This window comes from Eumetopias jubatus, unplaced genomic scaffold (genome assembly GCF_037043125.1).
Source record: "Eumetopias jubatus isolate StellerSeaLion01/CBP00866 unplaced genomic scaffold, mEumJub1_p1.0 scaffold_8, whole genome shotgun sequence".
In the NCBI taxonomy this organism is placed as follows: Eukaryota; Metazoa; Chordata; class Mammalia; order Carnivora; family Otariidae; genus Eumetopias; species Eumetopias jubatus.
In genome coordinates, this window is record NW_028274814.1 from 58,982,861 (window position 1) to 59,271,218 (window position 288,358).

The 288,358-nt window shown below is 38.1% G+C and overlaps 1 pseudogene; it reads right to left on the minus strand.

Annotated features, from left to right (window-relative positions):
• Positions 1-45,262: 45,262 nt before the first annotated feature.
• LOC114216582 (large ribosomal subunit protein eL29-like) lies at positions 45,263-222,015 on the minus strand (annotated as a pseudogene).
• Between the last annotated feature and the right edge of the window lie 66,343 nt (positions 222,016-288,358).

Consider the following 288,358-nt stretch of genomic DNA (forward strand, 5'->3'; position numbering starts at 1 on the left):
AATGATATTTCATTATAAATTATGCAGTTCTGGAAAACACACAAATGCATTTAATTTACACAATGCATTCATTCTTTTAGTTCTTCTTATTGATCATCAATTGAGCAATGGTGGTTGATGATTTAGCCACCAAGAGGCATAGAAGCTGTCTGATGCCACCAAGAGTAGAGAAAGGGGTTCAGCCACGATATCACAGGCCACAGAACCTTCCTTCGGGAGTGCGTGATGTTGGCAATGGGGAGGGCTGCTGAGAAAGTGTTATGATTTAATAAAATTCTTACTTCTGGATAAATAAGATAGACTAATGTCTTCCAAAATTTGCACCCCCCCAACAATAATGGGCTTTAGTTTTTCGCTCACAGATTTATTTCGAAACATTGTCTTTGGCATTGTTGGTGAGATGATTTGTTTTCCCATTATTATTATTTTTAAAAGATTTTATTTATTCATTTGAGAGAGAGAGCACAAGCAGGGGGAGAGGCAGAGGGAGAGGGAAAAGCAGGCTCCCTTCTGAGCTGGGAGTCTGATATGGGGCTTGATCCCAGAACCTGGAGATCATGACCCGAGCCACAGGCAGATGCCCAACCATCTGAGCGACCCAGGTGCCCCTTTTCCCATTATTTTTAATGATATGTACATATAGTAAGTACCACTTGTGAGTTCTGACTAGCATGAGGTAACTGATATGGCTCACTCAGTTGATATATTTCTCACCAGAAATAATTAAATTTGATGTTTTATTTAGCTTTTCAGCCTTATCATGAGTAAACTAATCATAAAACTGTTAAGATTTATAGATTATTAGAACTAGGTCATGGTGTCTCAAGGTCCCTAATCTAGAAGGATTATGTTTCCATTGGTCATTGGGTACTCAGATTCTTGTCATGAAGCACAGTATGTCCATAACCAGAGATTTTTAGTGGTTTTAGTCAAGACAGGACAATGTAAGGAGAATTTGGAAAACTGAAAACATAATAAAGGAGTCTTAATTTGGCAAATAGTTTCTCCCTCTTCCCAAGGAGTTCTGACTACTTAGCATTTCCTTGTGTATGTTTTGTATGTACTCATCTCCATGACGGAAGTACTAAAAAGGAAACACACAAAGCATATGTGGCAAGAGGAAGAGGAAAAGGAAGGCAGAGGAAGCAAGGGGCTAGGGAAGCCAGTGTCACCAGAGGCATGCTGAGTGAGAGACTGTTCATCCCTCTTCTAGGACAGGCTCAAGATGACTGGGAGTCTTTCAGCAGTGATCAAATTAGGTTAATAATTGTGTATTTTTAAGTATATATGGCAGGAACACCTATTTTTCTGAAAAAACAAAACAAAACTATTTTATTCCAAACTTTCATTATTAAGCCAGAATTTTAATGTATTTTATTGGTGGGTAATTATCCAAGTTGTTGTTAATAATTTAATTTCCAGAAGTAATTGAGCTAGGAATAATGCAGTAATAGCCACCATTTATAAAGTATCCATTATGTACAAGGCATGCCACAAACATTTTTCTTTTTTTTTAAAGATTTTATTTATTTATTTGAGAGAGAGAATGAGAGAGAGGGAGAGAGCACATGAGAGGGGGGAGGGTCAGAGGGAGAAGCAGACTCCCTGCTCAGCAGGGAGCCCAATGCGGGACTTGATCCCAGGACCCTGGGATCATGACCTGAGCCAAAGGCAGACGCTTAACCGACTGAGTCACCCAGGCGCCCCCACAAACATTTTTCTTGTCCTTGTTTCACAGTGCAAGGCAGTTTTTATGTGCACCTAAACATCAGAAAACTGATTTCAGAACCTAGCCTGAAAGTTTAGAGTTTAAAGTCAACCTCCGTTCTATTTGCTTCGAAGCCCATCTTCTCTGCGCTTCAGTATTCTCTTTCTGACATGGACAGCTGTATAGCTCTGGCTCTTGTTAAAGCTTTTGATTACACATGGGTGTGGCTTTTTTGATATAGTCATTTTCCATCCCCAGGGAGGGTTTGCGTTCTTAGGATCTTGAAGAGCCTAGGACTAGATATCTCTAGCATTTTATGAAAAATGCTATTGCTTTTATGAATTTTGATCATAGAACTAAAGTGCTTTTGGGTATGCTGTAGAAAGGAACCTCAAAGGAATTAACTTTGACTTGAAAAAGACAAGCTAGTAGTAAAAATAGATTTGAGGAAAGACTCTCACAGAAGAGCATCACAATATCAGGGGATTCCTGAGTCAACTCTGGAGGTTGTTTGGAAGGGGAAGCCAGTCTTTTTCTCAATCATGCCTAACTTTTTTTGCTACATAGATTGTGAACTTTTAGAGGATAGAGACATGTCTTTTCATCTTTGAATACTCAGGGTCTGGCATAGTGACTCAAACAGGTTTGAATGAATGCATCCAACATGTAATAGATGCTCCTGATATGATCAATTTAAAGGTCAGTTGTCTTAAAGATTAGGGGCTACAAAACCTTAAGGTTACTCTTTGCTTGAAATGAAACAGGTTTTGGTTGCTAGAACCGGTGGTCATGCCAGTTATGGGCAAGACCCTCAGTTTATCTAGAGTGACAGAAAATTTCAGATCCAGTATGTGTAATTTATGGGTATAATACATAACCTAATTCTTCGATCACAAACACCCAGATGACACATCCCTCCCTTCTCCACATACACAGACACACCTCAGTTGCTGTTGAAACATCATGCGTTGGCCGGTTCCTTTTTCTCTACCAGGCTCCTCTGCTCAGCAAAGTGGCATAAAACTCTAAGGAAGATCGTGATTGTAGAGAGGAAATAAAACACATTTCTTAAACAGGAACGCTGTGCATTTGAGGTAACTTTTCTAATAGTTTGTCTTGTTTGATTTTTATTTTAATTAATTAATTAGTTAGTTGATTAATTAAGTCAGCCAGAAGTTAGGCAGAACTAAGACCATGTAAATGAGTTGGCCAAAGGCCAAGGTGAGGGGAAGAACTATGGCTGCTTGATGAATACACTTGAGAGAAGCTAGCTAGTTGCTTAAGCCCAGTTCTTCAACAGTGCGGAGCTGAGATGTGCCAGAGGTGGCCGCTCGCGGGCAGAGACCAATGCTCACAAAGCATGTCTCTGTGAAGTCTGCATTGGCCAAACACCAAAATGAAGAGTGAAAAGGAAATGAATTGAAGAGCAAGACAAAGGGTCTCTTGTTAGTTTTTTCTTTTTTTATTATTTTATTTTTTAAAAGATTTTATTTGAGAGAGAGAGAAAGAGAGAAAGAGAGAGTGCTTGCATGCGGGGGGGAGGGGGCAGAAGGGGAAGGAGAGGGCACAAGCCGACTCTGCTGAGGGCGGAGCCCAATGAAGGGATCAACGGAGCATTTGATCCCATGACCCTGCGATCCTGACCTGAGCCTAAATCGAGGGTTGGACGCTTCACTGACTCAGCCACCCAAGCGCCCCAGTTTTTTCTTTTTTTAAACACTAGACACCACAGCTAAGGACAATGTGATAAAGGCATCGCATACAACGTATAACTTGTGTTTCAATCCCCATTTTTTCGGGACGTGATTTTGCCCCTCACACCTAAAAACCTGCGGTGGGAGAGGTAACTGGCTATCCTGAAGTGCATTTTGTGAAGTAGGAAATCCAATACAGATCACTTTAGGGGAATCTAATTTCTCACTTAAACAAGTCTTTAAAATATTTCAGATATTTGGCTGCTGTTCTCCTCATCCATTAGCTGATGTTCTAGGCCAGTGCTTCTCAAGTTTTGGTTGGCATCAGCTTTGCCTGGAGAACTTGGTAAAACTACAAAGGCCCAGGCACTGTCCTTCTCCCAGGAGGCTGGGTGGGCCCTCTCTCTGTCCTTGATTAGGTCTCCAGGTGGTTCCCACACTCACCCAAGTTTGAGAATTGCTATTCTAGGCAATGTTGTGGGAGTTTCTTCCTTCTTTCTGCCTTTTATGTTTGATGTACCATTTCCACACAATTTTGTCTCCTGTCTCCTGGTCGCATACTGTTTATTTTGTATTCACATATTGATTCCCGCTTCCACTGACCCTTTTCCATCAGACCCCATCCTGACTCTTTTTGCATCTCCTGTCTACTTTCTGCTGGGATACCCTTCACAGCCTAGATTTTTTTCTGTCTGCTTCCCTCACCTGTCTCTTGTGCCTCAAAGAATCCTGCACCTGCTCCTTTAAAGAGTGAGGTGGGGAGTAGCATTCAGATATATCATCACATTTATTTCCTGCACTTGTATTCCATGTTGACCAAAAATGAATTCATGACTTTCTTTCATTTTAAAACTATATCAAACCTGGTATTAATGCAATATCTTAAAATATAATTCTTCTTCTGATTTTAGATATAAATTAATTTGTATGTAAGTCATTCAGAAAATATTCAGTGGATTCATTATTAGTTAATATAATTTGTCATAGCTAGGTAAATTTCAAAAAGCTAGATGGGCAAATATCCAAAAAGAAGAGACAGGGGTGTGTTTTTCCAAAGTGACTGCTCATGGCTCCTTCCTGTTAACCTCTTGAAACCCAAGTCAATGAGTATTTATTAATTGCCATATAATACATGAAAGAAAATTGAGAATTTGAAGTTAAAAGAAAATATTAGGTAGACATAAGGCTTATTCTCAAGTAACCAGGAGAACCTGCTAAAATAATGCCAAGAAGAATACCATCTAGGTTTTATGTTTAGGAACCATAAATACTGTCATTAAATGTTTGAAATATTCTTTGATATAAATAATTATCCATCATGATATAAGGTTTAGATTTATTCTTCTTTGACTGAACTATTCTGTCTTCTTGAAGCTTCTTTGGCTGAAATGTATTCAGAATATAGTCTAGTATCTGGACACGTTCATTTGCCATGTTCCCCGGAAAAACCTCACTGGAGGCAAAATGGAAGGGGAAAGAATGAAGGAATTGTGAGCCAACTCAGAAGATACAAAGGGCTGGGTCTCTCTTTTGTGAAAAATTGGCAGTATCTATTGTGTCTTAAACTCTGTGCTTATAGTTTTAGAGGGCCATAGCAGAGAGGAAAAAGAAATTCATCCTTCTTGGGGAACCTTGACTCAAAAAGATTTTGTAGGTCCCATATTTAAGTGACATTTCAAATTAAGTTACTAAGGACAAGTAGGCCAATCGCTGTAGTAAATTGTTGTTTATACTTTTTGCTTACCCCACATCTTCTTTCAACAGCTGGGAATTTCCCCCTTTATGAAGCAGATACTACTTCTAACTATAAAGTTGGACACGTCAGATAATCACGTTCCTGGTGTTTCTTGCAGGTAGGGCATGGGCACATGACTTCAAAGTCCCACCAATATATATCTCTTCCCAGATTTGTGTGGGAGGCTGGTGAAGAGAAGAATTTCAGATTCTATCTGATGAAAGTGATGATAGGGATGACAGTTGCAACCTGTTCCTAAAGGCAGTGGGGGACATTAATGCGGTGTTCTGGTCCAGTGCTTCATGTTGGTGGTACTTGACAGTGGTGCCATCTATAGGGTCCATGCCATTGGGGGGGTGGCAGTAATGATTTCATGATTTTGAGAACTATTTCTGACTGATAGAGCCTCAGGCTTGATTCTCCAGTTTTCTCACTCTGTGAATGCCCAATATCCTTTTGAAAATTAAGTGAGTCAGGGTTAGTTTCTTTCTTTCTTTTTTTTTTTCTGCTTAAGTGAGTCAGGGTTAGTTTCTTTCTTTCTTTTTTTTTTTTTCTGCTTAAGCGAGTCAGGGTTAGTTTCTTTCTTTCTTTTTTTTTTTTTTTTCTGATGCATAGAAATAGGAGGCTTGACCAATACTAGGCAACTCTCCGTGGAATGATGATCGGAACTCACACCTTTGGTTTTACTGGGTAATCCTCAGAAAACAGTCTCTCAAATTCAAAATCTTGGAGAAAATTTTTGGTAGTAAATTTCTGCTTTGTAGACCAAGATAATCTTTCTAAAATACAAATGTTTCCATTTATAATGTAAGATTGGCGTAAAAACTATTTCCTTTTCTAATTAACACACATGAAAGAGAGCAAGAGCTAGAATAGGCAAGCTGCATAGTTGAACAGATCTTCCTTAGCCTGCTTGCTCCTTTAGAGACTCAGAGAGATGTTTTAGACTGGGGAGTTAGGCTTTCAGTTTGGAGATTTCATTCCTAGGATTTTAATGGGTTCTTTCTTGAGTTACCAAGTTGCAGAAGGCCTGAGAGAAAATTGTCTTCTGTGAGTCCTTGTATAAGTTACACTGTAGGATATGGTGGTCCTGAACATGCTTCTGGTGAGCACTGTAGGTGATACAGGAGAGACTTATCATAAAGGCACCTGCAGGAGGGGCCAAAATATTTGGATGGGTAGCTCTTTGAGTGCCTGGCTTTATAGGGATAAAATTTAGAATGTTTTGAGAAATAGGTAGATGGCTCATCCTTTGGGGAAGCCTACTAAAATATTATCATTAAAAAATAAGTTGTGATAAAGAGTTTGAGGTTAACTTGCTGAGAAATAACTGGGAGTCGGTTATTCTTTTCTGATGATCAATAAGTAACTAGAGGGAGGCAGGTTTACATCTTCTGCATAAAGAAAGAAACCTGACCAAGTCACATGCCTGAGGAGATGGCTACACCATCTCAGGAAGAAGAGGTCATGGAAGGATCTGGAGTGAGGGCCAACAAAGGGGCAGTGCCCTCTAGGCCACAGCTTTATTCCTTGGAGGGTGAGTTTTGGGGCATCAGCTTCTGTGGTTGTCTTCATTGAGAATGGTGGCTGGCTCTTATCTGTGCTAAAGATAAAGGGGAGGAGGAGAGTGGTAAATCGAAAATAACAGGTGTCCCCAAACAGTTTAGGCTTAGTTTCGAATATCTTTTTGAGAAGTAAAACAATAGAAATCTCAAAAGCCTTGGCTCCTTTCTTTATATTGGACAAAAGAGCATCTTATTTAGGAATCAAATATAGTATAACATCTCCCATTTGTTGAGTTTCTACAGTGCTCCAGGCATTGGGCTGGGTACTTTTTCTATGATATCTCATTTAGTTCTCACAAAAACTCCATGAGGAAGACGTTATTATTCTCACATATAATTTTGTAGATTTAGTGTGAAGACCTTGACCAAGAATCTGTTATTCAGTGTCCCTAGTCATACCAATAAATCAAATAAGTAGAAAAAACAAAGATGTCACAAAAACTATAAATTAAAAATAAAATTTGCTTCCAATTACTTACTAATTAATAAGCAAACGAGTTTATCTGTTACCATAACACTGCTAGTAATCAGCTTGTAGATAGCTGGAGATTCTTCTTACTGAATATTTTCATAGGAAATTTCATGATAACCAAAGAGGAAAAAAAAAATCAAAGCAACCATTTCAGGGAGTATTACCTTGATTGTGTTCAGCTGTGCAGAAACAAAATCATAACCAGATATACTTATGCATTAATTTTTTCTTTCTTAACCACATCAGGCCTGAGCTGGGAGTGTTTGCCGTCTTTTATGCTCTTTAGTGTGTCTGAGTATCATCTTGACATGTTAGTCCCAAATTTTAAGTCAGTGGTGATCAAACTTTTACATGCATAAAAATCAGCCAGAATGTTTCTTGAAAAGGTACATTTGTTGGCTCCACCCCAGAGTTTGTGATTCATCAGCTCTGGGTTGGGATGCAGCAATTTCCATTTTTAACAAGCAGTACAGCTGTTTCTAATGCACGTAGTTCTAGGCCCTTTTTGAGAAACTCTCCGCATGTGAGAACGACAGTGGCGATGACCGGGGCAGCATCTGTGGGTCAGGCAATGGTGGGATATTCATAAGGCACCTTGTTTATTTGAAACCTATTCCCTGCCTACTTCTTGTTCCCCCCACATCTCTTGTTCTACTTGTCTTCAATCCAAGTTCCCAATGGATTCCTCTCCTGCCACCATTAAATCTGTTTAGGATACCAAAAAGCAATGTCTTGCTGGTTGATTGTCCAGGCTTAGCCTATCAGTGAGGCTGGAAGCTGTGTTCAGGTGTTTCACTTACAACTTGGTCCCAACAATTGGAAATCTCACTTCGAATGAAGAAATTCATTGAGAGGTAATAAACTACCCTCAGGCCTTTCAACAAGTGTGGGTTCTATTCTGTGGGAAGAGCCTTATACTGGAGAACACAAAACCCTGAGTGTGAATTTGGTCACATATAAATTGCACAAGTCTAAGCCTGTAGTCGTTCATGCTCTTAGAGAAATAGGTTTGTCATATGCAAAATAAAAAATAATAATCTGTTTATGGCCTGGTTTTTCAGATAACTCAGTGTTGTCATTCATTAACAACTATTTATTGTGCACTGACCATGTGTCACATGCTGGTGGGGTCAAGTAACATTAGTTAATTTTGAACTCACCCAGTCCTTGTTTCCCGTTCACATTTTTCTCTTTTGTATATATTAAGCATCCTTATCTTTTAATTATCTAATTTCCTACCATAGTCCATATGAAATTAGCATTTATAAAACTTTTTAGTAATATAAAATATATATCTCTTGTCTTCCTAAAAGAAACACATGTATTAATTTATGTAATTATCTAATATTTATCAATTACCTAGTAATTCATTATCTAACATTTATTAACTACCTTTATTAGTTATCTAATATTTATTAATTATCTATGGTATGTCAGGCTCTCTATAGGAATTGCAGATACAGAGTACAAGACCAATATGGTCTGAATCTTCATTGACCTTACATTCTTTTTTTAAAAATTTTTTATTGTTATGTTAATCACCATACATTACATCATTAGTTTTTGATGCAGTGTTCCATGATTCATTGTTTGTGCATAACACCCAGTGCTCCATGCAGAACGTGCCCTCTTTAATACCCATCACCAGGCTAACCCATCCCCCCACCCCCCTCCCCTCTAGAATGCTCAGTTTGTTTCTCAGAGTCCATCGTCTCTCATGGTTCGTCTCCCCCTCCGATTTCCCCCCTTCCATTCTTCCCCTCCTGCTATCTTCTTCTCCTTTTTTTTCTTAACATATATTGCATTATTTGTTTCAGAGGTACAGATCTGTGATTCAACACTCTTGCACAATTCACAGCACTCACCATAGCACATACCCTCCCCAATGTCTATCACCCAGCCACCCCATCCCTCCCACCCCCCACCACTCTAGCAACCCTCAGTTTGTTTCCTGAGATTAAGAATTCCTCATATCAGTGAGGTTATATGATACATGTCTTTCTCTGATTGACTTATTTCGCTCAGCATAACACCCTCCAGTTCCATCCATGTCATTGCAAATGGCAAGATCTCATTCCTTTTGATGGCTGCATAATATTCCATTGTGAATATATACCACATCTTCTTTATCCATTCATCTGTCAATGGACATCTTGGCTCTTTCCACAGTTTGGCTATTGTGGACATTGCTGCTACAAACATCGGGGTGCATGTACCCCTTCAGATCCCTACATTTGTATCTTTGTGGTAAATACCCAGTAGTGCAATTGCTGGATTGTATGGTAGCTCTATTTTCAACTTTTTGAGGAACCTCCATACTGTTTTCCAGAGGGGTTGCACCAGCTTGCATTCCCACCAACAGTGGAGGAGGGTTTCCCTTTCTCCGCATCCCCGCCAACATCTGTCATTTCCTGACTTGTTAATTTTAGCCATTCTGACTGGTGTGAGGTGGTATCTCATTGAGGTTTTGATTTGGATTTCCCTGATGCCGAGCGATGTTGAGCAGTTTTTCATATGTATGTTGGCCATCTGGATGTCTTCTTTGCAGAAATGTCTGTTCATGTCTTCTGCCCATTTCTTGATTGGATCGTTTGTTCTTCGGGTGTTGAGTTTGGTAAGTTCTTTATAGATTTTGGATACTAGCCCTTTATCTGATATGTCATTTGCAAATACCTTCTCCCATTCTGTCGGTTGTCTTTTGGTTTTGTTGACTGTTTCTTTTGCTGTGCAAAAGCTTTTTATCTTGATGAAGTCCCAATAGTTCATTTTTTGCCCTTGCTTCCCTTGCCTTTGGTGATGTTTCTAGGAAGAAGTTGCTGTGGCTGAGGTCGAAGAGGTTGCCGCCTGTGTTCTCCTTTAGGATTTGATGGACTCCTGTCTCACATTTAGATTGACCTTACATTCTAACAGAGGTGATGGACATCTGACCAGGGAAGATGGATATTCATCAACTAATTTCACAATTAATTATTGAAACATACTGTGAAAAATTAAAAGTGGTCTATAAATAGTACAACAGGAATATCTGACCTAGCTGGTGGGATGGTGAGGGCAAAAAATGTTTCCTTGAGGAAACAAAATGTAAGCAAAGTTTTATTATTTGTTTATTTATTTATTTATTAAAAGATTTTATTTATTTATTTATTTGACAGAGGTAGACACAGCAAGAGAGGGAACACAAGCAGAGGGAGTGGGAGAGGGAGAAGCAAGCTTCCCGCCAAGCAGGGAGCCTGATGGCTGAGCAGAGAGCACGATGGTCGAGCAGGGAGCCCGATGGCCGAGCAGCGAGCCCAATGGGGGGCTTGATCCCAGGACCCTGGGATCATGACCTGAGCTGAAGGCAGGCGCTTAACGACTGAGCCACCCAGGCGCCCCTGTAAGCCAAATTTTAAAAGGAGAATGTGAATTAACCAGTCCCAAGTAAAGGGGAGTGGACTGGGCAAGGGGGAGATTTCAGGGAGAAGGTCTGTGTTTGTCTCCCCAAGCAAGAATGAGCACGACACTTCTAAAAGACTTGACGAAACTTATCTTTAGAAAGATCAGACTCCTTGCTTGTGGGGAATGGACTGGAAGAGGCAAGTCTGTGTTGGAAGGAAAACTGGGAGCTTGGACCAGAGAGGTGGTGGAGGACGTGGATTGAAGTGGTTGGGTAAAGAGATTATGTAGGAGCTAAAACAGACAAGTCTTATCACTTGATTGGAGATGGTAGGTGGAGGGGAGAGAGGTGTTGAGCAGCTCATGTTCCTGGCTCCCCATGTACAGTTGGACAAAGACCATTCATCACAACGTAGCTATTGTCTAACGTCCTGTTGCCATGAGGCAGGAGGAGTGATAATTCCTGTGACTATGTTGTTACTTAACATGGTGTCACTAAAAGAACAGTGGTTGGAAGTCAAAGAAATCCATGTTGTAATGCCAATTCTGTCACTAACTGTCTGAGTTTGGGCAAATCTCTTAATCACTTGCTGTGGATTTGGTTTTATAATTTGTAAAATATTGGATTATAAAATGTCTAAAATTTCAGTTCTGACTTTTTATGGTAGTTTATGTTGGTCTAATGAAGTTAAGTAAATTAAAATATAATTCAACAGTGATTTTTTTTAGCATCTTATTAAGTCATAGTAACCTAGTTAGTCGAACTGCAAATCCAATCATTATCCTTGAATCCTTCCCCACAAATGCCACAACTGATCTAGTGTCAAATCTTGTCAATTCTACCTGTAAAACTGCGATAGTATCCTAACTAGTTTCCTTCTTTCTACTCTTGCTTTCTCACAACCCACTCTCCATGCAGTAGCCAGAGGGATCTTTTAAAAATGTAGATTAGATCATGTGACTAATGCCCAGAACTTTTTTAAAAAAAGATTTTATTTATTTATTTGACAGAGAGAGTGAGAAAGCACAAGCAGGGGGTGCAGGAGAAGGAGAGGGAGAAGCAGGCTCCCCGCTGACCCTGGGATCATGACCTGAGCCAAAGGCAGATGCTTAACCATCTGAGCCACCCAGGCGTGAATGCCCAGAACTTTTTGCTGATTTCCTATCATGCTTAGAATAAAATCTGAGCTCCTTCCTTTTTCTCACGAAGCCCATCTTCATTGGACCCTGACTGCCTCTTTTTCCTCTTTGTTTAGCACTCCTCTCTTTCACTCTTGGGCTCTTAGTTACAGTATGTTTGTTTGTTGTTGTTGTTGGTTTTTTTTTTTTTGAACATGCCAACCTCCTTAGTACCTTAGCAAACTGTTTCTTCTGACTAGAAAATGCTTTCTTGGGTCTTTGAATGCATGGTTTCTCTTCCTCATTCAGCTTCCAGCCTAGATGTTACCTCTTTAGACAGATCTCTCTTAACTACTCAATCTAGTAGCCTCCTGGTCACTCTCAAGTACTTTGCCTCATTTCAGTTCTCTGAAGAGAATTTATCATCCTCTGCTATGTGAATTGCTTGTTGATTGGTTGTCTTCTCCTAGAATATAAACTCTATGAGAGAAGAAGCTTTATTTATCTTGGTACCATGTCCCTAGTGCAAAATAATCTTTCAGGAAATATTTGATAGATAAATGAATGAATGGGGATATATCAAGAAGCAAGATAGTTCTTATACTCATGGATTTTATAATCTCACAAAGTGCATAATTTGTTATACTTGTAGGGTTTATGAGTGGTCAAGGAGTTAATATTTCTTAAATTCAATCTCAAAGTTCTTTCCCACAGTCTTTGCAGCTTCTGTTTAGTTGCTGCCACATCAAACACACATTCCATTTTTTTCTGAGTATGTTAGATCAGCCTACAGAAAAGAAATAGCTCTTAAACTAAGACACTGATGAAAATATTATTGGACTCAGACAAATAATCTGTGTTCCCAAACTGTTAGTATTGCGGCTACTATATTTTTTAGTGTGTAACAATTTTGGTAGGATGTCAAATATTTTTCCAGTGTTAATGAAATATTAAAGCAAAATGAGCTAAAAGATCCTGTAAGGGATTCTGATCCGTTTTGCCTCTAAACTATTCTATGACCTCTGAGCAACTTTGGCTCTTAGTCTCCTGACCTGTAAAGACTGAATAATGTAATAGAAATATCTCATTTTCAGGTTCCATAGAGGCAAGAAGATTCTTCCAGTCTCATGGCTACTCCCTAGAGATCATGGAGTAGCCTTGAAAAAAATCTATTGGCTCAGCTGGTGAGAGTCATTTACTGTACCCCTGTTCTGAGGATGGACTGCCAACCTCGGATCATGCAAAGGTATTGTAAGGTCTTACTTTTCTTAATGTTATTTTCCCCACCAGCCTTCCAGAATGTCTGAAATGTCTACCACAAGAATAGCTCCTTTGGGTTAAGAGGTTATCTCTAGGGAGACATGTTTAAAATGAGCTCCTTGTGTAGACACCACATGAGCACCATTTAGCACATCTGCACTGATTGGATTATTAGAATAGAAGTTGCCTTCCAGAAGAAAACTTGAGCTAAGGGAATGGAATATGTTATTTTCTGTTCCTTCCTTCCTTGCATCCATCCATCCATGAAACAATACTTCTAAGGTCAAAACTTCCGTGAGGCCATAGGTAGAACTTATGGAAAAGGAACCACCCCTCTCAAGGAATGTTAGTGTAGTGGAGCTGATGAGAATATAAAAGTTAACTAGATTACACAGGCAAAATGAAATAAACAGATTAGATTATAAGGCCAGGAGCAGCTCATGTTGGCATGGAACTTTGGGACCAGCTTTGTGGAGGAGATGGCATTTCATCTGAACTTGAATTAGGCTTTGAAGAGTGAGGAGGATTTCAATAACCAGAGGTGGAATGATGGGGGCGTAAGAATAGGAAAGGAGAGAGCTTTCCCTCTGAGAGAACAGCATAAGCAAAGGCAGAGTAAATTTTGATGAAAATTAGAACTTGGAAATATCTGGAGAGTGAGGTGTTTCCAATGAATTGTTTTCAATTGCTTTATTGAGGCATAACTGACATACAATAAACTGCACATATTTAAAGCGTGTGAATTGATAAGTTTGTTATATGTATAAGCCTGTGAAATAATCACCATAGTCTATGTAGTGAACATTATCCATCACCCCCAAAGTTTCCTTATGCCCCTTGATAATTCCTCCCTCTGGTCCCTTTAGGCAACCAATGATCTGCTTTCTGTCATTATATAAATGGAACTGTACAGTTAACTCCTCTTTCTTGTCTTCTTTCTTTATCCCTATTTAATGTTTTTTGATGCTATTGTAAATGGTATTTTTAAAATATTTTTTATTTATATATTTGAGGGAGAGAAAGGGAGAGGGAACATGAGCTGAGGGAGGGGCAGACTGAGAGGGAGAAGCAGATGCCCCGCTGAGCCGGGAGTGCGACGCGGGGCTCGATCCCGGGACTCTGAGACCAGCTCTCTCAGATCCCAGGATCTGAGCTGAAGACAGATAACCGACTGAGCCACCCAGGTGCCCCATAAATGGTATTTTTTTCAGTTTCATTTTTTGATTGCTTATTGGCAGAACATAGAAATTCATCTGAGTTTTTTTTTAAAGATTTTATTTATTTATTTGAGAGAGAGAATGAGAGAAAGCATGAGAGAGGGAGGGTCAGAGGGAGAAGCAGACTCCCTGCTGAGCAGGGAGCCCGATGCGGGGCTCGATCCCAGGACCCTGGGATCAGGACCTGAGCCGAAGGCAGCCACTAAACGACTGAGCCACCCAGGCGCCCCTCATATGAGTTTTATATCTTGACCCTTTAACCTAAAATTTAGCTAATTCTTATTAGTTCTAATAGCTAATTTTGTAGATATTGTATTTTCTATATAGATGACTATGTTGTCTGTGAGAAAAGTTTTATTTCTTCCTTTTTTAAAAAATCTAGATACCTTTTATTATTATTTTTTTCTTGCCTTACTGAAATGACTAGAACCTCCAGTACAATATCAAATATAGTAGGGAGAGCAGACATCCTTGCCTTGCCCTGATCTTAGGAGAGCATTGTCTTTCACTATTGTTATTGGGCTGCGTTGTATTGTCCCAAAAGTCATGTATTGAGGTCCTAACCTGTGGTACTTCAGACCGTGACTGTATTTGGAAATAGGGCCTTCAAAGAGGCAATTAAGTTAAAATGAGTTTATGTGGGTTGGCCTTAATCCAATATGACTATTGTCTTAGAAGAAGAGGAGATCAGGACATAGATATGCACAAGTAGTAGGAAGGAAAGATCAAGTGAAGACAGATTACCATCTAGGAGTCAAGGAGGGAGGCCTCTGAATGAAACCAATTCTGCCGTTATTTTGATGTTTAAGCCTCTAGCCTAGCTTCCAGAACCGTGAGAAAATAAATTTCTGTTGTTGAAGCTACCCGGTCTGTAGTATTTTGTTATGGCAGAATTACCAAACCAATACAACCATTAGGTATGATGTGAGCTGTAGGTTTTTTGTAGATATCTTCTACCAGGTTCTGGAAATTCTAAGATTGCTGAGAGTTTTTATCAGGAATATAAGATTTGTCAAAGCTTTTCTGAATCTTTTGAGAAGATCATACAGCTTTATTTTTTAGTTTGTTAATAGGGTGACTCAAATGGATTGCAGTAGTGATTTAATATGCCATAAAAATTTGTATGTGTAGAAATTAATGATATTCTCCAGCTCTTTCTGTGGTATCAATGAAACAAAAATGTAATTAGCTACAAATCAGGCTATGCAGGTTGGTAAAATTCTCTGTGGGGTTTCATAAACTAAAAAAGAAGCAGTGATATTGGTTAATAAATAGTAATACCTAAAATTGATTGTAATCTGAATCTTGAATTAACTAAAAAAACTTCTACGGTTGGCTTTAAAATAGAGAGAGGATGTTAGGAAAATGGAGAATGTAGCAACGACAAAACCCAAGTATTTAAAATATAGTCTGGGGTTTGGTCTCCTTTTGGTTAATTTTGTCCATACATCTCTATCCACAATGAAGGTATGAAGAATGGGTAGTTTGTATAGATGATATTAAGGAATTTCAGGAAGGTGTCTTCCTCCTTTGCAAAAGCAGCTGCACTGTTTCATTAGTAGTTCATTTCTTTGGTTTAGTGTTGCCTCTTTTAAAATTAGATTTTATTCGGAGAACCATCACTTTGAGCTGTTTAGTGTCCTTACCAGTTTCAGTTGATTTCCTTTCCCTTAGAGCCATTTTTGCTGAGATCAGAGCACTATGAAGCTAAGAATCTTATTAAATGAGTTAAGAATGATTGTGAAACATGGAATAGTCGCATCACAGGAAACTGCCTGGTTAGAGTTTTGGTCATGGGCAACATGAAGGCGTAAGGGCTAAAGGCAGGTCTGGGGCTGGCGGGAGGAAGAAAGTGACTCACTCCAGGAAACAAAGTGAAGTGCAGAAAGGGCAAGTAGGAGATTATTTATAGTGTTATCTAATAAGACAAATACAAATGAGCACTCTTATGTGCGGGCCTTGGGTCTGGACATAAGTATGAATAAGTTAGTACCTTTAAATGGGAGTAGGGATGGGAGTGGAGATGAGAAATGGCTTGAGGGAGGAGCAGGGACATGGATAGGAAACAAGGGGGTGATGTGAAGTGCTAACAACTGTCACAAAAGTGCTCAAAGTTGGACAGGGGCAACCTCTGAGAGAGTGGCTGGAGGAGGGAGTCCATTAGGAAAGCCCTAAAGAGGAGGAGACCAGTGAAGAGCTCTCTTATGTTTTGATGATACCTGGATATTCCCATAGGACATTTAGTTATAAAGGAAGATCACATTATTTTCTGTATTCTGTGTTTGCTATGGAAAGATGCTAAGAAAAAGAAAAATAGCTTATAAGAAGAGTAGAATAGCCACGCAACACTTGGGGAACCAAAAAGTCTGTTGGCCCCAGTCTCTGAGCATTTGGTTAATTGAAAATTTCTTGATATGGGATAAACTTTAACCCCTTAGTGATGTTTATTGCTAAACATGTGTACAATAAGATAGTATATAATGAAATAGGTAAGAGCAAGGGCACTGAGCCATCCTTCACATTCTGGTCCTACTCTTTATTACTTGCATGATTTTTGGGCAAATTAACCTTTCTTTACTTTGGTTTCCTCACCTGGAAAGTGGAATTAATAGAAGATTTTTAAATGAGGACCAGTTGAGTTAAATATGCAATGTGCTTAACAATGCCTGGCACTTAGGAGAGAGAATGAATATTAGTTTAACATAGAACATGAGTCTGGAAGAAGGGGAGATCTAAATTTCAATCCTGGCTCTGCTATGTACTTATTGGCCTCAGTTGTTTTTTAATCACACAATGGTTGTAGTAAGCTTTGTATGGTCACTATGAGAATTAAATGACATAAGATATGTAATATTGCCTAATCAATTATCTGATTATTCATAGGCACTTAATGGCTCTTGTTTATTATTATTATTTAATTTTTAATGGTCATCTCTGATCATAGTTCTTTTATTTATTTTTTTTAAAGATTTTATTTATTTATTTGAGAGAGAGAGAATGAGAGATAGAGAGCATGAGAGGGAAGAGGGTCAGAGGGAGAAGCAGACTCCCTGCTGAGCAGGGAGCCCAACGTGGGACTCGATCCCGGGACTCCAGGATCATGACCTGAGCCGAAGGCAGTCGCTTAACCAACTGAGCCACCCAGGCGCCCTGATCATAGTTCTTTTAGAGTGACTTTTAACAAGCTATTACCAAGGAGGATTGAAAAAGTATTCCTATGATTAGACAATGTTTGTGTGATGTGTACCTTTTAGTATTATAGAAGTAGATTTTAAAGTGTTTGCTTTTTATGTTTATCATGGAACTTCATGCTTTAATTCCTTATCCTCTGCCTTCTTTCTTTTCTAAATCATACTCTATCCATTATTCTGGTATATTTGGCATATGCATATATTTAAACATATGTACTCACTCTTATATAAACGAAAATATTATTTTTAAAAGAATGTTTACATGAATCATAGAAGCAGCTACTTTACCACTTGTTTCTCTTTCTCTACTCTGTCCCCTCTATATTATACAGACTTTGTCCTTTGCTCTAAAGAATAAGGGGATATGTGGAATTACAAAAAAGAAAGTTTAAAATGTATTTTGTATTGTATCCCTAATAAATATGTAAATTCATAAAACAATATGCAAATAATTTAATAAGGCAATTTAATTTGTGAAGTACTATGAAGAAAATAAAATGGATGTGGCAAGGTTAAAAAAAGTATTCTTATGAATTTAGTAATTTCCTTTATACATCATAGACTGGGCAAAAATCGTCTTTTTGAGAATGAAGCTGTTCATTTCTAGCTCTGTTTCAAGGAAGAGAGAACTGAAAATATGATATGTGGCAATATGGTTAGAGTACTTAGCTAAAAACTAGCAATGTATTGACTAAATCTTACAAATATATTTATGTTTCTTTAAAAATTTATGTGGCATCTCTAATCAGTAGGGAAAAGATGAGATAAATTTCATTAAATGATATTGGTATTGGGATAATAAGATAGTCTATTGGGAAAAATAAAGTTGATCCATATCTCAACTATATTCAGTATGAGGTCCAAATGTATTACATATAAAATATGAAATCATAAAAGTAATAGAGGAAGAAAACACGGATGTATTATCTTCTAACTTTGGAATGGGGAAAGGTTTTGAACTGTGACTAAGAATTCAGAAGTCATAAAAGAAGAGACTGATACATTTGACCACAATAAACAAATATATATTAACACAGCAAAACTAGCATAAGCAAATCAAAAGATGAATTGGGAAAAGTGATCTGCAATTCTTATGCATAAATAAATAATATCCTTAATATATAAGGAACTTCTAGAGGTTGGTCAGAAAAAGACTAGATGTGTTTTTAAAGTGGACAAATAGGGACACCTGGGTGGCTCAGTCATTAAACGTCTGCCTTCAGCTCAGGTCATGATCCCAGGGTCCTGGGATCAAGCCCCGCATCGGGCTCCCTGCTCCGCGGGAAGCCTGCTTCTCTCTCTCCCACTCCCCCTGCTTGTGTTCCTGCTTTCGCTATCTCTCTCTGTCAAATAAATAAATAAAATATTAAAAAAAAGTTAAAAAAATAAAGTGGACAAATAATATAAATAGACACTTCATAGGAAAAGAAATACAGCTGGGCCTTTAAAAAATGTGAAATATATTCAAAGTCATCCATATTAAGATAGATAAATGCTAATTAAACCTTTACCAAAAAAGCATTTTTTTCACCAATCAGTTTGAAATGGTACCTTCCCTATAAAGTGCAATTTGGCATTATCTATCAAAATTATAAATGCATTTTCCTTGGATCCAGAAATCTCACTTCTGGAATTTATCCTTCAGATAAAATTGCACACAAAGAGAATGACGTATATACAAGTTTATTTGTTGTAACATTGTTTTTAATAGTGAATGGTTGCAAATAACCTATGTGTCCACCAATAGGGGACTGATTTAAAAAATTTTTGGTCCATTCTCTAGAACACAATACAAATCAGCTCTAAAAAAGATAAATAGGTTTTCTATATTCTGTAATAGAAAATTCTCCCAGATGAATTCATTTGTAAAAACAAAAGATCTGGAACAATGTATATAATATTCTCTATTTTGTATAAAACAGTGGGAAGAAAATGAATATAAATTTGTAATTCATTATAATTGCATAAAGAAACTCTGAAGAGATACATAAGAAACTACTAAAATTGGTTACCTTTGGGGGTGGCAGGTGACAAACAGGGCAGAGAGAAACAGGAGTGGGAGTGAGACCTTTTACTGCATTGTTTTTTAATATTGTTTTTATTTATAACCGGGTACATTTATTACCTGCTCAAAAATGAAATAAGATAAAATAAAATAAAATTCTTCTGTCTCTTGATTCAATAGTTACAATCCTTCCAGGATCATGGGAATCTACAGATAATGTTATTTTTCTTGAAAAAATTTTTGTCTTTCCATTTCCCATTTTATCTTATTAATTTGCCATAAAGCCTCAAAGAACATAATGAACCTATGATCCTGCCAGCAGGATCACCTCAGATGTCACCACAAGCAAACTTAGACCAATTAAGACATTTTCCTCCTGATCTCTTAATAGTTTTCATTTCTTTTGTTAATTCTATTTCCCTAAAAAGCAAATAACTCAGATGGTGCTAATCTAGCATCAGTTGTAGATACGCACACTGGATGGGCAGTTGTGTTAGAACAAGTTCTATTATAAGCCATCTTATGACAAGCTAGATAATTTCTTACATGATTATTCATTTATGATTGGAAATAGTGCTCCATGTCATGTATGAAGTTCAAGAACTGGCAAAGGCAAAAAAGATTTTCACTATAAGATATTTTACTGGAAAAGGCCAAGTGTTTGATATTTTTGGCCTACAAAGCTGATTAGCTCTGAAGAGCCAAACAACAGATTTAATTTTATCAAATTAACCAGTGTTCAATGTACAGAGTTAAAATTGATTTTTTTCCTGTTTATTAATGCCTTCAATGTTACCCCTTGTGCTTTAAAATAAAATGCAAGGTTCAACCTTATGATTGAAAGATTAGACGAGGCTTGAACCAGTAAAAATAGATTTTTTTAAAGGAAAAGTTATTTTGAGTGGAGTGCTAGCTGTACTAGACAAATTCAGTCGGGCCTCCTCTTCAGTCTTGTCAAAGCTTAGCACAGTCCAGAAGGCACTAGCGTGTATGCCAAAAAATCAGAGCAGCAGCTAAAAAAAATAAGTGCACTAAGAAATATTAAATGGAAAGCCAATGCCTATAAATAAAAAGGCAAGTGAGCACTAATCAATCATAAGTAACTCTGAACAGAAAATAGGAGTTGGAAGGGTGAGAGAGATTTCACATACAACATATGAGACTAGATACAAATGATTTAATTAAACTGCATTCCTTTTACACAAGACTCAAAAATCTCTAAATGTTAAGAAAAACTGGAGTATAGAAATGCAACGTCTTGCTTTGCAATCTATAGCGGATGAGTAGCAAGGCATATGCCAACAGCAGAAATAGAAGCAGTTGATGAATCCTGGGTGAGTGGAAGTGTTTCATTATCTGTATCTGTTTCTTGCTATTCATCTCAGCTTTACGGCTCTTAGTAAAGGACCAAATTCTTTCCACTACGAACAATAGCAGCCTCTACAAACTTGGAATTTGGGGTAAAAATCATTAAACGGAATACAAAACTAATTTCAATGAATATTGAATAAATTCAATCAAAAGTTAAAACAATACATCCAATAAATTAAATAAATGTTAGAGGGGCCAGAGAGAAGGTAAGGAAGGAAAGAGGCAGAAGGTTGGTAATTACAAGTGTGAGGTGGGGAGAAAGGTATACATGGATGCTTGTTGGCCAGCCACAAAAAAGAGGAAATTAACTCTGGACCTTGGCTAGTTGACCTTTAAGGCCAGTGTTGCCTCAGGAAATTATTTATGCTGCTCAGCAGAATTGAACTATGTCCTTCTTTTTAGAAGAGAACTTGACTCTTTTTAATCTTTTTAAATAAATGGTCCACTTAAACATTTGGATTTCAAGAAATAGGCTTAGATTGATGAAAATGCTCCACAAGCTTCTGGATATCCATGATTTTATGTCTTGAATTACTTGTAGATAAGTTAGAAAAAAATGAAATTATTTCCCCTTATATACATTTAAGTTATAAAATAAAGAATATTTGAAATTTGGGAATTAAAATTTGAGAGCTTTTCCAAACTCTATCTATCTACCTATCTATCATCCATCTATCAACTATCATCCATCTATCATCTATCTTTATATTACATACAAAAAGATACACATCTCAGTACTATTGTTTGTTCTCAATTTTATGAAATTGAGAATGTAATGATATACCAGAGATCATCAGGAGTTTGTATCTTATCACAAACATTAGAAGGCATAAATCTAAATCCATATATCAAAAACAAAAATAATTTTTCCAACCTAATAAATGACAGCCAGAATTCTGAAGGAAAAAGAGTTATTTTTAAAATCAAAGATAATTTCGATGGTGGCTCTGGTAATGGGTAGCAAAAATGGCTCATGGGAAAGGCACACATACTGCTAATAGACTGACTGAAAAGAAAAACATTATTATTGGTGTTTTTTCCCCCCTACCAGATTCAGTGATATCACTACTGCAATCTGTTATTTATGTAGAAAGGCAGTAAACAGTGGAAAGGAGAGTATCTGTTCGGGAACATCTTCTCTGAGAAGTTGCTTGAAAATTAAGCATGTGATGAACATGTGAGAAGCATTTACACAGTTGGCAGCATATAAATTCTCAGAACAGTAGGGGATAAAAATGGGTTAGATAAAGAAAACTAAGGATTAGATCCACATAAACAGTTGGATGTTTGTAACATATTTATTTAACAAAAAATGGGAATATAAGCATTCACCTTAAATGAAACTCAGCCTGAAAAGAAAATTAAAAAAAAAATGAGATTTAGACTAAAAGTTTTAAGACTCTAAAATTTTATATTAGCTCATACTGTAATCTACAACTCGTAGGAGGATATGACTGTTTTGTCTCCATGCTTTAGAACAATTGAACACGCCCTGTCTATGAAGATCAGTTTATATCGGGGTTTTTTCTAACCTCGGCACTGTTGACATTTCATAGCCCATAATGCTTTGCTGTGGAAGGCTGACCTGTCCATTGTTGGATGTTCGGCAGCATCCTGGCCTCTACCCACTAGATGCCAGCAGGATCACCTCAGTTGTGACAGCCAGTACTGTCTCCAGATATTGCCAAATGTCCCTTGAGTAGCAAAATCACCCTTGAGAATCATTCATCTACACCTCTTACTAGAAAATAAAGCAAATCTAAAAGTTATAAAATGGCCTCTCAGATGGCATATGTACTTAACTTAAAAAAAATATATCACTAATTTAGGTCTAAAATGAATTTGTAAGAACTGTGCCATGATAAAACCAATTAAAATATGGTTGAGAAAATTTTCTATAGCAAAAAACAAAAAAACAAAAACAAAAACAAACCACACAACACAAGACCCAAACCAAAAAAACTCCCATGGAATCTCCCATGCTAAATGCAGTCACTCGGGGCGCCTGGGTGGCTCAGTTGGTTAAGCGACTGCATTCGGCTCAGGTCATGATCCTGGAGTCCCCGGATCGAGTCCCACATCAGGCTCCCTGCTCGGCAGGGAGTCTGCTTCTCCCTCTGACCCTCTTCCCTCTCGTGCCCTCTCTCTCATTCTCTCTCTCTCAAATAAATAAATAAAATCTTTAAAAAAAATAAATGCAGTCACTCAGAACCTATCTTGATTTTCAGTTGTTCCCTTTCCCTATTGATTTATACAGGCTAAATTCTCTCTTCTTGATCTCCAAGCATAGCAAAGTGACTTCCAAGTGAGAAAGTCTTTGAGGGTTATTATTTTTCCCCACAGGGAAGCTAGATTTTCACCTTTCCCTCTCACTTCCCTCTAACGGTGATTGATATATGTTGACAGTCCTGGGGGAAGGGGGATGTCATCAGAAAACCAACCCTATTCCTTTTCCTTATTGCCTGGCAAACCTCTTCTTTTGGGAGAGTCTGAAGACTTTCTTTCTGGTCACTCTTGGTAATAATGGTCGCTCTGATCACTGTATGTTTAGTTTAGTAATTAATATGCTCAGCCCAGGGAAATAATCAGAATGTTTGCCATTTCACTGAAAGTTTCCGCTCTCCCCCAGCTTGTCTGAGCGCTGGCTGCCTGTAGTTAGAAAAGCATGGTCAGCTTTTTTTCTGTTTCTCTGCCTAGAGTTTTTATTCCTCCTTCTACTCCTCACCCACTAGGTGCATTTTTTGGACCCTCTTAGATTTGCAGCAGGAAAATGAGGAGCCAAAGGGAGAAGAAGAGGTTTTATCTGACTGGTACTGTTGTATCATATCAGTCCTCTCTGGGCTTCTTTTTCTTAGGGTGCTTTTTACAAGTTCTTTGGAGATCGATTCCAACCCTCCCCTCCCCCCCCCCCCGCCCCCGCAAGCCCTTGACTCTGGCTCGTTCATTGTTAACTCTTTTCTTAGCTCCTAGGTATATGGTGGGGCCAAGGGTTCTCTTAAACTGAATCTAAGGCAATTCCTTGCTCCTTCTTGCATAGCCCACATCTGAAATGTACAAAATGCTTCCGCCTTCTTTGCCCTGACAAATCTTGGATGGATATGGCACTCCAGTGCTGCCATGTCTCTTCCATCCAACAGCAGAGCAGCCAGCAAGCCACGGTCACTTTCCCTTTAGACTTTACAGGGATGAGTCAAACATCAGCTCCCTGTATTCCCCGCGGGGCAGGAGATACACATCAAGCACTCTCAGGGACCCTAAGGAAGCCCATTCCCTAGACTTGAGGGGAGGAGCAGGCTTATGTAACTTCATCCAAGGAGGTGCATGGTGTTCTCACAAGCTAACTTTCCTCAAAGGCATGTTCTCCATATTCCTACTTTACCCTTTCATACCTGTTAAAGTATACTTTTCAAAAAATTAAGCATAATGCTTATACAAATATGCAGTGAACACATGCCAACGATTTACATTACTCATAAATGATGATGAAGATGAGGGATGGGTCATTTGAAGGTAAGAGATCCTGAAGTATGTAAGTCTCATACAGTGGTGAAAGAAAGAAGGCTGAAATAAGAAACAAAAGTTAGTTGCAAAACTGGCTGATGTCCTGCAGTCCAACGAAACAGGACACTCTGGGGTTACTTTTTTCTACCAGGCAGATCATTTCATTTCTCTAGACAAGAATAATTTGTAGCTTATCACTCTTCTGCAAATTAAAGTCTCATTTCACAGGTTCTGGTTATAGTTTAGTATATAGTTTAGTATATAGTTTACTATAACTTTCACAAGTTATAGTAAAGAGGAAAGTTACCTTTCCCTAGAGCAGAGGGAGGCAAACTATAGTCTGCAGGTCCAATAAAGCCAGGCCTTTTTTTTTTTTAAAGATTTATGTATTTATTTATTTATTTGAGAGGGGGGAGAGAGAGAGAGAGAGAGAGAGAGAGAGAGAGAGCATGAGTGGGAGGGGCAGAGGGAGGGGGAGAATCTCAAACAGACTTTCCGCTGAGTGTGGAGCCCAATGCGGGGCTCGATCTCATGACACTGAGATCACAACCTGAGCTGAAACCAAGGGTCGGACACTCAACTGACTGTGCCACCCAGGCACCCCCAGACCTATTTGTGTACTTAAATTTTATTAGACTATAGTCACTTCCATTCTTTCATGTATTGCCTATGGTTGTGTTCACCCTGCAATGGCAGAATTGAGTAGGTGAAATAGAGACCACATATGGCTCACAAAGCCCCAAATATTTGCTCTGTGGCCTTTTACAGAAAAAAATAACCCCTGGACAGGATTGGTAGACCATGCCTTTCTATGACTTTGAAAGGGCACACAGTCATCTTTTTGCTCTAATTCCAAATTTTGGATAATTTTTCTTAATGTAAACTTGATATGGGTGAACGACTAAATATTGCCAAGCAGGGTTTTGGCCATCTTTATTGTGTGCTGGTTTTGCCCCTCATTTTGGAATTTGGGAATAGTCCTCAGCCAAAATTGATATTGAAATAGTTCCATACAGACAGTGTGTTAAAATATTGTTCTAAATAACTTACCTGGTTTTGGGGGTCATGATTTTGTGTTTTGTTAAGGTAAAAATTCTGATAACTTTAAAAAACATTTTCCTTTTTTCTTGGCAATTGGTGGAGATTAGAGGTGGCAGTAAGAGTATCTGATTCAAAATAATTATTGAAAATAATTTAGCTTTAAAAATAATTTAGCTTTAATTTTTTTGTCATTTCAGTTTTAGCTTTCACTGGAAAAACCTGTGATTTGGCATTAGTTAATTACATTTAATTTGACTGAATCTACTTTTCTACTGCTTACTTTTCGACAGTTTTGTCAGATGGCTGTGATGTTCGTCAGCAAGTAGCTGAATACCATTTTGAAGTATTTTTCTAGAGATATGATATATTTCTTCTTGAGTCATGATGTAGTCTCTAAAGATTCATTTAAATTGTCTTCCTCTTCTTAGGAAGTAGTATGATGGTAAGGGAAGATCTTAGTGACAATTATGTTTCCCTGGTCAGCTCATCTAACTGATCTGCTCTCTTTTCATAAGTATTCAATAAGGATAACAGTAAGAGATGTGGTTTCACTTAACTTACAAGGCATTTGAGAGAATGATGGAGGAGAGTGCTTTGTGAGCTATGAGGTTCTGAGCCAATGTTATTTGTGTTACTATAGGTGACAGCAAAAATTCAAGAATTGTTTCAACTGTATTTCACCATATTGAGATTTATCAACATTTCTCAGGCTCTGTAGATCTCAGTTATCATTTTCTCTGATGTACCTTCTCAGATCTCCTAGGATTAGGTTAGGAGTTGGGATCTATCCCCATCTCTGCCCTACTGTGCGTCTTTTTTGGGTTCTCTAATAGTTGTCAGTTCCTTAAGGATAAAGTCTTACCTTTTATAAATGCGTGGAATTTGTGTGTGCTATTGATCTGTGGGATAGTAATTTGTATTAGATAGAAGTATAAAGAGGCCGGCCAAATGGATTAGGGAGAAAGATGTCCAAATGCAAAGCAAAGACACTTGGACTTATAAAAACTAGTCCCCCACAGGGGCGCCTGGGTGGCTCAGTCAGGGAAGTGGATGACTTCCACTCAAGTCATGGTCTCAGCGTCCTGGTATTGAGACCTGGGTCTGGCTCCCGTACTCAGGGAGTCTGCTTGTCCTTCTCCCTCTGGCCCTCCCCCACTCATGCTCTCTCTGTCTCGCTCTCAAATAAATAAATAAAATCTTGAAAAAAAGAAAAACCAACTATTTCCCCACACAAAACAAAACAGAACAGAAACTACAACAGCAAACACATGAAAGTCCCCCACCATGGCAGAAAAATGCTGTTAAAGTACTTACCAGAATTAAATGGGACTGGGGGTAGTAGGAATGGGGTGGGGGGTGGGCAGAGAGGAAGTAGGCATAGCACGAAATAACATACAAGGCTCTTGTTTATTGCCTTAGTATTCATGCCAAGACTTCTGTTTCTCTTGGTATCCTTTCATCTAATACTATTTTGAACAAGTTCAGTATGCCACAGGAGAATATGTGTAGAGGCTTATATCATGGGACCTAACACATACCATAGTTCTAGCTGTTGCTTAGGGAGCTGAGAGGTTACAGTTTAAATCAAGGACTGTGTTCCTTCTGGATTCTCTAGGGAGAATTTGTTCCTTGTCATTTCCAGCTTCTAGAGGCTGCTTGCTTTCCTTGGCTCATGCCTTCCTCACTTGGATGTTTGCTTCCATCATCACATCTCCTTTTCTGACTCTCCCCCTTCTGCCTCCCTCTTAAAAGGATTTTGCTGATTACCCTGGGCCCACCCAGACGATCCAGGATAATTTCAAGATACTTAAACTTAATCACATCTGTAAAGTAACATATTCAAAAGTTTCGGGGATTAGAGCATGAACATCTCTTGGGTGTGTGGGGTCGGAGAGGGCATTATTCTGTCTATCAGAAATATTTAGAATGTATAAATTTCTCTATTTCTACCACTCCAAGGAAAAACATTTTTAGAATTTTGGGTATATCTTTTCAGTATTTTAAAAATATCTATTTATATATCATATATCTTTTTAAAAAATGAGATTAAGGGGGTGGGGGGATGGGTTAGCCTGGTGATGGGTATTAAAGAGGGCACATTCTGCGTGGAGCACTGGGTGTTATGCACAAACAATGAATCATGGAACACTACATCAAAAACTAATGATGTAATGTATGGTGATTAACATAACAATAAAAAATTTAAAGAAAAAATGAGATTATATTTTAACATAGTTTTAAATTTTACTTAATACTATGTCATATTTTTTTCTCATATTACATATCTTGTATAGCAACATTTTAAGGGCAAATTTATAGTATTCCATTGTATACATTGATAAGTAATTTGCTATTGATAGCTATTTATTATGTTGCGAGGTATTTGTTATCCAGTACCCCTCTAATTGTCTTGATTACTATGTTTTAGTGACTTCAAGAGGCCTTAGCAACCTGGGCAACGTGTCCAAATACAACTAGAATCTGGGGCCAGTATATACTTGCTGAATGAATGGACGAATGAACATAGGTCAGGGGTTGCTGGCAACTCAAGACGACCAAAGAACTAATTTTCATAGTCACATGGGCTAGTTCTTGTCACTAGGCTCCGTCTCCCACCTCCTGTGGTCTGTGGGTGATTATAATGTGTCAGTGGTGGTTCCTCACCTTTCCCATCTCTACTATTGCTCTTGGGAAACAAAGACCCCTTAGTTATACTGATAGGTGACACAGCTTCACAACTCCCTGCTGTTTATGGTGAATCACTTTCAATTCCCTGCAAACATATTAAAATGAATAGAATCAAAATCTGCATGAAATCTTTCTAAATTCTAGCAATTCCTGGCTTAGAAATATAGCTGATTGGGTTCATGGAGAGTTATAGGAGGCAAAACTCTTCATTACTCTTCTATAGAATAATGTTATTATATCATGATTGTACTTTTGCAGCTAAAACAGGGCAGAACATATTCTTTAGGTTTTATTACAGACTTTCAAAATTTTGTGATATATGTAATAATGGAAATCCCTGATGTTACTCTTCACTGTAGTTAGTAAGAACAAAAATGAAATGTTCTTCCATTTCCTGATGTGGTAGAGTACTGAGGGGCAGAGAGAGACCGCAGATAGAGAACATCTGGGAATTTCCAAAACCAACTTTTGATCAATGTTTTACTTTGTGGTGGTGGTTGTCATTTTCTCTACCAAATTTTTCCTATGAACTACCAATTACTATCCAAATTGTTTGGTTTGATGTTTATGTCTATTTCCATGTCCCTTTTGCTCTTTAATACAAAACTCATAGTGATTGTCATGACTAATAAGGAGGAGAAGCCAAGGGTCTAGGTAAATGGGATAAACTACATTTGAATGATCAAGAGTTAGTTTATTTTTTTATATCAGTTTTTTTAATTTAAGTTTTTTTATTTGATTATAGTTGATATGCAATGTTATGTTAGTTTCAGGTGTACAATATAGTGATTCAACCCAAGAGTTAGTTTAAAACATTATTTTGATGGATGGATGGAGAATAATCTGTGAAATTTAAAGAATCATGGTACTTTTCTTTAATAACCACAAAATCTGCATTGCAATGTATAAATACTGAGTTTCATATGGTCTACCTTTAAATGGTATTCGAAACAGCACGGCCTTGTTACTTAAACTGAATCAACACAGCTGTCTTCTTGTTGCTTCCTTTGCATTTTTAGGAAAAGATACTTTTCTGAGTCAGAAGTTTTAGCCCTTGAAGGTTGTCTGACCAGAATTTAGGTATTTACTGTGAAAATTTCATCATTCTATCTAATTGAACTTCTCAGACATTTGCAGCAGTTTGTAACTAGTTTCTTAGTATTACATAATGAATTGGGTTCAGCCTAATTAGTTAGTCCAGGTTTGCTGCAGGACCTTTCATTTTGCACTCAAGTCATCATCTATTTATACAAAGCACACTAAGCATGTAGCACTCGACTACATATTGTAAGGATAAAGAGGAAGATAATGCGGCTGGCAAATGAATGCTGGATCCTCAAAACTGGAGGGGTTTCCTTATCCGAAACGTATTCTTCAACCTTGTAGGAGGCACTGGGAGGCAATGGATTAAGGGAACAACATGGATTTATTTGTGAGAAAGATCTAGTTTCATATCCTGACTTTGTCATTTATAAAGTGTAGGTAATACCTACATTATAGTGTGGCTGTAAGAATTACATAAAATGTTAAAAACAAATTCTCAAAGCAGAACTATTATGGAGACAGTAAAAAAAAATCAGTGGTTGCTGGGGTTTGGGGGCCAGGAGGGATGAATAGGTGGAACAGGGAGGATATTTAAGACAGTGAAAATATCCTGTATGATACCGTAATGATGGATATATGTCATTATATATTTGTCCAAACCAATGGAGTGTACACCAAGAGTGGACAACAGTGTAAACTGTGGACTTTGGGTGAGTATGATGTGTCAGTCATGGTTCCTCAATTGTAACAAACATACCACTCTGCTGTAGGAGGCTGATAATGGAGAAGGAGTACATGTGTGAGGACAGAAGGTCTGTGGGAAATCTCTGTACCTTCCCCTCAATTTTGCTGTGAACCTAAAACTGCTCTAAAAACATAAAGTCTTAATATAAAGAAACACCGCTTCTGGTTTAGTGCCTGGCAATTAATCAATTCTTAAAGGTGAAAGTTAAAATTATTAGACTAGGGAGACCTCGGGCTGTTTCCAGAATATCCCTGGGTAGCCTGTACCACACTTAGACAGAAAAAATTTGGGTAAGACAACTTCTCTCTGAATTATTCTACTTACCCAATTCTGACTCTGGGCACCACATTCTCGTCATTATTTTATAACAATTTTTGTGCTGGAATTAGGGGAAGCTGGATAATTGGAAGAATTTTGAAGATAATAAAAATGATTTCTTTTTTTTAAGATTTTATTTATTTATTTGAGAGAGAGAGAACGAGAGACAGCATGAGAGGGAGGATGGTCAGAGGGAGAAGCAGACTCCCCGCCGAGCAGGAAGCCCGATGCGGGACTCGATCCCGGGACTCCAGGATCATGACCTGAGCCGAAGGCAGTCGCTTAATGACTGAGCCACCCAGGTGCCCCTAAAAATGATTTCTTGAGAATGACTAAAAATGAACTCTCTAAGGCTTATTAGAAATTGTATTTAGCAAATTACCTGTTATAGTGAGTTTTTATTATCAATCTCTAATTCCTCTTTACTAAATAAATTCTGAAAACCTTTAGTCTAATATTCCTAAGAAGCAGGTCTCCATTCAGGACTGAGCTAAATTCCTCTCATCCTATACTGTCCACGTTTTACTAATTTTCTTCTGAACACTCTATTTTGCTCTCCTTCTGAGCTGGTCTACCCTGAAATGTCAATTACTTCTTTTGTCAGTCTCTAGTGAGTTGAATGGAGTCCCCCCCCATCCCCTCAAAAAGAAGTGTCTATCGGGAGCCTCACGGTGTGACCTTATTTGGAAAAAGGGCTTTTGTCATGTAATTGAAGTAAGGATCTTGCGAGGGGATCATTCTGGATTAGGGTGGGCTTTAATAAGAGACAGACAAGAAGACACAGAGAGACGCAAGGGAGAAGGGTATGTGAAGATGGAGGTAGAGATTGGGGGATGCACCTGTAAGCCAAGGAACATCACAATCACCAGAGACGAGGAGAGAGGCTTGGAATGGAGTCTCCCTTAGGGTCTCCAAAAGGATCCGAACCTGTTCACATCTTGATTTTGGACTTCTGGCCTCCCAAACTGCGAGAAAACAACTGTGTCTCCTGTGAAGCCACATGGTTTGTGGTAATTTGTCATGGTAGCCTGAGGAAACTAATATGGAGTCCTGAATGTGATTTAGAATTTTAGAAAACATTGCTGAAATTGACTTTAAGAATCAAGTCTTGTTCTTAGACTTTTGAATGGGTTTTTCTCCCTCCCAGGTAGTCTCCTAATACTTTTTGCATATTGTCCTGATCGACCGCTCTGCTCCTTATTAAATCCTGAGTTTGCCCCCATTCCCTCCAGTACCTGCTCTTCTGCTTATGTGTTCCTTTGTGCTTCAACTGCAGCACTTGGCCAAATCCCAGTTTTTTTTTTTTTTTTTTTTTTTTGCAAGGGGAAGAGAATATAGCTTCCTATTGGGAGATGGAGCAGAAAAGAATCAGCCCCAGAGAGAAATATAGGTTCCCAGAGAATGCTCACATAACATGGTGAAACATCCATCTTGGATCTCACAGCTAAGGATCTCAATTTCAAATGGGTTTTTTGCCCACTTTCTTTTGAGTTATGCTTGCTCTGTATTCATCCAATTCTGGTTAAATGTGGCTGTTCTGCAGAGGGAAAGACTTGAGTAGTCAAGGGCTATGTGACCCCAAGGGGCCTGGGGGTAACTTCCCTAGGGCCAGAATATCAGCGATGACTTAGGGAGGGAGCCAGTGAATGGCAGGAGAGCAGAGGAGGGTGAATAAATTTGGGTGGTGATAGGAGAATAAATGGAGGGTGGTGATTGGTGATGGAGGAAGATTTGAGGAACATGTACTTATAATTAACACAAATATTTTCAAGAATAATAAGGCAAGGGGCACCTGGGTGGCTCAGTCGGTTAAGCATCTGCCTTCTGCTCAGGTCATGATCCCAGTGTCCTGCGATGGTGCCCCCGGAATCCAGCTGGGCTCCCCACTCAGCAGGGAGTCTGCTTCTCCCTTTCCCTCTGCCCCTCTGCTCATGCCCTCTCTCTCAAATAAGTAAATAAAATCTTAAAAATAAACAAGAAAGAATAGTAAGGCAAAAGACCTTTCCACTCAGACTCTAAAGCGGTCTTTTTGACTTAATTTTTCCTTCGAGGCAGGAGTATTTATTTAACAAAACATATAGCACTCACTATACGCTAAGCACAATTCTAAGTGTTCTATAGAAATTAACTCATTTAATTGTCAAAAAAACCCTGTAAATTAGGTCCTATGATCATCTTCATTGTACTGATAGGAGACTGAAGCATAGAGGCATTAAATAACTTGCCCAAATTCACATAACTAACACGTGACTGAGACGGAAAAGGTAGGATTGCCAGATTAGGTACAGGACACCCAATTAAGTTTGAAGTTCGGATAGAGGACAAATATGTTTTAAGGATAGGTATGTCCCAGTGTTGCATGGGACATATTTAAACTAAAAATGTATTTGTCCTTTATCTGAAATTCAGATTTGGCTGGATGTTCTATATTTTTATTGCTACATCTGGCAACCCTACACCCAGGGATGGTTTGCTGTTAATTACTACCCTATGCTATATCCTAATCAGAAGAAAAAAAAATCTTTGGGGAAGGAGGAAGAAATATCATCCAGCATTGATTAGCCCTTGATTCTGAGGTCCCAGTGAAGTTCCTGAATGCGAAATTTGGGATAGTTTGTCCAGTATATAATATGCATGTTTACCTTTTGGCTCAAACAAGGCTATTATTGTATATTATCATGCAAGTGGGCTTGTGCTGATTTCAAGTAATCCTCTTCCCTTCAATTTATTCATAAGAGATCAAATATATAATTACATATGCAACTGCACTTCTTTAGAGCTTGCCACAGAGGCACTCAGGGTTTCCATATCTAGCCTTTAATGTCAATTTGACTTTAGGTAATACTAAATAATCACTCCTTATTCTTTTTTAAAACCCAAATTAATTAAAATGTATGTTTCTACAATGAGTATTGTTTCTATATTGTTTTTTCAAATTCCCAATATAAATAGCTTTTTATGTAGATAATTAAAACCATCTGCTTCCTGGTAGCTCAGTTATGTTTACAGCAGCCCCTTTTTATTTGGGGAATTAAGCTGCCATAAGTTTTTACTTTAGTGGATGAAATATCACAAAAAATGCTCATGGCAGTATTATTCCTTGAAAAGAAATGGAGACTATTAAATATTATTGGAAAAAATTGCTTTGCATTAACTCAAAAGGCCTTAGAGTTCTGCATTGTTTTAGGTAAATATATTTGAGTTTGTTCCATCAGAGAATCTAAATGCATAAATAAAGTTTCTAATAAAATTTAGCATTCAAATAATGAAAGCCCTCAAATCACTTTATAACTATTACTCTAGTAAAATTTCTCTGAGTCAGTAAAGATAAGGTATCTCCAGTAACAAAGAGAAATTTGGTGATTTCATAAGATATTATAAAATTACCAAATGAACTGAATAAATTGGACAATGCTACACACAAAAAAGCCGAAAGTGAGGTAATGATGAAAGTTAAAATAAATGTTCTCAGTCTCTGATTCTGATCAAGCCCTTGTCTCCCCCTTTTGTGGCTTAGAAAGTATATCTAAATGAAAGCTCAATAATATATTTAGGATATTTAAATTTTTTTATAGTTCCATATTTTCAAATTGAAAAACTGCCTGAAAAACTCCAGTCACATAATTTGCCGTCACAGCAATGTCTCTGAATGCTGATTACGTTTATTAGAAAAAAAGAGACCACCTTGTCAAAGTGAAGTTTGGTAATTAAGTTGTTCCTCTCAATTGTTACTTTCATTCTTTTGTTCATTTCAGTAAGTTCTGTATCACAAAGATTAAGCTACTTGACCGTCTTGTTACTTGGACACTTTAAAGAAAATTTTTTTGAATGGAGAAATGATACTTGTTTCGTAGCAAAGCATATAATACGCCTTCTCGAAAATTATTCAAGAAGGGAGAGTGAAATTATGTCCCAGGGATTGCTAGCAAAGTTTGTTATCTGCATAATTACCAAATTTTGATTGGATTTCCAAACTTTTACATCTTTATAGCTGGGTGTGGGTTGGGGAAATGCTTTTATTTGAATTAAATCTTGAGGAATATATTGTACCTGTGAGACTAAATTCTTGTTCTCTAGCTCTAGTCTGGGTAGGGATCTGGTAAACTTAGTGAGGCCTTACCTATTATCTATTTTAGGGCCTGATCTTATTTTGAGTGCCTTTTTTCTTTTCTTCTTAACTCATTCTGCTAACAGCTGCTAGAACTTGCTGCTAGATCTGTACAACTCTCACGTCCCTCCTGTTAACCAGTGTCTTCAAGTCCTCAAACAGGCCTGCCTACACCCCATGCTCTCTGCCTTTTCATGTTTCAGTCTCTACCTTTCCCTCTGCTTCTACTCCATGCCCACTTAAACACTTGCCCGGCAACACTTGCATTTGAATAGGGGCCTTCGGGATCTTCAGTATCTCATGTTAAGATGGGCAAGGGTACTAACATGGATTGAGTGCCGAGGCTGTGAGGGGCATTGTGTTTAAATACTCAGCTCTTGTTTGTTTATTTATTTATTTATTTATTTGATTTTTTTTAAAGTAATCTCTACACCCAGTGTGGGGGCTCAAACTTAGGACCCCAAGATCTAGAGTCCCATCAGCTCTACCAGCTGAGCCAGCCAGGCACCTCTACTCAGCTGTACTGACCTCATTGTACAAATGAGGAACTAGAGGTCACCAAATTTAAATAAATTATCAATGGAACCACAAATAATAATTCTGAATATTATTTCATATGTAAGTCTAACAGAGAAGTCCATAATTTCTTGGGTATACAATGAATTGAAGACATTGGTAAAAGACCAAGGGGTGAGTTTATTTTGGTACACCTCACACTATGTAGATGGTTCTCTATATTGTGAAGGGTCTTGTCTACTTCATCATATTATGACATTGTCATATTTAGATAGCTGTTCAGGAAATTTTTAAGAAGATGCTAGTTTTTTTTTTTAATTTTTATTGTTATGTTAATCACCATATATTACATCATTAGTTCTTGATGTAGTGTTCCATGATTCATTGTTTGTGCATAACACCCAGTGCTCCACGCAGAATGTGCCCTCTTTAATACCCATCACCAGGCTAACCCATCCCCCCACCCCCCTCCCCTCTAGAACCCTCAGTTTGCTTTTCAGAGTCCATCGTCTCTCATGGTTCGTCTCCCTCTCCGACGTACTCCCCTTCATTCTTCCCCTCCTGCTATCTTCTTCTTTTTCTTTTTTCTTAACATATGTTGCATTATTAGTTTCAGAGGTACAGATCTGTGATTCAACAGGCTTGCACAATTCACAGTGCTCACCATAGCACATACCCTCCCCAATGTCTATCACCCAGCCACCCCATCCCTCCCACCCCCCACCACTCCAGCAACCCTCAGTTTGTTTCCTGAGATTAAGAATTCCTCATATCAGTGAGGTCATATGATACATGTCTTTCTCTGATCGACTTATCTCGCTCAGCATAACACCCTCCAGTTCCATCCACGTTGTTGCAAATGGCAAGACCTCCTTCCTTTTGATGGCTGCATAATATTCCATTGTGTATATATACCACCTCTTCTTTACCATTCGTCTGTCGATGGACAGAAAATGCTAGTTTTTAGCAAACTTTTTTTTTTCTTTAAGTAGTCTCCACACCCAGTGTGGATAGAGCCCAGTGTGGGGCTTGAACTCTGGGTTCAGAGTTCAAGACCTGAGCTGAGATCGAGTCAGATGCTCAACTGACTGAGCCACCCAGGTGCCCCTTTACCAAACATTTTATCGTTCGATAGGCAAGCCTCTGGCTGGGGCAGCCCGTCCTAGACTTGTGGACCCTTGATGTGTCAGGAGTAATTGGCTTGCTCAGACAGGATAGTCTTCTTCAGAAAAAGATATTACTCAGTTGTGTTCAGTAAAAAAATAAACCTTGATATTTATCTGAATTTCATTTTAATGACAAATTTTAATGAAATGGGGAAAAAATCTTTGAAGTTGTCTCTACCACACAGATGTATGTCAACTTGGCAACTAGAAGATACTGGTTGGAAATTTCAGACTTGAAATTGTATTTTTCTTTTTATTCATGGAGGAAAATTTGTCTTCATGGAAAAAGTCATGATCTGGGTAAAGGGAATGAATATATAGTTTACTTTCAGATTGAAGAGTGACTGACAAGCTGATTTATTAACCTACTTTTTTTTTCAAGACTGACTACTATCCATTAACAATATTGTTGTCAGTGCTATTAATAATATGGCTGTTGGGACACCTGTGTGGTTCAATCGGTTCAGCACCAGACTCTTGATTTTGACTCAGGTCATGATCTCAGGGTCATGGGATAGAGCCCTGGGTGGGGGCTCTGTACCGGGCATGGAACCTGCTTGGGATTCTCTCTCCCAATCTCTCTCTCTCTCACCCTCCCCTCTCCAACTTCTCTCCCTCTCTCTCTCTAAAAAAAAAAAAGTAAAATAAATAAAAAAATAGTGTTGCTGTTAGTAAAATTAGAACAACGAATGAAAAGATTTGATTATGGGATTTTGGATATCTGATTCTTTGATTATCATGAGTCATATGCATCAGAACCCCATTCCTTTATTTGGGGGGATTTCCCACTTTAAGAATCTTGGTGGAAGGTGTATCTCACCTCCTACTATGGAGTCAAAATTGCCACTTACTGCTTTCTCAGTTTCCTTTGCTGCTAAGGTATGGGATACTTGACATTTGGATGCACTTGCTTTGAAGATTGAATTTGGAGCAGCTGATGCAATGAAGCAGGGACCACAGAGAATTCATTTTGATGGGGGTGGCAGAATGCCAGTGATGCCAAGGTCCAGGGGCACTGTAGCAAAGTGTCAGTTGTGCATCTATGTCCTCACCAGACTGGTTTTGTGATGTCACTCTGGCTATATTCCTGGAAATCTTGTTTCTTTCCCTCTTCCAAAATTTCCCCTTCATGGAAATTCTGTGAGCTACTCAGGATCTTTTCAAAAAATCCCTCATCTAAAGCATGCTTGTAACTGAGATTGCAATGCATTTTGTTTACATGATAGAGAATTTCAGTATTAACAATAGGAAAGCAAAATAGAGAAGTAGAATGAGAAATAAGTCAGATTTTTAAGAGCTGGTTAGTGGAGAGCCATCCTATTGGGTTCCCTATGTAGTTTAGTTGGCTCAGGTGGTTAAATGGACGAAGTTGTGAACAATCAAAATTTACTGCAAATAGTTTTACTTATTTTCTAAGGATACTTATAATTTTTACTAGTTAAATCTACAAAAAAGAATATTAATTTTTAATCTAGTTTTATAAGAAGCTTTGTTTTCCTCAAGGAGAATGAAACTCAGACTGTTAGATTTCCCTTTTTAGGGGAACCCTCCTACACTGTTGGTGGGAATGCAAGCTGGTGCAGCCACTCTGGAAAACAGTATGGAGGTTCCTCAAACAGTTGAAAATAGAGCTACGATACGATCCAGCAATTGCACTACTGGGTATTTACCACAAAGATACAAATGTAGGGATCTGAAGGGGTACGTGCACCCCGATGTTTGTAGCAGCAATGTCCACAATAGCCAAACTGTGGAAAGAGCCAAGGTGTCCATCGACAGATGAATGGATAAAGAAGATGTGATATATATAATGGAATATTATGCAGCCATCAAAAGGAATGGGATCTTGCCATTTACAACGACGTGAATGGAACTGGAGGGTGTTATGCTGAGCGAAATAAGTCAATCAGAGAAAGACATGTATCATATGACCTCACTGATATGAGGAATTCTTAATCTCAGGAAACAAACTGAGGATTGCTAGGGGGTGGGAGGGATGGGGTGGCTGAGTGATAGACATTGGGGAGGGTATGTGCTATGGTGAGCACTGTGAATTGTGCAAGACTGTTGAATCACACAGATCTGTACCTCTGAAACAAATAATGCAATATTATGTTAAGCAAAAAAAAAAAAAAAAGAAGAAGAAGAAGATAGCAGGAGGGGAAGAAAGAAGGGGACTAAATTGGAGGGGGAGGCAAACCATGAGAGACTATGGACTCTGAAAAACAAACTGAGGGTTCTAGAGGGGAGGGGGTGGGGGGATGGGTTAGCCTGGTGATGGGTATTAAAGAGGGCACGTTCTACGTGGCGCACTGGGTGTTATACACAAACGATGAATCATGGAACACTACATCAAAAACTAATGATGTAATGTATGGTGATTAACATAACAATAAAAATTTAAAGAAAAAAAAAGATTTCCCTTTTTACTGTGGCCACCCAGAGCTCAGAGCCAAATCTGAGCCTCCGTTATTGAAACTATAGAAACTATATCTTATCCTATCCAATCCACACCAGCCCAACACATCTTGACCCTTTGCTATATTTATTTTTGTTGATCCTCTATTTTTATTTATGAATTATCATTTTCTATTACATATTTAAAAAATAAACTATCTTATATTCTTTATGACATTAGGGAAGACCTTGAGGGGTACAGGCTTAATTTTCTTTAGCACTGAAATTGGCAATTATTAACTTAATTTAAAGTTCTTTGTTAGCTTATCAAAGTGGGGATAATACAGATAATTCAGTCAGTAATGAAAGCAATGACCTATTCCTAGAACTACATCTATCTGAATGAAGTCATGCACCATAAAAGAAAAAGCACTGGGATGGGATCAGGATACGCTTTTCTCTTGATTCTTCCACTGGCTTACTCTGCAAATGGATGGCTTTTATTTTTCCACATTTATAAAATAAAGGGGTTAGACTTAATATCCTCCACAATTCATGCTCACTGGAAATCCCCGACTGTGCAGTGGAACTGAGGTGCTTTCTTACCCTCTGCACCTCACCTGAGTGAGACAGAGGAGGGAGGGGTAGTCTTGGCAAGTCCTCACTGCTGGATGAGAGAATCTGTAGTTTGGGTTGATTTTAAAGTCTTTTTTTTTTTTTTAAGTCTCTAGGAGGGATAGTTTGTGAACCCCAAATTTATTTCATTTTTTCCTTTCTCTTTAACAAAAGTAATTTAAGTTCACAAGAATGAAGGTGGTGACAGCAGCCTGGGCTTTAACTTTTGAACACTTTCCAGTTTTATGTCTTATTAAGCAATATTGTAAGTAAATGCACATATTTCAATAAAACACATGAAAAACTTTGCACATTGTTAAGACATTTTTCACAGTGTGTTTTGTCAATTCTGAAAGTCTGTGAGAATCTGGCAAACTTCCAGGAAGTGGTGGTAATATGGGAGGACACTAAAAATGAAGAATATCTGATTAGGTGATGGTAGTGATAGGAAGGTTTAGGGAGCATGTTAAAATAAAATATCAAGAACACCAGCATGCATTTCATTTAAAACATATGTCTTGGGATCCTTGAGACTGCTTTTTTATTTAAAAAAAAAAGGATGTATATGAAACAAGTATATTGATATTCATGGCAAAAGATATCTTATTGCAGAATACTGAGATTAAAAATGTTCTTTAAATCCAACATTGAGGTATAAAGTCGTGTCAAGAAATTCCTATTATAAAATGTAAAATTACTTAGAGCTTCTTCCATGATATATATTATAAAAATTTCACTGTCATATACACAGTGAAATATATCGTTTGTGATGAAAATAGTTACATAAGTTTCACTGAAGCGAGTTGCCTTCTTTAATGTTAAGGTGATGGGAGAGCCTTACAAAAAAAATATGTACGGGACAGCATTGTGGGAGAAATGTTCCTGGGGGTTTATGGTCGAGAGACACTGTTCACAGTTATGCAGCATTCTTCCCGTGTCATGCAAATTCAATGTTCTATTTGATTCAGGGATATTTAAGACAAGTGTGTCTTAGGCAAGCTAACTAAACCTTGCTTTCCTAACCTATAAAATGGAGTGACCACTAGCCCCTGCCTCATTGTAGCATAGAAACAATACATAAGTTAAAAATAAAAAGCACTTATTATAGGACCTGGCTTGTAGAAAGCTCCGGTGGATGCCAGCCACTCGTATTCTTGCTTTATTCTCATTAAAGTAGAAAATAGGTGTATACAAATTTTGGTTTAGTTAGGTTACAGTTGTATCAGGTTTGACTGTCATTTTCATACCTGTAAATCAAAGGTTTTTCTTCAAAGAAAATGATTTCTGCTGACATTAAAAAGATGGCTCAAAGTGTTAGTATTTTTTTTTTCAAAGTGTTAGTATTTATTCAGAAATAATAATGATGATGAAGCCACACCATGATGATTGACTCCGTGTTGCCAGCTGTGTGTTTGCAAACTAATGATCGTCTTTTCTACAAAGTCTGTACATTAAGCAGTAGCTTTGATGGCTAGATAATCAGAGAAGCCAAAGATGGATAATACCTATTTATTTTTCTATATTTAATTATTTCTGAAGAAATTACATGAATGTGCTTTGACCTCAAGGAACATAAATGCTCAGATTTATGTAACAACAGATCATCCATAGTTAGGTTTTGGAATAACATTTTTTCACATTACCTGACTCTTCCCTAGATATAAACTTCCATACAAATTTATAAATTCAGTCCTTCCTTTTCACATGATTGTTAAATGGTTTAAAAAAAACAATATCATCATATCAATAGAAAAAGCTGGAAGGAAATACATTTCTTATCTCTTGATGGAGAAGTGTCTAAAAGAAATGGCAAGGGCACCAGGTGGCTCTGTCGGTTAAGCGTCTGCCTTTGGCTCAGGTCATGATCCCAGGGTCCTGGGATGAACCCTGCATCAGGCTCCCTGCTCAGTGGGAAGCCTGCTTCTCCCTCTGTCCCTCTCCCGGCTCGTGCTCTCTCTCTCTCTCTCAAATAAATAAATAAAATCTTAAAAAAAAAAAAGTAGCCGTAATCACAAAGAGAATACATGATAGTTTTTTTTTTTTAAGATTTTATTTTTTTTGACAGAGAGAGACACAGCGAGAGAGGGAACACAAGCAGGGGGAGTGGGAGAGGGAGAAGCAGGCTTCCCGCTGAGCAGGGACCCCAATGTGGGGCTTGATCCCAGGACCCTGGGACCATGACCTGAGCCGAAGGCAGACACTTAATGACTGAGCCACTCAAGCACCCTGATAGTTTTGTCTTTTGAAAAATTTTAAACTTCTAAAGAGTTCTAGGTATAAGGTGGCTTATATATGTGTGTGTGTGTGTGTGTGTGTATAAAATTGATAAATGTATATTCAGTAATCATATGTTCAATATATATAATATATATTATGCATAAATAGAAATCTTCCTAGATTTCTACTGTAATGTCCAAAAGAAAAGACAAATATCAAACACATTGTATTAATGCTGGAAATACTGGAAAGGTGAAAACCATATGCCATGACTTTGAGGAAAGTTTGCAAGAGAGGGATGGAACTGGGGTAAAGAAGCAAGAGGGAAGGTGAGTTGTAACCCACTGCATGTGAAGGAATAGCAGGCTTTGGGAATGAGTGGCAGAAATGTTGCTGAATCCCATCAGAATTCCTAACTCTATGAGGTTGGTGAGATAAGGAAGAGTAAGGGCACTTGTTCAGGTGGGTGGGTGGGTAAACTGAGCACTGGCTTGTCTCTATGTTTTTCTGTATAGTTTATAAGCCATGAGATATATATCATTATATAAAATTTCTCTGGCCATCCCCTCCATTACTCCACGGAAACAGCTTTCATTAAGTCATTAAGGGCTTTCACATAGCTAAACCCAAAGATACTTTTTCAGTTCTCATCTTATTTACCTTTTGATTATCTTCTTGAAATATTCTTTTTTCTTGTATTATGAAACCACACTTTCAAATTTTCTGCCTCTGTGACCATTCTTTCTTGGGGTCCTTTGTGTCTTAGTATCATCCTTGATATTAAATAGGAGATATTTAATTAAAACTCCATAAAAGAGAAGCCAAGGCCACTGGAAAAAGTGAATAGAAACTTAGGAATATCTCATATATGTAGGACAACTAAGGGCTCAGATCCCTCAGAGATGATGTTTGCCTTACCCCCTCAGGCAAAACCCCCAGCTTGCTCAGGTGCTGGCTAAGAGCCTTGGGAAGCATGGAATGAGTAGAATGGAAGAAAGCTGTGGTAGCACGTATTCTTCACCGCTTCCTCCCTTCTACCCTTTGCTCCCTGATTTTGAATTCAGCTATGTGACTTGCTTTTGCCAATAAAATGAGGTAAAGGTGGTGATGTGCTACCTCTAGGACTACGCCTTGAGATATTTCATGAGTTTCCACTTATGTTCTTGGACCTTGATCATAGACATGAAAAGAACATGTTTGGGTTTGTCTGCTAGCCACATGGAACATTGCCACCCCCAGCCAAAATTAGCCACAAACATGTGAATGATCCCAATTGAGAGCAGCAAAACTGTCCAGTTGAGATCAGCCTAGACCAGCTGACCTTAGTGACCGGGAGACTCATGAAACAAATATGTGCTGCTGAGATTTTGTGATTGCTTATTATACAGGATTATTGTGAACATAGTCAACTGATACCGATTTCATAAATATCAACATGGACTTGTGAAGAGAAATTAGAAGTAGTGTCTGTCCATATTTTCTTTGCTAGCTCATATGTATATTTTGAATCATTTTCTCATGCTGATTCCCATGTATTTATATAGTATATTTTGGTGGTGGCAAATTAATGTAGCAAATTAATGTAATTTAGCCCATAATTTACAAAATATCAAGTTGGAATTGAGATGAAACTAAAGGAAGATAAAATATCATTCAAAGAACCTGAATTTGGAGGTAGGTACAGAAACTAATAATTCAGTTGGCCCTATTTTGGGATAAAGAGTGAGGGGATTTTCTTATAGGAGGGTAGTTGTTTAACATTAGTTGATAGCATTTTTCTGTTGTAGTAGGTGCTGTTAAATTTTTTTATTAAACTTCTTTTCTTAAAAAATTTTATTTTATTATGTTAATCACCATACATTACATCATTAGTTTTTGTTGTAGTGTTCCATGATTCATTGTTTGCACATTACACCCAGTGCTCCATTCAGTAGTGCCCTCCTTAATACCCATCACCGGGCTAACCCATACCCCCAACCCCCCTCCACTCTAGAACCCTCAGTTTGTTTCTCAGAGTCCATAGTCTCTCATGGTTCGCCTCCCCCTCCGATTTACCCCCCTTCATTTTTCCCTTCCTACTATGTTTTTTTAATTTTTAAAATTTTTTATTTTTAAAAGATTTTATTTATTTATTTGACAGAGAGAGAGACACAGCGAGAGAGGGAACACAAGCAGGGGGAGTGGGAGAGGGAGAAGCAGGCTTCCCGAGGAGCAGGGAGCCCTATGCGGGGCTCGATCCCAGGACCCTGTGATCATGACCTGAGCCGAAGGCAGACGATTAACAACTGAGCCACCCAGGCGACCCCCTCTTCTTTTTAACATATAATGTATTATTTGTTTCAGAGGTACAGGTTTGTGATTCATCAGTCTTACACAATTCACAGTGCTCACCATGGTGCTGTTAAATTTAAGCATGGAAGAAGGATGTAATTGATGTTGGAAATTCAAAGAATAGGTGATGGTAGAAATTTGTCAGGACTTTCTGGCTGGCAAGCCACTTTCAGAAAACCCTTCTAATATTTGAGAAATTTTTTATCTTGCAAGTTCTGTCTTTCCAAGATTTAAGCTTACTTTCTAAGTCTTCTTTGTAGTTGGGATATTGTCATATGACCACATATCATGAGCCACCAGTTACCAAGCATCTTGAGTTGGGTATTCATGATCCACCAAGCCATCAGGTTTCATGTGCACACTAGAACTCCATTATCAAATGGAAGTGGTATGTACAGTTGTACTTGAACGAGGCCTAGTAAGTGCTCAAATTCTATTTTCTTCTTTTTTGCTACATTTTTTGGTCCCATACTGTGGCTTCATGAAGGGTTTCCTATACCCAATTGACTGAGGAAGAAAAAACTCAGGCCTGTTTTATAGATAGTTCTGTATAACATGCAGGCATCAACTGAAAGTGGACGGATGCAGCATGACCACCCCACTATGGGGCAGTGCTGCTCCTCAGTGGTGAAGGAAAGTCCTCCCAGTGGACAGAACTTTGAGCAGTATACTTTGTTGCTCATTTTACTTGGAAGGAGAAATGGCCAGATGGTGATTGGATACCAACTCATGAACTGTAACCACTCGTTTGGTTGGATGGCCAGGGTCTTGGAAGGAATATGATTAGAAAAGTGATTACAGGGAGGTCTGGGATGAGGTATGTGGATAGATCTCTCTGAATGGGCACAGAATGTGAAGGTATTTATGTCCTCTATAAATGCTTATTAATGGGTAACCTTAGCAGAGAAACATTTTAATATATATATAGGATGGTCAGTTCTGTGGATTCCTGTCAGCCTTTTTCTCCAGCCATTTTTGTCCATTTCTCCATGAACAAAGTGGCCATGGTGGCAAGAAGGGAGCTATGTGTGCATTCAGTGACACATTTTCACTCATTGAGGTTGACCTGGTGAAGCCACTGCTAAGTGCCCAATCTGCCAGTGCAGAGATCGACACTGAGCCAGTGATAGGCGCCATTCTGTGGGATGATTAGCCAGTTACTTGGTGGCGTATTGATTAAACTGGACCACTTCTGTCATGAAAGGGGCAGTGCTTTGCTCTTACTGGAATAGAGATTTATTCTGGATGTTGATTTTTCTTCTCTGCCCACAATGCTCTACCATTCATGGACTCACAGAATGTCTTATCCACTGTCATGATATTGAATCCAACATCACTTCTGATCAAAAACTCATTTTCATAGTAAACAGAGTGTGACAGTAGGTCTACGTTCATAAAATTCACTGGTCTAAGCATATTCACCATCCTGAAGCAGCTTACTTGATAGAATAGTGGAATGGACTTTTCAAAGGGAGAGGGAGAAGCAGTCTCCCCGCTGAGCAGAGAACCCGACGCAGGGCTCAATCCCAGGACCCTGGGATCATGACCTGAGCTGAAGACAGACACTTAATGACTGAGCCACCCAGGTGCCCCAATAGTCAATGATTTTTCAAAGAACTTTGAATAGAAAATTATTTTCTGTTTATCCAGATATTTACTATTTCTGATGCCCTTAGTTCCTTTGTCTAGATCCAGATTTCCATCTGGTATCATTTTTTGTCTGAAGAAATTATTTTTTTTTCTGCCTCAGGTTTATTTATACAAATTGCACAGGAGAACACCAGCCTCATGCAGACCACAGACCAGGGGGTCACACCTTTCCTTCTTCCTCCCATAGGTAGAGAGAGGCCTCTGTTCTGGAAGCTACATGGTGGCATCTTTGGGAATCTGAGCTGGAGCTGGAACCCTAGCCTCAGCTTTGGTTTGAAACTTGATTTTGGTCTTTGGCTGACAGAGCCCAAGATCCTTGGTGATGTGGGCATGAACACGCTTCTGAAGCTTGGGGTGAGCAATGTTGAAAGTCAATCGCACTTGCAGTTCTTTGGGATCTTGAGCTTGATCTCCTTGGGCTATATCAGAGCCTTGATAGCCTCCGCACATGTGCTCATGGTCTTGGCGTCGCTGGGCTGCATCTTCTTTAGGCCCTTCTTGCTGTGCTTCTTGGCAAAGCACCCCAGGAACTTGGGATCCACCCCCTTAAGAAACTTGTATCTTTGTATCTTCGTGATCAGAGTTTCTTGATGCCGTTTTTGTGCTGTTTTCTGGACTGGTTGTATGTGGTGTGCTTCTTGGAATTGGCCACATCTGCACTGGAGCCTGCAGCTCCCAAAGCAGCTAGGACCAGAAAAGGAAAGGCAAGAAATTATTTTAACATTTTGACATTTATTTTGATGCAGGTCTGCTGCTGATGAATTCTTTCATTTTTTGTTTGTCAAAAAGTCTTTATTTTGCCTTCTTTTTGAAAGATACTTTTACTGGGTCAAGTTTTCCAGTATGACAGGTTTTTTTTTTTTCCTTTCTTCTGTGCTTTAAAGATGTTGCTCCTCTCTCTTCTTGCTTTATTATTTTCAACAACTAAACTACTATCATTATTTTTCTGTACATAATGTGGCTTTTTTGCATTGGCTTCTTTTTATATTTTCTTTTTACCACTTTGTAAGTAACTTGATTACACTGTGTCTTTATGCATCTTCCTTCATTTTCCTTGTCCTTGGAGTTCATTTAACACTTTGGATCTGGATCTGGTTAAATTTTTCATAAAATTTGGAAAACATTCAGCCATTATTCCTTCAAATGGTTTTTATTATTCCCTTTGAGGACTCCAATTACATATATATTAGGCTGCTTGAAATTGTTCCACAACTGATGAATGATTTGTTCATTTAAAAAAATATTTCAGAGTTTCATTTTAGATAGTTTTTATTCCCAGGCCTTCAAGTTCACTACCTTTTTTTCTGCAATGCCTAAATAACACCTCATCCCAGCCAGTGTCTTTTTCATTTCATACCTTGTAGTTTTCATTTTCATAAGCTTGATTTGGTCTTTTTTTTTATATATATGTCTTCTATGTCTTTGCTTAACACGTTCAGTCTTTCTTCTAGCTTCCTAAACATGTGGAATACAGGTATCTTAACTATTTTAATAGCTTTGCTTACAATTTTATCATTGTGTCATTTCTAGATTTGTTTTAATTCATTGATTTTAACCTTCTCGAGGGATATATAGATACACACACACACACACACACACACACACACTCACAGTACGTATCTACATTTGCTTCTTTACATGCATGGTAATTTTTGTTTGGATGTTAGACGTTGAGGATTTCATCTTCATGATTTTGGTATTATTTTTGTGTTTCTACAATATTCTTACACTTTGTTCTGGGATGCTGTTAAATTATTGAAAACAGTTTGATCCTCTTTGGTATTGCTGTTCTGAGTTTTTTTTAAGTGGGAACCAAGATGCATTTAGTCTAGATCTAATTTTGACCTATTATTGCAGCAAAATATTTCTGAGACCTCTATCTGATGCTGTTGAATTATAAGATTCTCCACTCTGGCTGGTAGGAACAGGGACTAGTTTCAGTTCTCAGCTCCTAAGATTGTCCCCTCCAATTCTTTCTGGGAGTTCTTTCCCCAAACTCAGGTTGTTACTCCCATGCACATTCTGATTGTGACTCAGCTAAAGTCATAAGGAGAATCCCCTGCAGATATGCTAAGTTCTCTCCTTCTCTCCAGCGCTCTGCCCAGAGAATGCTAGCTGTCTTGGCCTCTCTTAACTCTCAGCAAGATCTCAACTCAGTCAAATACCAAGCTTTCCTTGAATTCCTTTTCTTTGTGTCATGCCCTGGAAACTCTCTTAAGAAAATATCCTGAGGGGTGCCTGGGTGGCTCAGTTGGTTAAGCGTCTGACTCTTGATTTTAGCTCGGGTCATGATCTCAGACCGAGCCCTCCATCAGCTCTGTGCTCAGTGGGGAGTCTGCCTGAAATTCTCTCTCTCCCTCTCCCTCTGCCTCTCCCTCACCCCCATGCATTGCTCTCTCTCTAGATAGATAAATAAATGAAATTTTAAAAAATAAATAAAAAAAGAAAATATACTGAAACACTATAGGGCTCACTTCATTTGTTTATTATCTTTCAGGGATCTCTGTCCTTTGTCAATAACATCCAATTTATTAAAACCATTGCTTCATATATTTTGTCCAATTTTTAAAGTTGTTTCTAGCAAGAAGGTAAAGCTGGTTTCTGTTCCTCCACCTTGGACTGAAATGGAAAGTTTCCTCAGTTGTTTTGAAAAGAAAAAAGAACACTATTCTTTTTAAACAGTTTTTTTCTCTCTCTTCAATTACATTAAATACATTCTGGGCTACAAGGGAAGTGGTATGATCATTTTGTGATGGATGTAAATGTGCTGCTTTTAGCAATATATTTTTAAAATTCTTTTTCCCTATGTAGCACTGAGATTAAAGATGAAGTAGGGATTGATGGTTTGGTTTGAGGGACTAGATGTTATCCAGGTACCTAAGGACCTAACTTTAGATAGTTTTAGGATAAGAATTGGACAGTCTTTTTTCCTTTTGAGGTACAATCTTCTATTATATTTGTATGAATGGGGTTTTCTCTTTCTGAGATTTCAAGGATTAGCATTTCTTTATTTTAAATCAATATTTTAATCCAGATTAGTCCCTTCAGTAGTTGCTTTGTGGTTTGGAGACATCACAGAAGAGTTTTTCTACTTAATTTTATGGAATTTTAAAAAATCCATTTTGAGTATACACTTCAAAATATTTTCTTTCTTTCTTTTTTTTAATTGAAGTGTGTTCTCCCTTGTTAGAAGGCAAACCACTATAGTTTGGATTCTTAATCAGTAATTAAGATTGGAAATAATGGAAATAATTATTATTGCTATTATTGTTATTATACTGATATTCCAACATTTATTAGCACTCTACATTTAAGAGGTTTTTAAAAAGAATACATCATTTATTTTCTACACAATCCTGGTGGTATGTATTGCTATTCATGTCAGTGAACCAGGAAGCTGAAAATGAGAGATTAGATGACTTGCCCAAAGTTAAACAACTATTATATTGGGGAATCAAGAAGGACAGGACCCAGTTATTTTGATTTAAAATTCATTACTCTGGGGCGCCTGGGTGGCTCAGTCATTAAGCATTTGCCTTCAACTCAGGTCATGATCCCAGGGTCCTGGGATTGAGCCCTGCGTCAGGCTCCCTCCTCCGCGGGAAGCCTGCTTCTCCCTCTCCCACTCCCCCTGCTTGTGTTCCTTCTCTCAATTTCTCTCTCTCTGTCAAATAAATAAATAAAATCTTTTAAAAAAATAAATTCATTAGTCTTTTTCTTGCCAGTGTCTGGTAATTTTATTTTATTTTATTTTATTTTATTATTTTTTAAGATTTTATTTATTTATTTGAGAGAGAGAGAATGAGAGATAGAGAGCACGAGAGGGAAGAGGGTCAGAGGGAGAAGCAGACTCCCTGCTGAGCAGGGAGGCCGATGTGGGACTCGATCCCGGGACTCCAGGATCATGACCTGAGCCAAAGGCAGTCGCTTAACCAACTGAGCCACCCAGGCGCCCAGTGTCTGGTAATTTTAACTTGAAAATGGAAGTCATCTTGAGAACCAAGATAGATATATTAAATAAGTCATATTTGGGGATCAGTCCTTTTCAAGGGGCTCATTTAAACAGACCCATGTTTTATTAATTGAATTTTAAATGAATATCAATTATATGGTTTCACTTATTTATGGAACATAAGGAATAGTATGGAGGATATTAGGAGAAGGAAGGGAAAACTGAAGGGGGGAAATCAGAGGGGGAGATGAACCATGAGAGATTATGGACTCTGGGAAACAAACTGAGGGGTTTTAGAGGGGAGGGGGGTAGGGGGATGGGTTAGCCCGGTGATGGGTATTAAAGAGGGCACGGATTGCATGGAGCACTGGGTGTTATAGGCAAACAATGAACCATGGAACACTACATCAAAAACTAATGATGTACTGTATGGTGACTAACATAATACAAAAATAAATGAATATCACTGTTAAAAGACTGAAAGATTGCTTAAGATGGATAGGGTGAAGTAAATATTTATCTCTGTTCTCCCAGTACACACTGATTCACAGAATTGTTAAAGTGATCACCTCTGGAAACCCATTAAAGACCTGTCTGTCAAATATTAGTTCACTAAAATTCTTCTGCCTTATTAGTCTTTGGGCCTGCTGGTATTTAATGAATATTGTACTACTAACTGGTTTTGGGAAAAGATATCAGAATTACAGTATATGCACCTTGGAAATAATAAATTCAGCCAATCAGTAGATGAATAACTGGCTTGAGATCCCTGTTTCCATTTAGTGCTAGACACATGTGTTTGTTTATTTGTTGAGCACCTACTGTTTAAGGTGCTGGGAATATGGTAGCAAATAAAACCAAAAGTCCTTGTTAAACTTATATGCTAGTTGGGAGATAGTTGATAAAAACAACAAGAAAATAGACACTGAATCTTGTGGCTGATAATAAGTGCTATGAAAGGAAATAAAGCAGGGTAAAGGATGTAGTGTATGCGGGGCATTTATGAAAAAACAAAGTGATGGAATCAGGATGTGAAATTTAGTGGAAGAAGTTCCCAGGTAGGGGAAATCTGAAGGCCTAAAGGCTCTGGTGTAGGCATTGGAGGAAGATGTTTGGCTTGTGGGACAAATAGCCAAGACTGGTGTGGCTGAGCAAAGTGATGTGAAATATTAGGAGATGAGAATTTGATTTAAATACAATACACATTTAAATATATTTACACAATTATGACCTTATTAAGGCATATAAACATCTTAAAACATGTAAAATATCACTCCTGCTTGAAAATGAACTCTTTTTTTAAAAATTAATTTTTTTATTTGAGTGTAGTTAACACACAATGTTACATTAGTTTCAGGTATATAACATAGTGATTCAACAAATATACACATTATGCATACCCACCACAAATGTAGCTATCATCTGTCACTATATAATGCTATTAAAATATTATTAACTATTTTCCTTATGCTGTGCCTTTTGTTACTCATTTCTTAACTGGAAAGACTGTATTTTCCATTCCCCTTCACATATTTTGCCCATCCTCTCACCCTTTTCCCCTTTGGCAACCATCATTTTGTTCTCTGTATTTATAGATCTGATTTTGCTTTTTGTTTACTCTTCTTCTTCTTCTTTTTAAGATTCTACATATGAGTGAAAACATATGGTACTTATCTTTCTCAATTAAATTATTTTACTTTGCATGATACCCTCTAGGTCCATCCATATTGTCACAAATTGCACGATCTCAGCCTTTTTTATGACTGCATAATATTCCACTGTGTGTGTGTGTGTGTGTGTGTGTGTGTGTGTGTGTACCACGTCTTCCTTATCCATTTGTCTATTGATGGATATTTAGCTTGCTTCCGTATCTTGGCTATTGTAAATAATGCTGCAATAAACATAAGGATGCATGTATCTTTTCAAATTAGTGTTTTCATTTTATTTGGGTAAATACCCAGTAGTAGAATTATTTGATCATATGGCATTTCTATTTTTATTTTTTTGAGAAGCCTCCATACTGTTTTCCATAGCGTCTGTACAAGTTACATTCCCATCAACAGTGTATGAGGGTTCTTTTTTTCTCCACATCCTCCTTGACACTTGTTATTTCTTATCCGTTTGATTTTAGCCATTCTGTCTGGTGTCAGGTGATATCTCTGTGGTATTGATTTGCATTTTCTTGATGATTAGTGATGTTGAGCATCTTTTTATGTGTCTGTTGGCCATTTGTATGTCTTCTTTGGGAAAAATATGTATTCAGGTCCTCTGCCCATTTTTAAATGAGATTGTTTGTTTTTTGGTGTTGAGTTGTATAAGTGCTTTATATATTTTGGATATTAATCCCTTGTTGGATATATCATTTGCAAACATCTTCTCCCATTTAGTAGGTTGTCAATGCCTTTTTGTTTAGTTGATGGTTTTCTTTGCTGTGCAAAAATTTTTATTTTGATATAGTCATAATGGTTTATTTTTGCTTTTCTTTCCCTTGCCTTAGGAGACACATCTAGAAAAATGTTGCTATGGGCAATGAGAAATTACTGCCTGTGTTCTCTTCTAGGATTTTTATGGTCTCAGATCTCACATTTAGGTCTTTAATCTGAAAATGAGCTCTTTGAGGGTTGATAACTGTTTTATTGTCTACTAATTATCCAAGGAGTGAAAATTAAAATAAAAGTGTATTTTTTGTCTATGTAAATATCAAAGCTTAAAATAAAGAAGGCATAAAGAAAGGGCTCATTCTTTGATAAATGTACACAATGTTTCTGGAGTAGTTTAGCAATAGTTGTTAAAATCTTAATTCTTTTACATAGTCTCTGATCTGCAAATCTGCTTCTAGAAATGTATTTTAGGGAAATAATTTTTTGGCTGAAAAAATCTGGCTATAAAAGTGATAATAACAACCTTGTTTTAGTAGTAAAAAACTGGAGCCTACCAAAAATGTAACCAAAATAGGAAATTAGTTAAAAAAAAAAATTCTAAAATGGCATACTATGCAACCATTAAAAATGATTTTTAAAAATTTTATGTTCTGTTAGTCACCATACATTACATCATTAATTTTTGATATAGCGTTCCATGATTCATTGTTTGTGTATAACACCCAGTGCTCCATTCAATATGTGCCCTCCTTAATACTCATCACTGGGCTAACCCATCCCCCTCCCCCCCCAAAACCCTCAGTTTGTTTCTCAGAGTCCATAGTCTCTCATAGTTCGTCTCCCCCTCCAATTTCCCCCTCTTCATTTTCCCTTCCTACTATCTTCTTCCCTTTTTTTTTTTAAACATATAATGTATTATTTGTTTCAGAGGTACAGGTCTGTGATTCATCAGTCTTACACAATTCACAGCGCTCACCATAGCACATACCCTCCCCAATGTCCATAACCCAACCACCCCATCCCTCCCACCCCCCACCACTCTAGCAACCCTCACTTTGTTTCCTGAGATTAAGAATTCCTCATATCAGTGAGATCATATGATACATGTCTTTCTCTGATTGACTTATTTCGCTTAGCGTAATACCCTCTAGTTCCATCCACGTCGTTGCAAATGGCAAGATTTTGTTTTTTTGATGGCTGCATAATATTCCATTGTATATATATGCCACATCTTCTTTATCCATTCATCTGTTGATGGACATCTTGGCTCTTTCCATAGTTTGGCTATTGTGGACATTGCTGCTATAAACATTGGGGTGCATGTACCCCCTCGGATCACTACATTTGTATCTTTGGGGTAAATACCCAGTAGTGCAATTGCTGGATCGTATGGTAGCTTTATTTTCAACTTTTTGAGGAACCTCCGTACTGTTTTCCAGAGTGGCTGCACCAGCTAGCATTCCCACCAACAGTGTAGGAGAGTTTCCCTTTCTCCGCATCCTCTCCAACATCTGTTGTTTCCTGACTTTTTAATTTTAGCCATTCTCACTGGTGTGAGGTGGTATCTCACTGAGGTTTTCATTTGGATTTCCCTAATGCTGAGTGATGTTGAGCACTTTTTCATGTGTCTGTTGGCCATTTGGATGTCTTTTTGCAGACAGAATGGGAGGTTATCTCCCATTCCGCTTTAGGGAGATTACTGGGTTATTTGTTCTTTGGGTGTTGAGTTTGATAAGTTCTTTATTGATTTTGGATATTAGCCCTTTATCTGATATGTCATTTGGAAATATCTTCTCCCATTCTGTCGGTTGTCTTTTGGTTTTGTTGACTGTTTCCCTTTGCTGTGCAAAAGCTTTTTATCTTGATGAAATCCCAATAGTTCATTTTTGCCCTTGCTTCCCTTGCCTTGGGTGATGTTTCTAGGAAGAAGTTACTGTGGCTGAGGTCAAAGAGGCTGCTGCCTGTGTTCTCCTCTAGGATTTTGATGGATTCCTGTCTCACATTTAGGTCTTTCATCCATTTGGAGTCTATTTTTGTGTGTGGTGTAAGGAAATGGTCCAGTTTCATTCTTCTGCATGTGGCTGTCCAATTTTCCCAACATCATTTGTTGAAGAGACTGTTTTTTTCCCATTGAACATTCTTTCCTGCTAAAAATGATTTTATGAAGACTATATAAGCAACATTGAAGGATGTAAATGGTATATTGCCAAAAGAAGAGAGTAGGTTATAAAATATACTTACTGTGTTTCTATGTTTAATAATCAATAGCATTCTTATGAATGTATATGCTTACAGAAAATACAGGAAGGACAAACACCAAAAATGTTAACAGTAACTACCTCAAAGTTGATGTTATGGGCAATTTTGTTTTATTCTTTTTACTTATCAGTATTTCTAAATTTTCTTCAATGAATATATATGGAGTTTGCAATAAGAAAAAAAGCAATATGTGTTACTGAAATTTAAAACTAAATATGTTAAATACTTCCTTACAACAAATTATTAAGCACAATTACTTTTTTTTTTCTATGGAAGGTAAGTACCTCTTAAGGCCCTGACAGTTTGATTTAATTAAATACACTAAAATGATAATAATCCAGTGCTTTTGGGGACACGTGTTCTATAAATATAAAATGTTATAAATTTTAAGATTTTATTTTTTTTATTTGAGAGAGAGAGAGAGAGTGAGCATGAGTGGAGTGAGGGGCAGAGGGAGAAGCAGACAGAAGCAGACTCCCCGCTAAGCAGGGAGCCTAACATGGGGCTTGATTCCGGGACTCTGGGATCATGACCTGAGCTGAAGGCAGATGCTTAGCCCACTGAGCCACCCAGGCACACCTATAAAATGTTATAATTAAAGCCTCTTGTCAGTTATCCAAAATGGATTTGTCCAAATCATAGATTTAATCTGTCTCCTCTTCTCAAATATTCTGGAATCTTTTTCCTTCAATCTATAAATGAGAAAGACAAAAATAGAAATAAATATGTATTAACTGATGTAATGCATTCCCCTCCTCCATCACATCCTCCCAGTAGCAACACTGACCCAACCATTTCTTTACCTGGGGGGCCTTTTTGCATTTTATCTTCCTGATAATCTCTACTGGCTCTTTCCTTGAACACTCAATGTATTTCAAATACTTGGATGAAGTTCATTGTGTCTCTAGACTTTTCTCTTTTCTCTATGCATGCATTATGTGAATGACCACTAACCTGCTATAATTTATTGTGAGAATTTATGTGTTTATCTCTCCTGCTAGACTGTTTGCTCACCCCAGGCAGGGACTTTGGGTTTTTCATTTCTGCAGCCAGCACCTGCCAGAGTGTCTGATTAGGTAGGGCTCAGTAAATGTTACATAACTTTGGATCTGAAGCAGATTACTTCATTTACAGTTTTTACAACCAGTGGATTATTCATTTAGCCCTGTGATGGCCAGTTTTATGTGTTAACTTGACTAGGTTATAGTACCCAGTTATTCAATCAAATATTAATCTAAGTATTTTGTAGGTGTGATTAAATTATAAAGGAGATTGTGCTATATAATCTGGGTGGGTCTCATCCAATCATAAATGGTCTTAAGAACAGAACTGAGGTTTCCCTGAGGAAGAAGAAATTCTGCTGTGGACTGTCTGAAAATTTCCAGCCTGTCCTTCCTGCCTTACAGATTTCAGACTTGCCTTTCCAGCCCCCACAGTCATGTGAGCCAATTTCTTGCAATTAATTTCTTAGTATATAAGCATAGAAACCTCTCTCTTTCTTTCTCATGTCTATCTCTCATCTCTGTCTCTATCTCTAACTCTATCATTTCTCTCTCTCAGTCAGGGTACACCAGAGAAACAGAACCAGTAGGAGATACACATGTAATGTTATTATTTGATGGAGAAGAAGATAGATATCCCTGCATTCTGGAAATTAATAATCTAGTAGGGGAGGTATAATATTGACAGTTTTTCATATAAGGCAGATTGTGGTAAATGCATAATTTATTAGAGATAAATATAAATAGGATCCAGCAAGGGAATAGGGCAAAGACGGTGTCTTAATGTTGATGTGTCCTAAGGGTTAGACCTTGGGTCTTTTTCATTATCTGTACTCACTTCCTTGGTAGTCTCCTCCAGTCCCATGCCTTTAAATATCATCATAGGCTAAATACTGATATATCTATAGTCCCTTCACTGAAATCTAAACCACTGTATCCAATGGCTAACTTAACATATCCACTTGGACATTTAATAGATGTGTCAAACTTGGTATGTTCAAAATTGAACTCCCCACCCTCCCTACCACCCCCAACCTACAGACCTGTACCACCTGCACTTTTGCCTATCTCAGGCAGTGGCCACCTCAGTCCCTTGAGCTACTCAATCCAAAAACCTTGGAGTCATTCTTGAGTACTCTTATTTTTCTCATATCAAATTACTCCATTATGTTGGGTCTTCCTTAAAGTCAAACTGGACCTCTCTACACTACTGGCTACTGCCTTTGTCCAAGCCATCTTAATACCATCATCTCTTGCCTGGATCATTTCCATAGCCTCCTAGCTTGTCTACCTCTACCCATTTCTTCTCTTATCCCCTGACACTGTATAACATAGCACCCAGAGTGATCCTTTGGAAACTATAAATTGGATCCTGTCATTCTTTTGCTCAAAATCTTGCAATAGCCCCCAACTTTACTCAGAATGAAAGCCAATGTTGTTAAGGTGCCTACCTGGTCCTGTTACCTCTATTCTCATCTCTTCCTACTCTTCCAGTGGCTTGTGCTGCTCAGGTCACCAATCTTCTTCCAGGTCCCTGAAGAAGGAATATGCTCTGTCTTTAGGGTCTTTCTACTGGCTCTTCCTTCTACTTGGATCTCTCATCCTCCAAATATCTCCATTGCTCCCTTCCTCATCTCCTTGAGGTCTGTCCCAGTGCCATTTTCTCAAAGAACCTTACCCTGACCTCCCTATCTAACGTATAACTGTTTTGTTTTCCTCACTATTAATCCCCCTTATTCCCTTCTAATCTTTCCATCACATGTATCATCTTCAACATATAATTTACTTGGTTATCATGCTAACTGTTTTTCATCTATCTCCTCCACCTTATATGTTACCCCCAACTGGAATGTAAACTCTCTGAGGTCATGGGTCCTTATGAATATGTTTATTTTTCTCTTATTTCTTCAGGTGCCAATATCAGTGCCAGGCACTAAAGAAAGTAGGCATGAAGAGACAATCTCCCTGACTGTAGTGATCTGGAAAGGCCTCAGAATTTCATTACCACTAACCTTGAAGATCATGGTGGGACAAGGTCATAACTAGTCAAATTTGGGATATGTGGTTGATCAGTCTGCTAGGGCTGCCATAACCAATTACCAGAAACAACAGGAATTTTTTTTCTCACAATTCTGGAGGGCAGAGGTCTGAGATCAAGGTGTTTGTAGGGTTGGTTCTAAGGCATCTCTCCTTTCTTGTAGATACCCTTCTTCTCTCTGCGTCATTGCATAGACTTCCCTCTATGTGTCTGTGTCCTAGTCTTCTTTTCTTATAGGGACATCAGTCATATTGGGTTGAGGCCGATTCCTTGCCTCTTTTCAACTTAATTATCTCTTTGAAGGCCCTCTCTCCAAATATAGTCACATTCTGAGGTATCATACATATCAACATATGAATTTGGGGGGTAGGGACACAATTCAGCCCATAACACATAGTATGTCACTGTTGCTATGGCTCTATCTGTTCTGACTCAGCTACTCTTCTTACTCAGGGATTTTTTTCTTATGTGAATACTTCGATACGACAACTTGACTTTCCCTAAAACACAACAAAAGAAAGCAAACTGTAAAACTTTGAACTTTTAAAATGTTATCAAGCAACAACCCAAATGTCCATCACCAGATGAGTGGATGAACAAAATGTGGCATATAAATACAAAACAATATTATGCAGTCATAAAAAGGGATGAGATTCTGATACATCGTTATACCATGGATAAACCTTGAAAACATTATGCTAAGCACAATAGGCCAGATTCAAAAGGACAAATATATAATTTCACTTATATGAGGAATAGGTAAATTCAGAGACATGGACTAGGTAAATTTATAGAGACAGAAAGTAGAATGATGGTTGCTAGGAGCTGGGGGAGGGGGTATAGGGAATTATTGTTTTAATGAATATAGAGTTTCTTTTATTTTTCATTTTTATTTTTTAAAGATTTTATTTATTTATTTGACAGAGAGAGACACAGCGAGAGAGGGAACACAAGCAGGGGGGAGTGGGAGAGGGAGAAGCAGGCTTCCCGCGGAGCAGGGAGCCCGATGTAGGGCTCGATCCCAGGACCCTGGGATCATGACCTGAGTAAGCCAAAGGCAGACGCTTAGGGACTGAGCCACCCAGGCGCCCCTAGAGTTTCTTTTAAATTAAAAAAATTTTTAAACACTTTTATAGCTTTTTTGAGATATAATTGACAAATAGAAATTGTATATATTTAATTGTGTACATCACATATACAACATGGTGGTGATTTATATGCATATGCATTGTGAAATGATTATCACAATTGAGTTAATTAACATGCATTCATCACCTCATATAATTACCATTTTTTTCTGTGTGTGTGGTGATCACATGTAAGATCTACTCTCTCCACAAATATTAAGTACACAATATAGTACTATTACTATAATCACCATGCTGTACTTTAGATCCCCAGAACTTGTTCATCTTAAAACTGAAAGTTTGCACTTTCTGACTGACATCTCCCCATTTCTTCTATACTCTAGCTCTTGATAACCACTGTCCTATTATCTGTTTCTCTGAGTTTAACTTTTTTAGATTTCAAATATCATATGGTATTTGTTTTTCTCTGCCTGGCTTATTACACTTAGCATAATGTCTTCCAGGTTTACCCATGTTGTTACCAATGGTAGGACTTCCTTATTTTTTATGGCTGAATAATATTTCATTGTGTATATACAACATCTTCTTTATCCATTCATCCATCGATGGACGGTTGGATTCCTTCTATATCTTGGTTATTGTGAATAATCCTGCAAGTGTAGAGAGTTTCTGTTTGAAATGATGAAAAATTCTGGAAATAGACAGTGGTGATAGTCACACAATATTGTGAATGTACTTAATGTCACTGAGTTACGCCCACATAAAAATGGCTAAAATGGTTAAAAAAAAGTTGCCAAGTAGCATGTAAAGAGATAAGTTCATTTCGAGTCTTTCTATGAGGTGGAGAATGGGAATAGAATGAAGATGAGTCCCAGAAATGGAACAAGGAATGTGGTGAGGAGCAGGTCAGGGCTTCAGCATCATAAAGCATTCAGAGTGCACATAATGTATGAACATTTCAGGAAGGGCCAGCAGTCCCTATGAAGCAAGTGGCTTACAGTTTCAGAGAATTCACTTGTGTCTGAAGTGGTCTGTATTTCAAAATCTCAGACAAATCCTCAGAAATATACAATACAGCATTGTGTTGTATTGTGTTGCTGTATCTACAGCAGTATTGTGTGTCTACAGCAGTACTGCAACAGTCTGCTGTGTCTACAACAGTGTTGTAACAGTATTGTGTTGCTGTATCTACAGCAGATGCCGAAGATAGAATGTTGGAGCCATAGTGTGATTACTTTTCCTCAGTTCCTGACTATACAGGAAAGTCTTTTTTTAAGTTTCCAACACTTGTTTTTTTTTTAGCATTCCTAGTAATATATATGTTGTATTTAATATAATAAAATACTTTTATAAGGATGATTATGGATATGGGGATTGCTTTCCTCTGAAAAGCTAATTTAGTATAAAAAACTTTAAAAGCCTTTATTTAAATAAAACTATTATGAATAGAATACATTAGTCCTCTTATCTGATGTAACTGAGACTGGTAGTGGTTGATGAATTGAAAAAGGTGGCGTAAACCAGGTTCATAAAAGTGAGACATGTGTATCTTAAACATTTTATTTTAGCTTAAAACATATAAATGTACATTAATTTACCGACATTTTGATACAGAGGCATGGCTCTTCATTGAGTGTGAGAGTTCTGCTTGGTATTCTCTAAAGCACATCCATAATTCCAAAATGCACTTTTGGTTTATTGAAAATAGAGAGAAAATTAAAGATTTTCATGAGGCAACGTGGGAAACATCTAAATTGCTATGAACCACATGCCACCATCCCTCAGTCTTTTGCAGTTGTCTCTTCTCACCTAATTTCACTCTTTCTTTTTGTAACTTGCTTCTATGAAGTCTTTCCAAACATTCAACTTAGTTTTCATAGAGATAACTCTCTTTCTTTTCACACTCATGTTTAAGATGGTTTATTTGTATTAGTTTACATAATTAGAATAAATACAACTGACAGAGGTTGGGAAACAAGTGCAGCCTGGTGAGCACCCATCAAGCCCACTGGGCTGAGCATTCAGTGTGCTGTGGGCATCAACTGGGAAGGTGGAAAGAGGGAATGGAGAAGGTCCATTCTTTCGGCCAGTTTGCTGAGTGGAGGTTGGTTACGAGAGTTTGTCACGTATGTCCTCCTAAAATCCATACAACACTGAAATGAACAAAGTAGAAAGTCCTCTATAATGGATTCTAGAATCTGGTTAGAATATAATAGATGGGTTAAGGACAGAGTAAGGGATGCACATCATTTAGCAGTAAGAACTACACCTGAGAACTTTTTTTCTTTAAAGATTTTTTATTCATTTGAGAGAGAGAGAGTGTGTGCATGTGCGTGCATGAGTGGGGGGGAGGGGCAAAGGGAAAGGGAGAGAGAGAATCTTAAGCAGACTCCCCGCTGAGCGTGGAGCCCAACATAGAGCTCGATCCCACTACCCCAAGATCATGACCTGAGCTGAAATCAGGAGTCGGATGCTTAAGTGACTGAGCCACACAAGCACCCCTACACTGGAGGACTTTTTGATGGTTTGCTTCAGAATGGCTGATGGAATATTCCTATACCCAAACACCCCATAAGTCAAAGTGATACATTAAATTGTCCTGACTTAGAAGATAGTCCCCAGGCAAAGTCTAGTGTGGGCTCCCTGTGAACAGGTAAAATGAATATGCTTAGGCAAGACAGGTTCGTAAGAGAAGTATGGATAGAGGGCAGATTTAGGTGTTCCCCCGCCCCCTGAAAGTTCTGAAAAAGAACTTATCAAGCATAGAAAGCACTTGCCTTTGACAACATAGATGCTATAATTCTGTGTGTTCCCCAAGAGACTTTCAAGGCTCTTCGGTAGAGATCGGGTTATGCAATTAGGCTTGTGCCTCAGAGATACAGTCCTGGACCTCCAACCTCTTGATTGTTTTTCCTCTTTGGCTACCTGCCATTTAGCTTTGGCAAGAATTTTTACTCAAGCATTTGATTGTCTGCATTAGCTTAGTCAAGATGATGAAGGAGTAATTTTTAGCACCAGCTAGCAAAATGACCTTCTTCCCCCGACTCTCTGCCCGGTATTAGAAGCTTGCAGAGAGCCATATGGGATCAAAGTTCTGAGCCTCCAGTGGAGACAGCTGCCTCTGTGCTGCACCTCCTAGGGCTCAGCAGCTCTGTGGGGTTTCCCTAAGTGCTTTGTGAGGGTATTTATAGAACTGAGGACTTGACAGAACCATCTCTCTCAAAATTTGGTTTAACGGTAGGATCTAGGATTTGAATATCATGATTACTGTGGTTCCAGGATAGGAATCCACACAGTGAAATAATTTCTGCCCTCCTCTGGGTGAGCCCCCATTTAAAAACCTTAGCAGAGTGGGACATTCTAAATCTCATTAAAAGACTAAGAAAATGATTCCTCATAAGCCTTCCTTGCCCTCCTGTCCCTATAGTCATATGATCGCAATGAGAATTATTCATGGGTTCACAGCTTCATCCCCTTCCCATGTTAATGAGTCTTCAAATGAATACAGATTTCTTATAAAGTAAGTGTGGTTTTACACTGTTCTATGTAAGATCATAGAGGCTTTATACCAACATGTAAGAAACATGTTTCACTCTCACCCGATATTTTGTACAATAGAAATAGTTCTAAAGAAAGACATGAACGTGTATGCTCACAGATTTACAAATCAAGAAGAAAATATGTTATGTCACCTATCATTGACTGTCGTATATGGGCATCTGGTTATCTGGCAAGCAGTGTTATCAAAGCTACAGCATCTACTCAGTCAAGGACTTGGTATACCACACCTTCTCCAAGTTTAAAATGAATTCTGACTTGACCTACACTAATATTGCACATTATTTGCATCTTAATTGATACTAAGCAGATAAATACCTCTAAGCTCCAACTAGAAAGATTATCTCAACATGGATGGGTTCACCAGACATTTAAAACAACTGGGGGCTTTCCCCAGCTAGTTCCAAGCCCAAGCTTCAGGATTGGCCAAATCCTGACAATTGCTTTTCTGTACTTGCCGGGAGGTAACACAGAAGATGGCACACAAAGATGTACAGTACGAGTCATCTTGAGAAAGCCAGTTGGGTCTAAGACTTGACTCAACATTTCCATACAACACCTGGTGCCCATCACAACAAGTGCACTCTTTCATCCCCATCACCTAGCTAACCCATCCCCCCACCCACCTCCCCTCTGGTAACCATAAGTTTGTTCTCTAGAGTTAAGAGTCTATTTCTTGGTTTGTCTCTCTCTCCCCCCTCCCTTTGCTCACTTGTTTTGTTTCTTCAATTCCACATATGAGTGAAAGCATATGGTATTTGTCTTTCTCTGACTTATTTCGCTTAGCATAATACTCTCTAGCTCCGTCCACATTGTTGCAAATAGCAAGATTCCATTCTTTAATGGCTGAGTAATATTCTATTGTGTATATATATATATATGTATATATATATAATATCGTAGGTATTATAGAAGATAATGTTTATAGAGAAAGTTCCTGAAACCAAATGAAATAAACTTTCAAGCACATCTTAAGGTGGGGTAAGAAACTCAAATGCCTTCAAGGCCAGGTGGGTATTATAAAAGAGTGAGATCAAGTCAGAGTCAAGTACTAGGAATGGGTGGGCACCATGGAAAACTAAGCATGGCTGCTCTGTGGGAAGATGAGTGATTACAACCTGGTGACAGGTGATTGTTGCTAGGAGAGAACGCAGGCCCAGTGCTGTTCAGTCTTAAGATTTTTAAAAGTAAATGGACATTCTAGAGAGAAATCTGGATTTTCATGTGAAATCCCCTGACTTATAAATATTGGCAACCAAATAAAAATATTAAAAGAACATTGTAAGACAAACAAAACACATCTGTGGGCTAAGTTTACTAAGTTGTGGGGTAACATTCATGATCATTAATCCAGTGATATATGATCTTAATCTTCTTTATCTTCAGCATTAAAAATGACTACAAAGCTTTTGGGGGAGCTGGTTGGCTCAGTTGGTAAAGCATATGACCCTTGATCTTGGTGTTGTGACTTTGAACCCCATGTTGGGTGCATAGCTTACTTAAAAAAAATGAATACAAAGCTTATATTTGCACACTCTTCCCACCTTCAGTCTTTGTAAAGTGTCTTCACGCTGTTGCCAGAATTATAACAAAGATCTTAACTGTGTCACCTCTTCAATTCTAAACCCTGTGATAACTTCTCAGAGCCTGCAAGATATTTTCCAAACATACAACAGCTTTTTCAATTTGGTTCTTGCCTACCTTTCTGAGTTTATCTCTAGTTGTTTCCATCCTCCATCCTCCGTTCTAATCATACCAGCTTACTCAGCATTCCCGCAAACCAGTAGGCACTCCCCATTTACATGTCTATGCTAAAGCTTTTGTCTTCTTCTGAAACACTTCTCTTCCCTATTCCTGTTCCCTGTCCAACCCAAGTGTCTCCTGCTGCTTTTATACTTCTCCGATTCATCCATTCCTGGGCACTTGAGCTGTTCGGTGTCTCTATTAGTGACATATATACCTTTATTAGGGAATTAATGACATGGTAGGATACTAATTCATTTTTGTGTCTGTATTTTCAGAAGGTAGCAAGCACATTGAAGGCAGCAATAAATCCTCCAGTGCTGCAATTGTAGGTGCAATCTGTTTATTAACTCAAGTTTAACACATTGCTATATAAAGAGGGATAGAGGTGTTACACATTTAATTAATTTGATGGACTCTGAAAAAGGTGTTTAAAAATATGAACTTTATAATTAATTATATTTTTTATTCTGGGAAAGTTCTCTAAAAGCATTATTTTGTGTAAAAAAAATAGAATGCCCATTCAGTTTCAAAAAATTGAAATGCCTACAGCTGGGTCATAGGCATAATGGCTTAAGTATCTATCCACACATCGTGATTCGAGGGAACAATCAACTTTTCAGTATTTGGCTCTATCTAACATAGTGCCTGATGGTCTTTATTACTCTTTAAGGCTGCGTTGTCCAACAGAGTAGCCATTAGCCACATATGACTATTTAAATTCAAATTAATAAAAATTAAATAAAATTTAAAATTCTGCTCCTCAGTTGCCTAGCCATATTTCAAGTGCCCATCAGTCACATGTGGCTAGTGGTGATCATATTGCATAGCACAGATATAGAACATTTCCATTATGTCAGTAGGTTCTATTGGAGAGCACCATCTTAAGGATTTCATTAAGAGATGAGAATTATAATTGGAGGAAAAGGCAATTTATCTTCTGAGGAAGATGACAAGTTAGCTGCTACCCTCCCAGGTAATAGTCTATAATAAGGGTCAGCAAACTGTAGCCTATGAGCCAAATCTGGCCCTTAACCTGTTTTTGTAAATAAAGTTTTATTGAAACACAGCCATAGGCTGTTAATTTTCTTACAGTTTACAGCTTTTTTTGTGTATGATGGCAGAATCAAGTAGTTGAGATGGAGACTATATGGCCTGCAAACCTAAAAAATCTAGCCCTTTACAGAAAAAGTTTGCTGCCCTTGGTCTTTGTGATAAATTCCACACTCATTTCACCACTGGGAAAAAAAGAAGAAACTGGAAATAGGAACTATGATGAGTTTAGAAGAAGGAGAAAGAATGTAGAGAGTTTCCTTAACGAGTGGTATTGGGGAACAAAATACAGACATTTCTAACATTTTGCTTTACTTTGATTGTATGGAAATACCAATAATCACTTCTCAACATTGGAAGAGTTGAAACAACATGGATGATAATTCAGGGAACTTCAAACTCTCTTTATTAAAATTTTTTTTTCCAGTTTCATTGAGGAATAATTGACAGATAGACTTGTATATATTTAAAGTATACAACATGATGATTTGCTATCTATTTCTCTAATGTGTGTGTGTGTGTGTGTATATGTGTGTATACACATATATAGTGAAATAATTACCAAGATCAGTTTAATTGATACATCCATTACATCACATAGTTATCACTTTGTATGTGTGTGTGGTGAGAATATTTAAGATCTATTCTAGCCAATTTCAAGTATACAGTTTCATATAACTAACTATAGTCACCGTGCTATACATTAGATCCTCAGAATTTATTCATCTTATAACTGTACCCTTTGACATATCATTTCTCCCTTCTACCAACCCTGGCAACCACCATTCTACCTCTATGAGATCAGTTTTTATTTTATTTTTTTAAATTCCACATACAAATGGTACCATACAGTATTTTAAACTCTCTTTAAATTTCTGTGCAACACTGAACACATATTTCATTTCTCTGAGCTAGTCCTTTAAAGTCTTTGGGAAATTCTGAGATTAATTAATTAATTGATCAATGTGTCAGATGAATGAATAAATGAACCTATAAAATGAGGAATTTAGACAAAATGATCTCTGCGACGTCTTCTGGTGCAAAAATGTATCTTTGTTAGCATTTTTACTTGTTGGATTTTTTAAAAGTTAGATATGTCTGTATAGAAACTCAGTTTCTGCTCCATGAGACCACCTTGGGCAATGCTGATGCAGACAGCTTGCTATAGGTCTTATACATAGCAAATCACAAAAACTCACCCATACACTGAGTAGTATTTATACAACACGCTGCTGAAGCATGGGAAGCAAGGGCAGCTTGGGGGATTCCCACATTTAGATTTCATAGAATAAGGATGAAACTTCCAACTCTTTTCTAAGCAGCCCGAGAGAGTCTGGGGAGGAGATGGTTACAACCCACCCTGCTAATTGTCTGAGAGCCTGCGGTGGTTTTTGAGTGCAGACTGAAGCAGATGACATCTCTGTCTTCAAAGCTGAAGGGGTCTTAGCAGATTCTTTGACTTGATGCCACACATAACAACTATACATGGGTCTCAAACCCCATCTTCCCAGTCATTTTCCTTTACTTCACAATTAGCGAGAATATGCCAGAGCAATGCCACTGCTATGGTATGTCACAGGAGAGGCCTCAACAACCTGCCAAGTGATGGGTCTTTTGTTGTTGTGCTTCAGAAATTCTCCTGATTGGCTTTGTAGTCTCTGAAGGAGATCAAGTCAGGATTGAAAATAAACACAGGTATGTAAGTATGTAAGTAATGAGTCACCAAATTCTGACCCTGAAACCAATATTGCACTGTATGTTAACTAGCTAGAATTTAAATAAAAACTTGAGGGGCACCTGGGTGGCTCAGTCGGTTGAGTCCACACTTGATTTTGGTTCAGGTCATGGTCTCAGGGTTGAGAGACTGAGCCCCAAGTATGGCTCCATGCTGGGTATGGATCCCGCTTAAGATTCTCTCTTTCCCTCCCTCCCCCTGCTTGCGCATATTCTCTTAAATAAATAAGTAAATAAATAAATGAGTAAAAATTTGAAAAAAAAAAACCACACAGGAGTTCAGGGAAATTTGACCCGCTCATTCTCTGATATTCTGATTTTGGGGCAAAAAAACTCTTTATTCTCAAGGATCACTATTTTGACAAAATCACTATTATAACAAAATAATGAAATTTAAGACAGGAGTGGGGGCCTTGGAAAGCTTCTGCCAAGGACATTATTATTATGTGTTGAGCCTTATATTCCTGTGGGTTTCTTCCCTTTCACTCCTTCCTTCCTTCTCTTTTTCTCTTTCTCTGTCTCTCTTATTCTTTTCCTGGAAATATTCCAATAAATTGCATAAACCACCTTCTAAAAAAGCAGGAAGATATTAAATTGGACCATGAGAGGTAGAAGGCACAAAGCAATTCTCCAATATATCTGAAGGAAGGAAGAAATAAACAGAGCCAAATTCTTGTTTACTCGTTGGCCAGCAGCTCACTCTCCCTACTCTGTGATGTTCTTTTTTTTTTTTTTTTTTTACCATCCTGGAGGTCCTTTTACTGTTGATATTTAGTTATTTCATCAGTCACAGTCATTGATATCCCTGTTTGGGACTATCACATAACATCAACATGTGGTTCTCATGTAGCTATTAAAACCTTACTGATAAAATATCAAAAGGAATACATAGAAAACTGTTGGAATTTTCAATTGGCTCCCCATGTTCACCCATTTCTTCAAATAATAGTTTAGCTTTTTTACTCTGAGATTGAAAGATAAAAGTCTTAGTGATAGATTGAAGGAGGGACTTAAGTAAAGTAAATTAACTATAAATCATTGATTAAATATATTAATTAAAAACCACCCAGCTTCCTTCTTTCTGCTATTCACTGACCTGAAATTATTCAGTTAAAAATTCCTATAGATGTAATTTTATTTTTCATAATTTAACCTATTTAATTACATTTTACTCAGTTTTTAAAATACACAGTAAAAAGAAGGTTTCTGGTGTGTTTAGGTAAGATTCAAAATCTTTAGATTCAAAATTCTCAGCTGGAAAACAGACTGATTTGAATTCACTGCATGTCTTTTTCTTGAGCCCCTGGTTGGACACAGAATGCAAAGCAGATTCAAAAGAAGCATAAACATTTATTAAATAAATATGTACCCTGGCTCTTTAGGAAGTGACATTTTAAAGTAGACATTTTTATAAACAAAGTTGAAAAATAAATAGAAGATGTGAATTTACTCAGGAAAATAATTTTAAAATGCATTGGGGAATCTGTGGTAGAAAGACTATTGACAAACAGTAAAATGACTGAGAGTCGAAGGGAGAGGAAATAAGGGGATGAAATAAACATGGAATGTCTCCTGGTTACAAAGCTGTGGTCTCTGCACGGGAGTACAAATACCTTGTGCACAGGTGTAAGTCACACATCTTGTTGATTCATGGCTTCAGGTATCTATAGTACATCCAGCTAACATAGGCTCTGTAAGGGTCTGCCCTCTGGACACTCTGGTTCCCTAATGCCTGCATACTCATCACCGTCCGTATTCAGGTGCTCCAAGAACCAGCTCTCATCTGCCAAGTTAGCTGGGCCCGAACTGAATCCGGTCTTCAGAGAACCATGTAGAATCTCTAAGCCAAGTTAGAGTTACCTTCGTTTCGGAGTGGTGTTGAAGTGGGGCTGAAATCTCAGTGTTGATTATGAGCCTGACTGTCTTTTTTCCTTTTGTGGATCTCTGGGTTATTATTCCTCTACATTGCTCTGCTTTCCTTTCTTCTACTGCTCGTCTTGATTTCTCACTGGCCTACTTGAGTTCTGATACAAAGCCTGGTGCTGGTCTTGGGCACCTGGATGTGTCCTTGCTCCTGGCTGCTCCCCTTATTTGGGAATTTTCAACTCTGCTTGACTAGGCATTTCTGAGACAGGTCTTCTCTGTTCCTGTGGCCATCCTCTAGTCCTTAGTCCGAGTCTTACCTCATCCCCCTGGCCCTGAGTCTTTCCTGGGCCTGATGGCTACCTGCAATCTCAGGCATGATGACCTCCTATCTCATTTCGTGATGGCACTCAATTATTGTATAATTGACATCTGACACCCCTAACCTCTCTGAGGCTCTTTTCTTGGTCTGAGGTCGAGGGTTTGGACTAAATGTTCTTTGAGGCCCCTGTCCAGACCTAATGTGTAATGATTCTATTTCAGTTACAACCTAAAATAATAAGGGTGGGAGGAAGGCTTTAATAAAAAATATTGTAACTGTAACAACTTGACTCTATGTTAATCAGGAGGAAGTTGCCCTTGTGGGTCTCTGGTTCTCCTGGTGCACTTTTGGGCCCTGACTTGTCTGCACAGTGGGGAGTAGATGAAGGGAAGTGACTTCTAGGATTAAAGTTCAGCTTTGAGTCTCTTACACATGATCCTTCTCTCCAGACCTACGGGTCGCGTTTGCTGGTCATCCTGTCCACATCAAGAGGATTTTTTATTGTACTCCACCTAATTTCCTCCTTGTGTTAAAACACCCACTGCAAGCTTCTAGACCTGCATTTGCTACACTCTCAAGCTCTTGAACGTCCAATCTATCTGGCTCCCAGGCCTTGCCTCCTGTAATCTGCTTTCCTCACTGCTTCCAGATCTGAATGTGACGGTTGTACGTACGTCAGCATTTGTGGATTTCTCCATCAACGGGGATCTTGGAAATGTATATATATAGAGGGAGTTAGTGCAGGCCCACAGCTTAGATGAGAATATGGGGTTTAGAATAGTTAGAGAGTCAAAAATTATTTTAAAAATAAGTGAATGTTAATTAAAGACTCATGTGCATGTGATAAGGGTTCTTTTCATGAAAAGACCTGAAGTTAGTAATGCAGGACAGCAGAAGGTAACCTATTTTTCTTTTAGTGATAGAAAAATGCTGCCCATTGAGAGGGCATGTTAGTGATAAAATGCTACTCGGTTGTCCTTACTCATGCAAAGTCTTTATATTAATGACTTGCAAAAAGCTTGTTTAGAAAGATGTTCAAACAGCAGTCTGAAGGTTGGGATTGGATCGTCGGATTTCCTAGGTAAGGAATCCATGAAAATCCTGAAATACCTCCTTTTACATTACTCTATAAAAAATTGTGGACTTATGCTTTAAGCAGGTTTACCCCTCACTTTCACATAAAGAGCTCCTGAAGTTGATTTCTCTTTATTGTGGGAGGATATTGTGTTCTGTTCTATTTATTCACCATAATAATCACATAGGCCTTCCAAAATTATTCTAACGCACTGCTTTCAAAGTAACCTAAAATAGATTTTATAAACTTCACAAAATTTATAAGGTGGTTTCATATACCGTTCTCACCCTTTTTATGGTTCAGTAAAGTGGAATGGGAGAATATTATGAATTTGGTTGGGTTTTACCAGTTGTCTCCCAATAACAATCGAGTTAGAAAGAGGTATTATTCCTTCTCTCCTAGAAATTTCAGCTTGATGCTGGTCTTAGGGCACAATATTTAAGAGATACTAAATTGGACCAATAGTTTTCATCCCTGACCCATCCTCCATTAATCTCTTATGTGAGGTGCTTATTCCAGTGCCAGACACAAAAGCAGGTACACAGTGAACACTAGTTCCATTTCTCTTTTCTTTGCTTTCAGGTACTCTGCATTCCAAAAGGCTCTGAAGAGAATGCCCTTCTTAATCTCCTTAAACTTCTGGAAAGTCAAGTCCAGCGTGGGTCCAGATCAGGTAACCCGGAACATATGGAAAGCCTCTGATTTGTCCCTTACATGGGACATAAAAAAATCCTAGCCCTGCTCCGGGGGGTGCGTTCGGCAAGACTGTACCTGAGAGGCTGCCAGGGTACAAGGATATTTTTCAAGTTTGAAATATGTTAAGGACTATGGTAATGTTATTGTGTGGACCAACCTGAAAATACTGTTTAAAGAAGCAAAATCCACAAAGGTGCATATTAGCAGTCTAAATCTCTCTCTTTTTTTCTTTTTGCAATATATTGGGCATTCATAAATCACATAAACTGGAGAGAGAGAACTTCCTAATAATTAAGTTAAACCCTAACTTTTAATCCTACATGAGCTAAGTAAATGTTTAGTTTAGAGCTATATTTAGAACTATATTTCTATTTATGAGTGCATTGGAGTTGGAAGTTGATGCTTTACTATAGCAGAGTTAACTTAATAGTAGAGAATAAGAAGTAATTAAGTCCCCAAGTATGAAAGAATACCAAAAGGTTTAAGATATATTATAGAAAGAGATTTTTTTTTAAAAGTTTATTGAGTATGTTTTAAATTAGGTTAAGTACATATTGCCAATGTTTATCACGACAAGCTCAAACTTGTGACATTTGGTTAGCTCAAACACAGATGCACAAAACTGGAGCTCGTGTACAACTTCTTGCATGCTAAAAATCTTCTGACTGCTGCAGCGGCTACAAACATCTTTTGTGGAAAAGGGAAAATCCAGTTGGGAGAAAAGAGAGGAATCTTTTTCATTGTCCACTAGATGTCAGTACTGAACTGACAAAACATCTGTTCCACCGGGCTCTCAAGACAACATGCTATTAATTTATAATAAAAGGTATCTGACAGCTTTATTCTGATGAATTATGGGAATCCAAAGCATAATTCCCAGCCTTTGGTTTATAAATTGTCATTGATTTTAATGTTCTTTGTAAAGTTGTGGCATGCAACAAATTTTCCTGCCAAGAGCTGTTAAATAAATAGTCATCCTTTGCTCTGAGTAGTACATTGAACTTGTTAGACTGATGAGCAGAACCAATTGATGGTTATCCATAAACCATTTATGACAGAATGCATAGCAGCAATTCAAACAATTATTGAGTGCATTCATTATATATTTTTTAAAAAAATCTCAAGTGAACCAAACGGAATATTACAGGTAATAGACAGTAGCAATGCCACGCAATTTTTTTTGAGATACTTCCTGAGTGACAGATGACTAGAATTGTTGTGGGATTTGCTGAGGGCTCATCAAACCTCCCTGGAATTATTTGGTTTCCTCTATTGTGTGATTTGGCATCCCAAAAGTATATCGCTTGCCTTTTCTAAAGAAAGATGGTTATTGTAAAGACAGAAGCTTTTGTTCATGTGAAGATCTCTTACAAACTGGCATCAGAACAAAAGAAAGCTTATGCCTGAGATATAATTTCTATGCATTTGGAGAAATGCGGTTTATGTATATAGGACCATGAAATTTGGAGGTCTGTGATGACCACTAAGGACTTAATCACTTTTAAGAGGAGGTTTCATCTCTTAGGAAAATTCTCCACAGGCCTTATGCTGTTGTGTTTGATTTCACTCTCTGAAAACACTTAACATCCTTGGCGGTTTTCAGAAGGACCATCCGTTGCTTTTGTTCTTTGTTTGAAATTGTCCTGCATGTTCTGTTGCTATGTTAGAGACCACCTCTCCTCCCCAGAACTGGCTGTCTTTCAGGGATGTAGCCTCCAGTCTGTTGTTTGTTCAATGTTTTAAGACTTCTTTGGGATCAAAGGAAAATGACCTAGGCATGTAAAATTCTGTTAATGGTGCTATTTGTGAAAGTACACGGCAAACTACCTCTAGGCACTGCTAAGTAGTGAATCAGTACATTAAAGACTGAGGAACTGACTCTAATGTTCAATCCTTGATTTCTTTTTCTTAAATCTTTCTATTGCCCTAAATGTTGTGATATGACAGTAGCGTGCAAGTTGGAAATGCTCCCCTAGTTTCTCTTTGAAAGAGAAAAATCCGCAGGCTGAGGAGGTCAGATTTTAGTTTGAATTCCTCAACAACTCTGAATGATAGTTCTCGTTCACTGCTATTTTCTTCAGATTTAAAAATTTAAAAAAAGATTTTTAAAGAAAAAAACATTAGGAAGACGGAGAGCTTGATACACATATGGCTGCCTTTTACAAGTCATTATGATCTGTCACATAAATACTGTATTTACTGACATTTCAAAATGTGGACTCTAATCTCCACACGCATTTATTTTTTTAATAGTTGCTTTTCATTGCAAGCTTCAGTCCAGTAAATAACATTAGAAAACATGCAACATGGTCCACAGGTTCAACTATCAATGTCATTACTCTTTAAAAAGCTCAAAGACAGTCGAGTTCAGAGTATGAGCATTTAAGCCTAAATTGAGTTAAATTAAATTGAGTTGGGTGGAAAGTTAGTGAGAGGAGTCATTTTAAGCACTAATACAGTTTTTCAGTGTAAGGGATGAATGGTGGCTGTGTACTGCAGTATATTTTTCCAAAGCTATTTTCATACTGGTTCCTTTACCTAACTCTCAGACTTTTGCCATCTCTCGTATTTATCAAGTGTGAGAACCCTTGCGCTGCATTAATTAGCCGTGGTAGCATTTCAAACAGGCAGTATTACTCTATGCAGTTACCACAGTGTTTAAAAATTTACATTCTCTGTCCCACATTGTGACCACCTGTGACCAATCAGTTTGATATATAGACTCAGCAGCTCTCTCCGTGCCCAGGGTCACTCAAAGAGACTGTTTCTCAGGCTAATGTTCTTGGGGACCTTGGCTCGAGGGAAAAATGGGTGTGGGGGAACAGCGGCAGAGTGTAGGGGGAGCTTGCTGAATTTTATTGGGAGCTTGAAATGAAAACTGGCACAATTTGTCTTTTGGATAATTTTTACTTCAGTAAATCGTCTATATAATTCCCTTGAAGTAAATATTGCAAAAATGTTGCCTCCTAGAGTGATTAAGGCTGAGAAGAATAGTCAATTCTAGAGAGGAAAAAAAAATCAGTTGCTTTTGGAAAGCCTAAGATGTTCACTTTTCTATCAGTGTATTCATGTAGTTAGTGAATACAACAGGCCAGATGCTATTTCTGTTAGTACGAATATAGCAGGGGATGGAAAATAATTTCTTCCCGCATGGAGCTTGCATTCTGGTAGAGGGAGGTAAGCAATGAACAAATACATAAAAAGTCATGGGGTGATAAGTGCCAGGACAAAGAGGGCAAAACAGGGTAAGGAGACTGGAGAGTGATGCAGTTGAGGGCTGTGTGCTCTTTCAGGGAGGGAGCCGGGGAAGCCCTTTTGGAGACCTCTGAGCAGAGAGCTGAACAGGGAGAAGGAGGGAGCCCTGTAGATAACCAGGGGAAAGTATTCCAGGCAGAGGAAATAGCACTGAGGCAGGAACAGGCTTTGTGTGTGAAAGGAAGAACGAGGAGGCTGGTATGGCCAGGGCACAGGAGTGAGGGGAAAACTGCAGGCGGAGGGAGTAGAAGTATGGGGAACGGTGGTTGGGTCATGTAGAACCTTAGGGGATGCTGTCAGACTTCCAGCTTTTTATTCTGAGTTTTGTGGAAGGTTTAGAGCAGAATCATGAGGAGAACTGACTTGTATTTCAAAGGAGCCCTCTGTTTGCTACATGGAAGTAGTCGGGGTAGGGGACAAGGGAATAAGTGGGAAGATCGATCAGCTGGGAAATAATAGCAATAATCTAGGCTAGAGATGATGGTGGGTTGGCCAGGTAGGTAGTAAGAAATGGCCCAATTCTGGTTATACTTTGAAAGAAGAGCCAACAGTAGGTGCTGACGGATTGGAGTCGGATGTGTGAAGAAGGATCGAGTTAAGGATGGTAAGAGATTCGGCTTGAACAGTTTTGCCAGGGTTGGTGCCTTTGGCTGAGTTGGAGAGGCCTGGTGAGGACCAGTTTCAGGGTTGAAAGGCGAAGCAGGAGATTCTGGATAGCAAGTATGAATTTAGGGGCAAAATCAGGTTTTATCAACTTATAGATATGATGTACGCCCTCGAGACTGAATGAGGGAAGGCAGAAGATGTGTTAGACAAGCCACAGGGCAGGCCAAGTTAGAGGTCAAGGAGAAGAGGAAAATCCAGCAAAGGAGACTGCGAAAGATTATTAAGAAAGAGGTATCAATAGCAGTGCTGTTCTGAGCGTGCTTGGCAGACCTGCAACCTCAGTATCACTTGGGAGCTTTTTAGAAATGTAAATTCTCAGACTCCACCCCAGACCCATTGAATAAGAATCTCTGGAGAGGGGCCTCAGGAATCGTTCCAGAAGCTCTTTTACACTGGGAAGCCAAACAAAGGAGGTGTTTCAGGTGTATGAAAAGAACATTATGTGACAGACTCTCTTTTCATATTAAAATTATCGAACTTTTGAAAATATAATGTTTTTGTGAGAAAACAGTGTACTATGTTCAGTAGTAGAATTTTGGACTGTGTATCCCAAAATGAGTCCAGTGATCCAAAGTGACCAGCTAAAAAATACATCATTGCTGAAAGCATCAATAGTATTAATCAAGATGCATGTAATCATCAATCAAAGAACTGTTCAGAATCTAGATCAGATCTGATAGAGTCTTATTTTCCCCAATAGAGAATAATAAAAAAAGTGACTAACCTCCAGCAAAATCCCTCTGGTTTTAGCCCCTTATACACTGTAAATGCATTGACTTTACCTTTATGTCTTATATCATGGAGTAATTGTTGACCTGTGGCATGGATAGAATTGAATTTTTTTGTACATGAGTACAGGTTGTGGCCTGACTAGACTTCTAGTATATAGGTTGCCCTTCATCACTCAGCAGTGAAGAATGAACATCAACAGAGCTTTCCCCAGCCTGCTGCTTAAGCAGCTGCTAACAGGCTGAGACTGCCCAGCCTCATTAACCCATTAGATACTGCCTTTGCCCGGGAGTAATCCTTAATGAGGCTGCTGTGTTGTAGGGAAGCCAGACATGCACCAAAATGTTGGGGCATTAAAGTAAGGACCTTAAATGTGGGGCCTATAATGGAGTTGTTATTATATCAGAAGCAGATACATCAGAGAGCACTCTTAAGGCGGGTAAAGCAAATGATGCTATTACCATCTGTGAATCTACAGTGCTTTAAAAATATTGGAAATTTTGAATTCAGGAGGAACTTGGAAGCTTTCCATTTTCCCAAACATCTTGTCCCCCTAATTAGCAACTCTGTTCTCTAGAGTAGGCAACGGTGTACAGTATGAACCCTTAGATTTAATGCAACAGTTGAAAGCAGGCTTGATCCCTCTAAACTTCATGGTTCATAATTTTCTCTGGGCAGAAAGATAATGATTGTATGCAAAACACCCCTATCTCTTTATAGCCCAGAGGCAATAAAGATTCTGTTTGCGTCAACAAAGAATTTTTAGAGCTACGACAGTAAGACCTTTGAAGCAAACTTTGCCATGTCACGGCATCACAGACACTCTGGCTACGGAGTGGATTTTTAAGGCTGAGATAACTGTGTACTTGTGGGTGAGCTTTTAATAAAGCTGCTAAGGTCCAGTGTTATAATTTCTTCACCCCTAAAATTTTAGCAATTACTCCAACACTCCTTTTATTGGAGAAAATAATGATATTCTTACTCTCTTTGCACTGCTTTCATTTACCTTCTCCTGTGTTTCTGTTCTGACCAGGTCTCTACAAAAAAAAAAGGTCTGCCATTCTTTATTGTCACATTATATTAAAGGAAGAAAGTCATGCTTTTACATTTTCCCCGTTCAAGAAGATGCTGAATAAGATTTGCCATCCATTCCCAGAAGCAGAAACTCTATTAAAATTTTAGATTGTAATCTAATAAAATTTCATCTTATCCTATTGCCTTTCTTAACCACCCCCCAGCAATCAAGCACATAGTCTTAGTATCTAAGGCTGAGGAAAAAGGAGTTCATATATTGCATAAGTGTTTTCCAATAAATTTTTTAAAACTTGGAGGAGATTTGGAGGGGTTGCTTCATGTAATTTTATAGGACCTCCGAGGCCCAGAGTTTTTAAGTAATCTTTTTTGATGTTTTTAGACAGACCATTAAGCTGGGGATAAAAGTCCCTGTGTTCAATATCTGGATACATTAAGCAGTAGGTTTAAAATTTACAGCTTTCATTTTGACAAGGAAAATGACACGTTTGGTCTCAGGTGCTACCTTGAACTGTTTTTCAACACTGAGACAGGTTGTCAGGCTGAGGGTGGAGGTCTGAGCATTTAGCCCTTACAGAGCTTCCATGATGTAAACTGTTCCAGCTCGTCAGGAGAAGCCAGCCGGACCCTGGGCTCTGGGCTGATGTCTGGTCAGGGGAACAGTAGGGCGCCATCTGGATGCTTGTACCCCCAAGCACTGAGGTCTAATCAAATGCCTTCCAAGGAGACAGTGATTCATACAGGGAGGAAAAAAAGTATCCCAGAGAGAATGCCTGCATAAATGGGTGGACCTCAAACACTTCCATTTTGATTCTGCCCATGAGAGATTTCTCAGTGGAGCCTCTTCTTTGGAAATGTTACATTGCATTTGGGGACCTGGTCTTTAGGCGTTGCCTAAGCCAAGTGAAGGGCAGGGGTAGGAGTGGAGGGAAAGGGAGGAGAGCTATAGGAGCAATGAATGGAGCGGGTGGGTACAGAGGAGGTAAGGCCTCGCCCAGTCGGTACAGCTAGCGTCAGGACTAGTACAATGTCCCTGCCCCCTCCCACCCCAATGCAAGCAATGAGGCCGGAGAGGTAGGGATGGAAGAGCCTGGGACGAGTTTTATAAGCTAGAATAAGGAGTTTGGATTTTATCTCTAAGGCAATGGATGGAGACGATGAGATCAGGGTCGATTTTTGGAAAATCACTTCTAGGTGAAGAAAGGCGTGGGGTGGTAGGGGCATCCTAGAGCCGACAGCCTGGGTGGGAGCTGACTGCAGTAATCCAGGGCTGCAGTGGTGAGCTGGGGGCAGAACTACCCTGTGCTACAGAGAACCGGACTGTGGCGGTGAAGGTGGTGTGGAGGGGCAGCGGGAAGAGCCTTCCCTTAGTGGACTTGGTGGGATTTGGTGCTGGCAGTGGATGGTGAGGGAAAGGAGATCCATCTGGTTTCCCTCTTTTTGTCAATTTCCAGAAGAATGAGGGAAAGTCAGCAAAGGCTCTCACCATCACATTCATGGAATGGAGACTCTATTTTTTCTCATTCCCTTTTCACATCCTTCCCCCCCGCACTACCCTCTGCCCTCCCTCTTCCTCATAACCCTGGTGAAGTCCCCAAGGGCGCAGAACCCTCGCATCTATTGGACTTCTGTCTAACTCTGCCTGTTTCTGCTTTTTTGTTTTTACTTCGGCTGCACCACTTATATTCATAATGTTTTTATCCTCTATAAAGTGCTGTATCATGTACACTCAGAACTTGGCACCTATTTCTTCTCCTTTTACTTTCTCTTCTCTTTCTCTTTCTCTGTTTACTCCTCTTCATTTAGATACACTTAATGGATGGAAGACTCAGATCCTGTGAATTCCTTCTGTGTGAGGAGCATGTGTCAGTGGCAAATAGTGTGGTTATGCAAAACATACACATTTAATTCCACATTATTCCTGGCATTGTGGTTTTAAACAAATGTGGCATAAAGAAAATAATCCACTGACAGCACAATAAATCTTAATTGATTTTGACCCCATGTAGTATTGGATCTGTAGTGTCCCCCTGAATGGGCAGACTCGACAACTGATCTAACGGTAATAAAGTCAGGGATTTAAAAGAAACTTACTGTGTTAGTTTGTGTCTATGTGTCTTCACGAGGGGCTATATGCCTCTTCACGAGGGGCTCACCAAGAAATACATTCATTTAAAATTTAAACACAAGACTTTGTTTTAGCTTTGGATTTCAGCGTTTGTATTTATAAAGAATGCTTGGTTGGAGGGGCTTACCTTCAACCTCACCTATTTGAAGAAATGATGGAAAAATTCAGTTCTTTCCAAGTCTGAGTACGTCCCACCATACCTTACCACCCTTCTACAAGAGAACAATGAGCAAAATGGCAAAAGTACTGAAAACAAAACTGACTATGACTTAAGAAAATCTCTGTGGCATTTTTCCCATACTTATTAATATTAATACAAAAATAATGTAAATAGCCTGAGGCCAAGTAATTTTTCTAACAAATGGGACAGAGAAATATTGTCCAAATCCAGAACATTATAAAAATATAGAAACACCTCCATTCTGTCTATCATCAACAAGGCCATGACACAAGATCAGTTTGCTAAAAAAAAAAAAAAAGCCCACCACACAACTGGACAGATACTTTTTGAAGCCCTTTATTTCTGCTTTTATTTCCTTTCAGTATCTCATGAAAAGGATACATTGAGTTAAAACATGAGGGTCGTACACTTGTATTTTTTAAAATCTCTGGAATGTTCAATATCTGTTCTGCATAAGCATGTTGGGCTGTTGTCTCTGAGCCTTTACCCAGAAAACCAGGAGCTTGCCTAGCATTACAAATGCTGTCAAATATTTTCCAGAGACATAAAAGAGAAAGTATCATCACAAGTAATGAAAATGAATAAGAAAAAAAAACACAGGAGTATGGCATTTGGACAGACCAAGTGAGAACAGGGAGGGGGAGGGAAGGAGGGGGAGGCAAAGAGGGGAAAGACATCTTAAACACAGGCCTGGGTGAGTGATCACATAGAGAGTCTCTTCTGAGCTTGGTTTTCATATTATGGTTTGAATCTGTTTTGTTATTTCACTCTAGCTATATCGGGGGCCTCTGTTCCTGCTTTTGTCTTACAGATGTTTAGAAATATAGGGGTGCCTGGGTGACTCAGTCAGTTAAGCATCTGGCTCTTGTTTTCGGCTCAGGTCATGATCTCAGGGTCTTGAGATGGAGCCCCACTTTGGGCTCTGTGCTTGGCGCCAGTCTGCTGGAGATTTGGCCCCCCTCTCCGCCTCGGCTCCTCCCCTGTTTGTGCTCTCTCTCTCTAAATAGATAAATAAATAAAATCTTTTAGAAAAAAAAGAAATAACTTATAGAGAATGAAAAGTATTACTAAAATTTGGAAAATTAAATTTCATAAAGTATTTTGGGAACCTTAGAAGTAGAAAGGCCTACTCAGTTAAAATCCATTTTGGAAGGGCTTACTCAGGAAAGGTGTGTGATATGCCAGAAGTTTGAAATAACTTCTAACCCAATTTGCAGAAGTCATATGTGGTACAGATATAGTTGGCAAAACACATTTGACACAAAATACACACACACACACACACCCTGGGATCATGACCCGAGCCGAAGGCAGACGCTTAACTGACTGAGTCACCCAGGTGCCCCTCACAAAAAAGTTTTTCAAATTATTGGGGTCCATGTTCAAAATGATCAGAAAAGAAATACTTAAGCATGGTGCTACCACAATTTGCCATTTGAAAGAAAATTCCCAGTCATCCACCTAAATTATGCTAAATCCTGAATTTAGAACAGTGTCAATGGTAGACATTTTTTGAAATGAAGAGAGAGCTACTGGTAGCTGTAAGCTCTCATGTGGTGACCACATGCCACATCCACTTATATCAAAGAGATGGGGAAATTTTATATTTATGATCCTCCAGGACTCCTACGGTGGGGAGTCCCAGAACCTATCCCTCCCTATTCTTCCCCTTTGCTTCAACACTCAAGACTTGTCTCCACTATCTGCTTTGAATCCAGACAAGATTTATGTCCTCTATCCATGACTACGTCAGCTACCACAAAATGCCCAGACTTCCAAGTCACTCTTTTCACCTACACTTTAAGCCTATGTGAATCTGCTTTTATTTCAATGATCCTCAAATTTTATTGCATGTCAGAATCACCTGGAAGGTTTGCTAAAACACAGACCGATGGGCCTTAATTAGTTTTTGATTCTGTAGTCATGGGCCTAGGCCTGAGAATGGGAATTTCTAAATTCCGGGGTGATGCGGATGCTTGTGGTCCAGTGGAAAACCACTACTTTATTCCTTTCTCTCCCCGAGTCCTGAAACTCACTGATTTTGCTCTCTGAGTTCAGAGTCTGTTGATAGCAAAATCCCCTGTATTTTCAGCCTATCTTCTTTGTGCTTCAGGCACTTGACTCTTAGCTCTAAGGTCCCATTTTTTCTAGTAGCCTGTCAAGTGGTGGCTGCTTTTTCTCCCAAAGCCCTGGGACCACTGATCTGGTGGTGGGGGTAGATGTCCTCCTGGTTTCTCATTGCTGCTTTCAGATGTTTCTCCCCATCTCTTCCCTAAAAACAACCAGTCACGAATCTTATGCCATCAGATGATATCAACCCTGTCTCTCTTTGTTCTCATTTATGGATTCCTGTGTTATTTCCCCTGATTCCTTGATGTTTTACTCTCTTTAGTAACACTTCTGTCTCAATTATGGTAGATTTCAATAAATATATAGATAATTGTTCTAACACCTTGGTCTATCAGTTCCTTAACCACCTCTGTTCCAATGGTCTTGTCTTCTGCCTTATGTTAGCCACTCTCATGTGGTCATACCTGGACTTCTTGATAACCTCAGTTTCAAACATTCTACTCTTTGGTTGCCATGTCCTATCTTTCCAGCCCACTCTCTATATTATTAGAACCCCAGCCGTTCTTTGATCCTAATGGGACCAATGACCTTTTGATCCTACCTTCTTTTAATTGACATCCTTCCAGATTAAATTTTATAATTCTTTTTAATCACTATGATAAATCCTCTATAAACAACCTCCACTCCCTTGCTCCTCTCTCATATTCTTACTCAGTAAGAGCAGATCCATAACCTGGTTAAATCCAACTCTCTCCCTACTCCGTGGCTAAAACTCTAAAGCTAAAACTGTCTGGAGAAAAACCCACAGCCACACAGACATTAAATAGAAGTAGGCTCTTAATCCAGCAAGGCAATCATATTAGATGTTTTTATTTATTTATTTTTTTAAAGATTTTTTTTTTTTTTTATGGAGAGAGAGAGAGAATGGTAGAGAGAAAGCATGAGAGGGAAGAAGGTCAGAGGGAGAAGCAGACTCCCTGCTGAGCAGGGAGCCCGATGCGGGACTCGATCCCGGAACTCCAGGATCATGACCTGAGCCGAAGGCAGTCGCTTAACTGACTGAGCCACCCAGGCGCCCCATATTAGATGTTTTTAAAAAATTCATTCTCTCACTCTTGATGAGGATTGAAAATATTTTTCTTATTTTCCAAAATTCAATACCTTCTTCCCCACTGAGAAAACTGGAGCATTCACAAGAGAACTTACAGAGATTATCACCACTACTTCAATCCATCTGCCACCCTTGTGTTCTCTGACAACTTGCCTGTTACCACAGGTGGAATATCCATGCTCTTACCTCAAGTCTGTTCTTGCACTGTGCCCTAGAACTCATCTCTTCTCACTGCATTGCTTGAGAAATTCCCCTTCTAATATATCATCCATCTTCCACACTGTATTATCATACAAAAGTAATGTACTTCTCCCGAGCTAAAAACTTTCTCTTGATCCCTACTTCCCACCTGTGTATTGCCCCATTTGTGGTTCCTATTTCTAGCAAAACTACTTGAAAAAGTGACCTATAGTCATCTCTCCAATTTATGTCTTCCAGCTCTCTCTTACCCACTGCCATCAGGTTTTTGTCCTCACTACGTCACCAAAACTGCTCCCCTGCAGCTTGCCCAGGCGCCATGTTCCATAGTCATATCTCTGCTTTAATGTTAGCCTATGAATAGCATTTGAATCACACATCATTCTTGATATATATTCTTCACTTATATTCCAGGGCACAACACTTTCTTGGATTTCCTCCTACCTTACTGAAAGTTCTTTCTGTTTCCTTTTCGGTTTCTCTTCTTCTTCATCTTTTAATACTAGAAAGCCTCAGGTTTCAGTCCTTGGACCGCCTTTCTTTTTTATCCACAGTTATTCTCTTGGTGATCTTATTCATCTCATGGTTTTAAATATCATATCTATGTGTTTACAGTGCTGCAGAAAAATTTTTGTCCTCTCATTTTTAAGACTGTTAGCCAAATGAATATAATTTTATTTTGTGGCATCGCCCAAAAAAACATGTGTAAGTATTAAACTAAGTCCATCAAATATCATTTATATACTAATTTATTAGTCATTTCTTTTTTCATTTGATTGAAGTAAATAACTTACAAATAAAATTGCAATATATATAAGTTATACAGTGGGATGATCTACATGCACAGTGTAAAAGGATTCCCATCATGAAGTTAATTAACATATGCATCCCCTTGCATATTTACTTTTTTTTTTTTGGTGAGAATATATTTAGGTTCTACTCTCTTAGCAAATTTCAGTTATACAATACAGTATTATGTCAACTATAGTCACCGTATTATACATTAGATCCTCAGATCTTATTCATCTTATAACTGAAAATTTGTACCCTTTTATCAACCTCTCCCTATTTTTCCTAAAACCCTGACCCTGACAACCACCATTCTCCTTTATGTTTCAGTGAGTGTGTGTTTTTTTTTTTTTTTTGATTCCACGTATTAGTGATACTATGCAGTATTTGTCTTTCTCTGTCTGGCTTATCTCACTTAGCATAATGCTTTCCAGGTTCATCCATGTTGTTGCAAATGGCAAAATGTCCTTCTTATTAAAGGCTGAATAATACTCTACACACACACACACATAGGTACATACATACCACATCTTATTTATCCATTCATTTGTTGATGGACATTTAGGTTGTTTTCATACCCTGACTATTGTGAATAGTGCTGCAATGAACATGGTAGTACAGATACCTCTTCGAGATAATGGTTTTATTTCCTTTAGATATATAGCCAGAATTGGGATTGCTGGATCATACTGTAGTTTTATTTTTAATTTCTTGGGGAACCTCCATGCTGGTTTCCATAGTGACTGAATCAGTTTACATTCCCTCCAACACTGTTCAAGGGTTCCCTTTTCTCCACATCCTCACTAGCACATTTATCTTTTGTCTCCTTTGCTGTACAGAATCATTTTAGTTTGATATAGTCCTACTTGTTTATTTTTGCTTTTGTTGCTTTTGCTTTTGGTATCAGATCCAAAAAAATCATCTCCAAGACAAATGTCAGGGAGCCCACCCTCTGTGTTTTCTTTTAGGAATTTTATGGTTTCAGATCTTATATTCAAGTCCATCCTTGTATCCCAGAAATAAATCCCATTTGATCATGATGTATATTCCTCTTAATGTACTGTTGAATTTGGCTTGCTAATATTTTTGTTTTGTTTTGTTGGTTGAATAATCTTTTTTTATTATTATTATGTTCAATTAGCCAACATGTAGTACATCGTTAGTTGATTTTTGTGAATGGTGTTAAGATAGTGGTCTATTGTTTTCTTTTGTATGTAGCTGTCCAATTTTCCTAACACCATTTATTGAAGAGACTGTCTTTTCCCCATCTTATATTCTTGGCTCCTTTGTTGTAAATTAACTGACTATATGTGGATGGATTTATTTTTGGGCTCTGTACTATATTCTCTTGATCTATGTGTCTGTTTTTGTGCCAATACCATACTATTTTGATTACGTTAGCTTTGTATTATATTTTGAAATCAGGAAGTGTGATGCCTCTAGCTTTGTTCTTCTTTCTCAAGATTGCTTTGGCTATTCAGGGTCTTTTGTGATTCCATAACAATTTTAGGATTTTTTTTTTCTATTTCTATGAAAGATGGAATTTTGATTTCATTGGAATTTTGATAGGGGTTGTGTTGAATCTGTAGATAGCTTTGTGTAGTACAGACATTTTAACAATATTGATTATTCCAGTCTATGAATATGGAATATATTTCCATTTATTTGTGTCTTTTTCAATTTCTTTCATTAATGTTTTGTAGTTTTCAGTGTACAGGTCTTTCATCTCCATGGTTAGATTTATTCCTAAGTAATATTCTTTTAGATGTTATTGTAAATGGGATTATTTTCTTAATTTCTCTTTCTGATAGTTTATTGTTAGTATGTAGAAGTACAACTGATTTTTGTATACTGATTTTGTATCTTGCAACTTTAGTGAGTTTGATGATTAGTTCTAACAGTGTCTTGGTGGAGTCTTCAGGGTTTCCTATATTATATTACTATGTCATTTGCAAACAGAGACAATTTTACTTCTTTCTTTCTGAAATAAATGCCCCTGATTTCTTTTTCTTGCCTAATTGTTCTGCCTGGAACTTCCAGCACTATGCTGAATAAAATTAGTGTCTTGTTCCTGATCTTAAGAGAATGAACTTTCAGCTTTTCACTGTTTAGTATGTTTGTCACCTCTGGGCTTGAAATATATGGCCTCTATGCTCAGTTACATTCCTTCTATACCCAGTTTGTTGAGAGTTTTTTTTTTTAAACCATGAACAGATGTTGAATTTGTCAAATGCTTTTTCTGCATCCATTAAAGTGATCATATAATTATTAGCTTTCATTTGTTAATGTGGTGTATCACATTGGTTTATTTACATATGTTGAACCATCCTTGTATCCCAGAAATAAATCCCATTTGATCATGACGTATATTCCTCTTAATGTACTGTTGAATTTGGCTTGCTAATATTTTTGTTTTGTTTTGTCTTGTTGGTTGAATAATATTTTATATTATTATTATGTTCAGTTAGCCAAAATGTAGTACATCATCAGTTTTTGCTATTATTTTATTGAGGATTTTTGCATCTATGTTCATCAGGGATATTGACCTGTAATTTTCTTTTAGTGTCCTTGCCTGGCTTTGGTATCAGGGTAATGCTGATCTCATAAATTGAGTTTGGACATATTCCCTCCTCTTCCATTTTTTGGAGGACTTTGAGATAGATTGATATTAATTCTTCTTTAAATGTTTAGTAGAATTCATTAGAGAAGCTATCTGGTCCTGGGCTTTTGTTTGTTGGGAGGTTTTTTATCATTGTTTCAATCTCCTTGCTAGTAATTAGTCTGTTTAGATTTTGTATTTCTTCTTGATTCAGTCTTGGTAGGTTTTATGTTCCTAGGAATGTATCCATTGTTTGTAGGTTATCTATTTGTTTATCTATCTATATAATTGTTCATAGTAGTTTCTTATGATCCATAGAATTTTTTTGTTACCAGTTGTAATGTCTCCTCTCTCATTAATGATTTTATTTATTTGAATCTTTTTTCTTTCTTGGTGAGTCTAGCTAAAGTTTTTATCAATTTTCTTTATTTTTCAAAAAACCAGCTCTAAGAGTTTCGTTACTTTTCTTTCTCTTGTCTTTCTAGTGTCTATTTTATTTATTTCCATTCTTATCTTTGTTATTTTCTTTCTTCTACTAACTTGGGGCCGAATTAGCTCTTTTTAAAAAAATTTCCATAAGGTATAAAGTTAGGTTGTTTGAGATCATTCTTTTTTCTTCATGTAGGCATGTAGCACTATAAACTTCTCTCTTAGAATTGCTTTTGCTGCATCCCATACATTTTGGCATTTTGTGTTTCCATTTTTATTTATCTCAAGATATTTTTTGATTTCCCTTATGATTTCTTCTTTGGGCCATTGGTTTTTAGGATTTTGTTGTTTATCTCCACATATTTGTGAATTTTCTAGTTTTTCTCTTGTAATTGATTTCTAGTTTCATACTATTGTGGTAGGAAAGGATGCTTCACACAATTTCAACCTTCTTAAATTCATTAAGACTTGTTTTGTGGTCTTACATGTGATCTATCCCAGAGGTGTTCCACATGTGCTTGAGAAGAATGTATATTTTCCTCCTGTTTGATGTAATGTTCTGTATATGTCTAGGTTCATCTGGTCTAACCTGGAGTTGTAAGTCCAATATTTCCTTATTGATGTTCTGTCTGGATGATCTATTTATTATTGAAAGTGGGGTTTTTGAAGTCCCTACTATTCTAGTATTGCTGTCTATTTCTCCTTTCAGATCTATTTTTTAAAATATATTTTTTAGGTGCTCCTATGGTGGGTGCATAAATATTTATACATGTTAAATCCTCTTGTTGGATTGATCCCTTTATCATTATATAATGACCTTCCTTGTCTTGTGTTACAGCTTTTGGCTTAAAGTCTATTTTGTCTGATATAAGTATAGCTACCCTGCCTTATCTTGGTTTCAATTTGCATAGAATATCTTTTTCCATCTCTTCACTCTCAGTCTATGTGTGTCCTTAAAGCTGAGCTGAGTCTCTGGTAGGCAGCGTATAGTTGGGTCTTGTTTTTTTTTTAATCCACTCAGCCACTCCATGTCTTTAAAAAAATTTTTTTTTTGAGTATAGTTGACACACAGTGTTACATGAGTTTCAGGTGTACAACATAGTGATTCAACTTCTGTATATGTTAGGCAAAGCCTACCCCAATGTAGCTACAACCTGTCACTATACAACACTATTATGGTATCATTGACTATATTCTCTGTACTGTGACTTTTATTCCCATAACTTATTCATTCCATAACTAGAAGCCTGTATCTCTCACTCTCATTCACCTATTTCTCTCATACCCCCTCCCCACTCCTTTTCTCTCTGGCAACCATCAGTTTGTTCTCTATATTTACAGGTCTGATTCTTCTTTTCATTTGTTTTTTAGTCATTTGTTTTGTTTTTTAGATTCTACATATGAGTGAAATCATATGGTATTTGTCTTTTTCTGTCTGATTTATTTCACTTAGCATAATACCCTCTAGATCCAATTATGTTGTCATAAATGACTTGATCTCATCCTTTTTAATGGCCATGTAATATTCCATTATTACATGTAGAACTGCTTTTATTGGTAGATAAATATACATAGACACACAGCACATCTTCTTTATCCATTCATCTGTCAATAGACCTGTTGCTTACATATCTTGGCTATTGTAAATAATGCTTCAATAAACATAGGGGTGAATATATCTTTTTGAATTTGTGTTTTCATTTTCTTTGGGTAAATATCCACTGGAGGAATTATTGGATCATATGGTATTTCTATTTTTAATTTTTTGAGGAAACTCCATACTGTTTTCCACAGTGGCTATACTAATTTACATGCCCACCAGCAGTGTACGAGGGTTCTCTTTTCTCCACATCCTCACCAACACTTGTTATTTCTTGTCTTTTGACAGGTGTCAGGTGATATCTCGTTGTGGTTTTGATTTGCATTTCCCTGATGATTAGTGAATTTGAGTATCTTTTCAAATGTGTCTGTTGACCATCTGTATGTGTTCTTCAGAAAAATGTCTATTCAGGTCCTCTGTCCTTTTTAAAATCGGATTTTTAACTTTTTTTTTTGGTGTTGAGTTGCATAAATTCTTTATATATTTTGGATATTAACCCCTTACCAGATATATTCTCCCATTTAGTTGGTTGACTTCTCATTTTGTTGATGACTTCCTTTCTGTACAAAACTTTTTTATTTGGATCTAGTCCCAATAGTTTATTTTTGTTTTTTGTTTCCTTTGCCTTAGGAGACATATCTAGAAAAATGTTGCTATAGCCAGTGTTGGAGAAATTACTGCCTGTGTTCTTTTCTAGGATAATTATGGTTTCAGCTCTCACATCTAGTACTTAATCCACTTTGAGTTTATTTTTGTGTATGGTCTTAGAAAGTGGTCCCTTTTCACTCTTTTGCATGTAGCTATCCAGTTTCCCCAGCACCAGTTTTTGAAGAGACTGTCTTTTCTCCATTGTATATTCTTGCCTCATTTGTCATAGATTGACTATATAAGCATGGATTTATTCCTGGGTTCTCTATTCTGTTTTATTGATTTATGTATCTATTTTTGTACCAATACCATATTGTTTTGATTACTACAACTTTGTAGTATATCTTGAAATCTGGAATTGTGATTCCTCCAGCTTTGTTTTTCTTTCTCAAGATTATTTTTGGCTATTTGGGGTCTTTTGTGGTTCCCTACAAATTTGAGTATTATTTCATCTAGTTCTGTGAAAAATGCTGTTGGTATTTTGATAGCAATTCCATTGAATCTGTAGATTGCTTTGGGTAGTATGGACATTTTAACAATATTAATTTTTGTAATCCATGAGCATGTAACATCTTTCCATTTGTTTGTATTGTCTCTAGTTTCTTTCATTGGTGTTTTAGAGTTTTCAGAGTACAGGTCTTTTACCTCCTTGTTTATTCCTAGGTATTTTATTCTTTTTGGTGCAATTGTAAATGAAATTGTTTTCTTAATCTCTCTTTCTGATATTTGTTATTGCTATATAGAAATGCAACAGATTTGTATATATTGATTTTGTATCCTGCAACTTTACTGAATTCATTTTTCAGCTCTAGTTTTTTTTTTTTTTTTTTTTTTTGGAGGAATCCTTGGGGTTTTCTATATATAGTATCATGTCATCTGCAAATAATGACAGTTTAACTTCTTTATCGATGTGGATGCCCTTTATTTTTTTTTCTTGTCCGATTCCTGTGGCTAGGACTTCCAACACTATGTTGAATAAAAGTGGTGAGAGTGGACATCCTGTCTTATTCCTGATCTTAGAAGAAAATCTCTCAGGTTTTCATGATTGAGTATGATGTTAGCTGTGGGTTTTTCATATATGGCCTTTATTATGTTGAGGTGTGTGCTCTCTAAACCCACGTTGTTGAAAATTTTTATCATGAACAGATGTTGAACTTTCACTCTATATCTTTTGATTGGAGAATTTAGTCCATTACACATAAAGCAATTATTGATAGGTGTGGACTTACCACACATTATTATCTTGCCATTTTGTTGTTTTCTGGCTGTTTTTTAGTTCCTTTGTCCCTGTCTTGCTCTCCTCCTTTGTGATTTGAAGATTTTCTACAGTGGTATGCTTTGATTTCTTTCTCTTTCTCTGTTGTATATCTATATAAGTTTTTGCTTTGTGGTTACCATGAGACTTACACAAAACGTATTATAGTTATGACAGTCTAAACTGATAACTTCAAATCCGTATAAATCCTTTACATTTTTATACTCCCTCTCCCATGTTTTATGTTTTTGATATCACACTTTACACTATTTAATATTGTGTATCCATTACCAAAGTATTATAGTTACAATTATTTTTAATACTTTGTCTTTTAACCTTTAATTAGTTCATTTTTTGTAGTTATTTCTCTGACAGCATTTGGATAGTTTAGCATAATGGTTAAAAACATGGGTTTTAGAATCAGAAAGGTTACAGTTCAGGCCTATTTATTCTACTAATTGAATAAACCAATTTATTAATCTCTCCTAGATTTTTTCTTATCTTTAACTGGGAAAAACAATACCCACCCCACTAGATTGTTGTGATGATTAAATAAATTATGTGTGTGTTTGGTTTGGGTTTCTCTCAAAGCAGAGTGTGAGACCAGATAGTTTATTTGGGAGGTGCTTGTAGGAAGCAAGAGTGAGAGAATAGTTAGAGTGAGCCAGAGGAGGAATAACAGATATCAGGGTATGTTATAATGGTTGCTGCTATAGGCATTTGTGGCTTAATCTTGCTGGGACTTCAGAGAGGCAAACAGAATGCCTCCCAGAATTGTCACAAGGAAGGATGGGAGGCTGAGGCTCCCAACCCCCATTACTGAGGTTTTCCCATGGAGCTGTTACCTTCTTTGAACTTCTGGAAGCCCCCAAAATGAGCTGAACAGACTCTTATGGTTCTGTGGAAGACTCTGAAGGAGTCTGTGGCTGCTTATACTAGTAAATGACTGTAGATTCCTGGTCACCTCATGTCCCACTTGGAGATAAACTCTGAAGGGGTGCTGGGATGTAAGGGCCTAAGGAACAGTCTGGTCTTGATGCAGTAAATTTTGGACAGTGGATCTCCTTATTATTCTCTCTCAGTAGCTCATCAATGAAGTTGGGTGTTTTATTTTACCATGTACTAAAAACGCCTGTCTCAGGGCACTATCTCTCCCCAGCTCCCACCTATTCCTTCTACACACCCTTCCTTTTGTGTAGTTATAGCCCAAAGTTAAGAGAGGTTGGGTAGGAATACTAATGAAAATGCCTTTCAAGAGTTTATGCATATTCTGCTCTATGATTCAGCTAGTGAAAAAGCTGTCCAGAAAGCTGCCTTATAGAACTACCCAAAGGCGGGTTTGCCTCCTAGTGCCAGGATTCATCTGTAGCTTCTTTGGAAACAAAAAGCCAGGGATTATTTTCAGGTCTGTCTTGTTTATTGACAACAGCTGACTGAAGTAACATGTCAGTTATTAAGGATTATTTTTAAACCCTTCATATTAGAAAAGGACAGAGTTGTTAGGTAATCTTATCCAACTCCTTGGTTCAATGCACTGCTTATATCATCCCTTGGTTTGGCTGCAGTGAATTATTTTGGTTTGAATTGCTGATATTTCTTTATTGGATTGTTTCATTTTTTTTTTTCTACAATAATTCTTACTGCCAAAACATAAAACCACAATAGGAGTCAACTCAAACTTTCCTCTTATTAAAAACTTCTTCCCACTATTACAAATGCTTTTTTATACCAAGATAAAAGTTTTATTTATTTTTGGTTATTTAGTTTTTCCAACTGTCACACTATCATCTCTTGGACCATATACTCAGTTCATATTTATTTGCTGATCTTTGCCTCTAGATGCATACAGTGGTTCTCACTATAAAAACTTGCTGTTGGTGAAAATAGGCTAAACTGTAATCCAAAAGGGAATCCTCTTGTGTACCAGAATCGTACATTTCTGATATCAAATTTGAGAGAATTCATGTTGCTTAATCATGGTATCTTAGTCAAACATAAAAATAACTAATGTTTTCTTACTAGCATATCAATTTCAGTCCCTATAAGTAGTTCCTTAAAAGTGCCTTTTTTTCAAATATTTAAACCATTTGCTGCTTTTTGGACATTTTTTACTTTTGTCTATCTTTGTGTGTGTCAAGGGTCTAAGAATGAGCAGACCACCACAATTTATCACAATGACACAAAGAGTTTCTTTGTTCCATCCTTGTAAATGGCCCTTTGTGTACTTGCTGAGTCACATTTCTGAAACTCCTTTTCCCTGGGCCAGAGGGTAAGACACTGAGATGTGGCAGAATGCAAACTTTCAACATTATGATTACTACAAAAGAACATTTTTGAAGGTAAAGGCAGTTACTTGTGGTCCCTTAGACTGCAAAGTTTTTCAAACTGCAATGCCACAAAACAAGTATCAGGCATTTTTGACTAAGATCTATCATGAGAAATAGATTTTACTTCATGTGCAGGACACATACAACTATGTACATGCAGAACTGAAATAAAATTTTCATGAAACAATACTGGGTCCCGCATCACGCTCCCTGCTCAGCGGAGAGTGTGCTTCTCCCTCTGACCCTCCCCCTTCTCATGCTCTCTCTCTCTCAAAGGAATAAATAAAATCTTAAAAAGAAAAACAGTCATCAATACTCAACATAGTTTTGTATCTCTGTGTAATTTGATATATAACTCTTGGGGGAAAAAACAGTTGAGGAAGGAAACAAAACAATCTTATAGGTTTACCTAATAATTAAAAACTAAATGAATAAAAATAAATCTTGCTTACATTACGCTCTGCCTCCCCTCTCAAGGCTTCCCACTGTGTTTTCCCACTTGCCTCTGAATCTAAGTTTCAATTCTCTTATTCTTTAAAGCAGTGGCTTGCAAACTTTTTTCATAGCAGCTTATGGTGAGAAGTACATTTTGAATATACATACAAATATATTTATAGAAACACTTATATTTTGAGTATTTGTATATGTGTGTGTGTATATATATGTATATATACATATATATATATATATATATATATATATATATAACTTTTAAAAGCCCTTTTCTCTCTCAATTAATGAAATATTTTTCAGTCTGACGGATAACCCCGCAAAGGGTCATAGATTTGATGTGGAGAGTTTAATCAACATTTCAGAAAATGGATCCTCTATAATTGTTCCTGTATTACCAATCCCCAAGGCTATACTCATGACAGTTAAGGAGATAAATTTAAAAAGCTTTCACAAGGATTGGCATATTGTTCATATAAGTCTAATGACTGGGTATCTCAGTGACCCTGAAATGTGTGCCCACCGCGGTCAGAAGCAATGACCCTGTGCCTGATCTGGGACCTACCTGACTACGCGTGATACCGTGCTGGCCTTGCATACTGACGAGCAGACACTCGGCCTGCTGGGGTTTGTACTCTGACATATCAGGGCTAAAATAATATTGTTTAACCCCAGGTAAAAGGAAAAAGTGGGAGATTTTGTCTTAGTGGCGTTTTCCATTTGATAGTCACTTCTCTTTATATAAAAATTCTATCTCCTCTTTCTTCCCATCTCTCTGACCTTTAATTCATCTGCTTTTGCTCCTCCCACATCCTCCCCACAAGCTCTTATGCTGCTTTCAGTGTGACTGTGGTTGACAGAACCTCTTCCATCGCACCTATTACACTTCTCTCACCTTTCCCTAACTGTACCAGAATGGCACCTTGATGGAGACCATGGGCTCTGAGTTAGACTGCCAGGGTTCCAAGCCCAGCCCTTTTACCGGCCAGCTGTGCAAACTTGGACACCTTATTGCAAGAAATGTAAAAAGTGTCATGATGTCTGAAATCTACTTTCAAATAGTTCGACCAAAAAAGGGTATATGTATATATAAGACATACGGCACACATATATATATACAGTATACTATATACACATGTATATACTGTAAAGTTTATATACCTTATAAAGTTTATACTTTATGTTATGTAGTATATATTCTATATAGTATAAAGAATATAGTATAGTATATACTCTGTACTGTAGTATATTAGTGTGTATGTGCATATATGTGTTTATATTTACAAATATGTTTTACATTTATATTTAAACCTCTGGATTTAACTGTGGCACTTAATTCATTTTTAACACACTTTCCTTTCTAGAAATTTTTAAAAGACCAGAAACAGAATTTAATTCAGTCCAATTCAACAAGAATTCCTGAAAACATTCTGTATGCCCCTCATTGTGATAGACACTGGGAATAGTTAATTTTGTACAAGTTCAATAGCAAATTTTGTTTCTATCTATATAAATATATGCATTGTATCTATCATCATCTATTTATGAGCAAAATGTAGCAGAATGTTAATAACAGGTCAGTGCAAGCAGTTTATACATGTTCATTGTGCTATATTTTCAAGTGTTCTGGAAACACGAATAAATTTCTTTGCTTTAAAAAAAGATTTATTTATTTGAGAGACAGAAAGAGAGAGCACGTGTGCATGCCCATGCGAGCGGGAGAGTGGGGCAGAGGGAGAGGGTGAGAAGCAGACTCCCTGCTGAGCATGGAGCCCCACGCGGGACTCGATCTCACCACCCTGAGATCACAACCTGAGCTGAAATCAAGAGTTGGATGCTTAACAGACTGAGCCACCCAGGTGCCCCTAGAAGCATGAAAAATTTCAAACTAAAAGTTGGGAAGAAATCGAAAGATCATTCCCTGGTACATAGTAAGTGCTCAATAAATGCTAGCTATTTTTATTAATCCTGATGTTATATCAGTGGGAGATGTCTCCCCAGCCCACACCTAGGTATTGCAAATATTTAGCCATGGCCTTTTAGAGATAAAGCCATGATCCTCCTTGCCTGTCTTTCTTTATAAAAATGGATTGGGGCTTTTGTATTGTGGCAGTCTACTGGTATAGATTGCGCTGGTATTCCTGGGGTATGAGGGTGGTCACTTAATTATTCACAAGTACAGCCAGTTCTAATTTTAAGAGTTGAAAGTTCACTCACACTGCACTAATTCTTTATTTCCTATAATCAAGATAATCTTCCTCTTGGCACTTCACTCTCCAGCAGAGTAAGAGAAACACACACACACCCCCCCTTAATTGATCCATCAACCAAACCTTTAGCTTGTTAAATAATCAAAAATTATTTTATTCCAGTTTAAACAGTTTCTTTCAATGAAATCTTTTGGGAAATTGAATGTTCAATTCCCTAGAGACTAGCCCTTATTCCCAAAGTGGTGTCTGGGTGTAGGGGAAAGCTCAGGAATCCTGACAATGAGAGTGAGGTGGCTGGCTCATGTGCCATCTTTCTCTTTGAGGCAGGGTGGCTTGACTGATTTCTCTGGACTGACATCCCCTGATATCGTTCACTTAGGCACCCCTGAAGTACCTAAAAGTTTTTATGATTGCTCTGAAAGAAACCCTTATTTCCTGTAGCCACAGGACTGCTATTGCTGAAAACCCAATCCAATGTGTGAGGAACAAACTCTAAGATGTCCCCAGTTATTTCTGCCTCCTAGTATTCATGCTGTGGTGTAATCTCCTCCCCTTGAATATGACTGGGACTTGTGACTTGCTGCTAACCAATAAAATATGGCAAAGGTAATAGGATGCCATTCCCTTGGATATATGAGATTGCAACACCCATATACAGGTAGATTTTCCATATTGATTCTCTCTTGCTGGCTTTCATAAGGTAAGCCACCAGATGGAGAGGCCCACATGGCAAGAGGCTGAGGGCAGTATCTGGCCAACAGCTTGCAAGGAACTAAGGAACTGGATTGTACAAACAGCCATGTGAGTTTGGAAGGAGATTCTTCTCTTTCGCCAGCCTGAGATGAGATGCCAGCTCTGGCTGACCCCTCATTGCAGCCTTGAGAGATCCTGAAGCAGGACATTCAGCTGTGCTGTGACTGAATTCCTGACCCATAGAAATTGTGGGATAATAAGTATGTGTTTATTTATGTTGCTAGATTTGTAGTAATTTGTTATGTAGCAATATATGACTAATACATAACTTTTGTCACAAACTGGGCAACCAAGGAAGCTGATAGAGTTATGAGAGCCCAAACTGCTGTGTTTGATCAATGACACTTATTTATTCTGAACACACTTCCTTTTTCAGACATTTTAAAAGGACAGAAACTGAATTTAATTCAATTTAGTTCAGGCAAAGTCTACTAAACATAATTTAATAAGTGCTCTTAAAAATGTTATTTCATTGTCATAGGCACAGGGAATAAAAATTAAATATAACGTAGTTCTCAATTTAAGGGGTATAGCTCTGTTGGGGAAGACAGCTTTGTAGGACTCCACTTGGGGGCATGGTATTTAGACTGAGTTTTTATATATATTTAAAGCACTGTGTGATGGTTAATTTTATGTGTTGGTTGGGCCACAGTGCCCAGATATTTGGTCAAACATTATTCTGGATGTTTCTGTGAAATTTTTTTCTTGACAAGATTAATACTTAATAAATCAGTGAACTTTTTTTAAAAAAAGATTTTATTTATTTATTTTAGAGAGAGAGAGAGAGAGCACGTGCGTGAGTGTGAGTGGTCGGGGAGGAGCAGAGGGGGAGGGAGAAGAAGGGGGAAAGAATCTCAAGCAGACTCTAAGTTGAACGTAGAGCCAACTTGGGGCTTGATCTCTTGACCCTGAGATCATGACCTGAGCCAAAACCAAGAGTCAGTCGCTTAACTGACTGAGCCACTTAGGCGCCACTAAATCAGTGAACTTAGAATAAAGTAGATTGCCCTCCATAATGTGTGTGTGTGTGTGTGTGTGTGTGTGTGTGTGTGTGTCGGGGCTCATCCAATCAGTTAAAGGCCTTAAAACAAAGACTAAACTCCCCCAAACAAGAAGGAATTCTGTTAGTAGATGGCCTTTGGACTTGAACTGTAACATTAGCTTTCCTTGGGTTCTCATAGTCACAGGAACTAATTCCTTAAAATAAATTTCTTTCTCTATGTGTACACAGATATGTCTATGTATACGTATGGTTCTGTTTCTCTGGAGAGCCCTGACTAATACACACCCTATACCATCACACTAATGTTTTACATTTTAAACTTTAAGTTGATTAGTTTCATATTCAACCATGAATCTCATTTATAACATACTTCACGTTTGTCATTTGTTTCCTTCTCTGATAGCCTCACTGGACTGTAAGTTGCTTGAGGACACCTGGGTGTTTTTGCCTTTGTGCACTCTTAAACTGTCTAATGTTGAGTTGAACCACTTATTAACTGTGTAACTTTGGGCAAATCACTTCATGTCATTAACCTTCAATTTTCTCATTTGTAAAATGTGGAAAGTAAACTACTACTTCATAGAATTTCTGTTAGGGTTGATTGAGATAAGACTACAAAGAATTTAGTATAGTGCTTAATATTATAACAAGCACTCAATAAATCTTATTTTTTGTGTTATTATTATCTGTACCAGCAGAATAGTTAGTACTCCAGGAATATTCATTAAGCACAAATTTATTTATTTTTTAGTTAAACCCAAATTTAAAATGACAGCACAGATAGAAGTTATGCCCAAGATGAAAATTAATAACAGTATATAGAAGTTTTAACCCACACTTAAGAGATGTGGGTACTTAGAGAAACTACCTTCAGTATTACAAAACATGATTTTCAGGTACATCTCATATGCAAAATGAACTGTAAAATAAAAAATGTTCCCAAGTGTTACTAGGAATCTACCCCAAATTTAATTTTGCATAAGTTCTTAAAGAGTTTGGATGCTGCTTTAGTTTGTTCTTATCAATTACAAAGAATTTTCCTAAACTCTGCATTTAGAAATAGACTCAGATATTCTGAACTGGAAATTATGCAGAATAAAAAGGGAACGTGGTAGGATTAGGAGGCTATAGTTAAATCTTAACAGGCTAGGACTAGTTTTTCATGATTTTTCTTTTTGTATTTTTATTATATGAAGGATAAATTCTGTAGTTCATCAGTGGAGGAAACAATGCAAAATTAAAGATTAGTTTTTAGATAATTGTCTTTTGTATTTAAAGGAGAAAAGTATGAAAGCAGTTGGTTACATTTTTATTCAACTTTCTTATTAGTCTGAAAATTTCAGCTTGTCAGACAAAGTTATATAAAGCAGCAAAGCCTGTATAATTTTCTATTTTTTAAAAATTTGCAAACTCAAAAATGATTGCAGTGAAAACAGTGGCCTAACCTCTCAATGAGGATTTAATAATAGTGTACTCTACTGAGGTCTCCTATTGGTAAGATTTCACTGCTTAAAAACAAGTGTGGTTCAGGACACCTACTGGAATACTAAAGATTTGATTAATTACAGTTAAATAACACTGGTTCAAGCATTTTATTTCTCTTAGATTTTGAATTATTTTCATTATGCTTAATATCAACATCAGTGAAGCTGCCATGGTACAGGCAATCTATTTAAAAATAGGGAACAAGCTATCTGTATGGGATTACAAGGGAATTCATATGGTGTATCAAACTCTCTATCAAGTTAACATTAATTTAACATTAAATATGTGTCAAATTTAGGGAAAATTTTCAATCCTTTATTTTGGTGACATGTAAGCCATTAATTTTTTTGACTGATTATTTCATTTCAAACAATGTCTTCTAACTATAAATAATTGTATGTCTCTAGTCATCCAAAAAGATTATTGAGTCCCTGTCATGCACAAGGTAGTCCTGAGCCTTTAAGATTGCTCATATTTCTAGTGAAGGAGATCAGATGAAGCAAAATAGCAGCAATCCAAGGCAGATAATGAGAGCTCAAAGTGGGAAAAGCTTGCCTTTAGGTAATTGGGCAAAGAACTATTTTATAAAGGAGGTGAGAAGTACAGAACCATAAATTGTCAGAAATAGAAGGACACTTATGCATCAGTTTTCATTTCACAGATGAGGAGACTCAGGCCAGGAAGAGTAAAGTTTTGTCTGAAGTCTTTTTTTTTTTTTTTTAAGATTTTATTTATTTATTTGACAGAGAGAGAACACAAGCAGGGGGAGTGGGAGAGGGAGAAGCAGGCTTTCTGCTGAGCAGGGAGCCTGATGCAGGCCTCAAATCCCAGGACTGTGAGATCATGACCTGAGCCAAAGGCAGACACTTAACGACTGAGCCACCCAGGTGCCCCATGAAGTCTCATTATAAAAATATGAGAGCATCGAGATTAGAATTCAGTTTCCATAACTCCTTGTCTAATAGGTTTTTTACAAATAGCAACTTTATGGAGGTACAATTCACATACCATAGATTTACACTTAAAGTGTACAGTTTGGTTTTTTATTATACTAATAGAATTATGCAACTGTTATCTAATTTAAAACACTTTTATTGCCCCAGAAAGAAACCCTGTACCTATAAGCACTCACTTTCCATTTTTTCCCTCTTGCAGACTCTAGCAGTGACTAATCTTTTTTCTCTCTCTGTGGATTTGCCTATTCTGTACATTTCATATAAATAGAGCCATAAATATATGGCCTTTTGTTTCTGACTTGTTTTACTTACCATAATGTTTTAGAGTCTCGACCATGTTGTATCATGAATCGGTAATTTATTTTGTTATTGCTGAATAATATTCCAGTGTATGGATGCACCACATTTTGTTTATCCATTCATTAGTTGATGGACATTTAGGCTGTGTCCATGTTTTGGATATTATGAATAATGCTGCTATGGGCATTTGTGTACAAGTTTGTGAAGACGTATATTTTCAATTGGGTATATACTTGAAGTGGAATTGCTAGGTCATATAACTCTTAAGTTATCTGTTCAAGGACTGACAAACTGTTTTCCAAATCAGCTGCACCACTGTATGTCCCTATGAGCAGTGTATAAGGGTGTCAGTTTCTCCTCATATTCATCAACATGTTTTAATTTTAGCCATCCTAGTGGGTGTGGCTTAGTTTTTCATTTCTTTAATGAGTAATGAGGTTGAGCATATTTTTATGTGCTTTATAGTCACTTCTATATCTTATTTGGAGATATGATTATTCAATCCCCCATGTTTAAATTGTTTTTATTTTTTATTATTTTTTATAATTTAGAGTTGTTTTTAGGGGTCTTTATATATTGTGGATGCAAGTCCCTTTACAGAAATATGACTTGCAAATATTTTATTCCATTCTGTGCACTGTCTTTTCACTTTCTTGATGGTGTTATTTGAAGAAGATATGTTTTTAATTTGGTGAAGTCCAACTTATTTTCTCTTTACTTTGGTATTAATATCTAAGAAACTATTGCCTAATTCAGGTCAGAAAGTTTTTTTTACAAATCTTTTAAATTAAAAGTTCAGAAAGATTTATTATGTTTTCTTTAAGAATTTTATAGTTTTAGGTGTTATATTTAGGTCTGTGATCTATTTGTAGTTAATTTTTGTGTATGGTTTGAGATAGGGATCCAACTTCATTCTTTTGCATGCAGATTCCACTTGTCTCAGTACCATTTGTTGAAAAGATTGTTCTTTCACCATTGAGTTGTCTTGGTACCCTTGTCAAAAATCAATTGACCATGGGGTGCCTGGGTGGCTCAGTCAGTTAGGTGGCTGCCTTTGGCTCTGGTCGTGATCCCAGGGTCCTGGGATTGAGCCCCGCATTGGGCTCCCTGCTCAGCGGGAAGCCTGCTTCTCCCTCTGCCTGCCACTTTCCCTGCTTGTGCTCTCTCTCTCTGTCAAATAAATAAATAAAATATTAAAAAAAATCAATTGACCATAAAGATGAGTGTTGATTTCTAGATTCTGAGTTCTCTACCATTGAACTGTATATCTATCCTTGTGTCAAGTATCACACCGTCTTGATTACTGTGGCTTTACATTAAGTTTTGCAAAGTGCAGAGTCTTCCATTTTTATTGTTGTCAGGATGTTTTGCCTATTTGAAGAGTATTGCTATCTTAACAGTACTAAGTCTTCAAATCTACAAACATGGTATATTTACCCACTTATTTAAGTCTTCAATTTCTTTCAACAATGTTTTGTAATTTTCAGGTACAGGACTTGCATTTTGTTAGATTTATTTCTAAGGATTTTATTCTTTTTGATGCTATCATCAATGAACCATTTTCTTAACTTCATTTTTGAATTGTTCATTGCTACTGTTTAAAAACACAATTGAGTTTTGGGTATTTATCATGTATCCTGTAACCTTGAATTCAATTTTTATTGGGTCAAATAGCTGTGTGAGTATTCTTTAGGATTATTTATGTACAAGATCATGTCATCTGCAAGTAGAGTTTATTTCTTTTCCAATCTGGGTACACTGTATTTCTTTTTATTGCCAAATTTCCCTTTCTAGAACCTACAATATAATGTTAAGTAGAAGTGTGAAGAGGAGACAGCCTCTTCCTGTTTGTGATCTTAAGGGGAAAACATTCAATCATTCACCATTAAATCTGATGTTGATTATGGGTTTTTCATAAATGGCCTTTGTCAAAGTTTCTGCCTGTTTCTGTTTTGTTGAGTGTTTTATCATGAAAGGATGTTGGATTTTGTCATGCTTTTTCTGTATCTTTTGCCATGATCATATGTTTTTCCCCCTTTTTTTCTCTTAAGATGATAAATCATATACTTTATTATTGTATGTTAAGTGAACCTGGCATTCTTTGGATTAGTCCAAGTTGGTCATGGTAGATAATCTTTTTTATATGTTTCTGGATTTTGTTTGCTAGCATTTTGTAGAGGATTTTTGTATGTGTATTCGTTCATAAGGGTTATTGATCTAGTTTTCTTGTAATGTGTTTTTTGTGGTTTTAGTATCAAGGTAACACTATCTTCATAGAGTAAATTGGGAAGTGTTTCCACATTTTTATATATTTTGGAAGAGTTTCTGAAGAATTGGTATTAATTTTTCTTTAAACATTTGGTAATATTTGCCAGTGAAGCCATCTGTGTGCTCTACTTTGAAGGAAATTTTTGGTTATGAATTTATTATCTTAACTTCTCATAGGTCTATCCAGATTTTCTGTTTCTATTTGAGTCAGTTTTGGCAGTTTGTGCCTTTATAGAATATTGTCCATTTCATCTAAGGTGTCTAATTTGTTGGCACTTAATTGTTCATAGTATTCTCTTATAATTATTTTAATTTCTGTCAGGGTTAGTGATGCACCCTTTTCTTTCCTGATTTTAGTAAGTGAAATCTCTATTTTTATCCTGCCCAGTTTAACTAAAGGTTTGTGAATGCTTTTATTTTCTCAAAGAACCAACTTGATTTTGTTGATTTTTTTCTATTATTTTTCTATTCTCCATTTCCACTCTAGATTTTATTATTTCCTTTCTTCTGTTTGTTTTGGATTTAGTTTGCTGTTTTGTTTTAGTTTTTTTTTAAGGTGGTTGGTTAAGCTATTGATTTACATTCTTTTATTTTTTATATTTTTTAAAGATTTTATTCTTTTATTTGAGAGAGTGAGCACAAGGGGGGGAGGGGCAGAGGTACAAGCAGACTCCCCTCTGAGTGTGAAGGGCTTAATCCCAGGACACTGAGATCAGATGCTTAACTGACTGAACCACCCAGGTGCCCCAGTATTTTTTTATTTTTACTTTTTAATATAGGTGCTTATAGCTATAAATTTCCCTTTAGGTACTGTTTTAGCTGCATCCTCTAAATATTGATATGTTGTCTTTGGTACATGTGTTCTCCTTATTGTATTTCCTAAGTTCCCTTGTGATTTCTGTTTTCATCCATATTTTTATTTACAAGTGTGTTAATTTCACATATTTATGAATCCCTAAAATTTCCTTCTGTTGATTTCTAATTTAATTCCATTATGGTTAGAACATACTTTGTATGCTTTCAATCCTTTAAATTTACTGAGACTTCTTTTATGGCCTACTATGATCAATTTTGGAAACTGTTCCAAATGCACTTGGAAGTGTGTGTAATTTGCTAACAGTAAGTGGAGTGTTCTATGGATTTTTTTAGGTCTAGTTGGTTGATGGTGTTTTTAAGTCATATATTTCCTTGTTTGTCTTCTTCCTACTTGTTCTATCTGATATTGCATGATGAGTATCGAATTCTCTAACTTTTATTGCCAAATTGTCCATTTCATACTCCAGTTTTTTTTCAGTTTTGCTTCATGTGGTTTTGGGGCTTTGTTGTTAATTTATACCTATGAGTACTTTTTTATCTTCTTGAAGGACAGACCATTTTATCATTAAACAATGTCCTTCTTTGTTTCTAGTACAACTTTTGCCTTAAAATTGATTTTTTTATATTATTATAGCCATTCCAGCTGTCTTTGGTAATTATTTTTATGATATAACTTTTTGCACCCTTTTGCTTTGCATGTCTCTTGTAGATAGTTGCAGTTGGACCTTTTAAAATTCATTCTGTCCCACTCTGGAAAACAGTATGGTGGTTCCTCAAATAGTTAAAAATAGAACTACCCTATGGTCCAGCAATTGCACAACTAGGTATTTACCCAAAGGTTAAAAAAATACTGATTCAAAAGGAAACCCCTGATGTTTATAGCAGCATTTACCAACAATAGCCAATTTATGGAAAGAGCCCAAATGTCCATCAATTGATGAATGGATAAAGAAGTGATTATATATATATATATATATAATATATATATAATATATCACACACACACACACACACACACACACTCACACACACACAGTGGAATATTACTCAGCCATAAAAAAGAATGAAATCTTGCCATTTGAAATGACATGGATGGAGCTGGAGTGTATTATTCTAATCAAAATAAGTTAGTCAGAGAAAGACAAATCCCACATGATTTCACCCATATTGGAATTTAAGAAATAAAACAGATGAACATAGGGAAAAAATAAAGAGAGAGACAAACCATAAAACAGCCTCTTAACTATAGAGAACAAACTGAAGGTTACTGGAAGGGAGGTAGGCAGGGGGATGAGTTAAATGGGTGATGTAATACCCATCAAGAGTGCACTTGTGATGAGCAGTGGGTGTTTAATGTAAATGATGAATCACTAAGTCCTACACCTGAAACTAATATTACACTGTGTGTTAACAACTGGATCTTAAGTAAAAACTTAGAAGAAAAAGGAAAAATAAAAATAAAAAACACAATGACACAGACACAGATGAATACAAGTAAAATTAGGGAAATCTAAAGACCAGTGGATTGTACTAATATTAAATTCCTGATTGCAATGTGTTCTATAATTTTGTAAGATATTACCATTAAAGGAAACTGGATAAAGCATATTCAGGATCTTGATGTGTAATTTCTTAAAAATGAATGTGAATTTACAATTATATCAACAATTTTGGTTAAAAAACAAAAATAATAAAAATAAATTTAAACTTATGATGTTCCTATAAGTATACCTAAGATATTATGTTTTATTATAAATTCAAAGAATAAATAAATAAATTCATAAGGATCAAGATTTGCAACAACTGTAAACCACAAAATGTTGCTTTTGGTTTTCAAGTTAATGTTTTCTGATATTAAGTAGCACCTTTGTCCCATGGAGATAGTGTATGTTTGAGGCTTGCCTATAGAAAACAAAACAGAAAAATGCTTAGGAAAGTCACCAAAAAAAGTTATCTGCCTTCTGAGAACTTCAGAGGTAAACTGGAACCTTATTTAATTCATTAAATGAGAAATAACAATCTGTATATATGAATAAACCAACCGTCATTGTCAATAATGTTAATAAAGTTTACACTGACTCTGCACCAGTTTTAATGCAAAAGTTGATAACCAAAGAGAATATTTCAAAAGTGGTCATGTGCCAAGCCATAATAATCTTTGGACCCTGTGAAAAATGCAGAATCCCAGTAAAGACTCAAAATTTCTGAATTGGAAGCTCTCAGGATGGGGCTGGGTAATCTACATTTATATAAATTTCTATGTACTATTGCCGTACAACAGAAACTTCAGAACTACTCTCTACTTGAATTATCTCTGTTGGTTATCACAATTTATGAAATTAATCCAATTCATACATATTTCACACTTAAAATTGTAAAATCCATTCCCCGTTAATCTGATAGGTTGTTTTGTGTCTAATTGGGCATAAGATAAGTACCTACGTATAGCCACGTGAGACCATTAAACCTACTGTGATGTTTAGATCCTAGGTAAGCTTAAAAAATTCAAGGGACAATAGGGTTTGAAAAAAATAAAAGTTCTTGGATTGCTTTTCATCTTTCTGAGAAAACAACTTTTGTTTCATTTATATTAGTACAAAATAACTTATTCATGTAAAAAGGAATGTTTTTTTTTAAAGATTATTTATTTATTTGACAGAGGGAGAGGCAGGAGAGAGGGAACACAAGCAGGGGGAGTGGGAGAGGGAGAAGCAGACCTCCCGCAGAGCAGGGAGCCCGATGCGGGGCTCGATCCCAGGACCCCGGGACCATGACCCGAGCCGAAGGCAGATGCCCAACGACTGAGCCACCCAGGAGCCCGGAGGATTGTTGTTATTTATGAGATAGAGGACTCATCATTTTGTTCTTAGCAATGTCTGGCTCATGGTAAAGTTCTATCATCTATCTATCTATCTATCTATCTATCTATCTATCTATCTATCATCTATCATCTACCTACCATTTATCTATCATCTCTCTCTATTATCATCATTTAACAAAAAAATTCATTCTGCCAATCTCTGAATTTTTTTTGGAGTGTTTAGTCCATTTACAATGAAAGTAATTATTAATAAGGTAGGATCCCTTGTATACTCTAGATACTAGCCTTTTGCCAGCTTTTGACTTTGCAAATATTTACTTCCAGTCTGTCATTTGTCTGCTAACTTTGTTTATGATGTTCTTCACTGAACAGAAATCTTTAATGTTCACATAGTCAAATCCATTGAATTTTAACCTTATGATTTGTGCTTTTTAGGCTTTTGAAAATTTTTTTCTCTGCCTAATTTATAATAATATTCTCCTAGGTCATTATGACAGGTAAAATAATGACCCTCCAAAGATGTCCATGTCCTAATCCCCGGATCATGTGAATATGTTACCATGTGATGAAAGGACTTTGCATATATAATTAAGACTAAGGACCTTGAAATGGGGGAGATTATTCTGATTTACTCAGATGGGCCTAATCTATTCATGTGAATACTTCATAGTGGAGAGCTTTTCTTGACTGTAGTTTGTTAGAGAGAAAGAGATGTGAAAACAGAAGCAGGGTTAGGGAGATGCTGCATTGCTGACTTTGAAAATAGAGGACAGGTGCCACAAATCAAGGAAGCTGGGTTGCCTCTAGAAGCTGGGAAAGGCAACAAAAATGATTCTTCCTTGGAGTTTCCAGAAAGGAATGCAACCCTGCCAAAACATTAACATAAGGTAAGACCTATGATGGACATCTGACCCATAGAGCCATAAGAATATAAATACATATTGTTTAAATCATTAAGTTTGTAGTTATTTGTTACAGCAGGAATAGGAAACTAATACATCATAGAGATATTATCCTACACTTTATTCTGTTGGCTTCTTACTTTTACCTGCTCATTTAGATATTTAATTCACTTGGAGTTCTGTTTTCATGTGATGCAATGTAGGAGTTTAGTTGTATTTTTCTCTGTATGGTAAACCTGTTTTTCTAATATCATCTACAAACTAACTTTTCTCATCAATTGGTATTATCACCTTAATTATTCATATTTCAAATTCCCATATATTCCTGTGTCTATTTCTATGTTTTGTGTTTGCTTTTATTGTTCTATGTCTGCTGTAAATTACATTATTTTTGTTATTAAGGGTTTGTGGGCATATCTATTTTAATATCTGATGGGGACATTTTTAACATCTTATTCTATTTTTTAAAAAGTTGAATCAGCTATTCCTAAAATTTTAATCCATATTTTTAAATATAGAGTTTGTTGAATTCTTTTTTTTAAAGATTTTATTTATTTATTTGACAGAGAGAGAGATAGTGTGGGCAAGAACACAAGCAGGGGAGTGGGAGAAGGAGAAGCAAGCTTCCTGCTGAGCAGGGAGTCCAATGCGGGGCTTGATCCCAGGACCCTGGGATCATGACCTGAGCTGAAGGCAGACGCTTAATGACTGAGCCACCCAGGTGCCCCAAGTTTGTTGAATTCTTGTTTTTAAATATGTTATGTTAATCACCATACATTACATCATTAGTTTTTGATGTTGTGTTCCATGATTCATTGTTTGCATATAACACCCAGTGCTCCATGCAGAACGTGCCCTCTTTAATAGCCATCACCAGGCTAACCTATTCCCCCATGTGCTCCCCTCTAGAACCCTCTGTTTTTCAGAGTCCATAGTCTTTCATGGTTCGTCTCCTCCTCTGATTTCCCCCCCTTCATTCTTCCCCTCCTGCTATCTTCTTCTTCTTCTTCTTTTTTAAATATAATGTATTATTTGTTTCAGAGGTACACATCTGTGATTCAACAGTCTTACACAATTCACAGCGCTCACCATAGCACATACCCTCCCCAATGTCTATCACCCAGCCACCCCATCCCTCCCACCCCCCACCACTCCAGCAGTCCTCAGTTTGTTTCCTCAGATTAAGAATTCCTCATATCAGTAAGGTCATATGATATATGTCTTTCTCTAATTGACTTATTTCACAGCATAATACCTTCCAGTTCCATCCACATCATTGCAAATGGCAAGATCTCATTCCTTTTGATGGCTGCATAATATTCCACTGTATATATACCACCTCTTCTTTATCTATTCATCTATTGATGGATATCTTGGCTCTTTCCACAGTTTGGCTATTGTGGACATTGCTGCTATAAACATTGGGGTGCACGTACCCCTTCGGATCCCTACATTTGTATCTTTGTGGTAAATACCCAGTAGTGCAATTGCTGGGTTGTATGGTAGCTTTATTGTCTACTTTTTGAGGAACCTCCATACTGTTTTCCAGAGTGGCTGCACCAGCTTGCATTCCCACCAACAGTGTAGGAGGGTTCCCATTTCTCCACATCCCCGCCAACACCTGTCGTTTCTTGAATTGTTAATTTTAGCCATTCTGACTGGTGTGAGGTGGTATCTCATTGAGGTTTTGATTTGGATTTCCCTGATGCCAAGTGATGTTGAGCACTTCTTCATGTGTCTGTTGGCCATCTGGATGTCTTCTTTGGAAAAATGTCTGTTCATGTCTTCTGCCCATTTATTGATTGGATCATTTGTTCTTTGGGTGTTGAGTTGATCCAAAATCCATATTTTGGATACTGGCCGTTTATCTGATATGTCATTTGTAAATATCTTCTCCCATTCTGTCAGTTGTCTTTTGGTTTTGTTGACTGTTTCTTTTGCTGTGCAAAAGCTTTTTATCTTGATGAAGTCACAACAGTTCATTTTTGCCCTTGCTTCCCTTGCCTTCGGTGATGTTTCTAGGAAGAAGTTGCTGTGGCTGAGGTAGAAGAGGTTGCTACCTGTGTTCTCCTTTAGGATTTTGATGGACTCCTGTCTCACATTTAGATCTTTCAACCATTTTGAGTCTATTTTTGTGTGTGGTGTAAGGAAATGGTCCAGTTTCATTTTTCTGCAGGTGGCTGTCCAATTTTCCCAACATCATTTGCTGAAGAGACTATCTTTTTTCCATTGGACATTCTATCCTGCTTTGTTGAAGATGAGTTGACCATAGAGTTGAGGGTTCATTTCTGGGCTCTCTATTCTGTTCCATTGATCTATGGGTCTGTTTTTGTGCCAGTACCATACTGTCTTGATGATGACAGCTTTGTAATAGAGCTTGAAGTCTGGAATTGTGATGCCGCCGGCTTTGCTTTTCTTTTTCAACATTCCTCTGGCTATTCGGGGTCTTTTCTGGTTCCATACAAATTTTAGGATTATTTGTTCCATTTCTTTGAAAAAAGTGGATGGTATTTTGTTAGGGATTGCATTAAATATGTAGATTGCTCTAGGTAGCATTGACATCTTCACAATATTTGTTCTTCCAATCCATGAGCATGGAACGTTTTTCCATTTCTTTGTGTCTTCCTCAATTTCTTTTATGAGTATTGATTCTTTGCCTCTGGTTAGATTTATTCCTAGGTATCTTATGGTTTTGGGTGCAATTGTAAACGGGATTGACTCCTTAATTTCTCTTTCTTCTGTCTTGTTATTGGTGTATAGGAATGCCACTGATTTCTGTGCATTGATTTTATATCCTGCCACTTTACTGAATTCCTGTATGAGTTCTAGCAGTTTTGGGGTGGAGTCTTTTGGGTTTTCCACATACAGAATCATATCACCTGCAAAGAGTGAGAGTTTGACTTCCTCCTTGCCGATTTGGATGCCTTTGATTTCTTTTTGTTGTCTGATTGCTGTGGCTAGGACTTCTAATACTATGTTGAATAGCAGTGGTGATAGTGGACATCCCTGCTGCATTCCTGACCTTAGGGGGAAAGCTCTCAGCTTTTCCCCATTGAGAATGATATTCGCTCTGGGTTTTTCATAGATGGCTTTTATGATATTGAGGTATGCACCCTCTATCCCTATACTCTGAAGAGTTTTGATCAAGAAAGGATGCTGTACTTTGTCAAATGCTTTTTCTGCATCTATTGAGAGGATCATATGGTTCTTGTTCTTTCTTTTATTAATATATTGTATCATGTTGATTGATTTGTGGATGTTGAACGAACTTTGCAGCCCAGGGATAAATCCCACTTGGTCATGGTGAATAATCCTTTTAATGTACTGTTGGATCCTATTGGCTAGTATTTTGGCGAGAATTTTTGCATCCATGTTCATCAAGGATATTGGTCTGTAATTCTCCTTTTTGATGGGGTCTTTGTCTGGTTTTGGGATCAAGGTAATGGTGGTCTCATAAAATGAGTTTGGAAGTTTTCCGTCCATTTCTATTTTTTGGAACAGTTTCATGAGAATAGGTATTAATTCTTCTTTAAATGTCTGATAGAATTCCCCTGGGAAGCCATCTGGCCCTGGGCTCTTGTTTGTTGGGAGATTTTTGATTACTGTTTCAATTTCCTTAGTGGTTATAGGTCTGGTCAGGTTTTCTATTTCTTCCTGGTTCAGTTTTGGTAGTTGATACTTCTTAGGGATGCATCCATTACTTCCAGATTATCTAATTTGCTGGCATATAGTTGCTCATAATATGTTCTTAATAATTGTTTGTATTTCTTTGGTGTTGGTTGTGATCTCTCCTCTTTCATTCATGATTTTATTTATTTGGGTCATTTCTATTTTTTGATAAGTCTGGCCAGGGGTTCATCAATCTTATTAATTCTTTCAAAGAACCAGCTCCTAGTCTCGTTGATCTGTTCTACTGTTCTTTTGGTTTCTATTTCATTGATTTCTGCTCTGATCTTTATTATATCTCTTCTCCTACTGGGTTTAGGCTTTATTTGCTGTTCTTTCTCCAGCTCCCATAAGTGTAGGGTTTGGTTGTGTGTTTGAGACCTTTGTTGTTTCTTGAGAAAGGCTTGTATTGCTATATACTTTCCTCTTAGACTTCCTTTGCTGCATCCCCAAAATTTTAAACAGTTGTGTTTTCATTTTCATTGGTTTCCATGAATTTTTTAAATTCTTCTTTAATTTCCTGGTTGACACATCCATTCTTTCATAGGATGCTCTTTAGCCTCCATGTATTTGAGTTCTTTCCGATTTTCCTTTTGTGATTGAGTTCTAGTTTCAAAGCACTGTGGTCTGAAAATATGCAGGTAATGATCCCAATCTTTTGGTACTGATTGAGACCTGATTTGGGACCTAGGATGTGATCAGTTCTGGAGAATGTTCTATGGGCACTAGAGAAGAATGTGTATTCCATTGTTTTGGGATGGAATGTTCTGAATATATCTGTGAAGTCCATTTGGTCCAGTGTGTCATTTAAAGTCTTTATTTCCTTGTTGATCTTTTCCTTAGATGATCTGTCCATTTCAGTCAGGGGGGTGTTAAAGTCCCCCACTATTACTGTATTGTTGTCAATGTGTTTCTTTGCTTTTGTTATTAATGGGCTTATATAATTGGCTGCTCCCATGTTAGGGGCATAGATATTTACAATTGTTAGATCTTCTTGTTGGATAGACCCTTATAGTGTCCTTCCTCATCTCTTATGACAGTCTTTGGTTTAAAATCTAATTTGTCTGATATAAGGATTGCCACCCCAGCTTTCTTTTGGTGTCCATTAGCATGGTAAATGGTTTTCCAGCCCCTCACTTTCAATATGGGGGTGTCTTTGGGTCTAAAATGAAGTCTCTTGCAGACAGCATATTGATGGGTCTTGTTTTTTAATCCAATCTGATAGCCTGTGTCTTTTGATTGGGTCATTTAGCCCATTTACATTCAGGGTAACTATTGAAAGATATGAATTTAGTGCCATTGTATTGCCTGTAAGGTGACTGTTACTGTATATTGTCTGTGTTCATTCCTGATCTATGCTGCTTTTAGGCTCTCTCTTTGCTTAGAGGACCCCTTTCAATATTTCTTGTAGGGCTGGTTTCGTGTTTGCAAATTCCTTTAGTTTTTGTTTGTCCTGGAAGCTTTTTATCTCTCCTTCTATTTTCAATGACAGCCTAGCTGGATATAGTATTCTTGGCTGCATATTTTTCTCGTTTATTGCTCTGAAGATATCTTGCCAGTCCTTTCTGGCCTGCCAGGTCTCTGTGGATGGGTCTGTTGCCAATCTAATATTTCTACCATTGTAGGTTACATATCTCTTCTCCCGAGCTCCTTTCAGGATTTTCTCTTTGTCTCTGAGACTTGTAAGTTTTAGTATTAGATGTCGGGGTGTTGATCTATTATTATTGATTTTGAGAGGGGTTCTCTGTGTCTCCTGGATTTTAATGCCTGTTTCCTTCCTCACATTAGGGAAGTTCTCTGCTATTTGCTCCAGTATACCTTCTGCCCCTCTCTCTCTTTCTTCTTCTTCTGGGATCCCAATTATTCTAATGTTGTTTCATCTTTTCGTATTGCTTATCTCTCGAATTCTGCCCTCGTGATCCTGTAGTTGTTTATTTCTCTTTTTCTCAGCCTCTTTATTTTTCATCATTTGGTCTTCTACATCACTAATTCTTTCTTCTGCCTCATATATCTTAGCAGTTAGAGCCTCCATATTTTATTGCACCTCTTGAATAGCCTTTTTGATTACGACTTGGTTAGATTTTAGTTCTTTTATTTCTCCAGAAAGTATTTCTCTAATAACTTCCATGCTTTTTTCAAGCCCAGCTAGTATCTTTAAAATCATCATTCTGAACTCTAGTTCCAACATCGTACTAATGTCTGTATTGATTAGGTCCCTGGCAGTTGGTACTACCTCTTGTTCTTTTTGTTGAGGTGATTTTTTTCTGTCTTGTCATTTTGTCCAGAGGAGAATAGATGAATGAGAGAACAAAATGCTAACAGGGTAAGAACATCCCCAGAAAATATCCACTAAACAAATCAGAAAAGACCTGAAACTGGGGGAAAAGAAAGGGAGAAAGAAAAAAGAAAAAAAAGAAAAAAGAAAAAGATAAAGGTAAAAACAAACAAAAACAAAACAAAAGAAAGAAAACAGAATATGATCAAATATGATCAGGCTGGTGCATAGATCAGTGCCACACCATAGATTTTGGGCGTATTTTGGTCTGTTAGAAGAAAGTGCCTCCCAAAATTTTAAAGAAAGAGAAACTTATATATGTACAAAAATAAGGGTTAATATGATGACTGGATGGAATATGACTGTAAAGATGAAAATTATAAAAGATTTTATAAAAGGAATTGATAAGATAAGAAGTTGAAAAAAGAAAGAAGAGGATTAAAAAAAAGGGAGAAAATGTGATCAGGCAGGAGACTAGAACAAAGCCATACACTAGAGATTTAGGGTATATTTTGATCTGTTAGAAGGAACTGTATCCCAAAATTTTAAAGAGAGAACAACTTATATATACATAGCAGAAATAAGGGTAACTACTATGAAGTGATAGAATATGACTCTAAAAATGAAAAATAAAAAAGATTTTTTTTTAAAAAGGGATCGATAAGAATTTGGTTGAAAAAGGGAAAAGGAAAAATTAAAAAAAAAAGACAGTTAAAAAAATTAACTTTGAAAGACTAAAGAATCATGGGGAAAAAGCCATGAATTCTATGTGCAGTATTCCCCTAGTGCTGGAGTTCTGCCGTTCTCATTGACTGGTAAACTTGGTCTTGGCTGGCTGTTCTTGCTGATCTTATGGGAGAGGGGTCTGTTGCCGTGGTTCCCAAATGTCTGCCAGAGGTGGAATTGCCCTGCTCCTGCCGGGTCCAGGCTAAGTAATCTGCTAGGGTTTGCTCTCGGGGCTTTTGTTCCCTGCAAGCTTTCCATTCAGCTTTGGAGGAGAAGAGTGAAAATGGTGGCCTCCCAGTCTCCACCCCGGAGGAGCGGAGAACTCAGAGACCCCTCTCCTCAGTGAGCCCCCAGAGAAAAGCAATCAGTCACTCCCGTCTCCCCAGTCTCTGGCCGCACTCTGTGCTCACCTGGCCAGTGACGAGCGTTTCTATCTCTGGCACCCGACCCTGTGTGGAGTCTCCAAACCCAGCAGATTCCTGCGGTGTGCTCCCATGCTGCTCCTCCCAGGGGAGGAAGGGGAGTCTCCCCAGATCTGCTGCTTGTTGGGTCCCTGCTGGAAGAGCAGGGGCCCGACTGTGCTGCGGATCATGGTTTATAGCAACCCTGAGCTGAGCGCCCACTCCTTGGCTCTGTCTCTGCAGCCAGCTTACCCGCTCCGATACCTGGCAGCTCTGCCGCACTCAGGCACCCTGGGTTTTTCTGTGACCCGGAGGGTCCTGAGACCACACTGTCCCAGTGAGGGTTCCACCCACTGCTTAGCCATTGGAGTGACGTCCCTCAGCGGAGCTGACTTCTAAAAGTTCCGATTTTGTGCTCCGCGGCTCTATTACTTGCCAGAAGTGGCCGACGGAGGCCCCCTCCCCCGCCGTCTATCCTCCCGAATATCGCCTCGGATTCACTTCTCCGCATGTCCTACCTTCCAGAAAGTGGTCGCTTTTCTGTTCAGAGAGTTGTTGCTATTCTTTTCTTCAATCTCCTGTTGAGTTTGTAGGTGTTCAGAATGGTTTGATCCCTATCCAGCTGAATTCCTGGGACCAGACGAAATCCAGGTCTCCTACTCCTCTGCCATCTTGCTAAGTTTGTTGAATTCTTAAGCAACAGAATTTCTATTAAAAAAAAAAAAGCATTCTATAAGGATGATTTTAGATAGATTTCCTTCAGGAGAATTGAAAATTTTATGGCATTAAGTCATTTAATCCATGAACATGGTATATCTCTTTATTTATTTAAGGCATTTGTGAAATTTAGTAGCTCTTTGTGTAGAAGTATTTGACAAATTTTTCTCTTTAGGCCAGTTTGTTGTGTGCTGTGATGTCTTTGATCTCCCATCTTAATTTGTCATATTATGTTTTAATTTGAATGTAGCAGGATAGATATCATTGGACCATCTTTGATCTCACCCCCTTCCCTTTTGAGGAAAAACTCAGTTATTTGTTGTCACATATAAAAAAATCAATTCCAACTACAAAAATATTGACTAGTATTATCAGATTTACATGTTTCATAGATGGGCAGAGACAAAATCCACATGTTATTATTCAGAAATTTATTAACATTGCCTATTGGACATTTCTGTTCAGCTCAATTTTCTTTTCTGCCCTTGGCTGATTGCTCTCTTTCTCCTTCAACATAATCTCTCTATATATACAAGTTCTTGCTTCTTAGAGCAATGTTGTTGTCTTAGCTTATCCTACAATGAGTTTCCTATACATGTCACTGAACTCTATCTTCACTATTGAGAATGACCATTTTATGAAGAATCACTTAGATTTGAACAAACCATAAACCCCCTAAAGGATCCAATTTCATTAGAAGGGTGAGAATCCTATAAATAATAAATAGAGTTTTTATCTTGCCCACTTGTGATTTATGCTGCCAACTGTTGAATGAGCTTTCTTTTTTCAGAACCTCCTTTACATTCCCTTCTGTCTAAGCCTAATCATACTTACTCCATTGGGCTATATAATTTAATAGGAAATGCTATAGACTGTGGTGTAAAATAAATCATGTTTGTGGCCTGACTCTGCCAGTTGCTAGTTATGAACCATGAGACCAGCTTCATATCCTTGCATCCTCTCAGTTTTCTCTTTTATAAAGTAGGGTTGATAAAAGAACATGCTTTATGGAGTTCTTTTGGGAATTAAATAATGCTTATAAAACTCTCAATATATTTGTGGTATTTGATAAATCCTCAACAATTTTTATTGATTATATTACTATTACTCATCATCTTCAGATATATTCTGACCTCTTTTTCTGTTCTAGGTAGCAGAGTGTCATCTAACAACTAGAGTCACTTATAATTCTAAGTAAAGAGGCTGTGAAAAATGTACACAGAATTCATCTTTTCTTTTTTTAAAAGCTTTTATTTATTTATCTGACAGAGACACAACAAGAGAGGGAATACAAGCAGGGGGAGTGGGAGAAGGAGAAGTAGGCTTCCCACTGAGCAGGGAGCCCGATGCAGGGCTCAATCCCAGGACCCTGGGATCATGACCCGAGCTGAGGCAGATGCTTAATGACTGAGCTACACAGGCGCCCCTTCTTTTTCTTTTTTAAAGGTATTTTGTAAAAAAGATTTTATTTACTTGAGAAAGAGAGCAAGCACAAGCACGTAGAGAGGCAGAGGAAGAGGAAGAGGGAGAAACATAGAGTTGAACAGGGAACCTGACATGGGGCTCGATCCCAGAACCCTGGGATCATGACCTGAGCCGAAGGTAGTCACTTAATTGACTGAACCACCCAGGTGCCCCCAGAATTCCCCTTTTCTAATATTGGAGCATCTAGGAATGGTGGGAGAGTAGGGACTCAATTAAAGTCTTATGGAAGCCCATCTAACCACCCCTCCTCAATCTGGTGAGAGATTTAAAACTTCATGACTCCTTTGAGGGTAGCAGCAAAGTTGCTGCAGTGGGGTTTCCCAACTAATAGTCATATCCAGTACCTTGAGAAAAGCCTGGAAGCTATGCCCAATAGATGGTTCAGTTATTAGTGAGAGAGGAAGAGACACATGTAAATCTAAAGCCAGAAGAGATATTTAATAACAATAACAAGTAGGTTGTCATTTGTCCAAATTTGCACATGGGATTAGTTGCAGTATAAATGTCCTAGCCCCCTGACTTATAATCTGGTGCTATTCCACTCAATCATCCTTCCTCCCCCCCCCCCCCCACTTATAATGAATCTCACAAGAATAAGCCTCATTTATCTCTTCCACTACGGAAATATTTTTGGAAGATATGATTTGGGCCCAAACAATGAAATGATGAGGTTGGCTCTGATTAGTTATAGATGACTATGGGGGTTCAGTATTGGGACCCAGTATCCTCATCTGGATAAAAAAGGACAGATTTGAATCTCAGTAAACTCATGTATGCAAAAAATATTGCCTCTTAATCTAACATAACTTAATTGAGGAATTTGATACACTATCTTATAGGGCAGACAGGATATTTTGTCTTAGCTATTTCTTGAGCCTTCTACCTTTCCTTAGCTCTCCTTTTTTTTAAAGATTTTATTTTATTTATTTATTTGTGAGAGAGAGAGAGAGAGCAATCACAAGTGGTGGAGAGGAGCAGAAGCAGTTTCCCTTCACGGTGTGCTCCCAGGACTCTGGGATCATGACCTGAGCCAAAGGCAGCTGCTTAACTCACTGAACCACCTAGGCACCCCCTTCCCTCTCCTCTTTTATTCCCATCTCTTCTCCTTCTTTCTTCTAGAATTGCATCAGAATTTAGAAGGCTTTTTTTTTTAAAGATTTTATTTATTTATTTGAGAGAGAGAGAATGAGAGAGAGAGCGTGAGAGGGGGGAGGGTCAGAGGGAGAAGCAGACTCCCTGCCAAGCAGGGAGCCCGACAAGGGACTCGATTCTGGGTCTCCAGGATCATGACCTGAGCTGAAGGCAGTCGATCAACGAACTGAGCCACCCAGGTGCCCAGAATTCAGAAGGCTTATGTTGTACCTAGAACCCAGAAGGGTCTCTGATTTCCAGTCTCTCAAAGTAGCTGCAGAATTCTCATTGTTCAAATGGGCAGTGTCTCTTACAGTCTGCTTCTGCAGCTTTGCAGGTGGGTGAAATTTTGCCAAAGCTGGAAACTTGGTATATATGTCTTATTTCTCTAGGTAAATTATGCTATTACCCACTCTGAGGGCTGGCTGCTTGCAAGGGGCACTGTGATTCTTAATTCCCTTCCAGCTGAGGTATTTCTCTTTCCTACCTCCCTTACCTTAAACTGTCATCTCTTCTGATCTTTCACAATCAATTGTTAATGCCCATTAAACATACGTCCAAATCATTAGCAACCCAAAAACAACCTCTTTTCAAGGGCAGGGAAGTGAGAAGAAATATTTTATTTATTCTTTAGTGTAGCTAAGAAAGTGAAAACAAGCAAAACCATTAAAATTATACATTAAAATGGTCTGAACATGCATTCCTTGCTGTAAAATGAAGTCTGTTAGTGCAACTTTGAAATATAAACCACATACCAGAAAGTTCTTTTATGTTGGTCAGTGAGAAGTGCTAATTAGCACTGATTTTTTAGATCATTACAATGATTAAATTTATTTGCAGTAATAATAAACTCATCTGTTATATGAAGACCTTTTTATGTGAAGGATTTAGAGCAATTAGTTTTCATGTCTACTAAGGGTGACAGAAGAGCTCATGGTCTTAATGGGAACCAGCAAGGGTTTTGCTTTAATATAATTAAGTGGTCCAAAAGACAGGTCTAGGGGTGTCATCATGACGAAAAGGAAGAGGAACATCATGTGGTGGTCATCCAGAGGAATCTCAATTTTCTTAGGGTGTGACTCAAGCTTGGCATAGCTCCATAGTCCACTGATGTCAGCCTGATGTTAAAAATTATTCAAAACCAGGAAATAATGTGAAAGGATGATTATGTGTCCTTTCAATGTCACACTGAAGCATTGCCTCATAGGCTCAGACAGGAGATGTACTTTGTTTTACTTACTATTTACTATTGATTAGGACACAGGCACTGTGAAGTTACTGGCTAACTTTACAAATTTTGGTTCCATTAAAAACAAATGATTTCTGCCAGGGAAAGGATACACCAAAGGTTATGTTTTAATGCTTGGCAAGATACTTGCCTTTAACTCAGCAAATTCATTTTAACACCCCTTTTTAGTTCTATTTTTATTTTTATTTATTTTTAATTTTTAACTTAATTATTTTTAATTTTTATTTTAAAAAGGTTTTATTTATTTATTTATTTATTTATTTATTTATTTATTTATTTAGAGAGCAAGTGGGGGAAGGGTTAAAGGGACAGGGAGAGAGAGAATCTTAAGCAGACTCCCTGCTGAATGGGGAGCCTGACGTGGGGCTCGAGTTCATGACCCTGAGATCATGACCTGAGTCAGAACCAAGAGTCAGATGCTCAATCAACTGAGCCACCCAGCCACTCCTTTAATTCTATTTTTAAAGCAGCTTTACTATCTTGCTGGTTCTCTCATTAATGGATTAAATAAATCTTTGATATGTTCTAAATTTATATGAAAGTCATGTTTTTAATTTTTTGAAAATTATACATAACACTGGGGTATCAAGATCAAAGATTTTCTGGTAAACTGAGTGTGTGTGTGTGTGTGTGTGTGTGTGTGTGTATGTGTGTGTGTATGTGGTGGGAAGAAAGAAAAGGATGTCTGTCATTTTGTATATGTATGTTTATGTTATATGATTATGAGAAGTAGAAATCCACAAAACAGGAGTGTGTGTGTTTGTGTGTGTTGAAATGGATGTCCTCAGAGAAGAGAGGGAGAGCATGGTAGGAGACAACAAAAAACAATCAAAAAAAGAAAGCAAAAAAGCAACAAAAAAGCAAAACTATTTTGAAGACTTGCTAACATATATGATTTTATGCTTTAATATAAAATTATATATTTATGTATGTACATAAATTTTAAAAATATATGGATATGTAAACACATATTTGTAGGACTGCCTATGTATACTGTCAAATGAAAAAAGCAGCAGAGAAGAGTACAAAGTTTATATATTATTCAATATTGGGGAAAAACAGAGAAGATACAAATATTTTGCATGTGTATATTTCTGTGCATGTGTAATAAGTATATATTTCAGGAGTCCATAAAAGTTTATTGACATTAGATACCCAAAGGGGATGGGATGGAGAGGAGAGGGAAGTGGGGAGGAGATAGAGTCTTTAAACACATTTTTATTGTTAATCCTTTTAAAAAGGTGTAAACTAGTTGGAAAACATCAACAAAAGTTTAAACATCAACAAAAGTTTATATATATATATAAATTTTCTAAAAATAAAATAGAAACAACTTAGCCCTCTCTGATTCTTCAATTACAAAATGATGGAGAGGGACTATTTAAAAACTAAAGCACTAAGGAGTGCCAGGGTCGCCCAGTTGGTAGAGCCTGCAGCTTGATCTTGGGATTGTGAGTTCAAGTCCCATGTGGGGTGTGAAGATTACTTAAAAATAAATAAATAAGAAAAAAAGCCCAACAACTAAAGCACTAAAATTCCTTAATTGGTTAAAAACTATTCATTGAAATTAAAAAAAAACTATAAAATTAACCTTAAAAATGTCAAAACATAGAGGAAAACAATAGTGAAATGAAGTAAGAAAGAAGAAATGGAGAAGGGAAGGAGGGAGGGAACGATGAAGAAAGAAAGGAAGAATCACTTAGAAAATCTTGATCTGATGTTTCTGTTGTTTTGCCAGTTTGTACCCAGTAGCTGGAGCATCTTCTACTTTATCTGTTCAGTTCTCTGCATGGCGCAAGGCCTATTGCCAAGAAAGTTTCTTTTTTCATGCAGAATACTCACTAGGTTTCATTAGGATACAAATCAACTGGTTGTATAGGCATCCATGGGCAAGACTTCTTTTTACTGTTAAGGGAAATCAACATTTTTCACTAATGATAAGTGAAATTTCATAACTGACATGCACCTTGAGTATTCTCTCACAATTGTTTTTGTAAACTTCTCCCCATTTTTCTTTAGATGGTTTGTCTGGTTTAATTATGCTAAATATTTTCAGGATTTAAAAAATTTAGGTGGTCTAATTTCTGCACAGCCTATTGGGCATTTGCTGACTCAAATCTTCAAGTTACTTAGCTTTTCCTAGTTGTTAATTACTTGAGTAAAAACAGAAATAGAAAACTTGGTTTTTATATTTGATACTTCCATAAATCACCATAATAAATTTTATAGAAAATGAAAGCATTTATTAATCATATTTTAATTAATGACTAGGAATAAAATGTAAAACTAAAATTAGATAATTATTATAGCATTATTTTACACTTGCATATTAAATGAAGCATGTCATATTTTCATCCACTATTTTACCAGATATCTATAATATGATATACTTTTCCTCTGATTTAAGGGGCAAAATTTAGGATGAACAGATGCTACTGGAAATTTCAATACCAACACCCAAAGTTCCACATGTCCTCTCATCTGCAAGACAAAATTAAACACAGATTTTGTTAAAACACATAAGTCATTCTTTTAACTTACTAGCATTTCTAGTTCTCACTGGTCAGTTCTCCCACTTTTTAATCCACTTTTAACTAATCATACACTTATATAATGGCACTTTTTCTTGATCCAGTGATTGAACCCTCAATAGTTAATCCAAGATTTAAACACTTACAGCTAGAGGGGTTTTTGTTGTTGTTGTTGTTTTTATGTTTTACTAATTCTTAGTAAAGTCTTCCAATTCATTTCCCAGTTTCCTGGTGGGAAAAGAGAAACCAGTGCTCTGCCAAAAGCATTCCACATTGGATACTAAATGAAGTCAGGTAGCAGCTGTCCAATCTAAACTTTGGTGGATAATTAACAGATCCAATATCCAAAAGAAACAGGTAATTGTTGTGATTCATGAATCTGTTGCCAGGGCAGATACTTTACAGATCGCTTATCTTTCCCTAAAGAGTGAAACTACCTAGAGCTTTAAATAGTAAAATGCTGTTTTCTCCCTATTTCAAGAGAATGACTGTTTACTTTGGGGATTTTTTGGCATTCAGCTATTTATTTTCTTCCTCTTTTTTCTTCATTTTTTTCATGGTGATGTTCAGAACAACTATGAAGTATGAAAACTTCACTCAGGCAGGAACGTAGAGAAATTCTGCCTGAGCAGAAACGCAGCAACAACTGCCTCATGCTAAATACTAGCGGGTGATGTATATGTAGTGATAATCTGGTATTTATAACATTTTGAAGCTTGCAAATCACTTTTATACCTTTCTCTTATTTGTACTTCACAATAAATCTTGATGTATATAAACTGTAATCTTGATGAGTAATCTGAGGTTCAGTGAATGCTCTGGCAGCACCCAATGAAAACATGGCAAAGATGGGACCGGAATGCTGTTCTACTGTGTTCTTTCCATTAAACTGTGAATGATTTCCAGGGAAGTAAGATGTCTCCATGACTCCAACTTCTAGCCTACCAATTTGACAGGAATTCCAACTGTTTGTCCTTGCTCTGAATCACCAGAGTCTGGGAGAATAGTTTGGATGTACAATTGTGTGATGGGCAAAGAGTACTCACTAACACATTGGGACACCATAGTATGAAGTAAAAACATTTTGCCTATTTGAGGTCTCTTTAAAGGGTTTGTTTTCATCATGGTTTTGGATATTTACCCCATTGCACACCCTTCTCTCCCTAATCCTTGGTTTCTCATACATGGCAATTCTCTTGATGTTCTTCCTTCTCTTCCTATGCTCCCTCCTCTCTTTCCTACTCCTCCCAAGCTGCAATACTACTGTTTCCTTTAAGTCCCTCTTCTGCCTTTCTACTCTGATAAATTAATCTGTGTGTACATACCATTAGAAAGAAATACCCCTTTGGCAATTTTAGTGTATCCTGAGATCATGAGAAGATTTTTATACAGTTTTTAGCCTGCCTGGAAAAGAAAGTTGAGGTCCAAGATTGAAGGTATTTCTTTCACCCAAAGATGTGACTTTGGTCACATTAAAAAAAAATTTTATTATTTTATTATTTTAATTTATGTTATGTTATTCACCATACAGTACATCATTAGTTTTTCATGTAGTGTTCCATGATTCATTGTTTGCGTATAACACCCAGTGCTCCATGCAATGCATGCCCTCCTTAATACCCATCACTGGGCTAAACCATTCCTCCACCCCCTCCCCTCTAGAACCCTCAGTTTGCTTCTCAGAGTCCATAGTCTCTCATGGTTCATCTCCCCCTCCGATTTCCCCCCCTTCATTTTGCCCTTCCTTCTCCTAATGTCCTCCACGCTATTCCTTATGTTCCACAAATAAGTGAAACCATATGATAATTGACTTTCTCTGCTTGACTTATTTCACTTTGCATAATCTCGTCCAGTCCCATCCACGTTGATGCAAAAGTTGGATATTCATCCTTTCTGATGACTGAGTAATATTCCATTGTATATATGGACCACATCTTCTTTATCCATTCTTTTTTTTAAAATATTTTATTGTTATGTTAATCACCATATATTACACCATTAGTTTTTGATGTAGTGTTCCATGATTCATTGTTTGTGCATAACACCCAGTGCTCCATGCAGAATGTGCCCTCTTTAATACCCATCACCAGGCTAACCACTCCCTCCACCCCCTCCCCTCTAGAAACCTCAGTTTGTTTCTCAGAGTCCATTGTCTCTCATGGTTCGTCTCCCCCTCCGACTTACTTCCCTTCATTCTTTCCCTCCCACCATTCTCTTCTTCTTTTTTCTTAACATATGTTGCATTATTTGTTTCAGAAGTACAGATATGTGATTCAACAGTCTTGCACAATTCACAGTGCTCACCATAGCACATACACTTCCCAATGTCTATCACCCAGCCACCGCATCCCTCCCACCCCCCATCACTCCCGCAACCCTCAGTTTGTTTCCTGAGATTAAGAATTCCTCATATCAGTGAGGTCATATGATACATGTCTTTCTCTGATTGACTTATTTCACTCAGCATAACACCCTCCAGTTCCATCCACATCGTTGCAAATGGCAAGATCTCATTCCTTTTGATGGCTGCATAATATTCCATTGTATATATATGCCACATCTTCTTTATCCATTCATCTTTCGATGGACATCTTGGCTCTTTCCACAGTTTGGCTATTGTGGACATTGCTGCTATAAACATTGGGGTGCACGTACCCCTTCGGATCCCTACATTTGTATCTTTGGGGTAAATACCCAGTAGTGCAATTGCTGGATCGTATGGTAGCTCTATATCCAACTTTTTGAGGAACCTCCATACTGTTTTCCAGAGTGGCTGCACCAGCTTGCATTCCCACCAACAGTGTAGGAGGGTTCCCCTTTCTCCGCATCCCCGCCAACATCTGTCATTTCCTGACTTGTTAATTTTAGCCATTCTGACTGGTGTGAGGTGGTATCTCATTGAGGTTTTGATTTGGATTTCCCTGATGCCGAGCGATGTTGAGCACTTTTTCATGTGTCTGTTGGCCATTTGGATGTCTTCTTTGGAAAAATGTCTGTTCATGTCTTCTGCCCGTTTCTTGATTGGATCATTTGTTCTTTGGGTGTTGAGTTTGATAAGTTCTTTATAGATTTTGGATACTGGCCCTTTATCTGATACGTCATTTGCAAATATCTTCTCCCATTCTGTCGGTTGTCTTTTGGTTTTGCGGACTGTTTCTTTTGCCGTGCAAAAGTTTTTATCTTGATGAAATCCCAATAGTTCGTTTTTGCCCTGGCTTCCCTTGCCTTTGGCGACGTTTCTAGGAAGAAGTTGCTGTGGCTGAGGTCGAAGAGGTTGCTACCTGTGTTCTCCTTTAGGATTTTGATGGACTCCTGTCTCACGTTTAGGTCTTTCAACCATTTGGAGTCTATTTTTGTGTGTGGTGTAAGGAAATGGTCCAGTTTCATTCTTCTGCATGTGGCTGTCCAGTTTTCCCAACTCCATTTGTTGAAGAGACTGTCTTTTTTCCACTGGACATTCTTTCCTGCTTTGTCGAAGATGAGTTGACCATAGAGTTGAGGGTCCATTTCTGGGCTCTCTATTCTGTTCCATTGATCTATGTGTCTGTTTTTGTGCCAGTACCATACTGTCTTGATGATGACAGCTTTGTAATAGAGCTGGAAGTCTGGAATTGTGATGCTGCCAGCTTTGCTTTTCTTTTTCAATATTCCTCTGGGGCTATTTGGGGTCTCTTCTGGTTCCATACAAATTTTAGGATTATTTGTTCCATTTCTTTGAAAAAAGTGGATGGTATTTTGATGGGGATTGCACTGAATGTGTAGATTGCTCTAGGTAGCATTGACATCTTCACAATGTTTGTTCTTCCAATCCATGAGCATGGAACGTTTTTCCATTTCTTTGTGTCTTCTTCAATTTCTTTCATGAGTATTATAGTTTTCTGAGTACAGATCCTTTGCCTCTTTGGTTAAATTTATTCATAGGTATCTTACAGTTTTGGGTGCAATTGTAAATGGGATCGACTCCTTGATTTGTCTCTCTTCTGTCTTGTTGTTGGTGTATAGGAATACCACTGATTTCTGTGCATTGATTTTATATCCTGCTACTTTGCTGAATTCCTGTATGAGTTCTAGCAGTTTTGGGGTGGAGTCTTTTGGGTTTTCCACATACAGTATCATATCATCTGCAAAGAGTGAGAGTTTGACTTCCTCTTTGCCGATTTGGATGCCTTTGATTTCTTTTTGTTGTCTGATTGCTGTGGCTAGGACTTCTAATACTATGTTGAATAGCAGTGGTGATAGTGCACATCCTTGCCGCATTCCTGACCTTAGGGGAAAAGCTGGCTTTTCCCCATTGAGAATGATATTCGCTCTGGGTTTTTCATAGATGGCTTTTATGATATTGAGGTATGTAGCCTCTATCCCTATACTCTGAAGAGTTTTAATCAAGAAAGGATGCTGTACTTTGTCAAATGCTTTTTCTGCATCTATTGAGAGGATCATATGATTCTTGTTCTTTCTTTTGTTAATGTATTGTATCACGTTGATTGATTTGCGGATGTTGAACCAACCTTGCAGCCCAGGGATAAATCCCAGTTGGTCATGGTGAATAATCCTTTTAATGTACTGTTGGATCCTATTGGCTAGTATTTTGGCGAGAATTTTTGCATCCATGTTCATCAAGGATATTGGTCTGTAATTCTCCTTTTTGATGGGGTCTTTGTCTGGTTTGGGGATCAAGGTAATGGTGGCCTCATAAAATGAGTTTGGAAGTTTTCCTTCCATTTCTATTTTTTGGAACAGTTTCATGAGAATAGGTATTAATTCTTCTTTAAATGTCTGATAGAATTCCCCTGGAAAGCCATCTGGCCCTGGGCTCTTGTTTGTTGGGAGATTTTTGATGACTGCTTCAATTTCCTTAGTGGTTAGAGGTCTGTTCAGGTTTTCTATTTCTTCCTGGTTCAATTTTGGTAGTTGATATATCTCTAGGAATGCACCCATTTCTTCCAGGTTATCTAATTTGCTGGCATAGAGTTGCTCATAATATGTTCTTATAATTGTTTGTATTTCTTTGGTGTTGGTTGTGATCTCTCCTCTTTCATTCGTGATTTTGTTGATTTGGGTCATTTCTCTTTTCTTTTTGATAAGTCTGGCCAGGGGTTTATCAATCTTGTTAATTCTTTCAAAGAACCAGCTCCTAGTTTCGTTGATCTGTTCTACTGTTCTTTTGGTTTCTATTTCATTGATTTCTGCTCTGATCTTTATTATTTCTCTTCTCCTGCTGGGTTTAGGCTTTATTTGCTGTTCTTTCTCCAGCTCCTTTAGGTGTAGGGTTAGGTTGTATATTTGAGACCTTTCTTGTTTCTTGAGAAAGGCTTGTATTGCTATATACTTTCCTCTCAGGACTGCCTTTGCTGTATCCCAAAGATTTTGAACAGTTGTGTTTTCATTTTCATTGGTTTCCATGGATTTTTTAAATTCTTCTTTAATTTCCTGGTTGACCCATTCATTCTTTAGTAGGATGCTCTTTAGCCTCCATGTATTTGAGTTCTTTCTGACTTTCCTCTTGTGATTGAGTTCTAGTTTCAAAGCATTGTGGTCTGAAAACATGCAGGCAATGATCCCAATCTTTTGGTACTGGTTGAGACCTGATTTGTGACCTAGGATGTGATCAGTTCTGGAGAATGTTCCATGGGCACTAGAGAAGAATGTATATTCTGTTGCTTTGGGATGGAATGTTCTGAATATGTCTGTGAAGTCCATTTGTTCCAGGGTGTCATTTAAAGTCTTTATTTCCTTGTTGATCTTTTGCTTAGATGATCTGTCCATTTCAGTCAGGGGGGTGTTAAAGTCCCCCACTATTATTGTATTGTTGTCAATGTGTTTCTTTGCTTTTGTTATTAATGGGCTTATATAATTGGCTGCTCCCATGTTAGGGGCATAGATATTTAGAATTGTTAGATCTTCTGGTTGGATAGACCCTTTAAGTAGGATATAGTGTCCTTCCTCATCTCTTATGACAGTCTTTGGTTTAAAATCTAATTTGTCTGATATAAGGATTGCCACCCCAGCTTTCTTTTGGTGTCCATTAGCATGGTAAATGGTTTTCCAGCCCCTCACTTTCAATATGGGGGTGTCTTTGGGTCTAAAATGAGTCTCTTGCAGACAGCATATTGATGGGTCTTGTTTTTTAATCCAATCTGATAGCCTGTGTCTTTTGATTGGGTCATTTAGCCCATTTACATTCAGGGTAACTATTGAAAGATATGAATTTAGTGCCATTGTATTGCCTGTAAGGTGACTGTTACTGTATATTGTCTGTGTTCATTCCTGATCTATGCTGCTTTTAGGCTCTCTCTTTGCTTAGAGGACCCCTTTCAATATTTCTTGTAGGGCTGGTTTCGTGTTTGCAAATTCCTTTAGTTTTTGTTTGTCCTGGAAGCTTTTTATCTCTCCTTCTATTTTCAATGACAGCCTAGCTGGATATAGTATTCTTGGCTGCATATTTTTCTCGTTTATTGCTCTGAAGATATCTTGCCAGTCCTTTCTGGCCTGCCAGGTCTCTGTGGATAGGTCTGTTGCCAATCTAATATTTCTACCATTGTAGGTTACATATCTCTTTTCCCGAGCTGCTTTCAGGATTTTCTCTTTCTCTCTGAGACTCGTAAGTTTTACTATTAGATGTCGGGGTGTTGATCTATTATTATTGATTTTGAGAGGGGTTCTCTGTGTCTCCTGGATTTTAATGCCTGTTTCCTTCCCCACATTAGGGAAGTTCTCTGCTATTATTTGCTCCAATATACCTTCTGCCCCTCTCTCTCTTTCTTCTTCTTCTGGGATCCCAATTATTCTAATGTTGTTTCGTCTTATCGTATCGCTTATCTCTCGAATTCTGCCGTCGTGATCCTGTAGTTTATCTCTCTTTTTCTCAGCCTCTTTATTTTCCATCATTTGGTCTTCTACATCGCTGATTCTCTCTTCTGCCTCATTTATCTTAGCAGTTAGTGCCCCCCTTTTTGATTGCACCTCATTAATAGCCTTTTTGCATTCGACTTGATTAGATTTTAGTTCTTTTATTTCTCCAGAAAGGGTTTCTCTAATAAGTTCCACGCTTTTTTCAAGGCCAGCTAGTGTCTTTAAAGTCATGCTTCTGAACTCTAGGTCCGACATCATACTAATGTCCGTATTGAGTAGGTCCCTGGTTGACGGTACTACCTCTTGTTTTTTTTGCTGAGGTGATTTTTTTCGTCTTGTCATTTTGTCCAGAGGAGAATAGATGAATGAGAGAACAAAATGCTAACAGGTTAACAACGTCCCCAGCAAATATACGTATACAAATCAGAAAAGTCCTGAAACCCGGGGAAAAGAAAGGGAAAGAAAGAAAAAAGAAAGAGAAAAAAAAGGGAAAAAAAAGATAAAAACAAAAACACATCAATACAAAAAAAGCAGAATATGATCAAATATGATCAGGCTAGTGCGTAGATCAGTGCCACACACTAGATTTTGGGCATATTTTGGTCTGTTAGAAAAAAGTGCATCCTAAAATTTTAAAGGAAGAAAGACATATATGTACAAAATAAGCGTTGATACAATGAAGGGATGGAAGATGACTGTAAAGATGAAAATTATAAAAGATTTTATAAAAGGAATTGATAAGAAGTTGTTTGAAAAAAGAAAGAAAGAAAAAAAAGGGAGAGAATTTGATCAGGCAGGAGACTAGACCAAAGCCATACACTAGTGATTTAGGGTATATTTTGATCTGTTAGAAGAAACTGTATCTCAAAATTTTAAAGAGAGAACAACTTATATATATATGCCAAAAATAAGGGTAACTATTATGAAGGGATAAAATATGACTCTAAAAATGAAAAGTAAAAAATGTTTTTTTTTTAAAAAAGGGATTGATAAGATGTTGGTTGAAAAAGGGAAAAAGAAAAATTAAAAAAACAGTTAAAAAAATTAACTTTGATGAACTAATGAATCATGGTAAAAAAAAAGCCATGAATTCTATGTGCAGTATTCCCCTAGCACTGTAGTTCTCCCGTTCTCCTTGATCGGTAAACTTGGTCTTGGCTTGCTGGCTGTTCGTGCTGATCTCCTGTGGGAGGGGCCTGTTGCCATGGTTCCCAAATGTCTTTGCCGGAGGCTGAATTGCCCCGCCCTTGTCAATCCGGGCTAAGCAAGCTGCTGGGGTTTGCTCTCAGGAGATTTTTTTCCCTGCAAGCTCTTGGTACAGCTTTGGAGGACCAGGGCGAAAGTGGTGGCCTCCCAATCTCCACCTGGCGGAGCTGAGATGTCGGGGCCCCACTCCTCAGTGCGCCCCAGAGAAAAGCAGTCACTCCTGTCTCCCTGGTCTCCGGCCGCACTCCGTGCTCACCCGGCCTGTGACCGAGCGTTTCTATCTCTGGCACCCGACCCCGTGTGGAGTCTCCAAACCCAGCAGATCCCTGCGGTGCGCTCCCGCGCCACTCCTCCCAGGGGAGGAAGGGGAGTCTCCCCGGCTCTGCCACTTGTTGGGTCCCTGCTGGAGGAGCAGTGGCCCGATTGGGCCGCGGATCACAGTTTATGGCAACCCCGAGCTGAGAGCCCACGCCTCGGCTCTGTCTCTGCAGCCGGCTTCCCCGCTCTGGTACCTGGGAGCTCTGCTGCACTCAGGCACCCCCGGTCTTTCTGTGTCCCCAAGGGTCCTGAGACCACACTGTCCCGGGAGGATTCCACCCCCCACTTAGCCACTAGAGCGACGTCCCTCAGCGGAGCCAACTTCTAAAAGGTCTGATTTTGTGCTCCGCGGCTCTATCACTTGCCAGAAGTGGCCGACGGAGGCCCCTTCCCCCGCCGTCTATCCTCCCGAATATCGCCTTGGATTCACTTCTCCACACGTCCTACCTTCCAGAAAGTGGTCGCTTCTCTGTTCAGAGAGTTGTTGCTACTCTCCTTTTCAGTCTCCTGTTGAGTTCATAAGTGTTCAGAATGGTTTGGTCCCTATTCAGCTGAATTCCTGAGACCAGACGAAATCCAGGTCTCCTACTCCTCCGCCATCTTGCTCCCTCTTCTTTATCCATTCTTTTATTGAAGGACATCTTAGCTCTTTCCACAGTTTGGCTATTATGGATATTGCTGTTATGAACATTGGGGTGCATGTGGCCCTTATTTTCACTACATCTGTATCTTTGGGGTAAATACCCAGTAGTGCAATTGCTGGGTCATAGGGTAGCTCTATTTTTAAATTTTTGAGGCACCTCCACACTGTTTTCCAAAGTGGCTGTACCAACTTGCATTCCCACCAACAGTGTAAGAGGGTGCCCCTTTCTCCACAACCTCTCCAACATTTGTTGTTTCTTGCCATGCCATTCTAACTGGTGTAAGGTGGTATGTAAATGTGGTTTTGATTTGAATTTCCCTGATGGCTAATGATGATGAACATTTTTTCATGTGTCTGTTAGCCATTTGTATGTCTTCTTTGAAGAATTATCTGTTCATCTGTTCTGCCCATTTTTTTGACTTATTTGTTTTTTTTGAGAGTTGAGTTTGAGAAATTCTTTCTAGATCTTGGAATTCAGCCGTTTGTCTGTAGTGTCATTTGCAAAAAATCTTCTCCCATTCCATGGGTTGCCTCTTTGTTTTGTTGACTGTTTCCTTTGCTGTGCAGAAGCTTTTTATCTTGATGAAGTCCAAAAGTTCATTTTCACTTTTGATTCCCTTGCCTTTGGAGATGTGTCTTGAAAGAAGTTGCTGTGGCCAATGTCGAAGAGGTTACTGCCTATGTTCTCCTCTAGGATTTTGATGGATTCCTGTCTCACATTGAGGTCTTTCATCCATTTTGAGTTTATCTTTGTGTATGGTGTAAGAGAATGTTTGAGTTTCATTTTTCTGTATATAGCTGTCCAATTTTCCCAGCACCATTTATTGAAGAGACTGTCTTTTTTCCATTGCATATTTTTTTCCCTGCTTTGTCAAAGATTAGTTGACCATAGAGTTGGGGGTCCATACCTGGGCTCTCTATTCTGTTCCATTGGTCTATGTGTCTGTTTTTGTGTCAGTACCATGCTGTCTTGGTGATCACAGATTTGTAATATAGCTTGAAATCAGGCAACGTGATGTCCCCAGCTTTGTTTTTCTTTTTCAACATTTCCTTGGCCATTTGGGGTCTTTTCTGATTCCATACAAATTTTAGGATTCTTTGTTCCAGCATTTTGAAAAATGCCATTGGTATTTTGATTGGGACGACGTTGAAAGTATAGATTGCTCTGGACAGCATAGACATTTTAACAATGTTTATTCTTCCTATACATGAGTATGGAATGTTTTTCCATTTTTTTGTGTCTTCTTCAATTTCTTTCATGAGTGTTCTATAGTTCCTAGATCCTTTACCTCTTTGGTTAAGTTTATTCCCAGGTATCTTATGTTTTTGGTGCTATTGTAAATGGAATTGATTCTCTAATTTCTCTTTCTACAGTTACATTGATAGCGTATAAAAAAGCAACTGATTTCTGTGCTTTGATTTTTTTATCCTGCCACCTTACTGACTTGCTGTATGAGTTCTAGTAATTTGGGGGTGGAGTCTTTTGGGTTTTCCACATAAAGTATCATATCATCTGCAAAGAGACAGAATTTGACTTCTTCTTTGCCAATTTGAATACATTTTATTTCTTTTTGTTTTCTGATTGCTGTTGCTAGGACTTCTAGTACTATGTTGAACAATAGTGGCGAGAGTGGGCATCCTTGTTGTGTTCCTGATCTTAAGGGAAAGGCTCTCAGCTTTTCCCCATTAAGAATGATATTCGCTGTGGGTTTTTCATAAATGGATTTTATGAAATTGAGGAATATTTCCTCTATCCCTATACTCTGAAGAGTTTTAATCAGGAAAGAATGCTGTATTTTGTCAAATGCTTTTTCTGCATCAATTGTGAGGACCATATGGTCCTTCTCTCTCCTTTATTAATGTGTTCTATCAGGTTGATTGATTTGTGAATGTTGAACCACCCTTGCGTCATGGGGATAAATCCCACTTGGTCGTGGTGGATGATTCTTTAATGTACTGTTGGATCCTGTTAGCTAGGATCTTGTTGAGAATTTTGGCATCCTTATTCATCAGGATATCGGTCTGAAATTCTCCTTTTTAATGGGGTCTTTGCCTGGTTTGGGGATCAAGGTAGTGCTGGCCTCATAGAATGAGTGTGGAAGCTTTCCTTCTGTTTCTATTTTTTGAAACAGCTTCAGGAGAATAGGTATTATTTCTTCTTTGAATGTTTGGTAGAATTCCCCAGGGAATCCGTCAGGCCCTGGACTCTTGTTTTTTGGGAGGTTTTTGATCCCTGCTTCAGTCTTGTTCCTGGTTATTGGTCTATTCAGGTTGTCAATTTCTTCCTGTTTCAGTCTTGGTAGGCATCCATTTCTTACAGGTTGCTTAATTTATTGGCATATAGTTGTTGATAATAATTTCTAATAATTGTTTCTATTTCCTTGGTGTTAGTCATGATTTCTCCCCTTACATTCATAATTTTATAAATTTGGGTCCTTTTTCTTTTCCTTTGGATAAATCTGGCCAGTGGTTTATCAATCTTATTAAGTATTTCAAAGAACCAGCTTCTAGTTTCGTTGATCTGCTCTACTGTATTTCTGGTTTCTAATTCATTGATCTCTGCTCTAATCTTAATTATTTCTCTTCTAATGCATGGCTTAGGCATCATTTGTTGCTTTTTCTCCAGTTATTTAAGGTGTAAAGTTAGTTGGTGAATTCGGGATTTTTCTATTTTTTTTTGAGTGAGGTTCGAATGGCTATGTATTTTCCTCTTAGGACCGCCTTTGCAGTATCCCATAGGTTTTGGACCGATGTGTTTTCGTTTTCATTGGTTTCCATGAATTGTTTAAGTTCTTCTTTGATTTCCTGGTTGACCCAAATATTCTTGAGCAGGATGGTCTTCAGCTTCCAAGTGTTTGAATTTCTGCCAAATTTTTTTCTTGTGATTGAGTTCCAGTTTTAAAGCATTATGGTCTGATAATATGCAGGGAATAATCTCAATCTTTTGGTATTAGTTGAGACCTGATTTGTGACCCAGAACATGGTCTGTTCTGGAGAAAGTTCCTTGTGCATGGGAGAAGAATGAATATTCTGTTGTTACAGGATGGAATGTTCTGTATATATCTATGAAGTCCATCTGGTCCAGTGTGTCATTCAAATTCTTTGTTGATTTTCTGCTTAGATGATCTGTCTATTGCTGAGTGGAGTATTGAGGTCTCCTACAATTAACGTATTATTATCAGTATGACTCTTTATTTTGGTTAACAGTTGGCTTATGTAGTTGGCTGCTCCCATGTTGGGGGCATAGATATTTACAATTTTTAGAACTTTTTGTTGGATATACCCTTTAAGAATGATATAGTGTCCTTCTGTGTCTCTAACTACAGTCTTTAGCTTAAAATCTAATTTGTCTGATATGAGAATTGCTACTCCAGCTTTCCTCTGAGATCCATTCTCATGGAAGATGGATCTCCATCCCTTCACTTTCAGTCTGGATGTATATTTAGGTTCAAAATGAGTCTCTTGTAGACAGCATATGGATGGGTCCTGTCTTTTTATCCAATCTGCTACCCTGTGCCGTTTTATCGGAACATTTAGCCTGTTCATGTTGAGAGTGATTATTGAAAGTTATGAATTTATTGTCATCATATTGCCTGTGAAGTCCTTGTTTCTATAGATTCTCTCTGTAAATTTCTGTTTTATATCAGTCTTGGGGTCTTTCTTCTTTTATAGAGCCCCCTTTAATATTTCTTGCAGGGCGGGCTTAATGGTCACATATCCTTTTAATTTCTGCTAGTCCTGGAAGCTCTGCATCTCTCCATCCATTCTAAATGACAACCTTGCCAGATAAAGTATTCTTGGCTGCATATTCTTTTCATTTAGTACTCTGAATATGTCTTGCCAGCCCTTTCTGGCTTGCCAGGTCTCTGTGGACAGGTCTGACATTATTCTGATTTTCCTCCCTCTGTACATAAGGAATCTCTTCCCCTTAACTGCCCTTAAGATGGTTTCTCTAAGATTTGCGAGTTTTACTATTACATGCTGGGGTGTTGATCTGTTCTCCTTGATCTTGGGAGGGGTCCTCTCTGCCTCTAGGACACGAATTTTTGTTTCATTCCCCAGATTAGTGAAGTTCTCAGCTACAATTTCCTCAAATTCTCTTCTAGTCCTCTGTGTCTCTCCACTCCCTCAGGGATCCCAGTAATTCTGACATTGGAATGTTTCATGGCATCACTTATTTCATGGCATCACTTATTTCTCTCATTCTGTTTTCATGGACTTTAAACTGTTTCTCCCAGGCCTCCTCATTTTCCTTCTTTTCCTTCTTTTCTATGAGTTTGTCTTCTAGATCACTAATTCGTTTTTCTGCCTCATTTACCCTAGCTTTTAGAGTATCTAGATTAGATTGGATCTCATTGATAGCATTTTTAAGTTCTGCCAGTTCAGCTCTCATTTCTGTCCTTAGAGACTCTATCATCACTCAGTAATATTATTAATATAAATCACATACTATATTACCATATTATTATTTGTCTAACTTTTTATTTTGAAAAACTTTACAGAGAAGTTGAAAGAAAGGTAACTTTATTACACACCATTTCATGTATTTCTCTAGATTAGGGGTTCTCAACTGGGAGAGATTTTGCCCCCAGGGGAAATTTGGCAATGTCTTGAGACATTTATGGTTGCACAGTTGAGGATGTTATTGGCATCTGGTAGGAAGAGGCCAGATAGCTGCTAACTATCCTACAATTCATAGATAGCCTTCTACAATAAAGAATTAAAAAAAATGTCAACAGTCCTAATGTTGAGAAACCCTGATTTAGATTCAGTCATATGCTTTTAGTCTATGAGGTTGAACCATATATACAATAATGGTTGAACCATTATTGATGTTCAGCCATTTATATCTACAACAATGTCAATTTCAAATAAAAGATTTTGCACATTTGCCATACTTTGTGTGTGTGTGATTTATTTTTTTAGAACTATTTTCAAGTTTATAGGCATCCTGACACTTCACTCTTAAATACTTTAGTATTTATCTCCTAAGAACAAAGATATTTTCCTACATTAGTACAACATAATTATCCCATCAAGAAATTTAAGATTGATACAATAAAATTATCTAGTAGACAATCTATATTAAAAATGTTACCAACTGTTCCCCAAAGTAATTTTATAGTTTTCTCCTCCTCTATCCAGGCTCCAATCAGTTTGTCTTATTATTATTGGTAGGGCAATTGTTAGTGAAAATCTTTCCTGGGATTCTAAAGTCATGAAGTCTTCATGTTTTCAAAAATTGTAGAACTAGAAGAGCCAAGCAGGTGGAGACAGATGACAGAGAGATCTTACAGGGTTGTTCAAATGGGTCTACAAGAGACAGATGAATTTTAATGCAGACAAGTGTGAGATAATGATCTTAGAAGTTATTTTGCATTTTGGTTTCAAAAATTCTAAAGTTCTTATTTTTATTTTTAACTGAGAGTTTTGTATCAAGGCTACTTAATGAACAAAGACAAAAAAAGTCTTTAAAAGATCACCAATTCCTCTTCCCACTTCTGTTCATTCAGAGAATTAATAGGAGAAAAGGAAGTTGTGAAAGGGTGGGAGCTTATGCCTGTTTTAGCTGATTTGTAGCTTGAAGGATTCAGATTTTGATAGTTAATATTACAAACCTGTAGAGTCTTTCTGGGTTCAGTGGTAAGTGAGTGGATCAGTAGGCACATGCTTCAGGAGCACCAGTGGAGCATTATCAGTGAGCCTGATCCATTTGGGTTGGCATACTTAAAGTTTGTCCCCCTCAATTGAGTGCAGTGTGACTTAGGAAATAATAGATCTTGGTCTATCAACTCTAACTGTCAAACTCTCACCAAAGATGGGAGTCTTGTCTTCCCCCATTTATTTTTGGGTCTTCCATTTTCTCTGTAATCTGGTCCTCTCACTTTGACAAAAGAATTTTCTTTTAGGATTTCAGGCCATTTCTCAAAGCTTTTCTATTCACTCCAACCACAGGAAATAACAATTCTAGCCAATACTCTTCCATCATTGTCTTAGTTTACATAGTATGTATCTATGTGTGTATTTTCTTTATTAAAACATTTAATACACACATGTATTCGTTAAAATTTTTCTATTTTTATAGTTGGCCTATACAACAAACCATGTGCATAAACAATATTTTTTTAATTGACTTTAACTTTACCATTACATAGTACTATAGAAAGGCCAATACAATTCAATGGGGAAAGAAAAGTCTTCTCAACAAATGATGCTGGGGAAATTGGATATCTACGTGCAGGATAATGAATTTGGACCTCTGCCTCACACCATACTGAAAATTAATTCAAAATAAGTCATAAACCTAAAAGTAAGAGCTAAAATGATAAAACTCTTAGACAAAACACAGTAGTAAATCTTCATAATCTTAATTTAGGTAATAATTCATTAAAGAATAACACCAAAAACACAAGTGATATAAGAGAAGATTGCTAATTTGGACTTCATCAAAGTCGAAAACCTTGTGCTTCAAAGAATGTCATTGAGAAAATGAGAAGACATTAAGAAATACACATAATGGAAGAAAATATTTGCAAATCATATATCTGATAGGACTTTTATACAGAATATGTAAAGGACTCTTATAACTTAATAATAAAAAGAGTAATAGACCAAGTTAAAAATGAGTAAATGATTTGAATAGACATTTCTCCAAAGATGTGCAAGTGGCTAATAGGCTCACAAAATGATGCTTGACATCATTAATCATTAGGGAAATGCAGATTTCAAAATCACAGTGAGATACTGCTTCACATCCACTAAAATGTTCATAATAAAAAAGACAGAAAATAACAAATGTTGGCAAGTATGTGGAGAAATTGAAACCCTTGTATATTATTGTTGGTCATGTAAAATGGTACACTGACTTTGATAAACAATTGGAAATTCCTCAAAATGCTAAATATAGAGTTACTATATGACCCAACCATTCTGCTAGATATCTATCCAAGGGAAATGAAAATGTATGTCTACACAAAAACTTGTGTGTGAATGTTCATTGCAGCATTATTTATAATATCCAAAAAGCAGAAACAACTCAAATGTTTATCAATTGATGAATGTATAAATAAAATGTAGTATATCCACCCACACAATGGAATAGTATTTAGTCATAAAAAGGAATGAAGTACTAACACATGCTACGACATGGATGAACATTGAAATATTATGCTAAATGAAAGAATCCAGTCACAAAAGGCTACATGTTTTATGATCCCATTTATATGAAATGTTCAGATAGGCAAATCCATAGAGACAGAAATTAGATTTCTGATTGCCTAGGGTGGGAAAGAGAGAGTGAGGAGTGAATGTTAATGCATATAAGACTTCTCTTAGAAATGATAAAAATGTTCTGGAATTAGTGGTGTTGGCTGCACAATTCTATAGATACTTCAAACTGGTGAACTTCAGCATATGTAAATGTTATATAGGTAGAAAAGGGGGTTGTTAAATATAAGTAGGAAAAGGAGTTCTGTGATGAAGTAGGTATTTCCTTTTAAGCCTCTTTTTATCACAGAAAGAAATCATAGTAAATGTGCATATAAAATTGAGGGATAGATGTTTTTCAACAGTAGAGTGGAATAAATCCATTGCGATTTAGACGTACAATCAGAGTGATGTTCAAACTGTTCTAACTTTGGCACTAACGAATCAAGCTGGTCAATCAGAATGACATTGACTGAAGATGCCTGCAATGGAAAGACAAGTTCCTGAATATCAGCCTGCATAGAGGAGAATATCACATAAAAGTGTCAGTGAATGAACGACAGCCATGGGGAGGAACATATACACACATTTAGTAAGAAAAGCAAGACATAAAATCATATCATATGGTTCCATGTATGCAAATTTCAAAAACAGGCAAAACTTAATTATGTTGTTTAGGGATGCATTCAATGTTGATAAAATTATAAAGAAACAAACTGATTATGGTAAAATGAGGATGGTAAAATATGCCTGACAATGATGTTTCTGGATTAACAGAGATACTGTGTGGGAAAGTGCCTACTCCAGGGCAGTCAGGTGTGTGTGTGTGTGTATGTGTGAAGCATTCAGGAGGGGCAGTAGATTGCTTATAGGATGTGAGGACCTGGTGCAGTGTGAGCGAGTTCTCAACTCTGTAAAATGAGAACTGTGTCAAATGATACAGCTAATAGAGGGAGGTCACAGTGTTAAACCATATATTTAATTTCTGAGTACCGTAACTAGAAAAGTGTTGTAAAAGGGCAACTAAATGAGAAGATAGATGCTATGTGTAGAGAAATTAAAAACACTTTTTTTTTTTTAAATCCTAGAGAGTTGAAGGTTTGAAAGAGACATGGTTTAAATTGATAAATTCTGGAAAGGGATGTATGTATAAGGTAAAAAAAGACTTGTTTTTCAAAACATTAAAAAAATAAAGGTAAGAATCAAAATTACTACTCAGAGCAGAAAACAGTCTTTTAAATATGTGAATCACCAAGAGATGGTACGGACTCCAATAGGGTGTGTGTACTTTTCCCAATGACAGTTTCCTTGGAGAAGCTGGGACCAGTCTGCCCTTTCAGGGTGACCTCAATAGCACATCCAAGCTCTTTCAGGCATGTCCCTGGGGGTCATTATCAAACTCACAATCCTGGACTGCATGAACCATGAGTACCATCCTTTGGGGTTATTCTTCTGAACTAAAGATATGAAAGCAGGGCCTTATTATAGAAGCAGGGTTTTTTTTTTCCTTCTTTTTCTTGTAGACACTGATTTGTCTTCTAAAATAATCTTGAACCTTTAAAAAATAAAATAGATATATTTGTCAGGAACTGCCTCATGCATAGCAGTTGGAAGTGTTTTTACTCTAATCAAAGGTGAATTGCTGAAACAGATTCTTTAAAGTCACTTTTTGTGACATTCCTCTCACCTTCTTGTCTGTAGCCTGATTCCTCTTTTCCTAACAAAGTTCTGCTCAAACTTGCTCTCCGTGTGCTTTCTTAGTTTTGCTAACACCACTTAAAACAATGTAGATGAAGGAACAATGCAGACTTCCTCTGTCGCTCAAAATCTTTGAATTCTGGGAGTCTTTCGATGTCTTAGCTCTCCACCTGGGGCTAGAGCTTCCTCCTGTGGGGCTGCAGGAGCCTCCCCTGCTAACCAGGTGGAGAACCCCACTGTCAAGGTTTGGAAGAAGTGTGGGTCCTCAGTAGGGACTGCAATGAACATTTCAAAATTACTTTTCACCTCTGGCTATAATGAAGGGCTTCGGGATTTGAGCTTCTCTTTAAGAAAGATCAGTGTTTCCACAGAAGAGACAACCTGGTGGACCGGTGAAGGTAGGGAGAGGCCAGGTCTTTTTAAACAGAGCTTCAAAGCCTGTCCAGGCTCATTCGCTTTGTGTATTCCAAAATGAATTCCACTCACAGCTGGAATGTTTAGTACCAGCAGGCCCAATAGATTTTATCCACTACCCCAGCCCTAGTGTCCGCATTCCCATTAAACACATCTAATTCAAAAGCCCAGGGAGGCACGTACATCTCAAGCCTAACTCTCTGCTTAATTCCCTCTGTCTTTTTAAAAGCTGCTCTTCCAGAATGAATTATAAATCAACCACAGCTAATTTTCACATTGAACTGTTTATGTGTTTTTAAAGAGGAGCTTCTGGGAAGAAGCAGAAAGAAGATTTAATAAACAGAGAAGCTGCGAAGCTTCCAAAACACATAAGTAAAATTAAGAGACAGCATGTGACTCCAGATATCAGGAAAATAGATACAGGGCAATGATGGGTAACTTCTCGTGATAAGCGCAGCCTTCTTTTAAGCCTCCTGGCAGGTATTGATGGTGGCATCCTCATTTCTACAGAGCCTCGAGCAGTGCTACCCTGCTCTGAGCCAGGAGGGCTCACATCGTGGCTTTCTGGTGGGAACTAGACACAACGGCCACCGAGGCCCGTTCAGTGGCCACCTTCCTCCCGCCCCTGCAATTGCCATTAAGGGCACTCTTCTCTTTACTCACCTAGGATTTATGCTTCGTGCCTGCTCTCCTCAGCTCCTTGCGGGAGCTTGACTATTTTGGGGACACTTGACTAGATTTTGTGTATCATTCTGTTTAAACAAATTCCTACCTGCCTTTATCTTCTGTGCCACCACCCTCCCCAACTTTAGAGCTATATTTCTGTTGCCAGTACCCAGGCTTTTATCAGGAACGGGGACCCACAATTTCGGCCTTTGAAAAGCCATTGCTTGGAAGCTGATGTCTGCCAAGTGGAAGGATGCCTTGCACGTGTAATCCTTTGTGACCAGTCTCTGTGGAGTAAGCCAGTGCTATTCAAAGTGGTCCACAGACCAGTGCCCACCTTTGAACTCCGTGTTCCTGGGCTGAGATGAGATCAGTAGAGAAATCAAGAGTAAGCATTTCACAGTCTTACAGCAATCTGCTATTGCCACAGCATCTAAGCACATAATTGTTTTTCTAATAATTCATTTTAAATTTATTTTACCAAAGTATCGTCTGTGATGGATTGCAAATTAAAAAAATAAAAGTGTTCCCTGCTGTAAGGATGCTCCCAGCTTAGTTCTTCCAGTTCAGTGTGTGGGGACACACTGGATTGTTGGCACTCTGGGCTTACTTCCACACTTAGGTCCCTCATTACTAGTCATGCACAGTGGAGTTATTATTTTTGTACTCTTCCTCCACAAATACATTTAACCTCCAAATTTTAGGTCTCAGTGGAACATGGACAGTCTTTGGTATTTTAGCTGGCCTCACAATGGCGCCCTCAATTCCCTGGAGTTATTCTTCTCTCTTCCCTTTTCTTCATCCTCCTAATGTACATGGTCAACTCTATGCCTTTCAAAGCCATGAGAGCCTTGCCTTCTCCATCAGGCCTCCATGCCCTGTTGGTTTTCAGCCATGGTTATGGGGGAACCCTGAGCTGGCCTCCGTATTCCTGGTCTTTCTATTCTCAGGGGATCACAGTGTCTCTAAACAGGTGTGAAAGGGTTGGATGATACCCCTTCTGTTGCTAGACTTAATTCTAGGGATGTCATATTTTCCCCAGACTATAGTTCCCTATGACTTTTAGTAAAAAGTTAAAATCCACTCATTCGAAAGTAACTCTATTTTGCAAATGCAGAGTGACTTGATGGAAAAAATAAAAGCACCATTCAGAGCCTCTCTACCCCAACTATTTAGTGAAAGCTGTCACAAGAGGGATGAGTGACATATTTGAACAAGTTCTTGGGGTTTTCTCTGCACGGGGTAAACCCAGGATTCAGCAGGAGGCAAACCAGCTGCAGCTTGTCATATATTAGTCAATTATCCTAATGATTTTTTCCCCACTAAAAAGCATGAATTCAGGTTGCTCTTATATTTTATGAAGATTTTACTTTGTCTACTCACAAATATTAATTGGATTCTCTCCATGTTGATTCCAGCCTCTGGGGTTTGGAGGTCACTGCAGGTGCATGAGGGCCGGTGGAGGGGGAGTGGAGACTGGCAGGAAGTGCCTTCCTTCCCCGCATCTCTGTCTCTTGCTCTTTCGAGGACAGCATTTGATTAGTCCTTTACAACCTGTTTCTCCTCAGATACAAGGAAAATACCGGAAACCACTGTGCCAATTCTGGCTGTCGCTCCTTTGAACACTGTGGGATCTGCTAGAGGAATGTGAAATAAATCCAAAAAAGGCTGCTTTATGGATCTTTGAATGTGGAGTCACAGAAGGAAACTGTCTTAGAAATCATAGCTAAAACTGGATAGTTTGTTAATTCTGTGGAAATTTTTTTTTGTATTAGAATTAATCTTTAACCTAGTAGTCTTTTTTAGCCAATGCCCTCCACTCAGTACAAAATGACAGTGTTACTGAGATATAATACATTCTGACCTCTCTCAGTAGCCTGTCTTCTTTCTGTGGTCCATGCAACCATCGGTGGTCAGTTAGTGATTGCCTCAGCATTCTGAACAAATGTTGATGTGAATGACTGTGTTTTTTATTTTCTTTTACTTTTCCCCCAATCCTAAATACATATTATTAATGTTTATTCCCTTTCTAACTCATCTTTGCTCAGAAACTTGCTTCATGCCACATTGGTGATTGGTCATGTCTCTCAAACCGTTATGATAAAGGGGTAATATTGTCTGTTTTCACCTTAAACTGTGCCCCTAAATTCTTCCATGCCATTGCCTCTGATAAGGTGGAAAAGAATGCTAAATCAAGGCAAATTTGACACCACTGATAAAAATGTAACTTAACGCACTTGTCCTCATCAAATGTTTCTGGAACATTATTTTCACGTATTAAGGATGGCTCATCCATGTACTTTAGTGTTTTATTATTGGATCAAGAGCATTTCAGAAATAGCATGAACTTTCGTTAGTCTTTGCTTTTAAAAAAATCACAATTTTATGTCCTTTGTCCTTACGCAGCACCACTTAAGTAAGAGTAATAATGGCAGTGCAGTAGGTTCTACCTAAGTGGGGGTGTGGGGGTGGGGGGGTGGAGTGAATATTCATGGCATGATCCAGTGAGCAGAGCAATGCAATAGGATTCTGCAGAGCTCACTTCTGTTTTGGCCTCTCCTCCTGAGAACTAGGACCACGCATTAGCCACTTGACTACTCTGTCCCATGTTCTCAGTTTTCAGAAGGGTGATGAGCACTGCCTTAGATTGTTTACAGGATTTCAGGTCAAAATCAAATAAAGAAGTAAATATGAAAGCTGTAGTTTGGCACCCCTGAAAGAGGAAAAACTAAATTGGCCAGTTTAAGAATGGTCTCCTTACAAGGATGAAATTTTAATGATCTACACTATACACGTTAAACAAGACATGTCTGTGGGCTGAATTTGTCTGTGAACAGCTAGTCTGTGGCTTCTGCTCCATCTTCCTTCCCAGAGCAGCATGGTGTCTATGTTGTTTTTGAGTAGTAGGCCCTTATCCCTCATTCTATGCCTGAGTGGGGACAAGTGGCTTGAGGATGGAGGCCAAGTTGGATTATATCAAAGATGCCGCTGGTGGCTCAGTACTTGTTGGTTGGTTTGTTCTGCCATTAAACAGTTGTTTTACTGCCTTGAATGTCCTTTCCCAGGTTAACAGCCAGAGAAACAATTGTTATACCTATAAAAATAAAGGCACTCACTCTGTATATTATTTTTTGATGGATCTGATGCTGTAATCTCTAAAGAGACCAACTAGACCAGTTCATTAGAGAATAAAATTTCAAGAATAAAATAGCGTTAACTCTCTTACTCCAAATATTTTTCAAGTATGTCATAATAAGTATTTCTTCTAGGCCCATGTTTTCCTTCACTGGTTGAAAAATGTGGAAAATAATGTATCATTTAAAAATTATACAATTTCATCCACATTATGATTGGATATTTTAGCCATGTGACTTAGATGAGGTTGACTTCCTCCCTGTTCCAGAAGTGACCCCTGATTAGCTAAGCCAGTTAGAGTGAACTCTGTCTCCTGCCTCTGTGGTTTTTGGGAAAGGTACTAGATTTGTCAGGATGCACAGAGATACAGGTAACCAAAACCCTAATTCAAACAAGTTTAAAATAAGGAAATTTGTAAGTTTCCGTAGTTGAAAGTCCAGAGAGGAAGAATGGGCTGAAGGCATGGTATGATCAAGCCTCCAGGTCTATTTCTGTATCATTCTCCATGTGTCTGTGCTTATCTCTAGTTGGCTGCCATGAGTCACAAGATGGCCATAAGTAGAAGTAGGAGCACATTTCCATGTTCATGTTCAGAGAGAGAGAAAGCGAGAGAGAGTCAGAGAGATAGAGATGTTCCTTTGATGACAAGTTCACCCCAGGCCAGGTTACCCAGGGAATGCCATGAGTTTATAAATTCATTGGCTTAGATTTGGGCTCTTAAATAAATCAGTGGCAGAGTAGGGGATTATCAGCAGCCCCATTTTTTTTTTCATATCATGGCACACATTTGAAATGAAAATATTTGATGGTATCCTAGGGCAAGAATGGGGCTAGAAGGCTTGGAGCTAGAAGTGACTGATCCTGGGGGGCTGTGACTGAGTCAGGTCACCTAGCCACTGTGACTGCTGAGGAGGTCAGTGACTCAGCAGTCCAAGTGTTCATTTCTAAAGCACATTAATGAGAACTTCAGCTGGGACTGACTTTGATCTATCCCAGACCTGGAGTTGGGGTCAGTTTTCCCTGATGCAACATTGTGGGCTCCCTTCAAGAGGGACGGATGGTTGAGATAAATTTGGGTTTGTTTAGGAAAGATGAAAAAGCTGTAGGACACTGTGTCCACTCTAGCTTTACAACTCAGGCCTGTGCCCTTTTGTGCATGGCATCTGTCTGACCCAGGGAAGGCTTATGACTAGAATGGCCTAGTCAGAATGACACTTGATTTTGGCTGATGAATGTGGGAAGAGGGCCTCTCTCCTCTTTTGGCTGATAGTAGAGTAGCAAGTCCTATCAGTTCTAGGAAACTATTAATTTTTATCTCCACCCTCAAACTGTAAGCCCAGAAGACCAGTTTCATCATCTGCGCTACTATCATCCTTGTCTGGGCCACTAGCATCTTTTGCCTGGATACCATGATAGCTCCTGTATTAGTTTCCTAGGGCTGCCATAACAAATTACCACACATTTTGTGGCTTAAAACAGCAACATTTTTTTCTCTTCCAGGAATCTGTAATCAAGGTGTTGGCAGGGCCATGTTCCCTCAAAACTCTCTAGAGGAGATTCCTTCCTTACCTCTTCCAGCTTTGGGTAGTCCCAAGTAATCCGCGGTTTATGGCAGCATAACTCTGCCTCAGACTCTACGTGGCCTTCTTCTTTCCATCTCTGTGTGTCCAATCTCCCTCTGTCCTTCTCTGGATTCAGGGCCCACTCTAAGTCCAGGATGATCTCATGTTGAGATCCTTAACTTAATTATATCTGCAAAGGTCCCTTTTCCAAATAAGGTCCCATTCGTAGGTTGCAGCACCTTCCAAATTTGAAAAGCAGCAATCTCACTCTGGGTATTGACAGCAGAATCTAGTACTAGCAAGTATACACTTTAGAGTGTAAATCATCTCCCAGTGATGTGGCTTGGAATGCAAATAATTTTATACCTAATCCTTATCAGTGTTTCGTCGTTGACTTAAATTCAATGTTCTGTGACATGCCTGCCCTTCTTCTTGGTCGTCATTGTCTGTTAAGGGCTTATTTGAGCATGGTGGTATTTTAGATATAGAACGTAGTGAATTGTCTAGGAAGAGATGGTAATAATGTTGTGGAATAGCATTTTTGAGAGGGGGGGTTTGTATTTATTTTCCTGGAAATCACCTTTTTTCCTTTCCCCCTTTTGCCTGGCTGATACTCTCCCTGCTTCCTTCAGGTAGGATCCTCTGGGCCTATTTCCTCCATGTTCATGACAGGTTAGAAAGAAAAGCATGACAGTTTGGAAAGAAGAGTAAAAGTGCTCTTCCTGGCTTCCCTTTCTCAGGATAGTGGAGACAAATTTGGGTTTTGGGCATGGATAGAATGTTGACAAGAAGCACCGAGAAGGAGTGCAGGCTTCTTTGACCCTCAAGTAGAAGACATTCTCTTAGACTGATGGGGAGAAGAGAAAAGAGGAGGGAAGGAGAAGTCAGCAGAACAGTTACACAGTGTCCCAAAGACGATAGCTTTGCGGCCTATTTTTTGGATTAGGGTTCTGGAGAAGAGAGCATGTCTTTGGTCAGTGGCACTGGGCTTCAGCAGAGTGGTTCTGTGCCTTCCAGAGTGGCATGGAAGTAGTAATGCACACAGCTGGGTCTGCAGGAGCTGTGTGGACCAGTATAACAGATTCCTCAGCACAACCAGCATGCACTGATAAACCAGTAATCCCATCAATCTGCTGGGACTCTGGAGTCTCAGAATACGCACTGGAGGACAAGTAATGCTGAGGGTCACATACCACCTCTTAATGCCTAACTCTTGTCTGAGACCCCCAGAATTGATTTTTTTTAAATTTTATTTTTTTATTATGTTATGTTAGTCACCATACAGTACATCATTAGTTTTTGATGTAGTGTTCCATGATTCATTGTTTGCATATAACACCCAGTGCTCCATGCAATACATGCCCTCCTTAATACCCATCCCAGGGCTAACCCATCCCCCACCTCCCACCCCTCTAAAACCCTCAGTTTGTTTCTCAGAGTCCATCAGTCTCTCATCGTTTGTCTCCCCCTCCGATTCCGCCCCCCTCATTTTCCCCTTCCTTCTCCTAATGTCCTCCACGCTATTCCTTATGTTCCACAAATAAGTGAAACCATATGATAATTGACTTTTTCTGCTCGACTTATTTCACTTAGCATAATCTCCTCCAGTTCCATCCATGTTGATGCAAAAGTTGGATATTCATCCTTTCTGATGGCTGAGTAATAGTCCATTGTATATACGGACCACATCTTCTTTTTTTTGTTTGTTTTTTTCTATTTTATTATGTTATGTTAATCACCATACATTACATCATTCGTTTTTGATGTAGTGTTCCATGATTGTTTGCGTATAACACCCAGTGCTCCATTCAATATGTGCCCTCTTTAATACCCATCACCAGGCTAACCCATCCCCCTACCCCCTCCCCTCTAGAACCCTCAGTTTGTTTTCCAGAGTCCATCGTCTCTCATGGCTCGTCTCCCCCTCCGATTTCCCCCCTTTCATTTTTCCCTTCCTACTATCTTCTCTTTCTCTCTCTCTCTTTTTTAACATTTAATGTGTTATTTGTTTCAGGGGTACAGATCGGTGATTCATCAGTCTTACACAATTCACAGCGCTCACCATAACATATACCTTCCCCAATGTCTATCACCCAGCCACTCCATCCCTCCCACCCCCCATCACTCCAGCAACCCTCAGTTTATCTTAATCTCAGGAAACAAACTGAGGGTGACTTATATACTCCTATGTTTAACTGTCACAAACAAATTACCAAAAGAATCTAGGGAGTCTGTATTGTATGATCTGGTGGGAAAAGAAAGAACACAAGTTAATCAAGTGTTGTCAATATATGTGGCCTTGCTAGAGTTCATTTCATGTTCATTCTACCTTTCATAAAGGTAGAGAGAAAGATACTTGTACATTTAACTGAAGGCCACTGGCCAGATTTCCTTCATGATCTTATGCAGCAGGTGTATCTGGCAGCCCTTGGACCACATCTTCTTTATCCATTCGTCCGTTGAAGGGCATCTCGGCTCTTTCCACAGTTTGGCTACTGTGGACATCGTTGTTATGAACATTGGGGTGCATATGGCCCTTCTTTTCACTACATCTGTATCTTTGGGGCAAATACCCAGTAGTGCAATTGCTGGGTCACAGGGTAGCTCTATTTTTAATTTTTTGAGGACCTTCCACACTGTTTTCCAAAGTGACTGTACCAATTTGCATTCCCACCAACAGTGTAAGAGGGTTTCCCCTTTCTCCACAACCTCTCCAACATTTGTTGTTTCTTGCCTTGTCAATCTTTGCCATTCTAACTGGTGTAAGGTGGTATGTCAATGTGGTTTTGATTTGAATTTCCCTGATGGCTAATGATGATGAACATTTTTTCATGTGTCTGTTAGCCATTTGTATGTCTTCTTTTGAAAAGTGTCTGATCATGTCTTCTGCCCATTTTTTGAATTAATTATTATTCTTATTTTTAAAGATTTTATTTATTTATTTGACAGAGAGAGACACAACGAATGAGGGAACACAAGCAGGGGGAGTGGGAGAAGGAGAAGCAGGCTTCCCGCGAACCAGGGAGCCTGATGCGGGGCTCGATCCCAGGACTCTGGGATCATGACCTGAGCCAAAGGCAGATGCTTAATGATCGAGCCACCCAGGCGCCCCTTGATTATTTGTTTTTTGAGTGTTGAGTTTGAGAAGTTCTTTCTAGATCTTGGATACCAGCCCTTTATCTGTAGTGGCATTTGCAAATATCTTCTCCCATTCCATGGGTTGCCTCTTTGTTTTGTTGACTGTTTCCTTTGCTGTGCAGAAGCTTTTTATCTTGATGAAGTCCCAAAAGTTCATTTTCCCTTTTGTTTCCCTTGCCTTTGGAGACGTGTCTTGAAAGAAGTTGCTGTGGCCGATGTCAAAGAGATTACCACCTATGTTCTCCTCTAAGATTTTGATGGATTCCTGTCTCACATTGAGGCCTTTCATCCATTTTGAGTTTATCTTTGTGTATGGTGTTAGAGAATGGTCAAGTTTCATTCTTCTGTATATAGCTGTCCAATTTTCCCAGCACCATTTATTGAAGAGACTGTGAGACCCCCAGAATTCAGACACAACCCCAAGTTGACTTTGGAGCATTGGAGCCCAAGCTAGGAATTAAATTATTATGGAATAATAAAGAAAGCTGCATTTTGCACACCTGTACTTATGGCTTGCATGTCATACCTTGCATAAAATATTTGTTTTCTTTTCTTTATGACTGAATTCCCTTGGAGTTACCAAGAGGACATTACTTCTAGGTGGATAAAGCCTCTTTGTAGTTATAATGGCAGCCCACAAAATGTTCATTGTTGGATAAGCAGGCTTCCGCCTTCCTGGTCATTAAATAAATGCTACAAATCTGGGCCAAGGCCAGGTTTTCTGAACTGAGATGTGGAGAGGCCATTTTGCTATTATGAAAGAAGCTTGACTGGAAAAACAAACTACTCTATCAGCATTAGACCTGCTAATATTTGTTATTTCTATATCCAGTAGAAAAGTATGCAGGTAGAACAGTGTGTCAGTGAACTTTCTGATCAGAAGAAAATCCTATCCCAGACAGTGCAAATTAATTTGGTTAGTATATTTTACTTAATAAATAACTTTCATGCCTCTTGTTGCTGCCACAAAAGGAAGGGAATTAGAATTTTAAGATTATCCTTACGTTAATGTGTGCTATGCTTTTGTGTTACATATTTGGGACTGGTAGAGATCTTTATACCATTGCTTTATAGCCCAAAGTTTGATTAATACATTTGATTGACATAAAATAACATCAAACTACTTTTATTTGGTGATTATCACAGGAAGTTGGCAAATCCTTCCCTCCCTAAGCCACCATTACTGATCTGGCTGGTTCTGTGATTCCCTCTGACACCGCTTCTCCAATTCTCTGACATCAACTGGATGTCAGTTTTGACACTATTTACTTGGAGTTAGTGTCAGATCCCTCAGTCCTATAAGACTGCCCCCACTTTAGATGCCAGCTGCAAGTCCTGGGCCGACCAATACTCCTGACCAACCAGCTATACACTGGAGCTTTGCTTGATAATTTGCTAAAACAACTTATGGAACTCATGAAAATAATTTCCTTATGTTTCCTTATGTTTACTGGTTTAATATAAAGGATGCAACTCAGGAACGACCAAATGGAAGACATGCATAGGGCAAGGTATGAGGGTGAGGTGGGTGGCATTTCCATACTCTCTTTGGGTGAACCACCTTCCCAGCACATCAGTGAGTTCAACAACCTGGAAGCTCTCCAAACCCCATCATTTAGGGGTTTTTATGGAGGTTTCATTATGTAGATAAAATTGATTAAGTCATTGACCATTGGTGATTGAACTCAATCTCTAACTCTTTCCTTCTCTGCAGCAGTGGGTGGAGGGATGAGTGGGCTTAAAGTTCCAACTCTCTAGTGATGGTTTGGTGTTTTTGGTGACCAGCTGCCACCCTGAAGCTAACTAAAGGCTCAGCCAAGAGTCATCTTATTAGCATACAAAGAGTCTTCTTGTCTTGCCTAATTGGAAACCCCGGGATCATCTGCAGAGAGTAAAATACTCTTGATCAGGAAACCCGATTGCCTTTTATAACGTTGCCATCTTTCTCCACACTCTTACATGTCTTCCACTTTACTGCTCCTCATCTTCATCTCCTTTCCTTCCTGCTAAAGGCACCCAGTGTACTGTGTTTGATATATAAGTGCATAAATGACATATGCATTTATACTTAGCTATGTATATACACTGAAAACTACATAGTATTTATTTTTGTGAATATGTGTTGTAAAATTTACTTAAATACTGTTATACTATAGAGACAGTTTTATTTCTTACATATTTCTTTCAACAATATATTTTTGTTATCAGGCCATGTTACCGTATGTATTTGTTTGTCACTTCATGGTATTCATCCACCATGTGTTACTTATCCATATTGCTAAAGATGGACATGACAGTGATATCCAACAACCCACTTCCACAAAGAGGCTGCCTTGAGGATTCTTGTACATGTACCTCTTTCACATGTAGAACTATGTCTGGGTTTCTCTGAGGGTATATGTATTGCTGGATATTTGGTTATACATGTTTAATTTCAGAAAGCCTTACCAAATTCTTTTCCAGAATAGTGATGGAGAGAAAAGCAAATGTTCTCTGTACTTCAAGGTTCTTTTGGCTGGTCTAAGAATTAAATTGACATGAGACAGATTAACAGGAGAAAATCTATTTTGATTATGTATGTTTGGGGGCTCCAAAAGAATTTGAGGCTCATGGGCAGTCAGGTTATTGAGGCTCATATGCCTTCCAGAGCTAAGGAGAAGGGGGTAGGGAAGGAAGACAATTCACAAAAGATGAAAAGGAGTAAATGTTTGATAAACAAATGTTTGCCAGACCATATAAAAACAATGGGACAGAGGAATTTTTACAAACAGACTCTGCTAAATTTCTCCCTTTTTACCACCGCTAGTTCATATATACTGTTGTTATCTATGATGATAGCTCCCTTCCTGGAGCAGGCCCTCTACCTAAATTCTTTCAGGCAGTTGGCGGGGAGATTGAAGTTTCTTCTGAGCCTTCTGTTTCTTAAAAATACTCAGCTTAAAATAATCCACATGCCAAAGAGACACATTTTGGGGTTGCAAATTTTGTTCCCTGTAATAACTTCACCAATCTACGCCCCTCCCAACTTCCAACCCCAGCAGCAGCACACGAGGGTCCCCATTTCCCCACATGTGTGTCCATATTTGGCAATTATGACTTTCTCTTTTTAACAATCTGAGGAATGTAAAGTGTTGTGAGGGTAAAAAATTGTTTTCATTTGTATTTTTCTTATTCCTAGTAAGGTCAAGCATTGTGAGCCATTTGATTTTTCTTTTGTGAATTACCAACAATTCATTTTCTCTGCCCATTTTTTCTACTGGGTTTCTTGTCTTTTTCTTGCTGTTTTGTTCTAGTTCCTGGTGTGTTCTAAATAGCATTTCCACATTGATTTTGACATTGCAAATGTCTTAATCTGTCACAATCTCTGTTTAGTGTTGTGTAAAGTAAGCTTCTTTGAACTTTAAGTCAAGGTTTCTATAGTTCTAGTGCCACTTTGGCATTTCATAATTTCCCAGCAATTACCTCTTTCATCTGGGTTTTCTCAATTCATTATTGTATTAATTCTAAGGTTGAATTTTTCAAAATAATCTATTGTGTCTGAGTTATTTTCCCCCATTCATTCTGCATTTTGCTTATTTTCTTTTTTCCTAGTTTTATCAGAACTTTATTGATTTTATTAGTCTTTTCAATGAATTTTATTAAACTTCATTACTTTTTTTTATGATCTGTTTCATTGATTTTATCCTTATCTTTGTTTGTTCCTTTCTACTTGACTCTTTGTGTTTACTTACGGCTCTTTTTCTGATTTTATTTTGAATTGAGTGCTTTGCTCATTTGCTCACATGCTTTCTTGGTTTCTGACAAGTGTATTTAAGGCTACAACTTTCCTTTTAAGCACTCCTTTAGTTGCATACCAAATTTTTGATGTTTTATCACTGTTTAGTTCAAATGTTTTATAATTCTCCTTATAATTTCCTCTTAAATATAATGATTGTTTAATAAGTATGATATTTTGTTTTTGGACATATGAGATTTAAAAGTCTATCCTTTTGGATTGATTTTAAATTTTATTATATCATGATTATAGAACAGTGTCCATGATGTTGATCCTGTGGAATTTTTTGAAACTTCCTTTGTGATTAGGTACATAGTTAATTTTGTAAATATCCACATGTGTTTTAAAAGGATATGTATTATTTTGGTGATGTAAATTTTTATGTGTCAATAAATTCAGAATGAACAATGTGTTATTTAGCTCTTCCATGCAGTTGGTTATTTTGGAGTCTGATCTATCAGTTTCTGAGAGGATAAGACTCCTTAATGAGGTCATTTAAAATTATTCTTTGGTCTTGTCTATTCATCGTGCTTTCTCTGGCGTGAGTTGTCTACTTTGTTGTTTTTTTTCTCATAGCTGTTATTCTTCTAAGATGGATCCATAATTTTATTTGGAGCTTCTATTCCTTACAGGTATTGACCTCTTATGGTGATGTGAGAATTGGGGCAAGGGCTCAAGACTAACTTTAGTTTGTGTATATATGCCTGCAAGTTGAGGCAGAATTACCTCAAAATCAAGAGCCTGTGCCCTGGCATTTATCTTCCTTAAGAAATAACTTGGTCAGTTGTAGTTACCGGGGGCCTCTGGTTGAGGGGGTGGGGCATGCAGGAGAAAGCCTCCTGGCCTGGCAAATTTATTGATCATTGCTCTTACCTGGTTGCTTGAATGATCAATGCTACTTCACAGTCCCTGCCTACTGCTTGCTGCTGGTCTGGTTGCTATGTTAATCCTTTCAGTAGTGACTGGGCAGGCAGTGGCCCACTTCTGTTCTTGCAGGGAAAACAATGGGCAACTCCTAAAAGTTTCCCTCCCACCCTCCAATCTGCTGGCTAGCAGTACTAAACTCTCTTTTTTGTTGGGGAAGAGACTTTGTTGTTTCTTCCCTAACCTCAACCTGGCCACTTTGTCATTGCATTAATTTACCAAGGACGTTGCCCTCCCTCTTATTTCGGTGCTGTCTCCAGGATGGGATTGAGGAAGGGATAGATAGGAAGAGAGCTGGCTGGTTACTTGTGCTGGTAGTGTTTTCACTGAAGGGAAGCAGAATATGCCACCCCCAAAATATGACTGTAGCAGTTTAGGACAGGCCACTTCAAAATATGCCACTTTGATACATTGATAATTTTGAGCAATAGGCGGTTGAAAGCAGCAAATGCAGGGAGAGACTTTCTCCGAGCTCCTCTTATCTGCCAAAAGGCAGGTCCTCCAAAAGAAACCCAGTTGTCTTAGATCTCCTTCTGGAGTTTTGTCAACCAGGGAGGATCAACTCCTATCACAAGGGAGAAGGCTAGAAGTCGACACTACAGCCAAACAAACTGTCACAAACTACCATACCTTCCATTTATTCTTCTCTGGGCCCCACTTATCTTTCTAACAATCATTTACTCTCTTCTAAGAGGACTACCAGCCCCTCCCCTTTCTCTATTAAGATGGTATTTAACCCTGAACTCTACACCACCTCGGGGAGTTACTCATTTTTGCAGGGGTATCTCCAATGTATACCCGTGATATACATGTTAATCAACTGCCGTTTGTTTTTCTCTTGTTAATCTGTCTTTTATTATAGAGGTCTCAGCTAAGAACCCAGAAGGGTAGAGGGAAAATAATTTTTCTCCCTTGTATCACCATAAAGAAAGACATTTTCCAGCTCTAATAGCTTGGCATTTTCTTTTAAGAAAATTTCTTTTAAGATGCTTCTTATAATGAAACAATCTCCTGTAGTGTTTCTCTTTACACAGTTTTGCTGCAAATATGTAAATAGTTTGGCACAGTTCCTGGCACAAGAGTACATATAAAACACAATTAGTTTGTTATCATGTTAATGTTACTATTTATTTAAAGTCACTCTAAGGTAGTAACTTATAGATACTTAGAGTAACTGCAACATTTGCAATTGACTGTGTGATTTGGGAGATAAAAGGAACAAATATACATGTAAAAATTTGCTTCTGGATGTTTACATATGACTTCTTTTTTACATAAAAATGACTCAGCAGGACATGGAATTTTAATATTTTTATAACAGTAATGTGGACATATTATTATCGATTCCGTATATATTAAAATGCAACCTGTATTATATCAGTGATGACTATGTAAGAGCGTGAACTTCAGTCTATTAATAGAATCAGTCAAAGACTCTTGGCTTAGATGTGAACTGAAGTCCTAACTTAGTTCTCAGTATTATTGTAGGGTGATTTAAGAATTTCTAAATGTTGTGGTCTTTGTATGGTCTCTTTATTTTTTTATTATTTAAATTTTTTTCTTTCCTTTTAAAATGGGAAGCAGAGTAGAGGAAGAGTGTTGATATTTCATGGAATTCTTACTTGGTGCCTAGTACTCTGCTTGGCCTTTTCCATATATGCTCTTACTTAATTGTCACAACAAACATATACGCCAGCTATTATTGTTTCCATTTTTAAAATGAGGAAATTGGAACTTCAAAGGGCTACCTAATTTGCTCATTCACAAAACTAAGTGCCAGAGCTATGATTTCAGTGTAGATCTGTAGTGCCTTTTGTGGTCATGCTCTTATACCAGTGCTTCTCAAACTTTATGTGTATGTGAGTCACTTCCTTGGGAGCTTGTTAAAATGCAGATTCTAATTGCATAGTCTGAGGGGGGCCTGGGACTCTACATTTCTAACATGCTCCCAAGTATGCTGAGACTGCTGGTCTATGGGACACACTTAAAAAAATTTTTTTTTAAATAATGTTTTCATACTAGCCATTTGGATAGTTGAATGGGGTTGCAATACCAGTGTTGGGGGTAACCAGGATTCCAGTTGCACCAACTAGCTGCAGTTGAAGTTGTACTACAAACCCTGGGAAGTGGTGTTGAAGTTGTACTACAAACCCTGGGAAGTGGTTTTATCTTTTTATTACTCTTCCTAGTTCCAAGTAGTTAATGCTCAGGAGGCATTTTCTTCTTCTTCTTCTTTTTTAAGATTTTATCTATTTATCAGAGAGAGAGAGAGCAAGCGCAAGCAGGGGGAGCGGCAGGCAGAGGGAGAAGCAGGCTCCCTGCTGAGCAAGGAGCCTTGTGCGGTACTCCATTCCAGAACCCTGGGATCATGACCTGAGCCAAAGGCAGATGCTTAACTGACTGAGCCACCTAGGCATCCATCAAGAGGCATTTTTTAATAGGCTTTCTGTCCTGTTCTCTTGTCTACTCACTAGCCCCTAGTATTTTATTTAAAGAATAGTTAGTCCATGTATGGGGCCAAAACATGATCATGTGTAGGTTTGGTTCTATTTTATGTATTCATACATTAACAGAAACTGAAGCTTCTTTGACTATCTTGTATACTGTTCCATGGAACCTAGCTAGTGATGTTACTGGCCACTAACTCACAGTTTTATTTTACCAGGTTCATGTCTAGTGGGAAACTTCTTATGTTTCATGTACACTATAATCACATATCAAAAAAGGGTTATTTGCTTGTTGATTGAGTAGCCATTTAGTTCCTATCTATTCATATTTTCCTAGGATTGTAGGAAATGTCACTTCATAAAGAACAGAGTGAGTGTCTTGGAGATATGCTGCTTATGACTTGGTACAGCTGCTCTGCTCTTCAATTAACATTTGAAAACATTTAAAGAATCAGAAAGCTTTCTAGGGCCATGTTCACAAATGAAAGTGAAAATGTAGACTTTTCGATGATGTATTTTCTAAGGAGGAGACTGATCAGAGCATGGCCAGGGATGACCAGATTTCAGAATGCTATGCTATGCAGAGAAGAGCTGCAGTCAGGCACATTGAAACCTCTAGAAACATCTCAAGTTTGGACTCAAGCATCACTGTCTCTCTAAGGAGATGTTGAGCTGGATTGTATGTTGCTCTAGGAAAAAAAAAAACAACAAAAACAAAACACCTTTTATTAAATGGAAAATAAGGGAAACTGATTATTAAGGAAAAAGGAGATATAGCCATAACAGCTTTTTGGAACACTTAGGAGCACAATAGTTGTTTTCTGTTCATCGTCAAAAAATATTTTGTTAAAAATGATGAAAGAAAATGTATCTTTTTAATCTTTGTTGGAGTTGTTAAAATTAATTAGTATACATGTTTATAACAAACAATTCAGAGATATATAAAGAGAATATGTATCTCCTCCTACTCTTGGTCTATTCTACGCTTCATCTACTGTGGGAAATAAATAATTTATTTTTATTTTATTTTTAGAAAAAAGTTTTGAATAGGAGATGTAGTCATATGGTAAAAAATTCAAAAGGTACAAGGGGCATTAAATGAGTCTCCTTTTCCTCTCTGTTCCTTAGACACCCACTGCCCTTCCTGAAGGGCAGTGAATGTTGGTACTTACTTGTATATCTTTACAAATTTGTTTTATTCATGTATAAGTACATATATATTTTTAATTTTTCTTCCTAACTTTTTAGACACAGTAATATCCAACACTCACTGTCCTTCACCTTGCATATTTCCCTTTACAATAGATCTCAGCATCTGTTCCATCTCTGTATGTGAGAGCTTGTCATTCCTTCTTTGGTGTATGGTGCTCCATTACATGGCTGAACCCTGATTTTGGAACACTCTTCTACTGATGGTTCCCTATTGATTCATGTCTTTTGCTATTAAAAGCAATACTGCAATAAATAACTTTATAAATAGGTCATTTTGTACTTGTGTAAGCAAATCTGTAGGATACATTCTTAGGAGTGGATTGCATGGTCAAATGGTACATGGATTGTAAATTTGGTGCTGCAAAATTGCCCTCCCTAAGAGACATACAAATTTATGTTCCCCCCATTGAGACATGAGAGTGATTTCCCCCTAAAACTTTGCCAAAATTCTATGGTTGAAATTGACTGTGTTGTGTGTTTTTAATTTACCTTTCTCTATGAGTGAGGAGGAACATGTGTTCAGATATTTAAAAGCCATGTTTATTTCCTTTTTGGTAAACTGTTCATATATGAAAGATGTAAAGACTAATAGAGTAGGAGTCTTTGGGATTATGGAACTGAATTTTTATTGGGATGACTGCTATAATTTTCCAGGGAGAGAAAGCTTTCCTGGGTTCTTGCTATATGTATCATTTATATTTTGTTCCACCTTTTTTTGGCTTACCAAAAGTGGTTTTGAGTTAGATCAAGAGCCTGCAGGAAAGCAAGGAATACCTTTATTCTAAGAGTGCTCCTGATTACACAGCTGTCTGTTGTTGTCACTTAGGATGGTAAGGGTTGTTGACAGAGGGGGTTTGACATTCACAGGACAAATGGTTAAATGAAATTCATGCTTTTCTTGTCCCTTTGGACCTGGGTTCCAGGCAGTTAGTTATGAATAATAAGTCAAATGGACAACTCCCACTAAAATTATTTTTAGCCAGGTGTGTTAACTTTTGCGGCTGTTATGTCCATGCTCATTGTAAACTTCATAATAAAACTGATTGGAGTTTGAATCCTGGGTCCATCACCAATTTGTTATGTGACCTTGAACAATTAGGGTCTTTGAGCTAATTTTACCTTTCCTATAAAATGAAGAGACTACTCTGCACTTGGCAGGGTTTTTGTGAGGAGGAAGGGAGATGATGTACCAAGCACTTAGTGTAGCCTGGACACCTAATGGCTGCTTTATGATTATGTGCTAAGTTACACAGACCTAAAGTTAGGCAGACCTGGGTTCATACCCAAACTGTATCCCTTACAAGCTGCGTGTCCATGGGGAACTTCCTCAGCCTCACCATGCCTCAGTTTGCTTCTTATAAAATGGGGATAATAACTGTCCTTCATCAGGTTGATATGTAAAGTGTATAGCACAGTGCCAGACACATAAGTACTCCATAAGTGGTAGCTATTTGTTTTTATTATTGTCATTATCATTCTCTTTGGCAATTTTCTTAAGCTTCCTTATCCTGAGCCCTTCTGTTGAAAATTGGTCGGCATACTTCCACTATTATTCTTTCCCTATAGTCATGCTGTGACATTTGAGTCACTGTATGACTGAATCTGCCAGGCACTTCTTTCGGATCTGCCTGTGGAGATGTGGGGATTCCTGCTGACATAAGCCCCAGGGACACTTCTTGGGCCTGGGCCAGCACCCCTTGCTTTTCTTAAGAGTTGCAAGGATTGGTCCACCCACTCTCTTCTGACTGCCACCACCTGCTCTTTCCTTTACATTTCTCTTCTGTTAGGTTCTGGAATGGGACAAAATAAACATCTAGTGGGTGCAGGGAGGAAGGAGGAAGAATGCAGATCATGGAATTAGGAGATCTGGGTTTTAGAACTGGCTCTTGTCATGTATTTACTTGTGCAAAATGAGAGATTCCTGTTCAGTCTTGAAACTTCTACCAGCTCTAGTATTCTCTGATGCTCTCCTATGTAGAGCTTGGGAGGCAAGGTAGGACTGCATATGCTACGGTGCTTGCTGCACACTTCTAAGAAGCGGTGTAGCCGAGTGGAAAGAGCACTGCCTGAGCATAAGTGTACTGGTGGTATTGCCCCAGGTAGGTTATTTAAATCTTCTGGGCTCCAGTTTCATAATCTGTGAAATGGGCATTGGATTTCACGGAGGTTTCAGAGTCAGATGGTCATAAGTTAAAATCCTGGCTCTACCGCTCTTAGGTTGCATGACTTTGGCAAGTTACATAACCTCATGGAGCTTCACTTTTTCCATCAAAGGCAACCAGGGCATAATAGGACTTCAGTGGGTAGCTACTAGCAGCTGTGAGGAGGAGGAGAATGAAAGTGATGATGTTGCTGCTGCTGATTGTAACTTTGCAACTTCCCCCTTTTCCTTATAGCCCTGTTTCCTTTTAGTCTGCAGCAGTAAATCCTTCAGAAAGTCTGAAAAGAACCATGAAGTTACAGATCAGAATCTGAAACCTAGGACTGTCTGGTTTCAAAGCCCATGTTCTGTTCGTTCGTTCGTTCTTTCTTTCTTTCTTTCTTTTTCCTTTCTCTTTCTTTCTTTCTTTCTTTCTTTCTTTCTTTCTTTCTTTCTTTCTTTCTTTCTTTCTCTCTTTTCTTTCTTTCTTTCTTTCCTTTCTCTTTCTTTCTTTCTTTCTTTCTCTCTCTTTTCTTTCTTTCTTTCTTTCCTTTCTCTTTCTTTCTTTCTTTCTTTCTTTCTTTCTTTCTTTCTTTCTTTCTTTCTTTCTTTCTTTCTTTCTTTCTTTCTTTCTTTCTTTCTTTCTTTCTTTCTTTCTTTCTTTCTTTCTTTCTTTCTTTCTTTCTTCTTTCTTTCTTTCTTTCTTTCTCTTTCTTTCTCTCTGTCTTTTCTTTCTTTCTTTCTTTCTTTCTCCTTTTTTTTTTAAGATTTATTTATTTATTTTGGAGAGGGAGAGAGTGTGTGAGTGAGTGCACACGGTGGAGGAGGGGCAGAGGGAGACAGCGAGAATCTCAAGCAGACTCCCTGCTGGGCATGGAGCCTGAGGCAGGGCTTCATCTCACAAACCTGAGATCATGACCTGAGCTGAAACCGAGTCAGACGCTTAACCTACTGAGCCACCCATGCTCCCCTCAAAGCCCATGTTCTTAACCACCCTGATATACAGCCTGTTAAGACAAGTATTAGATTTCATGGGATTAAGATTTTTGTAAAAATAAGTGAGAGTTCTACGTGTAAGATTTTCCTCCTAATCAACCCTTCATCTGCCTGGAGCAGGAGTGGGTGCAGGATGGGTGGGAGCAAATAGGGGATAAGTTATGGGAACAAAAGGAGAAAGTGCTGAAATTCAGCTTCTGAAATTCAAAATAAGATTTTGCATTAAGATAATGCACTTGAAATGGGCTCTGTTGGGGGGAAAGAAAGAAAGGATTTCCTTTGACTTTGAGTAAATGTATAAAAATCTAGGTCAAGTGGGCCAAATTTCAGCATTTTTTTTTACCAGAATTTAAGGAAGATAATCCCTTCCCCTTAATGTTGGAGACACAAACATTGCTGTTATCCGACAGAAATAGGATATGACATAGGAAGTTAAAAAGAAAAAGCAATTGCTTCTGGTTTTAGGGGATCATGAGAACAAAAAGAAGTGGAAAGTAAAGGTAAATTTGAGTATTTCCTCCTAGACCTTGATTGAGAGAGAGAAATGTATTAGATGAATGGGAGGACATTTCAAGGAGAGAAGCCATTTGACTCATTCAATGTTTGGGACTTTTTAGGAGATCACTTTACAATATGGGGTGTACAGCATAGTTAAGATGGTGGAATAGCATAATGACACATTAGCATCATGAAACATGCTAAGTCTGTTTGTCCAACTGAGCTTCCTTGGCTTCTCTGATGACATGGACATTAAGCTGAGGTTCACAGGGCCTGCTGTGGGGCTGGACCTTGACCAGCAAACTGGAATGGAGAACTTGGCAGAGACTCAGCAGATAATACAGCCAGCGAGAGCTGAGAGGGGCCACTCAATCCTGTGGAAGCCAGTTAAGAATGACTTGTTAAGTCATTGGCCACAGTTGTCAGCAGAACCCTACCTATAAGACTTGGTCAGTAGGACCCAGAATCTGGGTTATGCCATACCAGCGTTCTGCAAGTGGGGCCAAGAAGGGATAACTCTCAGATCTGAGGACTCGTTTGCTTAGCTGTCAAGAGATCATGTGAGCTCTTTCTTTTCTACATACCCAAATGCCACCTTGTACAAAGAAAAGAAGGATGGGTGGAAATAGAGGAACTTTGCAATTATCTAAAAATATTGAGCCTACTTAAAGGAACCGTTTATATTATTGGATCAAGCTAGTTAAAAATAACCAGAGCTAGAAGTGGGTTTTTTCTCACTCTTCATAAGAGAGGCCATGTCAGTTAAATACAAAATGAGGAAGCTATGTTTCCTGCATACGTCTGAATTATAGTGTCAGTAAATTTTTGACCCTTCTCAAATGGTTATGAAACCTAAACTTGATCTTTCTCAGTTATTCGTCTTGGTCCTTCTCTTAGTTCTAGAATTCTAATCCAGTTACATACACTTCTTTTATTTTCCTCTCTTAAGGATTGATGTTCCTGCCCTTTAAAAAATTTCTTCCATTTATTTCCTTGATACTTTGTGGAGAAGCACATTTCACACTTTCTATCAAGAGACCCTGGTAGCAGAGGAATGTAAACCTGTGTCCTTGTAGATGTGAGCTCACAGCCCAAAGCAGCACTAAGAAGACCCGAGATATCCTAAGATTCAGACTGTCCTTTATATTTACATAGATCCTTAAGGCATCATCATTTATCAATAACACTATTTCCTCTTTTCCCCTTATTTCCTCTATCCTCCCTGGGATCAAAGGGAATTTGATTTAGTAACAGCACACCCAGTGTCTATGTATATATAGTCATCTTCAATGACATCACATCTCTACAAATTTTACATATAAATGAATGTAGTTTGTCTTAATATTAAAGCATAACATATAAATATAGAAAAACATTTTACTGAAGCTCAATGATTTTTTTGTATATGCCCGTATAACTACCACCCAAATTAAGATACACATTTCCATCACTGCATGATATCACTTCACATTTCTTCCCAATCTGTACCCTATTTCCTCAGAGGACACCCATCACAACTGTTTTGTTTTTTCTGTTCTAAGAAGTCATATACAATTTTCTTTTGTGTCTAGGGTATTTTACAGAACATATTTATGAGTTTCAACCATACTGATGTATATAGCATTAGTTTATTTCTATTTATTACTGTATCATATTCCATTGTAAGAATATGTTATAATTTATTTATCCATTCTACTGTTGATGGATATTGGAGTTGTTTCCAGTTTGGGGATATTCAGAAGAGTGGTGCTAAGAACTTTTGTGCATGTCTTTTTGTGGGTGTAAGCACTCATTTCTTCTAGGAATAAACAGGAATAGAATTGCTAGGTAACAGTATAGATGTATATTTGCTTTAGTGAAAACTACCAAATAGTTTTTCATAGTAGTTGTACCATTTTACTCTCCCACCAGCAATGCAGGGGAGTGCTAGTTGTTCTAGTTCCTCTCCGATATTTAGCATTTCAATCTTTATTGTTTTAGCCATTCTGATGTGCACATAGGCACTTTAACAAAAGTTTTCCTTCATTTTCTGCAAAATGGTGTGCTCAGTCACAAATATAACTAGCCAAAGTATCATAGAAGTAAAATAAATTTTTATCAAAATCAATATACTCCGAAATTTGTTAGGAAACGCAAACAGGTAATACCTAGCAGACAAGTTGAAATAGACTTCTTTTGTCAAGGAGAAAGGAAAGATTAAAATGATTATTAGGTCATATTTTGGAGTCATGCGAATCATTTAAATCTTTAGAACTGTATGTGTAGTACAGAGATATATGAAAGGATACTGCCTAGTATGGGAAATTCACACAGAGGCATACATCTATTTGAACTATCTTTATTGTTGACTTAGAGATATTAAATAAACCCTATGTATATAATATGGGATTATAGCTTTTAGACTTGTAGAATCAGCTTCTACAACCATATTTACACACGACTGACCAATTGCCTGTTGATTTTTTAGAGGACCACTCCAAAATCATAATGTAAAATTATATTTAACCCACACTAATTTGACATGTGGATAAAATAAAACTTATCTTAATGGCAGTTTTTTTTTTTTTTTCATCCTGAGCATTGGGTTTACCTCTTCAGTTGATTTGGAAATAGGGATATATTTTATAGAGATCAATAACTGTGCAGTTTTCTAAAAACTGCTGAACACTTCTTTGCATGTGTAACATGCACCATAATTAGCCTCTATGGCTTGTTTTACGTAGCTCTGTGTTTAGGACATATGTGGAACTAAAACTACTCTCTTCTGTAGACCATAGTTTGTACTTGTTTGTTTGTTGCTTGTTTGTTTAAACATTGATTTCCCTAAGGAATAAAAGTTAGTTTTACTTCCAGTCAATGTCAGAAATTCAGTGTGGATAACTGGTCTTTCAAAGTAAAACATTAGAAAAGTATACATTGTTTTTATAGTGCTTTTAATATTGTATACGCTCTGTCAACTAATGGAAACAATGACCTCAGGGATGAGTAGTTATCTTGGTTTTAGCCCACTTAAAATACATTTAGCCTTTAGCTTTTCCTTAAGCCCCAACAACATGAAATGGGCCACACACAGACTACTGAGGTCATTATCACTTTATGGTGATTTTGAAGAAGAAAAGGAAAGCAAACTGTCTCTTTACATTACCTTTTAGGCCTGGAATTCCCACAGGAAGAGTGAATATATTGTTCATTTCTCTTTCCATGCTAGGTTACCTGCCAGTCCGTTTTTCCTAAAGGTAGATTCTTAAACCTACAAAATGAATCTTTAAAGTCAGTTTTATGTCTACTTCACTATGAGTGAAAAAAGCTTCAGGATCCAATATTATCTCACCAGAAAAATCACATCCTCAGAAAATGCAGACAATTCCATTGGCTGTCGTTCTTTCAACGTTAAGGTCTCAAGTTAGCTCATAAACTTATTTATTTTTGAGAACCTCTTACAAGTCACAGTGCTCTGTAATCATGTCACACTAAATACTGTGTCTATGCATCACTTCACATTTCCAACCTGAAACACTAAATATTGCAGTAGCACTTGTGATAGTATACAGAGGCCCGAAAGTAGGAAATGAATTATATAGTGCTTGAACTGAGCAGTGATGAATGAGATAGTAGGATAATTTCCATTTGGACAGCTTAGGTGATCAAAGGTTGTTTTCTTTTACCAAGAGAGTGCATGTGTGTTTGCAAACACCATATGCCGAAACACTCAGTTCTTATTTAGGAAAAGGTGCACTACCATTCTTCAAAGGCACCCAGCAGCAACTCCTGGACCAACCTGCTTATTCTCCTGGATATTTCCCATTCAAAATGAATCTTTTGCCTGCCTCTTTTCCAATTTAATGAATTCACAGCCTGAGATGATGAGCTGCAGGCCAGAATCATTTAAATACTGCCAATCCTCCATCAGGCATCACAATAGAATCTTAAAAATACTTAACACACTTTCAATGTATGTATGGCATAGAGTCTGCATCACTGACGCATACGGCTTAGAACTTGGAAATTAATTAATATAAATTACATCAGAAAAGGTTTTTAAATCATTAGTAATTCTGCTAACTATATATTTTCAGTTTTTAGAATAAAATAATTTTAGAATTAAACTTGAAATTTCTTTTTTCTTTTGATTTTCCCATTGGCTTTTACATTAAAGTCAAATGATTTTTTTTTCCCTTGAGGACATTTTGTTTTTATTCTGACAACATTTTAGCCTTCCTCCACCCCACCTCCTCACCCTATTGTCTAACCTAAGGAAAATAGTGAAATATCTAAACCAAAATTTATCTGAAGAGAAGAGAGAGGCTACTCATGGTGATTCTGCTAATAATTTTCTTCTGTCTGTATTTCAAAGAGAAGTTTAAATGTTCATTGCATAAAGGTACAGAACATCAAAGGAAGATAACGAGGAAGAGAATGAACTTCTTACTATCAAAACCTCATTGCTGATAAAAATATTTTCTATAGCTTAAAATAGAGAAAGTCAAAGTTTGATATGCTCTCAACAAAAAACAACAGTGTTGGAGATGGATATAATTAAAGCAATTACTAGCTCAAGGGTTTGGTTAGGTGGAGGTAAGAGGACATTCCAGTTGGTATTATCAGCAGATGTGGGTATACCATGCTTACAGAGGGCATTCTGAGAAGCAGTAAGAATGAAGTCACATAGGCAATATAAAACAGTGTTTTGAGTCTCAGCTGTCCCTCCCGTCCTCTACCTACTAGCTTTATACTTTTGTGCAAATTACTTGTCTCTTATACCTCAGTTACCAGATTTATAAAATGGAATTAATAATTCAAACTTTGTTGGGTTGTTATGAAGTTATGAACTCAAATGAGTTTAGATAAGCAGCACAGTCTGGCCCATAGTATGTGTGCAATACGTATTACCTATTATTGAGTTATGTGGGGAGAAGATAAGGCAGGGAAACAGTTTAAAAAGAGTCACTACACATCTTAGAGGGCAGGAAAATGGACTTACTGCCAATAGTAGGAAAAAATGGAAGATTTTTGGTGGAGATGAAGGAGGGTGGCTTCCATGCCTTTTAGGCTCTTTGTTATATCCCAAGTAGTTAGCACTAGGCCTGGTACTTAGTAGGCATTCAATAAATATTTGTTGAATGAATGAATGGAATAATTTCAAAAGAAAAAAAGAATAATTTCATAGTTGTTTATCAAGCAAAATTGTACATTAAGCACTGTTCTGGTTTTATGATGTTTTGAAATGCCAATAAAATTTGGTCCCTTGCCCTCAAATAACTCAAATCTAGTGGGTAAGATAGATATTTTCCAAATAACTCTATTACTATGCAAAATGTTTACGTGCTGAGATAGAGATAAAAACAAAGTGCCATAGTAACAGGTGTGGTAAGGAGAACAGATGAAATGATTTCAAGTGAGATGATAAAAAGATTTGATAGGTTAATTAGACCTTGAAACCCAGGAAGGTTTCAACAGATAAGGTGTGGCAGGGGGAAGATAAAGAGAGTCTTATATTACAAAGAAGACAGCTTGAGCAAAGCCACTAGGATGCAAAATAACTCCTGGTTCTCAGGAATACAGAGTGATTGCATATGGGCAAAAAAATAGGCCTAGAAATGCCCCACTTATATTCCTATTCCTTATTCCCAGTTCATGATTGATGGCTTCCAGTGACAGTCCCTATACCTCTTTGTGTAGGGCTTTCTCTAGTTACAGGAGCCTTTGTGGGCAGGACGGCAATGGTGGGAAATTTATGCACTTTCCTTCTCTTCATGCAGCCCTCAACTAAGGAATGGCAGAACTCTTGCCTGTTGGGTGGGAATACCTTGCCTTTTGGGAGGCATGTATTTTATACCAATTATTTGGAGTTCCCCAGTGGGATTAAGCCCTAATTGCCATGGCTGTGATTGCTTGATAATATACACTTTACTGGCTTCCTTTTCTTCCTCGACTTATATCCCTACTCTACTGGTATTTCCTAGGATCACTTCATACATAAACTACTTGCACTGAATCCTTCTATCAGTGTCTGCTTCTCAGGGAACATCAATCAAGGCAGTTTATACTGACAGTGGGGTTCTAGAATTGGATAACTGTTGACCAGATGGCAACAATAACTCACATTTCTGAGGGAAGTGTGGTGATGACAGTGCCTGCGACGGTGTAGCAACACAATTACTGACTCTCACCTGTGGTTAATTGTCTTGGGAATAGCTGGAAGGTAATACACTGCTTATATGATTGCTCTAGTAGTTAAGAGATATGAGGGCAATAATAATTATAAAAATTATGAATCTGGTTGCTTGTTGTTAAGTGCTGAAGAAAGAAAATAACTGGTCCATGTCAGTCACTATCAAGTGACTGTACAATGTGAAAGCCAGAAGGCCAGCAGGGTAGCGTTCAAAGAGAACCTCACATTCTGAACTAGGAGAGCAGACAGTGCTAAAAACTAGGCCCAGGACCTAATTGTGAGGTTAATAGAGTTAGGAAGAAGGCTGTATTTACAGCCCCAATAAAGTCTTCTCTAGTGACCCTTAGGGAAGGGGTGGCCCTAGAGAAGTAAGAGAGAAATATTTGGGTGGGTGTACTTGGAAAACTTCAACCCCCAGATACCCTGTTTACCAGTAGAATTGACTGGCTCATACACGCCCTGTTTCTAGAAGATAGACACTTCTCTCTGCCTGGATACCATGCAAAGTCCTCATCTGGAGCAATAGTCTCATAACATACTACTTACCCTCCTTGGATCTGCCCTTACATCTCATTATTTTAAACTAATAACTAAGGGAAGTCTTAGCATGGCCCAGTTGGAAATTATTGTCTTTGTTAGGACAAGAAAGAGGTTAGTCATCCCAAACCTGCAGGACCTGGTTAATATGTACTGGCACAAAGCAAGGTAAAGTGCCTTAGAATGGAATTCAAATTGCTGCAGCTGAGGGACAGAATATAAAACTGGATAAGTGAGAGTACACTGATATGGTACACCCTTCTACGATTTAGGACTTAATGTTCTCATGAGTAGACCTGGAACCAATCCTCATGTACTGCTGGGATGATTTCTTGAAGCTTAGGGGAAAACCAGTCTACATTATATGAAATTGAGGTGCTAGAACTGTCTTGGCTGAGAACTGAGAAAGAGGTAAAAAAAGGTTAATGGAATTGGGTATACTGGTATGGATTAATTATATAAAAATAGTGAACCCGTCAGTTGACTCTTTCCCAGGAGGGCCCCGAGGACACTCTCTTCATTAAAGTGAAAAGGAAACTAGTCATGGTGTTATGCTGGGTTTCATTTGTAGGGTGGGACTGATGCTGGATGCCACTTTGGGAGTAGAGTTAAGAACTATATGTATATTTTAAGACAAAATATATCATGAACCCATATTGAATCTTTCAACTCAACTATAAGATTAAGATTATTTCATTTATTCTTATATAGCTTCCACCTGTACCTACTGTCTTTCATGTTAAGAATCCCCGTTCTCAACAACACCAACATTATTACTTATTTGTTTTAACCTATGGTATACATGAAACAATCTCAGAGTAATAACACCAACACTGCCAGCAAGAATATGATAACTGGCAGCAGTTTAATATGCTTTTGCAGTTCTTAATGTCTTTGAAGAATTTCCCACTAGCTTTTAATTCTTTTGTTCTAAAATCACATTAAATAGTTACTCTCTGTGTGGTTATGCCACAAAATCAATATGCAGTTAAGTTCATCTGCTATATTTAGTTTACTATTTTTAGAGATTACTCTAAAAATTGTTTTATAATTATGTAAAACATGTATAAATTTCCTAAGTCAAATCCAAAAAACAAGGTATATATAGAAGAGTCTAACTTTTATCTATTAGTGCCTATAGGTAAATATTAGAAACAATTTTATAGTTTCTCCTTCCTCTTCTAAATATAAGATGTATTAATATTCACATTTATGCTTCCTTTTGCTAATATGCTTTATACACTTTTTCTTCTAACAATACATACTGAAAATCATTTCATAGGAGGATATAGAGATATTCCTCACAACGGTTTACAGCTACATATGACTCCTTTGGGTAGATGTACTATTTATCAATACCCAGGGTACTGCAGCAATCTCTCAGAGGCACTGTGGGGTATTCTAAATTCTTGAGAGAAACACAGTAATATTTGGTATTTGGCAGACTGCACAAACAACTAGCTTTAAGTAAATCATTATTTCGATATTAGATTGTCCTATATTCTTGTTGGTGATATCATATGTTTGCAAAGCTGACTTTTTGGTGGTTTGCTGTTATAGAAAGCAAACACCACATTAAAATCGACGTGGCATCAAAAATGAGGAAGGTGTTTAATATGATTTCAATGTTTGAGAAGTTGTGCGGTGTCCAATAGATACACATATCCCCTTGCTAAGCAGCTGTGGATATTTGAGAAAAAAAATTGCCTTTTATTTCAATTCATGTATATTATTCTTTTTTAAATGGCTGCTAAGATATTAGGACATCAATATGTAAGTTGTCTGGGCCTAACTACTTAATACACAGAACTGTTAGGTATTTCTTTTGGTTTAGGCATTCCATTAAGATAAGATTACTGACTCATTAAGGAAGTTGTAATCAAGAAAATTTGGGTTTCGGGGCCCCTGGGTGGCTCAGTTGGTTAAGCGACTGCCTTCGGCTCAGGTCATGATCCTGGAGTCCCGGGATTGAGTCCCACATTGGGATCCCTGCTCGGCAGGGAGTCTGCTTCTCCCTCTGACCCTCTTCCCTCTCATGCTCTCTATGTCTCATTCTCTCTTTCTCTCTCTCAAATAAATAAATAAAATCTTTTAAAAAAAAAGAAAATTTGGGTTTCTTGGTCCACATGTAAGAAGCTTGGAAGTTGGTACTCCATCTAACAAGGAAAAAGCTGAACAGACAGAAAGATCCAACAACTCTTGAATCTGTTAAAGAGGTGAGGACACAGGGTAAACCACTGCCCCCACCACTGGAAAGACAGGTGAATATAGGGAGTCATGGCTTACTAAAACAGAGATTGCTTCAGGAATCAGTACCAGGTTAAGAAAACTTGAGTTGTATCTGATGAATTGCTAGAAGCTCAGTGTGACAAGTGTGAGAGATAAAAACTCCAGGGAAACCCAGTCATCATCAGCACCCCCTCCCCCACATTTATGTGTTTTATCTTCAGGATCTCAACCAGGGTTTCATGGTAAATATTAAAAGAAAATCCCCTTATGCTTCTAGCAGGAGGAAGGGAAAATAATCATTTTGAAATATGCCTGAGTACTCTATTTTTCTTAACTTTCCCTATCAGAACCAACTAGTTAACCAGAATCTAACCTGCTGGAGTATTATCAGAACCTAACTGACCTGGGGGAAGGGAAATATCCAATTCTAGCCAGCTGTAGCTGCTCTATCTCACCTAAGGGACAGGGGACTGGGAAACACTTGTGAAGTTCATAGTCCAGAGGCATAGGCTTACTATATGACTGAGACCTAATTATAAGACTATAGGAAGCTTCCCCTCTCCTCACACCATCCCCTCCTTCATACACTTTATTACCACATTACTAAAGGCCTATTTATAGTAATTTCTTTTACCTGGTACCTCACATCTGACTATCAAGAAAAAATTACAAGGCATACTGAAAGGCAAAATACACAATTTGAAAAGATAGAGCAAGCATCAGAACCAGACATGGTAGGAATGTTGGAATTATCAGACCGGGAATTTAAAACAACTATGATTAATATGTAAAGGGTTCTGTGGATAAGGAGGTACAGCATGCAAGAACAGATGAGTCATGTAAGCAGAGAGAAAGAACTGTAAGAAAGAACCATAAAGAAGTACAAGGTAAAAAATACTGTAACAAAAATAAAGGATGCCTTTGATGAGCTCATTAACAGACTGGATATGGCTGAAAAAAGAATCTTTGAGCTTGAGGCTATATCAATAGAAACTTCCAAAACTGAAAAGCAAAAAGAGCAAAGACTGAAAAACAGAATAGGATATCAAAGGACTATAGTACAACTAAAAAAGATGTAACGTACATATAATGGGAATGCCAGAATGAAAAGAAAAAGAGAAAAATAAGAAATATCTGAAACAATGACTGGGAATTTCCCCAAATTATTCTCGGACACTAAACCACCAGATCTAGAACTCAGAAAACACCAAGCAGGATAAATGCTAAAAAAAGCCACATATAGGCATACCATTTTCAAACTAAAGAAAATCAAAGACAAAGGAAAAACTCTGAAAGAAACCACAGGAAAAAAAATACCTTATCTATAGGAGAAAAAAGATAAGAATTACATCCAACTTCTCCTCAGAAACTTCACAAGCAAGAAGTGAGTAAAATCAAATAAAATGTTGAGAGAAAAAAAATAACCAATCTAGAATTCTCTGCTCTGCAAAATTATTCTTCAAAACTGAAGGAGAGATAAAGACTTTTTCAGATAAACAAAAATTGAAGGGATTTGTTGCTAGCACACCTGCCTTGGAAGAAATATTAAAATAAGTTCTTTAGAGAGAAGAAGAAGCATATAGGTCAGAAACTCAGATCTGCATAAAGAAAGGATGAGCACTGAAGAAAAAATAAGTCAAAGTAAAAAAAAAACTTTTATTTTTCTTATTTATAATTGATCTAACAGACAGTAGTTAGTTCAAAATAATAGCAACAATATATTTGGTTATGTATTATTATGTATATACAATATATATGTTTATGTATGCTTATGCATAAGTGAAATAAATATCAGCAATGATACAAGGGATGGGAGTAATTAGAATTATTTTTGTATTATTAGGACAATCATAAAACCCATGAGGTGGTATAGGGTTATTTGAAAGTGGACTTGAATTAGTTGCAAAGTCTAAGAAAACCACTAAAAATATTTTTAAAACAAGTATAACTGATATGCTAAAAAAAGAGAGGAAATGGAATAATATAAAATGCTAATTAAAACCACAAAGGCAAAAACAACAACAACAAAAAACCCAACCAACCAACCAACTAATCAATCAAACAAAAACCATAAAGGCAGAAAAAGAGTGAAAGACAAAACAATAGGAGCAAAGAATGAAGGCAACAAATAGAAAACAGTAACAAATATGTTTGCTCTTAATCCAACTATATCAATAGTTTTTAATTTTATTGTATTATGTTATGTTAGTCACCATATAATACATCATTAGTTTTTGACATGGTGATCCATGATTCATTGTTTTTGTATACCACCCAGTACTCCATGCAGTATGTGCCCTCCTTAATACCCACCACAGGGCTAACCCATCCCCCCACCCCCTCCCCTCTCAAACCCTGTTTGTTTCTCATTGTCCATAGTCTCTCATGGTTCATCTCTCCCTCCGATTTCCCCTGCTTCATTTTTCCCTTCCTTCTCCAAATGTCCTCCATGCTATTCCTAATGTTCCACAAATAAGTGAAATCATATAATTGACTTTCTCTGCTTGACTTATTTCACTTAGCATAATCTCCTCCAGTCCCATCTGTTGATGTAAAAGTTGGGTGTTCATCCTTTTTCATGGATACAACTTTTGTCTCTCTTTTTAATTTTTTCTCATGCTTCTTCTGTTTTTGTTTTATTTTGTTTTGTTTGTTTTTTAACCTACTTATCGATTCAACCAGATGTTTAATACAACATATTTCATAGTAACTTTTTAACTTGAACTTTTTCACACATATACTTTTTTCTTTATATATATATATATATAGATATAAGCTTCAATGTAGTACTTTTTACACTACTCAATACTACATTTATATATATATATACCAGTTTTAATTTCCCTCTATCTCTGAGAAGTACTGTTCTCTAACAAAGAGAACAAAATACACCCAGGAAGAGCTGAAACACTCTACCTCACCCACATAGAGACATTATAGCCACCTTCCCTGCACCCCACCTTTTTGTTGTTGTTGTTATTTTGGGGGGTTTTGTTTGTTTTTATTTTTGTACTTAATAAATCTTATTCTTGGGTTTCATTTTGGCTGGGTATTTTTTGGTGGTGGCTTCCGATTGCTCTGAACTTTCCCAGGGTGCACCTTGCCTGGATTGTGGTTGATATTTTTGACTGTACATTCCCTCAAACACAGTTCAACAGAATGACTAGAAGGAACTCCCAACAAAGAAAAGACCGAGACAATGGCCTCTCCTGCAGACCTCATGGATATCGATATAAGCAAGATGTCAGAAGTAGACTTCAGGGTAACAGTTATGAAGACAATAATTGGCTGGAGAAAAACATTAATGGCAACATAGATTCTCTAAGGGCAGGAATGAGAGCTAATCAGGCTGAACTTAAAAAATGCTGTAACTGAGATGCATTGTAAACTAGATTCTCTAACAGCCAAGGTAAATGAGGCAGAAGAATGAATTAGTGATCTAGAAGACAAACTGATGGAAAACAAGGAAAAAGAGGAAGCCTGGAACAAACAGCTAAGTGACGCCATGAAACGTTCCAATGTCAGAATTACTGGGGTCCCTGAGGGGGTGGAGAGAGAGAGAGGACTAGAAGATATATCTGAGCAAATCGTAGCTGAGAACTTCACTAATCTGGGGAATGAAACAAAAATTCGTGTCCTAGAGGCAGAGAGGACCCCTCCCAAGATCAAGGAGAACAGACCAACACCCCAGCATGTAATAGTAAAACTCGCAAATCTTAGAACCAATGAAACCATCTTAAGGGCAGTTAGGGGGAAGAGATTCCTTATGTACAGAGGGAGGAACATCAGAATAACGTCAGACCTGTCCACAGATACCTGGCAAGCCAGAAAGGGCTGGCAAGACATATTCAGGGTACTAAATGAGAAGAACATGCAGCCAAGAATACTTTATCTGGCAAGGCTGTCATTTAGAATGGATGGAGAGATGCAGAGCTTCCAGGACCAGCAGAAACTAAAAGAATATGTGACCACTAGGCTGGCCCTGAAAGAAATATTAAGGGGGGGTTCTATAAAAGGAGAAAGACCCCAAGAGGGATATAGGACAGAAATTTACAGAGAGAACCTATAGAAACAAGGATTTCACAGGCAACATGATGACAAGAGATTCATATCTTTCAATAATCACTCTCAACGTGAATGGCCTAAATGCTCCCATAAAATGTCACAACGTTGCAGATTGGAGAAAAAGTCAGGACCCAGCCATACGCTGTCTATGAGACTAATTTTGAACCTAAGGATACATCCAGACTGAAAGTGAAGGGATGGAGAACCATCTTTCATGCCAATGGACCTCAAAAGAAAGCTGGGGTAGCAATTCTCATATCAGATTTTAAGCTAAAGACTGTAGTTAGAGATACAGAAGGACACTATATCATTCTTAAATTGTCTATCCAACAAGAAGATCTAACAACTGTAAATATCTATGTCTCCAACATGGGAGCAGCCAACTACATAAGCCAACTGTTAACCAATATGAAGAGACATACTGATAATAATACGTTAATAGTAGGAGACCTTAACACTCCACTCTCAGCAATGGACAGATCATCTAAGCAGAAAATCAACAAAGAAAGAAGAGCTTTGAATTACACACTGGACCAGATGGACCTCATAGATATATACAGAACATTCCATCCTGTAACAACAGAATACTCCTTCTTCTCCCATGCACAGGGAACTTTCTCCAGAATAGACCGCATACTGGGTCACAAGTCAGGTATCAACTGATACCAAAAGACTGAGATTATTCCCAGCATATTCTCAGACCACAATGCTTTGAAACTGGAACTCAATCACAAGAAAAAGTTTGGAAGAAATTCAAACACTTGGAATCTAAAGACCATTCTGCTCAAGAATGTATGGGTCAACCAGGAAATCAAAGAAGAACTTAACCAATTCATGGAAACTAATGAAAATGAAAACACATTGGTCCAATACCTATGGAATACTGCAAAGGTGGTCCTAGGGGGAAATACATAGCCACCCAAGCCTCGCTCAAAAAAATAGAAAAATCCCAAATACACAAACTATCTTTACACCTTAAAGAACTGGAAAGTCAACAACAAATTAAGCCTAACCCACACACAAGAAGGGAAATAATTAAGATTAGAGCAGAGATCAATGAATTAGAAACCAGAAATAAGTAGAACACATCAATGAGAAACTGGAAGCTGGTTTTTTGAAAGAATTAATAGGATGACTAAACCCCTGGCCAGACTTATCCAAAAGAAAAGAAAAAGGACCCAAATTAATAAAATTATGAATGAAAGGGGAGATCTCGATCATGACTAACATCAAGGAAATAGAAACAATTATCAGAAATTATTATCAACAACTATATGCTAATACATTAAGCAACTTGGAAGAAATGGATGCATTCCTGGAAACCTATAAACTACCAAGACTGAAACAGGAAGAAATTGACAACCTGAATAGACCAATAACCAGGAACAAGACTGAAGCAGGGATCAAAAACCTCCCAAAAAACAAGAGTCCAGGGCCTGACGGATTCCCTGGGGAATTCTACCAAACATTCAAAGAAGAAATAATACCTATTCTCCTGAAGCTGTTTCAAAAAATAGAAACAGAAGGAAAGCTTCCACACTCATTCTATGAGGCCAGCATTACCTTGATCCCCAAACCAGGCAAAGACCCCATTAAAAAGGAGAATTTCAGACCGATATCCCAGATGAATATGGACGCCAAAATTCTCAACAAGATCCTAGCTAACAGGATCCAACAGTACATTAAAAGGATCATCCACCACGACCAAGTGGGATTTATCCCCAGGAGGCAAGAGTGGTTCAACATTCGCAAATCAATCAACGTGATAGAACACATTAATAAAAGAGAGAGAAAAATCATATGGTCCTCACAATTGATGCAGAAAAAGCATTTGACAAAATACAGCATTCTTTCCTGATTAAAACTCTTCAGAGTATAGGGATACAGGAAACATTCCTCAATTTCATAAAATCCATTTATAAAAAACCCAGGCGAATATCATTCTCAATGGGGAAAAGCTGAGAGCCTTTCCCTTAAGATCAGGAACACAACAAGGATGCCCACTCTCGCCACTATTGTTCAACATAGTACTAGAAGTCCTAGCAACAGCAATCAGAAAACAAAAAGAAATAAAATGTATTCAAATTCGCAAAGAAGAAGTCAAACTCTGTTTCTTCACAGATGACATGATACTTTATGTGGAAAACCCAAAAGACTCCACCCCCAAATTACTAGAACTCATACAGCAAGTCAGTAAGGTGGCAGGATAAAAAAATCAAAGCCCACAGAAATCAGTTGCTTTTTTATACACTATCAGTGTAACTGCAGAAAGAGAAATTAGAGAATCGATTCCATTTACAATAGCACCAAAAACTATAAGATACCTTGGAATAAACTTAACCAAAGAGGTAAAGGATCTAGGAACTACAGAACACTCATGAAAGAAATTGAAGAAGATACAAAAAGGTGGAAAAACATTCCATGCTCATGGATTGGAAGAATAAACATTGTTAAAATGTCTATGCTGCCCAGAGCAATCTATACTTTCAACACCAATACCAATGGCATTTTTCAAAGTGCTGGAACAAACAATCCTAAAACTTGTATGGAATCACAAAAGACTGCAAATCACCAAGGAAATGTTGAAAAAGAAAAAGCTGGGGGCACCACATTGCCTGACTTCAAGCTATATTACAAATCTGTGATCACCAAGACAGCATGGTACTGGCACAAAAACAGACACATAGACCAATGGAACAGAATAGAGAACCCAGATATGGACCCTCAACTAATCTTCAACAAAGCAGGAAAAAATATGCAATGGAAAAAAGACAGTCTCTTCAATAAATGGTGCTGGGAAAATTGCACAGCTATATACAGAAGAATGAAACTTAACCATTCTCTTACACCATACACAAAGAAAAACTCAAAATGGATGAAAGGACTCAATGTGAGTCCGGAATCCATCAAAATCCTAGAGAAGAACATAGGGAGTAACCTCTTTGACATCGGCCACAGTAACTTCTTTCAAGAACGTCTCCAAAGGCAAGGGAAACAAAAGGGAAAATGAACTTTTGGACTTCATCAAGATAAAAAGCTTCTGCACAGCAAAGGAATCAGTCAACAAAACAAAGAGGCAACCTACGGAAAGGGAGAAGATGTTTGCAAATGACACTACAGACAAAGGGCTGATATCCAAGATCTATAAAGAACTTCTCAAACTCAACTCTCAAAAAACAAATAAGTCAAAAAATGGGCAGAACGGATGAACAGACGCTTCTCCAAAGAAGACATACAAGTGGCTAATGGACATATGAAAAAATGTTCATCATCATTAGCCATCAGGGAAATTCAAATTAAAACCACATTGACATACCACCTTACACCAGTTAGAATGGCAAAGATTGACAAGGCAAGAACAACAAATGTTGGAGAGGTTGTGTAGAAAGGGGAACCCTCTTACACTGTTGGTGGGAACGCAAGTTGATACAGCCACTTTGGAAAACAGTGTGGAGGTGCCTCAAAAAATTAAAGATAGAGGTACCCTATGACCCAGCAATTGCACTACTGGGTATTTACCCCAAAGATACAGATGTAGTGAAAAGAAGGGCTATATGCACCCCAATGTTCATAGCAGCAATGTCCACAATAACCAAACTGTGGAAAGAGCTGAGATGCCCTTCAACAGATGAATGGATAAAGAAGATGTGGTCCATATATATATATATATATATACAATGAAATATTAACTCAGCCATCAGAAAGGATGAATACCCAACATTTGCATCAACGTGGATGGGACTGGAGGAGATTATGCAAAGTGAAATAAGTCAAGTAGAGAAAGTCAATTATCAAATGGTTTCACTTATTTGTGGAACATAAGGAATAGCGTGGAGGACATTAGGAGAAGGAAGGGAAAAATGAAGGGGGGGAAATCGGAGGGGGAGATGAACCATGAGAGACTGTGGACTCTGAGAAGCAAACTGAGGGTTCTAGAGGGGAGGGGGTGGGGGGATGGGTTAGCCCGGTGATGGGTATCTTTTTTTTTTAAGATTTTATTTATTTATTTAACAGAGAGAGAGATAGTGAGAGCAGGAACACAAGCAAGGGGAGTGGGAGAGGGAGAAGCAGGCTTCCCGCCGAGCAGGGAGCCCGATGCGGGGCTTGATTCCAGGATCCTGGGATCATGACCTGAGCTGAAGGCAGAAGCTTAACGACTGAGCCACCCAGGCGCCCCCCGGTGATGGGTAGTAAGAAGCGCACGCATTGCATGGAACACTGGGTGTTATACACAAACAAAGGATCATGGAACCCTGCATCAAAAACAAATGATGTACTGTATGGTGACTAACATAACATAATAAAAAAGTAAATAAAATGTGAGTCACCCCCAAAAACAAACAAACAAACAAACAAACAAAAACCCACCACCAATCAACTGTATAGCAATTGGTATCTATAGACTGCTTTAGTAAAACAGAAGAATATTCATTCTTTTCAAGCTCACATGGAACATTCACCAATACAGACCACATTCTGGGCCATAAAATACACCTTGACAAATCTGAATAATAGAAATCATATGTCTCAGATCACAATGGAATTAAAAGTCAATAATAGAAAGATAACTGAAATAGCCCCAAATACATGGAGATTAAAAAATTACACATCATATGGATTAAAGAAGAAATCTCAAGAGAAATTTGAAAATATTTTGAAAACCAAATGAAATGAAAACACAAGTTATCAGAATATCTGGGATGAAATGGATGCAATGTTTAGAGGGAAATTTATAGTGTTCAATGAGTATATTAGGAAAGAAGAAAGATCTAAACTAAATCATCTAAGTTTCCACTTTAGGAAACTAGAAAAAGAAAAACAAATTAAATGCAAACTAAACAAAAGAAAAGAAATAATAAGAATTAGAGTAGAAGTCAATGAAATTGAAAACAGAAAATCAGCAGAGAAAATATAATGAAACCAAACCTGATTCTTGTAGAGATCAATAAAATTGATAATCCTCCAGCCAGGCTAACTATGAAAAAAGAGACGACAAAAATTACTTATATCAGAAATGAAAGAATGGATATCACCATAGAACTCATGGACATTAAAAGGATAACAAAGAAATACTATGAAGAATTCTATGTCCACAATTTTGATAACCTAGATGAAATGGACCAAGTTCTTGAAAGACACAATTTGCCAAAACTCACACATGAAGGACAGACAATTTAAATGGCTGATATCTAGTAAACAAATTGAATTGATAATAACCTTCCAAAGCAGAAAGCTTTGCCCCAGATGGGTTCACTGGTGAATTCTACTAAACATTTAAGGAAGAAGTTATACCAATTCTCTATAGTTTCCTTCAGAGGATAGAAGCAGAGAGAATACTTCCTAACTCATTCTGTGATGCCATTATTATCCTAATATCAAAACCAGACAAAGTCATTACAAGAAAATAAAACTATAGACCAGTATTTCTCATGAACATAGATGCCAAAATCCTAAACAAAATATTAGCAAGTCAAATCCAACAATGTGTAAAAAGAATTATACACCACGACCAAGTGGGATATCCCAGGTATGCAAGACTGGTTCAACATTCTTTTTTTTCTTTTTTCTTAAAGATTTTATTTATTTATTTGACAGAGAGAGACACAGCGAGAGAGGGAACACAAGCAGAGGGAGTGTGGGAGGGGGGAAGCAGACCTCCCACCTAGCAGGGAGCCCGATGTGGGGTTTGATTCCAGGACCCTGGGATCATGACCTGAGCCAAATACAGACGCTTAATGACTGAGCCACCCGGTCACCCCTGGTTCAACATTCTTATATCAATTAATGTACCATCACATCAACAGGCTAAAAAGGAGAGTCACATGATTGTATCAAGAGATACAAAAAAATTGATGAAATCCAATACCTATTCATGATAAAGACACCCAGTAAATTAGTAATAGAGGGGAACTCCTCGACTTGATAAAGAATATCTACAAATAACCATGAGCTAACATCATACTTACTGGTAAGAAACTTGAAGCTTTCCCACTAAAGATCAGTAATTATGTCTTCTTAGAGGATTGACTCTTTGTCTCCTCTCACCACTTCTTTTCAACATCATACTGGAAGTCCTGGCTAATTTAATAAGATGAGAAAAGGAAATAAAAGATATACAGATTGGGAAGAAAGAAATAAAGTTCCGTTGGAAGATGATTCCATAGTCTATGTGCAAACCGAATGAATTGACCAAAACAACTACTCCTGGAACAAGTAAGCATTTATAGCAAGGTTGCAGGATACAAGGTTTATTTTCCTATATACCAGCGATGAACAAGTGGAATTTAAAATTAAAAACACAATACTATTTATATTAGCACCCCACCAGATGGAATACTTAGGCAGCCATCAAAAAAAAAAAAAAAAAAAGAAGAAAAAAGAAAAAAGAAATCTTTCCATTTGCAACGAGGTGGATGGAACTAGAGGGTATTATGCTAAGCGAAATAAGTCAATCAGAGAAAGACATGTATCATATGATCTCACTGATATGAGGAATTCTTAATCTCAGGAAACAAATTGAGGGTTGCTAGAGTGGTGAGGGGTGGGAGGGATGGGGTGGCTGGCTGATAGACATTGGGGAGGGTATGTGCTATGGTGAGCGCTGTGAATTGTGCAAGACTGTTGAATCACAGACCTGTACCTCTGAAACGAATAATACATTATATGTTAAAAAAAGAAAAGAAGATAGTAGGAAGGGAAAAATGAAGGGGGGGAAACTGGAGTGGGAGACAAACCATGAGAGACTATGGACTCTGAGAAACAAACTGAGGGTTCTAGAGGGGAGGGGGGTGGGGGTGGGTTAGCCTGGTGATGGGTATTAAAGAGGGCATGTACTGAATGGAGCACCGGTTGTTATACGCAAACAATGAATCATGGAACACTACATCAAAAAAAAATAGGAAAAAAATAAAATCTTGCCATTTGCAATGATGTGGATGGAACTAGAGGGTATCATGCTAAATGAAGTAAGTCAATCAGAGAAAGACAATTACATGATCTCACTGATATGTGGAATTTAAGAAACAAGGCAGAGGATCATAGAGGAAGGGAGGGAAAAATGAAATGAGACAAAAAAAAAAAAAAAGAAAAAGAAACAAGACGAAACCAGAGAGGGAGATAAACCATAAGAGACTCTTAGTCTCAGGAAACAAACTGAGGGTTGCTGGAGTGGAGGGGGGTGGGAGGGCTGGGGTGGCTGAGTGATGGACATTGGGGAGGGTATGTGATATGGTGAGTGCTGTGAATTGTGTAAGACTGATGAATCACAGACCTGGACCCCTGAAACAAATGTTAATAAAAAAAATTTAAAAAGGCATAAATCTACATATGTATGAGACCAATATGAGAAATCCTACAAAACTCTGATGAATGATATAAAAAAACTAAATAAATGGAGAGATAATCCATATTCATGGATAGGAAGACTCAATATTATCAGAATGTCTGTTAATTCCAACTCAGTCTATAGATTCAATGTGATTCTGATAAAATTCCTAGCAACTTATTTTATGAATATTGACAAACCGATTTTAAAGTTTACATAAAGAGGCAAAAAGACCCAGAATAGCCAACTCAATATGAAAGGAGAATTACCAAATTGGAGGACTGGCCCTACCTGACTTTAAGACTTATTACAAATCTTACTATGAATCTTAGTATTGATTAAAGAATAGACAAATAGGTCACTGGAACAAAATAGAGATCCCAGAAATAGATTCACTTAAATCTAGTCAACAAATCTTTGACAAAGGAGAAAAGGCAATACAAGAGAGCAAAGATAGTCTTCAAAAATGGTGCTAGAACTACTGGTTATCCACATGCAAAAATGAACCTAGACACAGACCTTACACCCTTCACAAAAATTAACTCAAAATAGATCACAAATCTAAATATAAAATGGAGAACTATAAAACTTCTCGAAGATAACATAGGATAAAACCTACATGACCTTGAATATGGTGATGACGTTTTTGATACAGCATCAAAGTCATAATCTGTAAACAAATCATTGATAAACTGGACTTCATTAAAATTAAAAGCTTCTACTCTGCAAAAGACAGGATCAAGAGCATGAGAAGATAAGCCACAAACTGGGAAAAAAAAAAAAACATTTGCAAAAGACACCTCTGATAAAGGACTATTATCCAAAATATGCAAAGACCTCTTCAGACTCAACAGTAAGAAAATAACCTGATTAAAGAATGGACTAAGGACCTTAATAGACACCTCACAAAAGAAGATATACAGATGACAAATAAGCAATTGAAAAGATGTCTTAATTTTCATTTCCTTATGACATACGATGTGAAGCAACAGTGGATTATCACTACACACAGATTCAAATGGCCAAAATCTCGAACATTAGCACCAAATACTATTGAGGATGTGGAGCAACAGTAAACTCACATACATTGTAGGTAGAAATGTAAAATGGTATAGACACTTTGGAAGACGGTTTATTGGCTTCTTACAAAACCAAACATTCTTTTACCATAAAATCTAGCAGTCATGTTCCTTGATAGTCACCCAAAGGACTTGAAAATTTATGTCCACACAAAAGCCTACACATGGATGTGTTTGTAGCAGCTTTATTCATAATGGCCAAAGCTTGGAAGAAGCCAAGATGACTTTCAGTAAGTGAATGGATAAGTAAATCATGGTACATACAAACAATGGAATATTATTTAGTGCTAAAAAGAAATGAGTTATCAAGTCATTAAAAGACTCAGAAAAACCTTAAGTGCATATTACCAAGTGAAAGAAGCCAATCTGAAAAGGCTACATACTGTATGATTCCAACTATATGACATTCTGGGAAAGGCAAAACTATGGAGACATAAAAATATCAGGGGTTGGGGACACTGAATAAGTGGAGCACAGAGGATTTTTAGGGCAGTGAAAATACTCTGTATGATACTATGATGATAGATAAATGTCATTATATGTTTGTCAAAACCTATTATACATTTATATAACACCAAGAGTGAACCCTAGTGCAAACTATGGACTTTGGGTGATTATGATGTGTCAGTGTTGGTTCATCAATTGCAACAAATGTACCACTCTGGTATACGATATTGACAATGGGGGGGGGTGATACATGTGTGGGGTAGAGGGTTGTATGGGAAATCTCTGTGCCTTCCTTTTAATGTTGCTGTGGACCATTAATTTCTCTAAAACACTGAAGTCTTTAAAAAATGGGAACCTCTGAGTCATTTCCATTTCCCTATTGTTTTCAGCTCCTTTCTAGGCTTCTGCTCTTTTAAATAATGCTGACAAGAACCATCTTGGACATACGTTATTTTTGTAATTTTGCAGTCTATCTATGAGATAGATAACTAAAAGCAGAATTGCTGAGAAGCTCTGTTAATCAATAACTCTCTAATCTTCCTTCTCTCCACACTTTGTTCTCTCTAATCTACCTTCTGTCCATATATTTGCCTATTCTAGATATTTCATATAAGTGGAACCATATAATATTTGTTCTTTTGTGCCAGGCTTATTTTATTTAGCATAATGTTTTTAAGGTCCATCCATGTTGTAGTACATATCAAACCTTTATTCCCTTTATGGATGAATAATATCCCATTGTATGTAGATCACATTTGCTATCCATTCATCTGTTGATGAACACTTGGGTTGTTTCCACCTTTTGACTATGAAAGGTTACTTGAGATTTCTAGCCCTGGAGATTGAGTGGTGATGTCAGCAGAAATAAAATAAGATAACATGAAAAACTCTAATAGGACATGTGTTCTGTAATTGATCAATCTTAACCTGGAAATACTCCTAAGAGGATTGTTAAGTGAATATGTTTACACTAAGATATAAATTATTTCTATCAGTGCTCTGCTTGTGAGCAGGTTTGGATTTGGGAAGGAGCCTGGTGCATAGAGGACCAGAGGAGGGCAGCTGGCTTGGATGTGGGAGGAGGCCCAGAGTAAAAACCATGAGGGGACAAAGAGGTCAAGTTCACAGTTTTGCTTTAAGTAACATTCTGTGAATATGGCATAGAAGGAAAGACAATGCGTAAGCTTCTTTGCCATCTGTAACATTAGCCAGAACCATTTTGTTTGCAAGTGACAGAAACCCAGAGCATGTAAAATTGGAACTCAAAGTCCACGTCTAGCTCAAGCACAGCTAGATTCAGGTGGTGAAATTATTATCACTGGGGCGCTGCTCATTCCATGACTGGCTTTGCTTTTTTTCCAAGTTGGTTTCCTTCTCAGATAGGCCTCTCCATGCATTGGTAAAGAGAGTACCCATCAGCTTCAGGATTATTTGTTCTTTAGTATCTTTTGTCTCAGAGAAAAAGGGAATGCCCTGTGCTTAGTTCCAACAAAAATCCCTCTGATTGGCTTTGATGAGTCATGTGTCCAACTTTGAACCAATCAGGCAACAGAGCAGTGCTCTATAGTCACTCCTGAAACAGAGGTAGGGAGCCCTACTCCAGGGAAGACTGAAAATGAAAGTACTTGAAGGTTTCTATTTAGTATGATGGTTTTTACCGGGGGGAATTTAGTAACTGAGAGTGAAATGCAGAGTATTCATTAGTTTCAAAAGTCTGACTTGTGTGTGTAAATAGATTTATAGATATTCACCTCCCTTTCCTAACCTTAGAAAAAGAGTCTGGAGACTGGCATACTCATGTATCTTAAATTTGAAACCTTTCAGGTTTTTAAAAGGACATTTGAGTTCACTGGTACCATAAGTTAGCTGAACTCTAATTATGTTGAAGAAATGAAATGTTTGTTTATTTCAGGCAAGACATGTTGCCAACAGCTGTGGAGAGATGTCATGTGAGCTTCTCAATGAACAATCTAAGAGCCACTGAGTAAGCTAAAATAATAGAATCTGCTTGTCTGTAGTTAGTGTGTTGACAAGGAAATAAAAGGGAACTATAGGGTAAACACAGGGCAAGATTACACAGAGAGTAGTTAAAAATGATAAAGACACCGTGCAAGAAAAGAACTCCTACAATATAGCAGACAATGTTAAGTGCTTTTCTAATTAAACTTTGGTTTTCCAGATGGACTCACTAAACCTGATTTTCATTGTTTAAAATAAATTCTAAAGGGCTGTCCTTAAATCACCTTGAAAGTGATTCCCTAAAGTTGTTAATCCAACATTTTTTTCAATGTAGTTCCAAAGCTCTGATGCATCCACTGGCTTCCAATGAGCATTCTTAAAACCTTCCTTGAAACAATGCCATCATGGGTATTATTGCATTTCCAGAGTACTTTATCCCTTACAGAAGTGGTCCAACTTTGTACTCAATAAATCTTATAGAGAAGCTGCTTCACTAAGACTGGCAATGCAAAAAGTTCCTGTTATGTGAGTTTTCCAACAACATTATGCAGTGGTGTAAGGAAAAAACATGTATTTCTCTTTGTTGTTGTTTGTTTATTTTATCTGGATTCGGTGTTTGTTAACTTTCTGCTGTTATTCAATTTATTTATTTATTTATTTATTTATTTTAAAGATTTTATTTATTTGAGAGAGAGAATGAGAGGGGGGAGCATCAGAGGGAGAAGCAGACCCCCTGCTGAGCAGGGAGCCCAGTGCGGGACTGGATCCTGGGACTCCGAGATCATGACCTGAGCTGAAGGCAGTCACTCAACCAACTAAGCCACCCAGGCACCCCTGTTATTCAATTTAAATAGAAGTTTATTTTGTTATCACAATCAATTTTACCTAGGATCTGGAAGATGTATATAAAAACAGGAAGTAGTCTATGTTCTTATAGGTAATAAATTTGTCTCTAAAAATACCTAAGCTTTTGTCTTCTAATCTTTAGTGCTTCTGTAATTGTAACATGGTAGTAAGATAGGCACTCAATGGTGGATGATTTCTAATTTCCTGAGGGAATGTTGCTCATGACGCCAAGGAGAATGAAGCCATGATTTTTTAAATGGCAGGAATTTCTGAATAGCCTTTTTACTTTTCATGTTTTGTTGTTGAAAACCAGACTTCTATTAATTTGATATTAGTACAAAGACATTAGTTTGAGTCTGAATACTAGTCCAACATAAATGAGGTAGGGAGTAAGGATAAGTACTTAATTGTTTTACATGATTTTGGTAATAAGCTATCCTACTTTGTATGCATGCACACACACACACACACACACACACATATTTAGGTTAGCTCATTGTCCATAGGACGTTAGCAATTACTTTATCTCTCATATGTCTCTTTCCATTCCTTCAATTCCCAAACAGGATCCTTTTTCCTTTCTGTTACCCCACCTATTTCCTTTCTTTATTCTGAGGCTCCCAGATGTGTGGTAGAATTCAGTTCTTGTCTCACATTTTGGTTTTTGGTGATAGAGGCACAATTAAGAGTACTGATTTGGAGGCAGGACAACCAGTTTGTAGTTACAGGTGTGCTGCTAATTGCGTCTGTGTCTTTGGTCAAGTCATTTAATGTATTTTAATCTTAGTTTCCTAAACTGTAAGATGTGGATAAATGTGCTTACGTTACTGGTCTGGGGGTGTTGCATGAAAACACATCAGGAGTCAGCAGTCAGAACACTATATTTTATAAATGTAGGGTGGCTGCATTATTATGATGGTGATTATAAGCTATCCCGTAGCTAGTAAAAACAAAACAAAACAACACAACAACAAAACAAAAACTATTGAGACCTTGCCTTTAACTTGGAAAGCCAGAGAGGAGAAAGAATAATAAGGACTAAAGTCATTCTATGGTGATATTTGTCAAACTTTAGATAGGTACCTGCTAAGGCTGTACAATCTAATTAATTAGTTGCTACCAACATTAAAAAAATAGAAGAGAATAAAAATAATAGAATATGATAGGAAAATCAGAGTTTATGTCTCATAAGTAAATACTCATAATTAAGGGTAAGTATTGCTTCATGACACTGTTGTGTCAGTGTGTGTGTATGGTGGGGATGGGGAGTATATGTGTGTGCATAAATGTTGTGTTGTGGTATAATATGTATGCTGTAGACGGTTTGTCTCCCCACCCCCGATGCATATGTTGAAGCCCTAATCACCAGTGTAATGATATTTGGAAGTGAGGCCTTTGGGAGGTAATACTAGGTTATGAGGGTGAAGCCCTCACAATTGGGATTAGTGTCCTTATAAAAAGAAACAAGAAAAATGATCTTTCTTGGACATGTGAGGATACAATGAGGAGGCAGCTGTGTACAAGCCAGGAACTGAGGTTTTTACCAGGCATCAAATCTGCTGGCACCTTGAACTTGGACTTCCTGGCCTCCAGAGTTCTGAGAGATAAATGTTTGTTGTTTAAGCCACATAGTCTGTGATATTTCTTGTAATAGTCTGAGCTGATTAAGACAATGCACATCTTACCAGTGGACCACAGTCAAACATTTTTGGAAACCATTGCTCTAGGATATGCTTTCTTTCCTTCAGTTCAACTGAGGAAGAAGTACACAGGGATAGCATAGGGGGTTAAGCTGGTTCCTTTAGGATAACTCACTAACTACACATCAACCTCATATTATCCCAGGGTAACATGGGACAGTGGAAAAGGAACTGGTCTAGAAGTAAGAAGACTGCGTTCTAAACTGGCTCTGTTTATTTTTGCTTCTTGGACTTTAGAAAAGTTCTGTAACCATTGTGACTTTCATCTCTTATTCCTTAAATAAAGGATTAATCAATATATTGAACATGTAATTATTAAGTATGGTCTGTGGGCCAGGTACTTTGCTAAGAGCCAGGAATATGGCAGTGATCATGGTAAACATGGCCACCACACCCAGGGAATTTAATCTGTAATTTATTAAGGTTGTTATGAAAATTAAATTAGATAAAATATACACAGTGGCTTAAAACTTCATTGTTAGATGCCAGATACGACAACCTTGCTTCTTAAAAATACAGTGACGATAAACTAGAACTTCTATTTTCATGACCTCAGGAAGTTTAAAAACTCCCCAACATTTCTGACTCTTCAATTATATGCCCCCTGCCCCAACCAGTGGCATTATTCCCCCATATTCTAAGGATCCTCCTCATTATTATACAAACACAGTACTATATCCTTCATCTTAAAACAAAACCTAAAACTCCATGAACTCCACATTCTTTTCCAACAATCACACCATTTCTCTGCTCTGATTGATAGCAAAACTCCCACCTCTGATTCTCTTATTTCTATTATTATTTATTCTTTGGCCAACAAGTAGTTTAGAAGGGCTTTTTTTTTTTTTTTAAGGTTTTATTTATTTATTTGACAGAGAGAGACACAGTGAGAGAGGGAACACAAGCAGGGGGAGTGGCAGAGGGAGAAGCAGGCTTCCCGCGGAGCAGGGAGCCTGATGCGGGGCTTGATCCTAGGACCCTGGGATCATGACCTGAGCTGAAGGCAGACGCTTAACAACTGAGCCACCCAGGCGCCCCAGCAGTTTTTTTTAATAGTTCTTAACTAATACGGTTTTGATTATTGACTTTTTAATTTCACTGTATTGAGGTAAATGGAATTGGTTGAGGCTAGCTATAATTATGGTCTGACACATGGTCAGTCTTTGTACATATACCCTTTATGCCTGAAAAGAATGTGCACCTAACAATTGTTGGGTTGAATAGTCTATATATGTCCATTAGATCAAGCTTATTAATTTTACTGCTCAAGTCTTACATAACCTTATTGATTATTTTTTCTATTTGATCTGTCAATTTCTGAGAAAGATTTGTTGAAATGTCCTAATATGAAGATAGATTTAAAAATTTTTCCTTGTTCTGGCAATTCTTGCTTTAATTTTGAGGCTACGTTTTAAAATCTTCTTGTTGTATTGAACATTTCATTATTATATAACACAACTTTTTATCTGTAGTACTTTTTGCTTAAAGATTATTTAGACTAATATTAATCCAGCTACACTACTTTAATTATTATTTTCCTGTTATGTCTTTTTATATCACTTGACTTTAAACCTTTCTGTATCCTTACATTTTTTTATTCTAATGCTATTTTATTGAATTAGAATTACATGCAGTAAAATGAGGTATGACTTGCATAAATTTGTTGAATTTTAACTTACACATATACCCATATAATTTTACCTAGATCAAGATATAGAATGTCTGCACTGCTACCCCTCTGCTTAAGATAACTACTGTTTTCTAACTTTTATCGCCACAGTTTTAAGGTAGTCAGTTGTCATTTAAGACAATTTCAGGAAGAAAATAAACAACAAAATCTCTTATTTATGTACTTAATTACCATTTTTGATGCTCTTTATTTCTTTATATAGATTTGGGTTTACATCTGGTATCATTTTCCTTCATCTCGAAGAACTTATTTTAAAGCACATCTACTGGCAATGAATTTTTCTTAATTTTATCTGAGAAAGTTTCTATTTCATCTTCATTTAAAAATGTGTAATATGTTTATTGAAGGATTTAGAAACCATTCTGAGTATAAACAGTACCCTATTTTATTTTTCTAAGCACTGCTTTTAACTGTGTTTTATCAACTCCCTATTTCCCCATCGGATACTGGGTCCTTTAACATCAGGACTAGATTCAAGATTGCACAGGTGGTTAGTAAAATGGCCTCACACTAGGCATTCAACTCCAAGTCCTATTTATTTTTTTTTAAAGACTATTTTTTTTGAGACCAGTTTTAGGTTTTATGTGAAAATTGAGTGAAAGGTACAGAGATTCTCCATGTACCCCCACCCCCACATATACACAGTCTCTCCCATAATCAACATTACTCACCGGAGTGGTACATATTTTTTTTTTTTAAATCAAGGATGAACCTACATTGACACATCATAAGCACCCAAATCCTATTTATCTAAGGGTTCAATCTTTGTATTGTACTTTCAGTGGGTTTGAAAAAATGTTTAATGACAGATGTCCATCATTATGGTATCATATGGAACATTTTAACTGCCCTAAAAATCCTCTGAGCTCTGCCTATTCATCTCTCTAAACCCACAATTAACAACCACTGATATTTTTATTGTTTTCAAGTTGTGCCTTTTCCAGAATGTCATATAGTTGGAATCATATAGTATTTAGACTTCTCAGTTTAGTCACCCTTATTTTGAAGGGTATTTTTGTGATAAAGAATTGTGAAATGACAATTGTTTCAGCACTTTAGAGATGTTTTATTGTCTTCTGACTTTCAGATGAGAAATCAGCAGAAATGCTTATCATTGTTCTATGATATGTAATGTCATTTTTCTCCAGTTGCTTTCAAAATATTCTTTTTCTTTCTTAATATTATCCGGCATTATTTTGTATTTTGATTTATTGTTATCTTTCTTACTGACTAGAATCTAAACTCCACAAGGAAAGGGAATTTGTGTTTTTGCCCACTGTTTCATCCTCCTTGCCTAGAATAGAGTGGTACATAGTGGGTATTCAATTAATATTTCCTGTTTAAAAGAAGGAATGAGAGCTAATGCCTCTGGGTCTCTGCTTCCTTTATCCTACACTTGGAAAACTTAGATGAGAAACAGCTCTTATTGATTTCAACCAAAGACTCTTCTATACAAAACATTCATAAAGGTAACAGATTTTAAATCCCACCTAATACACACAAACACGTATATTGGGATGGGAAGAGAAGGAAGAGCTTGAAATCACAGACATAATTTAAAAGGTAACATCAGAGAATTCTGTTCTTGAATTCTTAAGAAATTCTTTAAACTCTTGAAATATTCACCACCTTCCCTAAGAATTTCCTGTCTTATACCCTTTTATGGATTTCCCTCTTCCCCTCCCATCTCTCCATCCTCATTCATGTTTTCTTCCCTCCAGGTGCTTATCAACAGGAATTTCAGCACTGAGGAAAGTAACATATTCTTCATTCACCTCCTTACAAATGAAAGTGGTTAACATTTACTTATGAGACACACTGGATCCCCTCAACTCCAGGTTAATACTCATTATAATGCATTTACTTATTTAAGTGATAAAAATTATCTCATTAATTTTGTTTTTCATCAAAATGTCATTCTGTCCTACTCTGCCAAGAATTTTTTTGAATGCAACTAATTTTTCCTTTTTACTATGGGATTGTGAGTAAGAATAAGAATGAGAAATATCTGCTGTTAATTCATGGAAATGGACTAGGTAATCCCAATCTGGGGGAACAAATCCCTTTGGTTACAGCCAGCATTGACCATTTTCTCATTAGGATAAAGAAGAATATTAAACTCAGAATGGATTTCCTCCATACCAAAAGAGGTCATTTTCCTTTGCCAGTTTTAAAACACAACCATCCATCCTATTTTTTAAAAGATTTTATTTATTTATTTATTTATTTATTTATTTATTTATTTATTTATTTGAGAGAAAGAGGGCATGTGTGCCAGTGCACGCGTACACACACACGAGTGAGAGGGAGGGGCAGAGGGAGAGGGAGAGAATCTCAAGCAGACTCCCCGCTGATCTCAGAGCCCATTTGGGGCTCGATCTCATGACCCTGAGATCATGACCTGAGCCAAAATCAAGAGTTGGATGCTCAACGGATTGAGCCACCCAGGTGCCCCAAAACACAACCATCCATCCTATTGAACACAAGCCCCTTGATTGGTTCATTTATAATGTCAATTTTTATTCAATAATCCAAAAGTAGAATTCCATTTTTCCCATACTTCCTAAAACATAAATATGAATGATTATTGTGTATTTGCATTGTGGGTATTCGGGTAAAAAGCTGCTGAGTGGGAAGAGTGGGCTTTGAGTGGGCTCCAGATTCTGAAGAAATGATGCCCAAGGGTATGTTGCTGTGTTTTCCTTCTATTCCTCCCCTCCTTTTCATTCTCCTCCTCTTTCTCCTTCTCCCTTTATATATTTTGTAAAGTATTTAAGGGTGAGCACAAAATTTATACTTCAGCTGTGGTTTGTGTCAGGGTAGGTAGGTCTTTCTGGGTGACCAGCTGTGGTTTGTGTCAGGGTAGGTAGGTCTTTCTGGGTGACTGAAGGTCCAAACATTGCCAGATTTCTAGGATCTTACTTCTTCTTTTCCCCTACAATTCTCAGAAAACATCAATAATTTTTTTGTTACCATGTTTTTCTCATTCATTCAAAATCTCATTCTCCTCCCAAAGTGGATCTCAACATAAGGATGACCATAACAGGCTTTGCTTTTCCTTCCTTCCTCTTTCCATTTTTTTCTTAAATATCTGATAGGCCCCCAAAAGAAGGTATACTAAATTTCTGTGTCAATTGCCTTCTGAATAGTGGGATCCTTTGGAGGAGGCACTGAACTGGAAATGAGATGATCTGGTTTGAATTCTCAGTTCTACCTCTAATGAGCAGAGCGACCTTGAACAAGTGGCTTAAACTCCAGGTTAAGAATGCTCATACTTATCCCTGTTACCTAGTAAGGGTCGGATAATATAATGGATGTGAATAGATTTTATAAAAGGATTTGGATTGGAAAATCATAACTGACCATGGCAATGTCACATCTAGTCTGCTTACACATGTTTTGGGGTATGATTTGATTCTACTTTGTTGATGCTTACAAAAGAATCTGTTAACATATATTAAGGTTATAGAGGCTAAATATTAACAGGGAATAGAGTGAACCATGCAAGCAAATGGAAGATTTACAATTCTGTATTTTTCCTACAGAATATTTTGAATGCCCAGAGAGCTGTGTAGATTTCACAGATTTTTCTTTTATTCCTTCCATTAATCCAGCATTGAAGTTCCCGTGATTTAGCATGAATAAAAAATTACTGTATAATGTTATATATACAAAAATATGTATACTCTACTTTATGGATAATTTAAGGGATTTTCAAGGGTAATTTTGACTATGTAATTTTCACCTTACATGCTGAATTTAGAACTTAACTCTACATAAGATTGGACTCCCCATCATCCCTGTGCTCTGAAGGTGGCAAAAAAGAGAACTTACATATTACACAGGAAAATTCCTTGAAGAGAGCAAATACGTTTTTTAAAACCTAGGCTAGCAGTGGTTTTGTAAGGCTGATACATTCACGGAATGTAACACATTATTATCACTTATGTTTTTGTTTTCTGAGAATAGAGGTGTAGTTTGAGGACCCCAGAGAGAATCATTTTTGCATAAGTAGTGAATTTCATTATCTAAGACCTGTATTTTAACCACACCTACTAACTATGCTTTCCAGGTTGGCTCTCAGAGTGTAGGTCACAAAAGCTGAAACCATGCCTTCAAAGGCCAAGCCAAGCGTTCCCCTATTAGAAACAAAAAGCTCCATTTTTAATTCTTTCATTTTTTAACAGCCCAGCGGGCTTTCTTTGTTTTGTAAGAGTGGGTAGTTCACTTTTCTCATGCTTGGAAATTATGCCACCCATTTATGTGTTCTCAAAGCAGGTTTTGAAATGGGTAAGAAAAGACAAGCCATGGCTATTTTGGTAGAAAATTGAGTGTAGTCCGGAGAAGGGGAAGAAAGGATCAAAGCTGTTAAGTAGTTGGATGTGTCCCTTCCTTTGTTGAGCCTTGCTTCTTGGTGACCCCATTTCTCTTGAACAAGGAGAAGTCTCACACAAGCCTAATTCATAGGTGACAAGACAAAGCCTCTACTATCTACTGTTGGGATTCTCACTTTTTACATGTGTGCCCTAAAGTGGTGAATTTAGAAAAGTAATTGTTAATCTTCAGAGAGAGAGAGAGAGAGAGAGACAGAGAGAGAGACAGAGACAGAGACAGAGAAGTAAAGCATACATCTCATAAATGGTACTGTTTTTTTTTTATGCCATTGTACCTCTTTACAACAAAGGTATGTGAATCTGTTTCTTACTTCACTCAATATCATTGAAAATAGTTATTTTTGTTCACAGAGAAAGCAATCCATCAACCATCAGAAAGTTCATTTGAGGGAAAACTGCCCTACATAGAAAAATCCTACGCTCCCTGAAGCAGCCCAGAGGGTGGGGTCCGTTTGTTGCCAGTGAGAGTTCGTATTCGGGGGACTTTGAATCCTGCACTCTGGGCTCCTATGGACAGAGATGATCAACCCCGAGGAAGAAAGGTAGCAGCTGTACTGCCTTGTGACCAATTCTGAGAGCCACAGTTGAACAGTTTGTAAAATTTGGGAGGAAAATGCCCAGAATGAGATCTGGGTATTATAAATGGAAAGGGTTAAGAACAGATAATTTCTAGGTTCCTGCTGTGATCTTTGTCATAGCAAGCCTGAACACATTGGAGTTTTAGTTCTCTGCTAGTGAGATAAAAATAAACTGTTTAACCTTTTAAATGCTGGTAATTTGGAGGGGTTTGCCATTTTTAGTTCTTCTAACACATAAGCTTCTGAAAAGCTAGGAGGATAGAAATGGCTAACTAACTAAATTTGGAACCTTAAAAAGGTCAGAGTAAATCTGGTGCTATCCTATCTTTTTTTTCCTTCTCCAGAATGCATGTTGCATTCTTTAAAATTGTGAAAAAGATTGTAAAAAGGACAAGTGAAGACAAAACTTGAACTGTGAAATATTGTTGTAGGAGGAGATAAAAAAAGAATAAAATGTCTCAGGCTGATGATTTTTAGTGGATCTTGAAATTGGACTTTCATAATCCATTGTTTCTAGTTTGAGATGGTTCTTGGAATAGGCAGTAGGAGTTTCTTAGGATGTTAGGATTTTCCTCATTTCCTAATAATCAGGGAATCATCTATGTTATAATCTTCCAGGCCTTCTTCTATTTAGAAAAAAATTGGGCTTCTCCCCCTGCCCCCACCTTGCTATCTAGTGATAATTCCTAAGGACATCGACTTCTCTACTGGAGCCTTCATTTGTGAAGAAAACTGCTGGAACTGGAAAAGTGTCCCCAGTGCAACACAGAATCACCAAGAAGTGGGAACTGCTTTTTGTGTATCCTTGCTTTTATTTGAAGTGTGCAAAAAACACAGAAGACATGGTTTCTTTCCTTAAGGATTTATAATCTAATTAAACAGATAAAAAAAAAAAGAGACAGAGAGATGAACTGACTGAAAAATCTTCTCTTGGCAACACAGCCAAGAGGAAATTTGTTACTAGAATGCAGGCTAAAGGAAGGCTCGTGGTTGGTGATCTGTGGTGACAGACAGAGGGCATGGATCAGCCCTCCAGCCTCATGTCTGAGCGCATTCCACCATCCACTCCGTGCACAGAGCACTCTCATTTCCTTGAATAGACTCCCTAGTCTCTCCTGCTTTGCTTGTGCTCCTGTTGTCACAGTTGCTTCGAATGCTTTCCCTCACATTCTGCCTGTTGAAACTACTCCTCAGTCATTTCTCTCGGCATGTCTTCGCTAGAACTGATCTTAGTCCAACTCGTGTTGCTGTCACTTGCATATGTGTCTTTCCTTCACACCACACTCTGAATCTCTTGAAGGTAGGATTGTTCTTTTACTTAGCTCTATATCTCTTGTGCTTATTAGGGTCCAATACATGTTTATTGAAATAAATGGAATTGAATGATCTATGAAGAAAGGGAGTAACATCCCCAAAACGATTTGAGGGCCGCAGTGAAAGAATCCAGAGGTCTCTTTGTGCCATAATGGGAAAAATGAAGAGGAGGTTATGGATTCAGTGTAAATTTCAGTGCTGAGGGATACTTAGGGACGCCATCCCAGGAGAGACTGTGCACCTGGGCCTCAATAAAGAATGAGACTGGGGATGCACTAGAGGCACTAATTATTAGGGAAGGTTTTAACTTTAAGAAAAATACCTTTCTTGTACTTGTGACTCTATGATTCGAGAGGTAAATGGAATACTGTTATCCTATTTCCTTAAGTCAGCATGTTTTTCCTAGTCTATGGTGATGGGATTTTAAATAAAATTACCAAGAGAGATGACAGTCAGCTTTTCTCATGAGACTTGGGCTATGTCTTTTGGAAGCAGTAAACATGGAGGAACAAGGAAAGAACCTAGTTTACAGTGAGTATTGAATTTAAGTATTAACACATGTCTGCTTGTTTCCCAATGAATCTCTTTCCTGTGTTCTCTGCTTTGTCCCTTTTCATATTCAACATGGCTGTCTTCATTAGGCATCGATGGCCCAATGAGGGAACTGAAGGAGCTGCTAAAACATAGTCATTTCTTTTGTAGCTTCTTCCTTGAGATCTCTTCATTTTTATTACAAGATGAATGAAACTAAATAACTGAAAACTTGTTTTCTCTGGAAATGGTAATTTCCAATAGTGGAAATCCCTAAGTTTATTTTCCTTCTACTAAGAAAACCTCTAGCCCCTCAGGGCGCCTGGGTGGCTCAGTCAGTTAAGCATCTGACTCTTGGTTTTGGCTCAGGTCGTGATTTCAGAGTCCTGGGATCAAGCCCTCTACTAAGCACAGAGCCTGCTTGTCCCTCTCCTTCTGCTCCTCCCCCCTGGGTGCTCTTTCTCCATCTCTCTCTCTCCAATAAATAAATAAATAAATAATCTTAAAAAAAAAAAAAGAGAAAGGAAGAAAACCTCTAGCCCCTGCTATCATCTAAATCTTCCTCCATGAGTCTAGAAATCACTCTTAAGAAAACTTTTCTTAGCCGAAAAAAAATAAAAGTAGGCAAGTAGGTGATTCCTCTGGTAGCGATATTCCCCACAGTTGAGGGGCATGTACCTGACCAGTCTTCCTATATTGGTTGGTCCACTCTCTTAGATTGAGCTTCAAGGAAGCTGAGATAATTCTGACTGCCTTTATGTATTTTGCCTAATGAGCTGGCAAACTGGTTTCATCTTAGTGGGTTTTCCTTGGACTAACTAAAAAAGGATGATTTAATTACCTTTATTCTTTTTCAAATGGGAGATCCACATGCTGATTCTTCCACATGAGTGCTTTTTAATTTTCAACACAGGTCATTCAAATTGCTTCGGTTTCTTATGCATTTGGTAAAAAATCCACTCGGATTCATCTTTTTTTTTTTTAATACAATCTTTGGCAGTACTGAGTTTTTCCACATTTGAAATCAAAGTAAGAAAATGCCTTTGGGATTCCTGGCTTCAGAGAACTAGGGCACATTCATTCAAGAGCCAACATTTCAGTAATGCTAATGAATTTCCCTTACTAGAAATTATTTTCATGGCAGTAAATATAACTCTCTCATACCTTGTTCCAAGGCTGATACCTATTATCAGTTTTGAAGGATTATTATCAAAGAAAAAAGATTTATTTTGCAACAAGATTGAGTAGGGATGCAGTTGGGGTGATCAAATGACTCCTGGATTACACTAAGCCATTATCTAACTGTCTCTTATAATTCTCCACAACATACACCATTGGAGACATTGTTTAACAGAACATTAACTACAGTCTTGCTACTGCCAAGTGTTCTAGATGCATCCAGGTAGTCTATAATTAATGCACCTGCAGAGTGGCACAAAGGACTTCGTACGCTGTCCATTTCAGTGGAGAGTGGCTGGAATGGCACCTGCACAATAGGTGCAGCTCAGGACCAGCACAAAAAGGCCATGTTCTAACTAGAAAGCTTAATCCTTTTCAGCATGGACTGACTAGCTTGAGACTTCTTTCAAAAAAGCAGTATTTATCCTATGAAAGTAAAGAGCAGGATGTGATGAGGGCTAAAAAGAAGATAGGGAATCTGTTGCCTGAGCACTAGTTGTATTAGTTGGAGAATTAATAGAGAGTGTAAGGGGCATGGAGACAAGGGGATTAGGAAACAGGTAAAGGATACCAGGCCCAGGATGCTGGAAGAGTTTCCAGAAACAATAGCGACATATTCCAATCTGTATACAGATGGACCACTTACATGAGTTTTCAGTGACCACCAGGGAAATGTAAAAACAAAAAATAAAAACCTTAACGATCATATTCGTTTTGAATTTTATGTCTAGTTCTTGAATTAGTGGGTTACACATACTTTTTATGGATAATTTTAAGAGCATTTATTTGGGAAACTCAAGGTAATTTTGTAACTCTGTGGTATTCTCGATTTATATGATATTGACTATGTGGAGGACCCCCCATATACATTTATCTTGTTTCGTCCTCATACCAACCCTGAAAAGTAGGCTCAGAAAGTGTAAATTACTTGCCTGGCTTAAATGCTTGGGAGGAGAGTTGACATTCTGACTATCAGACTTCAAAGCCAGGGCTCTCCAACTTCAACTGTACCATTCTGCCCTTGCCTAGTGGGCCCTGGCCATAGCCATATAACCTCTCTCTTCCTCAGTGTGTTGCCACATGCAGCCTCCCTCAAGCCCTTGTATCAGCCATTCTTTCTGCTTTGAGCGCTTTCCCCAGCCCTTCATATGCCTGGGTTTTCATTCATTCAGATTTCAGCTTAAATGTCTCCTTTCTTGAAACTGCCTTTTCTAAAACCTGCATTATTGACTACCAAAGCTTCCTATTTTATTTATTTATTTAAAAAGATTTTATTTATTTATTTGACAGAGAGAGACACAGCGAGAGAGGGAACACAAGCAGGGGGAGTGGGAGAGGGAGAAGCAGGCTTCCCGTGAAGCAGAGAGCGTGATGAGGGGCTCGATTCCAGGACCTTGGGATCATGACCTGAGCCGAAGGCAGACGCTTAACAACTGAGCCACCCAGGTGCCCCCAAAGCTTTCTGTTTTATAGCCTTCATGGCACTTACCACAATCTGAGATTGTCATATTTGTATGTATGCTGTCTGTCTAACTTCATAAGAATCTAAGTTTTCAGAAGACAGGGATTTTCCGTGTCTTGGTCACTACTGCCTAGCCCAGGGAGGGCAGAGCTTGCTGTGTAGTAGGCATGAAACAATTATATATGGAATTAATAAAATATACGTCTAATTCTTGGGAAGTAGTAATAACCTATTAATGAAAGAGCTAATTTGCCATCAGAGATAAGATGGAATTCAAGTTCTGACTTTGGAAATAAGGATAAAATGGGATGACAGTGAGGGAAGGATGGATGAAAGAGAAAGACAAGATTCACAATGAGCAAAAATGAACAATAAAAATGAGTAATATATTGAACAAATGTTTATTAAGTATTCACAAGGACAAGATGACTATATATCTTTTTTTAAGTCTGTTGGTCTATATATAATTATTGAAAATGTCCCCTTTCACTCTTGAAAGTGTTCTCGCTTAGATGATAAAGCATATGGCCTTAACTGTGGGCCCAGCCCTGTACTAGGCAGTGAGGAAGGTGTGGTGTACAAGACAGTCCTTGATATCATGGAACTTATAAGCCAGTAGAGGAGACGTACATCAAACCAATAATCCACCAAAAGTAAGATCCAAGAGTGAGAAGTGCTTTTTGCTACTTAGTTTTCAAAGCACCTTCATGTGCATAATCTCATTTGATCCTCCCATCAATTCCATGATGTAGAATACTTATAATCACTTTTTAAAGGAAGAGGAAACTGTTACTCAGATGTTAAGTGACTTGGTCAAGGCTAATTAGCAGCAGAGCTAGGACATGAACTCAATCAGGAAAATGCCTGTATTCTAGGGAGACTTTAAACTTTGTTTCAAAGAGTAAAAGAATAAGAAAAATGCTAATTTTTATCTTACTTAATGAGACTGAGTCTTTCCAGACGGTTTTGGAATTCCTCTCACTCATCATCTTGAGGCAACTCAGTGCCACCTCTGCAGATTTCTGTACTAGAAAAAGACAATTATTTTGGAAAGGATTTCCTGTGTACTTATTTTCAGTAGCATTGTTTTTCCTTGTTCAATCTGGTCTGGAATCTCCATCTCTGCAGTTTACAGTATAAGCAGCAAATAATTGCAGCTAGGAGCTAAGGTGCTCGTCTCCAAAATGGGCTCCCAGTGAATCATGCTTCTCGACATTTACACTCTCTTGTGTCATCCCCTCCCTTTGAATCTGGGTGGGCCCTGTGACTGGCTTTTGACCAAATAGAATGTAGAGGAGGTGATCCTACAAGCCTAGGTGAAAAGAAACTTTCCAGCTTCTCCTTGGGCCTCTTGGATTATTCACACAGAGAGAAACCAGCTGCTATGTAAAAAAAATCCTATGATCTTAAGACCGTGATGCTGTGAGGAAGCCCAAGCTATCCACACTGAGAGACTGTGGAGACGGAAAGAGAAACACACACAGCCCTTAGCAATTCTAGCCATCCCTGCTGAGGTGCTAAATTTGTGAGTGAAAAGCCATTTTAGATGTCCAGCCTAGTTCTGTGTTCATTTGACTCCAGCCCCAACTGCCATCTGATTATAACTGCTTGAGAGACCGCAAGTGAGAGCACTCATTGAGCCCAGTTGTCCCAAAGAACTGAGAGAAATTTTAATAAATTTTTGGTTTTAGCCACTAAGTTTTGAAGACAGCAGTAGATACCAGAATAACAGTACAGACTCAAGAGCCAATTGGTTTGGTCTCAGTCCTGCCTCAGCTGCATGCTAGCTTTGTGATCTTAGGAAGGGTACCTAACACTTTGTGCCTTAGTTTCCTTATTGGTAAAAGGATATCATGAGGCCACCTACCTTATAGTTTGTTGCAGGGATTAATTTAATTTATGATAGAAAAAGCAGAGCTTGACAATAGGAAGCATTCAATAAATGTTAGCTATTATTACTATTAACTGAATGTCTAGATAAGTCTTACGAATCTATTCAAATCTGTTTTTCTTAAATACTTCATTGATATGAGGGCAACAATCACATTCGTACACTTCTGAGTCACTTGGGAACAAAAACAAGTGCTGGATTCTGAGGGAGCAAAAATTAAAAACCAACATTAGGAAGAAAATTCCTATCTGAGGAAGTCCTCCTAGGAGATTCATCGTCTACAAAATATGGAAAATAATCATACTTACCACACGAGGTTGCTGAGGGGATTGAATGAATTAGTGAGTGTAAAAAACCTTAAAACAGTGCTGGGCTCTGAGTAAGTACTCTGTGTATTTTGTCCATTTGTGCTATTATTACCCTCTCTCTCACACCTTTCTCCCCAAGAACTAACTGCCTCAGGATTTTCCCACCATTCATTAGAGACCAAATGGCCTTCGTAAATGCTCAGGCTACTGATTCCTAGTTTTATATGGACTGCAAAGCGGCTCCTCGTGCTGTTTTTAAGTTCCTTGACCTCCATAAGCTCTTTTTAGTGATGCTCAGAAGCTGGAACGGTTGAGTTTCAGATATAGATTGGAGAGCTTCCTTACGAACTCCAATAAAATAGCTCAGAGTTTGGCTCTCACTTTTAAATACTATGCAGATGGCGCTGAACCCCAGCCAAACTGGCGGCAACTTGATTTCCTCTGGTGAGTGCTGGTGGGGTGTCTACAGGATGGCATTCATTCTCATCTCTTGTCCCCTTTCTCTCTCTTTTTCTCTTTCTCTCTCTCTCCCTCCCCTCCCCCTTCACATCTCTACTTCTTACACACACACACACACACACACACACACACACACACACACACGCACACTCTGGATTTTTCCTTTTAGCCTGAGTATTTTTTTGTAATGACATGGCCAGCAATAATTAATAAAGTCATTGGTTTCCTGCCTGAACTTGTACTTGTGTTAGCTATCTCATCGTGTGGAAATTTTCACTTCAGCGCCAGATCAATAGCGTCCCCTTTGTGATTCCCCACTGCCAGGAGAGAAAATGTTCGCAAAAGGAGATCTAAGGAGCTTCCTACCAATTTAGAAGAGACAGAAGAAAGGATACTCTGTGCCAGCTGTGAACGAAGCGCTTATATGCTGATAGGAATGTTCTGAAATATCTGTAAATTTGGAGCTTGTTTTCTTGAGCTGTAAAACCTAACTGCATGGGGTGGATTTTTGAACAATTTTAAAATAAACATAAACTGAGCTTTGATAAAGGGATCCTTTTTGGGGTTTGATTTACTGTTATACTACAACAACATAATATTTGTATCTGTAAAAATGTTGAAAGTCCAAGAAAACGTTAATTTAATAAAGTAGATATAAATGTGATGCGGACGTACCAGATGTAGGAAGGGCCAGCAAGGGAAATTCCCTGCACCTGTACATAGTAATGAACCTACTGGACCCTACATGCAACCTCTGGAAATGAAACCTTTATTTAGTTACCCACATCCTTTTGGATGTCTGGATTGATTTTCAGGTTGACATGGAAAATCAAGTGAGATTTTGGTCTTGCTCTCCTTGTGAAATCACAGATTGTCCAATTTGAAATCTAGTTTGAGGGATGATCTAATATGTTTTCTCTCATTTTGTTTAAAAAACATATATGTATTTAAAAATATGGCTTTGGAGTAGCTTCTGTTCTACCACTCAACCCCTTTCTTACTTAAGTTCTCTGAAGCTCAGTTTCCACATCTGTGAAATGAGCATTATAATTTTTACCTTGTTGTGACATTTAGAAACAAGGAATACAGAGCACTTAGCATCCCATCTTGCACAAAGCAGGTACTCAGGAAATAGCTCTGTTCATTTTCTCTGGCAAATGGACCAGTCCAGAATTATATTGTCTTGACAGTTACTTTCTGTGTCTAAGCAAAATCTTTATGATTTAAAATTATTTCTTTAATTTTGAAAAAAATAAGTTTTATCAAAGTAACGTGTAAACATTGTAACAAATAGTACAGGGGGGCATACTATTCAAAGCAACTCTCACAGCATTTCCAGATTCATTCCAAAGAGGCAAAGTCAACTATTTTCAATTTTAGATGTCTATTATTACCTTTTTTATTTATCATCATCTCTGGATAATATTTCTTTGCGCTTCTTTATTTCTTGATTTATCAACTTAATGTCACATCCCCTGAAGACCTTCTGCCAAAGTCACATATTTGTATCACTGCATGTTGACTTCTCTTCTCCTGTTTCTATTCTCAATATTTGTTTTATTTTAATTATGTATTACTATATATTTTATATTTTATTGGTTGCATTTATAACTTCAAAAATATACTAAAACTCCTATGTCTTGTTTCCTAACTTTTTTAAAAAAGATGTATTCATTTATTTTTTAGAGAGAGAGAGAGAAGAGAGAGAGCAGGGTGGGAGGGGCAGAAGGAGAGGGAGTGAATCCCAAGCAGACTCCCTGCTGAGCCCAGAACCCATCAATAGGCCCCATTTCAAGACCCTGAGATCATGACCTGAGCTGCAATCAAGAGTCGGACATTTAACCAACCGAGCCACCCAGGCACGCCCTGTTTCACTAACTTTTGACAATATTTCCTCATTCCCCAAATTGAAAGATAGGGGTTGTTTTACCTCTAGCCGCGACATCCTGCATTCTGTCAACTATACTTTTACTTCTCCTTTGTCAGGGTTGTTAACATTTACATTTTATTTTGTAATCATAGCCAAGAATTCTGGGCTTTGTCTGTGTTGACCTAAAATTTGAGAATGAATGATTTTACATATATATATATATATATATACACACACACACACACACGTGCAAATAATAATTATATATATAATTATAATTGTATATCATTAGTTAATATGTAATTATATATATATGTATATATTATTGTGACTCTGTACATCTTGTTTCCTCTTGGGCCAGTTTGCTAAGGTTACATTTCCATCTCTTCAGGTCCAGTGTCCCAAACCAGTAGGAGGAGAATGTTGCAAGCATCAAGATAAAGTGGATTTCCTTTTCTTATAGCCCATCAGTAACCATATTTTGGTTTAATACTTAGAGAGTTTCTTGTAAAACTTTTTGATATTCCATGAAGTTTTGATTTTACCTCTTTTGCAGAATTTACTTTTATTGAATCCTAAAGGTTATCCATGCTCTTATTTATTCTTATTCTAGAGCTACTCTTCACATTGTATGAAGACTACCCTCCTTCTTCTTCTCTACCAGGTTCTTTTTTTTTTTTTTAAAGATTTTATTTATTTATTTGTCAGAGAGAAAGAGAAAACGCACAAGCAGGGGAGACAGCAGGCAGAGGGAGAAGCAGGCTCCCTGCTGGGCAAGGAGCCTGATGTGGGACTTGATCCCAGGACCCTGGGATCATGACCTGAGCTGAAGGCAGACACTTAATCAACTGAGCCACCCAGGTGTCCCCTCTGCCAGGTTCTTTTTCAGTCTAGTTATATTACCATTTTTCAGGATTGCTCTACTCTTCCAGCTGGATCTTCAATTTACTTTTTTAATTTGCTGAAGTATATCTTCAGCTATCCTTCTAAAAAAATTTGAAGGGGGTTATATTTTCTGAACTCATGAATATATGCAAATGTATTTACCCTCCACCCCCATTTCTCAATTGATAGTTTAGCTGGGTATGGAGTTCTAGATTGGGAATAATTTTCCTTTGGAATTTTAAAGGGATGACTCCATTGCCTTCTAGCCTCTAGTGTTGCTAATGAAAATTCTAATGCTTATCTGATTTGTCTTCTATTTTAGTTATTATTGCCTATGAAAGCTTTTAGGATTTTCTTTCTTTCATTAGGGTGTTCAGTTTTTCAAGCATGCATTTAGGTGTGGGCTTTTTATCATTTAATGTGCTGGACACTTAGTATATGTTTAAACTGCAGGCTTGTTTTTTGTTTGTTTTTTTAAAGTTTTTTTTATTTATTTGACAAAGAGAGAGACATCAAGAGGGGGAACACAAGCAGGGGGAGTGGGAGAGGGAGAAGCAGGCTTCCCATTGAGCAGGGAACTCGAAGCAGGGCTTAATCCCAGGACCCTGGGATAATGACCTCAGCCGAAGGCAGAAGCTTAATGACAGAGCAACCCAGGCGCCCCTAAACTGCAAGCTTGTGACTGTACTTAGTCTGGTACTAGTACTTAGACTGTACTTAGTACTATATATATATATGTAATTTTTTCACCAGTTATCCCCTTTGTTTTTCTGCCCTACATTTTGTAAGAATTCCTGGACCTCATTACTCATTACTTAGTTGCCTTACTGAATATTTATTTATTTATTTATTTATTTATTTAAGATTTTTATTTATTTAACACACACACACACACACAGAGCACAAGTAAGCAGAGTGGCAGGCAGAGGGAGAGGGAGAAGCAGGCTCTCCGCTGAGCAGGGACCCAAATGTGGGGCTCGATCCCAGGACCCTGGGATCATGACCTGAGCAAAGGCAGCCGCTTAACTGACTGAGCCACCCAGGCGCCCCACCTTATTGAATTTTTAAATCTCTCCAGTTAGTTTTCATTTTTGAGAGCTCGTTCTTGGTCTCTGAGCTTTTTTCATTATAGACATCATTCTTTTTTCATGGATGCAACATCTGTTCAAATCACTGAATATTATTTATTTATTTATTTTTAAAGATTTATTTACTTGAGAGAGATTGAGAGAGAGAGAGTACAAACAAGGGGAGAGGTAGAGGAAGAGGGAGAGGGAGAAGCAGACTCTCTGCCAAGCTGGGAGCCCAACATGGGGCTCTATCCCAGGACCTGGAGACCATGACCTGAGCCGAAGGCAGATGCTCAACTATCTCAGCCACCCAGGTGCTCCTGTATTTATTTGATTTTATAGAATTTCTTCTATTTTCTGAATTATCTCTGTGGAGGATTTCTGTTCATTTTAGTCTTTTCCTTCCATTCTACTGCTGCTTATTCTCCTCATATACTTTTTTTGCCCACCCATATTTTAAGAAGAAAGACTCTCTGTAGAATTGTGTGAATTTCCTCTACTCTTGTGTATGTAAGACAGTTTTCCTATTAAGTCTCTGCCAAACTGGCAATTCTACATGAAGTGGAATAGAGTTGGGTTAGATATGTCCTTTAGAGGGCTTCATTTTAGAATAAGTGGGCAAAGAGCCGTATTGGCAGGTTGAAGGCTTTCCAAATTCCAGAAGAAGTGCTATTACTTTGGGGAACCAATATCCTCATTTGAATCCTTAGCTTTCTTCCAGCATCTTCTGCCACTTATTTATAGAATTCTCCCCTAGGCCTAGAGGTAAATGCAGGCTATCTGGTACATAAAGAAACCGTCATTTACTTCTCTGTTTTTAGCCTCATCTTTTTCTCCAGAGAATCTTTCTGTTCTGAATCTAAAATCTGCCTGGTGTTCCAATGGCCAGATCAACATCCACCTTCTCTATAGCCCTGAAGAGAGATTCTCTTGGCTCTAGTTCTTCTCCATTGTTTCAGTTAAAAAACTTCTATGTTATATTGTGTGTTTTCTCAGGGAGTATGGTTGGCCATAGTGTGTGCCCACTTTACCGCCTTAAATTAGAGCTAGGCAGAGGGGATTAATGTTTTAACACGTATCCTGTTTTTTGAAAGGATATATTGACACTTAGTTACAGAAAAAATAAGATTTTCACAAGGTTAAGTAACTCTAACTTCTTTGACTTTTATTCACAAAGCATGTGATCTAAACTTATCTTTTTTCTCTTTATTTTCTCCAGCTTTTTGAAGTATTATATTTAAAGGACAATGTGCCAATGTGGAGTAAAACAAGTTGAAATCTTTACAAAGAAAAATGATTAAATTTTAAACCTTGTATATCAATAACTGAAGAGATATGTGCCCTTATTTGAATCTATACGTAGAGTTTATTTTCATAAGAACGCTCACATAAGAATTGTAATGTCTGACAAAATTGTCACCAACTAGTAAAGCCATAATGGTGGGTTGTATGGAATTTGAAATTTCATGAATACAAGAGAAAAAAGAAAGAACTCCATCGGCAAACCCCATATGTAAAACAGATGAAATATCTATTAAATAGAAGTATGAATAGATTAATATAGAAACCAGTATAAATTTGTCATCTCCCATTTATTGTTTCTATTACTGATAGAAGCGGATTTTAAAATTGACATATAACATTGTTAGGAGATTGAAGTATTCTTTGAAAACTCAGTACTTCACAAGAGAAACTTTTTATGACAGCTGAGTTAACATTTTCTAGCAATAGGAATTCTGAGAAATATCTGGTTCAATTTCATGATGGGATATAAAAAGGAAAATAATGTGTTATCAAAAGTTTTGAATTAACATGATACAATTTTCTCTTATTCTCTGTATTTTAATCCTTTAGGTAATCAGTTAACATTATCCAAACCTGAGCTGTTTGGTGACTCTATTTTTCATAGCAAAGCTTCCAAGGATTGAGTTTTCAGAAAACAGCACCTAGGATTACCTGGATCTAGTTCATGCTTCTCATTTTACGGATAGCCAAGGGAGAGATTCAGTGGAAGTTATTGCCCCTCTGTTACACAATAATTCAGCAAGACTGGAAATCTGTTATTTAGGAAATAATTTTAGCTTGCTGCTGAGGTTACAGAGCAATAAATGGCTCCTTTCTGGATCCTTAAAGTTTACCCAGCACATTTATGTGGCTATTTTTTTGCCCTGTGTACTTATGTATGAGTTAAATCATCATGACTGTATCACATTTACATTAAACCTCTTTTCTTATTTCCCTATTTTTTAAAAGTACTTTTTCTTTCTCTCTTTTTATGAACTCTGTTTCTGTCTTCATTTCTCTTATCTTTTTTCTCCCCCCTTAGCTGCTACCTATGCTGAAGACAGTTCAAATATTTCTGTGTAAATTTTTTTTTCAGGATAAGAGGCAAAAAAAAAAAAAAAAAGAAAAAATCTAGTGTTAAATATTTGCCTTAATTTTAAATTAAAAAAAACAGACTTCTTTTTAAATTGGTACTTTGTAAGCCATAAAGTACCATGAACAATTTACATATTTTTATTTGTTACATAAGGCTTAAATGACAGAGTCAAGTTCGAGTTTCACATATTTCACATATTTTAGCTACTGGAATTGCTGGTCTATTCGGGTTCCAGAAAAAAATTATAAAATACTAACATGAGAAGACCTTATTCTATCATGGTTTATATTTTATATTTGATATGTCGCAAATGTCTTTCTCTTAGAACGTTACCCACGCCTGAGCATTCCAAATATAACTTATAGAAAGGTGGAGAAATAGATTGTAGTTAATACAAATAGTAAAAACAAACCAACAAGCAAATGAAACAGATCTGAGCAAAGGAAAATATACCCTATAGTACGTACCCAAGGGCAAACATTGCCTGGGTCTGTTACAGGTGACAGTTCTCTCACCATGTTGGGGGAAAGCACCAGAGAGGAGGGAAAAGTTGGTGTAGAGGAAAGAGCAGGGATCTAGCTTGGACTTTGGCCCCAGGCCACTGCTTCCTCCATGTGGTCATGGGCAAATCACCAAAATGGACCAAACCTCAGTTTCTACCTTTGAAAAATACCCAGACTATAGTATGGTTTTGTGTGTATCCAGTGAAAAACTACTTTGGATAACTACAAAGGACAAACTGTATACAAAGTATTATTAGAAAAACTTATGCTTACCTATAATGATGGAACCAGGGAAGAAGGTGAGGGGAAGGACTGCAAATATTAGAGAAGGCAAGATATTTTTAAAGTAAGTTTTCAAGTAATTTTGGTTTGTAGGTAAATATAGGTGTGTTCGATTTTGCTGTTTTGGAATCAGCATAGTGTGGTCCATTAAAGATTTTGATTTATAGTTTGATTCACTAAAGTTTCTTGAGTAAAATCACTTGTTTTTTTTCTTGCACAGAAAAGGAGAGGAACTATCTGGGAGGATTTTCATACTTTTCTATCAAAGGTTTAAGTCTTTCTACAAAAGATTTAATATGGTAAATAAGATACTGTATTTTGAATTGTAACTTTGTGTTTCATTTCCCTGGAGAATTTCTAAACTAAATGTCCCTCATTTGCTGGGCTGAGACAATCTAACCATACCCTGCACTGGGTTTCAGCTAACCTTGCTTGGACACATGGAAGTACAACAAAATTTGGTGGCATGAAATGACATTGTTGTCCCATCTGCAAAATGACGGTGGGCCACTTTATTCCAAATTATTGTGCTGTGGGCCAGGACCCAATGTAGGTTCTGTTTGACCTAAAAGCATCTCCATGATTAGTAAGTAGACATGGCCAATTAAGCAAAGAAGAAGGCATAATATATAAAGGAAAGGTTGAAATTTCCATTTGCTTGAGAGAACAGAGCTGCCACACTGAAGGATTCCAGATGAGTCTGCCTAGAATTGTGGAAGGTAGAGGTGCTGAATCAATAGAATGGAGCATGTTTGGAGGCAACATCTACACTGGGAGAGAAGACTGGCTATTTCTCCTCTCCTTACTGCATGGCTCATTTCTACGACACAGCTCTGTGCCATGTGGACCACAGTTGGCTGGCCAGAGATGCCTGCTGTTGAAGCATGTCCAGCCATGTGGCTCATCCTCGCTCACCACTTTATTTTTGTTGCACTTTCAACCAGATTTTATGGTTAAAAATGATATAAACACTATGGTAGGGGGGATGCCAGTGGACTACTGTGCTTTTCCCCATGAAGATTTCAAGAAAAATTAGTGTATTTTACCTACGTTTTGATCTATATGGAAGCTTCATGATATTTAGAAAAGGCCTAGAATAGGAAAGAGGTATAAGAAAATAATAGTAATAAAATAGTAAGCAAATAATAAAAAATGATAAAAGAGATCAGGAAGGAGATGACTGGAGAAGTAAAGCAAAGGCATGAGACTTGTTGATTGATTCCAATGGATATTTTGCAGATGCTTGTTATTCCTTCTGCCTATCCTTCCCTCTGCCCCACCACCCTCAGTTAGGCATTTATGGACTCACTACACTTTCTGTTCTCCAACATTCACTTTCACGTGGGTATACTATTAAGCTCCCTTTATAGGCTGCAACTCCCTCTTAAAAATCAGCTAATTTTTTCACATAACTTAACTCTGTAGTACTTGTATGCTCTAACATATGTTCACATAAATAACCTAGACCACAAAGTCCATTTTGTGAGCTGGCAACTGAGAGCATCTTTAGTAACTTAATAGAAAGCCAAACAAGGAGTAAGTGCTCAATAAGTATTTGTTGAATTGAATGGACAGCATCTCAGAGACCAAGGACAGGTACAATCAAGGATGCATAGTATAGTCTGGGAAGCTGAAGAAACTGGCAGGATTGGAAATATGAGCAAAGATATGATCAAACCTTCAGAGAAGACAGGAGGCTATGACAGTTTGCTGTGTATCACTTATCTCTTCCTACATCACAAATGACACCAGAATGTAGTAGCTTAAACAATAACCATTTTATGCACTCACAATTCTACGGGTAAATAACTTCGGCTGAGTTCAGCTAGGTAGTTCTTTTGCATTGCTTGCTGGGGTCACTCATGAGACTACAATCATCTGGCAGCTCAACTGGGGTTTGATGGTCTAAGATGGCATCACCGCTCTGCCTAGCAGTTGTTGCTGCCTGGTGGCTGAACCATGTGTCTTTAGTAGACTAATACAGGCATTCTCACATGGCAGCCGCATTCCAAGAGAATAAGGTATAATGCATAAGCACTTCTCAAGCCTTTGGTTATGTCATTTGGCCAATGTTTTATTGACAAAGCAAGTCATATGGCTAAGCTCAGAATCAACATGGGAGGGAATAATATAAGGGTCTCAATAAAGGAGGCATGATCCATCAGGGTGGGTTATTCTACCAATATTCCACAGCTTCTGTATTCTGTGGTAACAGTAGTGTTGCTGCTCCTACGTCCCATAAAGAGAGTTGTTAGAATTAATATAGCTAAAATTCTAGTCCCACAAATTACCCTTAGGAACTTCTCTTTGTCTTCTCAGTAGTGCTTCTGAGAATTCAATTTTACCAGACATAAATTTGCTTATGAACTTGGAATAAGGTTCTATGATATATATTAAATCAAGTTAGTTAGTTAGTTAACTTAATAGTGCATCCTAGAGAGGGAAAATACAGTGGTAGCTCTGTTTGAAAGATTTAAATTGGCTGCCCACATTTGTTGGTGTACAAGTTTCCAAGCATATACTAGGATGATAACTATAAACAAAAATTTGGGTCCTGGCCTTTTAAATTTTCAATTTGGTCTTATAATTGTTAATTACATAATTATGGTACTTTATCACCTAGTCTGTCCAAATACTTACTACACTTTTTGGCATTGTTTATATTTTTGCTTAGCAACCAATCAAGCATGGGTTGAAATCCAAGAGAGAACTATTGAACAATGGGTCCATAAGCCCAACAACTGAAGGGAGTAAGCAGTCTTATAGAAACAAGTTCAATTGCTTTTCATTACATGCCTCTGGGTGGCCAAATGCTTGGGCAGAAAATTAAGCTTGCTTAAACTAGCCACACTTAGGCTTCTCAGATTGAAGCCCAGTCTTTCAATTTGCATTAAGCTACTATTGTAAAATAATTTTATTATTTGCCAAGTTTTTAAGTGACATGAAAGGACAGATCTGCAAAGATAATTTATAGTTTAGTTCTCTGACTACCTTCAATTGGTTATCTGGGAGCCTGTTGATTCTACTGGGACTGGGAATATAAAATATTATAAATATATTATACATAAATTATCCATCATCCAAAACATACATTTTTAAAAACAGGACTATGGTTCTGCTGGCCTTGGTTTGTGTTCATTTCTCTCCCCCTGTTTTTTTTCCTTGGCAAATATTATTCATTGACAGCTCAATCTCAGGGGCTATGAATAGTCAGCTCCATATGCATACAGGGTTCTTCCTAAACCAACTTATTTGTTGTGCCAGATGTTATTATGCTTCTTGAAATATAAGCTTAAAAAGTGATCTTAGTGCAAGTTAATAGATAATTCAGTGAGCAGGTGTTTCACTGATGTGAGGGAGTGAGTTTATTTAACACATGGGAAGAATATGAATAATTTTGTGGCCAGAGGGCAGACTGTGATAGATTTCAAAAATGGCTCCAATTCTTCACCTTATCCTGTCTCTACACTTTTTGTGATGTGACTTTGCAGTTCCTTCTCTCAAAAGGTAGAGTCTCTTTCTCCGCCTTTTAAATCTAGACTGGCCTTGTGACTTGCTTTGACAATAGAATGCAGGGCAGATGTCTGTGTGCAAGAACAAGCTTAAGTCTCAAGGGAACTCTCACACATCCTCTTGCTGGTGGTTGCCCCTTCTCCATGGGAACAAGGGTGGGATAACCTGCTGAGTGATGATGGACCACATGAGACAGAATTGAGCCATCCTCGCCAAGGCTAGCCTAGACTAGTCAGTCCTTAGCTAACCTGTCAACTCAGACTCATAAGCAAACCCAGAAAAGATCATTCAGGGCTAGCTTGAATGCTTATCTGAAGTTAACCCACAGACTTATGAGAAATAATGAGTGGTTGTTGTTTTTAAACCACTCAGATTTGGGATATTATACAGCGATAGATAACTGACACACCCTCCATTTACTCTAGCTGGTCTGAAAAGCACTTTCTTTAGGGCCTCTTATAAAAGGTCAACAGAGGAAGGCAGGATGCTTTCTGGCAGCCCTTGAGAGTTTCATTAGATCTCATCACTTTGTTACCTATTTAATTTATAAATATGGAACAATAAAAAATTAGGACAAATAGAATTTTTACCCATTTCTATGTTGAGACTCAGCTTTCCAGGAAAATTAACAAATTATAATGGTTCTGGTGTCCTGGGTGGGGGTCTGTAATGATGGTTGCTGATAATGGATTCCCCACCCCTCTACCGATACACATCAATTCTCTAGAGTGTGTTTAACTCTCTAACTTCATCTCTTGCTACCACCTTCCATTGTTGTCTTGACTCTTGTACTTTATGCATGCAGGAGATATTTACTGGGTACCTATGTGCTGGAGATATAGGATAAAGCAGTGAAAAAAATAAAGCCCTTGTCCTCAAAGAGCTTGCATGGAAGTGCAAGGGGCAATCAATAAACAAAACATTAATCTCTACCATGTTGGATGATGGTAAATGCTCTTCATGAAAATGAAGCAGGAATAGAGAATTACTGATACCCTATTTTATGTAAGAAGACCTTCCTAATAAGGAGAAAATTGAGCAGGAGCTGAATGCAGTGAGGAAACAAGCCATGTGGATATAATGGGGGTAAAAGTGCTCCAAGCAGAGAGATGAGGGACCATATAGATGAACTGAGGAGGATGTATGTTTGAATGTTTAGGATGCCAGTGTGCCTGTGTAGAGTCAGCAAGGGTGGGGAGTGGTAGAAGATGAAGTTAGAGGCAGCAGGGACCAGATCATGAAGATCTTTGAGGTTGTAAAAATTATGGGTTTTATCTACAGGGAGATAGAGGATCATTTGGTGTTCTAGCAATACTTGATTGCTTGCAGTTTTCCTAACTATGTTGGTTTAAGCTTAGAGAGAGAGAGAGAGAGAGAGAGAGAGAGGGAGTGTATGTGGTGTATTTTCTCTGATCTGATTGGCTGCAACCTTTTCCACCTCCTTTGTCCACATCTGCTTAGTAATTGGAACAATTTAAATATCACCTGCCTTGAGGAATCTTTTCAGATTTCACAAGGAATTTACTTTCTTCTCTATTCTCCCTAGAAGGATATATATTTTTTTCATCCAAATTGTCATGCATTTGAGAGAGAAAGGAGGCTCTCTCAATGATTACATCAAAAGACAACAGTTTTAAACTGGGATATCTTGGGCAAATAGGGAGGCATGTTTACCTTATTCTGTGTCGGTCACATGACTCTTCAGTTATGGTTCATATGTCTGCTTTTCCTACTAGAATATGACTTCCATAGAACCAGTATTCTTTTGTCTCTGAGAGTCCCAGACCTATGTAGAGTCTGACATATATGATTTTAGCAATTGGTTTTCAACCAAAAAATTGTGTTGAGTTTTAAACATGTGGAGTTTTGCTCTAGTTGTCACGGTCTCTTGTATTATTTTTCTTTTCTTTTTTTTTCTTGCTGTCTCTTTCTGGCAAAGGCTATGTTTTCCCATCCCATCCCGTTGACATCAGCATCAGGGTTGGCTGTGTGACTCACCATGTCCCTCTCTGTGGGATGGATATATGACTTCACCCTGTTGCACTTAAAATGGGCAGTGGAGTTGCTTTGGTCAATGAAATGTGAGTGGAAATGAGTCCAGGTGACTAGTTGTTCCAGTTTATTGGGATTGAGGGAATTCCCAGGATGTATAGGTCTCGGTTTTCAAACCAGAACTGTTCAGGGAAACCATTCTGATTTACCTGAGATGGGAGGATTCCTGAGATGTGGGAATTTCAGTGCTGAAACAACAGTAAGTACCAGACAAAGCACAAACTGGTCACCCTAGAAGTAACATGTGACATAAGTAGAAGCTCTAAGATCCATTGTCTTGTTCCTCCATTTTCTTTTCCCTCTGCCACAAGATCAACAACATTCCAAAGAGATGGTGCTCCATCAGGCTGTGTCCTAGGCTGAAGAAACGTGCAGCAGGGTCATGGCTGATATTATGGAACAGTTAATAAGGGTGAAGAAATAAACCTTTGTTTTTGTAAGTCACTAAGATTTTGGGGTCATTTGTTAATGTAGCATAGCTAAGACTAATCTGACTATAGTTATCTTTCCTTGGGTATACATTTAAATGTTGGCTTGCCCCATATAAGTTTTAAATATTTAGGACAAGACACTTAATATTTTTCTTGAAATCCCATATAAAAATTAGCAGAATACTTCTAATATACCGCATTTGGTAAATATTTGTTGGTTAATTATTAATTATACTACAACCATCAATCATTTATACTCTCAACATCTGTATATTTGGGAATATTATTGCTTAACTCAGAGTAATAGGGTGTCTATGTGTCATTTGGGTAAATTCTACTGATTTCAGACAGGTCTGGCAAGCCAGACTGCTGTCTCTCTCTGTGCCAGTTTCCCAGAGAAAATGTGAAATGGGTTTGCTAAAACATTTTTTTCTCCTCTTCCTCCAGACTTGTCCCAGCTAGGACCTTCTGGATTATTTGGCCAAACCAAAGTCAGGCAGTTTCCTTCTGGTCAAAAAGAAATTCCATCAATAATTTGCTGGGGAAATGAAGGGTCAGCCTCTGGGTGGGTGCTGGTTCTTGTAGCATTTATGTGTCATAGTCAATCACAGTGAAGTCATTGGCTCCTACACACTGCCAGCCTCCTCTGGTAACTGATGAGGCACTTTTGGTAATAGCATTCTCATTTCCAGACATTGCCTATTTTATCATTTGCAATTGTAGGATATTTTTGACATCCTTGTTTCTTTATGTAAGTTCACAGTGACTTGATGTCAGTAAATTTGTCAGTGCACATTGGTCAACTGTCATAGGAAAAGCACTAAATGGATGTGATTCAATTTTAAATATAATTAATAAGTTACTGGGAAATATTTCTATTATGAATACACTTATGTTTTGTCAAATACTCTATTTAATCCATGTGCTCAAAAAAGAGCTAGTGTCAAATGAATTTTTTTAATAAGAAAGGAGAATAGTTGTTAGGATTATTATGAAGCTGATTTAAGGACAAGCATTTATTTTAAATAATGTTGCCCTCTATCTAAATTATGAATATCAAATATACAAACACAATTATTAGGTCTGTTTAATTACCTGCTATACTTCATTATTATAGCAAAGCAGAAGGTTATAGGGAATTTGCTGTTTGCTTAGATACAGTAGGCTGAAAAGTAAGTTTTAAAAAAAAATTTCTAGTTTTTAGGGAACAACTGAAATCAGAGAAATTAGGTAATTTCCTCTAAGTCACGATCATATACAGGATTTGAATTATATCTGTATAGCATCAGGGCTTTTTACCTTGTGTCTTTCTACCTTCTGCTTAATTCCAGAAGCTTGAGATGTTCCTTTCTGCACCCGCTGGGACATAGCCTGTCTGGATTTCCTATTGCAATACCTTGGCCACACCTGTCCACTTTGAGTTTCTCAGATGCTTACTACTGGAACCTTCCCAGCTTAAATTCCTTTCTCCTGCATCTGTATTTTCTGCCCTTCAAGCCCTCCTAGGTTTGTCCAATTCTGCTCTCAACTAGGTTTCAGGCAATGTGGGGTATAAGGATGGATTTTTCTGGGTTACCTGGCTTTAAAAGAACTACCTCAAATATACCCTAGTCCTTTTGTGCCATAAGTACCAAATCAAGGGATTCAGAAATAAGATTTCTTCCTGCTGAGGAAATACACACCCACACACATGCACACGCACACGCACACACACACACACGCACACACACCCACACCCACACACACACACGTTGAATTAGGATGAACCCTCAGAGAAGCAAAATCAGAAGTGTTTTTTTATTTTCTTTGAGCTCCTCCCAGGACTGCTATGTACAGTTGTGCAAACTGTGCAATTCATACCTCCAGAGGACACCATTCACATTTGTAATATCACATATTTGTGTATTAATAGCAATTTTAAGACAGATGACAGTAAAATATCTTGAGGAAGCTGCAGTTTTCCTCAAATCTCACAAGGGCACCATTTGGACCAGCACTACCTGCTTATTTCTAGAATGAAGAATCATGGAAATAAAGGAAAGCCTTTAGACTTGCTTTTCATATCTCCTTCTAATAATTAGATAATTTTGGTGAGTATTAGTAATTTTTAAAAAAAGTATTGTCCAGTAAGGCTTTGAGAAGTAAAATATTTTGGGGCAGATTAATGCACCCATATATTCTGGGGGCATGGTAAGCAGAGCCATGGAGACATAAGTGATCTGGGTCTATGTAGAAGACAGACAGACAGACCTATGTTTGGGCAACTCTTGTGGTATCCGGATTCTTCTATAGAGGAAGAAATGTATGTGCTAAATAAAAGAAACTTGTGAGAGCAAAGTTGTCTGGCAAATATCTGTTATTGGAGTAATGGTTATAGCTTCCAGCTCTTTTGTGTATGTGTGTATGTGTGTGTGTGTGACTCCAATTACTACCGATGTAAAAGATTTAACTTTAGATAAAACCACTGAAGATGAGAGGATCCTGTTCTAACTTTTTCCACTTTATTCACGGAACCGAAATAAAATTAGTGTTGTGATCCAAAGCTTTATTTTAGGGATAGCTTCTTTACATTCCATGTTAAATAGATTAAACAAAATGATCAGAAAACCTTCAACAGTTTTTTTTTTTTTCTTCCTTTGAGGTCAATACTAGGTTTGCCCAGTGGTCAGCTTTGCAAGCTATTTCACTCCTATTTTAATGGGCACATAAAGATCATTATATTAAAATTAATTCCCATCAGGGTTTCCAAGTATTCTACCCCCAGTTGAGATTTTAGGAAAGTTGTGCCATTCAGAGGTTGAGAAGAAACCCAAAGAAATCATTATATCAGGTTAGAGTTAAGAGATTTTCACACAGGAAAAGTAATTGAAAAGTGTATATTTTGCATAATGAAACAGATGACAAACTGGGCAAGCTGGTCTATTAATGAGCCTCCTGTAAAGCCAAGAAGCCACCGAAGCAGGGGATGATTGCGTGCAGAGGACTCTCTGATCTTAACTTTTAACAACCAATTTTAATCAAACCATTTGAGGCACTGAGTTCTTAGGGTCTTATGATGGTGAGGGCAATTTGAAAAGGAGAATAAAAGCAGACACTTTAGATGAATTGAATTGCAAAATAACATCATCAACTTGGAGTTATGATCAGGAAAACTTAATTTTGGATTCAACAGCATTTTGACATTTGTTTAAGGCCATGAATGCATTCTCTAAGGAAGGTCTCAGGACCTTCCTTAACGATAGTTTTTAGAGGTAAGATAGTATGACCTCAGACTTCTGAATGGTATTTCAGGTAAAAGCCCGAAGAAGGGAGTTCTTTCTGGAAAGGTCTTTCAGGCAGCATTAACTGAAGTGAAAAGATATCAATTATTAAGGTACTGCAAGAGTATACGACATATATAGATATTTAAAGAATACTATGTGGGTGGGGGATGGGTGAAATAGGTGAAGGGGATTAAAGAGTACGTTTATCATGATGAGCACTGAGTAACGCATAAAATTGTCAAATCACTATATTGTGCACCTGAAACTGATACAACACTTGTATGTTAACTATACTGGATTTAAAACAAACAAACAAACAAACAAACTCGTACTAGGTAATAAATAATACTTCTTTGAGGATGTCTTCTTGTAGAAGTGGTTACATAAATGGCTTCCTCAGACATTTAAGGACTAAAAATCTGTATTTCCTACTTTTTAAAGTGTTAGCAAAAAAATTATTGTTGGTAAGTATGTGATGTACTTTTATTCTGATATACCCTGGTTGGCTGTACAATTATTTCAAACTCCTGGAGAGGATGGAGCCAGTTCTCCACTTCAGTTTGTATTGCTCGGGTTGCCTAAGATCAAACAGTTTACTGTCATAAAATGAAGTATACCTTTAAAGAAATGAGTGTATCCAAACTTAAGAGCCTGAAGACTGATTATGTAGAACTATGGGATTATATAATGTAGTAGATATGGATATCGGTCTTGCTTTCCACCTCTGTGAATCCAAGAACTTATAGTATATGTGCATATATATATATAAATATATAGTATATGTGGTATGGTGTGTGGTATATGGTATAATATAATATATATTTTTGTATATAAATGGTATATGGTGGTTCTCAATCAGGGTGATGCCTTTTAGAATCACTTGGGGAGCTTTAAAAATAAAAACGCCCATTCTCAGAGATGCTGGGGTGGGGTCTGGTGCCTGTTTGTGCTTCAGACTCCCTCGGGTGATCTTAATGAGTAACAGCTCTGAACTGTTGTTTTAATTTAAACTATCTCAGTTTCATGGATGTGGTACAGAGATCATGCAGGACAGGGGACAGAACCACGATTGGAAAAGGACAGCACTCCTTAAATAAATTGAAGTTTCCTGCAGCCATAAAATCTCATATCCTTAAACTTCCACTATAAATATTAATGAGTGTGTCTAACTTCCTTTCATATGAAAATGAGAAATACGGTCTTTTTTTTTCTTTAATTTTTTTATTGTCATGTTGATTTAATCACCATACATTACATCATTAGTTCTTGATGTAGTGTTCCATGATTCATTGTTTGTGCATAACACCCAGTGCTCCACGCAGAACGTGCCCTCTTTAATACCCATCACCAGGCTAACCCATCCCCCCACCGCCCTCCCCTCTAGAACCCTCCGTTTGTTTTTCAGAGTCCACCGTCTCTCATGGTTCGTCTCCCCCTCCCATTTATCCCCCTTCATTCTTCTCCTCCTGCTATCTCGTCTATTTCTAATTAAAGTTTAGAATTTGTCTGTTGACTTCCCTCTAATAAAATGTGTTTTCTAGCTTTGACATAATTTTGTTGAACATCTTTTTCAAGATGCATGTGCAAGTTGCGTAGACCTCGCTACTAACTCTGAGCCCACAGCACCCATCATCTGAAGTCAGTGGAAAACCTGAACTAGACTAGTAATATGTGGCATGATGATTTTCCATAAGAATGACTTATTTATTACTGATGTTCTAAGTGATTGAATCCATCTCCGGTGTGTGTGAATACTGGACTGTTTAAGTTTGCAAAGAAAGTATGCTTTCTCCAGTCCCATCAAATAAATGAAGCTCAGATGTTTATAGAACACCATTTTGTGGAAGTGAGAGTATCTTGTCAGGGGAAGGGAGAAGGTACCCATCATATATCAGCATCTGTATCCAGCCATATTTATGGAGTGGTAAACAGTTCCATCCATCAGTTGAAAGCAGCTGAATAAATAATTTCTGCAGAGTTAATGGATCCCCTATATGCCACCAACTGAGGGAGCCTGTACTCCGTAGATGGTCTATCCTGGACCGTAGTGCTTGGCAAAGTGTTAGCGTGCTGCACTAAATCATATGGTCACCTCTGAGCTTGTTCAACAAGCACACTTAAAAAGGGTCACCAGATCTTTTCAGGGACCTGTAATTTGTTGAAGCCAGAAAGAGCTGAATTTGAAAAGTTCGGCTTCCCTGCTGTAGAGATCAAATCCATTGTCTGAGCTGTGTTTTGTTAACTTTGTACATAGGATCTTCTTTAGCAACTCGGGAGACACAGCTGCTCTTTACATCTAGAAGTGAAAGAAACGAGTCTGAATGGAATATGTGGGCTCTGCTGAAAATGAAACATTTGCTTCACTGAAGAACTTGGGGCTCAGCCCTGCATGTGAAACTTCCACCAGAGCTCAAAGTGGAGGGAAAAAAGGGAGAAAGCTGTATAATTTGTTTGAAGTTGTCAAGCACACAAAAACTGGCCAACAGATGTGAGAAACAAGAAGAAAAAAATTTTAATTTCTCTATCTAGATTATTAGTTAGTTGACTCAAACAAAAGAAGTTAAAGGGGGGGTTGTTGGTGTTTTCTGAATCACCCCATATTTTCCTGTTTGGATTATGTAGTTACTTCTGTGTTACCCATTGAAGAAAAATGAGAAAAATCTGGATGTTTGATCTGCATGTGCTTCTTTTTTTGTCCATAGGGAATCTACTGTTCTAATAGATTTAGAACCTATATTTGATATTTCCAAATCCTTTGGGGAAGCATAAACAAAAGGGCAGGAATCACAAAGCACCGCCTAAGGAAAAGACTCTCTTTGTGTTATATGTAGAGCCTCTTAATTCCATCTACACATGAGTCTATGAATTCTCTCTGAACGTACTGGTTTGCTTCTAAGAGCAACTCAAGATAAGAGAGGCTGGAATATAAGGGAGCAGTTTTATAAAAAAAAAAAAAATCAGCCAAACAAATCCATTTGACTAATTGATTTTTTTTTCTTCTTTGCCTCTCGTTTTCACTTTATTCTTACTTTGAAACATTTCCCTCAATACGGAACAAATGTTAAATGCTGGCTGTTGTTAGCACTGAAGTATAGTTTGGGACATATTTTTGCATCTAATTGCTGATATGTGAGGATCAAAGGTAAATCATGGCAAAATTCCCTAAGAATAATCATACGACTAGGTTGTTTCACAGATGTTATTTTAAAGCCTATCTGTACATAGGCTGATTTCAGGAAGGACATCACATGAATAGCTGGAAAACATTGCAGAAAGCCTAGCTTCATGAGTGTTTCCTTCTTCGTTTATTAGTTAGCTGAAACCAATGTTTAGAAATATTTAGAAATAATTCCTATTTTTTTAAAAAAAGTATCTACCCCCCTATTAACATCACTTAATTAATGTTCTCCCAGCCATCATCCTTCTCCCTTTCAAATGTCGTTTCTAGTCTCATTTTCACTTTCCTGCCTCCACTGCCATCACTTTTTTTTTTTAAACATTTGTTTCATTTCGGGAGAAAATATTTTTTTACTTTGTTCGTTATTTACAATGAAGTCAGGGGTATGTAATAATACGCAGGACACAGAGTATTTTTGGTGGGGGGGATGCTTCTGGGTTTCCCTCCAGTTAAATGCAAAGCCATCAGCACCACTCATGGCAAATATGAAATCTAATCACTTAGCACATTATAAAAGCAAAAATAAGCTTCCCCATATTTCACAAATTGACTCACGCTCTTCATATTTTATCTTCAATAGTGTATGCATTTTCCAGCTGGCTAAGCTGCAATCTTTCTGCGTTTTGGACATTTGTCACTCTATTCAGCCAGGCAGGAGAAACCCCTGTGTAGCAAGCTCCTTGCACTGCAGGCATAGCATCTGTGAAGGAGTCACTGACATCTGATGATTCAAATTGCAGAAATGATCCAGGACAAATTATGAACGTCTGGGTAGTGCCCAAAGATTTTGAGCCGAAATGACTTTGTCCTTGGAGCCTTGCAGATTTTGGTGAACTCTTGGGGCCACACGCTTTCCCGTGCACAGCCTCCATAGGACATGGCCCCACAGGTTCTGCTCTCCGAGTCAGTTATCATTCTGGCCGGCGGTGTGCCAATTTAGCGTTCCTGGGCCTGAAAAGAAAAGGAAGTGGTTCAAGTTTTAGCTTACAAACCCTCAAGGCAATTGGAGCTTTCTTTGAAATGTAAAACAGTCTTCTATCAAGCACTGCTTAAGGCATCATCCAACTATCAAAGTCAAAGATGATTTGATAGAAGCTTACAAATCCCCATAATCTATGGTAAGTAGTAGTAGCTAAGGCTTTGGCTCTGTGTTTGCACGTAGGGCAGAAGCAGGAGGATAATTTATCCAACTTTAGGGTAATGAAGTGTTAACAAAAACCACATGAAGCTATTATTACAACCACAGGCCACAGACTGCTAAGAGGGTAAACTCTCTGGAGACGTACCTATTTTCAAGGAATCGTTTGCATCTCATCTTACCTGAAGGCATTTGCTAAACACAAGGTGATGCAACTGAAAGACTATGATTCATTAGCCCTAATGAACAATGCTGAGCATATTGTCTCTAAAATATAACCCGCTGACATTGATATATATGTACTTTAACTCATTCCTCCCAACTTTATTAGGTACATATGTCTGCAGCAGACACAAATGAAACATTCTACAACTAGGCTTCAAGCCAAAAACTAATTTATTCTTTAATGTGCTAGTGATTACTTGGTGGTTCCTTGAGCAGAGATGACAGGTCTGAGCTAATGGAGTTGTACTGTAAGTTAATATAAATCATGACAGAGCAATTAATTACAGAAACCACTGCAAATCCCTTTGTTAGTTTTCCCCATCACCAGAAGGATTTAATAATATTCATTTTGCTAAGTTCCAGTGACATTTACAAGTCTTAAACCATTTTTAATCAAATCAATATCACTGGCTGCTAAATTTAGTTGTGCTTTGCTTGCAAGTCCTGAAATACATCGATACTAATGTTTCCTACCTTCTGTTCAAATGAATCACATTGAATACCCATATTTCCTCTTCATTTGTTTACACTGAGTAATTGGGCTCTGAAAAAAAGTTCAGACCTAGAGAACCCTGACTATCAGCAGGAATGAATTAACAGGTAGAGGAGGAAATCCATAAATCAGTGATTATGCGTGCAGCGTTGTATCTAATGTCCTTCATCAGTTTCCCCTAATTGGCCTCAAAACGTACTTTCACGATCATGGAACTAGGTTCACATTTCTGTAGACTTTTTCCGGTGTGGCAGATTAAAAAAAAAAAAAAAAGAAAGAAAGATGGATTGAGGCACTGGAGCAATCCTTTCATGACAAAAGAGCATGACACCCGTTCAAACACCACCTCAGCCGAGTCTCTGTGCGTTCTTTGTTCTTTAGACGGCTAGAGTTGACATCTTTTTTTTTTTAAATTAAATAAGTGGAAAAATCAGTCGGTTCATATGGATGCAGAAACGCCAAGTCATCTCTATAAAGAATAATAAACAATTCTTAATCAGGAATTGATTGCATTATAGATTTTTGGAGCAAAATAACCTGCTGTTCCTGGGTGACAGTATCGGTAGATCAATATCAAGTTTTTTTTGTTTGTTTCTTTTCTTCTTTCCCCTGTAAAAGCTCTATCTCTGGAAAGAGTACCACTCCCATAGCAATGTGCCTGCACATATTCAGTAGATTTTCTGTGCGTGTCCTACCTTTTTGTGCATAATTGCAGATTTTTATTGACTTTTTATTGTCCTGCTTTCAACTTGATCTGTGGTGTTCCTGAATCTGTGCCTTGAAATATTAGGAAAGCATTCTCCCCAGAAAAGTCACCGTGGACGTGCTTTCATATTTGTCATGCTGCCGAGGTATTCAGCGCTCTGTGCTTTCTGCTCTGATCATTTCTGTTCCTCTTTACTTCCTTATCAGATTATAAACTCCTGTAGGACAGGGACCTTACTTTATCCATTTTTTCTCTACATTGTTGATACCTAGCAAGGATATTTTTATATGATATTGCTCAATAAATGTTCAGTAGCCGGATGAACATATGCTCCCCAGATGGAAGAGTGAGGAGCGTGTAAAACTCAAATTAGTTCATAAAATCACTTGTAAGAGCTGGAGAAGAATAGGGTGGAGGCAGGAACATGCTGTTAACCTGGGAGGGATGTTTTAGGCCTAAACTTCAGAGGGCAAATCAACTCGATGAAGGCTAGCAAGGAGAGGAGCTCTTGGGGGTAGCTCCGCAGCTAGGATTTAGAAGCTGATGGTGTCTCTGTTCTTCTGTAGAAGTCCAGCCCCGTCTCATGCCTCCAGCCTGGGACATGGATGTTGTGGAAAGAGGCCTGAATTGAGAGTCAGGGTTTGGACCCCATCCCACTTTCGAGCTTTATGACCTTAAATGAACCCAGGTAAAGGCTTCTGACTTTGGAGAAGGCAGGTCAGCCTTTCTGAACCCCAGTTCCCTCAACTTCACAGTGGGGAGAAACAGTGCCTCTGATCTAGAATTGTGAGGATTAAAAGAGAGTGTATATGAAGTTGGCCAGCACAGAATAGTCTCTGAGCCCTACTCCCAGAGGGCCTGTGAATGGCCATCATGGCAAGAAGGAGAGAACTTAAACCTTTTAAGCTGTGGGACACACATGGGAAGAGATGGGTGAGTAACAGCTTTCTCCCCGTGTTATTTACTGTTGTAGGATCTGGTCACTGTGAACTTTTTATCAGCTGTGGGTCCTGGTATGGGGGCCAATTCCCTCTCTCTTGTCAGGGGAAAAAATAGTATAAAGTGTATTGCTTTTCACAGGTGTCAAGATCAAGAATTCTGAACATCATACCATCCAAGAAGGCAGGTGGGAAAGTTATTCTTGTAACCAAACCACGGAGCCCCTCAGATCTCTTTTCAATGGGATTTTAAAAAGACCCTTTTCCTTGTTTACTTGAAACTGTATTCTGATACAGTGGTTAAGGAGTTTACCTGTACCTGAAAGTTTGGATCGGAAATGAACTGGTTTTAAAAATTATAATGTATCTCTAGGAAGCTTAAGTGGTGTGTAATATTCCCATGTGTAAGGAGACAGTACCTAGTTTGTAATTTTTTTTAAGGAAAATACAAGACTCGTGGCAAAATGATTTCTACTATTATTACTGTTTCTACCATGGATACTAGTACCTACTGGTACAGCTGCTGCTGCTACCTCCATTTATTGACTGCTTACTATGGCTATTATAAAATTTTCTCATATATTAACTCATTTATCCTCAGATTTACCCTCTAAGGTATGAACTATTGCTAAGGAAATTGAGGCACGTTTAGTAAGTAGCAGAGCTGTGATCTGAGTGTAAGCAGTTTGACTCCAGAGTCTGTGCTCTTAGTGGAAAAAGGTCCAAAGCCTTGAGTTTGGAGATCCAGGTTCCAATCTAAGACTTTTGCCTAAATAGCTGCAGAACTGTAAAACCTTCCATTTCTCTGGGCCTGAGTTATTTCAATCAGAAGATGAGAATAGAAACAATCAACTTGAAAACCTTTGGTCCTCACAGGGCACAGGGAAATGACAAAAGGAATTAGAAGGTGACTCCAATTGTTAGTTGCATCTCTTGAATAATGTTAAGGGGAATCGAAGTCCTAAACCTGAGTGGGTCCCATAGCATGTCTCTCCCAACCCCTTACTTTCCATCTGTCTCCTAGGTCCTCCTGTAACTCTGGGGTAAGGCACTTGTCTTCGTTCCAATCTCTTCCACTCTTTTCTTGACCGCTCTCTGCCCCCAGTGACTTTCTACACATTCTCCCAATTCTTTTCACAAAAATGCATGAACAAAAAAGCTAAATCTCTTCTTCTGAGTGGGACGGGGGGGGTGGGAGGCTAAGTACACAAAGAGGAAACTTCTTAAACAGATGGGAGTGGACACTGGATGGAGGGCTAATGTTACCTTCCAGTCCTGTGGAGGATTAAGAAAGGAATTGATGAAGGAAAAGCAGTAAATCTTAAAAATAAGGGTCAGGATTTATCGTGAGCCCTCGATAAGCATGATTTCTTCCTTGCTTTGTGACACGCTAGATAGAGTGACAAGAGTGTGGTAGGCGGTTATACCCAGACTGGATTCTCATCTTGTTGAGGGTAGAGATTTTTTCTTCTTCATTGCTGTATCTACAGGGCCAAGTACAGTGTTGGCAGATAGCAGGCACTCTATAATATTTGAAAGAATACATGAAGGAAGACAAACTCAGAGTGGGCCTGCTGAATTTGAATTTTCATCCTAACAACTGACCTTTCCATTCCACGAAATGAGCTATTTAGCAACATTCTCTAGCATATGGATTATCTCTGTCTATGGCATCCATTCTTCCCCCATCTGTTGAGGAATTTCATCCTCTTTCAAAGTCACATGAGGAGGCCTTGGTATATACTCTACACATGGTACAAATGGTGTTTTATTAAAAAAAGATGATGTAACAATATCACCTAGATTTGGCGAATGTCATAAAAAAACTTAATTTGGAGATCAATTCTTGTTTTGTCCCCCCATTTGATAGAATAGATGCAATAGACGATATTAATTTGGTTCCCTGACACGCACAAACCTAGCAGTATTCAGTATCAGGCTTGTTTGCTTTTATTCTTAAAGAATCTGAAGGGAGTTGACATTTTGTTTCATTCATTCACAGTCTCTTTTTTCATATCTAATGAACACACTCCACAACAATGGTCCTCAGATCTCCGCCATCTGCAGGGGACGGCACACAGGTCATAGGCTAAGAACAACACCACATCAGTATTGAATAAAAAAGTGGGACTTCAAAGGCAGAGCTGGCTATGAGGTCTATGCTTTCAAGACCTCGTAGCTAGTTCCTCCTGTTTATTATTTTTTGTTTGATTGGATGATAATGTAGTATGTCATTCCATGGTCCATGACCTGTGGTCAATTCCCTATGGAGGAGGCAGATTGAGGAATATTTTTGTGAGCATATTTGTCCTGGTAGGGAAATAATAAAAACAAGAAGGGTAGATGCAAGAGATGTCTGCAGAGAGGGAATGAAGTCCTCTATTATCGAGAAAGATGATCTTGGGGGCTCGGCCAAGAGTGTTTTTATCTAGATGGTGGTAATGATAATGATTCTGTCTGTAAATAATGTGGGCAAGAGGAAGATTTTTGATAGTTTGTTTCTCTCTCCCTAGTGCATTGCACTGTTTTCTCTTATCATTGTGGTAGGCAGGTCAGACTCATCCCCACGCTGCCACGATTAGAGTACGTTTCTACCTCTGAATTACCGGGGCATCAACTTTTTAAAGTGTTGAGCTAGTGAATTAGGTCTTAATGGAAAATTTTTCTCCTAATATAGGACCTCTCTGGGCTATGAATAATTAATGTCAATTTATAGCTCAAAGGATGTCTCAGAGGAATCAATATGGTAAATTAACATCCCCCCCTCGGGCCGCCTTCCCCCAACAACAAAATCTTTTTTAGGTATAATTAAGCCTCAGGAAGACCTATACCCTGTTTTTAAAAAATCTTACATGTAATTAACATTGGTTTTAGTTTCATCGTATTTTACATTTTATTAAATATTCTTAAAAGCTAGAAGCCGCACAGAAGTGGTCCATGTTCTAATGGACCTATAAATTGAATGATTAGGAAGATACACTCTTACTATCATGGATGAGACTCTGGTAAGGCAGAGAGAATAAAATAAAAAAATGCCAGGATAAATATATTCTGAAATAATTCTCCTCTTGCCCTTCCCTCAGCCTGTTCTTAAGAAGGAAATGGAGAATGTTGTTTTCTGAGGCTACATCTACATGTCAAAAGAATGCCCAAGCTTTTGATGATGATGATGACAATGCTGTGACACCAACTTTTACATTCAGGAGAGTCTTATTTTGATATTTCAAATTTTAAGTCGTGTCTGGACAGGGCTCTTGCCTGTTTGCTGCATATTAGACAGGACTAGGGAGTCCATTGACGATCTCTGTTCTGACATCCCTAAATTTCCCATTTGCCCCGGTCTCTCTGCATCAGCCTGAGCATCGCCCACTTTGGCCAGCCTCTACTTTTCTAGCAATCTCATCCATCACGGGAACTGTCAACTGGGTGCCTTTGAGGCCTCGGGCTTGCTGAAGATGTTCCGAGGACAATGTCTATCTGTCATATATCATTAGCAGTTTTCCTGAACCCTGTGGTGAGGGAGGAGCAATTCTGGCCTCGGGGAAGGTACAGAGAATCAGAAAAGAGCCTAGGATAGCTAGCAAGTCTGATTTCTTGTGCTGAAGTTTGTACCAGGCCCTACTGTCATCCTTTCATTCTAAAAAAGGTATTGTTTCCTGTACTGAGCTAGGGTTCCTGCCCTTAAAAACCTTTCTCGCTAGTGTGGACAGATAGACTTGAGAACAAATTAATACGCTCCTTTGTTAGAGGAACTCCAGAGAACCATGGGTGGAGGGGATAGTGGCACAAGGGAGAGTGCTGGGGAAGGCTTTTTCAAGGAGGTGCTTGATGGTGTTTTCCAAAATGAGTTGATACCTGCTGGGTGACAAGGGGGCCTGGGCTATTCCCATCAGAGAGCAGGGGCAGCCCAGGGGAGTGGCTCCCGAGCTCAGTCCTGGGTCTTGGCAGAGGTTAACTGCTTGCTTCCTCCTGAGCCTGAAGTCTGGACTTGAAGCTGGAAAAACTTCCAGGTCAGAGGCAGATTTCTTTGCAGGCCTCAAAGTCATCTGTAGTCACCCAGACCTTCCAAATCTTTCCAGGAGGGAGTGACTCATATGGCTAAAGAGATCCCTTTCAGGAAAGGAGTTTTTGATGACTCCTATCCCGGCTTCAGTTCAGACCTGCTCAGGGAGCTGCGGTCCACTGTCAGCTGTGCGGGAACATTCTCTCCAATAACGGTGTCAGCCAGTGCTCCTTCCTGCTGCTAGGAGACCTGAAATTATTACACTTGCATGTCTGTTTTCTGGAACATTGATGACTAAGAGAATTGAACCTTCCTCTACAAACAACATCTTTAAAAATTGTGACATGGTTTTGTAAAATGTAATCCCCAATAGACAGTTCTGTGGTTAAGACCTTCTGCTGGAATTGACGCCTGGCAAGTTTTTCTGGTGTCTGGATGTCTGTACCGGACAGCCCACATCTGCATAATAGTGGGGGCTCCCCTTCTTTCTCCAGAGTCCCCCCTTGCTTATCCTGGGAGTTTCCAAAGTTTCCATGTTCTCACAACAGCCTGCCAGCTTCAGTGCCACATGCCTGTACTCCCTTCCCCCTCCCATCCACTTTCCCCAGGAGCATGGGTTCTAGAAGCAGACCACATACCAGCTGTGCAGCCTAGGCAAGTTACTTAACCTTCTTGTGCTTTTACCTCCTCATCTATGAAACCAGGACAATACATTTATTTGGAAGGTACAGTGAAGTATTTGTAAGATACCTAGCATGACACCTAATACATAGTAGAGCTTAATAAATATTAGCTTAGGGGCGCCTGGGTGGCTCAGTCAGTTGGGTGTCTGACTCTTGATATCACTTTAGATCTTGATCTCGGGGTCGTGAGTTTGAGCCCCGTACTGGGCTCCATGCTGGGCTTGGAACCTACTTTAAAAAATGTTAGCTTAAACAAACAAACAAATCAATATTAGCTGCTTTTTTCTAACCACTGTTAGCACTATTGCTGTCACAGCCCACATCCACAGCCTGCAAAGTTGCTTGGTCAGGTCCCTTGCTATGTAGACCAATGTCCATACTAAGGGAGCAGCCTCTGAAAGTTTCCCAAGTGGCCCACCCTTGGGGTGCCACGATGTTTATTTTCATTCCTCCGTGCCACATAATTGTGCCCTGGACCTGAAGAAGTCCGACTTTGACTCAGATTTCCACAAAGTCCCTCTTGAAGAGCTTCTGGCCTTTACGCCTCTAACCAAAGGTGTTTGGTTACACCCAGTTCATAAGTTTTTACCTTCCATTTTTCCCATTAACTTTCCTGGCCCTTCTCCATACCATTATCTCCTCTTTCATCCTCTAGTTAGGAAACCAGAGTTCCCATGAACTGGGTGTGTGTGTGTGTGTGTGTGTGTGTGTGTGTGTGTGTGTGTGTGTCTGAGAGAGAGAGAGAGAGAGAGAAAGAACTTTGGTTTGAATGTGGGAGGGGGATGTGGAAGGAGAGGAGTGTGATTTATGCTAGCAGCTGCCAGCCAAAATGCAGTAATATTGATGGTTCTATTATGAGAACATCCAGTTGGCACCATACGGGTTTTTTCTCTCTTTAAACCAGATTCTTAGAACAGAGATTTCTAATCTTTTGGAATTGAGATAGCAATTATTTTGAACAATACTCTGTGCTTGCAGTCTGAATTTGTTTTGAGACTTACTTGAGAATTCCTCCCCATCCCAGTGACATGAAGAGCATTTTGGGCTGTCGCATGTTGCCCCCTCAGAGGTGAAGGGTGAGAGTGACATGGAGAATCAGAATATGGAATGGTGTCCTCAGACTTCATGGATATGTTTGATGGACTTGGCACCATAGCATGACTCTGTAGTCTGGGAGGGTGACAGTGACCTACAGGGATGGGCTGGAACACTAGGACAACTAGCGTTGTTATGTGGTTCATTCAACACATGCTGGACTGTTTGAGCTAGAATCCCCCATCAAATCTTGAAACAGACAGAAGTCAAACAAATAAATGCCTTCCCCAGTAGTTCTTATGAAACTTGCATTTGATTTGTTTAATTTTGTAGATTCTCATTTTATAAAGTTCATTCACCCAGAGAAATAAAAAAATTAGGTTAAATTTCCAAGAGAGGTCAGCACTTAGGGCCCAGGGACCTCATCAGCAATCTTAGATCCAGATAGAGACAAGAACCAAGGCTGTTTCCTATTCTTTTTTTTTTTTTAAGATTTTATTTATTTATTTGACAGAGAGAGACACAGCGAGAGAGGGAACACAAGCAGGGGGAGTGGGAGAGGGAGAAGCAGGCTTCCCGCGGAGCGGGGAGCCCGATGCGGGGCTCGATCCCAGGACCCTGGGACCATAACCTGAGCCGAAGGCAGACGCTTAACAACTGAGCCACCCAGGCGCCCCGGCTGCTTCCTATTCTTATAAAATAATTGAAAACACAAGTCTTTGGCCATTAAATGTGTAAATGGCACAAACATTTTGGGAAACAGTTCATCAGCTTCTTAAAAAGTGGAACCTACGCTTTTCATATGACCTAACTATTTTAATCCTAGATGTTTACTCAAGAGAAATGAGTCTAATTCCCTACAAAAACTTGTATGTGAATGTTCACTGCTGCTTTCTTTGTAATGGCTTAAAACTCAAGCCATCTCAAGTTGTTGAGAAACAACTCAAATGTAAACGGATGGATAAACAAATTGTGCTATCTAATGGAATACCACTCAGTAACGAAAAAGAATGAACCATTGACACAAACCACAATATAGATTAATTTCAAAATAATTGTACTGAGTCAAAGGTGCCAGACCCCCACCCACAAAACTGTGTGATTCCATTTCTATAAACTCCATAAAAATGTAAATTAACCTCTAGTGACAGAAAGCAGATCTGTGATTGTCTTAGGATAACGGAGGGTGCGGCAGGGAGGAGTAGGGGGAATGACTACAAAGGGGCAGGAGGAAACTTTTGGGGTGAGGGATGTGTTCATTATCTTGAATGTGGTGATGGCTCTGTGGGTGTATGCATGTGTCAAAGCTCATCACATTGTATACTTTAAATACGCAGTCTACTGCGTGCCAATTGTGCCTCAATAAGGCTGTAAAAATGAGTCTAAATAAAAACCAACTTTTAATATTTTTCCATTTCAGAGCTACCTATCGGCAAATGTTGTTTTCCTGGCTCTTTTAATTCTTATTCAGAGGATCCTAAAAGCTTAGCTTCTAGCAGTGTGACCCATGCTAGTCTAGTCACGCTAAAAACTATCTCCTTCACTATAATAATAAGGACAACTGCATCCACTGAGAGCTTTTTGTTGAACAGGGATCTGCCAATGCTTCACTTATATTATCTATCACATTCAATGCCCAGAGAAACTGCCCAGTGTAGGTGCTATTAGCTCCATTTTACAGTAGAGGAAATCAAGGCAGAGAGGTTAGGTAAATGGTTCAACACAAGAACACAAGTGTGGAGCGTCTTGATTCAAAACCACAAACAGTCCTACTTGTGGGCTCTTTCTCCTTCGCCAATAGGTCATAACTACACATTTATGAGACAGAGGCAAAGGATCAATGCAGCAACAGGGCTTGTTTCAGTAACCCTGGAGCTGTTTCCCATGCTCTTTGTTTGGCTTCCTGGCCCTCTGTGACACTAATTCTTTGTTAGAGCTTTTAATTTCCCCACAGCATAGTCTCCCTACCTGCTTTCTAGATTTCCTCTTACCCTGCTCATCATCCTAGATTGTGAGCTTGCTGGCTTTATGATCTTCAGTCCCTGCCCCGTGCAGGGGGTTTTGTCTGATGACTGACTCTGCTTTGAATAATTACACCTGCCGGATTCTTCAGGTAGAAGAAATCTGTGGACCAGGAAGGGATGGATCCTGTTCAAGATCAAGACATGTGTCAAATCTCTGCAAGGGATACAGACTAAAAGGACAAGGTAGACAGACAAAATAAAAGGGGTCAGAACAGGAGATTGGCAGGAGTTCAGGTAAAATGTATGAGGCAGAGGAGTGGTAATACTAACTTTTGCTGAAAAATCCACGGAGCAGGAGGGCGTCTGTGGGCCCTGCTGAGTGCTGGGCAGGTAGAACTGGCAGGACGAGAGAGCAGGGTTGACTGAGCAGCCTCTGAGGAACCCCTGAGACAAGCGTTTCAGGAGGCAAGCTGTCCACCAGTGCATCTAGGAACGGATGGCCCCAGGCCCCGGGCCAGCTTTGCCTGGGTTGACAAGGATCTCCAGAAGGCCCTAAAAATATGGCTTCACAGTCTTTTCACAGTTCTGCCAGTCTCTCAGATTATTTTGGACTCTCTCTTTTTTTATTTTTAATCAGTAGGAGAAAAAAGAAAGATGACAATAAAAACCATATGGAGGCCTCTTCTCTGACTGAAACCCTTTGATCTTTTCTCTAAATAGAAGAAAGTAACCTTCCCACTCTGCAGGCATTCCAAATTTTTTCCAGCCCCTGGATAAACAAATATCTCAGGTAAATTTAATACCATGCTTCACTCCTTCATCGGTTTGTTCAAACACTAACTGAGCACTCACCAACTGCCAGTATCTATGTCAGGATCTGAAGGGACCAAGGAAAATTCCCAGTTGTTGCCTACACTGAGTCCACAGTCTATTAAGGGAATTAACAGTGAAAAGATAGTGACAGTGAACACAAGAGAATGCAGGAATCCTCAAGAAGGGACATTTAGGCAGGGGTGGGAGTCAGAAAGGGAGGTAGAAGTTCAAAGGAGCTTCCTGAAGGACGTGATACAGGAGTTAAGAAGAAAGTCATTCCTAGTTTTCTTAGCAACTCATTCTCCTAAGAATAGTCAACATAGAGAACTTGTGATCCAAGAACCTGGAATGTCTTCAAGAATCAACATGCTCGAGGGTGAGTGGGTAAATTAAGAGCTTTCGGAAAACGGGGGTGTTCACTCATTTGTTCGTTTTCTTTCACTCACTCACTCACTCAATAAATATTTGTTTATTGCCAGGTGTGATACTAGACCCTGGGGTTTCAGAAATGAGTAATTTGTTTACGGGTAGACAGTAAACATTTATTAATCTATAGTTTATCTTTGTGGAAGATATTTATCTCCTGCCACAATGGTTGCTTGTAATTATTGTCAGAGCCAGGCTACTGTTCTAGATTGTTCTAACCCAGCATGATTTTTCTCCTTGGTTATTACTAAAACAATGTATACTGACAGAAGGACCCTGGCATGTGGATACCTATTTTCTAAATGTTTGTGAAGAAGCTGTAGAAAGAAATAAGATCTAAAGGGCGAAGGGTAAGTCTATATTTTTGTGTGTAGAAGATAATAATCACTTTTGCTTAAGATAATAATCACTTTAAAAAAATCAGTTTTAGTGAAGTCCTCTAAATCGATACCCTTTCTGGAAATCTATTGTACCTTTCAGATTTAAAAGGTATATCCATTCCATTGTTTAACTTCGGAAGCTGTGCTGTCAGTTTTATGATTGTGAGTCTAGTCTTAATGCTCTATGCTAATCTACTATATACATCAGGCTGGAAGCTTATCTTGACAGGAAAACTTGGAGCAGGCCTTGTGGAATGATTTTGGCATCACACACTGAAGTGGAAAATATTCACAGGCTGCAACAAAGTCTGGCTTGAGCTGTTGTAGGAAAGGCAGCAACTGGCTGGGAGACAATTAGTGTAGGAAAGTCCTGGGCGCCTCTGCGAGAGGCCAGCAGGATGGTACTGTACGCTGAGAGGGGGCAGGATCATGGAGTCATGTGTGTTTTCACGAGAATTGAGAGGAATAGCAGCTATGCGAGCCAAGTTAGAAAAAGAACACAACCACTGAGCCCTTCCATCATGGTCTTTCTCATCCAAAACTCTTCATGTGCAAAAAAGAAGATGCCAAGTGAAGAGAGACTACTTCAGGGGTTTTAAAAGATGAAGCCTAGAAAAACCCTTAGGCACAGGTGTAACTGCTTAAGTGAGTGTATGAAACCAAAACAGGGCAGAAAAATGCCCTTTCGTTTGTCTTGGAAAGGTTTTGAATCTATTCTGTACCAATTCTAGTAAAAATGTAAGTGCTTATTTTTCTATGTATGGGCCTGCTTCGTGAGAAATGTGCTTTTTTTGTTTGGTAGGGTGCTTGGTTTTGCTTTTAATATCCTTGTGAGCTCTGAGGTTTGTCACTGAAAAATATTTAGCAATGCTGATTTCTAGGATGAAAGACAGTGGTGGTATATATATTTTGACTCGTTGTTGAACAAAATGCCAGGGACTTGGTGACGACCTCTTGAGTTGCTGTGACTGGTTACTTGTGTGGCTCTCTTGGAAAAAATGGAGAACTCCTGACTGTTTGCTTCCCTGGACCCAGCAGTCTAGGGTAAAATGAAATCTGATTAAGGCTGTATGGAAAATCCATTTTCACACTTCCTGCCTCCCCCAAATAGAGAAACGTTTATAATAAAAGAGTGTTCACAGAAGTTGATCCTATGGGTTGAGTCACAGATTATGCGCAGTGGAAGAAGGCTGAAGCAGCTCCCCAGCCACACAACCATAAGGAATAATGAATTGTCCATATGCAGGGGCTTGGGGAGAGGAGCTGCTGTGACCCTGCCTCCCAGTTATGGGAGAGGGGATGCATAATCCAGAAGAAGCTGAAATATCATTCAGCTGTCAACTCCTTAACAGCAAAGAACATGCTTTGTCTTTGATTTCCTCAGGCCTAGCATGGTGTCTAGCACATAGTATGTGGTCATTGTTAAACTAAACTGGGCTAACGTTCTGAATTCTATGAAGAATATCAAATATTGAATGAGCTCCACACTTTGAAACTAAGAAGAGGCAGAAACTATATAAGGAGTATTGACCATTTCAAGGAGAGAAAGGGAAGCTCCTGTCAGGATAACATTTGCTAGAGGACACTTCTGAGATGTTGGTGGTGCTTGATGGCCCACAGGAACAGTGGTTTTCAGGTAGGGCACTTCCAGCACAGTGTAAGTGGGAGGAGCTGCATTCAGGTGCTGCTTGAACATGAAATTCAAAAATACCCAACAGCCAGGGCTAAAAATACGTATTAATGCATTCACATTAACAGTTCCGGCACTGGGCAAAGCCTAGCAATCCCAGGCAGCCCTGGCCAGCTCTAAGCTCTGCCCTTTAGCCCTCAGAGTTTGCCTGCATCTGATGCCACCAAATACCAGGGAAGTTTTCTATAGATACTGTGTCAAAGTACCACAAATGCAGTGGCTTAAAACAACGCAAATTTCTCTTTTTACATTTATGGAGATCAGAAGTCACAAAATCCAGGTGTCAACAGGGCTGCCTCCCTTCTGGACAGAGGCTGTAGGGGAGAATCCATTTCCTAGAATTTTCTAGCTTCCGGAGGTTACCTGCATTCGTTGGGTTATAGCACCTTCCTTCATCTTCAAAGCCAGGAGTGTAGCATATTTAAATGTCTCTCTCATCCTCTCTTTGTCTCTCTCTGACCTTTGCCTTCATCATTACATCATCTTCTCTGGCTCTTTTTCCTTATAAGGAAGGACCCTTGTGATTACATTGGTTGCACCCAGATAAACTCCCTATCTCAAGATCCTTAACTTAATCACATCTGCAAAGTCTCTCTTGCCATGTAAGGTAACATTTTCACAGGTTCCTGAGATTAGGATATGGACATATTTGGGGCTGGATCATTACAGGGCTCTGCTTGATAGTTACTCTCCTTGGACTTCTATCACAGCATTAATTCATGGTACACTGTGGATCCTGAAATTCTGAAGAATTTTATTTGAGATTTGATCAGATTTTAGCCAATTAGATTCATTTCATATTTTAGTGAGCCCGTATATGAAACAGTGTTAGATGTCAAATAACTGTAATACTAAAATAACCATGTAGAATGGTATCTTGAGTTTTCCTTCCATGGACACTGACAATCATTTCCTTAACTGCCAAATTAATGCATTAATCCTAAGAGTCTGAAAAGTGTTAGTCTGTTAGTTAATTGTTAAGACCTTAATAGGGTGAGGTCTGAAACTGAAAAAAATAAGATGATTTACATATATTAAAATGTTGCAATACTTTAAATACAAATGTCAAGAACTCTGAAGGTTTGAAGAATTTACTGTACTTTCTAGTTAACATGTTAACCTGCTAAAGTTTTATGGATGCTGGTAGAAGACATGAGACTGCCGGATCAGAGACAATAGATAGTTTATCACTTCTAGCAATGGCAGTAGCCAGAGTGTCAGCATTTTGCACTTCCTGAACTCTAATTCCCACATGCCCATTCAAAGGCAGCCAGATGACACCTGCACACTTAGTGGGTTGTGTTACATGGGATGAATATTGAACTTAGGGAACTTGAATTTTTTATAACAGGCAGTAAACATGCCTGTCCTTTGCCCTAGAGGGAGACATTCTCTGTCTTTCAAAGCTGTTTCTTATTCAAACATTCTTAAAAATATAGTCTGGAACAAAGGCAGTAAGTGCCTTGTTCCTAATGCATACAGAAACATGGGAGAACCATGGAGAGTCGTTTCCCAATGATAGATATTACCAACCTTTATTTTTAAAAACAAATCTCTTCAGGCATCTATACCTGAATGTTCTGTACAAACCTCAAATTTATCTTAAATTAAAATCTTATTTTACCTTTACTAAACTCCTTTTCCTTTATTCCTCTTTCTTAATTATTGTAACCACTACCTGTTCACATTTTCAAACCTGAAACCTGGTATTTATTCTGGATTCTCCCCTCCTCCACATACAAATATAATTGTCAAGAGCTATCTTTATGAAGTCATGTACATCTCTTTTTTTACTCCTTGTCACTGCTATAACTAACAAAGTTCAGGTTTTCCATCATCTTTCACCTAGACCATTGATTTCTCAAGGGGGGGGCGAGAGGGTCCACAGACCAGTGCAGATCCATGACAAACTTTTCACCAATTTACAGTAAAATGAAAAAAAAGTAAAAGGTGAATTTTGCATGAATCCACAATTATTCAACTAACAGACATGGACTTTTAAAATCTGTAGTTATTACTTTCCTTTTTTTTGTGATACAACAACCTTTATTATATATAGCAAGGAGAATTAATCTTTAGAAGTCAATGAGGAATTGGAGTAGTTAGTGAAAGGGAGCATAAGGGGGTTTCTGGACTGTGGGAAATGCTTAATCTGAATGCTAGATACATAAATGGGTTTAGTTTGTAAAAATTCATTGAACTATCACTTATGAGCTTTTGGCTATGTGTCTTTTACGTAAATAAGTTTTCAAAATATCCTTTATATTATGAGATCATTGTGATGCTAGAGGGCAGTGCTTTTGTAAAATGCCCTTATTAACATAACAAAGCTCTTTTAAAAAGTTTTTAAATAAAATGTGATCCTTTGTTAAACCCCTAGATTAAAAAAAAAAAAAAATTCACTGGCCCAAATCCCAAATTCTGGGAACCTCAGAAATCATTCCTAACTGGGTTCCCTACCTTCAGATGCCTTCACTTTCAAGACATTTTCTGTAATTTTGCCCATGACTATATCTATGGTATTCCTTAATAGGCTTTCAGGAACCTTCACCAGGTTACTTCTACATGCTGAAGGGTGCATTTCCTTTCCTGAAGTACATAGGTGAATTTCTCACCCTTCTAACTTGCAGTTAGACTTTTGAACTTTTTTTTAGATTTTTTTTTTTTTTTTAATTTGAGAAAGAGAGAGACAAAGCTCCAGAGTGGGGAGGGTCAGAGGGAGAAACGGGCTCCCCACTGAGCAGGGAGCCCTACGTGGAGGTCTATCTCAGGACCCTGGGATCATGAAGTGAACTGAGGTCAGATGCTTAACCGTCAGGGCCACTCAGGCACCCCAGACTTTTGAACTTTTATACACACATGTCTTTGTTTCCGAACCACTTATTTATTACTTCCCTCCCAACTCTGTATCTGATAGTGCCTATAGACAATAGGTCTTTATACTTCTATATGGAAACGCATTGAACTGTATTTTTCCCCACCGGGTTGTAAACTTCTTGAGGGCAGGGACTGTTTTATTTGTGAGTGGGCCTAGCATAGAGTAGATGCTCAGCAATTGTATATTAGATGTGTCTCTTTGCTATTCCCTGAATACAGATGAATCATGAATCATATATTATCGTCTTTTATAAGAAGGGACGTTGTTTTATTTGCTTTTGTATCAACAGAACCTCTTTGTGCAGAGGTTAGAGCACAGTGCTTAATAAAAGTTTGTTAACTGAATGAAAGAAAGAAAGAAGGAACGGAATTATTTTCAGAACCTGAAGCTTTCAGTTTTTTACTCTAGATTGGCTTCTAAGAGAAAACCTCAGGGACTGAGGCTACTCCTGGGCTATAGGACATCAAGACTTCTTTTATTTGCTCTAATTTCAGCAATCTCAAAGCACAAACCCTACCTCTAAGTCTTTTATTTCCTCCATTTTAAACATGGAAGAAAACCACAGTGAAATCAACTAAAAGGCAGTCAAACTTTTAACCCGTCTAATACCTTGGAAAAACTACAACCTCCCTACCCACCAAGGTTCTGCTTAGACCATCACGTGCTCTCGTGCTCACATTTTCCCATTCACAGAGAAGGCAGGAGGAAAATGAGCTCTCTCTCTCTTTTCCAGTCCAACAGCATAACCTGGCTTTTGTTATAACCAGAGAAGTCGGATAGTGGGGAGCCCTAAAGTCCATGTATTATTCAGGGTTCTCCAGAAAAGCAGAATCAGTAGGAAGGATTATATATAAAATTCATTCTCTCTCTCTCTCTTTCTCACTTTCAACTTGGGTGGTCCAGGAGGGCCTGCTGAGAAGGTAACCTATGCTCAAACACTTGAAGAAGACTGTTCTTTTAGAGATAAGTTAATCAGTAGGTTTTAATGTGGCTTCCTTTCGAGAAATAATGGCTTCTCAATAAGATAAAATCCAGAGCCTCTAAGGTTTTGCACTGGAAGGAATATTTTATGATCATTGAGGGCTCTTTGAAAAGCTAGGGGGAGCATCTGGGTTGTGGATGATCAGAAGATATTCCTTCCAGTGTGAAATCTTAGAGGCCACCCAGCATCAATACCCTTTGGCTCTCTGAGACTAACTTCTAAAAACTATTGGATTTTTGCAAAACATAACTTGCATTTTATCATTTTTATTCTCAAAAATATTTAATGGATCTCCATTTTTTTTTTTTTTTTAACAGAAAAGAAAAGTCATAATATAGCTGTAGTTAAGAGTCCCAGATGCTCAGGTAAAACCCTCTGCCCGGTGTTCCAGTTGTTAGGAGAAGGTGCCACTGAGGTTCTGGTGCTCTGGCTGAGAATCCTGGTCATAGCCTCCAAACAGGCAGGGGTGAGGAGAGGGCCGTAGGACTCTACAGGTCCTGGCTGGCCCATATCCCCTCCTCCTGCACCATACTCACAGCCTCCTCACCGCCATCAGTCTTGAGGCCACTGGAATTAAACTAATTTCATTCTTCAACCCTATTTATGTCAGTACCCCAAGAAGCCCAACATGGCAAGGTAATTCCACATCCCTACACTTTCTTGCCCATACAGCCCTGTATACTCCTTTCATGACCCCCCGGCTCATCTCTCTCCAATGCCACAACAGTTCCACTCTGTCTCCTGGAACTCAGAGTCAGCCAGCCACAAAAATCCCTTATGTCCTCAACCTCTTCTATGAACACTTCTTTTACTTCTGAATCCCTGTCACTTCACCTCATTAGCTGAAGGACTGGTTCTCCCTCTCCTCTCCCTCTTTTAGCCAATGCCTGTTTTCTCTCCTCCTTGTTGTGTTGAGGTAGGTTAGATGCTTTGCTTGCTCCTCATTGCGACTTTCAGGTCTTTTTCCTTCTTCCTGATTATGAACGCCAGCTTTATGTCTGAAGTCATCAAACCATCGAACTACCTAGTACCTTCTTCTTGCTGTTGTTGTCTCAGACACCCTGGGCCACTCTCCCTAATTCCTTGAACTTTTCGTTTCTTGGCCTAGAGTCACTGAATCCAGCGTTGTTGTCACAATTTGCAATTTTAGTGACTTCATTATTCTTGCCGGTCCTACTTCCTTACTTCTCTTGGCCTCCTTGGCTCTAATGATCTCATTCTTTACCTCTCACCTCTGCCATTAGCTCCGGGGCCACAGCCAAAACTTCATCATTACTAATAATTGCAACCTCTCCACAATCTCCATTCAAGTTCCCACTCTCTGATCACTGATCACCCTCTTCTAAGTTTCCAGTTTATTCTCCATTCCAAAATTCTTCCCACCCGATAGGTTCTGCCATTCATTAATCTTATCACCTTTTCACTTCCCCCTCAGGTCTTCGTATCCCTTCTTTCTTAGTTTATATTCTACGGTCTGATGTTGGAGCAGTGTAAGGAAATAGGATCAGGAGGTATTTACAAATACTTGTTTAACATTAAGTTAGAGAAGAGGTCTATCGCTATCTGGGAGTAGGGCCGAGGAGAAACACTCAAGCCTGTTCCCAGCTCACCTTCAATTGTCCAAGAATCCCACTTTAGCTTTAAATTCATACATCCCAATTTAGTGTTCCCTGAAACTCATATATGCCACTCGGGGGAGGAGTGTAGATCACCTCTTCCCCCACGTGGCTCAGGTTTCTAACTATGTGCAGTCCTTCTTCTGAGGGAATTCTGCTAAAGGCCTTTCTCCAGGGATTCAGTAAAATCTCAGGGCTATTTCAGTGTCCCTGTGGATTTAAGTTGCTGGCTGTTGCTTAGTGGCTTACCCTTGAATTTGGTTTTGGGAGTTAGGGAAGGCTTCATGCAAAGGAGGTGACATTTGAACTTGGCTTTGAAGGATTAATAGGATTTTGCCAGAAGTGATGGAAGAATTCTAAATGGCAAGAAGGATAATCACTGGCAACACTTTTTCTGGTTCATAATATTTAGGAAAATTTAGATTTCTGCCCCTATATATTCATATATCATATGTTTATGGCTAAAGCAAATATGATTAACTAGATAAAACCCAACTTTATGAATCTTCTTTTTTATGTGTTAAGTAAATATTTTTAAGAACAAGGCTTGATTTATTTACATTTTTAATTAAACGAAAATTACAGATAAAAGATGCTATACCACTCATCTTCCTAGGAAAAGAAAATATTGCAATGTAATTAAAAGAACGCCTCAAATTATAATTAGATTTGAAATTTAATTATGACCAGAATACTTCATCCTTATGCACACTGACACCTTGTTGATACATAACCTTTAAAGTATTTTTATTATATTTACTCTAAGATCTTAATCTGTGGACTAAATAAAATCCTTAGATTCCTAAGAAGTATTTGAATTCAGCATTGGAATACAATGTGCTATTTTTTTCTGGAAAAAAGTACTGTGTTTTAGAATTCCTCTTTTGACCATAGCTGAACCTTAGTACAACTTCCAGCTGAAAAACACTCTAAAAATCTCTGTTAATATAATAACAACTTTCTTAGCAAGAGAAAATCCTAGGATTCATACCTGATGGAGTTGTTATCTTTCAAGTTGAAAGGACTCCAGGAATTCCAGTACATATTCAGGAACCACATTTTTCCAGAAGGAAATATCCTCTTATGGAATGGCAAACATGTATGTTTTATATATACAATATAAAATTGTATTATAGCTATTTGATGGAATCTCATCTGCAGTGAGTTCTGGTTAAATAAATTTGCTATAATTAACTTCCTGTGGCACCATTTGACACTTCTTACAGTTTAGAAAACAATGACTTTCATAGTAAAAATGACTTAGTTATAATATGCCCTGATAGAAATGTTTTGATATAAAGATCCCCAATATGCAATTATTACTAGCTTGATTTGGGAAAATAAGTAAAAACTATTTGAAGAATTTCCACTGTAGCTTATATGGTGTTGAAGACTGCCCTTAATATAAATTGAAGGTCTTTATTCATGAGCCAAAGTCTGAATTCTTAGCCTTTGTGGAAATCTTTATTTTAAAGTACTTATTTGTTAATTAAATAATCAAATATATATATACTGAAACCTTGTCATGTGCTAAGCAGTTCCAGAGTTTTGTGGAGCATATGGTGGCTCTAATTTAACCAGTTATTAAATTGATTGGCCTTCGTGGCAGCAAAAATAAAAAGCTTGCTTTTAGAAACTCATGAAGAAAAGTAGAAAAACAACAGTTTGATCATCTGAAATAGACTCATTTTCATTCTACTGAGTTTGAACTTACATGCCTCACTTAGCCCCTCCTTTCTGAACCAATTTTCACCAGACAACTTCTCCTAGATGAACTGAATTTCTACAAATGGCCTGCCTCTGTGGTCCTCTGTATAGGCAAACCTCTCATTGAAGTCCTTATCTCTTTTGAAGGGACTTCAAAGGTCCATTGAAATCCAAAACTTTCCTTGAAGTTAAGTCAAGTTTTGCCTGTTTTAGGGCTGCAGGATTTCATCCAGAAAAGCCTAGGTGGTTAACAAGGAAAGAGCATGTTAACCTGGTTGGATTTCATCACAAGTGGAATTTGGTCTGACAATTTTGGCTCTGTTAGGGGGTTTAAAGCATATTCAGCTGTGGAAATGATAAAAGGATTCCCCTACCTGGTTTTATCACACAATAGCTGAAAGACCAGCAGGTATTTCCAAGCATCTTTCAGTGCACATCCCAAACTGCTACACCAGCTGGATCTTCAGTGAATGAAATCACCCTGCTGTTAAAGTATTTGAATCCCAGTCAAAGTCGTTGACAGTAAAGATCCAGGTGGCTATGCAAATTGGTCATTTCCTTAAATAGTAATTTGGGTTTCACTAGGTGAGCCCTGCTAATAATGACAACCAACATCTGTGAAGCGTGTTTCAATTCACAGAATAACTTTTATGTGTGTTATCTCAATTAGTCTTCGCTACAACCCTGTGAGATAAAGAAGTGGAAATTCGGAAGGATGAAGTGACTTGCCCAAGGTTACACAGGTAGTAAATGGTGAGCCAGGATTTGGACCCAGCATTTGAAGCTCGGCCACAGTGAGCTTTTCCTTAGAGTAAGAGTGACTGCTAGAGTGGATGATTATGGATTCATAGATCTTGGTTCAAAGAAACAAGAGCTCTGGCTTTGTCTTCATGGGGAATCCCATTTCCATAGGTCCCTTTGTGAAAAGAGGATAAATTATATTTTGAGCTCTGAGCTCCTTTTACTACATCTTATTATTTTTTCAAGAAAAGCTGGAAATTCAGATTTTCGTGGACCCCATCCCAAGTTTTAAATGTTGACAGTTACATTAATTTGAGCCATTGTTCCCAACTCTTCATCCCTTCCTAGGAGGAGAATTACGGGTCCACAGCTTTTACCATGTAACTCTTCAGGGGTTCCCAATAGAACAGATAGAATATATATCACTTACCGCATTGGTTTGGGATTTGGTCATGTGATTTGGATCGCCCAATGAAATCTTGGGAAAACGTGAGCTGTGGCTTTATGAAGCACCTTTTATTTCCCACCCACTTTCACTCCTGCATTTACCTTGAGAAAAGCTCCTTCTTCAGTCTTAGACTGAGGAGACACATGGAGCAGCCTGGAACTTTTACCTACAGATTGCAACCAAGCTCAGTCAATTCCAGAAGATGCTTATGGATTCCTGCTGAGCCCAGCAGAGCCCCAGCCAGCAGGCAAGCTGGAGTTGTTTGCCGTGCAGCAAATTTTGACCAATTTAAACATTAAAAAAAAAAATTGTAGCCCAAGTTAAATAAGTCTAGAGAGTGTATGCAGCCTGTGGACCACATCCTGGAATTTGTGCAACGGACCTTTGGCAGTATCTTTGCCAAACCTAGCGTTTAGATCTCTGAGAAAAAAAAAAATGTATCAAATGTTGGGTGCACCTAATAGTTAGAGAAAAGAGGCTGTTAATTTAAGCCTGGCACACAAAAAACCCCTGTGCTCTTTTCCAGAGGAGATATAAAACTAAGGCATACGACTAATTGAAGTTGTGGGTGTGATAGGAGAGATTTTTCTTGTCATTTACTTGGATTAACAGGATCAGCCTACATTTTCCTCTGTCAGCATTATTCTGCACATAGAAAGCCTATTCCTTGGAGAAGGAATTTGTTTTCTATCATCCGTGTTTGTTTACAGTCAGAAGGTTTTAGAGTCCCTGAGAAAAGTTAGAAGATTTGGACCTTTATTTAACATTTCATCCTTCTTCACTCTGAAAGAGGAATCTTAATTATGGAGAGAAATATCCCATGCTTACTAGGTCCTGGGGAAAAGCAGTCATTTATTTTTACAGAGCAAACATCACTTGGGGAATTAAATAAAACTTACTCTCTACAGAATTCAGGAGGCAAACAGCATAGGGACACAGCAGAGAGAATGACAATAAGCTCCAATTGTAGGGATATAAGCTTGCACATACCTCCTTGCCATTGATAAGACTGAGTGAGAGAGGGTACATCAGATCTGGAACCAGTTGCCTCCCCCCGCATCCCCCCGCAAGCAAAGCCTTCTATACCTAAGACGAGAGCAGTTGTGCACATTGTCTAGTCTGGATAAGACCAGGACCTTTCATCTGAGCCGTCTCATTTTTATGAATGTTTGATACTATGGCGAGGACTAAGAGCAAACTTTTGCATAAATACACTCCTTATTGATCATGCTCAGCTTCCCCAGGCTAATGCAGCCTATACTTTCCTAGTCTTGGAGCAATAGAACTAGTATGAGAGTCAATTACCCTAACTTCTATGTGGGTCAGGCTAACAGGTCCTTAGACCAGTTAGCAGGTGTATCCTGCTATAATTGTTTCATTTTTATTGTGGTAATTGTCCTGAAGGAGAAATACAGTGTGCTCTCAGGCTGTATTATTACAGGTCCCAACTAGAGGGAGACATCAAGGCAAGATCACTGAAGAAATGACGTTTAAATGCACTTGAAAGAAGGGTGAGTGGCATTTAGCCTCAGAAAGGAATGTGGCTGTGGGGTTATATGGAATGTAAGGGGTTGGGGAGAGAGAGAGAGAGAGTAAGGGAGAGGGAGGGAGAGGGACGGAGAGAGACAGAGAGAGCGCGCGTGCCCGAGAGCACGGGTGTGTGCACGGAAGAGTTGTAGAGAATGAAAATATTTGAAGCTCTGTGCTAGTACTTTTTTAAGGGGGTTACAGGTTTTTGAAAAAGTATCCCGTGAGATGATTCTGATCTCTTTCCTATGCCCAATTTAGAAACAATGTTCTATGCCATGGGCAGAAAAGAATATTTGAAGAGGTTAAATATTGTTGGATGAAGTGTGAAGTAAAATCAATAAGTATTATGGTTAAGAGCCTGGAAATGAATATCAAACAGACTTGTTTTAAATCTCAGTTCCCTACTTACTAGCTTTGTGCCTGGGGCAAGTTACTTGTTTAACATCTCCAACTTTTTTTTTTTCATCTGCAAAATAGGGAAAATAATGTCTATGTTCGAGTCCAGTATAAGGACTAAGTGAAGCAGCAGATGTAAACTGTTTAGCCTTGAGACTGTCAGATTGCAAGCATTCAGACAATGGTAGCAGACAGATCCAGCCAGTTCTGTGGTTGGTTGAACCTCAGGGCACAGGGAATGGGAGCTTGAGTGAGTGATAATATTATATTTGTAAAGATCTAATCCATGTACATAATCAACTCATTTATTAAGAATTTGAAACCACCCTTCAGGTTATTTTATTTTCTCTTTGGCAGGTGTATCTGTTTTCTAGGGCTGCTATAACAAAGTAGCACAAACTGTGTAGCTTAAAACAACAGAAATGTGTTCCTTCGTGGCTCTGGAGGCTAGAAGTCCAAAATCAAGGTGTTAGCAGGGCAGTTCTGTCTCTGAGACTCTGGGTAGAATCCTTTCTTGCCTCTTTTTGGCTTCCGGTGGTGGCATCAAACCTTGGTGTTCCTTGGCTTGCCTATCAATCACTCCAATCTCTGCCTCTGTCCTACCTGACCCTCTCCCCAGTGTGTCTTTGTCTCTTCTCTTCTTATAAGGATACCTACTATATTGTCACAATGACCTCATTTTAACTTGGTTACATCTGCAAAGACCCTATTTCCGAGTAATATTGCATTCAGAAGTACTGGGAGTTAGGACTTCAACCTATCTTTTGTGGGGGCACAATTCCAACCCACAGCAGTAGGTGAGTGAGTGGTTGGTTATATGACAGGCCTGTTCACTATTAATGCAGGGGGCCCCTTTTCTGTGGCAAGTTGAGGTTTCTAATCATAAATGACTGAGGTACCCCATTCTTTTAGTTCCTACAGTTCTAGACAGGCCTGGATTATTAAATTAGAGTTCTGAGTCCTTTAAGTCTATTTTTCTCAGTTCTAAAAGTCTTCTTGAGGATAATCTCAGGCCTTGTCAAAATTTTCTTATCTCTTATGACAAAAAAAGGGGTTGAGGAGATCTATACACTAAGAGAAGTTAATCATTTTTAAAACGAATTATGCCAGAGGGAGGATGATATAAAACAATCTATTATCTTGACTGTAGATTCTTAATGTAGCTCATTTTAATGGGTATTATTGGAAGGTTCGTGATCTTTTGGTTGTTTTTAAGATTAAACCTAAGTTATAACATTGAGCATTCCTGCTTCAGTGGGAACTTCTGCCCTCCTGTATTCTTTATTCCATCAATGTGGTGGGGGTTCTCATGTAGAATTTATAGTGATGAGGTAGATACACTCTCATAAAGCAATGAAAATCGATTTAGGATTTTTAAAATTAAGGGATTTTCCCCAGGCTAGATAATATTTAGAATACTTTAATCATATGTAGAAAAAAAGATTTCAGACCCACAGTGAAAAAGCAAAGGGTTTACATACTCTTTTGCTCTAGGTTGTAGATCACTAATATACATTAGTGTATATTACTTTTGTATTTTTAGATACCCCACCGATGTGCTTGATCAAGCCCTATTGCCTGATGATGGGAACCTCCCTATCTGCTCGGCTTGGCTCAGCCACAAGTAAGGAAGTGTGAAGACAGAGTAATGCTTTCAGTTTATTGCCACACCCTGGGCAGGGAAATTTGGGGCCACCATTCAGGAAGCAAAGAGGGTAACTTGATTTCCGTCCACTCCACTTGGTGTATTAAAAATAAAATGTCTCCTTCAAGTCCTCCTCTCAGGCAGAGTCTCATTTGACCTCAAACAGAAGGGCCAAGTCCTTTCTCAGTAGATTAGAGAGACTTATATTTAAGCTGGGGATTTTCACATGTTATTTATTCTCCCTCGGTGCAGATATTTTACTGGGATGGACGCAGTGACTTCAGTTGAAAAAATGGTTACAATCTGTGTTTCCTCAGAAAGGAAAAATCATTGCATGTCAGGAGCTTGGAGATTTAGTCCCTGGGCAGAGATTTTCCCAAGGATTCCCCTATAAACATACTATGAGAAGACAATACCATTCCAGCTGGTCAGCCGCATTGCCACTGGGGGGAGATTTGTTATCCTGGAGACTTAACCTGCGGATCTACTAGTTTACTTAGCTTGAAAGTTTTAAAGTCAGAAGTTGAGCTCTGGAAGGAACGGTAATGATATAAAAATATATGATACAAAATGATATAAAAATAATCACTGTTGGTTTAGTGAAAAGAAGGAGGAGGAGGAGAAAGAGGAAGAAGAAGAACCCAGCCTCTTCACCTAGGACTTGAATTCTCTTTCATAGCGGTCCCTTTATCCCAGTCACATAACCTCACCATTTTTTTTTAAGAGCCAGGTGAATGAAAACAATGTAAAAATAAAAAGATAACTGCATTTGTCTGGGGGGATTTGGAGATTAAAAGTAAAGGAGATAAGATAATATAAACACATAAAAGTAAAACTAAAACTGGAAGGATTTCGGTTTAAATAAACAATGGAATCCATGAGAAATTAAAGGGACAATATTAACAGTGAAATGAATAATCAATAGAGCTAAGATGTTAAATTATGAAGAAGAATACTTTTTTTTTTTAGTAAAAACAATATTAAGTTAGGGGAAAAACTAGGGGAAAGGAACAGAGGATATATAAGAGAAAAACTTAAATGTTGACAGATCTAGGAGCAACTTTGAGTTTTTAAAATGCTAAAATACAATTTCAGTAAGTAGAATGTTGTCTTTAATTTTGGAAAAAAAGCACAAAGAAGAAGGCCTAAGGGACATGTGGCTATTCAAATTTCAAACACCAACAATCACCAGATGGGGCAGGAGGAGTCTTTAAGGAAGGCAACTACAGGTGTCCCACTCAGTTGCCCTCCAGAAGGTGGGAATTCCTGAGGGGTTCCTTGATGGGCTTTGTGTCAGTATTTTTAGGAGAGAAAAAAACCTTGGGCATTGGCCATTGTCCTTTATATTTACTAGAGAATATTTATCTTCAGCTCCAGGATTTCTTACCTGCTATGTGCAGGCAAGACTGTTATTATCATTGATATTATTGATGATATGTTATGGCTATTGTTATTTTTGTTTTTTTTATTAGTAGTAGCAGTGTTGTATTCCTGTTTTAGAGGTGAGAGGGTGAAGTTGAGAGGGGTTAAGTGACTGATCACAGGTAATACAACAAATCAGTGGCAAGGCAGAGCCCATGTACCAGGAACTCCAGACCCCCAGGCTAGAAATCAGGTCTCTGATTATTAACCTAGTGCTCTCTTCACAACAGCATCTTCCCCATATCTGATACGGCTTCTGTAGATGTTGAAATTAAAGATCTCAGAGATGAGTAATGGGAATGTTATAAGACTTAGGAAATAAAGAGTTAGTTTAGGGGGTTGGTTGGAGAGTTGATAATCTAGGAAGGAGGTTAAGCTCATTCTCAAATACATGAGGAATCTCCATTACCAAATCCTGATGACATTACTTCAGACATGAGCCCCTTTCCTGTATCATTAAAATGGGGGCCAGGCTGTGACAAAGCAAACAATTAGGTGACCTTGTGCATCATGTCATCCAGGCCCCTTTCTGCTCTGTCCTCGAGTCATCAGCTGATTCTACCTTTCACCAGCATATTGAGAGGATACAAAAGACACCTGAAGAAAAGTTCCTGCTGGATATAATCATCCAAGACCACAGATGATTATGGTTGAACATATCATATGCCCCTTTCATCTCTTCTCTTCTCTGACATCCTAGGCCTGCTACTGGATTCTGGCCCTTCTCTTTTTAGTGTTTCCCTGGGTCACCATTCCATTTGGCACCTGTAGCTCCAGGAGAGAGAAAGGGAGTCAATTGCTTTGGGCCCAAGAAACATACACTGGTTGGGCAGGAGTTCTCTGCTCACCATACCTCTTGGCCAAAGGAGAAGAATTAGAGCAAGTGTATCTCTTCCTCTAAACTCACTCTCCCTTTCTTCCCTCTTCTTCCCTTTCTCTCTCAGCATGATTTACCAGCTCTGGGGAGAAGACCAGCATTCACAGGATTCTGAAGTAATAGGAGAGGTATGAGGAAGCACATGATTTGCTTGGGAAAGTTTTGGGTTTGCTTTTTTTGGATGCAGTCTCTGTTCCTGAAAGAAGGAATCATGAACTCCCATATTTCTGCAGCCGAACCTCTCCAAGAATTTCCCTTAACTGAAGTATAATTAAAAAAAGAGTCCAGTGGTGTGCAGCCATCTTTAAAGACCAACTAACACAGTAGCTTTCCCTGGGATAAGCAATGGGTGAGCAATACTTATCACAGGGAAGCCCAAATCTTGATTAGTAGCCAGAGAATAAGTCATATGTATCTGAAAGATATTAAGGGTGGGGTGAGTTTTGTTATTGTATCTAAGTGTTGAGCTATGGTTTGGTTGGTCCAACATCCTCACACTGTCTAGAGTAAGGTTGCTAGATTTAACAAATAAAAACACAAGATGCTCAGTTAAATTTGAATTTCAGATAAACAACAGATTTTTTTTCTTTACATATTTTATAACTGGAAGTTTGTACCTTTCGACCACCTTTGCCCATTTTGCCCACCTTCTGCAAACAACCGTCAAGCTGTTCTTTGTATCTATGAGTTTGATTTTTTTTTAGGTTCCACATATAAATGAGATTATATGCTATTGGTCTTTCTTTCTCATTTTATTTAGTATAATGCCCTCAAGGTCAATCTATGTCATTGCAAATGGCAAGATTTCCTTCTTTTTAAATAGATGAAGAATAATTCAATTGCATATCTATCACATTTTCTTTATCCATTCATCTGCCAGGGAACACTTAGGTTGTTTCCATATCTTGGCCATTGTAAATGATGTGGTAATAAACATGGAGGTGCAGATATCTTTTCAAGTTAGTGTTTTTGTTTCCTTAGGATAAACACCCAGAAGTAGAATTGCTGGATCATATAGCTCTATTTTTAATTTCTTAAAAAAATTTCAAGGAACCTCCATACTGTTTTCCCCAGTGGCTGCACCAATTTACATTCCCACCAACAGTACACAAGGGTACATTCCCTTTTCTCCACATCCTTATATTTAAAAATATAAATACATTCCATATGTTTCATAGTACATACTTACACTAAATAAATACTTGCTGTTTATCGGAAATTCAAATTTAACTGATGTCCTGTAATTTATCTGGCAGTCCTCATTGGCGAGAACTCCAGATTCATCTGGAATAACTCCCAGATCAGAAAGCAGGTGACTTCACTGAAGTCAGAGTAGGAAACCTGCTAGCAGAGGGCACGCTACTGGAGAATGACTATCTTATTTGGAAAATCACCTCATCCATCCAAAAGAGATTGAGAAATCTTTCTTTGATACAATGTAGGACTCTAAAATATTCTTTTCACTTCTTTCCTTTTTTACATTTGAATACTATCCAATAGTTATTTATTTACATCTGTCTTATTCACAGAGACTTTGTACCCCTTGAACTTCCAGCATTTATACTGGTTTGCTCTATGACAACAGAGTCTCCTGACACTATATCCCTTGCTCTTTCAATCATATAAGAGCCAGAAAAACCAAAGGACTTTGGATTTTTTGTTTTCTGGAAAATGTGGTACCTTTGGAAAGAAGCCAGTTTAGACATGTTTTTATTTTTCAACACACCACTTTCCTCCTGGGTGCTAACATCTTTTTTCTTTCTTTTTTTTTTTTTTTTAAGGAAATGATTTTATTCAGGGTTTTGTATTAAGGCAAATGTGAATGTTCATTAGTGGAAAACATCTAGAAAAAAAGTAAGGGGATCTGGGGCTTAGTAGAGGCAGATAGACAAGGGAGTCATCCAGAACCTTGTGGGAATCATGAGAAGGATGGAGATGGGTGTTATCTAAGTCATCGAAGAAAGATGGAGGTGGATACTATCTTAGAATGTGAAATAGCAGGTGGTCCATTGTGGTTAGCCATTTTGTGGAACACAAAAGAGAATTTCTTTCTAGAAGCACAAGGCTCAGATAAAGTATAATGTGGGCAAATGGAAACTAAAAATATGTTCTCCTATTTCTGGTTGCATGCACAGCACTGATCTTTCAGTTAACTAATGTTTTCTGTACTGGTTGATAAAATGTATCAAAATTAGCAGAGCCTTAAAAAAAGAGAAGAGAAGAAAAGGAAAAGTAGGAAAGGAGGGAGGGAGGGAAGGAGAAAGAAAAGGGAAGAGAGAAAAAAAGATAAAAATTTACATTGCCAAGAGTTTTATTCCCTATCATTCATTATCAGGTAGCACTCTGTGGGGACTTATTGTCTTGCAGCCTTAACTCATTCCTAGAGAATGTTCTTCATTCAGCTAGTTAGAAAAAAATGTCAGGCTATACAAAATAAAAATATATTGATCTCAAATAAGTACTTTATTTGCACAATACTTTTTTAGCTACAGAGTCAAAATGGTTTAGAAAATACATGTGATCACTCTCCCCTCCTTCCTATTCTTATTTAATTTGATCTTTTCTAAAATAATTAATTCAGCCATAGAATCTCCAGGTACCTATCTTAGAATCCTTATAGGTAACACCTTCTTTAGATTGACATGACCCCTATAAATGAGCCTCTCAGCTCTGCTCAAATGTAGAGAACTCTGACCTCAAAAATTAACTGAAATATCACCATACTTTGAAAAAGTTTACTAATGATACAAAAGCAAAGCTCTCCATAAATAATAAAAACAGCAAAAAAAGAGGGAAGGAATAGAATTATAGTTCTCAAATTTTAATGTGCCTAAAAGTGAGTCTGATTCCAGAGAAATAGGTGAATTTGCCTTGGTTGCTAGCTCCCTTTCTCTAACACAATCCTGAAGTGGCCTCAGAATGATAAGGAGTTTGATGGATTTTGGAAGGCCACTTAGCAAGAAGCACAAGAACCAGAAGAAGCACATAGGAAGAAGGAGGATGGTTTAGTTCTGGGGCAGAGAGAAGGGAGCTCCCAGAAGGATCAGTGTGGAGGTGAGTTTCATTGTGTCAGGGTACTAACAGCTTTTGGGAAAGTGTTAGCTTCAGATCCAGCCTTGCCTATGCCTACTTTTGAATTGAGAGCTGCCTTTATTTATTTATTTATTATATATATATATATATATATATATATATATATATATATATATATATATATTTAAAGATTTTATTTATTTATTTGAGAGAGAGAATGAAATAGAGAGAGAGAGCATGAGAGGGGTGAGGGTCCGAGGGAGAGGCAGACTCCCCGCTGCATGGGGAGCCCGATGCGGGACTCGATCCCGGGACTCCAGGATCATGACCTGAGCCGAAGGCAGTTGCTTAACCAACTGAGCCACCCAGGCGCCCCTGCCTTGACTTTGCATTCCTCTGTGGTCATCCTATTGGCCAGTGATTTTAAACTGCAGAAGCTAGGCTCCCCAGGTGGCATTTTCAAGGTATATGTACCCAACCCTCCCGCTCTGGGATTCTGAAACATTTCCCCAGGAGTGTGCAGGCCCCTGATTGAGAATCACTGCATGTAAAGAGAGTTTGTAGCGATGGAAGTGTGTGGGAGTATGGGAATAGTTTGAAGGTTCAAGAAAAAATGATTGTGATTTCCTGATTAGCAATGAGAAATGCAATTTGTGTAGATGAACCAGAGAGCATTTCTATTTTTAAAGCGTGAAAGCTAAACATGGGCTGCTAGATATATATTTCATGTCTGGTACAAGAAAGTGACTGCTGTAATGTGTACCGCGCTGGGTCTGCATGGGGCATGGGACCAGAACCACAGCACAAGATCCAGAGAATGAGGACAATCAGGAGAGTAAAAGAAGAAAAGGATCAGGCCCAGGAGCAGGGTAGATGCTTCATCAGTATCATAGTGCAATGGGGCCAGCTCTTAAGGAATATAGAAAACCAGTAGAATCCCCCTTATTTAAGAGTATGTATCGAGTTCCGTAAGTCACTGAGTTAGGCATTGGGGCTACAGAGAATAAAGTGACTTCAGCTTAGTTGTGTGGGTTGGACAGACCAGCAGATTTATAACTATGGGTTGTCATAAGGGCATATAAGAAGAGGGAGAGAGATGCAGAAGGCAGTCTGGAGCATGTGTCATTTGAGCAGTGTCTTTAAGGGTGACTAGAAAGTATTCAGGTAGAAAAAGGGGGAGAAGGGCAGTGCGGAAAAAAACATGCAATGGCTCAGTGGCTCAGCAGACGAGAGGAAATGTGTGCACCCCCGTGGCTTCTGTACACAGCGCATGCAGTGGTATGGGCTAGGGCAGAACTTCTAGGGCTCTGCGGATACTTCACTCTACTCCATGAACTGCAGGAACCACTGGAGGTCTGCAGCAGAGGAACCAGGCTGTGATTTGCTCAAGGAAAGAACACTGTGGAACAGTGGAGCTGGGGGGTGGGGAAGAACCCTAGACCCCTCCGGCTTCTCTGGGGGTGGGGGAATATTAATGTCTTGGCACCTTCTTTCTGGCCTTCCTTTGTCCTCCCCTTTCCTTCTTACTTTTGCTGCTTTCTCTCTACCTCCTTCTTTATTGTCTGTTTCCTTTCCAATCCTCGTTTTTTGCTTCTATCACTTTCGGCCTTCCCCCCTTTTTTTTCTCTCCTTTCACATTTCCACTTTCTTTTCCAGTTTTCTATAACCCTTTTATTCATTATCAGACCGGTGTATTTTTAAAATTTCTTATAAGATACATCGCCTTGTTGCCCGTTTACTGCTTCCAGAGGAACAGGACACCACCTAGAACGAGGAGGACATTAATGGATCTTGATCAGTTTCCCCTAAATTGATTTTCTTTTGACTCTTTTATCTGGAAAGAAAATTTTGCCAACAAGAAAAAGGGATTTCCTAAACTCTGAAAGAACTCTTTGAATATTGAGAAACAAAGTATAAGGACTGACACAGAATAAATCAGAGTAGGGGAGAACTCAGGTTCTACTCAGTGGGAACACTCTTCCATTCAAACACCCTTTCTACTAGGGGGAGGTTAAAGACAGGGCAACAGAAGAATTGGGCAGGAGGTGAGACCCTGGCGGGTAGCTAAAATACCTTTAATTGTCACATTGAAGGACCCTGTCATTTCCACTTCACCCCACCATTAGTGGGAATGGGGATTCCAGACCAAGAAGAAGTAAATTAAATATAGACAGTTATGATCCTCCCACTCCATATCTACACTTATGTTCAATCATACCACTTTTAAGAGATAATAAATGTGATTCTGAAGTATGTTTTATGCTACAGATTATTTTATTAAAGTGTCTGGCATTTAATTTTCATCTAAAACCAGGACCATACAAGAGTTCTTATTTCTTTTTCAAAAATAGTCATCAACATTATTTAGATCTTGTTTTGATTTGTTTTTTATTTATATGGCTCCTACTTTATTTTAGCTTTACATAGCATTGGCTCTTGAGACATCTGCTAATGTATAGGCTCATCGCCTGATATACTGCAATATTTTGGTTATGATATTAGGTGAAGGCTGCTACTTTTATTCACTCCTTTGAGCAGCAGGTATTGAGAAGAGAGAATAGTTTTCTTTTGGCTTCCTCATGGCTGTAGGCAATCCATGTACACCTGGCTGTTGACTCATTTTTGTTCCAGATATTTGTTTTAGTATCAGGTCAGGTTGAAAGACTTAAAAAAAAGAGAGAGAGTGAGAAAAGAAGGAAAATACAATAAAATTCTAGATCTGGATGAAGTTTAGAAATAATTTATATTAGGACTAATTCTCCTCCTTACTTGAGGTTTCAGCCATTCATATAGTATCATTTCCACCCATTGTAATTTAGCATACTTGCTCCTTTGCCCCCTTGTACTTTGTTTGTGTGAGAAGCTTGCCCGAACCATAATGAGTTTATCTTTCCTTAAGATTTTTATTTAAATGGATGACCCATATTTTAAACAGAGAATACAGGATCTTTACACTAATCCTGAATTAGTATAATTGAAAATGAAAAATTGAAGTGTATTATGTACCATTGGAAGAGATTATGGGACCAGAAAGCTACCTCAGACAAAGTTCTTCGTGCTCAAGGTGAGATAAAAACATGTACACAAGTCCATTATCAGGTAGGTAAGCTCAGAAGAGGTAGGGACAGTCAAGACCAAGGGGATCAGGGACTCTAAGTTGACAGCAAGTGGTTTATGGGATATGCCCTCACTTCCTAGAATCATGGACTCTCCTAAACTACTAGTAAAGGATAGATTTTCTGCCCTTACAACTTCTATGTATAATCCTGAAAATGATCCCATGGGAAGACCCAGAAGAAGCTGGAAAAATGAAAAAAAGGGTTCAGGGATTGGTTTTCTGGGAATTCCATATGAACTACCCTATATTTACTTAAGCATATTTTTGTCTTATTAAGGGTAAATCACACAGGGGAGATAAAGAAACTTTGAGGAAAATCTCTTTCCAAACAATAACCTATTCTGAGCTGGAACTATCTGTAGAAGGGGCACCTATACTCATACTGCTTATTCCGTAGCTGAGAGTATAGCTCCTGGCGTCATGGATCAAGAAGGCTGCAAATTGAGCATCTGTGCATAAGCTTGGGACGATCTTGATATATGATAGGCTGGGGGTGGGGTGAATGTAACCCTCAATCTTTTTTCCTATCTGCTTGGGATGACTAGAAGCTAGCTAGACCCAGTACTATAGACAGCCAGGCCAACATTGTAGAAAGTCACTTGAGCACCTGATACCCAGAAATTTTAAATATACTAGGGTGGAATTGGTCTTTGCCTGCTGAAATTTCAATATAATTGTACAAAATACTGTAGAGTTAGGTAAAATGGAGAAGATTGGTGACAATTATTAGATAAAGAGGCTTATAGAATTGAATTTATTTTTTGATAAAGTTGTGATGAAAGTCTTCCAGAATGAGCAATTTTAAACAAGTCCTAGTTGGAAAGCTTGGCAGAAAGTTAAGTAATGAAAACAGAATGTAACGGGTAGAGAAGATGGCCTCTGGAAGAATGTGCTAGAAGGCAGGAGCAGTGGGAGAAATGGAGATGGCAGACCTAAACAGACTTAGTTTGGCCTCAAGGCTTTTAATTTTAATTGAAAAGTAGAGGAAGGGGGACAACTGGGTGGCTCAGTCGGTTAAGTGTCTGACTCTTGATTTCGGCTCAGGTCACGATCTCAGGGTGGTAAGATCGAACCCCCAGCTGGGCTCCGCTCTCAGCAGGGAATCTGCTTGAGATTTTCTCTCTGCCTCTCTCCCTTTCTCCCTCTGCTCCTCTCCCTTCCCTGCTCACGCACATGTTCTCTCTCTCTCTCTCTCTAAAAAAAAAAAAAGAAAAAAAAAAAAAGAAAAAAAAAAAAGAAAAAAAAAAAAAGAAAGGAAAAAGTAGAGGAAGGGGAGAATACATTCCAATACAATACAAAATCCATTCAAATTTGATTCTTGAAGTAGGTCACTTTTGTATAGTGAATGGGGATTTAGGGGATGACGTTAGAGCAGCAGTAGATTAAGAGTAAGCCTTCAGGAAGAATGAGGAGTTTTACTTACAGATAGACATTAAAGCAGAATTATTAAATTGCCATTTATTTTCTGTTAATTTTCTTTTTTTCACTGACCTGTTTTTATGTCTTTTGCTTATCTTCCACTGCCACGAAAGCTAACAATTTTTCTGATTTTGATTGATTGGCTCTATTTTTCAAGTAAGAAAAGTGGTCAGGGAAAGAATACAGAAGAGGGTGGCTGGAATATATTTATAACAGTTTAATCAGATTTCATGTGTTTGCTTGAGGCATGGATGCAGTTTATAAAGAACCGTTTTAATCTCAATGAAACAATGAAGATACTCCAGTCTTGAAAAGTTAAATTTTATACTTATCAATCAAAATTAGAATTTTAGTGAGACTCACCACAAAACTAAAACTGTTGATAGTTTAGATATGTATTAATTACTCACATCTCCAACTGATCTGACTATAAAATTGGAAAATCATAAGGTAACTGACTAGATGATTTTAATCGGCTGATTGAATATCAGCTACTGAAGTGGTACCTGACTGTGTTAATGACTGAGCAATAATTTGCAGGGTTTTTCTCCTCCTTTTTCAAAATCAAAACAGAAAAATACCTTGTGCAAATTGTAAGTGAGACTTCAAATACATTTTTATTATTATTTTGATATCTGGAATTTTTGGAAGCCTGTCTTTGTTTTCTATTAGCCTATAAAGCAAAGGGCATAAGCCAAAATCAGAAAGTAATTTGTTACTTCATTCAGAGATAAGCTAAATATAAAGTTCAAAAGCCATACAAATATCTCTGCAATCATATTTGGCTATTGCAAAATGAGAACTTTTTAATCTTCCTTTTATTTTGGCCATTCTTGGACATGAGAACAATGGAATCATTTTTAAAAGTCACCTGGATGAGACCTCAGCAACCATGAACTCTGCCTTTCATTTGTGTCACACGTGAAACCAAAACCAAGCAAGGTCAAGTGAACAAATCAAAGTTACACAGCTGATAGTGGCAGAACTCTGTTGTGTAAAAATTCTTTTAAATAACTCTCTGTGGCATTCATAATAAAATCTAAACTCCTTAGCTTAGCACCCAGCAGCCTATCATAATCTACCTCTTCTTTCCTTTCTGGCCTCATTTCTGTCAGACTTTCACTTGTAATCTTTGCTCCAACCATACTAAACTACTCATCACCCAAATATATGATGTATTGTGATTTGTGTACATTAATTGCCTCCTGAGAAGGTCACACCTCCTTTCTGATTTGTCCAGCCAACCACACCTCTTTCTCTCTGGGGAAACTTTTCCCTGAAGGACTTCCATGGTCCACCTCATGGTTTCTGTGGCAATCCTATGTACTTTCATCATCATCTTACCACAGTCTGTTTTAAATGCCTCACTAGATCACAGCTCCTTGAGTGAAAGCATTAGGACCCCTTTGAATTTGTATAGCCATAAAAACAATAATAATGATAACAATAACGTCATTTACGAAGTGCTGACAGTGAGTAGGCACTGTTATAAGAGTTTTATTGGTATTAACTCATTCCTAAACATGGTACCTGGCACAGAAACCCTAAATAAGTAGTTGTTGGTAGATTGTTTGGAATAATCCATGCTTACAGGAGTGAGTGCTAGAATGCTGGCTTCAATAATTCCAAATCCAGAGATTTAAGTAGATTCTACTGCTGGTTATCTAATATCCAGACAGATGGGAGTGGATGTGAGAGCTTTTTGGCTGCCCTTTTGCAGATGTTTGAATCTGTGAGTTAGAGACAGTAGAACACAATCAAAACCTTACTGATATGGATGCAACTATTATAACTTGGCTTAGATACTCAGGAAGAAAGTCTTTCTTGTAGTGACATCATGGTTCATTATAGGAGTTTTCTAGATAAATTGAAACCATTCAGACTAATATAGATGGGTAGCAATTTTACACTCCCAAACTTATGCCAATTCCTTTGTGTCTGCAAGACCTTATATAGTCAGTGAAATTACCAAAACTTGACTTCCCTTCCGCCCTTGATTCTTTGTATTTCAGGAAGATTATGTATGTACAGTGCTAGGGAAGGATATAAAGAAGGGTTAGTAGAATGATGCTTATGTACATTATACATAGATCCTTGACTAAAACATCTGGTGTCATCTTTTTTTCAATATATTAGCAAATAAAGTAGAAGTAAGAAAATTGTATTGGTGAAAACCAGCACCCATTTACAACGTCATTCAAAGGCCATGACAGCTTATTTTCAGCTGAAAAAGAAAGTTTTCAAATTTTACTGCAGGGAACAGTACAGGAGTTTCAGCCAGGTGGTCCATGATCCCTGCAATTGTGTGCAAAAATTTGTATTTTCATGCTCTTATGTTAGGAGAGCAGTCTGAGGCTTTTACCAGGTAATCAAAGGAATGTGTCTCTCAGTTGATTAAGAACTACTGCTGTCAAGTAATTTTAGCCATCCAGCTTGCAAAACTCTGCAATATGGGTTAGGAAGTCCATATTTTAAAAGTATTAGTTTCAGGGGTGCCTGGGTGGCTCAGTCGTTAAGCATCTGCCTTCGGCTTAGGTCATGATCCCGGGGTCCTGGGATCGTGCCCCGCGTCGGGCTCCCTCCTCGGCGAGAAGACTGCTTCTCCCTCTCCCACTCCCCCTGCTTGTGTTCCCTCTCTCCCGTGTCTCTCTCTGTCATATAAATAAATAAAATCTTAAAAAAAAATAAAAGTATGAGTTTCAAAGGCAAAATTCAGCGAGTTAAATAAACTATATGCTTAGGTGGTCCCACTCAGGTCAAGGGTTAGTTAGTCGTGTGCTGGAGCATTGTCTTATTTTCTGTGCTGTAGCAAAATTACCTATATCTCTTTCTGCCCTTGGATCCTATTTGAATTTTGGATTTTAAAATTAAATAGTCCTAATGAAAGGGTTTCCTTTCTAAATTGGGCTCTACTGAAACCAGTCAATAATTCAGAAGCTATCAGGAGGCCTCAGGGACCGTCTGTGGCAACACAAAAAGGGATGTTTGTAATGGTGATGGGGAATGGAACCATGCCATAAACTGAAATTGCAACAATTAACTGTGGTCATCATTTGGATGGTCATTCCATTTATAAAACTTTGCTTGCGATTCCTTAGATAAATGAACACATCTAGTTTTGCTGTGAAGCTCTGTAAAAATTTTTTTGTGTTGAGAGCTTGTTAGGGTATGAGTGACCTAAAACCATACCATTGTGGACATTGTGCTGGGCTTCCAAGATGAAATGGCTGAGAAATTCATGTTTGTATGTATATTAAACAAAATGATGATTTTTAAAAAAGATTTTATTTACTTATTTGAGAGAGAGAGTGTGCGCAAGTGAGTGAGCATGAGTTGGGGGGCGGGGGCAGAGGGAGAAGCTGACTCCCTGCCTCTCAGGACCCTGAGATCATGACCTGAGCTGAAGGCAGACACTTAACTGACTGAGCCACCCAGGTGCCCCAATAAAAGGATGATTTCTAAAGACTAAATATTGCTCTAAGAACTCAAAATCCAAGCAGTCAATAAAGCATTTTCTTAGGTAAGAAATTGTTTATCCTGTGTTATTAAAACATAAAGCAAATTATTGAGATTTTCTATTTAAGACAAAAAGGATAATCTCTCAACTTGAGAAGTTAGGACTTACCTTGCCTGTGCCACTTTCATAACATTCAGATTCCTGATCAACCTCAAGTTCAACCTTGATTTTATAAATGAGGTTTACTTGCTTTATGATGTGGTTGTTTTGCAGACAGTGATTTTGTGGTTTAGAAAAATGTTTAAATATTGGGTGAAATTTGCCAATATTGTTACTGTGTTTTAAAAATACTTAGAAAAACTCACTCACGGAACAGTCAACACAAAAAGCATTTCAGTATGTAGTGTATTGAGAAAAGTGTACTGTAAAAGAAGGAAGTGGCTGATGGTATACTCTTTTTTTTTAAAGATTTTATTTATTTATTTGACAGAGAGAGACAGACACAGAGAGAGAGAGAGTACAAGCAGGGGGAGCAGCAGAGGGAGAGGGAGAAGCAAACCCCCTGATGAGCAGGGAACCCAACTTGGGGCTCCATCCCAGGCCCCTGGGATCATGACCCCAGCTGAAGGCAGATGCTTAATGGACTGAGACACCCAGGTGCCCCAATACTCTTTTTCTTTTAAACATGAAATCCATTTATTTTATTTTTTAAAAAGATTTTATTTATTTTAGAGAGAGAGTATGAGCTGGGGTGAGGAGCAGAGGGGGCAGGGAGAGGGAGAAAGAATCTCAAGCAGACTCTCTGCTAAGTGTGGAGCCTGGTATGGGGGCTCGAACTCACAACCCTGAGATCATGACCTCATGGAAACCAAGAGTCAGCTGCTCAACCAACTGAATCACCAGGGTGCCCTGGTGTAAATACTCTTAAAGGCAGTTTCTAGCTGTATGATTTTAGACTTCTGTCATTGGAAAAATAGGATGACTATGCTTCCCATCAACTGTCTAGAGAACTGATTCAGGTTTACACCAGTGTAACTCTTTTTTTTTTTTTTTTTAAAGATTTTAAAGAAACTAGAAAAAGGCAAATAAGTAACCCCTGGGGAAAAAAATAATTTCTCAAGGTATATTGTAAGAGTCTGGTCTCTTAATATTATAAGTAACCTCAGATGTGATAGACCCACTAGCAAAAGGTTAAGACCTTCATATGACAGTTATAAAAGCAAATTCTGAGGAACAGAAACCAAGTACACCAAATCAGTGCATCTATACATATTTATTTTAAAAGTCTTGAAGTAAAGAAGCAGTATATTCGTCAATTGACAGACGAAGGGGGAAAAAAAAAGATGTGAAATGATTTAATTCTTCCCTTATTTTAACTCTATTTGACTGTCTTTGAACAAAGTCCAATCCCTAGAGGAGACTATTATGCTTACCTCAATTCAGATGATTTGATAATGTAAGAAAGGCAACGGGGGGCTCGATCCCAGGACCCTGGGATCATGACCTGAGCTGAAGGCAGATGCTTAACAACTGAGCCACCCAGGCGCCCCACCATTGTAACACTTTTTATCTGAATGAGCAACGAGTTCCTTATTGATAATTTGATACCGCCTTTCTTACATTATCAAATCATCTGAATTGAGGTAAGCATAATAGTCTCCTCTAGAGATTGGACTTTGTTCAAAGACAGTCAAATAGAGTTAAAATAAGGGAAGAATTAAATCATTTCACATCATTTTTTTCCTCCTTCGTCTGTCAATTGACGAATGTACTGCTTCTTTACTTTAAGACTTTTAAAATAAATATGTATAGATGCACTGATTTGGTGTACTTGGTTTCTGTTCCTCAGAATTTGCTTTTATAACTGTCATATGAAGGTCTTAACCTTTTGCTAGTGGGTCTATCACATCTGAGGTTACTTATAATATTAAGAGACCAGATGCTTACGATGTACCTTGAAAAATTATTTTTTTCCCCAGGGGTTACTTATTTGCCTTTTTCTAGTTTCTCCTAAATCTGCTAAAAAATTACTGAGCTTTCCATTCAAAGCTGATATACTGACCTTATTTTTAGTGATGATTTAAACCACTTCTTTGCTCTTCTCAAGGTAACCTTGATGATATTGTTACATTTGTTCATTATCATTTTTTATGCAGCAACTATCTCTATTGATTTGCCTGTGGCCTTTGATTCGATGAATCACAACATATTGCTATTTGAGTGTCCCTCAATTTGGCAAAGTTTAACTATAGTGGAATGGTTCTCAGGCTACATTAGTGAATAAACCCCAGTCATTTTGTTTAATGGTGTTGAATATGAGGTGAAAATGTGACATTCAAAGTTACCTCAGGAGCTAATTATGGGGCTTTTTACTTTTTCAGTTTTTATTAATGACCTGCCGACATCATATAGTTCATGAAATGCTCTGAATGTGTACATGCTGATGATATGACCTCAGACCTAGCAAGAACTCGGGCAGTATGAAAGCATTGTGTGTTTAATTTAGAGATTTATTGAGTGATGTTCACAACATAGATACGAATTTTACACAGAATTTACAGGCCCGCAGTTTTTCAAACTAAGCAGAGCAATCCTGCAGAATGTTTATATTTACCTATTTTATAAATGGAAATAAGAGCACAAGTAGCTGAAGTAGATGTTGGAAAGTATACCTGGGGCCTTTATATACAATCTTATTCCCATATCAAATAACGTCATTTTAGTTGGTAAAAACTTCACGTTTCGGAAGTATGCTATTTCCCACTAAAGAATGTTAAAAAAATATATAAATCTATATAGCTTCTTTATACCCATCTCTCTGAATGTAAATATGGTTATATACTTTCTCCAGATTGTTCTTTTCTTAAGTTCAGTCAGTTATCAAGTGGCAGAATTTCTCCACAGTGACAAAGGATTTTTGGAGACTAGATTGCCAAGTACAGTTTTGTATTCATCCACTTGTTAAAACATATATAAAGGTGGAGTACTCTTGGTATAGTCCATCTGTTTCGGAGTAACTTCTCAACTCACAGAGCTCTCCCTTCCTTGCCTCCCTGGAGAGGGAGGGGGTAGGGTACCAGACCACATTTAGTATAATAAGATGCCCCATTACTTCCCTTGGACCAAAACAGAGGAATTGATTCTGCGGAGAGAAAGAGAAGAACAGTCTGGATGGGCAACTTATATTATGCCTGGGTGTTCAGTACATTCTGAGTTTAGCAGCCTAGACCTTGGGTTCCAGGAGTCTCTTCCGAAGCTCATAATAAACCCTCCTTGCACGTAGAAGCTATGCATATACTAGTCACACAGAGATGAAAGGGATGCAATTTCTGTTACACTGCAATGGGCTATACACTGGTTAAGAGAATGAGTTGTGAGCAAGGTTGCCTGGTTTGCGGGAGAGTGAAGCTGAGGCTGCCACAGGCCTCTGTCTCAGCGCCCCATGATTGAAATTGATGGAGATGGGGAATATGAGGAGCTTCCTTAATTTCCACATAAGGATTTGTGAGGTAAAGCCAGGGTTAAGGAATAACAAAACTTCTAAAGGATGTATTTCGGGGATGAGAGAGCATTTTCAGAGATTTAAACTTGACAATACAAACTTCTATTGTCTGAAAGAAGAGTAAAGGAGAAATTAAAGGTACCAGCACCTTGGAAAATTTCCAATTGCCATTACAGGCTCTTAGAGGGTCAGTGGAAATGGCAAGCATGCACAACTTTCAATTACAGTAAAAGCTCACTGATTTGGATTAATTGGGGTAAAGGGCAGCCTGACTAAATAAAAGTCTGATTTACAGAAAAAAATTTTAAATAAACTCAGTTTGATTACTTATTTAAGTATTTTAAGCTAAGTTAACTCTGTTTTCTATCACAAGTGATAAATTCCTAAGAATGATTTGTAAATAACATGAAAAGGACCCAATCTGAAGGGCAATTATATTTATTAATTTGTGCAGTCATTTAATAAATATTTAGTGCCCACCATATGCTAGGCAATATTGAACATAAATGATGCTTCTAAGCATAACAATCACTTTATGCTTTTCAAATAACCATTTCTCTGCTTTTCCTGTGAGTCCACGTCTTGACAAGGCTTAGGTGTCTGAAAATCTGGATGGATCCCCTTGTAAGCCTTTCCTTGATTGAATGATGAATCACCTTGTAAGCTTTTCCTTGTTTTGTAGAAAGTAGAAAGATCGCCATTTCAATGATCACAATTAGTGAGGTGGAAACTTCGAGGTTTTCATGTAGCAGAGTCTCCTATTGGTCTCCGTGCTTCTGTTCCTATAGCTCTTCCATCCATCTTCTTCTCTGCCCTGGGCACAGTTTTCTGAAATGTAAATCTGACCCTGTTGGTTCCAATTTTCGTCTCCTTCCATCTTGGATATCATCTACAGGATAACATTCAAGCAAGTTCTTTGGCATGGAATTCAAGACTCTGGTCATATATCAATCCTTATCTATCTCTATCTCTATGTAACTCACTCAGAATTTGCCCCGAGCTTGCTTCTCATAACCTGCTGCTCCCTGGCTCTGTATTTTTGCATATGTTGTCCCATCTGCTTAGAAGTCCCTTAACATTTTATCCTTGAACTTTTATTCATCCTTCAAAACTTTGGTCAGGAGGTACTTTTTCTTTTCTCTCCCTCCTGGACAGCATGACACATCCCTTCTTTGTTTTCCTTCTGTGATTCTGATATTGCATGTATCACATGAACATTTGTTTATTTGTTTAAATGTTTCTCTCCCCTACTCCACAATAAAATTCTTGAGGTTGGGCAGTCTTGTTGCTTTCATCTTTGTCTCTATGGTGCCAAGTATAGCATCAGATAAAATGTAGATACTACTAAGTATTTTCTGAATTGAATTGAATTGAGTGGAGTGTTCGTAACCAGTGTGGCTTCTATCAAGACTCCTTGCTTTGCCTTTTTTCTTGGCCCCTGCTTATTCAATTTACTCTTAACTTATAACAAATACTGGTCATCAGACAAGGAGGAAGGGGTACCAGTTCAAATAAAAAAATCATGTAGTTATTTCTCGTTATAAATTTGGGTTTAAAGGGTACTTTACAATGATATATATGTGTGTTTTCTTACCTTTAGATGCAATTTTTCTATACAGTCTGCTCCCTTTTTCTCAGCCCACTCCCACATCTTTCTATCACTGTTTCTCTATCACTGCCTGTATGGGTTCAAAGGCAACTTTATAATTAGACTAGAACTTTCTCCCGAAATCTCAGTTTAGTGATGTGTCATCAGAAACTCAGAACCCCTGCATTTGGGGGTTAGGTATAGTCTAATGCTGTACTTCATCTCCATAAATTCCTGCTACATTTGATCTTCTGACTATTAGCTTTCTATACTAACTCTTCCAGCAATTCTCTCTTAGGGCCCCTAACAGTAAACGATCACTACGACAAGAAGAGATGCAATTAATTAGATTGATGTTCAAAGAGTCCCCTTGAAGTTGTCAGTAACCATATTTATATCATAATGCTGTAATTTTGGCAGAATTATTTGCTTTTTATGAAAATCTGATGAAGAAATTTTCAGATTTTTCTAACATGCATCAAAAATTTGAAAAATATGCAGATACATATCCATATCCCAATGAACTTTTCTCCATTTTAAGTAACTCTACATTTTGGGATTTGGATTGGGAAAGAAGATTAACACATATTTTAAGAATGCATTTTCAGACAGACTTTCCAGTCTAGTTTTGAAAAATCAAGGCATTCTGATATGACTTTATCATAAAAACAGTTTAGCAATAGGGTCTACTTAAACACCTTTGATCTTTGCTGACTGATAGCAAAGGACAAAGAATATGGTGAAAAGATTTTTCTTGATATCTATAAGAAAGTAATTTAGTAATTTGAGATCTAAGGTGCTACAGGTTGTGGTATGTGTGAGGCTTTAACACACACACACACACACACACACACACACACACACAGGATTATATGAGAGAGTAAAAAAAATGGTTCCTAAAACTAACCAAAGAGAAAAAGAGTGATGCAATTGATAGCAGGTGATTGTTCTGATATTATCCAATGCACATAAAGTCTGTGCCATATTTCTACATTCCCAAATATTCTAGAGACTGCTGTTTAGGGTAGTGTGTATAGTTAGGGACTTAGTTATCAGTGGAAACCTGGTAATGTTTTGCCTGGTTGGACTCATTTTCGTATTTACAGTGAGTTAGCAGAAAATAACAAGACGTAATGGTCGATGTCTTATCAGCATCATTGTGCTCTGTTCAGAAATGCTGATCATTTTACTTGAAGCCTACATTTTAAAAACTTTGACTCCATTTCATTTCACGGAAAAAGACACATTTAATGCTAATGAAAGGTTTCCCCTCATCCTTTACTGCTGCGTGGAAGAAGTTAATCAATTAAGGAAGCCCATCACGAACGATCATAAGTTCCACAACTGATGATGCCAAGACTATAACTGGCCTTAGCTTTTGTATTATTACTCACCAAGGCTGCATTATTACTGAAGCACATGACAGCAGAGGGAGAGACCCCATCACTAGCCTTTGTTTAAAGCAACCTCCAGCAGGGGTGTAACTTAATGATAGTCTGTGAAATCCCAATCAATGCATGATTCAATTCTACATTTTAATTATGTTGATACATAGTATTTTAGCCTTTTGAAAGTGCAAAATGCTGAAATAATATATGTCTAGGATCCAAGCAGAGTCACTCTGGGCCACTTGGTAAATGTCCATTTTAGAATAGGCAACAAGTTCAGTTCTGTTGGCCTCCACTCCTGGAGGTAGAGCCTCTTACTAATCTTGGGGGATACTTTTGGTATTGGGATTTGATGAAAGCAAACCTGAAGGGAGCCTGTGAATGGCTTCTCTGGGCTCTCTGTTCTGATTTTATGCCCAGGTCCCAGTGCAGTTGCACATGAATGCATTAAGTATCAGGAAACTATCCCTGCTTGAGGAAGGTGATGGAGGTGGAGATCGTTTTGGAGAATTCCCAGTATTTTGTGATATCTAAGATCACTAAAGAGAACATTACTTGCTGCATTATGCCCTCTAATGCAATTCAACAAATATTATTAGATGCTTCTTATGTGAAAGATCCAGGGATCCAAAGTCAAGTTTGTGAAATAAATGATCATAAGAACACTAATCATGAAAATTCATGATCCAAAAACCTCTGTCTTAATTGGCCTTGTGGATCAGCCTTTTCCCCAGTGTCTCCTGGTGCCAGAGCTTGGCTAATTTGGCTTTAAGTCCACTGTTTCCTTCGGGGACTCATTCATTCATTTACTCATTCATTTGTTCAGTCAACACATTTGCTGAGCATCCAGTAGTTGCTGAGACTGAATACAAGGGCTAGTGGAAAAACAAACATATCCTTTGTTATTTTGAAGAATGAAGTCTAGTGTAATAAAGTAATACGCTCAGCTGGCCAATATAACTAACCCTTAATCAGCCAGCCATCAGATATCCATATATGAGAAGACCGATAATCAACTGGCTGCCTTATTGTATTTACTTTCTCCTGGGGTTCTTTTCTATGGTAACTGTTTTTTCTAGACGGGGCCTTTTTTTCTGACTTATACCACAGGCTTCCATGTTGACTCTTCTTCTGTGGATTCCAGCTGTCAACGAATTCTTGACTGGGTTAGTAAATGAGTTTACTCGGCCTGGCCTTCTGTCTGTGGCTCCTGCCTTCAGCTCTCGGCCTTCTGCTGTGATGTCTGGCCCTAACTCCTAACTTAGTGGTCTCTGCCCCAGGAGCTCATTGTGAGTTCTTGGGCTCCTCTCTGGTGTCCATAAGGCTGCTGTGACTGGGGTTCTGCTGTTGCACTCAGACAATATAGGGAGTTTATGACAGTGAGTATGCTGTTACGGATAGCTCCAGGTTGGCATGTGCTCAACGTAAATGAGTGTATCTGTTGTCTTCTACCACAATGTACAATGCAAAAACCAACCACACCACACAACCCAGCAGCATAAAATGATAATCATTTACTTACCTTGTGAGTCTATGAATGGACAGGGCAGTTCTGTTCCTGGCTGGCAAGTCATTGACAAAGCAGACTGACTGAATATTGCTGGGCCTTCGCACATGTCTGGGCCCTAGGCCTGGATGACTGGGCTGGCTCAGCCCTGCATTCCATGCAGCCTCTCATCATCCAGCAGGCCAGCCCAGGTTGATTTTCATGGCAGTGGCAGGGTTCTGAGAAAGAGAGAAAGCACACAAAGCCCCTTAAGGCCTGGGCTCAGAATTGGGTCAGTGTCGCTTTCACTGGTCTTTTCTGGCCAAAATAAGTCAAAAAGGCAGCCCAGATTTAAGGGGTGGGGAAACAAACCCCGCCCCTCCTCGAAGGGAGTGAGGCAAAGTCAAAATCAAAGGAATCTGGGAAAATTGGGGCTTTCTTTTTGCTCTCCGTTTTCCACCATGAATTGGTTTCCAACCATTTAGGAGTACTTGGGTCAGAGTGGGGATATGAGCATGAATTGGGGTAGAGAGGAGAGGTGATCAGCATGGTGTTTTTCCCATCCTTCAAATAGAGCAGCCTTGAGAACTGTGCAAGGTGCCATTGGAGGGAATGAGGACAAGTGGGATGAGCATGGTAGAAGGTGAAGCACACGTGGAGTGGAGTACAAAGCTTTCTTATGGATGTTTGGTTAAGTCATCCTGACTGCTCCCACTTTCACCTTGGTTTCTAAGAGCAAGGCGGAAGTTATAAGGAATATTCAGGGTGGCTTCCCTCTAGGAGTTCTGTGGAACCCTCACTGTGTGGATGGTAGATACAACCAGGAAAAGAATATTGGTGCCTCAAACTAGATTCCCATTATAGATCCCTGACGGTGGATAAAGAAAGTGGACAAAGCCTTTCCAGGCTTATACAAAGATACACAGGATGGGGTGGGCGGGCATGTTTCAGATAAAGGCTAATCATACATTTAAAGGTTCTATTGCTACTGTTTATCACGCATGCCTATTTGATTTGTCTTCAGAAATAAAAAGTCCTTTCATTTCTGTTTTTCATCCTTTCAGTTTTTCATATCACTGACTTGAAAACAGAGTGAGCCAAATAATATTTCCTATTTTTCTGATATTTTTTAAAGAGACATGATTCGTCTCCAGGGAAGCATTAATACAGAAAGCTTTTGCTGAGAAGGCAAGTATATTTACTCAGAATCTTGAAATATTGTTGAGTGATATGACTTGTACCACATGATTTTTAGGATAAATGGTTTTGGACTGTCTTGGCATAGCAGTATTCTCTCGGGTCAGTTTACTGTGAGTATATTATATTTAATTTACTCAAGTACAGTTCATTGTGTTGCTTGTAGTTTATTTACATCTGAAGACTTTAGCATTTGGTTAGTGTTTTGTTTACTCATAAGAATGCATTAACTACAAAGAACAATTTCTCCCTTGTCATCAGACGAATACATTTGATTATCTGTGAGTAAGATGTATAGAATGATGGCATCTCAGTCAGCAGAGACCTTAGTGATTATTTCACAGCTATACTGATGCAAAGACATGACAGTTTATTTTCCAACATTATGTCTCTTCCTTCCCTATTCTGCATAATCCTCAGAAACACCTGTGACTTTTATTCAACTTCTTCGACTAGCATTTGTCATGGTGTCTAAGACTTTTTAGGCATTGTTTGACAAAGCAATTCTTGGCAACAAATTGGCAAGAGGCCTTTTTTCACTCTCTTGGCTCATCCTCCCACCTCCAACACAGCACTGCCACCAGATGGGGGACGGAAGGTGAAGCTTAGAAAAAGATACCACCTTATGCGACCCCACAGAACTTGTCATATTTCTGGCTAAGGAAGCTGAAGATGAAAGATGAAAAAGCATGAGCATGCATGCGATAGTCCAGGGGAAAAGCAAGCAGTTCTTTCTGGATGAAATACAGAATGATGGAGATAAACCAGCATAGGTCGACTGGGTCTGTGTGAATCCTCTAAGAAGTGGGGAGTCTTTGAAGATTTTCCCAGCAGAGCATTTCAATATCTAGTGGCACCAAGGAAGAAAAGGTTAAGAGAAGAGCTTTAAAAGTGGGGAGAATAGTTATTTTAAAAAGTCTGTTGCAATAGACTAGGCAAGACAGTACTAAAGCAGTTGCAAAGGTGGGATCGGTGTATTGGTTTGGTTTTGCCCACAGGACATTTTTGCGTTGGTGAAATTGGATGTCAAGGGTAAGAGAGGGAGAATCAGATCGTGGCTTTAGAACTTCTCACTTGATGTGATAATATTATTAAAGGAGCTGGTATAAATAGGAAAAGTAACATGTTTGAGTGGAAGATGAGTTGAGTTTTAGATGTGCTAAATATGAAGTAGAAATCAAAGTTGAGATGGCTTGTCAACAGAAGTTGCGTCTGGAGTTCAGGAGAGAAGTTGGGGGTGAGAGCTACAGACTTGAGAGTCACTGGCATAGGTGAGGTAGCTGAAGCCACTAAATGAGATGTGTTTCCTAGGAAGGAGGTGTGTACTGAGATAATAAACATGATAAGGATGGAAACGAACACCAAAATGTGTGGGAGTAATGGAAAAAAGTCAACAGAAAAAGGTGGAGAAGGCAAAACAAGATTTTGTCTTTAGATGGTTTCTGATTGAACCCTCTTTTGCAAATTGTTTCACTGATTCAATCTAAGCCTCTTATGGTTATACTTATTGGGTAATAAATTCTTCCATGCACAGAAGGATGGAAGCTAGGGATCAAAAAAGCCAGCATTTACTGTTCTCCTGTTTTTTAGAGAGGCATATTCTTCTTCTTGTGTGGGCAAAATTATTTTATCTGTCCAAGACCCTAATTAAAGCTGATTTCAAGCTCAAAGGTATAATTCCTTGTGTGTGTTTCTTGTCTCAATTTTCTGGTCTTAAGGCACATAGTCCCAATACATTCTTGTCACTAATAGTTTAAAAAATGTATAAAAAACCCCTGTGTCCATCAACAGATAAACAGATCAAGAAAATGTGGTATATAGCAGCTACTCTGGAAAACAGTATGGAGGCTCCTCAAAAAATTAAAAATAGAACTATCCTATGTCCAGCAATTGCACTACTAGGTATTTACCCAAAGGATACAAACCTACTGATCTGAAAGGATACATGCGCCCTGATTTTATAGCAGTGTTGTCAACAGTAGCCAAATTATGAAAAGAGCCCATGTCCATCGACTGATGAATGGATAAAGAAGGATAAAGAAGATGTGGTGTATATATATATATATATATATATATATATATATATATAGTGGTATATATATGGTATATATATATATAGTGGTATATATATGTTATATATATATATATACATATATGGTGTGTGTGTATATATATATATATATATATATATATATATATATATATGAATGAAATATTACTCAGCCATAAAAAAGAATGAAATCTTGCCATTTGCAACAATGCGGATAGAGCTAGAGAGTGTATTATGTTGAGCAAAATAAGTCAGTCAGAGGAAGACAAATCCATATGATCTCACTCATCTGTGGAATCTAAGAAACAAAACAAATGAACATAGGGGGACAAAAAGAAAGGCAAACCATAAAACAGACTCTTAATGATAGAGAACAAACTGAGGGATGCTGGAGGAGGGGTGGGTGGGGAATGGGCTAAATGGTGATGGGCATTAAAGAGGGCACTTGTGATGATGGCTGGGTGTTGTGTAAGTGCTGAATCACTAAATTCTATACCTGAAAAAACTAATATTACACTGTATGTTAACTAACTGGAATTTAAATAAAAACTCGAAACTCAAAAAAAAAAAGAAAAGAAAATGTGGTATACATACATAAATGGAATATTATTCAGCTTTTAAAAAGAAGGAAATCCTGTCATTTGCGACTACATGGATGAAGCTAGAGGGCATCATGCTAAGTGAAATAAGCCAGGCAAAGACAAATATTGCATGGTATCATTTATATGCCTCTTTTTTTAAATTTTTTATTGTTATGTTAATCACCATACATGACATCATTAGTTCTTGATGTAGTGTTCCATGATTCTTTGTTTGTGCATAACACCCAGTGCTCCACGCAGAATGTGCCCTCTTTAATACCCATCACTAGGCTAACCCATCCCCCCACCCTCCTCCCCTCTAGAACCCTCAGTCTGTTTCTCAGAGTCCATCGTCTCTCATGGTTCATCTCCCCCTCCGACTTATTCCCCTTCATTCTTCCCTTCCTGCTATCTTCTTCTTTTTCTTTTTTCTTAACATATGTTGCATTATTTGTTTCAGAAGTACAGATCTGTGATTCAACAGTCTTGCACAATTCACAGCGCTCACCATAGCACATACCCTCCCCAATGTCTATCACCCAGCCACCCCATCCCTCCCACCCCCCACCACTCAGCAACACTCAGTTTGTTTCCCGAGATTAAGAATTCCTCATATCAGTGAGGTCATATGATACATATCTTTCTCTGATTGACTTATTTCACTCAGCATAACACCCTCCAGTTCCATCCACGTCATTGCAAATGGCAAGATCTCCTTCCTTTTGGTGGCTGCATAATATTCCATTGTGTATATATACCACATCTTCTTTATCCATTCATCTGTCGATGGACATCTTGGCTCTTTCCATAGTTTGGCTATTGTGGACATTGCTGCTATAAACATTGGGGTGCACGTACCCCTTCGGATCCCTACATTTGTATCTTTGTGGTAAATACCCAGTAGTGCAATTGCTGGATCGTATGGTAGCTCTATTTTCAACTGTTTGAGGAACCTCCATACTGTTTTCCAGAGTGGCTGCACCAGCTTGCATTCCCACCAACAGTGTAGGAGGGTTCCCCTTTCTCCACATCCCCGCCAACATCTGTTGTTTCCTGACTTGTTCATTTTAGCCATTCTGACTGGTGTGAGGTGGTATCTCATTGAGGTTTTGATTTGGATTTCCCTGATGCCCAGCGATGTTGAGCACCTTTTCATGCGTCTGTTGGCCATCTGGATGTCTTCTTTGGAAAAATGTCTGTTCATGTCTTCTGCCCATTTGTTGATTGGATTATTTGTTCTTTGGGTGTTGAGTTTGATAAGTTCTTTATAGATTTTGGATACTAGCCCTTTATCTGATATGTCATTTGCAAATATTTTCTGCCATTCTGTCGGTTGTCTTTTGGTTTTGTGGACTGTTTCTTTGGCTGTGCAAAAGCTTTTTATCTTGATGAAGTCCCAATAGTTCATTTTTGCCCTGGCTTCCCGTGCCTTTGGCGATGTCTCTAGGAAGAAGTTGCTGCGGCTGAGGTCGAAGAGGTTGCTGCCTGTGTTCTCCTTTAGGATTTTGATGGACTCCTGTCTCACGTTTAGGTCTTTCAACCGTTTGGAGTCTATTTTTGTGTGTGGTGTAAGGAAATGGTCCAGTTTCATTCTTCTGCATGTGGCTGTCCAATTTTTCCCAACACCATTTGTTGAAGAGACTGTCTTTTTTCCATTGGACATTCTTTCCTGCTTTGTCGGAGATGAGTTGACCATAGAGTGGAGGGTCCATTTCTGGGCTCTCGATTCTGTTCCATTGATCTATGTGTCTGTTTTTGTGCCAGTGCCATACTGTCTTGATGATGACAGCTTTGTAATAGAGCTTGAAGTCCGGAATTGTGATGCCGCCAGCTTTGCTTTTCGTTTTCAATATTCCTCTGGCTTTTTGGGGTCTCTTCTGGTTCCATACAAATTTTAGGATTATTTGTTCCATTTCTTTGAAAAAAGTGGATGGTATTTTGATGGGGATTGCATTGAATGTGTAGATTGCTCTAGGTAGCATTGACATCCTCACAATGTTTGTTCTTCTAGCATATGTGGACTCTTAACAACAACAACAAAATCAAACTCATGGGAACAGAGTGGAATGGTGGTTGCTAGAGTCTGGGGGTTGAGGGTTAGGAAGAGGTTGATATAAGGGTACAAACTTTAAGTTATAAGATGAATAGTCCTGAGGATCTAATGTATAACATGATGACTATGGCTGATTACATTGTATTGTATAACTGAAATTTGCTAAGAGAGAACTTAAATGTTCTCACCAATAGATAAATAAATAAATGAATAAATAGGTAAATATGTGAGGCGATGGATGTGTTAATTAACTCAATAGGGGAAAATCCTTTTACAATGTATATTGTAATCAAGTCACCACATTGTACATTAAATATCTTACTATTTAATTTTTCAGTTATACTGCAATAAAGCTAAAATGTATAAACATAATATGTATATTAAAATTTATAAGTAGGACCGAGGGATTTTTTTTTTTTTAATGTAAATGTTTTACTTCCTTGAACACAATTGCCTCTTCACTGGGTCCCAATTGTTTACATTTCTTGTATATGTCTCTAGAAAATTTCTTCACCTTTGTAATTTTAGATAAATACACATACCTACATGTACATACAAGAAGTTCTCAAAGATCTGCATAATACTTCAGTAATTTTAATGTTGGATTCTTTCCAAGTGTGTGCTTCTCTGATTCTAAATATGAAAGAGCTGGAAAGTAGCTTCTCATGATCTATGGATGTCAGAATGAGCTCTCTGTAGATCATCTTTGGTAGAAACCCAGTGTTGCTGTGCTCAGTCTACTTATTTCTAAATTACTCTAAGCCCATGTTTATAATTTCATTTAACACCCTTTTTATGTATCCAAAGCTATATGGGTGTGTTCTTCTTGTTAGTAGATGGTCCACCCACGTCATCCTGCACTTACTGGGACAGAGGGGCCACAGACTCTTTGACAGTTCTCTCTTCTTCCTTCCCTCACCTACCACTTTCTAGGAAGGTAAACGTAGGGCATACAGATTTTTTTTTTTAAACAATGACATGAAATATGACACCCTCATCAGAAAGCAGAAGAATGGGTCAATGGTTTAGTTTTAAGAATAATTTATTTTTTCCCTCTTAAGGGATCCTCAAGAAAACTCCCAGTGGTACTTAAGACTCTTGACACAACTATGTAGTGATTTTTCCTTGTAGGAGCAGATGCATCTAATAAGAGATGTGATTGTACTAATGTCACTGTCCTTTCTGCTTCTCTTCTGGGGAAGGATAAATAGTATCTGCAAACCCCCTTATGGAAATTGTGCTTGTTTGCTTGCTCTTTTTGTTATGTGTAGATTTTAAAATGGCTTGTCCCTTTATATTCCAAATAAGGCAAAAGGATTTTGTATTTGGATTCCATTGATCCAACATTTCTGCTCATAATAATAAGGCGCTAAAATGCTAATTTGGTTTGCTAAAACAGGCACATGATGTCATGTGGTTACAAGCTAGTCCTCCCCTAATGGGTGGGCAGTACCAGCTCAGGGGTTGTACTATTCATATATGGACTGAAGATTCTCACCTTCAGGGAAAGTGCGAGGCAGGATAGGTAATACATGGGTAGTTCTTGGGTATGGCATTTGGTAGAGGTTACTCTTATGAAAAACAGAAAGCTTAAGGAAAGACGTTTTCTTGTTGCATATCTTGTCAGGCTTCCCCGATCTTGTTAACATACAGATGTCCAGAATATTTCCTTCATGAGCTTCTTAAAGCAGACAAGATATTATTCACCTTTGCATTCTACTCCATGCCTTGCTACAATGGCTTATGCTGAATGGGGCTCATTAGGTGTTTGCAACAGGGAATTAAAATTAAATTATGCATTATGATTGCTTTCTCAGCCAATTTAAGATCCATACTACTAGAGATGAGTTGCATTGCCATTTTGTGCTCAGTTTTCTCATCTGTGGTATAGGATGAATACTACCTCCCCTCACATGACAGATGTAGGGCAATAGTCATGACTGATATTGGATTAGTTTGTGTGAAATGTTGCTAAACCCAAGCAACAAGTAATTCCTTAGTTTCATTTTGGTGTTTCTCAGAGAGAAAGTAATTGCCTATTGTTTGCTTTGAAAGTGATTTGAAAATAACAGTGACTATCCTAAACCAATTTATCCTTTGATTTCTTCAAAACAGAAATGTTTACTTGCTATGCTTCCACTTTCCACTATAGTAAATGTGTTAGCTTCCAGAAACTGCCTTAGAAGTTAAAGTGACATGATGAATTATTTTTGGAATGGTAATTTCAGTCACTAACATCATTACTTCTCATTTTCTTCATGCTTTTGGACATCATTGGAGTGGGGGGGAAGAGTACATTACTGTAATGGGGGAACATACGATACAGAATAACTGTATTCATAACTCTTCTACTTACTTGGCAGAAAAATCAATGGGCTGCATTTTATCATTGCACACGGGGACAGTTATGTAGCATTCCATAGATTATAAACATTTGATAGGGCCCTAGAAAAGGCTAGGTAAAGAGGAATTTTTAAAAGGAATTTTTAGATAAAAATTAAGTTAGAAAATTAATGAGAAGCACACCTAGTGTATCTTGGAAGAGTAAAGAATAAGAATTTATTTTATGTTAGTGGACTAACATCTTCATTTTTCATGTCATACATTTTCACTCATTTTAATTAGTGCTGAAAATAGTCTTGATGGCATTACTCAAATCACAGTTTTCCACAATGGAAATGCTACTGTTTATAGTCTCCTCTGTATTAAGAACAAATAGGGCAGGGGCCCCTGGGTGGCTCAGTCGTTAAGCGTCTGCCTTCGGCTCAGGTCAGGATCCCGGGGTCCTGGGATCGAGCCCTGCGTCGGGCTCCCTGCTCGGCAGGAAGCCTGCTTCTCTCTCTCCCACTTGCCCTACTTGCGTTCTCTCTCTGGCTGTCTCTCTCTGTCAAATAAATAAATAAAATCTTAAAAAAAAAGAAAAAGAACAAATAGGGCAGCCTTAAAAATTATATGCTCGTAGTATTTAGTTCACTTCTGAATGTTGCTGTTGATTTATTATCCATGATACCCTATGTATCTCTATCATTGCACTTATGGAATTGTTTTATGGCACTTAGGCTCATGTGTCTGTCTTCTGTAGCAGAAAGGACTGTGAATTATTCATCTTTGAATCCAAGTGTCCTCCACCATGCCTCGCTCATTACAGATGCTCAACATTTGCTGAACAAACGCCCGAATGAATGAACATACCAAACTACAATGTGGTGTCCTGAAATAATTCATCCACAAAGAAGACTTGACTTTTTCCTCAGAGATTATTAGCTCATTTATTCCAACTCACCTTATGTTTATTTTGCAGATAGGCAAATTGAGATTCACTAGTAACTTGCCAAAGTATTTGTAATAATACCAGGAATCACTGTTTCTAGCTATAATAAACAAGCCACAGCTTTAAAGAGGAAATGCTAGAGATGCACACAGATGGGCTGCAGAGAAAGGGGGGTGGAACGCCATCAGCCCATCCTCATCTTCACTGAGAGTTTAGATGAGACTCTCAGGGCTCACTCCATTTTCCCAGTTATTTACCATGGATTGAAAGAAGTTACTTCTGAATTGTGATAGCATTGGGTTGATTTAGTCCATGAGCTTATTAATGCTCTCAGAAAAAAATGGGCCTTGTCTCTCTTTACCTGCATAGTGCACACATTCATAGGGCATAAAGCTTTCCCTAGGTGCTGGCACACCACAGCACATTTTACCCAGCTGATTTACAATGTGGGCCGGCCTCTAAGAGATTGCTGCAACAAATGAAGGCATAAGTAAAATGGGAGAGTTCTGTACTGTGCACGGTCCATCAACATTAATGAGAGTTATAAATGTTCTATGTGTGTGAAGTACAAAGTGGACCTACAGAGCTGTTTTTATTGTTATTTATTCATGGGACAGTCAGTGTCTGTGACACCTATAAACACATAACAGATAAGATTCCTGCCCCAAGAAGCTTACCGTCTAACTCAAAGACATGACAGCTATCAGAATGTGCTTCTAAGCATCTTGACACCCCTAGGAGAGTGTACTGCTGTCCCGGTCACGGACGAGCGGGCTTCATTGTTTTAAGTCAAGCAATAGTTCAGAACGATCCCAGCCCACACACTACTGCTGCTCTCGCCAAGAGGGGTGATTATGTGGGCGCTGGTCACTTACATTAAAGGAGAAGATGAAGAACTAAGACAGAATTTTGGAAAATGTAAACAAGCAAATAAAAAACACCCAGGGAACTTCCAATTGCCATGCCGACTGTAGAAAAGCGTCCAACCTGGAATTAATCATTTCAGGCATTTATAAGTAGGTTTGTGTCTCCCTTTCCATAGGCGTCTTGCCTGCCATAAATGACATTCTGTTTTATGAAAGCATAATGTGAAAATCTACTGATAAGCCAAATAATAAAAACTTTATAGCATGTCAGGGCTTTTTTATTATTATTATTTAACCTCAATCAAGTTATAATACTGAACACATGTATCCTTGGCCTAAATCACCTTGTCAAGTTTAACTGTATATTCAACTTCATTTACATGACATATGATCTAATACTGGAGAACAACAATACCATTGTAGTGTTAATTGAAAACTCCAAACTGAGAGCCAGAAGAAACCACTGGTCTGATTGCTGAGGGTCCCAGGGAAGGGGATCTATTCCCACACCTGCAGTTGGTCCATAACACTAACATTGTTACCAACATCTGGGTCTAATCAGTCCAGGGGCCTTGATATGCTGCTCCTGGGGCACATAAATTTAGCATTACATTCATTTTAAAAGCCCCCTCTTTCAGTTTTTTGAGGACAAGATAGATTCATGGCTCCACAGAGTCTAACAAAGTAGAAACCACAAACAGAGTAAGTTACTGCCACAGGCCTCGTGGACTTGACTTACCAACTCTTTGCCACTTAAATAATGGAATTTTATGTTTAGCCCTGGCTATCAAAAATGTGTTTCCACCAAAAGTGAAGTTTGACTGAAAAGCTGGATTTAAAATAAGAGCAAATCCTTAGGTGAGCCAATTTGTATAAGTCAGACTTAAGGTAAGGATATGAGATAATATCTAACAGAGAAATATAAGCGTTAAGGGTCATAATTTGCCTTGTTCGCTGAGTCACTGGAAGGCCTTTTAGAATTGACACTTCATGGTGTGCTTTAAGGAGGTTTGCATTTGAAGGGACTTTTTAGAGGAACATTTAAAGATTTTGAGATCTTTCAGTGGGACTTTGGATAGTTGGCTACTGAGGATAAAGGGTCTGCTTGACCTGATAATTATTTTCTGCAATTGGTCTGCAAAGTGTAGCTTTTATGAAAAGTTCTGCTGCCACTCAACATGAGTGAAAACTAAAAACCCACTTGTGTTTTGTGCTGATGCCCTGGGTAATAGTAACCAAAGACTTCTGAAATAGAAAAAAAAAAAAAGGCCTGCGCCATTTTTGCAGGGACGTTTATTAAAGATATAAAGACAAAATAAAAACAAAAGCAAAACGGTGAGTAGTTTTGCAAACTACTCACTTGTGTGCTTGAGGCCAATTTGTTGTAGAGCAGCGTTTTTCGTTTGCTTTGTTTTTGGTTGTTTTTCTCTTTTTCTGTCTCCTTCTTTTATGTAACCAGAAAAAGAATTGCCTGCTTCATTCAAGGGGCTGCGGAGTTGATCACACAACAGACTGATGAAGTTCAGTGCTTGTTGGCTGCATTGTTTTATTGATTTATTGGCTTAAATATGGTGCCTTGCCTTCCAGAACTTCGTCTGAACTGTATACATTCTTTTTGTAATGAACATTCCCTAAATGGTCTATCACTGGAAATTAGTAAACGAATGAGATTAGTAATGACCAAATAAACATAGGAAGGAAGATGCTGTTCCTTGGATTTTTTACCCAATAATAGGCTAGACATTTTTTCTCCTAATGTTGTAGACAGTATTTGGTGATGTGGTGCCTCATCCTAGCCAAATATTTCATCATGGGCTCATTTTTTTTCTTTCTAGCCATATTTTTGTGTATGAGTTGGCATAAAGATGGTTTCATGAATCAAAAATATGAAAAGCAAACTGGCATATTTATGTATAAAACTAGATTGCTTCACTTGGAAATAAGCATCTTACATTAAGAAGAGATTTCCAGAGTTCTGGGTGGAGTGCAGATGAGAAAAATCAATGGTCCCCAAGAAGTGCTGTGCAGTTTAGAACATGAGGTTCATAAAAATGACCCCAATTCAGGGGCACATGGGTGGCTCAGTCGGTTAAGCCTCTGACTCTTGATTTTGGCTCAGGTCATGATCTCAGGGTTGTGAGATGGAGCCTCGAGTTGGGCTCTGCATTGGGCGTGGAACCTGCTTAAGATTCTCTCTCCCTCTCCCTCTGCACCAGCCCCCCCCACTCTCTTTCTCTAAAAAAAAGAAAAAAAGACCCTGATTCATGAAGAAAGGCTCAAGTAATGTTCAAACTAGTATATTTAAGAAAAACAATATGCTACATTTTGAAAAATCTTCTCTCAAAAAAAAAAAATCCATTCAGGGAAAGTTTTAGTTACCTGAAAAGTCTAGGGATAAAAAGAATACTTCAATAAAACTATCTATATATGTGAAACCAGTATAAACATTTGGATCTGTGATCAGAGTATCAGAAATAACAGAATGCCATAAAAAGACCATTTATTACATGCCAGACACTATAGCAGGTATTTTGTGGTAGTACTCATGGCTAAGGCCACTGTCCTCTTCTCGATGAGCTAGTTAGCCAGGTTAGTTCTCACATAAAATTGTTTTGTGGAAATATTTGTGCTTTCAGTTTCTGATTTGATTTCCAGAACCTGGAGGTATTCTCAATTTCAGTGTGTTGTGATTAATATATTGTACTCAGATTCTACCTTTTGTGATTTATATTTTGAAGATCAAGCTAGGTCAGTGCAGCTCTATCTGTTTAAAGTATGATGTGCATTTATAAAGGTATAGCGATTATTTCATTTGTTTAATGAAAAGTGATAGGCACGGTATGATGTTGGAGGAGTTCCCATAAGACAGACTAAAAAGTGTTGACAATTTCCTATTTCTAATTTAATGCATGTGGTAGAACCCTATACTATATCTGTTTAAAAGCTCTTCAATATTCAGTTTAAATATGTTTTTAAATGCCTTGTTCCAGTAAGCTTAATTGTGTAACTCCAAACACTTTCAGGAAGTGATGTAAACTAGAAACACAACCTATGATCATAATCAAACTTTAGTTTGTTACCTTGAGAAATTAGCAACAACTAGAGTTGTTTACAGATCTGGGTTTGTACCCATTTTGAAGTGCTCCATGGTAGGGGGACAGCAGTGGTATACAAAGGGAAATTTGAGACAGTTACTGAATCCCTCAGTAACTCTGCAATCTGTATCTCCCCAAGCAAAAACAATGAACAAAGGAGCATTTTTTCTTGATCAGCCAGAACCTGAATAATTGCAGACTTCTCATATTCTTTACAAATATTAGTAGGTAACGCCAACTGAGTGTATTACAGACCAAGTGCCTATCAGGTGGTTTATATATATTGTCATCTTTCATTTTAACCCTCTCCCTTCCCAGACCTCTCCCCAGGCAAATCTCCACTGAAAACAGACTAGAGGACAATGTTAATAGGACGTCCATTGCTGTACTTCAATATTACCCTTCCATTATATCCTCTATGGGCCAAACTTATATTCTTCAATTCTCTCTGCCATTAACAGCAAAAGTCATTCTCAAGTGCCTCAGTTTTTCGTGCAAATTACACCTCTAAGATTGGACCTACAGGTCAGCCCAGGCTTTGTGAACCTGGAGGGTATTCAAAGTTAGGCTGTCAGATGGGGGCCCCTGCTATGCCTGAGTTTGCATTGTTCCCAGAGGGAGTGGTAGGCTTTGCATCCTGGGACAAGACAGAATTTGTGGACCTGTGCCTTGACTCACAGAACACCTTGCTTCCCAGTGCTTCCAAGTAAGGGGCGACCTGTTGTCAAGGAATTTATAGAAGTAAGAAGTTGGAATAATTAGCATTAAAATAAAACTGACATATTTTACATTATGGCTCAGCCCAAAACTCATTTTTAATGCCATTTTTGGACCAACCCAATAGAAACTGAAGTCACTCTGGTTTTCGTTCAGGATTTTTTTTTTTTTTTCAAATTCTTTGTAGCTTGAATACTTTCTGCAGACTATTCACTTGGCTAGGACTGCCCACTCTCACCTCCCCCATTTTCATATCACCACACTCCATTTCATCCATTAGGTTTCAACCTAAATATCACTTCATCAGAGAGGTGACGAGGAACCTTGATGAAAAAAGTTCATTTTGTCCCCATCATTCTTTCTCTTAGCACCCTGCGAATTTCCTTCATATCTGTTGTCAGCAAATTGTGTCTTTACATTGTTTTGCTTACTTGTTCAATGTCTGTCCCTGCTCCAGGTTACTTGAGGGCAGGACCATATCTGCTTTAATCAAAGCCTCTTCTGGTACCAAGGAGCCTTGGTAAGAATTAGAAAAGTTGCCCCCACCCACCCAACCTGTGTTCCTTTGGGCATATTTTGCAGGGCACAATCTAGTTCTCCAGGTCTTAGACCAGATCTTGACATCTAAGGACACAAAAACTTCTTTCCTGAATGAACTTATAAAATGTAATTTTTTTTTTCTCCTCTGAAATAAATATTTACCTCTCCATCAGTCCAGATTTTGCAGTTCCTTCACCTCAGGGCATCGATGGTCTTTTTTTCTCTTGGAGCTTTTAGAAATGACAGCTGGAAATTTCTTGAGTATTATCTACCTATGTTGTTCTTTTGTTGTATGTTCTTTAACAGATTTTAGTCTTTCCCCCCCAAATTACGGGATTATTTGTGTGCTTCAAAACAATTAAATTGAATTTGAAGAGATCTTGGGAGGAAATGAGAACTTACAACCATATCAGTACTGAAAGAGTTGGAAAAAATACTAAAAGAATAGCAAAGACCAGAGAAACGTGAAAATTCATGGAGATTTCTGTGCAGCCATTAGCTTAAAAGAGAATAAGATGCAGTGTAAGGAAAAGTGGGATAAGACCAGATTCATAATGACCAAGGCCCAATAAATGCTAATGGCACAATCATTTGATAAAACACGTCTATAAACATTGATATGTTTTTAAGATAGGAGTAAAATGTAAGTAAAACAGATACTGTAGAAGGCAGTAAATATCACTGACCCAGTGAAGTTTTTAGATGAATAAAAATCTGTTTTAGGAGAATTATACAATACAGGGTCGCAAAGAATTGAAGTACATGAAAATGTATCCAAGAGATAATCAAATGAAAGCACAATGGACACAGTGCCAGAGAATTGTTTGGATTAGATTCTTTTCTTCAGTGGAATTCTTTCTTTTAAGTATTAACCTATGTAACCTTTGGGAGTGAAATATTTATTTGTGATGGGAAAGCTGCATTTTATTATAAAACTAGAACTCGTCCTTGGCTGCTTTATTCTTCACCAAAGCATTCTCTTTCTCAGTTTCCTATGTTCAATATTTAACATATAAAAAGAAATAGTATCAAAAAAGTCTGGAATAGAGGCATATTTATGTACAGTTTCCAATCACAGTTTTTGGCTCTGGAACAAAATTATATGAATGGTCTCAAAGCCAGTGCCCAAATTTTGTTTGTTTGGACTCATTTGGTCTAAGCTTGTCAGTTAGACCCCTTTCTGTCTCAACCTGAGTCGTTCCATTTCACACATCTGATCTCACAAATGATGAAAGAAACTTTCAACGTTAATTCTAGAATGATAGCCACCATTGCTGATCTAATAATCATATCAGTCAATCATTTTTTGTCATAGTTCCAGTGAAACAGTGTGCTTATCAATAACTTATATAAAGAATAATATACTTTACTAACTTCTATATTTATTCGAAAGTCAGGTCACTGGGTAGATTTCATTATTTCTCTCAATTACAATCGTATGCTTGTAAAAATTATAATTAATGCAGTAATTAAATAAAAATTATCTTTATTCTGCTGATGGTGATATTTTCTGTATGTGCCTCAGTTTCCTTGTCTGTACAATGGAAAGCACATATTTGATTTGTTACCTTATTACCATAATTGTTAAGGTAATGCTAAGGGCTATAACTAAACCCCAAATTCGCAATGGTTTAACAACAAACAATTTATTACTTGTCCGGAGTGAGTGTTCCTGGTTGGGCAGATCTTTAAGAGTGGTTTGAGGACCCAGGTTGCTTCCATATTGTGGATTCACCATGTTCACGTGTGGTTTCCAGTTTTCAGAGGAAGGGGAAAGAGACTGAAGGAGACAGAACTGACGCATGACAACCTCAGTCTATAAACGGCACCCATCACTCCCACTCCCACCTCACTGGTGAGGACTCGTCACACACCCTCCTCCTAGATAGAAGGGGCAGGGAAATGTCATCCTGGCTGGACGGCTGCTTGCCAGCAGTGACTCTCCACCAGGGAGACTCTCCACCAAGGTTCTCTGGGGATCAGCTAGCCTCTTTGCCAAAGCCTAGTTTGTAGGGTCGTAGTGAGGATTAAATAAGGGAATCCATGGAAAGAGTTTATAACAGTAGTTATCAGATAGAAATTACAGCTAGTGCAGCCCTTCTCCTCCCTTCCACCTCTTCCATTCTCCTGTTCTTCTCCTTCCTTTTCCTCCTCCTCCTTTTCATTCTCCTGTGTTCAAATAATTATCTCTATAGTACTGTTGAAACTCAGCAACTTTTCTTTGTAATCATTATTTATTTTTTTCTTAGGATACGTTTTTGACTTGAAAAAATGCTGGCATTCTGTTTTTCTTTTATTTCCCTTTGCTGTATCTTTTTTCATATATTTGGGCCCCTAATGTATACTTAGGGTCAAATATTGTGTCTAGCTTTCACTATACTTCTGGGAAAATGTTTTGTTATATAATACTTTGTCCTTTCTCTTTTCATGGAGAAAACAATTTGAAATTTCAGCTGGAGAGAACATGTAAAGTTGTCTGACTCTCTCACAAGTCTTGTCCTATAAACTATTAAACTACACAAAAGGAATACACTTTCCTTTTTTGGGGGATTGTTTATTTTTCCTCTGATTAAGCTCACATATGCCAGGACAGTGTTCTTATATCTGTACATAAATATAGTGAGCTATGTCCTAGAATTCAGTCTTGGTTTTAATATATAAGAGAACAGAGTTGCTGCTTGGGCCAACTGTTCCAATCCTCCCTGCCTGCCATGAATCTCTAGATTCAGGAAATATATATATTTATATATATATTATATTTATAAAATATATATATTTTTTATCTCATTTTTGAAGAGATTTTATTTATTTATTTGACATAGAGAGACACAGCGAGAGAGGGAATACAAGCAGGGGGAGTGGGAGAGGGAGAAGCAGGCTTCCCGCCGAGCAGGGAGCCCGATATGGGGCTCGATCCCAGGACCCTGGGATCATGACCTGAGCCGAAGGCAGATGCTTAATGACTGAGCCACCCAGGCACCCCTTTTCTCTCATTTTTGAATTTTGCATTTGTGGTGGGCTGAAACCTACTTTTATTAAGTCGACAACAAGATGCCTCTGCATACCATCGTAATTTCAGTTTACATTGCCGAAGCACCAATTAAGAAATATGCAGTTAATAGAATTGTAAAAACAAAAAGTTAATCACAGGTATTTTAAAAGATTATGCTTTGATATCTCCTACTTCTAGTCTTGACAGAGTAGCTGGTACTGAACTTGTCCCCCACCCCCCCAAAAAACCTTATAAAAATAGGCAAAATAAATATGGCAAATATTTTTAGAACTTGAAGAACAGGTAGTTCAAGATTATAATTCTTGATATAAGGAAAGCATGCCAGGTGAGCTTATGAGTACTCCTATTTTTTCCTATAGGCACTTTCTTATGACCATGGAACTCAAGTAGAATGGAACTTACGTAGAATAACTGTCTCACTTTGCTGAAGAGCAGATTGGAGTTCTAGGCTGGTACACTTCCTGGAATTTGTTGGGGAGGGTACATAAGAAGAAAAAGCTTCACAGGGGGGAGTGCCTTAAAGTCTGTGTGGGGTTTTATTGCATGTCCTTGAAAAATTACTGAGATGCATAGACTCGAGACAAGATACCAAGAGGCCTAGCAGAGATTTCCTGATGCAGTGATTGGGGAGAGTTTCAGTCCTATCAGAGTAGAGAGACCTCATGAAAAGACTTCAGTATTTAGTTGAGGTTCCACACTGTGGAGTCAGGAGTATGCACCAGGACTAAGTTTATTTTTATTTTTATTTTTTTTAAAGATTTTATTTATTTATTTGAGAAAGAGAGAATGAGAGACAGCACGAGAGGGAAGAGGGTCAGAGGGAGAAGCAGACTCCCTGCTGAACAGGGAGCCCGATGTGGGACTCGATCCCGGGACTCCAGGATCATGACCTGAGCCGAAGGCAGTCACTTAACCAACTGAGCCACCCAGCGCCCCAGGACTAAGTTTAAAACTGAAATAGAACCACCTTAACAAAAATAAAACCAAGCCTAACAAGCTCAAATATACCTACCAATAATTTAACTGCTTGCAAGCAGAAATTCAACATCTCTCAAAGGAAGTTCATGCAATCTAGACTCCCTGCTGCGCATCATCCACAATGATGAAACAATTACTAGACAGGCAAAGAAACATGAAATAGTGGTTTGTAGTCAAAGGAAAAGTCAATCATTATGAATAAACCCCAAGATGACCTACATGTTTGAATTAGCAGGCAAGGACTTTAAAACAGCTATTATAAATATGCTTAAGGACTAAAGGGAACATACGCTTACAATGAATGAACAGCAAATAAATCTCAGCAGAAAATTGGAAGCTATGAAAAGTAGCCAAAAGAATTCTACAATTGAAAATAGAATATTTGAAATTAAAAAAAATATCACTGGATGATCCTAATAGCGCATGCAAAATGGCAGAAAGTGAACTAATTTCAAAGTAGAGTGCTATAAATTATCTAATATGAAGGACAGAGAGAAAGACTGAAAAAATGAATAGAACCTTAATGACCTGGCAGACCTTTCATAATAATTAAAGGATCAATTACAATTCATCATTCAACATAAATGTGTAAGTTCCTAGTAACAATGTGAAACACAAACTTACAGAACTAAAGAGAGAAGTAGACAAATTCAGAAATATAAGTTTAAAATTTAAACATCCTCTTCTCAATAATTGATAGTACAGGGGCGCCTGGGTGGCTCAGTCGGTAAAGCGTCTGCCTTCGGCTCAGGTCCTGATCCCGGGGTCCTGGAATCGAGCCCCACATCGGGCTCCCTGCTCAGCGGGAAGCCTGCTTCTCCCTCTCCCCCTGCCTGCCGCTCTGCCTACTTGTGACTGTCTGTCAAATAAATAAATAAAATCTTTAAAACAAATAATTGATAGTACAAGTAGACAAAATATAGTAAGGATAAAGAAAATCTGAACAACCCTATCAATCTCTAACCTAATTGACATTTATATAATACCAAACTCAACAACAATAGAATCACATTCCTTTCTAGTGCAAAACAAAACAAAAACTCCAAACAAAAAGCCAAACAAAAAAACCCACCCTACAACCCTCCAAAAACAAAGAACCGCCCCCCCCAAACCATTCAACAGGATAGATGATATACTGGGCTATAAAACAAACAATGGAGTTAAATTAGACATCGATGATATTTTGTATTAAGGTATTAATAGGTATTAAGGTATTAATAAGGTATTAATATGAGGTATTAAGAAAAGTCCCAAATACTTGGAAATTAAAGAACACACTGCTAAATAGCGCTTAGGTCAAGGAAGAAATCACCAGGAATCCGAGGATCCGCGTGGCGGTAGGACCCCGCGGTGAGGCGGGCATTGTCTGCGGCGGTGCACAAGCACGCACGTGCCCCTGGAACTCAGGCGGGGCCGAGATGAGGGACGTGCCCAGAGACACACACGCCTGCAACAGCGTGGCCGGATCGAGCCCAAGTCTCGTCCTTCAGCAGCTGCAGCCATTTCTGTCTGCCTCAGCACACTTGCGAGGGCAACCAAATGCGAGGGAAGAAAATACCAGGTGCCCAGCTCACACCGGGGGACCCCAGCCCTGAGTCTCCTGGCAGGCTCTCAGAACCATCAGCTTGCATAGCACAGCAGCAGTCAATAAGACGTTTTGGAATGATTTTAGGAACTGAAACGGATTCATGGTTACCCCTTTATTCACCTCATGCACTACTTTCAGATATGCTGCCTCCTACAGGAGCAGGTGGGATCTGCCAGCAACCTCGAGGGGGTCCTCCCCGCCACCCGAGGGTGTGCACACGTAAAGGCAGAGGGACACCCAAGAACCACTGACCAAACCACCTGCTCCACCAATTTTAAGTATGGGCATAAGACAAAAAAGAATTCGTATGGAAGGAGAAACGCAAACAACATAAGGCTGCAAAATTGTTTCCTATTCTCCCTAAATTAATCTATAGAATGAACACAACAGTAAACTTTTTAATAAAAATTGACAGTATTCCTCTAAAATACATATAGAAATTTAAATATCACAGAAAAGTCAAAACCATCTTGTAAAAAAACAAATTTGGAATACTTATATTACCTCACTTAAAGAATTACTATAAAGCTATATTAATCAACTAGTGTGGCACTTGCACGAGCATATTAAAATAGATTCATAGAGTAGAATAGAGTCCAGAAGGAGACCCAATTCATTTTCTAAAAAGATTTTATTTATTTATTTGAGAGAGAGTGAGTGAGAGCACAAGCTGGGGGAGAAGCAGAGGGAGAGGGAGAAGCAGACTCCCTCCTGAGCAAAGAGCCCAACGCGGACTCGATCCCAGGACCCTGGGATCATGACCTGAGCTGAAGGTAGATGCTTAACAGACTGAGCCACCCAGGCGCCCCTTAGGCATTGCTATTTTTTAAAAATTTTATTTTTATTAGAGTAGTTTTAGGTTTGCAGCAAAATCTAGGGGAAGGTACAGAGATTTCCCATATATTCCCTGCCCCCACACATGCACAGCCTCCCCTATTATCAACATTGCCTACCAAAGGGGTACATTTGTTATAATTGATGAACCTATATTGACACATCATAATTGCCCAAAGTCCATAGTTTGCGTTATGGTTCATGCTTGGTGTTGTAAATTTTATGGGTTTGGACAAATGTATAATGATGTATCTACTACATCATTTCATACAATTTCCACTGCCCTAAAAGTCCTCTGTACTCCACCTATTTATCTCTCCCCCAAAGGAATATTTTTTGAGATCCAGGAATGAGCAAAGATTTCTTAGACAAAACACATAAAGCCATCATTATAAAGAAAAAACTGAAAATTAGACTTAAAGTCTGCTCACCAAAAGTCTCCATTAAAAGGCAAGATTAGGCGAGCCACAAAATATTCATAAAACATGCATCTGCCAAGGACCCATATCCAGAACATATAAAGATCTTCTATAATTCACTAATAAAAAGATAAACTACTGTATTTAATATTAGGGAAAAACTTGTCCAGATACGTCACAAAAAAATACATACCAATAGCCAATAAACAAATGAGAAAGTATTCAGCATCTTAAATCGTCAAGGAAATGCAAACTAAAAACTCAATGAGATACCATTATCAACCCCTAGATTGGTTAAGCTTTAAACTGAGTCATCATCAAAAGTTGGCTAGATTATATAGCAACTAGAATTCTCATACAATGCTGGTAGGCATGAAAAACAGTACAACCACTTTGGAAGGAATTTTGTAAATTTTTTATAAAGTTAATGATACACCTACCATATAACCTAGGATTCCACTTCTGGGTATTAAGCCAAAAGAAATGGAAAGCATATATCCACAGAAATACTTGTTCAAAATGATTCATAACAGCTTTATTCCTAATATCTCCAAACCAGAAATAAATCAAAAGGAGAATAGATAAAAATATCGTGGTATAGTCATGTACTGGACTAATACTCACCTATAAAAAAGGAATAAATGATAAATACAGCAATATGATATATCTCAAAGACATTAGGCTGACAGAAAGAAGTCGGACACAGAAGAGTATATACTGTGACTCCATTCATACAAAGTTCTAGAAAAGGCAAGACTAATTTATGATTTAAAAAAAAACAACAACAAGAAAAAATGGTTGTTCCTAGGGTGCGTGAGATTGGGTAGGAGCATGAAGGAACTTTCTAGGTGATGAAAACATTCTTTATCTTGACAGTGGTATGGATTATACAGCTGCATTTATTTGTCAGTCTCATCTTATTAAACACTTTAAGATTTATGCATTTTTCTGAAGGCAAACTTTACTAAAAAATGAACTGTAGAAAATAACTTCCTGATATACACTTAATATTATTAGCTTTCTTTATCAGGATAAAAAGGGTATGCCTTAGACCACACACTTTATAAATAGAGAAACTATCTTTTTCGATAGATTATGGATGGATGGATGCATGGATGGATGGATGCATGGAAGGATGGAAGATAGATAGATAGATAGATGATAGATAGATAGGTCACTGACCCAATCACAGTGGAGCATAAGCTTTGCATAACTTTTCTATTACTGATAGCACCTGTATTCATTTATACTCTATTGACACTCCCCCCTTTCCTTATCCAGCAATTAACAAGGACACACATTTATAAGATGGTTCAACAAATTTAAGGGCATTCATGTGTGTGTGTGTGTGTGTGTGTGTGTGTGTGTGTGTGTGTGTGTGTGTGAGACAATGAACTGGGAATCAATACAGTACAGTGGAAAGATCTGTCTTTGAAATCAGATAGACCTGGTTTCCAATCCTGATTCTGCAATTTATTAGGTGACCTTGTGCAACTAACTTCTCTAAGAATCTGTTTCTTTAGCCATAAACTAGGGTGATTTATGCTCTAGAGGGTTTATTCATTCATCTATTCAAAAAGGAACATTGACTTCCTATTATTTGCCAGGAACAGGCTGTACATTTTGAAAAGGACACTTATCCAGAACATACAAAGAACTCCTAAAACTCAATAATAAAAAGACAAACTACTTAAAAAGAGGCAAAGACTTGGACAGACACTGGGGTGGAGAGTGGACAGGAGGAGCCTCAGAGTAAATGTAAGAAAACTAGTCAGCTCTTTCAGTAGTTGGGTTGTAGCTTATTTGTTTGAAATAGGAGAATGGCAGTGAAGCCAGAGAGATGTGAATTGGGCCTAGATGTACTAAGAAGGTAAAATTCATAGAACTTGGTGAGAATTGGAAATAAAGATTGTAAGAGAGGCGGCAACAAATATATTTCTTGCTTGCCAACTGGACGGAGGATGGTGCTTTTCAGTGAAAGAGGAAGTATAGGTAGGGGATCAGATTTGGTAGTTTTTGAGATAAATGCAGAGA